The following is a 288,358-nucleotide window of genomic DNA, read 5'->3' as shown; positions in this document are numbered from 1 at the left end:
CTTCGCTAGCATGGCTAAGGGTCTGTCGATTTTGTTTATTTTTTCAAAGAACCAACTTTTAGTTTTGTCATTTTTTTCAATTGTTTCTTTTGTTTCGATTTCATTAATTTCAGCTCTGATTTTAATTATTTCTTGCCTTCTACTTCTTTTGCTGTTGTTTTGCTCTTCTTTTTCTAGGATTTTGAGATGAAGTATGAGATCATTTATTTGTTGTTTTTTTCTTTTTTTAAGGAATGAACTCCAAGCAATGAATTTTCCTCTTAGAACTGATTTCAGTGTGTCCCATAGATTCCGATATGTTGTGTCTGTGTTTTCATTAATCTCTTAAGAATTTTTTAATTTCTTCCTTGATGTCTTCTATAACCCATTGATCATTCAGTAACCTATTGTTCATTCTCCAAGTGATGTATTCTTTTCCCTTCCTTCTTTTATCGTTGATTTTCAGTTCCATTCCATTATGATCAGATAGGATGCATGGTATTATCTCTACTCCTTTATATTGTCTAAGAGTTTCCCTGTGACATAATATATGATCTATTTTTGAGAAGGATCCATGTGCTGCTGAGAAAAAAGTGTAACTGCTTGATGTTGGGTAGTATATTCTATATATGTCAGTTAAGTCTAGGTTATTAATTGACATCACATGCATTTTCTTCCCCAGAACTGGCTTCCTTCTTTTCCTGAATTATATGGTCATGCTAACAATAGCCAGTTATCTTAGATTGGTTTGAAAGGAAATTCAAAATGAAAACAATTTGTAGACATCTCAGAACAGACTCATTTTGTCAGATTGCTCTCCTGGTGATGGTTTAGTTTTGTGTGAATAACTTCCCCCAACAAGTGTTCAGCAGAAATGATACAAACAGCTGTGCAAATAGATCCCTTAAGAAAAATTTAGCAATGTCCTTACCTCTGATTCCAAAAGGCATCTTTCCATCTGATTATTTTTCTTCAGCTTCTCTTGGAGTAAACACAAAAGCAACAAGAAAACATTGCATGCAGTAAATTCTTGCAATCTCTTCCAAGATTCCTGTGTAAAAGTGACACTAACAAGGAACCCATTGTCTGATTTTGTCAGATCTCACCTGTTTTCATTAGAAGTACACATATCACCAAGCATCACACAAATAAGATCTATTTAGAAATATGGATATCTAACATTAGAATATGTGTTTGAAAAACATTCAAACTAGCATCAAACTTTTCTAAATTGAAGTCCCTACTAAAGCATACAGAGTATTTTGATGAATATCTACTGTTGAATGAGCAATTTGATGTTAACTTGGATGTAAGTTTCAATTCTTCTCCATGCATCATTTAGGATGAATTTTTATAAGCTTTATTTTCAATAATCATATAAATACAATTTTGACCAACAACACTTAAGTAGAAATGTTAGACAAAAGTCTTCCACTCTGCCCAAGACCCAGAATGGCTCTGCATTTCATTGTAAAGTCACAGTCCTTACAAGGATCTTTTGTGACATGGCACCTGTTACCTCTATGATCTTAGCCCTTGCTACTCACTGGCTCCTGATCACCCTGATCCAACCTCATAGGCCTCTATGCTACTCCTCAAACTGGGTACCATCCTTTGTTCAGATGTAACTACTGTCCAGTACCGCTTTAAAAATTTCCACATAAATTCTCTCTTCTTTGAGACTTCCCTGGAAGACCTCAAGGCCAACTCCGAACATCAAATTGAAGAATGATTTCTTACTCACCAACCATTCCTGATACTTCCCATTCGTTGATTCTTTGCCAATTATCATTTTATAACACACTACAAAACTATGTCTTTTAAAATTTTTGAAATGACTAAGATTTTAAGCCCCCAATAAACAAAAATGTTTGTTCTGTTCATGTTGAATCCCAACATCTAGGTCAATGCCTAAGTAGTAGATACTGGTTTAATATCAATTGATTGAAAGAATAAATGAAAGGCTGGTGATGTGGCTCAAGTGGTAATGCACTCTCTCGGCATACGCAGGGCACTGGGTTAGATCCTCAGGACCACATAAAAATACAGATGTTGTGTCCACTGAAAACTGAAAAATAAATATTAAAAAATCTCTCTCTCTCTTTCTAAAAAAAAAGAATAAATGAAAAAAAAAGTTCACATTATCCAACTAAAAGTCAGCTGTTTCACTGCTATGACTAAAGGTTCTGACCAGAACAATTTTAAATCAGGAAAAGTTTATTTTATGGCTCAATGGTTTCAGAGGTTTTAGTCCATAAAAGGGTGGCTCCATTTCATGGGGCTCCAGGTGAGGCAGGACATCATGGCAGAAGAGTGTGGTAGAGAGAAACAGCTCTCAGGTTGATCAGAAAGCAGAGAGCAAAAGCCCACTAGCTAGATACAAATAGATACCCAAAGCCATGCCCCAGTTGCCGCTTCCTCCAGCAACACCCTACCACTTCAATTACCATTCTGTTAATCCCTTTCAGGGGATTAAACCATTGGCTGGGTTAAGACTCTTACAACCCAATAATTTCTTCTCTGAACCTTATTTCACTGTCTCACATGTGGGTTTTTGGGGGAGCCTCACATCCCAAAAATAACAGCACCCAAATTTGTCTTTAAATAACTATTATCATTTTTGGGTTGGAGTGTAAAGAGTCAATAACCTAGAGTTGGCTAATCTTTCAACAAGGAAACAAAATAACTCTGCCAAGGCTTATTTTTACTAAGTGTTTAGAGCAATTACTAATTGAATACTGTGTTTTCGTTATTGTTTTGTTGTTGAAGTCTACTAAATGTTGCTTTATAAAATGTCAAAGAAAATGATGTAAGCATGTTTTAAGTCATTTACCACCCTATTGTCCTTCTTAAAGGTAGATGCCAAAGAATGTGTGTCTGAGTCAGACAGAACAAAAGTAATTATCTGAACTTAATGTTCTTTGAAACTGTCTCATCTTTGCACAAAGCCCCTCAATGTGCTGACGTTAATAAATTCTCAATAAATATTTGTTGATACAAGAGTGCATTTCAAAAGGCCCTTTTTTCTCACATCCCTATTGAGTGCCAAGCATTTGAACTTCAGCTGTATCTTAGGAATATCTCTGATGATTTCATGTCCACTTTATTCAATGAAGAATTTTGACTGAATGTCTTCAGAGATCCCTTTCTACCAACATTCTATTATTTTCAAATAACTTCCAGGTTTTTAAAATTCTTTAGACAAGATAATATTAAGAAAAAGATTAATGTGTTGAGTATTTCCCTCCCAAATAGTTATGCTGCAATTATCCTCCTCTTTATTCAGTGGCTTAAGATGTTGCCCACCCTCAAGTTTAAACTATAAGCACCAAGTTGAAAAAAGCCATAATTTTCTTTTCTTTGTTTTAATACAATGTCCCCCAAGAAACAGTCCTTTATAGTGAGTGGATAGTAAATATGTAGTTGGATATATTCAATAGCAACAAAACAATAAATTCCATTATTTTGGAGTCTATGGATAGTGTGCAATATTGTGTTAGGTCTAAGGAAAGAAGTGTGCACCAAAGATGGAGTGACAGGCTTTAAATTGGATCTTGTGCTTTTGGGAATGTGATGGAAAACTTCTAGAACAATAGAAAGTTAAAGAACATTTGATCAAAACATATTTCTTTAACTGTTAGTTTTTTATAGTCTCTGCTATTGTCTTAAGGGTGCACGATTCAAGGCTTTTTCTTCATATTTCTCTGTGCCAAAGAAGTTATCAAGATGCAACAAAAATTCATGTTATTTTATTTCTGAGTTCTTTCCATAGAATTCGCTAAGATCTATGATTTATTGAAGGTCCCCACTACAACTACCTTGTCATGAATACCTATCAAAGTTCAGAAGGTTGATTCTCTCACCACTAAAATTGTTCAAGAAAAGATTAAATGATGAATATGAGAAATTACTTAAAATACTTCCCATATCGTGAAGAAATTTGGGTTAGAAATTGAACAAATCTGTTCTTTTTACCCAGAGTTTAGTTGCTTCATTTAGAGAATTATCATAGTGATATTGTCAGAAGACAGGGGACTTAGGTATCAGAGTTTCAAACACTATGGCTATTTGACCTCTTCAGGTCAATGAAATCATCTCAGAAGTTAAAGTAAAGTTGGTTTATTTTTTTCAATATTTTCTATATTAAAAATTAAAAGTAAAACTAAAAACTAGGGCTAGAAAATACTTACCTCCTCAATATAAATGTTCTTTCTGTGTTTTAATAATGTAAACTCACTAAATAAATTGTTTTTTGAACATAACAACAGTGGTGAATAGTTAATTTAATTTAAATTTAAATCCCCCCCACCTTATCTGCTCTGAGTCTCCAGATGCACATATCATCACAGCTGTTAATGCTGCTGTTCAGGCATTCTTCTTTCAGAGACAGGGACAAGACTGAGGGAAGAGAGGGAAGGAATGAAGGAAGGCAGTCAGGTAGGTAAAAGGAAATTGAAGTATTGATGTGACTTAGAAAAACTAAATGTTGAATTTGCTTTTAGGGAATATAATAAAAAATGTTGAACCAGAATGGCCAGTCACACTTGTAGGTGTTCTGTATGAAAATGTTCCTAAAAATGAAAAGGTTACAACAGATAGCTAGATCTTATGTGTTGATCAAAACATTGTATTTATGGTACCTCATTTTACCTTTAATTCTTCAGGAAAGATTATTTGCAGTACATTCTATTCTAAACAAGATTAGTCCCATCAACTGGAAGAAGTTACTGAGTTTATGTAAGATGACTATTTGTATGCAATATAATTTACTTTGGAGCTAAGATGGAAAAGATGATGTGATTGTGTAGGAGTGAGCTGGCTCTTCAGAACAGAGAGAGAGAGAGAGAGAGAGAGAGAGAGAGAGAGAGAGAGAGAGAATTCTCAATCATCAAATGGGGTAAAAAAAAAACACAAAAACGGAGCATTCCACAAAGGAAAATCAGCCTGGGTGGCAATAAATAAGGAAACATCTAAGTGAAATGGTTAAACAGTAGATAGTTCAAAATACATTAGGGGAAAATATTAAAAGACAGAGTAAATTTAGTTTATGTGGATGCTACTGGAATTCAGAGGCACACAGGGACATGGTAACAAAAGGTCAGGAGCTAAAGAAGAGTAACTCAACACTTGGGAAAATTTACCCATTTTTCTCAAATCAAAGATAAATGGCAATACCTTGTTTCTTGCACTTGTATTATTTTCTTTTAGAGAAGATCAGGGATAGCTATTTAACTGAATTGAGCCAGAATTTGGTCAATATTGCTTTCTTCTTTCCGCTAATGAAAAAGCAGTTCTGGGTATTCCTCAAGGAAATTAAGTATTTGGCTTATTTGAAATATCTTGAGGCTAGCTTGCAAACAAATTGAAATAATGCTCACGTATTTAAAGAAATCTTTCATTTGATGCTATCAATATCTCAATAGGTGCCTCTGTCCACATTTTATTTTTAAAATATTTAAGGCACAACTATGAGAGATGACTACTGTAACAGAATATGTTCATGATTATATACCATGTCAGACACAAAAGATTACTTACACTCTTTAAAAAGAAGAATGATTAAAGAAATGGTTGTTGTTTTAACTATTCAATGTATGCCTTCAAGTGCTATTTCCTAACATTCCCAAAGACACATATTCGGCCTACCAAAGAATTCAGGTATGTGGCTGTAAATAATTCATCAAAATTTAAGAAATAGAGTCATGGAAATTGCTTTCCCCACCCAATGTTTTCTAGTTTCCTGAGAGCTTAATTTTTTTTATCATTTGTCCTTTTTAACAGCAATTGTGGAGTATGTATGTATGTGTACGTATTTCCTGTCTTCCTTAGGTTAATCAAATCAAATACAATATTAAATTTGTGTTATTCACAGTACCACTAAGTCAAAACTCACATTTCTATCAGGTTACTGGGAATGTAATAGACCCTGACCTCTAATAAAATGATAAAATATGATGATGGGGCTTTAGCAATTATTTGTTCATTTTTTAGTGTGACAGCCAAGGCTATTCTCATAGTAAAGCATTATTGAATGTCACTATTAGTTTTTCTGTTCTAATTTTCTGTAAATTTATATTTGAAAAGCATCAATTATCTAATGAAATCACTTGGAAATTGTTTATTGAAATGAGTAGTTTTCCACAAAACACTCTGGTTTTCCTTGTTATATTGTCAATGGAAATCTGTTTTCCACCAAGGTTTAATGCACATCAATGAATAGCCCCGGAGACAATTCTTTGCCCTCTGGGCAATTTTTCATAGCAGAGGGCAGTGCTATTTGAATTTAAATCATGCTGTACTTGAAGCCAACCATAATAAGCAAGTTCTTCTAGACATTTATTACATTTTTATCAGCTGAATATAATCCTAAGCACTTGATGCTAGCTCCCACTGTCTTCATGGGAATTTATAATATCACATTTCAGTTTCTCTTTAGAGGAGAAGCAACATTTCTGCTATGCATGAAGAAGAGAATACAAATAAATAACATGATCTGTTTACCAAAAGTGCCTGACACTGGAAGAAAACACAATGCTTGGGCAATGGGAATTGGCTTGATAATTCACTTTTTTTTAACTGTCTACATTATAGGATGCATTTTTGAATACAGAATTAAGCTATTGTCCATTGTCAAAATAAAGTTGCCAAGTGAATGCCCAATTACTCATTCAAGAGACCCTCCCACATCTTTTAGGCAAATGTCTCTATAAGTAGACCAAACTAAAGGTCAGCAGTGGTGATCTCTGATACAATAAGGAAAAAATGAAATATACAGAGAATTCAAAGCACTCTCCTGGTTATTTCTTCAATTCCAAACAAAAGAACATCTTTATTCTACAATTAATTCCACATCTATCCCAACAGATTTTATTTCACCAGTAGAATTACATAAAGACTGTGTCTACTACAGGTAGAATTTACTTATGCTAAGCAACAAGCAATCCACCACCACAGTTAACTGAGTCAGGGACAAAGAAATGATCTACTCTAAGGCAGTCTGGCCAGGATTTAAGTGATTGTCACAGTCTTGATGTCACTAATTATTTTATGCACATGACCTATTTTTCTCTTGATTGATGAATTTTTAGTGGAGAAGAAAGCTGGTAGTGCACATAATTTCAGTAATAAAGGTGTGGCCATGCCCCCACTCACATGATTTTATATGCTAACATACACAAATAGGCACAGTAAAAATGTTTTCAAATAAAAGTGATGTACCTAAAATAATTGCAATGATGCAACTTGTGTGCTATACAAATTATAATGCAGTGTTTCCTTTTTGAGATATCATCCTACACCACTTCTGCTCCACAAAGACCTCTATTTTGTATAAAGAAAAATTCTTCAGCTTTCCCCATATGCTCCATAGAATTAAACTTCAAACTTCCTGCTTCCATTTTATTTCATAACCACTCAAACACCGAGGAAAATATTAAAACCAATTTTAAAACAAGTGTACACCTCAATGACATTAATAATTATTTACAGGAGTTCTGTTTCATCTCAAATTGGCCAAGACCACATTCAGGCCAGAAGATCACAAGATCATGAGCAAGTAGATAGCTCAGTTCTCCATATAGAGATTATGGGATGATCAATACTTGTGCAAGAAACTTGGTACTTTCTTTGTAAAATATTGGTGGACTCAATTATATGTTTAAAACATTGATCCCAAGAGGGAAATTATCTCTATTCATATCTTGACTTTGCTCTTTGCTGGGTGGAGACTCTGGGCAAGTATTTAACCAACTGAAGTCTCAATTTCTTATATCCCAACAGCAGAAAGCAATCATGCCTATTTTAAATAGGAATTGAAAGTTGTAAGAGAATAGCTATTGACTAGTTGTAGTAGAGATCAAAAGGCCCACAAAGCTCTTGGGTAAATGGAATATACACATTGCGTTATTGTGTATAAACACTTTTCTTGTATTTTGAATTACACGGATCTAGATATTGTACCATTTTTGATCCTTTCTTCCAAATACTATATCCATTGTGCTCAACATTCTTAGGTGCATTGTTTTAACTAATTAAAAGTATATTGACATGAAATGTGGAATACTGATGCTATAGCATAGGTTTTACCAAAGAATTTTGTAAATTGATAGTAAATATTTTAGATTTTGAGGGTCCCGATAATACTTGTTGTCATATAGAAATTCAGCCATTAGAGGGCAAAGTAGCCATACATCATAAAAAAATGAATGAGTGGGCCCATTTCCAATAAAGCTTAATTTATGGAAAAAAGTTTAAATCTCATACTATTTTCAAGTCTTTAGATATTTTTAACAGTTTATAAAAGTAAAAAAAAAATCAGCTTGCTGGCCACACATAAGCAGGTGAGATTATTTGACCATTGGGCTATAATTAATATAATCCTGCTCTAATCCATAATTTCTATTATTAATATTGTTTAATTGATGGGTCTAGTATTTCAAGAAGGGCTTATATAAAAACACTTGCAAAATTCTTGACCAGTAGTCAAATTAATCAGGATACCATAGCAATGGACTAGTATGGTATGCTGAGGTTAATAATCCTAATAGTTAACGACGGGGCTGAGGATATAGCTCAGTGGTAGAGCATGCTTGTCTACAATACTACAATACAAATACTACAAATACTACAATACAATACTCTGCTATGGTTTCAATGTGATTTGTTCCATGTGAAACACATGTTGAATTCAATTGCCAGTGTAGCTGTGCTGGGAGCTGGTGCCATCAAGAGGTGATTAGGTATGTAAGAGATATTAATGCCTTTCTCATGGAAGTGAGTGAGTTCTCACCTTCACAGGACTGGATTAGTTAATACTAGATTGGATTATTATGGAGTTAGGCCCCCTGTGTAATGTCTCTTTCACATACTCCTGCTTGCCCTTCTTCATTTTTGCCACATTATGTTGTAGCAAAAGACCCTTGCCAGAAGCTGAGCAGATATCAGCTCCATGTTCATTAACTTCTCAGTTTCAGACCCATGAGCTCTATTCTTTTTCGGGAGAATGGGGCTGTAGGGATTGAACCCAGGGATACTTTACCACTGAACTACAAACTCAGTCCTTTTTAATTTTTATTTTAAATCAGGATTGCTTAGATCCTCACTAAGTTGCTGAGGCTAGTCTTGAATTTGTGATCCTCCTCAGTCTCCCAAGTCATTGGAATTACAGGTGTGCACCACCACACCCAGCTTATGAACTCTATTATTTATGAATTACCAGTCTGAAGTATTCTGTTTTAGCAACAAAAGTGGAGTAAAACCTAATATCAACACAATTTGGCATGTTCCCTAATTTTCTTTCACCTGAAATGCAGAATTACAGTTAAGGTTATGGTAGATCTTGATATTATGTTTGCTCAGTATGGAACAGAGAGTGTGCACCCACTTTACCAATTTATAGAAATAGCAATTCTGGAGTTGTCTTATAGATTTCACAGGAAGCTATAATTGGAAGATAATTTAGAACTATCCAGAGGGAGAATCTGATCTCAATAGGCAAAAGTATAGGATGCAAGCAATCTGATCATGCATTTCAACTTTGTTATCTAATAATGTCCTATGTTATGGTTTAGATATTAAGTGTCCCTCAAAAGATCATGTGTGATCAATGCAAGAGTTTAGAGGGAAAATGATTGGGTTAGAGATTTAGCCTAATCAGTGCATTTATACCCTGATAGGAATTAACTGTCTAGTGACTGGAGGCAAATAGGGTGTGGCTAGAAGAAGTGGGTCCCCAGGGGTATGGCTTTGGGGTATATATTTTGTGAGCTGAGGTTAATCTCTCTCTCCTTCCTGGTGCCATGTTCTAAGCCAATTTCTTTCATCACAACTTTCTCTCATGATGTCTTGCCTTCCTCAGGCCCTGAGGAATGGAGCTGACCATCTATGGACTGAGACCTCTGAAGCGATGGGCCCCCACTAAAACTTTTCCACCCCTAATTGTTCTTGTCGGGTCTTTGGCTCACAGTGGCAAAAAGATGACTAAACTGCCTCGCTAATTAATGACAGGGCATTATTTGAGTATTTGAATTATGTGAGGTTGAAAAATAAACAAAGAAATTACGCAAAGAATTGGGAACCCTTATTACTTTATAACTGTGCCCTTTGAGGAGTCTCTTGAAGGTTCTATGAGTATGCTAAACACTATCTAATATTTATATTACATAAGAGCTCTTTAACATGGGAAATGAGGAAAGGTGATGGAGATATAGGGAAGAGAAGAAAACAGAAGATGAATAAACATATATAAACTTAATAAACATATAATTGCACATATATTTTTAAGAGAAAAAGTTTGCAGACCTTTGTCCTAAAACCTTAATACTCCAGGTGTGGTCTGTACACAATAGCATCTGAATTACAAGATGGTTATAAATGTGAACTCTTGGGCTCCACTTCAAATGCACTAAGCAGAATTTGTATATTAGCAAGATCCCCAAAACACATAATGATAAATAAACAATTGATAGCACTGCCCTACAATAATTTATTTTTATTAACGAACATGTAAAACGTAGAAGCCTAGGAGATGTGAAGTTTACCATTTCCTAGCTTATATTTGTAAGGATAGGATCCTATGTGTTTTCCCATGAGTTTTAAATCTTTGGTTGTAATTAATGCTATGCACCATACTCTACTACCTCAACTTTTGATGTGGAGATTACATGGAGAGGGCAAAGTGAAGGATGAAATGCTTATAGCAGCAACATATTCTGATTATTCACAAATTACCATCTCTGTGTGTCTTGGAAGATGTTACCAAGAGGCAATGAATGTATTACAATTAGCACACATTTCACTTTCAGAAACTGTTAATTTAAATACTGTTAAACTACAATAAAAATATTTTTAAAACTGTTTACAGTTTTGTACTTTAATCAGCCTGAAGAGTTTTTATTTTTATACTTCATTCTCTTTACCAGACATAAAGACAGAACTTGCATCTCATCAGCATAGGTACACGTTTAGAAGAAAACACAGAAATGCACTTTTCTGGCTGATGGAAATGTAGCTCTATTTAATAGATATTTTATATTTAGTATTTTATTATTAAGCTTAGTTCAGTATAAATGCACATTTTCAATGTCATGAATACAAGGCATGAATGATGTGAGAAGCAATTTGCATTTATATAGAACCTTTCAAAGGCTTGGGATAGCAAAGCAAAGCATAAATGCTTGTGTAACTTTGCAATTAAGAATTCACTTCTAATTACTCCTACTTAAATGTGCAGTCTCTTTTTAATCACATTTTTACACCTGTGGTTAAGTGCTCTGACAGAGACTTAGCCTTATCTCTAGAGCATGCAAATTGCATGATGATTTTGTTAAGAAGGCGATGTTTACCAGAGGGAAAATGATCACAGACATGTGACACCAACAGCAATATTAAAGACATAACTAAATTTAAAAGCATCATTTTCTTGGATTATGTGTCCAGAACTACATGCACACGCAAGCACGGGTGTGTGTGTGTGTGCGTGCACACACACACACACACATGAAAGTCCAGTTGTGGAGCATGCTCAAGATTCAGGCTCAGATATACTTCTGCTGTAACACCACAATGTTGAGATGAGATCTGAAAACAAGCTTGTAAATGTATGCTGGCCTGTAGTAAATCTTCAGCTATCAGAGCTACAATTGCTAACATGTGTGAGAGCCCCAGTTTTCTTGTACAACCAAGGGACCAGTAAATAACATGGTGTTAAAAACAAAACAAAACAAAACAAAAACTAAAAAACGATATCCTGCTACTACTAGGGGAAAGTGCAATTCTTATGCAACATATAGTTCTGAAGGGCTGTGGCCTTGTGAATGGAGCTGAGGAAAGAAACGCAATTCTAGGAAGGTGGTTGTAGCTAAAGAGAAGGCCCTGGTGACAGCCATCTACATAACTGACTGCAGTAAAGCACAAAGCTCCATTTTCAAAAAGCTGATTAGAAGAAGATTTATTAAAAACCTCTGGTGATCTGGGGACCCATGAACACAAATAGGCAGGGCATCACTCCCAAGCCTGGAAAGGCTGCCAACATATGGCAGGCTGGGGTGGACCCAGAAGCAAACAAACTTCAAAAACCCACAGGAAGTTGTGAACAATCAGAATTAGACATTCTTGGATTCTCAGTGAAGTATTTATTCAGGCTGGGGATGTAGCTCAGTGGTAGAGCATTTGCTGGACATGTGCAAAGCCTTGGGTTCAATTCCTAGTATTACAGAAGAAAAGAGAAAAAAAGAATTAAAAATAGATTGTCCATTTAAAATACAAACACTGAGCCCTTTCAAGAGTAGCCTGTGATTAAAGTAGTAACAATAACAATAGAGACAACTATAATAATGATCATACTTATGTTCATAAAGGGGTTTTGGAAAGTAAGACAATATTATTTTTACTCAGGAAAGTCACTTAAAGGAGGGCAGGGGAGAAATAACTAGAGATCTCAATGGATATTTTTATAAGAGGGGAAAACTGGAGGCATTTAATTCTGCTGGTCTTTGGGAAAGGCAGAATGATAAATTATACAGCAAAAATTTGAAATGGGTCTGGGGATATAGCTCAGTTAGTAGAGTGCTTGCCTCTCATGCACAAGGCCCTGGGTTCAATCCCCAGCTCCACCCCGCCCCCCCCCAAAAAAAAAATAAATAAATAAATATCATTGGGATTCTTTCAGCCATAATATTGTTGGAGAACCGATGACTATCAGGGAATAGAAACAGTCAAATACATATATGCACAAAATTCTCTGTAGGAGCTTTGACTTCATATAAAAGCATTGGAGTTCCAGGATGTTAATTAAGAGTATTGTCTTCAAAGTTAGATAGTCTCCATTTATTTCTAAATGTGTCACTTTGAAAAAAATTTCTTTACCTGTCTAAGCCTTAGTTTCCGTAAATATCCTTGTAATGGGGAAGGATATGCTTCTAAAATTAGTGGGATGACCAAATTATTTTTCTTTGGGGGGGGTATAACCGGGGATCAAACTCAGGGGTACTTGACCACTGAGCCACATCCCCAGCCTATTTTGTATTTTATTTAGAGACAGGGTCTCACCAAGTTGCTTATTTTCTCTCTTTTGCTGAGGCTGGCTTTGAACTCTTGATCTTCCTGCCTCAGCCTTCCAAGTTTCAGGGATTGCAGGCATGCATACAGCACTTGGTGGATGACATAATTCTTAATGTTGAACACCTAGTCTATTGACACTTGGGCAACATTCAGTAAATGTCAGTTGTTGGACTTTATTTTTTACTTCTGTTTCTTTTTAAGTAAATCTAGAGTCATTCCTAGTATATGGTGAATGAAGTAGAAAAATAAGACCCTCTATGCCTTAGGAAGTGTCTGTTGCTAATTTCAGGAGGGAAAGTTGACAGTGCTGCCATTTGAGATAGATAAAACACAGTACCTGTCACCACAGTACCTTTCCCCCATCACATGTCTCATAATACCTATCTAGTTTTTAAAACAATCCTGTGAGGCACATGATAATAATAATATATTTCTTCTGTTGCAAGTAAGAAAACTGAGGCTTAAAGATAATATATAAATTCAAAAATTCTGGAATATTTGAGCTTGTAATTAAAATTTAGGTGTTTTTTGCCAACACCTGTTACATTAAGAACTCATAAATTTTAAGAGAACCAACTCTTGACTACTTAATTAAAATTTTCTAAGATAGAATTTGGTCCACAATTATCATCAGGAACTGAATCATAGTGGTAACCTGGCTTCCATATCCAGCAGGGTGGATAAAACCTAAAATGTTGGATTGAAAAAATATTTCTTTAATCATAATAGGAAGTTTGTCACAAACAGAAAAAAATTGATACTGTGGAAGCAAGAATTCTGGACTATAAGTGACCATAACCAGTTTTCAATAAGGAAATCATGAAGAAATCAGAAAAGAATTTGAGCTGCTATTTTGGTGGCCATATGGTCTAGGGTACAGAAGGTAAAACCTAAAGCTTACCACACTTGGGAAGCCTATCAGATGACATCCAGATAAAACTAAGGTCATCAAAGGAAAAGAAGACAAAAAGTGAGTGGGGCCCACCTGTTATGGCTTTGACATTAGTATTTGAACCACAGAACAAAGAGCCAGAAAGGATAGAAGAACATCAGAATGAAACTATGGTTTGTTAAAGACTATTTTGCTAGTTACTCCACTTGCCAACCACTGGATCCGTGGATGGATGTATTAATGTTTTTTCTTCCACTCAAAGTCCTACTACATGAATACCAGACTACATTTTATGGAAAGTAACATGGACCTGTTAGTGTGGACTAGTTGGCTAAACTGTACTAATTTCTGACAATACCAGAAAGAAGGATCAGTCTCCAGTGTCACCCATCATTTCTCTGATTTCTACCTGGAAATGTTCACTTGCCACCAGTAATTTTACTGTTGTTCTTACATTAATAAAATGAAAGTTGTTAGCTATAATTCTGGATCAAATTTGGGTTTCAGATTTTCTTGAATACAATGTGATTTTTCCATCTCATTTTTGTTAACTATGTTGTACTTAAGCATATGAAAATCCATTCTTTATATCTTCTTTTTCAGAGATCAGATAGACCAAGTATGTTGATTGAAAAACGTCAGAGCAGGGTGAGGAAGAGAATCTGAAGAAAAATAATATGGACTAAACAGGGATCCTTCCATTAGGGAAAAAGGGATCAGGATCCACAGAGAGTACATAAAGGGAAATGAAAAAACCAAGAAAAATAAAAGCAGTATATTTTTCTTGTAGACAAACATGACATAGACACATGACTCAGAGTTAAAAATAGTTACATGTGACTCACACTAAAAATTTTAAAGACACAAAACATTCACAATAGTACTCCACTATTCATTCTCTAACTTTCCTTCCATACTTCTATCTTAAAGTTATTTGCTTATGGTAAGGTAGATATTAAAACTTTGAATGCCCAAGAAAAGGTTTTTAGTTGTAATAAGTCAGACAAAAGACAATTTTTGAAGAGTTCTGAATGATAGGGTAGCCTAAGGTATATGAACTAAGGGGACTTCAGAGAGGTAAAAATCTGTTAAAGGAGGAATTCAAGATGGAAGTCAATGTTGCAACTTAGATAGCAAATGAATTATTAAATCTTCTCCTATGCCAAACAGATAGTTCTTGGTGGTAGATCTTTTTGTTCAATTTAATTTAACCAGGATTGATATCTTATTTACCATGGAGATAAACACCATTGAACTTTGTATTTTATCAATAAAAAATAAAAATGGTAACCATAAATGTGTATTTTTGTGTGTAATATTTTAGCCAAAAATTCTGGAGAAAAGTCTCATTACTTTCTTTCATCTGGGGTTGCTCAAATTCTCAGAATGGCAACATCAACTATAAAATTTAAGATGAAATAACCTGAGAGAAAGTTAGATCATGCACATGCAGATTTTCCACATAGCTAACAATATAAAATTTTGAAGTCAAAATGTCATACATTTGTTCTCCAGTGCTGTCATAGTCTAGCTATAGAATCTTGCATTTGTCTTTGGTATAACAGGCTTAGTATGGCATTTTCCATGGGGTTTTCTGAGTGCAATAAGTTAGAATCTTTGTGAAAATTACCTAGTTTAATACCTGGTCCAGTAAGTATACCCTTGCTTCCATCCTCAATAATCAAAGGAAAATGAAAGTATAAATTGGGATTTCCGGCCCCAATGGTTAACCTTACAGTTCCACACATCAACAACTGATGTAGACACTAGTTTATTTTCCATACAGCCACCAATTCCCTGCATGTGTAGAGAATTGTCTTGCTTTTCAGAACATTACAGAGTCACGCTCTTTTATAAATGACTTTGGCTCACCTAGAGGATAAAATTACTTTAAACAACAATGACAAAAAAAAAGAAAGAAAGAAAAAAGAAACTTAATATAAAACTGCCTCTCCAGGGACTAGGAGGCCAGACTAGGGATGACATAATGCACAGAAGTCATTAAAGCTCACTACAGGGAACATTCCAAGGCAGCACAGCATATGTTCTTGTGTTTTATTCTGTTCTTTAAAACAAAATGAGACTTGCATTTTAAGAAATCTCCCCAAACATTTTTAAAATAGCTTTCTATATCTTTTAGTAGGTTTTTGTAATATGAAACATTCTTTTTCTTTTCTTTCTTTTCACCATGCACGATACAGCATGGAATGCACTGTTAAACAGACCTGATTCACATTCTGTATGGCCCATTGCTGTCCTAGCTGCAAGTTACCTCACCTCCCACAGACTCTGTTTCTCTATGTGTATACTGCCAATAATACTCTATAGCATAGTTTTCAGGGTTAAAGGAGGCAAAATACGAAAACATTGTTGCACAGTGTGTGGCAAGGAGCACATGATCAATTAATATGAGCAGCAATTCACAGTTATTGTTACCTGGAAAGGGAATCACATGTAACAATGCCTGTGTAAATTCACACAGGTTTTGAGCTCCCTGCAATAACTTACTGGTAGAACTGTGGGAAATTTGAGGTTTGAGATTAGAGTCCCTAAAACTTGGACCTGAAACTGGTTATTTTACCTAAAAATGTGTGCATATTTAATTTTAAAATTGAAAATCCAGATATGTTTATACATACATGGGAAAATACTCATCAAGATAGTTTATAACAAGAGGTATGTAGGCATAATCTTTAGTGGGAGTAAATTTGTTTTATATATTCTTAAAAATGTGTTATTCTAGGAAACTATAAGCAGCATGATATCTTTTCAAAAAGGCCTGTAGATATTCACAACCGCACAAATTACTGCACAGCCAGCCATCCTCAAGAAGATGACAGACCTGAAGCATATGCAAGATGTGTTTCTTTTTCTTCCTACATAAAAATTTCCCCAAAAGAAAAAAAAGTTAAAAATATTATAGTTAAAGGTTTCCTTTTGATAAAAATTTATGGCAAATTTTGGAGGAAGAAGGGAAATATCAAAAGGTTGGTAGACCTTTTTGGTTCAATTCAATTCAACTAGGTTTGATATCTTATCTACCATGGAGATAAACACCATTGAACTTTAATATTTTAAAATATCAAAACTCTAGCCTAAGGAGTTGGTGTAAAGTCATATCTGGGTTTTACATTTCGTTTTCTGTTCATCTAGGCACCCTTAGGCAAGTCACCCAACCTCTCTGAGCTTCAGTTCCTTCATTGTCCTGAAGGGTTACAGTGAGAAGCAAAATGAGATGATGAGAATCAAAGGACCATATTATTGTTACTAATATCACTACTCCTTTAGTAGCTACAACACACCCACCCAGTTGCCATGATCATTCTGCCTTATTCTAAGTTTCCTTCTCATCCTTCTAATTTTAAAATCCTTCTTTCCTTATGTGTGCTCCTACTTGGCTTTGTGTCTTGAATTCCCTATTTTTTTTTTTAACATGCCCCTGTCTCTCTCAACACATAACATCAAAATGTCCACTACCAGGCTCAGGCCCAGGGCTCTCACAAGAGACTGTGTTAAGAGGCAGACCTTTGGCTTCCTGCGCACTGCTGGCTCCAGCTCTGGGACAATACTCTGGCTGCCTAATAGCAACCATTAACCTAATCTAATCTTAATGTCCAGAGAAGGTTATAGCTAATAAATTAAAAATAGCAGTTTATATTTTCATGGGGTTAAGTGAGGGAATGCTGGCTGCCAGGAGTCCAGTTTACAAGCTTTGGTCTCCATAGTGAAGAAAGTATTGAGCTGAATGTGTGTCTGGAATAACTTTCAACACCAGCAGGCCCAAAGGCATATCTCTCTATTCTGCCTCTGTCTCTATCATTCCAACTCCTTTGTCTCTCCACAGCACAGGGAACAGTGTTGGACTTAAATCCTAGACTTAAAGACAAGTGATCCAAAGAAACAGGGGAGAGTGGAGAGATTACTTAATACTGAGAAGCAGTTCTGATTCTAGAAATGGTGCAGACTGTTTGGAGTACAGAATACCTGGACCACAGTGACTGTCTCTGCCACACTCTTAAATTCCAACAGCATCTAGGAGAAAGGTGGTAGAGAAAGCTCAACTCAGGAGTTTTATTTCAGAAAATATTATAAATTATTAATAGAAAAAGAAGAGGTAATTAAAGATACAATTACAGAAGACCAATCTTTGAACCTGAAAGGTACTCCTTCTTTATATAAGCTTCTATCTTAAACTCCCTTCACCCAACAAAAGAAATTTTTCTTAAATATCTTTCAGGAAGTCTAAGAAACGATTCTAATTAAATCGTATCCCTGTTGGTCATCACCCTGTAAGATGATAATCAAGTCACATCACCCTTTTGACTTCTATCTGTACTTCTGTAAAATGAGGAGTTGGCCTTCAATTGAAACATCTGTGATCATAGTCTTAAAACAGCAATAAGAATTAAATTAGTTTTATTTTTCAAATTGATATTTTTATATTTGGTGTGAACAAATGTGTATGCTAAAGAGAATTGAGTGTTTCTAACTTTGGATGATTTGCCAAAGCATTTTATAGACCAGTGACACACAGACATTTCCCAAACCAACATATCAAGTAATGAAGCACATTCCCATTAGCAGCAGTGGATATTAAGGCCTGCGGGTTATGCTGGTTAGATATTAAATGCAGAAAGGGATATGTTGGGGATGAAATCTTCCAGATAATTCTAATATGTTCTTTTCATAACATATTGAGACTGAATTTACCTATGGAAACAAATGGGCTGGGAAAGTTCCAAAAGAAAAGATCTTCCAAGGGGTCATACAGAACCTGACTGGCAGAATTAGAGAGGAATCTACTCTAGGATGCTGTCTGAGTCTGCCTTCTCAAATAATTCATCAACTGGCCTCGGTGCAGCAGAAGAGTAAGTTAAGAATAATTATCCAAAGGAGGATATGAATGAAAATAGGCTTGATTTTTACCCTTTTTTAGTTTTTAAAATTAAAGAAATTAATCACAAAGTTAATAAAGCTTGATTTCACAAATCAAGTAATACTGAAATATGGAATGAAAAACTTAGTATCCTCCCCTATATTTCTCTTTAGTCCCCACCATGGAAGGAAGTATGGACCGTGTGGTATGTATACAGCAGCATCATTCTCTGTGTGTTCAAGTGTTCAGATTTGGTTTTACCATCAGTGGATAATGCCATCATATATTTACTGCATGTGGTTTTTATTTTGGGGGTTTTGTTTGTTTGTTTGTTTTGCTTAAAATTATTGTGGTTTCCCTTTCAGGTTAATATAGAGATAGAGATTGATATAGCATAGCAGATAGAGAAGTTGAGTGAAATAAGAAACAGAGCATACTAATTAGCCCACCTTCTCTACTGATGCATATTCAGACATTTTCAGCCTTTTAAAACATCAAATATTATTTCTTAAAATCTTCACACATCTTATGGCATTACATACCTTTCATTTATTTCTGTAGGCTAGAGTCTCAAAGGTGGCATTTTTTGGGAGAGAGAATATTCAATTTGAATTTTGATTTAAATAAGTTAAATTTATTTAGCTTAATAAAGAAAACCAGACTTCTTATATGCCCCCCTCCCCAAAATGTATGCTGACTTATGATCTCACCAGTAGTGTGCAGAAGAATGATTTCCCCACAATCCCCAGTAAGAGATTTGCTGATTTTTATAGTTTTTAAAAGTAAAATGTAAGTTTTAAATTTTATAATGACTTCAGAATAGAATTTCAACTGAATTGTTACCCCTCTGTGATCTTTGATTAGTTTTTGCAATTACAACTTTTTGATCTACCTGTTGTAATTATATTAAATAACTTTTTTACTTTTTCAAACTGTGGTATTTTTTGAATATTGATACTATTTCCCTTTTGTCTAAATTAGTTACAAAAAATTATTTTAGGAACAGATACTTTAAAACTTGAAACCATAAAGCTTTCTATTTATCTCCTTGCAATTCAGTCTTGACATTTTTCTTATCCTCCATATAATAAGCTTCATTCACCTAAGTTTCAATATTTGCCACTTATACATATGAGGATAAATACATCAACTTGATGGAATATCATTTCATTGTTTTCTAAATGTATGAGTTTAAGCAAGAGGGATTATTTCAGAGAGAACAAAAAAAGGATTAATGAGGACAAAGTAATGATAAATTGAATATGCCTGTGATAAAGTCTGTTCACAAAGAAGTCTAGATCCTATCAATCTAATAAGGAAATATTAAAAAAGATTCAAGGCTCTACTTTAAAAACATAAATTTTTCAATTTTGCTGCAGGATTTACTTTATTTTCTATGGTCATCATTTTTAACTTATCAGAAGTTAAATTATATAAAACTAAATACTTTGTCTTGCCAAATTTGATGACCTCGACTGAAGGATAATATTTTTCATTATTTTATTCAATTAAAGAGAGATTTTTCATAGTGAGAACTCCATGTGATTCTTAGATATTTATCATTATAGCAGAATGACCCTAAAAGTGTCATTATCAAGGAAGGCACTTAAGATGATAGACAAAAATAAAATAGAGATACCTCAATGATGGGTCAGGACATCAATCAAGAGAAAAGTTGATTCTTTATATCATTAACCATCACAGAACAAACAACCAAAGTATCAAAACACATCTCTATTGAGAAAGAAGTTGGAAAATTCTACATTGATATATTTGTCATGCAACACATCTAAAACAATTTGGCATCATTTGTAAGATTTTGCAAACATATAGACAAAGATTATGATACTGCATTAACTATAATGGCATGCATTATTGCTAATATTGAGTTAGCAATTACCGTGTGCCTAGCATATATATGAGGTTTTACAACCATTCCCCAAAGAAGGGCACTGAAAATAATTCTGAATCAGTTCATTTTAAAGGGAGGACAGGCCTAGTAGAATTGATGGACTTCACACTCCAACATTACTTAAGGCTCATAGGAGGTTGGCATATACATCTTTGGTCTGCCTAATGATAAAAAGCTATAATACGTGATTCACTGTGCTGCAGAAGGTTATGGTAAGATCCCCTGCATTTAAATAAAGACAAGAGTGGTTTCCTATAGACTTCCTCAGTGGCTTTAGTATTGCATAATTTAAGAGTCATGACATAGAAATGAAAAAGTAAAAAAAAAATTAATAGAAGAGAAAACAAGATGGAAGAAAAGACCCGTTGAATTATCATGAAACTGTACTTGCTTTTACATTTAATTTCCATACAAGAGTGTGCCAAGAAATGGAAACTAGTCTGAAATGTTCATCACTTAATGGTGAAACCTATTGAAAAGTTCAGGCAATAGTTTCAAGAATTCCCTGGCCATTGATCAACAGACACCATATTCCTTGTTAGGAAGTCCAGGAAAGGTGAAAGCCTGGAAGAAAAATTGGAAAAATTAATTGAAGTTTACAGAAATATATACTAATGAATGGTTAAAGGACTGCATTGTATTCATAATTCTGTATAACTAATATGTACTCTGACCCTAAATAGAAAACAAAAATATTTTGTATTTCTTAAATTTAGACCACATTCACTATCTATCGGAGGCTGATAAGTTGCAGTTTTTGCATATCATGAAGACAAGCTGTTTCAAAAAAAAATCTGACCCAAGAGGCAATGCCATATGTTGGCAACAGGTCCACCTTGGCCCCTGGAGCCCTACCTCCACTAGTTTGTTCTGCATGCCAGTGTGGCCAGCTCACAAGGCCATGGCGAACTTGCGGTTTTTCTGTTCCTGCTTATCCGTCTGAGACATATGTATCCCACGGGAATGCCTTGACCTTTTCTGGTCTGATGGACTTATTGTTAAGGGAGGTTTCGGTACCTGACAATAATAGATGTTGAAACTAAATTTCTCCCCCCTCCCTCCTGCTTTTGGGTAGTTTTCCACTTCTGCTGCTTGGGGTATAAAAAAAGGTGTGTTAGCAATAAAGATTATTATTGACTCCTGGATGAAGAACCTTGGTGTCCTGTGTGTCTTTTAACCTCGCCGTCCCTCGCCGGACTCGGCTCCCTTGGCCGGACGCGGCAATTGGAGGCTCCCACCGAGATCCGGAAAGCAGGGGTAAGCGGACGGGGCTCACCTTCTAAGAAAGAAGGGGGAGGATTGGTTTAAAGATATTTTAAAGAGACAGGGTACGTACCATGGGTAACTCAACAGCGAAGGTTCGTCTGGCCAACGAACTGAAAGAGCTGTTAAATACACAAGGAACAGGAATAAAAACTAAGACTGCAACCGAATTCGTTGAAATTATTGCCCAGGCTTGTCCTTGGTTTCTGACAGGAGGATTTCTTAATAATAGTGACTGGGACCTGGTGAGGCATGACCTTCAGAAATTATTGAGGGACCGGGGCTCGGACAGTGTCCCAGTTGCCACCTTTTCCTTATGGAGGTTGGTAAAGGATGCTTTATTAACAGATAAAGTAAAGATCAAGGATCAGCTTGCTGAATGTGAACAGGCCCTTAATCAGGTGCAGGAGGAGCAAATGGCGGAATCCTTAAAGGATAAGGGTCCTCTTGAGGACTGGGGCTCAGGGGGTAAGAAACACCTCCAGATTTCTAAGCCCAAAAATGATCCTGAGGACCTCAGTTCTCTCTCTGAGGAAGAGGAGGGATTAGAAAGGGAGATAGAGGAACTAGAACATCGCCTTAAAAGGGCAAATGTGAGGGTGCCTAGAGCCCCCTCAATTGCCGCACCTCCTCCCTATAATCCTGATTGGAATGAGGACGCCCCTACTAGACGGGCGGGGGTCCACTGGGGTTCTAGAGTGGCTCAGGTTTTTCCAATGATTGAAAACGCCGATGCTGATGGACAGCCGGCCAGAGCCCATGTCCCCCTAGCCTTCAAGGACATAAAACAGCTTAAGGAGGCGGTCATTAATTATGGACCTCATGCCCCTTTCACATTGACCCTCTTCGAGTCTTTCTCAGCCAGTCAACTGATACCTAATGATTGGCAGCAACTTTGCAGGGCTGTGTTATCTGGAGGGGATTTCTTATTGTGGAAAAGTGAATATCATGAAAGGTGCCGCGAGCTGGCTCAGATTAACCTGAATGCGGGCCATCAACGGCGAAATGCTGAAATGTTGACAGGAACTGGGCAGTATGCCACCATAGGCCAACAAATTAATTACGACCCAGGTGTTTATGCTCAAATAGCCTCAGCTGCAGTCCATGCCTGGAAAGCCCTGCCCGTTTCTAAGACTGAAGCAAAAATTTCCAAGATCTCTCAAGGACCCTCTGAACCTTATTCAGACTTTATAGCCCGCCTAATGCAGGCTGCAGGAAAAATATTCCCTAATCTAGAACAGGCTATGCCACTTATTAGACAACTGGCATATGAAAACGCTAACACTTACTGCCAAAATGCTATTAAGTCCTCCCGGGCCAAAAGTATAGATGACATGATTCGAGCATGCAAAGATATAGATGGGCCTCATATTACTGGTCAGGTTTTGGCTGCTGCCCTTAAGACTGGAATGCAAAAAGCTGATAACAGGGGAACCCGCTCTAAGGGGTGTTTTAAGTGTGGGAAAGAGGGACATATAAAGAGAAACTGCCCGGAAAGGAGGGAGGGTGCTGGCAGAGGGATGCCTGAAATTTGTCCTAGATGTCATAAAGGAAATCATTGGAGCAGTGAGTGCAGGTCAAAGTTTGACATCCAGGGTAACCCAATACCGTCGGGAAACGGGAGCAGGGGCCCGCCCCGGGCCCCGGAAGCCAAAGTGTACGGGGCAGTGCAGGGACAGAACAGTGCCCCAGGGAGTGGGCGTCTCCGCCGCCTCCCACTGACCAACCCCTTTCTATCTGGGAACTCCCCAGGGGAACACCAGGAAGCGCAGGACTGGACCTCAGTTCCACCTCCCAAGCGGTATTAACTCCCCAAATGGGACCTCAGACGCTGCCTACTGGGGTTTTTGGACCCCTGCCAGAGAGGACGGTGGGACTAGTGTTGGGACGAGGTAGCGCAACTCAGTGGGGCTTGAAGATTCTTACGGGGGTTGTTGATGCTGATTATCAGGGAGAAATAAAAATAGTAGTAGAAGCTACCCAAGGAATTGTTATTCTTCCCCCCGGGGAGCGTATAGCTCAATTGCTGCTGCTACCTTTAGCTTCCATTCCTGGGCACGCCCTCCGTGGGTCCCGGGGCGATGGCAGCTTTAGCTCCATTGGAACTCCCCAGGCCTTTTGGGTAGCTCATTTGGATTCGCGTCCCAACCTGACCATTGAGATACAGGACAAGGCTTTCAAGGGAATACTAGATACGGGGGCGGATGTCTCTGTCATTTCTGAAAAACAATGGCCACCTGCCTGGCCCCTCCAGAGTCCCTCGGCCATATTACAGGGGATAGGACAGACCCGACCAAAAAGAAGTGCTTCCTTTTTAAAATGGAGAGATGGCGAAGGACATAGTGGCCATTTCCAGCCCTATGTAGTGACTGGACTCCCCACAAACCTTTGGGGGAGGGACTTGCTTCATCAAATGGGGGCTATTCTCACTACCCAGACTTTGAAAGGAAATAATGACTTTGTTAATGATGTAATGCTAGACATGGGATGGATCCCTGGAAGGGGACTAGGAAAGAGACATGAGGGCAGAATATCACCCGTGGATCCAGCAGAACAGGTTACCCGGCGGGGAAGAGACCGGAGAGGACTGGGAAATTTATCCTAGGGGCCACTGAAGTGCGGCCACCTCCACTGTCCATTACTTGGTTATCAGATGACCCTGTGTGGGTAGAACAGTGGCCCCTAACTAAGGACAAATTACAGGCCGCTTCCCTATTAGTTCAAGACCAGCTTAAGTTAGGACACGTGGTGCCCTCTACCTCCCCTTGGAATACCCCTATTTTTGTTATACAAAAGGGGTCTGGGAAGTGGAGACTTCTTCAGGACCTACGAGCTATTAATAAAACTATGCAACCCATGGGACCCTTACAACCAGGGCTACCCTTTCCTACTGCAATCCCAAAGGATTGGCATCTTATTGTCATAGATTTAAAAGATTGTTTCTTCTCTATCCCCTTAGACCCACGAGACCGAAAGCGTTTTGCTTTTTCCTTGCCTTCCACAAACTTTAGGGAACCTTACCAACGGTATGAATGGACTGTCCTACCTCAAGGGATGACTAATAGTCCTACAATGTGCCAATATTTTGTAGCTGAGGTTTTGCGACCCTTTCGACAGCAGTTCCCACAGCTCTACCTCATTCATTATATGGATGACATCTTACTGGCAGGGCCCAAGAAAAAAAGTCTTCTTCAATCTTATGAAGTCCTCCAATCCCTTCTAAAAGGGGCAGGGCTGGTCATAGCACCCGAAAAGGTGCAGTTTCAACACCCTTACAATTATTTGGGATACATCATTAATAACATAGGAATCTTTCCCCAGAGACCCCAGTTCCAGATAAATCAGCTCAAAACTTTACATCAGTGGCAGACATTCCTCGGAGAAATACAGTGGCTGCGCCCATCCTTTCATATTCCAACTGGAGAGCTCAAACCCCTGTATGACCTCTTGCGAGGAGATCCTTCTCCTACGTCGTGTAGAGTACCTACACCAGAAGCCTTACGAGCACTGAGGCTAATAGAAGAGGCTCTGCAGGACATGCAGATTACGCAGATAGATTATTCTCTGCCCTTGTCATTTATAGTTCTACCTTCTAAAATTACTCCCACAGGAGTGTTCTGGCAAACGGGTCCCATTTATTGGGTCCACTTGCCGGCTTCTAACCCCCGGGTATTGACTCCCTTTTATGAGCTAGTTATTAACTTAATTTGGAAGGCTAAATATTTGGGTGATGCATTGTTTGGAAAAACCTTTGACATACTTATTCAACCTTACACTCAAGATATGATACACAAGTTACAACAAGAACATGACCTTTGGTGTCTTTTCCTGTGCAGCTTCAAGGGTCAGATTGATAATCACTTCCCTAAACATAGACTTTTGGAGGGCTTTAAAAGGTGTCCCATTATCTTCCCAAAGATTATGAAAAGGGAACCTATTCCAAAGGCCCAAACTGTATATACAGATGGGGCCAAAAATGGATTTGCTGTCGTTTTTGATGGATCTCAAATTCTCCGACAACCTGTGTCAGGTCAGTCGGCCCAAAAGGCGGAAGTTGAAGCTTTAATCATAGCTCTCAAAGTCTATAGTTCTATTCCTCTTAATGTGTATACTGACAGCTTGTATGTAGCCAATCTGGCTCTAGTCATAGAAACAGCATCATATATTGGAAAGCAATCCACCATCACAGAACAACTACAGGTAGTTCAGCTTCTCATTTGGGCTAGACGAGATCCTTTATACATTGGCCACATCCGAAGCCATTCAGGGCTCCCTGGACCTTTGTCAGAGGGCAACGCAAAAGCAGACGCTGCTACTCATGCTGTTGGCCTTTCCTGTGTGACGACCGAATATGATAAGGCCTTACAATTCCATAACAAATTTCATTTAAATGCACAGTCTTTACGCTTCCACACAGGATGTTCACGAGACCAAGCTTTACAGATTGTCTCATTATGTCCAACCTGTGCACCATTTATTCATTCTCCTTCCCTTGGAGTTAATCCAAGAGGACTACAACCTAATGATGTCTGGCAAACTGATGTTACACACTTCCCTAGCTTTGGTAAGCTCTCCTTTATACATGTTTCCACTGACACATATTCTGGCTTCATTTTTGCCACCTTACATACTGGAGAGAAGGCTAAGGACGTAATCAGTCATCTTCTAAAAGCCTTTTCCTCCATGGGCACCCCACGATGCCTCAAAACTGATAATGGTCCCGCATATGTAAGCCAGGCGGTTCAACGGTTTTGCACCCAATGGGAAATTAATCATAAGACTGGAATCCCTTATAATCCACAGGGACAAGCTATCGTGGAACGAGCCCATCAACATTTAAAAACTTATTTACAAAAAACAAAAGAGGGGGAGATATACCGGAATTGTCAGGGACCACAAGCACTTCTAAGCATAACCTTATTTACTTTAAATTTTTTACTCACTGACACTGGAGGGCGCACGGCTGCACAACGCCACTTTTCCCCTCCCACTGTACAAGATGCTCAAATAAGGTGGAAAGATTTATCCACCGGAAAGTGGCAACCCCCGGCTCCACTCTTAGCTAGAGTGAGGGGAGCTGTATGTGTTTTTCCCCCAGGAACTGAGAAGCCCATTTGGATCCCGGAGCGCTGCACCAGACCGGTGAATGAAAATTCAAGACAAAATGAAGTTCCCAAGATGGCTGATCCTGCCGCTGTTGTTCTCACCCCTTCAAGTGAGTGCCGAGACACACCTCATGAGCTGGACCCCTCTTGTGGCATTCCTTCTGGACAGGTTTGCTGAAGGAGGGCTTGACCCCCCACCTGGGAATATTCATGAATATCTTTTTGGAGCCCCTTGTGAGTGTAAGGGAGGGCCCCGGCACTCGGCCCCCTCTGGTTATATCCAGAGCATTGATTGTGGGACTAAAGTAGCCTACATGGCGGCTGAACTCAATGAAAACATCGGAGGATTTAAGCAACCAAAATGGGTATGTGTTAATAAGCCCGGACTTGTTGTCCCTAATCCGACTGAGACTCTTGGAAGCTGTCCGCCACTTGTCATTACACCCCGGCAATGCACATCTCCTGTTATACATCGGCCTCAATTTGTGTTAATAATCAAGGAAAACAGTATTTTGAGGCCATCCTAACTAACACCCGTGGAGAATGGGGGACCACTTATAATTATATTCCTTTTCTTGGTGACCGGGGAGGGGAAGGCATCACGACTCGGTTAACGGAGGCGGGATGTGAGGGCGTGGTGGGTAAACCTTCCTGCTGGCCCATGCAGGCCCCCATCGGAATCTCTGACGGAGGGGGACCCACTGATGCTATTAAACACCTTCAGGTGATTAAGCTTTTAAAGCCGGAGATCCCTAAGCCTACATACCACCCCTTGATATTGCCCAAATCCCAGTTTCCTGATTTAGATGCCAATACATTAGATATCCTAGAAACTACCTTTTCTTTACTTAACAGTTCCAACCCTACCCTTGCTGGTGATTGCTGGCTCTGCATGACGGCAGGTGCAGTCATGCCATTGGCGGTTCCCATCAATTATACCATTGATGATGACAACACATGTCAATCTGGGCTGCCCTTTAAGGTGCAGCCTCTAGGTGGTTTTATGTCATGCCTTCTAGGCATGATGCAAAATAATACCTATGATGTTGATGTTGGAGTCTCTTCCTTTGGAAACTGCTCATTAGTAAAGAATTACTCCTCACCTACTCCGCCCATTTGTCCCCCTAATGGTACAGTTTTTATGTGTGGTGGAAATTTAGCTTTTCCCAGGCTCCCAGCAAATTGGACTGGTGGTTGCGTTCTGGCATTACTGCTTCCTGATATCACGATTATCTCAGGAGATGAACCCCTACCCATTCCTAGCCTAGACATCTTAGTTAGAAGACACAAGAGAGCTGTGCAGGCCTTACCACTCCTTGTTGGCCTTGGAATAACAGCTGCTGTGGGTACAGGCACGGCAGGATTGGGTACAGCTATACATTCTTACCGCCGCCTATCTCAACAGCTTATAGATGATGTGCAAACCCTGTCGGGAACCATTAAAGACTTACAAGACCAGATAGACTCTCTAGCAGAAGTAGTTCTTCAGAATAGGCGGGGTTTAGACTTGCTTACTGCCAATCAAGGGGGAATTTGTTTAGCCCTTGGGGAGAGGTGCTGTTTTTATGCTAACAAATCTGGCATAGTTCGCACAAAAATTAAACAACTCCAAGAAGACCTAGAAAAAAGGAGGAGGGAATTATTTGAGAACCCTCTCTGGACTGGACTTAATGGATTTTTGCCTTATCTTCTTCCCTTATTGGGACCATTGTTAGGCCTCCTTCTAGTAGTGGCAATAGGACCCTGCATTGTAAATAAGATAGTACAATTCATTAAGGATCAAATTAATATCTTAGCCTCTAAGCCAATACAGGTTCACTATCAACGCTTGAAGATGGATGATCGCCTCTCTGAGATATACTTCAGACCGATCCGAAGATGAGTGTCCTCCTTAAAAGAAGAACTCCTGCCATATCTTTTCTCTATGCATACCTCTCCCTCTTGCCTTCCTGTATTAGGATCTTTGCTGTCTAATCTCTCGGTCCAATCACATCTGCCATTCGGCGGTGACGGTCATGGGTCCCGTAGGTGGAGACGGTTAAGCGTTCACCGCAATAATGTCTTGATAGGTCATAACACCTTGAGCTGATCTTGTAGTACCCAGTGACGGGCAACTTTCACGCTTGCTGTGCGACCTAAGCCAGGGAATCGGGGCCTTCCCAGAGACGGGTAAGCATCGCAAGGGCTGTGAACGACCTAAGACAGGGGCTACTTGATTCCCACTGGCATGCAAAAAACAAAAGAGGGGGACTTGTTGGCAACAGGTCCACCTTGGCCCCTGGAGCCCTACCTCCACTAGTTTGTTCTGCATGCCAGTGTGGCCAGCTCACAAGGCCATGGCGAACTTGCGGTTTTTCTGTTCCTGCTTATCCGTCTGAGACATATGTATCCCACGGGAATGCCTTGACCTTTTCTGGTCTGATGGACTTATTGTTAAGGGAGGTTTCGGTACCTGACAATAATAGATGTTGAAACTAAATTTCTCCCCCCTCCCTCCTGCTTTTGGGTAGTTTTCCACTTCTGCTGCTTGGGGTATAAAAAAAGGTGTGTTAGCAATAAAGATTATTATTGACTCCTGGATGAAGAACCTTGGTGTCCTGTGTGTCTTTTAACCTCGCCGTCCCTCGCCGGACTCGGCTCCCTTGGCCGGACGCGGCAGCCATAGACATAGAATTATTATACTGGTTTCTGCAAGAGATAGTCTTTCCATAATTCTGAGGTATATTTTGATTTATCACAGCTCCAGGGACCATATTGAGACTCAAGACTAGTTCTTACTTTTCCACATCATATTGCCTTTTATCTTAGCTCGAGGAAGAATTATTACATAATTTTGGTGACATATTTCTTGTACAGTTGTAACTTATATAAACAACACATATAACTGTCTATGCAAAATTTTCTCTGTATTTGTGACAAGATTAGTGGCAAGAATTATTTAGCTCATTGTGAAGCCTAGTCTTCTTGACATGAAAAAAATTTATGGTATGAGGAACTATAGGTTAAATGGTGAATTTAACCATTACAGAGTTGAAAATAAAACTTTATTTAAAAATTTTATCTTTGAAGTACTTTTAGATTAAAGTTTCAAATGTCATATATATAGTTTTTGTATAGCTAATTCAGCTTCCTTTAAAGCTAACATCTAACATAACCACAGTGCAATTATCAAAACCAGGAAACTAACAGTAATGCTATAATATTAACTGAACTACAGGTCATATTCAAATATCACCAAGTTTTTACTGAGTTTCTTTTTTTTCCTGCTGCAGTTCAATGTAGGATTCTGCATATTATTTGGCTGTTATATCTTGTAGGCTCCCCCAATTCAGCAAGGTCTTTCATGACCTTGACTTTTTTGAATGGTATTAGGCAGTTATTTTATTTAATTTGGGCTGGTTTGTTTTTCCTATGATTAGATTAAGGTTGTAAATGTTGGCAAAAATACCACAGAAGTGATGTCCCCTTCTCCTTGTAGCATATCAGGAGGCACAATGTTTATATTCTTTATTTATAGTAATGTTAATCTTTGTCACTTGTTTAAGTTCTTGTCTGCCACATGTCTCCACTGGGAAGGTTTTATTGCATACTATTCTTATAAATACTATTATTACTGGAATTTTTGTTGCTCAAGTTGTTTTGGCTTTGGAAAATAAGAGTTCATTTTAATGTGTCCCATATTGTGTCCTTTTTCAACATTTTCTTGTTTCCTGACAATGAAAAATATTCAGGCTGTACACTCAAAAGTGTGTGTGTTTGTGTGTGTGTGTGTGTGCGCACACACACACACATCCCCACCCCCATTCCTAAAATCCACCATTTACCTCTGTAATTGGAGAATAGGCTTTAAAAACCATAATATTAATACTAGGTGATCATTTTATTGCAGCATTTCCATGTCTTCTAGGGTCTCCCCACAGAAAGTTAGAAAATAGATTTATATAAACTAATTCATGCATACATACACAGCTACATTTAATTCTCTATGTGTGTACAGATGTATAAATGTATGTACATGTGTGTATGTGTATATATATAGTATTATATTTATATATATATATAATCCATATACCCATAGACCCACTCATCTATCCCATAAAACTCCTACTTCCTATCCCAATTCAGCAGAGTTCTATTAGATCTTCCCCTTTTCTTTAGGTGTATATTTCTTCTCTCCCAGTGCGAGACTTAGTTCTCATTATCTACAACAATTTGCTTATAATTAAACCCTTGTATATACAATATATTTTTAGAATTGATAACCCATACCTTTCAAAGAAAAAATGTAGTAACTAAATGTACTACTGGAGTAGTTGTTTTATAACTCTTACAGAGTAGAGTCAAACTACTGTGTTTCCCAGTGCTTTGTAGGTTAACATATTTCTCCCAAACTGTCTTCACTGTGGCCATGTGAAGACCATGACCTAAAGTTAAGCCTGCTCTTAAGTGCTATTCTGATATCTAGTAGAATCTGGAGGGTCTCAAGTGGCCTAACCACAGCTTTCCCTCTTTGCTCTATTTCCATCGACAAGGCCTCCCACCAGACAGTCTTCTTATTCAGTTTCTGCTTGTCCCTGTGCAATGGGTTTCAGTTCCCTGTCAGGCCTCAGAATTAGAGGAACAAGCCAAACATCTTTTCCAGGGGAACCAAGGGCACTCTAATGGTTTTGTTAATTGGTCTGTTAATTTCACTCTTCCCTAATTTTTATGATGTTAGATTATTTTTAAAGTTTCCTATTTTAGCAAACTCCAGATATTTTAGCAAGTTTTTAAGTTTGGCAGGTATTAGATAAAGGACTGGTGAGTTTTTCTTTATAAGTCACTACATTTTCCCCCTTTTGTCCCTTTCACCTTTCACCAACCAAATATTTTTAAAAATGCTTCCTCTCTCCTCTCTCCCCGCCACCCCTGTCTCTCTCTCTCTCTCTCTCTCTCTCTCTCTCTCTCTCTCTCTCTCTGCTTCCATCTCTCCTGGTAGCTATTATCTCTTAAAGACACCACTTTATTCCTGCATATTTTGGGGTTCATTCCTTCTACTTCATGCTCTTACCTGCCCAAGAGCTGTTTCGGTATTTTCAGGTTACTGTGAGCTTAGTTTTTCATGTAAAAATTTTAGATCAATATTTGGTCCATTCTCTAGGTTCCCTTTTTGGTCTTTCCCTGTCTTTCCTGTCTGACTTTGCTTACCTAAGAGCCTAGAGGTGCAGCAGGGGACCGGTCAGTAGGGTGAGAAAGATCACGCACTAGGGTTTGGTGGTTTTGCGTTTTTCATTCACATTTTTTTTTTTTGTAATTTCTACATTCTCTATTATCCAGTTATTTTGAAGGAATGGTTTTTGTGTAGTTTCATGCTTCTTTTACTTTAGATTTTGTATCATTATCATCATCATCGTCATCAAAGAGTGAGCTTGTTGGCTACCAGTGCCTTTAGTACCAGTCATGCTATATGTAATTTCTAAAATAATAGGATTTTTTAAAAATTAAAGTTGCCCGTGCCAGTGATTCACAATCTCCACCTCAGTCTGTCATTTACATAGAGAAGAATTCCTGCCAGTAAAGATTTTCCAGAGAAGTTGAATCATAAACTTCTCACTGCAAATATGCCCAAGGGGTGGGGGGGTATTGCTATCACAATACTTACCAGTCCTCTCTGTAAAAATAAAAATTAATCCTTCCTGATACCATTTGAAGAAGAGAAGTCTAAACAATACCAAACAAAAAGAATTTCTACTTGTGCTTCTATTGTTTCTACCTGTGTGCTTAGGAATATTCTGTTTCATGAAGCACACAGTAATGAACACTGAAAGTAAGGATCCATTACAGCCACTGACATGCAACCGAAGATGAGTTGTTAACCCAAGTGAGCTTACAGTAGAATCGTTTCAAGGCAGGAATTGTTCATTTCCTGAAATTAAGGGGTCTAGTGATTTTGTCAGCTTCTCCCATTTTATATACATTATTCTGCCTCCTTGCAGTAGTATTAGTGAATAGCTATATATCTTGGATTCAAGTTTGTCAGTAGAAGGGACTGATGAGGTCTCAATTCTCTTTGATTTTTGCCATAGGATTTTACTCTAATTTCAACTTGCCATGCACTAAATACAGTTAACAATTCAAATATGTTTAGATGCAGGTTTCCTTAAATCATCAACCTGATGAGAAACTTAAATCAGTTTATATTTCCTGCTGAAAGTAACAGGCAAAATGATGTATGTGCGTCACACATTTGTGTATCTAGCATCGTGGAATATTTTATAAATGCACAAAATGTTATATAATATCCTAAAATTCTGCTAATGATCAAATAAGTAGGAGTGCAGATAAGAAAACTTATTGAATCTGAAAATGTGTAATAGAACTTGAGGACCAGCTTTCTGAATTTTGTTACTACCTTCCATTTACAAATGGTTAAAAGGAAAGGGTAAAAATGAACATTGGGAACACTTTGGTGTTATTAGGTACCAAACAGATAAATGGAGTATCTATGGTACATTTTGTTTATTTTACCAAAATTATGTCTAATTTCTAGACTCCAAATATCATATTTGGAGAAATATTGCTACAATATTTTATGCAATATAAATGCACTGAAATGAAATTTGAAACCAGTGTAGTCAAAGACAGCAGTCATTCATCACTAGAATATGAAATAGCACAAGGAACAAATTTTCTTAACTGATTCAAAGAGGAGTTGATGGTTCAAGCACAGGGAGCAATTAAATTCTATGACTGGCAGGCCAGGACATCCAAATAGCTAAGGTACCTGTAGCTTGATACTTGAAAGCTCATAACAGTGACATAACAAACAAACAACTTGTCATCTTAAGAATATTTTATGAGGTAGGTGGATTTTGGAGAAATTGTAGGAAGTTATAGTACAAGCCTAGGAAATGATTCGTTTTAATTCAAATTTCTGGATTGGGAAAACATTAAAATATGCCATTTATCTGGGCCGTTCAAGGTTAAATTCTGTAATACGAAAATTCTCAGTAGAGAGGGAAACATGTTTCCTCAATTATTTTGTGAGTTTCTGTTGGAATTTTAATAAATTACTTAGAATTTTTTTTCTTATTTTTTGCTTGTGTTTTTTCTTAGAACCACGTCTTTTCAAAATCGGATGCCAGGTACTCATAGTTTGGTTGAGTACACCTTCTCCAAAGTGCTTGACACCAGGAGTATTTCACATTCTATATTTTTTTCAAATTTTTAAAATATTTGCATATATGTAATGAGATATCTTGAGGATAGGATGCAAATATATATCCATTTATTTTTCATATATCCCTTGTACACACATAGTTTGAAGGTAAATTTAGACAGTATTTTAAATAATTTTGTACATGAAATAAAGTTTTATGAAGTGAAATTTTCCACTTGTATCATGTTGCTAAAAAAGTTTTGGATTTTGGAGCATTTTGGAATTTATATTTTTTGAATTAAGGGTATTCTTCCTGTATTTATGAAGATAATTCATTTTAACATTTGTTATCAAACTTTAGGGAAAATAGATGACTAAAAGTGGATAATTTTTTGTTTGCTGTCTTTCTTAGGAAAAGTAACATATTTAACTTATCTCATATCCTCCTCCATCACTAAATGTGTTTTTATCAAAATAAAGCTTTATTTTTTATGTCTTTTCAGCTACAATCTCATTTAGTTCATCTTTGAATATACTGTTGATTACTAGCTTCTGATCTTCAGAACTGAGAGAATACATTTCCATTGTTTCCAGGCACCAAGCTTATACAATATAAAAGTCTTTAGAAACTAATTACAGTGTAGAAATATATAATTTTTCATCATTATATGTGATATGATTTGTAGATGTTTTGTGAATGTAGGGCTTGAGTTTTAAAATGCAGTATGCCAGAGAAAAAGCAGAAAAGTCTTTAGGTCTAACTGAGAAAAGACATACCCCAACAGGCAGGAAGTGTATACAAGGACACTCTCAGTTGGGTTAACTGTGACCAAAATAAATTACTGGCGATATTTTCCAGTCTTGGTATCAGCTTCAAAAACTGTAGGAATAATTTTTAAAAGCATATGTCTCATTATACATGGTATCCAAAAAATCTTGAAAAAGAACAAAGTTGAAGGATTGACACTCCCAATTTCAAATTACTACAATGAGACTGTAATCAAGAAAGAGTGGTACTTTAATAAGGATTGATATAAAAAAATGGAATGGAATTGTGAGTTCAGAAATTACTTTATATATTTATGTTCAGTTGTTTTCAATGAGGGTGCCAAGACCATTCAATGGGAAAATAAATTTTTTCAACAAATGGTGCCAGGACAAATGGTTATCTGCACACCAAATAATTAATATAGATCCCTAGTCACAGTGAGTGTAAAGTTGACTTAAAATGAATCAACACCAAGAGCTAAAACTACAAAGCTCTTAGAAAGAAATATAGGTGAAATTTTGTGTGATCTTGAATAATAGTTTTGGAGATATGATACAAGAAACACAAGGAACAACAGACAAAATTAGATAAATTAGACTTCATCAAAATTAAAATATTTTATTTATCAAAGGACACTAAAAAGAGGTGAAAAAACACACAATGGGAAAATATTTGCAAACAATACACCTTCAAAGGGTCTAATTTTCAAAATACACAAAGAACTAATAAAACTCAAAAACAAAAAGATACATAATTAAAAGTAAGCTAACTACTCAAATAAGTATATTTTCAAAGATGCAAATGAACAAACACAGAAAATGATTCACATCATCATTAGTAATTAGAGAATTGCAAATCAAAACCACAAGGATAGTGATTAAAAAAGCAAACTACAAAACAGAAAGTAATAAGTATTAGAAATAAAATTGGAACTCCCATGCAACTGTTGGGAATGTAAAATGGTATAGGCATGGTGGAAAACAGTTTGTTAAGTCCTCAAGAAGTTAAACATAGAGTTATCCATATGGCCCAGCAGTCATGCTTCTTGTTATATACTCAATAAAACTGAAAATCTATGTTCACACAAAGACTTGCAAATGAATGTTCATAGTAGCATTGTTCACAATAGCAAAAATGTGAAAATAACCTAATGGCCCTTCGGCTGATGAGCATGTAAATGAAATATATGGTTCCATATAATAGAATGCTATTTAATTACAAAAATGAATGAATTGCTGTTATGTACAACAATACGAATGAACCTTGACAACATTAAATTGAAGAAGCCAAACACCAAAGGCCACATACTTTATGATTCCATTTGTTTGAAATGTCCAGAATAGGCAAATCAATATACAGAAAGTAGATTAGTGGTTGCAAGGGGAGTGGGGTGGAGTATAAGCATAACTTACCCACAGATACATGCAAAATGTCTTCTAGGGTGTCTAAAATTAGTAAAAATGAGTGTGCACATAATGAATATACTAAACATCAGAGAAGTATGTAAAAAAGCATGTCTTCTTTGGGAATATCTAACAGTAAGATTTAATTTACAAGTTTATGGTCAGAAATTATACTACCAGTCAGCATCCACCTCAAAAAAATACAATGTTTAATCTATATAATATAAAAGATACTAGTAGAATTACCTTCTTTACCTTCTCACCCAAAACTTAGACTAAGTGTTAATTTTGGCTAAGAAAAAAATCAAAACCATAATGAATAAAACAACATAAACACATCTTTACTCATAGATGACGTGATGTACTTTATACCTAGACAATTCTTTGTATTTTACAGACAATCTAGTAGAATAAATAAGTGGATAAAGCAAAGTGACAGCACATGAATAAATAAATGAATAAACCGTATTCCTATTACACTTAAGTTTAACACCTGGAAAACACAATAAAATTATGCATAACACTTATATAGCATCAAAACTCAAAATTCTTGGAAAAATAAATTTAACTATCTGTGAGATCAATTCACTAGATTAACGAATCCTTAATAATGTGTTGGAGCCAACTTTACTGGTTTTTCCAACTTTACACTCAGTCATACCACGTGGGTTACTAAAACTGAATTGCCATGGTTTCACTTATTCTATTGAAATAGAAAAATGTTCCAAATGACAGCTATATGTTTTGGAGAGCAGGCTGCTATTTACCTAATTTCCATTGATAGTGCTTAAATAAATGAAGTGATATACAAAGTTCATGGATGTGAAGATTTGATATTATTAAAAGGTAATTATCCACAAAATGATTTAAAGAGTCAATTCCTATCAAAATCAAAATTCCAACAGTCTTTTTACATTTTTATAAAATGACAAATTTGCCTGTATATATAGAAGTATAAAAAAACCTACAAATGTTTGTATGAAAGAATTTAAGTGAAGGATTTATATGAACTTATTCCTTATTAGTGCATATTAGTTATAAAGAATAATGTCTTTCATTGTGGCATATTTATGCATGCTTATAACATTTTTAATCATTCCTCATTACCCCCTTTATCCCCTCTTTCCCTCTCTTCCTGGTCCCCTCCATTTCACTGATAATCTCCCTTCTACATTCATGTCATCTTTTTTCTAGGTTCTACATATGATAGAAAACATGTGATACTTGTGTGAGTCTGCCTTATTTTTCTTATCATGATGATTTCTAGTTCCACTTGTTTTCTTGCAAATTACATGATTTTCTTTTTATGTCGGAATAATACTCCATTGTGTATATACATCACATTTATGTAATCTGATTTTAAAATTTACTGTAGAGATGCATTACTCAAAATGAAACTATATTTTCATAAGAATAGAAATGCAGATCAGTGTGACAGAATAAAGGGTCTAAAAGTTGAAGCCCACCTATATGATCAATAGTTTCTCAACAAAGTATCAACATCATTTAATTAGGAAAGAAAAATATCTTCCAAAACTGGTATAATTCATATGGAAAGAAAGTTGAAACTTGAGCTCTATCTCTCAATACCAAAATAATAATAATAATTCAAGATATATTATAAATCTAAACACAAAACCTAGGAGAACACAGGAGAAAAGTTTTGTAACATTGGGTTAGGCAAAAATTTCTTAGGATACCAAATGCAATAATTGATCTTTTTGAAAAGAATATATTAGCCTTTGAGAAGTTAAAAAATGGATGTTTTTCAAAAGATGTTAAGTACATGAAAAGAGTAATGTATTTATATGTTCTGAGTAAATATATAAAAGTGTACAAATTTTTAAAAATACAAAAAGTACACCATGAATATAGTAATAAAGGAGCAAATAGAATAACAAAAATGCAAATCATTTTAACATATACTTACCTGAAGAAGATAAAAATGTGCAATGTGCACAAGAAGAGTTGCTCAATGTGATAAGCTGGGAGAGAATCATAAATTAAAATCACAATGAAATACAGTAAATTACTGAGTAACTGAAAACAAAAGTGTCTGTGCTTCCTACAGGAAGCTGGGATAGCAGCTGAAGTTTTCCAAGAGTCCTTGGGAGGACAGAAAACAGCACAAACACTAGGGAGCACAAGAGGGCAGCTCCCCTAGACAAGTGTTTGCCTCTTCTCTGACCCCACAATTCCAATCTTTGCTATTTACCAATGAGAAAAAATATATGAATTCATAAATATATTGAAACATAGGTGAACAAGACACTAAAGAAAATTTGAAGGTATGAAGAAAATAACATAGAACAAAGAAAAATTAAATATATTAAAGTGAGTTTAAGAAACACAGAGGAAATGATTGGACCATCCGGCACAGAGCAAATGGAGGACAAACTAAAGAAAAAGTAATGGCTAAGAATATTCAAAAATCATGAAAAATGTGAAGGAGATTAAAGATACTGGTGTTTTCTGTGCAGAACAAATAAAGAAGAAGAAAAAAAAAAACCCACCAGGAGCTCTAATGAACACACAGACGACGAAAAGCAAAGGAAAATTTGAGAAGAATCACAGCAAACTGCTATTTCATGCATATTAAATATTTTAATATGAACACTGGCAACAAAAGCAAGAAAAGATGTCTTCAAAGTGCTGAGAAAAGAGAAAAGAAAGGATATAATGTTTTTCAACAAGAATGAAACAATAATATTATACAAAATTTAAAAGAACTTTTTACCACTAGAAAACCTTCACTAGAGGTGTAAGATTCAAGAATCAGTAATAAGAATAAGCAAAAAAAATCATAGCATTTATTTGGTTAAATCTAAAACAAATTAACAACACAAAGTAATGTGTTATTTGTGGGGCAAAAAAAATTGCCAAGAAATACTTCACAAAATTAGCATATAAACTGAGAGGAGTTAAATGACATTAAATATGTTGCAATGTTTGTTTTATTCAGCCAGAGTGTAAAGATAGTAATTAATCTAAAATATTATTAAATATGTACATATCAAAATTTCTAAAACCACTAATAGAATACAGAGAAGATGGCATTAAGTCAATACTGAAATAATACATTAAAAGAAATTGTATCATTTACAAATTAGTACAAGGAAAAAGGAAAAGATTTACAAAATTGACCCTGAACTAAGCCATAATTATGGAATAAAAACTTAGTAAATTAAACAATTTTTTAAAAAATCAGTTTGATGCAAATAAAAAATTACCTTTTTTGCTAACACTAACAAAAATGTAGCCGGAAATTGATAGCAAAAATATAATTAAAATAAATATAGTATTTGACATATTTCTAAATAGCTGAGGAGTCAAGGAATCAATCATAATAAAAGAAAAATTTCTAAGTATCAAACAACAAACAAAATGCTACAGATCATACCTTATAGCCTAAAATTCCCATATTAGGAAAGAAAACACACTAAAAATAAATAACTTAAGTCATCAATTTAAGAAGTTGGAAAAAGAGTAGAATATATCATGTAACAGCAGGGGGTGGGGAATAAGAACAAATATGAAGGAAATATGACTCCATTGCCTCCATTCATTACATGAGGGGTTGAATCTTGTTGCTCCAGGTTGAGTGCTGAGTTGACCCCCCACATAAGCCAAGGAAGTGCTCAGGCGGATCACACTGTGCACCAACCCTGGTTCAAATTCCCCATACAGGTCATTTCTTTCTCTTGTGTTGGTGGGAAACAGGCATCCAAGAGCAGAATTAATGAAAGAAGGTGGTGAAAGAATTGAGCCAGGGATGATGTCTATTGCCTCTGAGCCCTACAATAAGGGTACCAGCTGGGACTGTGCTTTTTATTTGTTTATGAAAACAAAATACTCCAAAGACCTTGCACCAGCTCTGACTAGGGCATCCTGCATTGCCCATCTTTAACCAGGCTTTCAGCAGTGTGCTCTCAGCCATTGCTAACTGCTTGAAATATTTATCGTTGTACAGTGGTGTTTTATGATGTATATGCTCCCACAGGCCTTGGTGAGTAGCGTGGCTTATGAATTTATTGAATTTCAAAACAGATTTATATATTTCCTTTCGGCTATGCTTTATTGGGTGCTTACTTCTAAACCTACATGTAGAAGATGGTGCCCTGTCTGGAGGGGAACTTGCCAATCACTGAACACTAACCAGCAAAGTGAGAAACGGCAAAGCATTTCAAGCTGAATGGAAATTCATCTTCAGATAAGTATATTTTTACAACTGAGAAGAGAAATACTTACATATGTGTAGAGTGTGCTTATAAATGAGACACTTGTGTAATGCCACCTTGTAAACAGAGACAGTGATTCACAACTTATGGTCAATTTGTAGAAAAAGAATGCAAGTTGCAGAATATTATTGCAGGATTCAGGCTGATGATAGAGAGCAGAATATCATATTTTAATCTATTCTAAAATATTGAAGCAACATAGCAATTTAGAGAGTTTTGGGAAGCACTTTTTTGCACCCCTCCACACCACTAAAAATCTTATGAGCCTACACACACATAATATACAAATATGTAAGTAGGTATGTATATGTTCACATATATGCTTTTCCAAGGAAGTGCATCAGGCACATCTTCATTGTGATCAATGAAAGCCCCTTTTATGGCTGAGGTTCATCTTCTCATAATAGTAGTATTTCTATATTCACTTAAATTTGAAAGTTATACTTTCTTCTAATTCTTGTATTATTTGAACAGGGAAATTGGGGATTTTGTTGCTTTAGTCTTCATTTATCAGGTATTCAGTTACTACTCCCTTCTAAGAAATAATTTTTCAGAAAATAGAAAATAATTACATTCATTTGGTCTGAGGTCTCTGAAAGCATGAAGCATCTGACTTAGGCTGCTGTCCTAAGTCACTGGGATGCCAGTGCCCTCAGCTAAAAGCTTTGCAATTCAATTATCCACCAAGCAGGAATCTTAGAGATAGTGAGTTTCAAAAATTCTTCTGGCTTCTTTTTGCCATCTTCTTTTTGAAAAAGCCAGTAACAGTGTTTTTAGTGGTTTTAAATTTGAACAATATTTTTTAAATGAATGGACAAAATCATATCTGAAAGCCAATTATACTTTGAAACTGGAAGACCTTATAACTCATTAACTTAAGTTCTGGGCAATCATAACATATTTTCTAAACACATGAAAGAAAGATAAAAATCATAGTTCAGGGGTAAAATTTAATGGATTTATAGTTTTAGAGATATATATTTTCTTCTTTTCCTATGAAAGTACTGTAAAACAGTAACTATTTAAGAATTTCTTTCTTTATAACCATAGCACAATAAAAAGGTTTAAACCCATTATGTGCCAGTATAAAAACATAAATTGTTTTATGCTTTTAAATTATTTTATGATTCTAACATTACCATAAGTAATGTATTTGTTGCTCAATTTAATATTTTTAGGTGTCCTTTATATGGAATGCCAAGACACAATAGGTTCTGAAAAGTTGTCAACTATTTTTTCATTAATGTGTGTATTATTTCTTTCTAGTTGTCACCTAAGATGGTGAATATGATATTGAAATTGTATGTTAATTAGAGATTTGTTTGGTGTCTACGGAGTCTGATAGATTTCACTGTGGCTTTGTAATAAATTTGTTATGGTTTGGGTCTGAGGTGTCCCCTCAAAAATTTCTGTGTTAATTCATGATGTGAAATGATTAGATTATAATAGCTATAATCTAATTGGTAGATTAATCTATTTGATGGATCAAAAATTTGAATGAACTACTATAGGCAGAAAGGACGTGGCTAGAGAAAGTGGATCACTGGGGCTGGGCCTTGGATGTATATATTTTGTCTCTGGCTCCTTCTGCTCCCTCTTTGCTTCCTGTCTACCATGAGCTGAGAAGTTGTCCTGTGTCCACCCTTTGCTGTGATGGTTTGCCTCACCTCAGGCCCAGAGGTATTGCTGACCACGGACTAACCTCTGAAACCATGAGCGCCAAACAAGTATTTTTTTTTCTCAAATTATTCTTGTCAAGAATTTCGGTAAAGGCAACACAAAGCCAACTAACAAAAAATTCAGTAGATTTCTTTTGTTATTTGACTCTTCCAATACATCTCCATTCTACAATTCAGAGACAAAGGAGAGTGTGTCTTTACCCTCAAATTACATCTTAGCTGCTTTCTCAACTGATGCCTGTACATATCTGACAATAGCCAACCACTATATCATTAGTTCTCCATTAGTATATAACAAATTACCACACTTTTGGTGACTTAATACCTAAGTGTCAGAGTTGGCTGCTCTGAAGGTCAGAAATCTGGCATGGTTAGCAAGTAGGTTCTCAACTCATGGAATTTCAGGACTTCAGTCTAGATATTAACAATTTTGGTTCCTCATTTGGAAACTGGGGCAGCAGGGGTAGGATCTGCTTCCAAGCTCATTCTTGTTAGCAGAGTTCAAAGCAGGGCACTACATTCCTCATCACATATCCCTCTCCAATTTCAAGTCAGCAATGCTATCAAAACCTCATAGTGCTTAGAATTTCTCCCTCTACAAAGAGCCCAGTCCCTTTTAAGGGATCACTTGATTAGGTCAGGTTCACTCAAGGTAAATTTCTTTTCAACTGATTTGGCTCCTTAATTATAGCTGCAAAATATCTTAGCAGAGAGTACTAGATTATCATTTGACTAAACAGCTGGTGTGTGAGAAGTTTATATTAGAATTAATAACTGGAGATCTCAGGACTTGAAATAATTCTGCCTGCCATTCACGTATTTGAGCATTTCATTTTATGACCTCCAGAAGCAATTGATACCATCTTTGGGTAAATATAAAACTAACTTTTTCTTTTTACTATGAACTCCTTGAAGGCATCAAGCATGGCTCAGTTAGTTTTTTATACCAGGAACAACTCACGCCAATCTTTGCCCAATAAATAATAGTATATATATATATATATATATATATATATATATATATATATATATATATATAAAACATGTTGTTTAAAAAAAAAGTTTTACTTAGATACAATTCTCATTTTTATGGCTCAATTCCATTCTTCCATTTTAAGTCATTTAGAGAAAGGATAATTTCTACTTTAAACATTTGAAATCATCTAGTATCTTTTTTGAGGTTATTTTCATCTCCAGAACACACATTTTTTACCATCTTCAGTCTTTCATCACATGTGTTTTCAAACCACCATTAACATCCCATTAACATTTCCTGGATGTTTTAGTTGATATCAGTTTTAGAACTTACAACTAGACATGATGTTCTAGATGCTTTTTACACTTCTGTGATTTTGGTTTGTATTTATGCTTCATTAATACAAAGTACAATAGGCTTATCCTCAACAGGGCTTGAGTTCCATCTGTGTGTCTCTAAAGCAGTTCCAGATAGAAACAGCATTTTTAGAAGCCACATTAAAAAATGACAGACTCATGGAGCCTGTAATCTGCTAAGCTCCTTAATATTTATTAAACATCTACTTCTGTGAAACATGTCTTCTCAAGAGTAGATATTTTTACATATGAAGTACATTAATTTTTACTAAATTTCATCATTAGATTTAGCTTCTTATTCAAATTCTTTAAGATCACTTGAGATCCTGATGGTGTCTTTCAATGGATCATTTGAACATCTCTTTCTTGCCTTTCTCTGTATGGTCTTATTGGCTTTGTGTCATATTTGAGCTACTTATCACTTGCATAAGTCACTAACTAAAGTACAAACCCAAACATGACTAAGGAGAACAGAGCTGTGGCCTCTGTGCTGACATTAATTCAAGAAACAGCACTCAGTTACCAATGTACTTGATTATATTATTTCCCAACATACCTTTCCACATTTAAGCTACATTAACTTTTAAGTATTTATTCAATTTAGGCAAATTATGTCTACAACAGTGCCCTAGCCAACCAAATGAGTCAGTTCAGTACACTTAGTGGAAGAAAAAAATACTCTAAAGCATATATTAAAGAAACTTTTACAGAATATTAATACTGACCCAAGCATTGACTTAGAATCATGACAGAATTTGGAGTTGATTTTGCCTTTATTCTTCCACTTTTAATTTAAACAAGTAAGACTTGTCCACAAAAGTCATGTTTTCAGACATAATTAATGTTAAAATGTGAATTTGGCCATAAAATAGGAATTTCTAACTAATTTTTTAGACTTATGTGGTAATTATAGGCATACACACTCTATAAATAATCTTTTCTAAAACATTAATATATAAAATTTAATAAATTTTAGACATGTATTATTTACTTGTTGACCAGAATTTACATTATCTTCTTATTAGCATTCTATTGCTATCCATAGTTTAGTAAATTGATTGATTTTATAACCCAGTAACTCACCCAGTATGTATTGAACCCTGGTATAGACAGCACATTATGCTAGGTAATTTATAGTTAATTTGGTGATAAATAACTGGATCTTTCTTGTAGTAATTAAAATTGTTGTGTGTAACACTATAAAATATCACCTGTCAACAATTCATATTTTGATATTAATGAAGTTCATTAGAAAAATAAATATATTATTTTCTTGTGGGAGAAATCTATGACTCTACCTATTCAATAAAATCTTACTAACCATTTATACTAGGTGCCAATAACTGTGATAGAAATTGGAGATAAATAAAAACCAGAATCCCTGTCATTAAGGCCTTCTTAATGTTATATCTATATGTCATATCTAAAATTCTTTATGGAACTGGTAACTTCTGAGTTGTACTTTAGAACATAGTGTGTGTGATAAATTGGAATCGGAGATACCAAAGACAAAGAGACAATTTAGCAGCTAACAGAATAGTGCAGGCAAGAGATAATGAGAATAGGAACTTAAGAATTCATCCTCAGAAGCCAGATGCAGAGGACTGATTAGACTAAGTATTCATTAAATGTGTGTGTGGCGGGGGAAGGAAATAGAACAAATCAAATATGCTCCAAGTTAATCAATATATCTAAAAGAATAATTCCTTTATTAGAAATACTAAATTTGTGAAAAGAAACAAGTGGAAATGATGATAAATTTTAATTATCTGGATTGAAGTAACAGACTATTACATATTTCCAAATAAACTTTTAATCACCAGGATGCTTCTTTGTACACACCAAGGACTGAGATATTGAAGAAAAAATACAGTGTGGCAGTTAAGGGCATGGAGTCTGAAACCAAACCACTTGGATAAAATTCAAATCCTGACTGCCCATCCATAGCTGAGCAGTGTTAAACCAGCTCCTTAACAGTGTGTAGGTACTTATTTGTAAAGTGGAGATTATAATGTCTGTTTCATATAATTCCCATAAGGAAAAAAATTAATTAATACACTTTAAAATGATGCTTGGCATATAATATACTCATTAATCTCTATCTCCATCTGGAATAGGCTCTGAAGATCAGGCTTAAATATCCAGCTAATTTTTTGACATCTAGCTTTTAAGTTCAAAATAATTTGTTTGGTGATTGTCATAAGCAAATCCTACCAAATGTTTGCCCTCATTATTCCATTTAAACTGTTCTACTTCTTTAAAGTAGCAATGTTGTCAGTAGAGTTTCACATGTTCTTATGTTTCTCTTAAACTTCAATTTCCATTAATTAATTCTGCCTCAAAAAGCATCTTGTAACTCAATGGGTACAAAATGAATTTACAATTCCTCTCTATCTGCCTGAAATATCCCTGTTTTCTCTGCTGTGTTCCCTTTGAAGAAAACTGCACCATTCTTCAGAAACCTGAAAAATCTCCTTTCTCCATACATCCAAACAGTTAATGTATCTGAAGACTTTAACTTCTTACCTGATCTCTGATCAGACCTATCCTTACCCATCACCACCCATTTAAGCTGCATTAACTCTCTAGTAGAATCCTAATTGGTCTCTGGCATTCACATATTTCCACTAAATACTTGCCTTGTCGATATCTCTACAATTTAAATCTTATCACCACATGTCTCTGAATAAAATGCTTTATAAGCTTGCCATAGCTCAAGCAACACAGAATAAATGCTTCAGTGAAAAACCCTTAACCCCTCCACACACTTGGGCTCTAATCTTCATGACACTACCATTCCAATCCAATCTCCAGCCAGAGCAGAGCTGGTTGTTCGTGTACAGTTATTGTTCACCTTCTATCTTTGTTTACACCATTTCCTTTGCTGATAACATTCATTTCCCTCTCCTCAGAACTCTTGCCAATGGAAATCATGACTGTTGGTCAAAACTCACCTCAAGAGTCACCTTTTCCCTAAATCTTTACCAATGACTTCCCTTATCTAGCACCTTTGATACTGGTCTTCTGTAAAGTATCATTAAAACCTGCACATTTGCCTATTGAAGCACATGTATCCCTAATTAAATCAATGTGATTAAATGTCCATTTCACTATATTATTTAAAATACAGTTCTGAGAGTTTGTATCATAGCCTGGCACGTGAGACACCCAATAACTCAAGTTCATTGGATAGGTGTTTGATAATTAAGGGGACTTCATAACTAATTCCAGCTAAAGCACAGTGTTCATAAAAGGAAAACAACCATAGTTTTCATTTAAAAAATAAATCAGAATAGAAAAAATATTAGAAATGGATTTTTATATTGTCACTAAATAGATTCCTAAATAAAATTATAAAACATTTTGCTAAATAAGAAAAAAAAAGTTTCATGAAGAAAAAAAAAATGGTGGGCCAATTGTAAAGTTCAAAATAATCTGGTGACTGTCATAAATGCCCACCACATGCTTTTGCACCTGATTTCCTTTAAGTTTCTACTACCTCTTTCCAAGGAAAAAAATGTCATCAGGAGAGTTTCACATATGCTCATATGTTCCTCTTAAATTTAAAATTCTACCAATTAATTCTGCCTTATTAAAACATCCTGTATCTTCCCAATAGGTGAATTTTCAAGGTAGAAAATAATTATTAATTAATATTCCCCCCCCCTCAGTTATGTGCCTCCTTTCACAGTCCTTGAATAGCTAAATAACACTTTTAACAAGGGTTGACATCTTATTTCAAAATATGCTAATACCATTGAAGCAGTATCCTTAACTCTTATAAAGTTTCATTGAAAACATTTCATCCCTTTCCTTCCTTTCACGTTGAAATATTCTATTTGTGTTCCAACTTAGATGACAACTCTGGACAAAAAGCAATGGAAAAATCTGTGTGACAGGACCACAACACAGATACCATGTAACAATGTAAATACCTCGACTAAAGAATATTTATTGACTCTTAGGTCAATAAAAGAGAAAAGACATTTGCAGAATATGTGATTATTTTAATTATTAATTAATAATTATTCTTAATTAATTATTATTAATTATCCTGTGATTCTCAGTCATAATGATCCAAGTTATCTGTTGGTATACAAATCAGTCCCTTAGCTCTTTTACAGGACAAATAAATTTTTAGCAAATTGGTACATTTCCCAGTTAATGGTACAGAAATAACTTAAAATACATTATATAAATGGTATTAACACAGATTGTGATTGAATCACTTAAGAAAAATGATACTGTTAATTAAAGCTATGCACTACTGGGTTCATCATTAAATCCCAGATTGACATAGAAAGCTCAGGCAATAATGAATTCCTTCCTATAAATTAGGAAGTGGTGGCATTTAAGGATTTTAAAAATAGGTAAATTTCTACAAGATGAATATCTCAACACTTTCCAAAACTACTACATTAAATAACAAAGAAACAGCTTCATGATAAAAAGCCACGTCTCAGACCCTAAATACTGCTCTATATTTTGCCTTCTCATTCCTTAACATCTCAGAGGATTTCTCTCATTTTGTCTGTTTCTTCACTTAGCATTCCCTCCTCAGCCCACTCCAGTCTGGGTTTTGTCTTCTTTCTAAAGCAAGACTTCTGCTAAAGTCTTGTGATTCCATGCTATGAGGTGGATGGACCAACCAGCCCCACTCTATTAAGCACACTCTCCCCTGAGTTGGAGACTCTGAATTCCAGTTTTCTCCTCAGACTTGTCTACCACTGCCAACACACTGCATGACAGAATTCTTATCATTTGGTCTCTTCTTTCTCTGTGCTTTGCCCATGAAATCTCTACTAGAAGTGCAGTTTCAAACACCTGGTACTAATTCAGTGTTTCTGTCTCATGAATGGTACCACAGTCATCCTCTCCATTATAACTACTCGATATCTCTAAGATAGGCCCATTCTCTTCCATTATAATTTCCATCATCAGAGCACAAGTCATAAGAAAATCCTTCCCTGGCTAATGCTATCCACATCTTAACTGGCCTCCCTGCCTTCTTTGATGAGCTGTCTACGCTGCGCCTACAGTGATCTCTAAGTGTAAATGAATACCATCACCCCTTAATAATGTTTCGGCTTCTCCTTCCAGGCTCATCAGTCTTGCTTCTACTCACCTCTCTAATCTCACTCACCTCAGCCACTGTGTTTCTTTCAGTTCTTTACGTTAAACTCACCTGACTCCAGCTCCCACAGGCAACTTGCAGGGCTTTCCACCCCACTCTTTTGGCCAGTTGACTCTTCCACCACATCTTGTGACTTTGCTTTTTTAAGTATTTAAATATTTAGAATTGCTAGGCTTAAATAATTTATTGAAGAATCAGTTCCTCAAAGAATCTATAGTAGATTATGTTGAAAAGTCACCTATCCTTGGCCAAACACTGGATTTGGAAGGAAATTGTGATAGTAACTATTTGTATATGAATATGTATATGAATACTATTTAATGCTGCCAATTAGTCCTTGTTTTTTGTTTGTTGTTTGTTTGTTTTTTAGAAGCCTAAGATTCTTCCTCTTATTTCATTAAATCCAATGATGTAAAACCTCTACTAATTGAACAGGCCAGGGCAATGGGTTGGAAAAAAACATGTTCAATGATTTTTTTCTTATTTTTATAAATATGTATTGCACAGTTCAGTTTTTGCAACCTTATATTAGATTCCCCAGATACCATATGAATTTGAGAAAAATGTTTTAAAAATAATGTTTTTAAAATTTAAATTTAAAAATGTTTTAAAAATAATACCTTTCTGTCTTGTTACTAGAAAAAATGTGTACTTGTATAACATAGGAAATGTTATTTTATCTACACAAGAATTCTTTTTTATTTTCATCTTGTATCCCCAATGCCTAGCTCAGTGCGCAGGTTGGTATTCCATTTTTAAACATCTCTTTTCTCATAATGGGTGTGGAATATTTCATGAGAAGTATTCTGTGGAATATACTCCAGGGAGGTTTGTTCACAACATGCTAAAAGAATATAAACTTCTTTAGCATATAATGTGGGATAAAGACTTACTACATAGTAAATCATTTTAACAAGCACATAATACTTTTCATGAATAGCTTCATGAACAATAACAAATAAGAAAAACTAATCCAAACAAACAAAAATATATCAGAACAAAACAAGAAAAGGCACTGCCCTGTGGGGTATTAGAAAAGTATGAAAAGAACCTGAGTAATCAAAGAAGGAAAATCCAGTGTGCAACATGGAAAAGTATATGGGTTTTCAAGATTTTTATGTAGAACAAGGTTGACAATTTTTATCAGAATAACTTCTATATTTGGAGTATTTTTTTCTTCTAATAACTTTTTTTTGGGGGGACACCAGGATTGAACTCAGGGGCAGTCAACCGCTGAGCCACTCTCCAGCCCTATTTTGTATTTTATTTAGAGACAGGGTCTCACTGAGTTGCTTAGTGCCTCCTGTTTCTGAGGCTGGCTTTGAACTCATGATCCTCCTTCTTCAGCCACCTGAGCCGCTGGGATTGCAGATCAGCCCCACCACACCCAGCTCTTCTAATAATTTTTAAAATAATTTTTTGAAAACCACATGTAACTGTTTTCTCCTCAAAGTTCTAAATACCCATCCAATGTTGCTATCTATGCACAACTGATTTGAGTGGACCCTACTTGACTATTGCAGTAAAAATTCCAGTGCCAAGTGTAGCAAAATCAAGCAAACATACCATATGGATTACTATCTGATCTGAACCTAATACTATCTGGGTAGGTAATTTCAAAGCCATCTGGATCTTTCTGTGAAATGTCACAACTTAAAAGAACTACATTATAGACTTGTTCTGAAGTAGTACAATGTTACTGAAAATCAATTTTTTAATCTTTTTGTCATGAAGTGAGAATTCACATGTGATTATTTCTCTGTTCTCAACTTATGTTTTTAAAATAACTTATTAGCAGCTCATTTTTATGAATAGGACCATATTCAGAAACACACTCACTATAAACACACATACAAATAAATACTGATTTACCCTAAAATAAACATTTAAAAATTCACATGTAAATATTTTCAATTTATTGCAAGAGTACTGAAACATCATAACCAGAAAATAGAGTAAGAATTCTTAAAAAAATTTACAAAGCCGATATTATCCTTATACTAAAAATAGACACAGATAATACAATAAAAATATGAGAAATTAATATTCTTCATGAATGCAAATGCAAGTAGCTTAAAATATAAGAAGATAACATTCACCAATATGTAAAGAAATTATGCACCAATACCAAGTGGGTTTCTTCTAAGGATGCACAATTGATTCAATATTTGAAACTCAATCAGTGCAATCTATCACATGAATATATAAAGAAGAAAAATTACGATTGGATCAATCTATGTACAAAAAGTATTTGACAAAATGCAATACATATTCATAATTACAGCCCTGTAAAAATAGCAATAGTGGGAAACTTCCTCAAGTCCAAGAAGAGCATCTGCAGAAACAGTACAGCTAATTCTGTCTGTAACTGTGAAAGACAGAAACCAAGACCAGAAACAAAGCACCAGTCTGCTCTCATCATTCCTATTCAACACAGACCTGGAAATTCTACACAGTGAAATGAGGCAAGAGAAGGAAGTTAAAAGCCTACATATTGGAAAGGAAGGAGCAAACTATCCCTATTTGCAGATGACATGGTTATATATATACACAATCCCAATGAATTTATAAAAATCTCCTAAAATTGCATGAGTTCAACATGGCCATATAAGATAAGATAAGCATACAGAAATCAATTGTATTTCAATATAACAGCAACAAACACATGGGCAGTAAAATTAAAAATGCCTTATTATTTACAACCAGTCTGAACATATAAAATATTTATTGAAAATATGTACAAGATGTCTATGGTTAAAATTACCGAAATTTTGAATTACTGAAACATCACAACCAGAAAATAGAAATGCTGATGGAAGAAATAAAAGTCTATATAAACTGAGAGACTTGCTATGTTTACAGATTGGAAGACTCAACATGATGTCATTCTTCACAAAATTTCTATACAGTGTTAACACAATCTCTATCAAAATCCCGCAGAGAACGTTTGTAGTTATAGAGAAGATCACTGTAAAATGTATATGAAACAGCGGAAGAACTAGAATAGCTAAAAAAATATTTATACAAGATGAAAAAAATAGAGAAATTAATCTAATTCAAAGATATTATAGATAATTATATATAAATTAACTCAAAATCAAAATTCAAAACATGCTTAAATGTAAATTTTATTACTATAAACCTTTTAGGTAAGAACAGAGGAAAAAATCTTCAAAAAACTAAAACCAGACAGAAAGTTCATGGGCTGGATAATAAAAAATTTGTATTCATCAAATTTAAAAATATTTCTCTGTAAAAGATTGTATTAGGGGAGATGAATAGATAAAGAAACTGTGGTATAGATACACAATAAAATATTACTCAGCATTAAAAGAGAATAAAATCATGGCATTTGCAGGTAAATGGATGGAGCTGGAGTATATCATACTAAGTGAAGTTAGCTAATCCCAAAAAACCAAAGGCCGAATGTTTTCTCTAATATGTGGATGCAGATCCATAATGAGGGTGAGAGAGGAACATTGGAGGAATGGAAGAACTTTGGATAGGGCAAAGGGGAGGGAGAGGAAGGGCAGGGGCATGGATGAAGGAAAGATGGTGGAATGCCCTAAGTACATGTATGAAGACATGAATGGTGTGACTCTACTTTGTGAACAACCAGAGACATGAAAAATTGTGCTCTATATGTATACTATGAATAAATGCATTCTGCTGTAATATATAACAAATTATAATAAATAAATAAATTTTTAAAAAGGATTCTATTAGGGATATGGAAAAAGAGAACTACAGAATGGGAGAATTTATTTCCAACTAATTTTTAGCCACAGGACTATAATCTAGAATAAAAAAAGAACTTACAATTTTTTTTAATTCAATTAGGAAATTGTCTTATGAGACACACAAAAAAATTTCATCAAAGAGGATATGTAAACGGAAAATAAGCTTATGAAACAATGTGCAACAATTTACAAATTAGGAAAATTCAATTAAAACTACAATGAACTATCATGACCTACCTATAAAAATGGTTAAAATACACATTGTGACTACATAAAATACTGGCAACAATATACAGAAACTGGTTCTCTCATGCATGCAGGTGGCAATGCAAAGAGTCACTTGGGAAAACATTTTTCTAGTTTCCTAAAAACTAAACATGTATCTACTGTATGATCTGTACCTGTCATCTATCACATTTACACACAAAAAACTGTACATAAATGTTTATTACTGTTGTATTTGTAGTAGCCCCAAACTGAAAGTAACCCAGGTGCAGAATTAAATTGGTGCATCCACATTATGGAATGCTGCTAAGAAATAAAGAGCAACAACTCATAGATAGCACACAACAGTCTGGATAAAATTCCAGAGGATTATACTGAGTGGAAAAACTGAATCCCAGAAGTTTACATACTGTATGATGTCGTTTATATCACATTCTTAAAATGACAAATTATAGAAAAGGGAAACAGATTAGTGGTTGGGAGGTATTCAAGAAAAAGGATGAAAGGGATCTGCATGTGGCTAAAGAGGTATGAGGGATCTTTGTAGTGATAGAAATGTTCTGTATCTTGCTTCATGCCAAATAGCCTGATTGTGGTATTGTACCATGGGTTTTTCAATGTTTTCATTGGTAAAAATCAGATTAAAGAATCAATGACTATGCTATTTTTCAAACTCAGATGAATCCATAGTTCTTACGAAATAAAGCTTATTTTAAAAAGTACTATCAAGGGGATCCAACATGGCGGCGAGTGGGGAGGCAGCGCTTTCAGTACCTCCTCAACAACGGGGTCAGAGAGACGCATGGATACGCTTAGATTGGACCTGCTGAGAAACTCCTAGCAAAATTCCACTAAAGAGAGACCGGCCGGGAATTGGTAGGATTTTTGGAGGTGACAGTTTGCCCTAGACGAGTGAATCTCCGCCACGCAGCGCAGAGGTCCAGACCTGCCAGCCGCTGCCCGCACGACTCGGCGACTGTCTGCTGCCTGCACGCGGCCCCCGCATCAGGGCGGATAGCCTCCGAGGCGCAGCGCAGCAGGAGTGGTGCAGGGACTCTAGGAAGAGGTCTCTCGCCAAGCCTTCATGAAATAGAGAACCGGGAGCTGAAACCAACCAGAGACAGACCAGTAGCACCCCTCCCTTCGGACACTCCGGCAAGGAGCCTGGGGCCCGCCATAGCAGAGAGGTGACATCACCAGAGTTCAGCCGACAGAATTCCTTCCCAGCGGAATCCACATTAGCAGGTGTGTGACTCCCACCCCCTCCAGATACAAGCAGCCAGGAAACCTCGGGAATCTCTCCGGAGGCGTGTCTGTAGGGAAGCAGAGGGGATTCCAGATGCCCACCTCCCCTTAACACCAGCAGCGACACCCAAGACCTTAGCCGCCAGTTTCTGGGGGCGTGCCCACCAAAGGGGTCCGGAAAAATTAAACTGTTGGTTCTCTGATCACCCCACCACAGCACTGGGGCTTAGATGAATGACAGAGAGGGTGTTCATCGTTCGGGATATAGGACACGCGGTGGGGCTGCAAGTGTAATCAGATCCTTGGGGAACCGCCTCCGGTGAACAGGACCTGGCTGGCTGGCTGGGAGGAGGAACAGGGGGAGGGGCCGGATAAGTGAAAGGGCTCTGGACTAACAGGATTGAGAGACTCCCAGGAGCCACCTTACAGGGATTTCTGTCAGCACATAGAGGGCAGAAGCTCGGCTCGGAGGGCACAGCTCCGCCTATTGGAAGAGAAGAAAATGGGATTCAGCCATAGAACAGGGGATGCCAGCATGGCAAAGATCTGATGTCATCGGAGAGCGGCCGAGGAGACAACTTCATCGGTGCCAGCGGCGACGGAAACAGTTGGTCTCCTGGTAGGGAGGGTGAGTCACAGATACCCGAGTCTCTCTCGCTTTGTCCTCGAGCCAGAGGGGAGGAGCGGGGCCACCGCCCGCGCCCGCAAGGTAGGCAGACCTGCGACCAACATGCAGATCAGGCCCAGCGGTCCCCGGGCATGGTAGGAGGGGCAGGGCAGAGCCTGGGCCCCCACCTGCAAGGTAGGCAGACCTGCGACAGAACGGCAGATCAGGCCCAGGGGTCCAAGGGCGTGGTAGACACCTCACACCAATTGGAGGAGGGGCAGAGCAGAGCCCCCGCCCGAACTTACAAGGGAGACTTTTCAACTATACAAGAGTAATATAAATATATGGGGGGGGGGAAATTTCAAAAACACAACAGTTTCACCAAGAAGAAAGAAACGCAAGCAGTATGAAAAGACAAGGAAAGAAAGGACTACAAGCAATGCAGGTCAACTCAAGAACTCAAGTTTAGAAGAGGTAACAGCTATAGCAGATGGAATGTCAGATAAAGAATTCAGGATATATATGCTTCAGATGATCTGGAGTAGCAAGGAAGACATTAGACAGCAAAATCAGACAATGAAAGATCACTTCGACAATGAATTACACAAACAAATCCAGGAAGCAAAGGATCAACTATACAGGCAGATAGAGGTTATAAAAAATAAACAAACAGAAATCCTAGAAATGCAGGAAGCAATAAACCAACTTAAAAACTCAATTGAGAATACTACCAGCAGAGTAGAACACTTAGAAGATGGAACATCAGACAATGAAGACAAAGTATTTGAAAAGAACTTGAAAAGAACATAGACAGCTCAGCAAGACTGTTACGAAACCATGAGCAGAACATCCAAGAAATATGGGATAACATTAAGAGACCAAACTTAAGAGTCATTGGGATACAGGAAGGTATAGAACTCCATACCAAAGGAATGAGCAATTTATTCAATGAAATAATACAAGAAAAATTCCCAGATTTGAAGAATGAGACAGAATCCCAAATTCTAGAAGCCTACAGGACGCCGAATGTGCAAAATTATAAGAGATTCACACCTAGACACATTATAATGAAGATGCCCAACATACAGAATAAGGAGAGAATTTTAAAAGCTACAAGAGAAAGGAAGCAGATTACATTTAGGGGTAAGCCAATCAGGATAACAGCTGATCTTTCAACACAGACTCCGAAAGCTAGAAGATCCTGGAATAACATATTTCAAACACTGAAAGAAAATGGGTTCCAACCAAGAATTGTGTATCCAGCAAAATTAAGCTTCAGGATGGAAGATGAAATTAAAACCTTCCACGACAAACAAAAGTTAAAAGAATATGCAGCTAGAAAACCATCTCTTCAAAACATCCTCGGCAAAACATTACAGGAAGAGGAAATGGAAAATAACAATGAAAACCAACAGTGGGAGGTAGGACAGTAAAGGGGGGGGGAAATAATCAAAGAGGAAAACAAACCATGTTTAGTAACATAAATAAACAAATATGGCTGGAAGAACAACCCATATCTCAATAATAACCCTAAATGTTAATCGCTTAAACTCACCAATTAAGAGACACAGGCTAGTAGAATGGATCACAAAACAAGACCCAACAATATGCTGCCTACAGGAGACGCATTTGATAGGAAAAGACATACATAGGCTGAAGGTGAAAGGTTGGGAAAAATCATATCACTCATATGGACTTCGGAAACAAGCAGAAGTGTCCATACTCATATCAAATAAAATAGATTTCAAGCCAAAGTTAATCAAAAGGGATAAAGAGGGACACTACATACTGCTTAAGGGAACCATACACCAACAAGACATAACAATCATAAATATTTATGCCCCAAACAATGGTGCAGCTATGTTCATCAAACTCTTCTCAAGTTCAAGAGTCTAATAGATCACCATACAATAATCATGGGAGACTTCAACACACCTCTCTCGCCACTGGACAGATCTTCCAAACAAAAGTTGAATAAGGAAACTATAGAACTCAATAACACAATTAATAACCTAGACTTAATTGACATATATAGAGTATACCACCCAACATCAAGCAGCTACACTTTTTTCTCAGCAGCACATGGATCCTTCTCAAAAATAGATCATATATTATGTCACAGGGCAACTCTTAGACAATATAAAGGAGTAGAGATAATACCATGCATCCTATCTGATCATAATGGAATGAAACTGAAAATCAATGATAAAAGAAGGAAGGAAAAAGCATACATCACTTGGAGAATGAACAATAGGTTACTGAATGATCAATGGGTTATAGGAGACATCAAGGAGGAAATTAAAAAATTCTTAGAGATAAATGAAAACACAGACACAACATATCGGAATCTATGGGACACATTGAAAGCAGTTCTAAGAGGAAAATTCCTTGCGTGGAGTTCATTCCTTAAAAAAAGAAAAAAACAACAAATAAATGATCTCATACTTCATCTCAAAATCCTAGAAAAAGAAGAGCAAAACAACAGCAAAAGAAGTAGAAGGCAAGAAATAATTAAAATCAGAGCTGAAATTAATGAAATTGAAACAAAAGAAACAATTGAAAAAATTGACAAAACTAAAAGTTGGTTCTTTGAAAAAATAAACAAAATCGACAGACCCTTAGCCATGCTAGCGAAGAGAAGAAGAGAGAGAACTCAAATTACTAGCATACGGGATGAAAAAGACAATATCACAACAGACACTTCAGAAATACAGAAGATAATCAAAAATTATTTTGAATCCTTATACTCCAATAAATTAGAAGATAGTGAAGGCATAGATAAATTTCTTAAGTCATATGATCTGCCCAGATTGAGTCAGGAGGATATAGACAACCTAAACAGACCAATATCAATTGAGGAAATAGAAGAAACCATCAAAAGACTACCAACTAAGAAAAGCCCAGGACCGGATGGGTATACAGCAGAATTTTACAAAACCTTTAAAGAGGAACTAATACCAATACTTTTCAAGCTACTTCAGGAAATAGAAAAAGAGGGAGAACTTCCAAATTCATTCTATGAGGCCAACATCACCCTGATACCTAAACCAGACAAAGACACTTCAAAGAAAGAAAACTTCAGACCAATATCTCTAATGAACCTAGATGCAAAAATCCTCAATAAAATTCTGGTGAATCGGATACAAAAACATATCAAAAAAATTGTGCACCATGATCAAGTAGGATTCATCCCTGGGATGCAAGGCTGGTTCAATATACGGAAATCAATAAATGTTATTCACCACATCAATAGACTTAAAAATAAGAACCATATGATCATCTCGATAGATGCGGAAAAAGCATTCGACAAAGTACAGCATCCCTTTATGTTCAAAACTCTAGAAAAACTAGGGATAACAGGAACATACCTCAATATTGTAAAAGCAATCTATGCTAAGCCTCAGGCTAGCATCATTCTGAATGGAGAAAAATTGAAGGCATTCCCTCTAAAATCTGGAACAAGACAGGGATGCCCTCTTTCACCACTTCTGTTCAACATAGTTCTCAAAACGCTGGCCAGAGCAATTAGACAGACGAAAGAAATTAAAGGCATCAAAATAGGAAAAGAAGAACTTAAATTATCACTATTTGCAGATGATATGATTCTATACCTGGCAGACCCAATAGGGTCTACAAAGAAACTATTAGAGCTAATAAATGAATTCAGCAAAGTGGCAGGATATAAAATCAACACGCATAAATCAAAGGCATTCCTGTATATCAGCGACAAATCCTCTGAAATGGATATGACGACAACCACTCCATTCACAATATCTTCAAAAAAAAAAATAAAATACTTGGGAATCAACCTAACAAAAGAGGTGAAAGACTTATACAATGAAAACTACAGAACCCCAAAGAGAGAAGTAGAAGAAGATCTTAGAAGATGGAAAAGTATACCCTGTTCATGGATAGGCAGAACTAACATCATCAAAATGGCGATATTACCAAAAGTTCTCTATAGGTTTAATGCAATGCCAATCAAAATCCCAACGGCATTTCTTGTAGAAATAGATAAAGCAATCATGAAATTCATATGGAAAAATAAAAGACCCAGAATAGCAAAAACAATGCTAAGCAGGAAGTGTGAATCAGGCGGTATAGCGATACCAGACTTCAAACTATACTACAGAGCAATAGTAACAAAAACAGCATGGTACTGGTACCAAAACAGGAGGGTGGACCAATGGTACAGAATAGAGGACACAGAAACCAATCCACAAAACTACAACTATCTTATATTTGATAAAGGGGCTAAAAGCATGCAATGGAGGAAGGATAGCATCTTCAACAAATGGTGCTGGGAAAACTGGAAATCCATATGCAACAAAATGAAACTGAATCCCTTTCTCTCGCCATGCACAAAAGTTAATTCAAAATGGATCAAGGAGCTTGATATCAAATCAGAGACACGCCATCTGATAGAAGAAAAAGTTGGCTACGATCTACATACTGTGGGGTCGGGCTCCAAATTCCTCAATAGAACACCCATAGCACAAAAGTTAATAACTAGAATCAACAAATGGGACTTACTCAAACTAAAAAGTTTTTTCTCAGCTAAAGAAACAATAAGAGAGGTAAATAGAGAGCCTACATCCTGGGAACAAATCTTTACTCCTCACACTTCAGATAGAGCCCTAATATCCAGAGTATACAAAGAACTCCAAAAATTAGACAATAAGATAACAAACAACCCAATCAACAAATGGGCCAAGGACCTGAACAGACACTTCTCAGAGGAGGACATACAATCAATCAACAAGTACATGAAAAAATGCTCACCATCTCTAGCAGTCAGAGAAATGCAAATCAAAACCACCCTAAGATACCATCTCACTCCAGTAAGATTGGCAGCCATTATGAAGTCAAACAACAAGTGCTGGCGAGGATGTGGGGAAAAGGGTACACTTGTACATTGCTGGTGGGACTGCAAATTGGTACAGCCTATTTGGAAAGCAGTATGGAGATTTCTTGGAAAGCTGGGAATGGAGCCACCATTTGACCCAGCTATTCCCCTTATTGGTCTATTCCCTAAAGACCTAAAAAGAGCATGCTACAGGGACACTGCTACATCAATGTTCATAGCAGCTCAATTAACAATAGCAAGACTGTGGAACCAACCCAGATGCCCTTCAATAGACGAATGGATTAAAAAATGTGGCATTTATACACAATGGAGTATTACTCTGCATTAAAAAATGACAAAATCATAGAATTTGCAGGGAAATGGATGGCACTAGAGCAGATTATGCTAAGTGAAGCTAGCCAATCCCTAAAAAACAAATGCCAAATGTCTTCTTTGATATAAGGAGAGTAACTAAGAACAGAGTAGGGATGAAGAGCATGAGAAGAAGATTAACATTTAACAGGGATGAGAGGTGGGAGGGAAAGGGAGAGAAAAGGGAAATTGCATGGAAATGGAACGAGACCCTCAGGGTTATACAAAAGAACATACAAGAGGAAATGAGGGGAAAGGGAAAAATAATACAAGGGGGAGAAATGAAGGTCAGTAGAGGGGGCAGAGAGAGAAGAGGGGAGGGGAGGGGAGGAGAGGGGAGGAGAGGGGAGGGGAGGGGAGGGGAGGGGGGATAGTAGAGGATAGGAAAGGTAGCAGAACACGACAGTCACTAGTATGGCAATATGTAAATCAATGGATGTGTAATTGATGTGATTCTGCAATCTGTATATGGGCTAAAAATGGGAGTTCATAACCCACTTGAAGCAAAGTGTGAAAGATGATATATCAAGAACTATGTAATGTTTTGAACAACCAACAATAAAAAAAGAAAAAGAAAAAAAATAAATAAAAAAGTGCTATCAAAAGAAAAATAGTTAAAGCTAAGAACTAAAATATTCAAATCAGAATTATACATGACCTAGAAAGATGATAGTATTTTGATTGCTATTAGTAATAAAACTGTTATAAATCCAAAAGACAATAAACACCATTATTAATTTTTTAAAAATATTGTAAATATTATGAGAACTCTTACCTGTATACACTGTTGTTTAAAATGGAAAACTATGGGCTGGGGATGTGGCTCAAGCGGTAATGTGCTCGCTTGGCATGCGCGGGGTGCTGGGTTCGATCCTCAGCACCATATAAAAATAAAATAAAGATTTTGTGTCCACTGAAAACTAAAAAATAAATATTAAAAATTCTCTCTCTCTCACTTTAAAAAAAGTAGAAAACTATGACAGCTTTTTTGAAAAGCAGTATGCTAATGTTAGCTAGGCATGTAGCACATACCTACAATCTCAGCTTCTCAGGAGACCAAGGCAGAAGAATCAGAAGTTCAAGACTACTGGAGCAACTTGGAAAGACACTAGGAAACAGTGAGAACCTGTCTCAAATTCAAAAATAAAAAGGACTGGGAATGTGGCTCAGTGGCAATCCCTGAGTTCAATCTCCAGTATCACATATACACACACACAAAAAGTACTTAAATGTGTTCTTTTTTTCTTTGATCCAATAGCTTGATACAAAATTAAGAACATTTTTCTTTGGTTTATTCTAAGAGTCTATGCCAGAATAAAACATTTATATAAACACACATAGATATATATCCATATTGTATATAATAATTAAAAATTGGGATAATAAAAAGAATGTTTAAATAAATTACTGCACATTAATATGATATAAATATGCATATGAAATGAATTGTTTTTTAAGACTTTAATATGAAGAAATTGTTCATCACTTAATTTTTAAATGAGAATATTCTGGTTGATATTTCTGGTAATTTTTATTTAAAAATTAATACCAGTTAAGAGATTATACCTCCCAAAAGCAAAACAAATAGCAAACAAGCCATTAAACTTGGTTAGCTAACCATACAAGGCCACACATAGCAACAGACTCCCTAGACTTACCACAGGCATACATTCTCTCTCTCTCTCTCTCTCTCTCTCTCTCTCTCTCTCTCTCTATATATATATATATATATATATATAATATATATAATATATATATATATTTATATATATAATATATATACACACACACACATATATATACACACACATCATATATGTGTACCATCTATATATACTATCCATCTCTCTATATATATACCATATATATGTATATACACACACACACACACACACATACATATATGTGTGTATCTATGATGTATGTTCATTTTGATTCACCCAGAACGTTCTCACAAGCTTCTCTTAAAATGTATTGGAAAAGGACTAGAAGGAAATATGAAAAGGCTAAAATTATACACAGGCAAGTTTCATACTTCTCTCCAAGGTGACTTCTCCCTTGCTCCCTTGGAGTCTACCTTTCCCTAGGAACTACAGGAACCTTTCCATAAGACCGTCACCCATATACTTTTTTTGGTCATAATGGTGGGGGTCACACTCAGGCTAGGCAAGTGTCTACCACTGAGTTACAGCCCCAGCCTCACCTAATGTCTTTTAAAATATTAATGTGTGAGAGCTTGAATTATTATGCCTCCCAGATATACTTCAGTAAGGGATTTTAAATTTGTATAACACCAAAGAACCAAAAGAATGTAATATTGGTGGAATTGCAAGCACTGTGGTAGCTGAGACTATTTGAGCACATAGCCATATTGGATTTTTTAAAAATATCACACTACATAGCCCACACATCATTCTGGAAAATGTGTGGGTGCCTCATATATTAGAGGAAAGAATGTATTAGTACCATCAATTCTTATTACTTGGAAAATAATTCAAATTCATGCCAATGTGATGGTGAGCTAGGATTCTTACTAAATATATTTACAAAGGAATGCACAAAATGAAGTAGGGCAATTTTAATATTCCTGCTAATATAGGTGTCACAAGGCAACTGACTTATCTTGAAAAGGTTTTTTTTTTTTAATAGAGAAAAATAAGACTGGGTTCATCACTAAGGCTGATCAATCTTACTGTCAACCAAAAACTAAAGTCAAGTCTTCAGGGTCCTAGAGAAACAAAGTAACATTTTTTTTAAATCTTTTATCAGCACTAACAAAAGAGAAAATCATTTCCTTAAGCAGAGTCCATTTTTTTAAAGACTTAATATATAATATTTATATGTTTAATCAAATTTTTTTCATTTTGCTCATTTGGAAATTAATTTTTTTTAAATTTTTTATTGATGGTTGTTCAAAACATTACAAATTTCTTGACATATCATATTCCACACTTTGATTCAAGTGGGTTATGAACTCCCACCTTCACCCCATACACAGATTGCAGAATCACATCAGTTACACATCCATTGATTTACATATTGCCATACTAGTGTCTGTTGTGCTCCGCTGCCTTTCCCATCATCCACCCTCCCCCCTCCCCACCTCTCCCCTCCCCTCCCCTCCCCTCCTCTCTCTCTACCCCCTCCACTATATAACCCTGAGGGTCTCCTTCCATTTCCATGCAATTTCCCTTTTCTCTCCCTTTCCCTCCCACCTCTCATCCCTGTTAAATGTTAATCTTCTTCTCCTGCTCTTCCTCCCTACTCTGCTCTTAGTTACTCTCCTTATATCAAAGGAGACATTTGGCATTTGTTTTTTAGGGATTGGCTAGCTTCACTTAGCATAATCTGCTCTAATGCCATCCATTTCCCTGTAAATTCTATGATTTTGTCATTTTTTAATGCAGAGTAATACTCCATTGTGTATAAATGCCACATTTTTTTTATCCATTCCTCTATTGAAGGGCATCTAGGTTGGTTCCACAGTCTTGCTATTGTGAACTGTGCTGCTATGAACATCGATGTAGCAGTGTCCCTGTAGCATGCTCTTTTTAGGTCTTTAGGGAATAGACCAAGAAGGGGAATAGCTGGGTCAAATGGTGGCTCCATTCCCAGCTTTCCAAGAAATCTCCATACTGCTTTCCAAATTGGCTGTACCAATCTGCAGTCCCACCAGCAATGTACAAGTGTACCCTTTTCCCCACATCCTCGCCAGCACTTGTTGTTGTTTGACTTCATAATGGCTGCCAATCTTACTGGAGTGAGATGGTATCTTAGGGTGGTTTTGATTTGCATTTCTCTGATAGCTAGAGATGGTGAGCATTTTTTCATGTACTTGTTGATTGACTGTATGTCCTCCTCTGAGAAGTGTCTGTTCAGGTCCTTGGCCCATTTTTTGATTGGGTTGTTTGTTCTCTTAATAGCTACCTCTCTATGGGCCCGCGGTAGAGCTTTCATGCATCAAATAGAATTAAAACTTTGATCAGCATTATGAAACCAGTCAGCTCCTTAGTGGTTGGAGAACTATTCAAATCTACAGGAGTAAAAAGGGAACTTTGTAGACTCTGTTCAGTTCCTTAACTCCTGACTCCAAGTGTGAGTTTTGCTTCTATTTTAACTTGATAAAATTATGAAATCAGAGTGAAAATGGCATCTGTCCAGGACCACAAGTCTTTGTGTTCCCTTTACCCTTTCTTTTCATTGTTGTCTGCAGAGGTGCAGGAGAGAATTCTGCAGAGTTATTGTTCTAAGGGATCTGTCACTATTTAATATGCAGTTATTTGAACTTGATTCCTGCTGAACAGGAAGAAAGTGAGACTCTGCAGTGTATGATGGTATTTGTTTTGTTTAAAATGCTATAAGCTTTGGGTCTGCAGAAAGTCACAGGGGAAAAGAGCATTTTCAATATTTTCCCTTTTCTTTCTGACAGTTCAGTTTTTAACTCACTGAGTTGGAAATGGCCAAGCACAAATAACATCTTTTAAGCCTTTTCGAAATGCTAACGGAAGACAAAAATGTTATGTAGGGGTGCTTAAAATTTAATATCATTTTGAAAACAAAAACCATGAGTTCCAAATTCGAAATGATTATACTGCTAGATAATACTATAAATGCCATGTAGATAAGAGGAAGACATGTAAATGCAAGTAATGCACTCCCTAACAGACTCCCCTTATTACCCCATTCCTCCTCTACATCTATTTTATACAGGGAGAGAAGAGGGATTTAAAAAAAACATGTTTATATTTATATAGAAGCAAAAATCCCACTTGGAGTATCCTTTTGGTAAAGAGTGCTTAAGCAAGAATATGCAAAAGGATAAGTGATAAATTGGGAAGAAGGTTAGGAAAAGTATAACAAAGGTAAATAGCATGCAGAAAGCATATTAACTTTAAGGCAAAGAAAATGAAGACATTTTCTAAATGACTTTAACAGATTCTGAAACCTATAAAATGCCATTCATCCATAAAATTGTAAAGTGATACACAAGGAGATTTCTAGTAAATATGTATTGCATTCACTATTTGTGATACTGGTTTAAGTGTTATTATAATAAGTATTAAATGTCTAAAAGAATGGAAATATCCACAATCACAGAAATGTGTCCCTTCCTTTAGATACACATTATCTTTGCATAGGCACCAAAAGTCCTTTGCTATCTCACCTCAATTTGAACTGAGATGACCACATTTATGACTTGGTACTCATAGGCTTTCCAATTTTGACTTTTCTACCTTCTCTATAGAAATCAATGGCTGGCACTTAAAGCATTTTTAAAATTATATTTAATTTTTATTGGTGCATTATAATTATACATATTAGTGAGATTTATTATTACGTATTCATACATGCAATCTAATTTGGTCAGTTTCATTATCTAGTACCTACCATTTCTCTTCCCTTCTCCCTTTCTCTGGTTCCCTTTCTCTATTCTCCTCCTCTTCCTTCTGTTTTCATGAGATTCCTCTTCCAGTTCCTACTCCTTCCTTCCTTCCTTCCTTCCTTTCTCTTTCTTTCTCTTTCTTTCTTTCTTTCTTTCTTTCTTTCTTTCTTTCCTTCCTTCCTTCCTTCATCTATAGCTTCCATATTTGACAGAAAACATACACACTTGACTTGTGAAATCAGGCTTACTTCACTATTCTCAAGTTCCATCCATTTTCCTGCATGTGACATAATTTTATTCTTCTTTATGACTGCCTAAAACTTCATTGTGTGTACATACCATATTTTCTTTATCCATTCATCCACTGATGGACACTTAGGCTGGATTCACAATTGGGCCATTGTGAACTGCACTGACTGAGGACATTTTGAAGACTAGATAGTATGCTGGTAGACTTGGTCCAAGACCCTAAATCTACTTTTCCCTTTCTCTCCAGCACTCCATCCATACACACATAAGTAGAAAAACAGATGAGATGATGGACAATTTTCCAACAATTTTCACAGGAGAAAAAAATTTAAAATGTTCTTTTACTCTATAATATATTTTGCCCACTCTCATGTAAACATTTGTCATGATGTTGTTATTTGAATTAATATTTTTCACTGCTGGAGAAGTCTATCATCTCTAGCTTGCTTTTCAATTCTGGAGATGAGTTCCAAATCAATAATAACTATTATTTTGATGATTTAATAATAAAATCATTATAGTTATCTTTATTTGCTTCTCATTTTTGTAAATAAAAGCCACCACCCTTGAGAATAATTGCACAAGAACTGGGCTACTAATATTTAGAGGGATTTTGGCTTTTAGATTAAATAATAGCATATTAGGAGGAGGATTACTTTTGAAGTTTGATTTGGTTTTTTGTAGCTATTCTCGAAGAGTCTACAATTTAGACACATTTTTCATCTAAACTTAGTTTCATTTGTTAAAATCCTGAATCACAATTATCAGTTCCAAAAAAAGTAAGGAATTAAGATGCAAACTAATTATTTTTTTTCCAACTGTGATCTGTTGAGCTGGCATCTGAGCCCAAGTAATAATTTCAAACAATTTATAAACAGCTCCTATATAATTTCATGCTCTATGAAAAATCCATTTGGAAACCATGAGTGACATTTGTTGTAAGTAATACATTTATATGTCCATCCCTCTGTTTTTCCATTTTTCATCAAGTGCTAACATATTTATAGGAGGAGCAAGAGCCTGCCATCACTCTGTAACTAGTAGGGTGTGGTTTCACCAGGAAGCCATCATTCACACTTCCAAAACCCTATTCTGCATGAGAATCAAAAAAACATCTTTGAAGTGCCTGTTGAGGATTAGATGTGTTTCTTTATGACAGAGACTTCATATAAAGAGCTAAGTCTCTCCGTACTCATTTTAAAGGATATTCACTGAAGAGGAGGAAATATGCTAAAGTGCATCTCAGACTTTGACCAAGCTAAAATGCTGTTTTAATTGATCTTTAACCAGGACATAGCATTTACAGATAAAAGTTTATAAACTACTCATAGAACTTCTCTTTTACACAAGACCATAAGAAAATGAGACTGCTGAACCCATCTTTCTTCCACTCCATAATTTTATAATTCTAAATATTTATTACTACCTCAACACTGTGAGATTGTCCTATATTATCTGTAGTGTTAGACATTAGCATAAACATATAGGAATTAGAAAGTGACTTCTCAATTTTTGTTTATTTGCCTGCTTGTTTGTTGTGAGGGATAGCTATGACTACAGTAGAAGTTATTTGGTTTTCCTGATTAGTGCACTTTGCCAACCAAAACCCATCCAGATTATAACCTCTTCAGCTCATGAGTCACACATGTTGCTTTCCTTGGAGGTTTCATAATGTATCTGGGAAGCTATGTGTTTATAAATTTGTAGGTATTAGATTGCTGCTGATGAAAACAGCTAAGAATATGCAACTGTATCAAAAATTCATTACCACAATAGAAAAGTCAGTAATGACTACTAATTGTGGGTTTACAGGTCACTTTTGAATAAAGCCAAATCTTATTGAAATTGGCAAAAGAATTTAAAAAATCATCTGCCTTTTTGTAAGAATCAAAATCTGACAAGAGATAGGAGATATGGGGATCACAAATTTCTATGGAAATAAAAATAAAAGAAATATAATTACATGGAATCATGGACTGTCTCTAATGGAAATCATTTTCAATACATATAAATTATCCAAAAACATTTAATTTGTAAGTTTCTGTTATCATAATGATTTTATCTTTGCCCTTAACCTTATAAGTATGGGAAGGATTCATATTAGACTGTAAGAATAAGTTCAGGAAAAGGGTGATATCAATTTTATTGAGATTATTACCCAATATTCATGTTATCCAAGGAGTTTGGAAACATTGGTGATTTTTTTTCTCTAATATTGTATGAAAAGAACCTGGTTCTTTCCTAGAAGATAGCAATATAAAATCAATAATGGTAACATTTTCTTTTTTCTATTTTAACATGTATCTGTAGGATTGAAGATTTCACTCACTTTGTGGAAAATGAATAGGTTCACCAACATTCTAAAGATTTTATTTTTCATAGTCATTCTGTAAGTTTTATGGAGTTGTTGTTATGTTATGGTTCTTATCACACTGGCACAGTCTATGTAGCTCAGTCTAGGGGTGAAACATACAAATAACCAAAGCATTGCAGTGTGCTGTGTCCACTGATGGGAAAGGGACACTAGGATTTCTCCAAAGTCTAAGAAGAGGGTTGTGGTGTGGTGCATTCAAGCTATGCAGAACAGACAACATAAAGGCCCCACAGAAAGTGCAGAAGGCATGGAACAGTCAGGGGAATGCAAGTAGTCAAAGTGTTATGGAAAGACTGCACTTCAATAACACCATACAAGAATCACCAAGATTCTAAATTACCAAAATTGGAAATACACTTTAACTACACAAGTCCAGTGTTTTAGATGACGAACAGGTTACCTTGTTTAAACTATGGGTAAACTTGTGCCAAATAAATTTGGATTATGGTAAAGCTAAATAAATAACTGTTCAGCAGAGTAAATCTAAAGCTTTACAATATCATTTAAAATTACTTACATCATTACTTTCCATACACCATTATAATTAAATTACCATTTAGTGTATTATTCTATAATTTGTCTTAATGAAAATAAATATAATAAAAACATTTTCAAATTTATATGTTCACATTAATTAATCAATTTATGATGTTTATTCACTAATATAATTATTCTTCACTGAACTTGTACTACCCTTCAGATGAAATTATACTTGGTGTAATTCAGTTTAAGTCAGTCTAATTCTAAATGATGCTTAATAGCATCCGAATCTGCAGGTTGGATAGTGAAGAAGCAGAGTGGGTTGCTGTCATTTTCTACAGTGCACATAAACAAAGGATTCCAGGCTAAGAATGCTTTTGTTTGTGCATAAAACAAAAGAATTTCTTTAAAAGTATTTTTTCTGAGACCTAACTGAACTTGGTTTCTTTTTTTTTTTACTAAAATCACCACCATGCAGAATATTACAAAAGAATTTTAGCATGAATTCTTTGAAATTTTTTATTTTGTGCTTCTAATATTTTCTGTTAGAATATAAAAGGCATTTTAACTATCTTCATGAATAAAGGAAAATATTAGGCAAAAACATCAGTTTTCCTATTATTGAGAACTTATGTTTTAGTCCACTAAGCAACATTTAGGTCATGAACATTTCTGAGCATGGTCAAAACCATGTTGTAATGTATCTTTTAATTTTTATATCTTGATAGAGAGTTATTAAACTTCAAATTACTTTTCTAATTGACATTTTCTTTATTATTTTCTAAATTATTACTATTGTACACTGTAACAAAATTGGACAAGCAGAACAAAACAGAGAAAAATCATTGTGATTTGAAATTTACTTTCAGTTCACTTAACGGATTTCACCTTCAAAATATCAAAATGAGGAGTGATGATTTTCCGGAACATTTAAGAGACAAGTACCCACAGAGTAAAGTTAAAACCAGCAAAGTAGAGAACAGTTAAATATAATTTATGATACATATCCTAAAACACAGAAGACTTGTGATTTAAAAAAAAAAGCTAGAAATATAAGAGAAAATCTCCAATCAAGTGTCTGACCTGCAGAGATACAAAAATATGCCACAATAAAACAACAAATGTACTTAAGCTATTTTAAAATTACTAATCATATAAATTAAATGTGTTCATGGATAAAAAATACTAATAAATTCTAAAATTACTCAAAAAACTAAATGTTGGTGTTAACACACCTTATATACAAACAGATATATGATAAATGGTGGTATAAAGGTGTATTAAGAATTGTATGCAAAAAATATAAGAGAGCTCATGTATAATGGCATAACATACTTTATATACAGAGTTACAAAAAATTGTGCTGTGAATGGATAATTACGAATGTAATGCACTCCACTATTGTCGTGTATGTAAGAAATAAATAAAAAGAAAGAAAGAAAGAATAACTAAATGTAGTAATATATCCTTTGCCTTAGATTTTTAAAAGAAATGTTGATTAATTGCTGGTGGAATTGTATGATGGAGATTAAGATAAATTTGTACTCATCTTAAAAACCTTTTGCTTTCCTTTTTATTCAAACCATGAACACACACAGCCAAGGCACCAGATCCTATGCTGTGAAGCCCTGACAAACTTTTAACTAAAAGGTGCAGTGGAATATTCCACAGGAGCAGCACTGCATAAGACCAGTTTTGTCATTATCCAACTGATTTGTGAATGAGAAAGGAGAGGCATAGAGATAAAGGCTGAATACAAACAGTTCTTTTCCACACTGTAAAATGAACATACCCAGGATTTTCACTGCTCAATATGCTAAGCCCAGAAGAGTAGTCCATGTTCTTCAGAATTCAATGAGAAATGTGCATATAAACAGAGAAAGTAAATATATATGATCCACAACCCATATTTTCCACTTATTCATAGCAATGCAAAAGAAAAAGCATAATCATATGTGACAATGTCTCCCATAAAAATTTACATCCAAACAATTAACATGTAAGCAAAAGTAACCATGTCTTTTTTTCCTGGATCAATGTAAGTAAAAATTTTAAATTCAGGCATTGATTTTGAAGAGGAAATAACTGAAGCAGCTTGAATTAATTCACATTTTTTTAAGGTTTGAAGCCATTAATTTACAAATATTTAGCACAATGAAATAAACACCGATATACTGAATTCTCCTAGTTAATAGTAGTGAATAATACATATCATTTGGATGATTACACTATTTATACAGCAAGCCACACTGAAAAAATAATACTGATAAAATTCTTGGTCATATTATTATTATTATTATTATTATTATTATTATTATTTGTTGTTGTTGTTGATAAACCTTTATTTTCTTTATTTATATGTGGTGCTGAGAATATAGCCCAGTGCCTCACACATGCCAGGCAAGTGCCTTACCACTTATTCATAGCACCAGCCTGATCATAATATTATTAAGCAATAAAATATATAAATTGAAAATATGATTGCTTGAAATTTGCACATGAAAATGAACTCATTTGGACAGATCAGAACTTAACATCCTTTGGGAGGACAGGGGAGGGCTCTGACCCAAATGATATCCTTTAGGTGAACAGAAGTATAAAAATGTAAAGCACTATTCTTCATCCTTTCTTTCTACATGAATGTTTGGTCATTTACTATTGTGTGGCATAACTCTGATCCAGGTATCATTTTATCCCAGAATATTTTCTCTGTGTTGCTCAGATTCAGTAGGTCCTGTTATTCTGTCTTAAAATTCACTAATTCTACCATCTGTTCTCTCCATTCTAAAATTGAGTGCCTCTGGTAAGATTTGAATTTCTCCTACTGTCTTTTTCAACTCTAGAAGTTCCATTTGTATTTTACATAAGGTATATTTTTTCTTAATATTTTCTATTTTATACTTCAAAATAATTTTATTTGCATATTAGAACATTTTTATAATGATCACTCCATAAAATTTGTCAGATAATTCCAAGATACCATTAATCTTCATGTTGGAATCAGCTGATGTTCCTTCCTTATGCAAGCTGTGGTTTTTATTGTTTTTTTGTAGGATGAGCAATTTTTTATTGCATTCTAAACATTTGTCTATTATTTAGAAGATTGCTAGGTTTATTTAAACTTTTTATTTTAGCAATCATTCCCTTTAGATTTAACATGTGTTTGGCACTGTGATTCTAATGACAGTTTAATTTTTAGTGATACTATTTTGGTTTCTTGTTGTTTATTGATTTTGCTGGAGCTCCCACTGTCTAAGATTTTTCTGAACATCTGAGGGGTGGGTTCGGGTGGAGTCTATCTGTTGCTCTGTAACTGCCCCAGTGGTTGCATCTGTGTGAAAAAAGGAGATTTCTTATACCTTGTCACTTGCTGTGTGTCTCTTTTTCTAGTTCCACCCATCTAACCTGATTCTCTGGGTTGAAGAGGTGGGTATCATGCCATGAGGACAAAGGGGCTTCCCAGACCAGACTACTTTTTGGCTGGAACGTTTTGCTGATGCAACCCACAGCTTTAATATCTTTTGGTTAAAAAAAGGAGTCATAGGCCTGGCAGAAAACATTCATATCTCCCTTGTTGGCTTTTATCGCATAATTCCCAGTCAATTCTCCTTACTACAGTTGTCAGACTCCCCTGGTGAGTTCAGAGAAACTCCTGTTGGATCTAGGGACAAATGAGCCCACCTGGGATGCCTTCATCTGCTGTGGTGGGTATCCAGAAAGGCAGGTATGAGTAACTCTCTCTCTTGGGAGGAGTATGTGGCTATGCTACTCCTCTGATCCTGGGGTCTCAAGTCATTTCACCTTCTTCTTAATACCTTTTAAAATAATCCTTTAGATTTTTTTCTGTGTGTATACTTTATAATTGTGTTCAACAGAAAGAAGTTGGGGAAAGGAGTCTGAAATATTTTGTCCTGACTGGGAGGTACCACCCAATTTATCTTAAGAAGTTTATCTACAGTGTGACACCAGCAAAGTCTGAGTGCAGCTATATATGATAGCATGTGCTTTCCTAAGAAGGAATTAGGACTATCCAGCTACCATGATATTTCACAATTCAGATTCAGTTTGCTCAATAAAATTCTGCCTCATAGTCCAGCTTCCCCAGAGAAATAGCACTCTGACCACATCATCTCTCCCACATTTCCGTTTCATTCTAAAGCACAAAGTCCATACTAAATGGTCTCTGTGATATGGAAATCTAATTCCAGTCAATAATATAGGTTGAGAATTATTGTGTTAGTCAGCTTGTCATAACTGTCAAAAAATGCTTGAGAAAAAATAATTTAAAAGAAGAAAGACTTATTTTGATTCATAGTTTCAGAGGTTTCAGTCCATTATTGACTGTCTCCATTGCTATGAGTCTGTGGCAGAGCATTATAGTGGGAAGAGTACGGTGGAGCAGAGCTGCTCTGCTCATGACCGAAGGTAAAGGGAGCTGGGGGTGGGGGGTTCAGGGAATTATATAGTCCCCAGGGGCATGCTCCAAAGAAACCACTCCTTTCAAATAGGCCCCACTTCCTCCCAATAATTCAATACAGATTACTACAATATCAATGGATTAAACCACCAGAGGTTAGAACTCTCATGATCCAGTCATTTCCTAAAAGCCCTACCTCTAAACATTGCTGCATTGGGGACCAAGCCTTCAACACATGAGTCCTTGTGGGACATTCCAAATGAAACTCTAACAAAATTATTTCAAAATTATTTTATCCTCTCCTTAATATGACATCATTGACTCAATATATATTGCTGAGAATGCAAACCATCCTGGTAAATATCATTCCATACTGATCCACTATTTTGCAATATATCACAGCTTATAATCTTATCCACAAAGAAATTTTGCTCCAACAAATGATAAAACAGTGCATCTCATTTCAAATCTGATAAACTTTCAACAGTTATTTTGATTGAAACCAATGTGTAGGAATTTAAATAAGCTACTTATAAATTGTATAAGTACATGTCTTTGAAATATCAACGACTAACTTCTGAATGCAAGAAAACTAATTGTGTTCAAGTGAATATGCAAGTGTGTAGCTGCTGATGTATAGAAATGAGTCAGAGTTTTGAATGTTGCTCAGCAGGGGAAGACTTATCACAATTGGAGAGAAAATGGCTTAATTAGGGCCAAGCATCACAAGGAAAAGGAACGCTATATTTGTAGATTTTCTAACTTTACAGAAAGACAACTATGTTATTGGGCCTTAACATACAGTTGTATATGATTTTTTTTAGGGATTAAAGAAAAATAGGTGACTTCCAGGACTTAATTAAAAGAAGAAAGTTTCAAGAGAGTCACTACAAAGCTCAGTGTCTATTTATTCCTGTATCCCACATCATCAACATTATGTCTGTATCTCTATCTAATCTGCCATTAAAAAACATCATAGACTGGATTGCTTAAGCAGAACTTACATCTCACAGTCTGGAAGTTGGGAGTCCAAGATTGGACTGCCATCATTAGAGTGAGGGCCTCCTTCCCAACTTGGAGATACCTCCCTTCTTGCTGCATTTGTGAATGACACAAAGAGAGAGAAAGTTTAAGTTGTCTTTTTACAATGACATGAATGCCATCAAGTGGGCTCCACGTTTATGGTCCCATCTAAACCAAATCTAAACCTGATTACCTCTCAAAGACCACACATTAGGGACTTAGCCCTTCAACATTAGAATTTAGAGAGAGACAATTTAGAATTTAGTTATCTAGTCCTCACAGGACTTCAGAGTAAATATCAAGACTACCAATTGCCCTGAGTAACCAATACTAAGTGAATAATATTGCCAGTCCCATGTTAAGGGGTCAGTAGCTTATAGTTTATTTATAAAAATATAGCACACAAATAGTAACACATTATAAGAACATTCTATATACTACAAAAAATAAAACATTTTAAATGTGAAGAGTAATTTTTATTATCCAATAAACTAAAACTCAAAGGATGTGTTTTTGTAATACCAGTATATTAAAAAGTAAATTTGTCTTTTCCTCTTCACTGGCTCATTTTTCCATAAGCATGTTTTAACACCCCCTTCCAAATAAAATCTTCTGTCAACCCTATCATCTCTTTGAACTACTGATGTATTCATTATTGAGACTTTTATCTGCAAGGATGTCCTTACTTTTGCTTTCTTTTATTGGCCCCCATAACAAAACCACCAATTTCATAGTTGTAAAACTCAACTTTTCACAGTTCTATACACATATCATTGATCTTTTCTATTTTAACTTTCAATGAATGGAAGCAAATCCAGAGTAAAGCCACCTAAGTCATAGCAACAGAGGGCAGAGAGATGATTAGATTTCCTTCTCTTTTGCTGTCTGATAACCTCCAAACTTACACAAGTACCCATTTCAGACTAATTCCCATTGTGAACAAACACAGCTAGATTGCCCTTATTAATTTCTGTGCTTGCACAAAAGTCAAAATAGACATTACGCTAGATCTGGGAAATATACCTGTGTAAAGATGGACATGGGGAAGAGCTCCATTGGATAGGATCTCAAGAACTCAGGGATCAGTGGAGCATAGCTTGGAAAAAGAGTCACAGGCTCCGGGTAGAAACATCCTTTTAGATCCAGAATATACTTACACTTAGAAGATGAGCACAATAAGAGGAGAGTACCAGCAGGTCCTTCCAAAACATGGAGACTTACCCCAGGAAACTTCATTGCCACGATTAGTGGGGGCACTGGCTATGACTAACTCTTATTTACTCTACCTTCTCAACCTAGTGTATTAAATGTATTAGTACATAATCTCAACTTTAGTCTGTGCTATCACCATCCTTTCTGTAATTTAGAGGCCACTTAAATTTCTTATGATCCAGTTGTCTCACTTCTCAGTAAATATCCAAAAGAAATAAAATCAGTATACTATAGGGATACAGCCACCTCAATGTTTATAGCAGCACAATTCACAATAGCTAAATTATGGAATCAACCCAGAGGCCTATCAATAGATGAATGCATTAAGAAATACACACAAACACACACACACACGTGTGTGTGTGTGTGTGTATATATATATATATATATATATATATATATATATATATATATATATAGAGAGAGAGAGAGAGAGAGAGAGAGGGAGAGATTTAATGGAATTTTACTCAGTCATAAAAAGAATAAAATTATGGCATTTGCCACAGAATGAATGGAAATGGGAAATATCATGCTAAGTGAAATTGGTCAAACTCAGAAACAAAAAGGTCAAATGTTTGTCTCAGATGTTGGAAGCTAGAGTAAAATAAACGAAAGGAGGAGAGAAGCATTAGATTACATAAATAACAAATCACATACAAATTAATAGATGAGCAAAAGGAAGTCCAATAAAGTAGAAGGAGAAGCAGAGGCAAAAGAGGGAACAGGGGGATCTGGAACTCAAATTAGTTTTCATGCACATATAAGTTTATCAGTATGGACTCCTCTACTCTGCATAACTATAAAGTGCTTTATAATAATTTTTAAAAATAAATAAGTAAATAAAATACAAAATAATTTAATCAATGAAATTCGTCATACTAAGACAGTGGACGATACAGAAAGTATCTTTATAGTTATAAGGATGAGATCATTGTAGGAAATAAGAGGAAGCCCTAAGATGAATATCATAAGGAAGCTAAACATAAACCAAAGCATGACAACAGTTGGTGGGGTAATAAAAGGAGATTTGGAAATGTCTTTGGCATCCAAAGGTCTACACACTTTCTAACCCAGTGACAGCAACTTCTATGGCATATGGGAATTCTTGCTTTTCTCATCACAAAATAAATTCATTTGTATCTCTGTACCTTTGTCAAAATTATTTCAGCTTTTGTTCCCACTGCCTTCCCCTCTAAATTCTACCCTAAAATGGAAACAATATAAACTTCATGACAAGCGGATGGTAAGTAGATGGACATGGAAACTCTCATGCTGAGTAAAATAAGTCAATCACTCGAACATCTGAGCTATATCCCGAGCCCTGATTTAATTTTAATTTTTTAATTAAATATATTTAGTTTTGGAGTTAAAAAACGTTTAGTTCTGGACCCACTCTTTAGTTACAGGTTTCACTGTTCCCTACCAACATTAGGACAAGAAAGAGATAGAGATAGAGATAGAGATAGAGATAGAGATGAGAGACAGAGAGAGAGAGAGAGAGAGAGAGAGAGAGAGAGAGAGAGAGAAAGGAAGGAAGGAAGGAAGGAAGGAAGGAAGGAAGGAAGGAAGGAAGGAAGAATAGAAGGAAGGAAGGAAGGAAGGAAGGAAGGAAGGAAGGAAGGAATACATCCTGTTTGACCAACTGATGGAGTGAGCCTACCAGGTAACTGTTTGCAAAAAGGGACTGAAGAAAACATGCCTAGGGAAAGCAAGTCTAGTAGAATTTTATGGTAGCACAGTCTTAATGATCAGAATAAAGGAGGCAAAGTTAAGTAATAGCTGTGTTCCTGCCTGAACTCCTTGTTGATCAGACCTTGGAACTTGATATCAGGCTATGACTAAAATCTGACTCCTAAAAAAATTGTGAGATGTTTAGAGCTCTTAAAAAACATAATTCAGAGAGGTAGAAAATAGCACTCTCCAAGATGTTCCAGAAATGTGTGCTCTCATCAGGCTTCCTGATGCACAGTTCTCTAGAGGCACAGTTCTCCAGTGAACTTGAAATAGCAGGTGAAGTGTTATCCAGGAGACACCAGAACAGAAGCCTGGAAAACCAGCTAGCTGCTGGCTGGTTGATCAACACATGAAGCATTTTTTTTTTTTTTTTGGTGTTCAAGCATCCTGTGATGGGACATACATGGGGATGGGGTCCTCTATTATTATGTAAGGCAAGAACGGGAAATTAGGTTTACTGATCTCATTTCCCTAGTTCTTGCCTTACATAATTATACAGGACCTCATGTATGTTTAACTTACAAGATTGTTATGAGGATAACATGAGAGATCATATATTTTACACTTAAAAATTCCATGAATGTAAACTCCTCTGTAACACATAATAGCTGTGCAGTAGATTGAAGGGGAAAAAAAAGGATGGAAATGGGGGAAGAAAGAAGTAAAAATGGAGATTATTTATCTGTATATTTGTTATTATTAAACTTTTAAAAAAATTTATTAGAGCTGAAATCTTCCTTCTGCTGCTAGTCTACATTGGATTCTATTCTAATCTTTTCCTTTTGTGATATTTTATCCCTCAATTAACATCTTAAATTTAACAGTCCTCAACTCTGTTCATCCAAGCAAGTGGTTTCCATTTCTTCCTGTCCTGCATGTCACCATTCTAAGCACTGACAATGCTTAGCAAAGAGCGATAATTAATTCTCAATCACCTGGAAAGAAGACTAGTGGTTAATGTCTAAGTCCATTTAGGCTGCTTAACAAAAGGCTTTATCACTGGGTGATGCATATGTAACAGATATTTATTTATATCTTCTAGAAGCTAGAAAGTCCAATCAAATTGCTACATAGTTTAGCAATTTGGGATGCAAATCTGTCACTTCCATCAACAAATCAATTCATACTATTGAAAATCTTCTCTTCCAGCATGATGTTATTTATCGGATGGTATATGAAAGCATTAGATATGAATCTTGCCCACAATAAGCTCATTCTTTATTTGAGGACACAAAATTCATATACATAAGATAAATTTACAAATAAGACATGCTTGTGTATCAACACATATAAAATGCAGGCAGGCCCTCTTTTCACCGTGTTTGCAGAGATCTAATAACCTGGGAAAGCCTATACCTCTTAATACCATTGCACTGGGGCTTACATTGTTTTTTAAATTTTAGCTGGTTCTTTTTATACATGACAGTAGAATTCACTTTGATATAATTATAAAAGCATGGGATATATCTTATCCTAATTAAGACCCCATTCTTATGGATGTACACCATGGTGGATCACTATGGTTTATTCATATTTGTACATAGGAAAAGTATTTCAGATTCATTCTACTGTCTTTCCTTTCCTATGCTCCCTCCCTTCCCTTCATTTCCCCTTTTTAAATCTACTAAATGTCTATTCTTCCCCTCTCTCCCCTAATTGTGGTTTAGCTTCCCCATATCATTGAAAACATTCCCCTTTGGCTTTTGGGGACTGTCTTGTTTCACTTAGCATGATAGTCTCCTGATCCATCCATTTACTTGCAAATGTCAAAGTCATTCTACATTATGGCTGAGTAATACTCTTTTAATGTATGAATTTTGAGTGAATACAAACATTGAGAGACCAGCAGTTAGATAGTAAAAATACTACTAAAGTTGGAATGAGAAAAATTGATTTTTAAATCTCAGCATTGATACTTAATACGTGTATAGCCTTGGTGACATTACCTAAATTCTCTAAGCCAACTCTTATCTGAAAATAAGGAACATATACTGTGCTAAAATTGTGTGAAGATTAAATGAGATAACATATAAAAACACATGACATATAAAAGGTTACACATGCTAGGTAAGTTTGAACTTAAAAGTTTTCTTTAACACATATCCTTTGACTAGTATGTAATGCCGATATGTCTCAGAAGGCAGAATAATTTGAGAATGAAATGATTCCCTCTTGAGAATTTACCTAAAACTAATATATTTTAAAATGGGATCTCTGCAAACACAGTGAAAATTGCTGTCTACAAATGATACATAAATATGTCTTATTTGTGAATTGTTTTATGTCTGTGTTTGTGTTCTCAAATAAATGATGAGCTTATTGTGGGCAAGTTTCATATCTAATACTTTCAAATATCATCCAATAAATGATATCTTGTTGGGAAGAGAAGATTTTCAATAGTATGAATTGATTTGTTGATGGATAGAAAGCAAATATCTTGGAAGTGATAAATTGACTTCCAAATGTGCTAAACTCTGTAACTGGAAGAATCAGCCAGTTTAGAATCAATTTTCTTGATTATGTTGTCATTGGTCTTTTTTTCTCCTTTAAGGAGAGGACTATGTAATAAAATAATGCTCAATGACCTTTTTTAATAGAGGAGGAATATAAGCTCACAACCATCTCATAGGAAAAAGTGCAAAACAGTCACAAGGTGTGTGTGTGTGTGTGTGTGTGCACGCGCATGAGTAATTTTTTGCTTAAATTTAAGTGATATTGTCTCCCTAAAAGCTAAGACTTTTGGCAAGTTCAATATTCTAAAATATCCCCTTACCACAAAAGGTAATAGGAAAAAAGGTTGTTTTTAAAATTGATTTTCAGCACTTTAATTTGCATATGGGGCAACTATATCTCCTGAACTACTGTTTGAGAATGAAATGATTTGAGAATCATTTCATCATATTTTGAGAGCAGCTTCTTCTAGTTTACCCCCTATCTAGCCAGATATACTTCTACACCACTGCTCTGCACATGCTTTCTCCCCAGGTAGCAGGTGCTATCTCTAAGCCCTAAAATCAATTGTTTTCATATGAATGTCAGAGTCTTCTCTAAACATCCCTTCAATATTGATCATTTTCTTTTCAACTTTGCAAAATATGATATCAGCACATTATTTCATTTCAGGGGAAACATTACGGCCCGTGGCTCTTGTTGAAAGGACAGGCCTAGTGAGCAAGTCTAAGTGTGATGTGCAATGGTTTCCAACCCAAAGGTTCACAAAGGACCTGTGACATGACCTGGTATGCAAATAAGTAGGGATGAGCAGAACTTCCTTCATTGGAATTTGAATTAAGACATGTAAGATGACTCTAAGAAACAGGAAATGAAAGAAAACAAATAGCAGAATCAGGAGATTGAATCCCAGCTTTGACGCACACAACGCTATGGAGGAATTATGAGGAAGAAGAAACTTAGATGTACAAACAAAACAAAAACAGAGAGAAACAGTAGTCTGATGGAGTACTTGTGCTGGGGGGATTGGACATTAAGAGGGGCTGGGCTATGCTGATATGGGTCACCAGTGTTAACAGACAAGAGAACCTTCCATTTAACTCCTAGCTCTGGGTGCTCAGGCTCAACCATGATGTGTGCCTCCCTTGATACTACACATGTGGTATTGCTCACCAACGTATAATCCATGAGCTCTGTGGTCATGTCTTTTTACTCTTTTACTCAAATACCTAAACAAAACTTGATACTTCCTAAATGTTTCCTGATCAACTCAAAACAATTGAGAGGTCCTATAAATTCATCTTCACACAGAAATCCACAAATTCCTTTTCATGTTTATTTCCTCCTTTTGTCATTATTATTAGGGCTTGGCAATAATAATTCAGCATAACTGGAGACAAGTATCAAAAGAATTTAATCTGTAGGTAGTTGAATTTACTAAATGTCAAGAACTTATCAAAGATTGTTTCTACTAAAAAACAAACAAAAAATTATTGAGATATAAGAAGAAGCAAGAGTGTATAATATTTTTTTATTTGATTATTGCTTCCCACCACCTGCTTTTCAAATGGAAGAAAGCCAAATACAAATTCACAATTTTAAATGAAAAACATAAAAATTAGTATTAAAAGAGTCAAACATGAAAGTCTCAGGAAAATGCTACAATAATTTCTCGGTAGTTTCAAACTCTATAAAAATGGATAAAACAGAAGTACTAGTCTTATTGAAATTAAAGACAGTTATTAAGTTATCATGCAGTATCTTCTTTTGACTAAATAATTTTAGCTTCCTTAGCATTTTTAGACAAGTCCTTTTTCCTCCCTTGAGTCATTTGGTCAGTTTTTTCTGAACCAGCCAATTTCTCCACATCCTTCTCAAGTAATTTCTATGACTTTACAATAACTTGTGTTTAATGGCAGAGAGGACCCAAAGGATCAAAGATTTATTTGGCTCTTGTTGGCTTGTATCACAATAGCGACAGAATGTTCTGGCTTATAGACAAGGAGGAATCAATAAATATAGCAGAAAAGTTTTGGATTCTATTATAAATATAAAAGTTTTGGATTCTATTATAAATGCTACTTTACTCAGAAAGCCAGAAACCTAATTGTCTTCATTACACAACAGATGGGGGGTGGGCCAGGGCTAGGAGGCCTCAACTTTCCCTTTCAATTCTCATTATCCTGAACCAAATAGTTGAGCCCTTCTGAATATTTGGGGCAGGGATATTTCTTTTGGTGCTCTCTTTACACTGTGGCCTTTCTGGCTTATCTGTGAATGATCCAGATGCACTTTTCAGCACTGCATCTCCCTGCTGTTTTTCCAGATACTAGCATTTAGTTTTATAAGTTCCACATAAGTTTTTCCCACAGATATATGGGTACAGGGTGGTGGCAGAGGATCAAATAAATAGTTAAATTTTAAGACTATTAAGAAATTAACTCAGTAATTTAAATTTGCAACCTGATAATCAGAAAATATGTCATTATCTTGATCTGCACCTAAAATGTTCCCCTTTGATATCGTTGCTGGTCCAAGACAGACTGCTGAAGAGAAATACAGGTGAGGGATTGAATGGAGACTTAATACACCAAGGTTATAATACTTACTTTGAATTGGTAATTAGGCAACTTTTCAGTTTTCAAAGTTTCATTCATTTGAACAACATACATGGAATAACACATGCACCATATAACTTCCTAAGCAGTTGACCTCAACAAATGAAGAAGTTGACTTTGAAGACTCCAAAGTTCTTTCTCTCTTGAAAAGTGCATGCTTTTTGGCCTTACTGATATTCAAGGCTAAAGAAGTTGCTTGGCATCTTCATTTCTTTTTTGGATATTTATTTCACTTTGCTCCTATTCTGAGGTGTTTCATTCTACAATAATCAAAGATTCTTAACTGAACACATACTTTTAAAAGCTTACTCAATTTACATAGGTTCTCTTAAACTAAAAACAGATATGTGTCCTTTACCATATCCCAATATACCTTGCATTTTTATATTCTCTGTATTTAATGATCATGGGTGTTATGGTTTGGATGTTAGGTGTCCTCCAAATCTCACGTATACGATGATGCAAGAAAGTTCAAAGAAGAAATGATTGGGTTAGGAGAGGAGAGCCTTAACCAATCAGTGATTCAACCCCCTGAGAGGGATTGAGTGAGTGGTAAATAAAGTGGTAGGTGTAGCTGGAGGAGGGGGAAACTGAGACATGGCATTGGGGTATATATTTGTATCTGGTGAGTGGACTCTCTCTCTGCTTCCTCATCATGTGAGCCATGTCCCTCTGCCACACTCTTCTGCCATGATGTCCTGCCTCACCTTGAACCCAAGAAATGGAGGCGGCCTTAGATGAACTAAGACTCATGAAACCATGAGCCCCAAATAAACTTTTCCTCTTCTACAGTTGTTCTGGTTGGGATTTTAAGTCACAGTAACAAAAAAGGCTGACTAAAACAAGTGTACTCCAAAAGCTCATGAGAAAAATTATTATATGGTACGTTATTTGACAGTCTGCCTATATACAGTCTATGTTGTATTGGTCCTATTCAATAATCTAGGGTACAACAGGATTTAAACCAAGGCTGCTAGGATAAGATTTCACAGCCTCTAAGGTGAGGGGTTAACCTGGGTTTTCACAAGTTAGTCTAGGCAATGAATGTTTCCCATCTATAGGTACAGTAAAATTTTTTTTTGCCCTATTATGTGCTGATGAATGAATTGAAACTATTTCAAAATTAGTTTAGATGCTTTGTGCAACTTATATTACATGTAATTTGCAAGAAAAAGAGAACTTTTGGAGTCACGAAAGTACAAATATGATGGCAGAGATTGTTTGGTAAGTTTAGATTAGAGGCTGTTTGCTATACCACTTGTCATTTTACTTAAGGATATATTTAGTATCATGCAAAAAATGCATATCTCACCCTCTTGATGTAATAATATTTCACAAAAATTTGATTTGCATGAAATCAATACTGTAAATAAAACATGTATATTCTGCTTCATTTTTTTAAAAGAGTGATGAATAGCTTTTCTTGAGCTTATTAAGTTTCTTGAATTTAAAACTTATATAGCAGGATAAACTAGCATGATGGCAGATGTCAGAGAAAATTAACATTTTATGGGCATAGAAGAGAACTCCATATATAGCATGGAAATAAGACAAACCACAGATTTTCAAATAAGTTGCTAATCTTATTCTCTATTCATATCCACTCTCTCTGTTTATCCTGACCTGAAATGATTATGAGGTTCCAGTTTTATGCTTCACTAAAACAAAGACTGGCAGTAATGCTGAATCTTATCATATTGTATTATATTTCATTTAGGTAGAAAAAATGGTCATAAAGGACTAAAATAAGAAGAATTCATATCTTAGAAAGCTACTATGAATAGGATTCCTAACCTAAAGACCCAGAATGGAAAAGTCAAACATAAATAAGTTTGTGTGTGTATGTATGTGAAAGAGAGAGAGCAAAGAGGAAGAGAGGGTGGGGGAAGACTGAGAGACAAAATAGGGCAGGGTGAATGTAGAGAAGTATGCTTCAAATATACTTGATCTAGAGGTTCATAATAAGAGAACAATTAGTGATAGACAATAACTGCAGTCATGAATCTCATTTCCTTACTAGTTAAGCAAATTGTTTAAAAACACAAAAAGTATTTCATGTGCTAGAAAAAAAATGCAAATGCTAATAAATTTACAATTTGTGCATATTAAGAAATATAGACATATAAAAAACAAACACTTCATGTTTCAAAAAATTTAGAGAAAAATAAGTTCTGGAGTATATAAAGATAATAAAAAATGTAGGAACCAGAGATTAAATAAGATAACTTTGTGAATCAAACAAAAAGAACTTTATGTCTCTCTCTCTGTCTCTTTTATATATTCATAACCAATGCTCTCTGACAAAGACACAAGCTAGTATAATTGTCAAAATGTCAATAATTACTTTAAACCAAGAAACAATATGTTTCATTCATTCTAACTAAGAAAATAAATTATTATACTTAAAAAATACAGTAAAGCCATGTGCAGTGGTGCACATCTGTAATCCCAGCAAATTGGGATGCTGAGACAGAAGGATCACAAGTTTAAGGCCAGCCTCAGCAATTTAGTGAGGTCCTCAGCAACTTAGTGACACCTTATCTAAAAATAGAACATAAAAAGAACAAATAACAAAAATAAAACTAAGGGGATATAGCTCAGTGTTAAAGAACTCCTGTAACTCTCCAAAAAAAAGTATAATGACAGAATGGATTAAATTCCCTTCAATACCTCATTTAATTGCTGAGGTAATTAAAGCTGGAATGTTGAGTAACTTATCAACTCACATAGTTAGTAAGTGACTAGTGTAAGATATGAATTAGTGTTCTGTTGTTCTGGAATTACAGTAGCAAAGTGGTCAATCTGAGCAATTTGGTAAGAAAAAAAGCTCAAGTTGCCATTCAAATGTTTTAAAAGAATGAAGGCAGGTCAGTAAATACACTTTGCTGAATCCCTTCCAATTATTGATCACTACATTAAAAATGACTTCAAAATGAAATGTCTTGAAATCATTGAACATTTTCTTTTGCTCACTCTTTTACAGATCAGAAGATCAGGAAGTGCTCATGTGGGTGGTCACTTCTTTTCCATTTGGCATCAACTGGGGTCACCTGATGATGGAAGATCAACTTCTGAGAAGACATTTTCATTCTTATGTATAGAACCTTAATTTTTCTTGGCTTTTATATCCCTAATGTGGCCTCCTATCCTCCAGGTCCCTCCACTTAAGCTTGGGTATGGGTAGCTGCACTTAATATATGGTGACTACTTTATGACAGCCACTTAAGGGTTGTGTTCACCACTGTCAGTCCTGCATATTCTACCGGTTCAATAGACACTAGGCCATCAGAGTCAAATAAGTATAAAAATAACTTCTGCCTCTTGATGGGAGAATTGTAAGGACTAATTTGCAGATGGAGATATTTTGTGGTGACTTTCGACGACAAGCTGTCACAGGCCTCAAGCCCTGACATTCCAGATTGCTTTAATTCTAGCTTCTTCAGACATTTAATACACTTGCTGTCCACAAAAGGACTTAAGCTTCTGGTTATCCACAAAAGCATATTTTAACATTTACTACTAATACATCTACTCCTAATTTTAAATGCTAACTATGTTTGGATAAATCAACCTTGAAAATATAAATGATAAAATATGCACAAAATTACAAAACATTAAAACATGAAAACTGCATTAAAAGATTACAACATGAAATATTAATAAATCATTAGAAGTAAAAAATTAAAGTTTTGGATACAGGGATAACAACAGATTAAGAATTGTAATCAGAAAAACCAAGAATTTTGTATTCTAAATGCTACTACTAGAAGTTTGAACTTGAATAGTATCAGACTTTACTATGATGGAGGACCCATGAAGGAGATAGTACGTTCAAAGTTCTCATAGAGTGTCTAGCACAAAGTTAAGTTAGGGCCCAACAAATTTTAGTTATATTTACTTTTTCACTTGGAGGATGGTCTGATACTTTTCAGTTTTTTATGCAGTATTTTATATTTGTATATATAAACTTGTATCACCTAATTTTTAAAAATTTGTTCTAATTAATAATATGTGACAGTGAAATGTATTTTGACATATAAACTTAAATGGAGTATAATTTCTCATTCTTCTGGTTGTACATGATGCAGAATCACATAGGTTGTATAGTCATACATGTACAGTAGGTAATAATATCAGATTCATTCTACTATTTTTTCTACCTCCATACCCATCCCTCCTTTCACTCCTCTCTACCTAATCCAGAGTGATGCTATTCTTCCCCCGATATGTGAATTAGCATCTTCATATCATACAGCCTTTGGTTTTTTGGTCTTCAACAACCAGAAAGTCAGGTCTACAATTCTTTAAGTAGAAGTACTGGGTTTTAAATTTCATGTATACCTTTGTACTTAACTTACCCTTTATATTTAATTGGGCTCAGTATTAGTACTGAGAGTCGGACTTACATCTTCTCTGTCCTATCAATGAAGGCGTAGCATCTCAAATTAACTCAGGTTGTTATATTGAAGGTTGTACTTGAGTAAGGTATCAACAGAAAATATTATGAAGTTTACAAGAAAAATATAAAATGATATTAGCAAGAGTAAAACCATGTAAAGTTTGTATACTAGCTACAATGCAAGGAGCATGAAGCATTTTTAAAATCCCAAATCTTTACTTCAAACTTCAGTTTGAAGAACAACAGCTTGGTGATATACTCTTCTAAACCTTATATTTAAAAGACTGTATACTTGAGAGAAATAAATAAATCTAGTATACCAAGAAGCAAGTAACAGCACCACAATTACACTCATGTTCTTACATTAACCAAGTTTAGATTTAAAGAAAAATTCAGAAAATTTAGTGTACTGTAATCCTCCAAACTAACAGTTGTTCTTTAACCAGAGTTGTAGAAAATAAAACTCTTAAGACTACTTTCTCTAAATAATAAAACTTAACACAATAAATTATCTTGATAGACAAGATCAGATTAATGTTTTAAGAAATCCTTGTTACTTTGACAAATAGAAAATTAAACATTGGTTTATATCAGGTCATTAATATTGGACTTTAGTCATTAGCCTTAAAGAACTTTAACTGATTGTGTTAATTATATATAACCAACTTACATGCACACAAACTTTTTGAAATTTACCTTCACAAACCTTCTGCAACTCACTTAGACAGTCTATAACATTTCACTTTACCAAAAAAAGATTTGCTAATCCAGAAATATTCTTTTCTTGTACTTTCCATACTAAATATATTTCCATACATAGAACCTATCTATATCTCTTACCTAGTTTTTGCTCTTTTAAAGTTCATATTCATAAATAATATTTGTGAAATTTCTGAATTTAGACAAATTATTTGATGGAATTTAAGAAGTCAAGAGAACTTGATTTTATATTTAGCAGTTGCTGTTTTAGCACTGTAACTTTACAAGTTAATCAGATGTCTCAGCTAACCAGTACATTTATGACTAATCATATTGATGTTAAATCTAATTTACTCATTTTTAACTGTAAAAACCAAGATATTAGACAAGTGTACTTAACAATATTAGCCTTCTATTCTCTGTTGAGGAAAAATGCTAGAAGCAATGGATATTATATTCTAGACATTTTATTGAAAGCAACACTCTTTTAATTGTCTGACCACCTAGGAACTTATGAGTTAGTATTTTTTTTCTTTTTCTTTTTTTAGTCATAGATGGGCACAATACCTTTATTTTATTTGTTTCTATTTTTATGTGGTACCAGGGACTAAACCCATTGCCTCACACATGCTAGGCAAACGCTCTACCACTGAGCCACAACTCCTGCCCCATGAGTTAGTAATTTTAAAGACATCTTTCCTCTATTCGGTTTACCTAATTTAAATTGAACTTTTTTTAAGTCATGTGAACTAAAAGGTATTTGGATCCATCTTTCTTTTAAATTTTGATTTATGAGCACTCATTTATCTGTATTCCAATTTGAATACAAGGTACATGATGTATGAACACACACATACATAGACACAGAATACAAAACACAAGTGTGCACATATACATAAAACAGACAGGAAACAGAAATCTTGTATTTTTGTAGGAGATCTTCACAGGTAGGAGAGAATGATACAGATGTTTATTAAAGCTTCTTTTAGATTTAACCTGTTAGAAATTAAAAGCTCATCAGACATTTACATTAGATCTTAAATTTAGGGCAGGCCTATACAGTTGGAAATGCCAGGCATAAAGTCTGACAACCATGGTGGACACTGAAATCAAGGGTTCAGGTGGCCATCTGTTCTTGAGGGCTACCAGATTTATTGCCAATATCACCATGTGTATGTGGGGGCAGAGGAAATTTGCTCACAGAAGTCACTGGAAACAGCCAGAGCCCCCATTCTAGAATCTCTCTGATGTCACACTTGTCATCATGGCACTGTGGGTACAAACCCAGAAGAGCCATCTGGTGGCTTTCATTTATTTGAGAGCAGGTGACTGAGCCATGACTGTCTCAAATGTTTTTTCACCCCTACCCCAAACACCAGCCAGACATGTCTGGCTTTTTCCAAGCCTTTTGGTTTCATCTAATATGGCAGCACTGGTCACTTTGAGTGGCATATTTTTCACATTCCCTTGAGTATCCCAAGCAAGCTGTCAGGTTTCTTACAAAGAGCTAGAAGAGAAAATTGACAGTGATAATGAAGAGGCAGGGAAGTGGAGAGAGAGGGTCAGGAGTGGGAAGAAGGATATATAGTCAGAAGCACAAAGATCTAGAGAACCTGATGCATTTAGGAAACTATGGGTAATGCTAGTGACATTTGGTGGAATGTCTGTGATGTGTCTCTAGCCTAGATGTTTAAATCTGTCCTTAAGGTGTGTGAGTCCTATCTCAGGTGGGCCAGGCCTCATAGAGCACTCTGGGTTGTCCCAGACTAGAACTGAGTCTGACTCTGGTTTCAGCTGCCGAGCCCTGGCCCAGAATGGAGAGTGGGCCTTGCCAGTGGCCACAGGGCTTCTCTGTCTCCTCACTTTCTACAGCCTCATTTCCATGAATATATTGAACCCAGGCATTTTGCACAGAGGTAAGGCTTCAGAACCTGGGAGAAGGAGGTAGCACCCCAAGGGCTGAGGCCTATAGGGGTGATTTCTAAAGTGTTAACTCCACCTATGGCCTCAAATTCCCTCCTCTCCATGTCATCATTAATTAGGCCCTAGAACTTCATTTACCAAGCCACTGAGGTATGATAAAATACAATACTGAAAGTGTTCCAGTAGCTTTAGAAGCAAGGACTGGGTAGGCTGGCAAGAGAGGCCAGCAGGCTCTTCCAAACCATGCAGTTGACTCTTCCTCCTTCCCATTCCACATGTGACTACAACCACTGATCACTATTCCAAAGGGTTGAGCTCCATACAGAGCTCTTCTGGCTGGAAACCCCCTTCTCTTTTACTGCCAGTCCATGTGAGTGGTCAGCTTGCTTAACAGGGACCAGGATTCCTGTGTCCACCTCCTCCTCACCCTCTTGTTGCCCAGTGATGCTATGGGGCTTCCTCAAGCAGCAGAGTTCTGGAAGGGGCTCCTACCACTGCCCAAAAGTTTTCCCATGCCAGCCTCTGTCCAGCAGGACCCAGAGGCACCCTATATGGCACAAGTGAACAACAAATCTTTCCCAATGCCAAAGTGTACCAAATGTAATTTCAACTGCCTGCCATGAATCTACCACTGTAAAACTTCTGACATGTGTGTGGAAGTGAGTACTCCTCCTCCCTGTCCACTCACCAACCCATCTATAGGTATCTGGTCAGGACCAGGAACCCTCCCATAATAAGGGGCCAGGTGTCAGTATGAGACCATCTTCCCACACTGCTAAAAGTAGCACTTAGACACTGTTGGTCACTTACATATATCATCAGCTCTTTGTCTTCACCTGTCCTGAGAGACTGGCCTTGCTTGTGCTGACATGCAAAGGGCATCCCATCTGTGCTGACCTGGTGGAGTCAAGGGGAGGAAAGGCAGTGACTGTCCCATCCCCTGGTTTGCTGATACTATAGACCCAGACCTTTAGGCCAGATGCTGGGTGTGTCCACCTCTGGGTGTCTTTGTGTGTCCATCTCTGTGTGCCCCAGCTGGAGGATTTTCTGGGTTCTGAGTGCTTTTCTGTCATATGCACATCCTGCCCAGGTTTACAAGTGCACAAGGCTGGCTGGAAAAGAGTTTTCTTTCATCCTTATCCAGTATCTGCAAAAATAGAGGCCCAGATTTATTCTACATCCTGTTCCAAGTGACACTGGGCAGATTTGTCTCTAAAGACCTCAGTCATGACAGGTGACCTGATGAGCCATGGATTCCTGACTGTGCTCTAGCAATGGAAATACCGCTTTCTCCCTGGAGATGGGAGCCCATGTGTAGGGCCATGAGCAGGCAGTCTAGAGGGCTGGGTTGTGGGAGGCCTCAGGATTTGGGGGTTCTGGAGCTCAGGACATATAGACCCTCAGCGCTGCCTCCTCTCCCCTAGGAATTCGACCACCACTGCAGGTGGGTGAACAACTGTGTGAGGCACCGCAACATCAGGCTCTACCTGCTGCTGCTCCTCTCATTGTGCCTCTACCTGGGGGCTGTGCTGGTTAGCTGCATGCTTTTCCTAGTACGCAGAAGGCACATGCCCTTCATGGACAGAACCATGACGTATCCATGCAGTCCCAAGGACCCACACTGGGAGCAGCTCTGATGGAGTGGAGAGAGGGGCTGACAGCCAAAGGGCTGGGTAACTGAAGGCGGCCGGGCTGACTGGGCTGGGCTAGAGGGAGAAGTCAGTTGAGAGAACTGTTGAAGGATATGTTGAAGTCCAGTGAGATTGGAGCAGGATGGCCTGTGGAGTTGAGAATCCAGGGAGCCACTGAGTTGGGTAATGAAGGTTGAACAGGGACAGGAGGGACCACAGTGTGGTGTGGTGAGGTTCAGCTTGCGTGTACTGGACTAAATGTCCAGTCCAGGGAGGAAGAGCAGGTGGGCTTGGCTAGGTGGGGCGCGACAGGGAGGGAAGAGTTGGTGGAAAGGCGGGGCCAGGGAGGAACTGTCCCCTGGCTTGGCTTCTTAGCCTGTGCACAGCTTCATAGTGGCTGTACCTTCCGCAGGCATCCTGCTGCCGCTCATCCTGCAGCTGCTCATCAAGACCAGGGCAGTGAGCACTGCAAGGCGCCCCCATGAGGACCAGGTAAGCTGGATCAGTGTGTGTGCCCTGATACCTGGCTAGGAAGTGACATCTTGCACCTCTGCCACTAGGCACTATCTGTGCTTTCTCCACTGTCCTTGGCCCTGGTGGTTCCCCTGAGTCCTTCATGACCCACCCCTTAAGATGCAGCTCAGATCTCTCCTCCCCCTGGAGCTGGGTGGCCATGCTCCCTCTTAGGCGCATTGCATTGAAAGCCTACTGTGAGCTAGGCTGCATGTTATTTGAGGGATGGGTATAGAGGTGAGTAAGTACATCCTGCCCTTGTGTTGATAAGCAGCTTGCAATCAGAATGACACCAGCAGACAACCAGGAACACTCGAAGAGATGGGGTTGGTCCTGAGTGTTGTAGCATACAGGAAGAAATTGGGAGTTTGGCGAGGCATGTGCTGGGAATGTGCTCACACTCTGTGTGACCTAGGTGTGATTTTGGATTGGCAGAAGGCTGGATGGCATTGCCTATGAGAGGCACACTTATGCAAAAAATGCATGGAAACAGGGAAGTAGGATGTTAATAGAATAATGAAGAAACGGATCTAATTCAAGCACAAGGTGGCATGGGCAATAAATAAAATAGGGTTAAAATTAGAAAAGCCCAGAAAATCAATCTTGGAATGTAGTTTTGATGAAGTACAAACCTGGAAGTCATGGTAAAATTTTGTAAAGATGTCATTTGTTGAGGAATAATTTGCAAACAAATTTCCTTTTTAGACTACAGTTTGGGAATTTGACAAATGCATACCATTGAGTACACCTCACCACGATGAAGGTTAAACCAGTTTCATTATCCAGAAAACCATTTCATCTCTTGTCAATTTCTCTCCCTACATCCTTGTGGGTTTTTGCTTTCCAGAATCATGTATAAATGGAGTTGTGTGCTTTTTAATCTGGCTTCATTCATTTAGCACAACACATTTGAAATTCATCTATGTTGTTGGTCATATCAGTAGTCTATTTTCTTTTATTTCTGTGTAGTAGTGAATGGATGCCCTACATATTATTATATATTCACCATTGAAGGACTTTTACAGTGTATCTAGTTTTTGGAAGTAGTTTGTTGTTGTTGTTTTGTTTTGCCTTTATACATGTGCTCTTTGTGGGGAGAGGCATTACAATTCTTAATACACATATACACCACAATTTTTGTAGTTCTGTTTGTTTGTTTTTGCACCAGGAATTGAAACCAGGGGCGCTTAATCACTGAGCAACATTCTCAGCCCCGAAAAATTTGTTAAATTTTTGAAACAGGGTCTCTCACTAAGTTTCTTAGGGCCTTGCTAAGCTACAGAGGCTGGCTTTAATCCTTCTGCCTCAGCTTCCCAAGCTTCTGGGTCTACAGGCATGGACCATTGGGCCCAGCTAGTTTAGGGGCAGTTATAAATAAAGCTGCTACAAACATTGGTGTACAGGCAGGTGAACACAAATTTTCATTTCTGTTGGGTAAAGTTTTAGGGGTTCAATTGGTGAGTCATAAAGTAAAAGGTGGAACTTTATATGAAAAAGTGTGCAGTTTCTTCTTTATACCAGCAATGTATGAGAATTCCAGTTCCTCTGCATCTTCATCAATGCTTGACACTGTCATTTGTTGCTATATTTTGTTTTCAAATGGTAACCCTTCCAATAAATGAGTAGTCATATCTCATTAGGGCACCAATCTGTGTTTTCCCAATGAGTAATGATATTGAGCATATTTTCATGTCTTATCAGCCATCTGTATGTCTTGGTAAAGTATTTTCTCCAATCATTTTCCCATTTAGAAAACAATGGGTCATTTTCTTATTGAGTTTCAGGAGTTCTTTATACTGGATTGAGATCCACATCTTGCAAATCTTTTCTCGTGACTTATCATTTCATTTTCTTCATAGCATCTCCAAAGAGCAGGAGTTTTTAGTGGTGTTGTTTTTCCAGTACTGGGGATTGACTCAGGGGTACCCGACCACTGAGTTTCTTCCCCAGCATTTGTTGTTGTTGTTTCTCATTCTACATGGAACATCATGTCATCTGTGAGGAGCAGTTTCATTACTTTCTTTCCAATCTATGGGTCTTTATTGCTTTAACTTTTGAGTGTGGAATAGGAATGAGAAGGTTGGTCATGACGGCCTCGGGGGGACTCCTTTAGTATGACAACAACTCCTCTAAAGGCTCCTTCAGGAAGACTTGTGGGCAGTACCAATGGGGGATGGGGAAAGCTGCAGACCCAGGGACAGCTGAGAAGACAGAGGAGCCTGTGGGCTCAGCACTTCCCATCCTTTGTCACCCTTTCACCACAGCCATATCTGGTCCCCACCCCACTGTGACTCCTCTGCTTAGCCCTTACTCCTCAGCCCTGTGGCCTGCCCTCCTCCTTTTCTCTCCAGCTTCAGTTCATCATTGAGTTTGCCTGGCAGCATTTTCCCTTCCCCCATCCTGTGGTTCTTCTAGTTCCAGGTCAGGCCTTAGGCCATTACCCTTCCTCCTCTGCTTTGCTCAGAATGAGGCCCTCCATGTGCAGATTGCCCAGTCTCAAGGGACCTAAATGTGGCCTGCACTCTGGGATTCACCAGACAGGGCTCCTTTCCATTATTAGTAGCACCTGAAATAGGCACTAATTCCATGCTCCAACTTCCAGTCCCTCCCTGCTCCATTCCCTGACTAGAGCTCCTCCTAGAGCTGTGAGCTGGGTTGCCTACATGGGTCCCAGGATACCCTCTTGCTGCACTACCTTGGCCACTCCCCAAGTTGCCCAGGGCCTCATGTTGAAGCTGCCATTAGCACCCTGAGAGTAGGCTGGCCATGCTGTTTAGTGTGTTTTCAACACCTGCTGTAGTAACTGGAGTTTATTTTTTTGCTATTGGGTATTGCACCCAGGGGCACTTTACCATTGAGCTACATCCTCAGTCGCTTCCATTTTTTATTTTGAAAAGGGGTCTCGCTAAATTGCTGAGGCTGGTCTCAAACTTGTGATCCTCCTGCCTCAGTGTCCTGAGTCACTGGGATTGCAGGCATATACTAAGATGTCTGGTTTGACTGAGGCATTTTTGATGCCCTGAAATATTTCTGGCTGGAGTGTATCTGAGTGTAGAGCATGTACTTAGGATGCACAAGGCCCTGGACTCTTCAATCCCCAGCATACAAAGAAAATATTTAAATAAATGAGTGAATCAACAAACAAAAGAATCAACATTTGAGATGGAAGAAAAGAGATAAAGGAAGAGAGAATCCTGATGCCCTGAGCCCCCAACTTCAGGGGAAGAAGCAGAGGGAGCACAAAGTTGGGCAGAAGATAAACAACAAGAAGATACCACTTGATTTTGGTCCTGTTGATTGTGAGGTCTTTTGAGACACAGAATGTGAACAGGAGCCCAGGAGTGGAACCAGCATGAGAGGCTGCTCTGCCTGCCTCAGAATTTTTTGATTCACTTCATGTCTGATAGTATTCCCTGGGGTGGGGGTGGGGGCAGTAATTGAAATTTAGTGCTCAGTTCTTAAAAATGTATTATCATTCCTTTCAACATTTTTCTATACATTTTGTGCAATCCAATTTTTTTATTTTATCCATATTTAATTAAACTTTTTTTCTTTAAATTTAAAAATTCTGTTTTTTTAATACTCTGCCTTTTTTTCCAGCAAGAAATATTACTTTAATGCAAAGGATTTATTCTTTCCTACATGGTGGGTACTATAACATTCCCTGGGAATACAGATATGAATAAAGTATGTTCACTCCCCTCAAAAAGTGAATAGACTGGTGGTGGGGAGTAGTTGTTTAATTACAATAATAGCTACAAGGCTTGTCTTAATTGATTCTTATAGTCTCTCACCCTCTCATCTGCTATCTGTCTTTTTTCTCATCTTCTAAATTGTATTACATGAGCTTTATTATTATTATTATTATTATTATTATTATTATTGCCTTACAATTCTTAATACACCTTTATACCACAATTTATCATATCACTGTATACAAGATTATGTTGACACCAAATTCACATCTTTATACATGTATTTTGTATAACAATGAGGGTCTTATTCCACCATCCATGCAATTCCCCTTCTCCCTCTCTTTCCCTTCCAACCCTCTTCCCTATCTACAGGTAATCTTCTTCCCATGTTCTTTCTCCCTACCCCATTTTCCCATTTTGAGTCACCCCCCTTATATCAGAGAAGACATTCGGTATTTGTTTTTTTTTGGGATTGGCTAACTTCACTTAGCATAATCTGCTCTAATGCCATCCATTAATTAATTTATTTTTTCTGGTAGTACAGTTTGAACTCAGGAGTGCTTTACAACTGAAGTTACATCCACAATTCTTAATATATCTTGTTTGAGATAGGGTCTCACTAAGTTACTGTGGGCCTTGCTAAGTTGTTGAGGCTGACCTTGAACTTGTGATCCTCCTGCTTCAGCCTCCCAAGTAACTGGGATTACAGGAATGCACCACTGGGCCTGGCAGGATATTAATTTCTTTAGTGTTGTGACCACCTTAAAGGAGGCAGAACTTCATAAAGCATGATGGTTCGTGTTGCTGTTTGGATGCATTCCAGAGGTGTTCTGATGTGGAATCCTCTTTCCTGTTGAGCAGAATAGTGTTGAAAACCAATGTCTTCATCTGTGGGCAATGGGAAGTTGGGGGTGGACAGAGGTGCTGCTGGGCCATTTCCCATTGTTCCAGAATATTTGCTATCTAAAGCTCTTGAGGTAGGGGTGAGACTCAACCTGATCTTGGAGCAGGAGGGGGTGAGGCTGATGGATAAAGTCAAGGGAAAGAGAAAATAGAATAAGGGAGAGTAGAATCCAGTGAACGTCCATGGGAGGACTTGACTTTGAGCTTGCCCTTTACTGCTTTGAGTATTGAAGGCCTTCAGCCCAGGTTTTCCTGGACCATCTATTTTGTGACTAGGAAAATATGATTGGGCGTTCCTCCTAATACTGCCTTTTCAAATAGTGAAATTCAATGAAGGTACATTTTTAGAAAAAATCAAGAGTTGAGAAAGTAAAGTAGAAATGGGGTGGAGAAACCATCTTTGCATCAGTTGAACAGAGCATCACTAGAAATGTCTTGAAAGGTATCTGGAAGGACATGGTGGGAGGACAGGTGTGGCCAATGGACATAGAGCAAGGATGTGGCAAAGGGAGGTAAAAGGTGATGAGGGAGTCCTGAGAAGGCAGGAGATGTGGGTGCAGTGTCAGCACTGGTCTGAAGAGAGCTGCTCACAAGTGGGTCAAGGGAGGTCACTCTTCCTAGGAGCCTGGGAAGGCAGGAGGCCTTTGGTCACTCTTGGGCTGCCCTGCTCTTGAAGTCTTGCCACAGGCCTGGGTTGAGTCCTGGATTAACTGACCACATTAGGGAAGGTCACTGGGAGATGATCTTGCCCACACCTGCTGATTCTGAGCTCCTTTTTCCATCCCCATCTCCCTCCAGCATGACAACCCCTTTGATAAGGGCTGTGCCACAAACTGTTAAATCACAATGTGTATGCCACTGGGACCCAAGTAAGTTACTAAACCAAGGGCTCAAATGGTGGACCCTGGGTTTGGTATGGTGGATGAAGCTGGGTCATTTTCCCGTGGTCCTTTACCCTAGCTCCCAGGCCGTGACACTCATGTTCCTTTCCTTTGGGGTTTCTACAGGGAACTCTGGGAGCCTCTGGGAGTTTTACTATTCATTGCCTCTACAGGTCCTTACTCCCAAAGATGGAGTAGAGGGGAACCGCAGCCTAGATGAGGCTCCTAGATGAGAGCCCTGGGCTCTGTGCTTTCCAATCTGAGGTGTGAGGGTGGTCAGGGAGACTAGACCAAGGTGAGTAGTGACCCCTTACATTTGGCCTCTTGTTCCACAGGTACATGTCAGAAACTGTGAGTCTCCACATAGAGCTGAGGACTGAATTGGAGCCAACAGAGGTTTCCTCCCCAGCACAACATTCCATAGAGATCCCTGTGCTCAGGTCTCCAACTCAGAGTCCCCCAAGGTGTGTTGAGGATGCACCTTTACAGAAGGTAAGGAGTAGTGGGTGTGCATTGAAATAGGGGGTGCCTTTGGGCTATGCATGTATTAGAAGAAGCCATTCAGATTGGGCTGTCCCTGAAGCTGATGCACTTGGAGCATAAGGAGTGGGATTGTGGACCTGGTACACGGTCAAGATCACAGGGCTTCAGAGCATAGGAAAGTGTCCCTGGAGAGACAAAGAGAAAAAATGGAAACACTTTCTGATTGGCTTTGGGCCAGTCCTTTACCTTTCTAGACCCCATTTTTCTAAGCTATTACTGAGGACTGAGACTAGTGTAATAGTTGATGCTTTAAAGAAGATTCTAATTTTTTAATGGAAATATTTACTTGATATTCTATGTGAAACATTGGAGTGAAGCATTAGGAATGCAGTGGGGTGGGTAATATATAGTGCCCCCCCATGGGCCCTGGTATTGACATGTGTTCCAGCTGTTTCTTTGTTCTGCATCCAGGCACCCAGGGACATGACTCTGAACTGTGAGATGGACATTATGGAGAGCCCTTATGTACTGACACTGTGTTTAGCTTCCCATCAGTCCAGTGCTGTAGTGGGAAGCCCTAGGAGAGGCTTGGCCTCCCATTCATGCTTAACACCCAGCAATGCAAGGATGTGCACCAGAAGTTCATCTCCTGAGCCTCACGTGGGGGCCTCTTGTGCCTGAGACCTCATTCACTCTCCTGTTGAGAATGCCAAGACCCTATGACTGTTATATACTCATGTTTTTTCTTCTTCCTAGGGCTACTCTGCCTGTCTTCCCTAGATTCAGAGAAGCATGTTTCCTGGGAGTGGGGGAAATGTCTGGGGGGATGGAACAAATCCCTCCTGGAAGGGAAGATCATAGCTTCCTGGAGACCCAAGCTCCTGAATCAATACTGCCTGACTCTTTGACCTTGGACCAGACATTTAGCATTTCTCTGATCCTAAAAATGTGGCAACAGTAATAATTGCAGTGACTGACCTTTTTGCCTTCCTGGCAAGGGCTGAAGAGGAGAGGAGAGAACACCCAACAGCCTGAATAATACCAAGTGCACCTGAAACTATTCCATAAAATTGAAAGGGAACTTATTTATTATTAGTTCTAATAGGCTAGTATATTAGTCATAAATTACAAAGTTTCAGTTAAACATAAGTAAGTTTTAGAGAGATGATGGTCAGTATGGTAGCTGGAATTAATGTATGGCATACTTGAAAACTGACAATAGAGTTGGGTGCAGGGGTGCACATCTACAAGCCCACCTACTCAGGAGGCTGAGGCAGAAGGATCACAAGTTGAAGATCATTAACTTAAAAGAGAATTGTTTTGTTTCTCCAAATGAAAACTAAAAACAACCTTAAAAGTCCTGGGGATGTAAGTCAATGGGAAAACACCCTTGGATTCAATCCTCTGCAGTGAAAAAGAAAAGATAAATTGACAATCAGTTTTGTAGGATTTTTGTTTGTTTGAGATGGAGATCCACTATGTTGACCAGGCTAGTCTTGAGCTCTCATGCTCACGCAATCCTCATATATAAATGTCCTGAGTGCTGTAAGGCAGGTGTGTGCTACTGTACTAGCTAGAAAGTAGATTTTAAACTAGGTTTGGTTAATTCCAGCACCTCAGGAAACTGAGGCAGAAGGAGCACAAGTTTTAAACTAACCTCGACAATTTAGCAAGACTCAGTCTCAAAATAAAAAAGGGCTGGGGCTATAGCTCAGTGGTAGAATGTCCTTGGGTCAACCACTCAGTACTGTAAATATATACGTACACATATACAAATACATATTCCATATATATACCATTGTATAATGGATTTGGACAGTTGTTTAGATTTCTGATTTTTGACTATTAATATGAATAAGGATAAAAACTTATAGCTTTGAGCATGCTAGGCAAGAGCTCAAACCAATGAGCCCCACAAACATCCCTATGTATAAATTTGGGAACTTTTCTCGCTATTGGTTATCGGAGTACAGCACTCCCATCCCCCTTTTTTTTGAGCCTTTGGTGGGAATTCCTGTGATGCTCAGACTGATCCCATATTTTTTGGCTCAAATGTTTCTCCTGCTTCTGCCTTGTGAGCAGGTGGAAGTACAGGTACATGCCACCACACTTGGCTATATAATCTCATATTGATAAGACACTTTACATATCATAGGACATCCAGAATAAAAAACAGCAATTTAAGATGACTGAGCATAGTGACATATGCCTATCATCCCAGCAGCTCAGGAAGCAGAGACAGAAGGATCATAAGTTTGAGACCAACCTAGGCAGTTCAGCAAAACAGTATCTCAAAATAAAAAGAGCTGAGAATGAAGCTCAGTTTTATAATATTCCTGCCTTCAATCCCCACTACTGCAAGAAAATGATAATAATAAAAATAAAAATTGGAACATAAAAGCTTGATTTGGTGACACATGCCTGTAGTTTCAGCTATTCTGCACACTGATGCACAAGGATCTCTTGAGTTTATGAGTTTGAGACAAGCCTGGATAAAATGGTGAGACATTATGTCTCAAAAAACAATAAAATAATAATAATAGTAGTAACAATTGGTGAAGCCAGGCACTGTGGCTCACACCTGTAATCCCAATGACTTTGGAGGTTGAGGTAGGATGATCACAGTTTTGAGGCAGGCATTGGGATCTTAACATGGCTCCTGCCTCCAAATTTGCAAAAGAATCAGGGGACAGGGATGAAGCTAGGTGGTAAAGCACCTCTGGACCTCTGGATTCAATCTCTGTTGCAGAGGATGGGGGATGAAACAAACTAATTTGTCTCCATAACATTAAAATCTTGGGACTGGAGGTATAATTTATGGTAGTGCTTAGCATGTGCTTAGTGTGCTTGCGGCCCTGGGTTCAATCCCAAACAACAACAACAACAACAAAAATAAAAACCAAACAAATTAAAATAAAATATTTATGTATATATCCCAAGTCACAAATGAATTTGTTAGTTGAACCTGTATACCTTTGACTCCAAAATGCAATTTTTAACAAGTGTGTAGAACAGCATAGATTAAGGTTTTGTCTCATTATTTAGATAGCAAAAAAATAGCAAAAAATCAACTTAAATGTCATTAGCGGTAAACTGGTTAAAATATGGCATGACCATGTAATGGACTACTAGACCATTTTGAATGGATTTAGGGGAAAAAAACTGTAATGTGTTGCTTGGCACAATGGAGCATGACTGTAATCCCAGCAGTTTGGGAGACTCAAATAGGAGGATACCATGTTCAAAGCCAGACTCAGCAACTGAGCTAGACCCTAAGCAATTTAGTGAGATCCTATCTTAAAAAATAAAAAAGGGCTGGGGCTATGTCTTAGTGGTTGAGTGCCTCTGAGTTCAATCCTTGGTTTCTCACCCCTCAAAAAGCTAGGAAACAGAAAACACTGTATAAGTTGGGTTCCTAGTTTAGAAGCCTTACCTACATTTTTATTTCTTGAAATGATGAAGTTGGAATGGGACTACCTTCCTGTGTTCTATATTTGTCTAAAGCCTAGATCAGACCCAGACATAAGCAAGCATCCTTTTTCCTGTGTACTCTACCCTGACTTTTGCTCTTGGTTTAAGCCTTTTAAATTAGGAGCCACTCTAATGGGTGAATAACAGGAAGACATACAGGTTTTACACTTTGTCCTTCTCCCCTGCAGAAACCTAGCGCTCCATTCCCAGTACTCTGTTTTGATCTTTCCTGCTCATTTGCAAAATAGATACAGAAAAGTAGACTGGTTAAAATATAGTCAAATCTAAAATTACTTATATTGGTTTGTTTCATGTATTTTGGTATTTATCTCTGAAAATTGATTTTAATAGAGCAATTCAAACCATAACACATTTATTAATTTCTCTTTATTTTAGGGTATGCCAGGACAACGGGCTCGATTGGTACAGATCTCCAGTATCACCAAACTAGAGCAAAAGGAGAATCCTCAAGCTCTGCTGGATGTCTTAAAGTTCTATGACTCCAACACAATAAAGCAGAACAATCTAAGTTTTACTTCTCCTGGTAAGACATCAGATAGTGGTAAAAGACTGAGTCACATGGAAAATTGTGAAGGAACACAAAAGAAAAAGACTATTTCTGGAAAAATAAAAGGCTAAGCTACATTTTTTGGTCCCTACTTTCTCCTATATAGATTCTGCTTTTTGTAAACTGGTTGATCTTAAACATCATTCTGAGTCTAAGAATTAGATTGATCTCATAGTTTTGTTAGAAATGGAATTGGATGTTTTATTTTTTTCCATAATTTTTATACATTATAATTAAACATGATAGTGGGATTTACACTTGTTATATGTTGTTACCTTTATTTGGAGTTTTTTTTCCTCATTGCTTTAAATGACTTTCAGTTTAGTAGGAAAAAGTCTGGATTTACAGGCATGTTTATGCTAGAGAGATGTTTATTGTCAGTGGCATAAAATGAAGTTTTGCTATATAAATGCATTCACCTTGGAGTAAAAAATGTTTTTCTACTCAAAAATGAACTAAAGGGATTTATACCTCAGAATTAGAATATCTTTGGGTAGGAATTGGAAAATAATGGATTTTCTTTAAAAAAAATAGCTTGTCTAAATCAGCATCAGAATCAAATCCATGTTTTTCAGTTGGTTTAGCAATCTCTAGGATGTCTTTTGAGATATAGATTCCCCTTCTCCACACTGGTTCTCATGCTTTCTCTTCCTTGCATTGTACTTTAAAGATGCAAGATCCTTTGTCCTGTTTATCTCAGTGTAGATTTTGCCAATTACTTCTCCCAATGTTTCTTTTATTTAATGTGTTTCTCTGTCTCTTAAGTCATGTATCTAGTTTCTAAAAATAATATAATTAAGGGATGGGGTTGTAGCTCAGTGGTAGAGCACTTACTTGGCATATGTGAGTTTGATTCTCAGAACCACATAAAAATAAAGTAAAATACACTTCTTGTATCCATCTACAAGTTAAAAAATATTTTTAAAAATATAATTAAGTGAAAATCATATGTGTCTTGAATTAATTGTATTTTATATGTTTCCATCATCACAGAAACAAAGGTTGTGTTCAAAGAAGAAGTAGACTTCTTTGCCAAGTAATACTGATCCTGACCTTTTTTTTTCAATGTAAGCAAAACTAATTTATTCAGAAGCAGAAAGATGGGAAGGAGATATGAAATCTTTTGTTCATTTTTCTTCCCAAAGTAATAACAAAAGCATAGTTTGAGAATACTATATTACAGTGGTTTTCAATAAATATTTCAAAGGGCAGACAAAATAAAACCAGTCAAATACATAAAGAGTTTTCAGTCTCCTAGACCAAGTTTGCACTTATAAGAGGCATGCATTACGGTACTGTTCAGAATACCTACATTGGATATAACCACGCACATTGTTAACTGGCTCCACCTAGCCTCACATCCTTCCACTCCCCAGTCCCTCCCTTCACTGACTAGACTCTAGCCATGCTGACCTTTCTGCACGTCCAATTTGCCCAAGCCCCTACCATCTCAGCTACTGTGTATCTGATATTCCTCCTGCTAGAATCTCCTCCCAGACCTTGGCATGATTACCTCTTTCCCATCATCTGTGACCCACATGCTTTCTTCTCAGGGAGGCCTCTTTTAATTGCCTGCACAAAACTCTCACTCCCCAAATGGGCTGGACTGGTGAACCTATGGAGAGTATAATGGTGAGACCCATGCTTAGAAGGGTCACCTCACTTGAGGTTGGATGCTCTGTAGTTGCCATCTTGAAATTCTAATAATTCTACTTTTGAATTTATATTTCATACGTGAAGTTCAATGGGACAATGAGCATGTACCAGAGTCTGGAGCCTGTCACGCCTGCCTTCCAGGTCCTGATGTCCCCCACCTCCTGGAATTGTTTCTTTTTCTTTTTTTTTTTATCCACATGATTTTTATTTTTTATTTATTTTTTTAAATTATTAGTTGTTCAAAACATTACAAAGCTCTTGACATATCATATTTCATACATTTGATTCAAGCAGATTATGAACTCCCATTTTTACCCCATATACATATTGCAGATTCACATGGTTACACATCCACTGTTTTACATATTGCCATACTAGTGTCTGTTGTATTCTGCTGCCCTTCCTATCCTCTACTATCCCTCCTCCCCTCCCATCCCCTCCCATCTTCTGTCTCTACCCCATCTACTGTACTTCATTTCTCTCTCTTGTTTTTTTTCCCCTTTCCCCTCACTTCCTCTTATATGTAATTTTGTACAACAATGAGGGTCTCCTTCCTTTACCATGCAATTTCCCTTTTATCTCTCTTTCCCTCCCCCCTCTCGTCCCTGTTTAAAGGTGATCTTCTTCTCATGCTCTTCCCCCCTATTCTGTTCTTAGTTGCTCTCCTTATATCAAAAATGGCATTTGGCATTTGTTTTTTAGGGATTGGCTAGCTTCACTTAGCATAATCTGCTCTAGTGTCATCCATTTCCCTGCAAATTCCATGATTTTGTCATTTTTTAGTGCAGAGTAATACTCCATTGTGTACAAATGCCACATTTTTTTATCCATTCATCTATTGAAGGGCATCAATTGGTGCGGCCAATTTGGAAAGCAGTATGGAGATTCCTTGGAAAGCTGGGAATGGAACCACCATTTGACCCAGCTATTCCCCTTCTTGGACTATTCCCTAAAGACCTTAAAAGAGCGTACTATAGGGATACTGCTACAAGGATGTTCATAGCAGCACAATTCACAATAGCTAGACTGTGGATCCTGACCTTTTTTACTTTAATCTGGTATCCTTAGGAAATCAATTCAGGTTTTATCCTTAGACTTTTACCTAAAACTTTTGGTGTCAACTAGTAAGTAATTTACATTTTAGAAAAAAGAAACTTATGTTAAAAATAATGCTTTTTACATATGCCATGTTTGGTGACTTTATATCCCCTTGTTCCTTGGTAGGCAATTCACTGGAGAGAGTATCTTAAACAATGAATGTTTCATTTTAATACAGATTTATGGGTATAGTTTCCATTACATTTTGGGGGGTAGGGTGGGGTGGGCACTGGAGATTGAACTCAGTGGCACTAAACCACTGAGCCACATCTCCAGCCCCATTTTGTATTTTATTTAGAGACAAGATCTCTCTGAGTGGTTTAGTACCTCACTAAATTGCTGAGGCTGGCTATGAACTCAAGATCCCCCTGTCTCAGCTTGCTGAGCCAATGAGATTACAGGGGTGTGCCACCACCACACCAGGCCTCCTTTACATTTTAATAACTTTATTGAGGTAAATTCTGCAGACCATAAAATTCAGCCATTTTAACGATCAATTCAGGTTTTATAAAATGTATTTTTAAAGTTTCATTATGATTATAGTGTTAAGAGCTGAGCCTCTTTTGAATGACATCAAGGCTTTCAGAGAAATGTAGAAATGAGAAATAAAATAAGTAATCTGAAAAAGAGGAAAGATCCAAGTTTTGGGTGGGGTGGATTGAACTGGGCACTGAGATTGAACTCAGTGGCACTCAACCACTGAGCCACATCAGGCAGGGGGATCTTGAGTTCAAAGCCAGCCTCAGCGATTTAGTGAGGTGCTAAGTCACTCAGTGAGATCTTGTCTCTAAATAAAATACTAAATGGGGCTGGAGATGTGGCTCAGTGGTTGAGTACAATCTCCATTGCCCACCCTACCCATTCAAAATAGTCTTAAACTATCATTTATTATTACTCTTACAGTCTTTTTTCTAAAGAGGATTTTTCTACTTAAAGTGAAATCAGTTTAAGAAATTTCATTTGCTCCTCTTTTATAATATTTTTCTTTCTTTCATGAATTATTATCATTCTTTTTTTTTCATATTCAGAGAAGGATGCCTTCCTTTCTGGAGCACCAGCAGTAAGTTAAAAATTGATTTCTTATACTTCTTGCTCTAATTTAGGTTCCTGAAAACAAATCTGTTTTTATCTTGTTTTCTAAAATAAATTCAGCCATCAGAGGTAAATACCTATTTAATATATTTCTATAGAGTATTTATCAAATACATTTGATAAATATCAAGAATATTTATCAAATGCCTTTATTCCATGTATTTACTTTTCCATATTTTATAAAATCACCTTTATTTTTAATTTTATATTGGATCCAGTGAGGTTTAATCATTTAAATATTAGCTGTTAAAAAATAACTTCTTAAAGTATGTTTATAAACAGAGAGCTGTTCACATTTTAACCTTTTAATTTTACTGGCTTCTCTTCTTTTGCTCATGTGATGAATGCAGCTGAATACCAATGGCTCAGAAACATCAGCCGTAATAACAGGAAGTTGATAGTGATAAAGAGGCCGCCCCTCCTGTCATTGGCCCAGGACCAGATCATACAAAATCAGTGAGTGATTGACTAATGACCCTTGTGCTTATCTGTGCATGTGTGTTTCTGAAAACAGCTGTTTGCTTTTGACTTTCAGTGGTAATTTCAAATAGCCTTCAAATTTAAAATATTTTAGTATGAGAAAATTAATTCAAGATGAAATTAAGATTTTTACCTAAAGAGGACTCATTAAAAACTACTCTTTTCAAAAATACAAATCTAATGGTCTCTTTAAAAGTTAGAATACTTAACTTACTAGGTTTTTGCTTTCTGTATTTCTCCCTCTTTTCCAGAAAAGTGATCTCTTTCTCTGGTTTTTCTGTTTCATAATGTGGATAACATTTATTATACCTAAAACTTGGATCTTTCCTCTTGTCCAGATTACATATTTTATTTCTCATTTCTACATTTCTCTGAAAGCCTTGATGTCATTCAAAAGACAGATGAGCATGAAATTTCTCACCAGCTGAAGAGAATTTTGATAGTAATGACCTCAGATGGAGCCGGGAAGGGAGAACTACTAAAGAAACTTGCAGGGGACTGTGATGTGGTGGCACACAGTGCATTGCACAGGCAGAGCTTTGAGGACTGCCATGGGATCCTCATCTCATGATGGATGGCTGTTTTTTTTTCATTCCTTACAATTGGCTTGTTTAAGTGAAAGGGAGGGTAGGCATTGTACTTGTGTAAAATGTTTTGTGAAAATTAGTAACAGTTATCTCAACATCAAGGTTTCTCATTTTTGCATTTTATCTTTTTGTATTAAAAACATTATTTTTGAAGTGTGCTACTGTTTTACTATGTTGTTATACTATTTTTTTAAAATTTTCTTACATTTAAAAATGTTTTTAGTTGTAGATGGGCACAATTATTTTACCTATTTATTTATTCTGTGGTGTTGAGGATCAACCTAGTACCTCACAAGTGCTAGGCAAGCACTCTACCCTGTTATACTATTTTGGATCTGGGCACACATAGATTTTATTTATGGGCCTGCAATTTTGGCAGTTAAACATTTTTCTGTTTGTTTGTTTGTTTTAGTATTGTGGATTGAAGCCATGGGCACTTAACCACTGAGCCACATTCTTAGCCCCCACCCCCCCTTTTTTTAATTTTGATACAGGACCTCACTAAATTGCTTAGGGCCTCATTCAAAGCCACGGAGGCTGGCTTTGAACTTGGAATCCTCCTGTCTCACTCCCTCAAGCCCCTGGGATTACAGGCACACACCACTGCATGCAGCTGCTAGTTACACTTTTAAATACATTCATGCTATGGCAAAAAAAAAAAAAAAGTCTCACATTTTTTTTTTAATACATGTTTTTTGTTTTCTGAAAGTACTGTGTGTTCTTTAGAACAATAAGTGAGATAACTTAGTTTTGGTTAAAAAATAAGGAACTGAATAGTGTGTCAGTAAGAATATCTGAAAATAATGAACTATATCTCTGTAGATTTCCACACAGTCTGTAACTGACCCTATTCCTGCACCTCTTGGTGATTCAAATGTTGACAATGGTGCCAAGTCTTCAGAAAAACAGAAAAAGAAGACAAATTTGACTGATGAAGAGATTATGGAGAAATTAAGTATGTTACCTAAGTTTCATATTATTCATGAATTAATATTTCTTAAAACAATTGGCCCAAGTCTGGAGATATGGCTCAGTAGTAGAGCACTTACCTAGTGTGTGCAAGGCCCTTGGTTGTATCTCCTGCACTGCAAAAAAGGAAAGAAAATATCCAGTTGGATTGTAATATATGCCTTTTATTTTACCTTAAGTCAGAAAAAAAGATTGTTTCCCTATAGGAGTAATTACTTCCATTAAAATGTAGTGAGCTGGGCATGGTGGCACAGTAATTTAGAAAATTGAGGCAGAGGATTTCAAGTTCAAGGTCAGTCTTGGTAACTTAGTGAGACCTTGCCTGAAAATAAAATATAAAATGGGCTGGGGATATAGCTCAGGGGTAAAGTGACCCTATATAACCAACTGTACCACCCCAAAACAGTGAAGTCAAAGCAATATTTATTTTGTTTGTCACGGCATTTGAAATGTAGTATGTATTCATAGTGAAGTCAGTTTCTTTGGGAGCAATACTTCTTTCCTATGAACCAAATTTCAAGGATATGTACATGGGTGTAGTTGAAAAACTTATCAAAGAGGTTTGTATATATTTGTCCAAACTGACAGCTTTTCAAAATAGAAATTTGTAGTAATAGGATATATTCCAAGGAAAAACATATTTTCCTTGTCTCTTTTAATTCATTTACTGTCAGTGGCCTGAATCTAGCATTATAAATAATGTAAACAGTTCCATGAAGGGGTAACGATAAGGTCTGTTTACAAGGCTCCAGTAAGTATAAAGAACAATGTGACCTAGAAGGCTCAAGGAAAAGTACTTTATACATGGGTTCCTACAAGCACTTACATGCTCAATATTTATTTGTTCTTGATTCCTCAGTGCTTTCCAATATGAAACTGCTTTGACTGTGGTATCCTATATATATTTGTATATAATATTCCTTCTCTTAGGAGGGCTGCTGCTATAAAAAAATAATTGAACAACCAATAAAAAAAATTAAAAAAAAATAAAAAATAAACCTGAATATTATTTTGACTATTCATTTGTTACCATAATTATCACATCCCATATCTTTATGCCCTTAGCTTCTTGGCTGGCACCTTAGCTAATTTGAGGTTAAGAACCTACATAAGATTATTCATGGGAGTTTCCTTGATATTGTCCATGTCTTCTTTGGTCTTGAGTAAGTAAAAATTTAATGTGATTTTCTTATGTTTTGACTTACTGGTCATAATAATTTACATTATGTTTTTATATCCAACCTCCTAATTTTAGCATTTCTTGGCCTTGATGTTGAACGTTCCTAAAATAGGTACAGGATTAATTCTTATTAGAGTAATAGCTATAGTAGGAGGTGGTTTACTAAATATATTGAAAGGAGATATACTGAAATAGTCAGAAAGACCAGTTAGAGTTATTCATTTGGCTATCATTTATTTATTACTACTGATTGGAGTTTCATAACTTATCACTAGTGTTAAGACAGTAACTGGAGAAGAAAAATAGGGGGAGGAATTTCCCATGAATTGCCAAGTTTTTGTTTATTTCTATTCTTGGGGTTGAACCCAGGAGTGCTTTACCACTGAGCTATACCCAGCCCTTTTTATTTTTTGGTTTGAGACAGGATCTCACTGAGTTTCCAAGACTGGTCTCCAGCTTGTGAATCTTTTGCCTCAGCTCCTGAATAACTGGAATTACAGGCACATGCCACCACATCCTGCTGGAATTGCCATTTCTTCAGTGTTTTGTTTGAAACAAATTATTGTTGAAACTTGATGTGTTTGAAAACCACTGTTTTAAAATCAGTAGAGTTTATTAAGAAGGGTTAATGATACCAAAATTAATTTGTCTTTAAAATGCTTGAGTGAGCCTTTAATGTTTTGTTGTTATTGTTCTTTAAAATAGGAACTGTCGTGAGCATTGGTGACCCTAAGACAAAATATAAAAAAATATGAAAAAATTGGACAAGGGTAAGTATTTCTGATTGTACTGTCATATTGTTTACTACTTACTGGGTATTCAGAATGAGCTCTCTTTTTCCCCCTGACATTGGGCACTCACTGTATTCTATGAGTGGTACCTTATTGGATTTGTGTAAATACACAATGCAGTTATTAAAAATTCAAAATTCCTACTTGTTAGCAATGACTTTATATCATTGCTTCTTCTTGAATGTTATTTCTCATAGATGGCAAAGGATTATGAGATGGAAAAATTGCTCATGATATATTTAAGAGACAATTTTATTGCAGGGTGATAGGCCATAAGTCATTGATTTGGGGCTGGTATGTAGTTCAGTGTAGAGCATTTACCTAGGATACATGAGGTCCTGGGTTCCATCCCTTGCATTGCAAACAACAAAAGCAAATCAAAGCAAAAACCCATGCATTTAGCTTGTATGGTGGTACACACCTATTATCCCAGCAACTCAGGAGGCTGAGTTAGGAGAATTGCAAGTGTTCAGCCAGTATCAGCAATTTAGTTAGATCCTGAGATAAATAGGACTAGGGAGTTAGCTCAGTGGTAAGGCACCCTGGGTTCAATCCCCACTACTAAAAAATAAATAAATAAATAAAATGGTCTTGAATACTATCATAGAGTATTGATCTTTGAGTCTGCCTTTCTGATTTTGTTCAACATTTTTTTAAAGTATACTAAGCTCTTTCCTCTATTGCTTGAGAGCAATGTTATTAATCTCTAGAAAGCATTCTATGAATTTAGAATGAATTAGTAGAATGTAGAATGAGAACTTTTGGAAACTTGCTTATAAATTTCCTTTTAAAAACAAAATTCAATTCAACACTAATTTTAAAAATAATAAAAACAGTGAAAATCACCTGAATATTTTTAACAGGATAATAGATGTTATGTGTTAAATATTAATAATGAATAATAATAATACCTATGTATATGGATAGATATCAGAAATCCAGATGAATTTATTTGTTTATTTGTTCATTTATTTATTTATTTTCTTTAGGTATTGTGTAATGAACTCAAGGTACTTCACCACTGAGCCCTTGTATAGGCATGTGCCACCACACCCAGCCAGATCAATTTTAAAAAGCAAACTGCAGAGAAATACATAAACAGAAACTTCATGGTTTAAAGTATAGAAAAGTGCATGGAAATGATGCACATCAAATACAGGATAAACACCAAATACAGGTTGCCCTTGAGTGGAGGGGGAATGCCATAGGATAGGACATACCAAGAATCTTCAAGGTTATTTGCAGTTTCTTGTTTCTTTATCAGGGAACTGTATTCATGAGTGTATTGCATTCATTCTTTACCTTTTACTCCTATATTTTTGTAGGTCTGAAATATTTCGAATAAAAGTTCTGGCTACAAGGATTGCCTACTCCTTTCCCTTCCTTCCTTCCTTCCTTCCTTCCTTCCTTCCTTCCTTCCTTCCTTCCTTCCTTCCTTCCTTCCTTCCTTTATTTCTGTTGTTGTTTTAAGATGCTAAACCTTAAGTGTTCTTTGATCCTTTTTCAATTGTGAGAAGGGCAAAGTCTTTGGATATTATAAATGGTTGTGGTTTAGACATCATAATTCTGACTGTGTCTTTTTCCCCTAGGTGTTCTGGCACAGTTTTTATTGCGATTGATGTGGCTCTGGGTCAAAAGGTAGCAACTTTTTTCATACTTCTAGATGTGTATATTAGCTTTTTGTTTAGGAGAAAAACTAGATAAAGCTAAGCATAATCAATAGGAATGTATTTTTTAAGTTGGATATGTTGTAAGAATTAAGCTATGTCATTCTATAAACATTCTCACATTAGGGGGAACAAATAAGGAATCATGTCATGAATATGCAAGTATTTAAAAAATATTTTTCCAGGTTGGAGTTAAAAGAGGATGAATTCCTGGCACTGGACTGAGTTTAGGTTGGTTAACAACTTCGAGAAAATATTTAGGGTCTGGGTAGTATAAAACACTGTGTATAGTCAGTGTGCAAGTAAAAATATTACTTTGTCAGTTATAATCTCATAATTTCACTATGTAATAAATATCATGTGGTACTATAAATTCTTAACTGGTTGGTGTTTTTTACTTTCTGAGAGAATGAGGAAAATCATTGATTTGTTTTTCAATTCTGTTTCCATTATAGGTTGCTATTAAACAGATTAATTTACAGAAACACCCACAGAAGGAACTGATCCTTAATGAGCTTTTGGTGATGAAAGAATTAAAGAATCCCAACATAATTCACTTCTTAGACAGGTAAATATGTTTGAGATTCTTTTAATCATTGGGATAAAAACATGGAAATTTGTATTCTGGTGGTTCGATGGAGGCTAGACACTTTGAAGTGTCAATACTGAGCAGAAAACTTAAAAGAGAAAGAGGAGAGGTGAAAATAGCATATGCCAAGTTAGAAAGTCCTTTTGCTAGTGATATTACTTCACTAGTGAGAGAAGGCAGCTAAATGAAGGACATTGCTTATCGTGTGTATATTCATCCAAATGGTCAGAAGTAGAAACATGAGGAATGGTCACCTGGAATTCATGACGTAACCGACAGATGTGACTAGCACACAATTCTTAAATGTTTAGATCAGTTTTTATATCAAATGCTGTTCTTTGTAGGCAAATTAAATTGTACATGTTTATAAGACACTCCTGTAGGCCAGGTATGATGGTGTAAGCCTGTAACCCAAGTGACTAGAGAGGCTTAGGCAGGAGGATCATGAGTTCAAAGTCAGCCTCCGTAATTTAGCAAGGGCCTAAGCAACTCAGTGAGACCCTGTCACTAAATAAAATACAAAATAGGGCTAGGAATGCGGTTCAGTGTCTGAGTGTCCCTGAGTTCAATCCACGGTGCAACTCATGAAGTTTACAAATTGATGTTTAAAAAAAATGATAGAATGAAAAAATTAAGTATAAAATTCAATACTCTACAAAAGTGGTTACACACATGAATGAAAAAATGATACTAGTGGTTGTGTTATAGGGTTACAGGTGATTTTCTTCCATATATAAATTTGTTTAGAGTGAGGAATTGGTAATATATTTTGAGATTTTTAGACCTATTATTGGATCTGCATTCATGGAAATAAATTTTCAGGTACATTTATTTGCTTTCTAAAATAATATTTCAAGTCAGCATGGAATGCTGGTTAAAATAAGCCATAGGTCTTGGAATCATTAGAACTTGACTTTAGAAGCTGATTCTGTCACTTATTATGTGATCTTAGATTAATTAGTTACTTAATCTCTCCAGCCACTGTCTCTATATTTGTAAAACAAGACCAATAATCTCTGCATTAGAGGGTTACTTTGGTTGGAAAACTTCAAAATATACGCCTAGACTACTATTATGGGCAATATATGAAGTAAAAATCATAATGAATATCATAATGACCCTCAGACATTTTTTGTGCTGTTACATATTAACTTTCCAGTTTTCTTGTTTATTCTCAAAACTATCATCTCTGTCATTTTATTATTATGGTGCTTAACATTTGCACTCTTGAACATAGAGTGTCAAATGTTCAAAAAAATAGAATGTCAGTTTTGTATGTTCTATTTTTAGTTACCTGGTAGAAGATAACTTGTTTAGTAACAGAGTGCCTTGCTGATGGACAACTGACTGATGTTGTTACAGCAACTTGCATGAATGAGGCATAGATTGCTGCTGTGTGCAGAAAGGTGAGTTTGCTTTCATCGGCATAAAGTAGGATGATGTGGGGTTAGCAAGAGATGACTAAAAGGAAGGTTTTCCTACAAGGGGAATTGTACACATTTTCTGCAAGTTATCCCATATTATTTCATCTCAGATGAGAATGCCAGTCCTTCATATATAGGATACCTTTGGAATGAGTTATGGCACTTTTTTATTTTTTTGTAGTATTGGGGATTCAATCTAGTTTGCTGTACCACCGGGTTACATCCTCAGCCCTTTTTATTATTATTATTATTTATTTTGAGACAGTCTTAAAAGATGCCTAGGATGGCCTGGAACATATGATCCTCCTATTTTTGCCTCTGGTGTAGCTGGGTTTACACACATTGCTGGTTAAGACTTTGAAGAATGAAATTCATCAGCAAATCTCCTCATAGTCATCATAATAGTTTATCATCCAGATAGGGCACTTCTGAGAATAGATTGGGGTACTTTAAAAATATTCCACTCAGCCAGGTGTGGTGGTGCATGTCTGTAATCGCAGTGACTCAGGAGGCTGAGACAGGAGGATTTAAAGTTCAAGGTCAGCCTTAGCAACTTAGCAAGGCCCTAAGCAACTTAATGAGACTCTATCTTAAAATTAAAAATAAAACCTGCTGGAGATGTAGCTCAGAAGTAAAGTTTCTTCATCCTAAAACCCCAGTATCTTTCCTCTTGCACCCTCCCATGCCTCCTGAAAATTGGGAACTAAAATTATCACAGAAAAAGCAAGACACATGTCTAACTTTAATATCAGTAAGTATGCTTCTAGATTCATTGAAGGTGAAGAAATTGATCATTTCTTTATATTTTAAATGGGTTTCCAGATGTTCTGTTTCGTATGGCTAGTAGAATTTTCCAAATTACCTAAGTCTGAATCAAAAACAAGTGTTCCACCTGTCCATCTGTAACTTTTTCTATAGAGGAGACTTAGGTTATTAGTTTGCTTATTATCATTGAAACTGATATTATGCTCTCCTGATGTCACAGGGATCATTGTCATAAATGACAAAATTATAAAAGTTTATGAGGAACTATTGTATAATACACAGTGAATTATAAACTTCTATACTACACAGTGAATTATTTTTATTCAGGTAAAATTCTTGAAAATTTAATTCTATATTTTATGTTCCACCTAAGAAGGAAGGAAATAATAACTTTTCATAGTTCTGAATATTATGTCCCTTAACAAAGTAGTTTTGGTCATATAAAAACTAATCAAAACTTAACAAGAATTTATCTATTTAGACTTAATTTATTTTTTTCATAGTTGATATAAAATCAGTTTCAGGAGTTATCCTAACTGCATTCACTTGGGTCTTCTTTTCTGTGCCAAAATTTTTAAATTGTGACAAGTTAATTTCTACTTATTTGTACAATACTTTTCTATCTATTCTTCTCAACAATCTGATTAAATGCCTCTAAATATAATATGATCATACCATATATATCAATTGTTTTCTTTGTATAATAGTAGAATATTTTGAATAACAATTTTAGTAGTTACAAATAATGTGAAGACTTTGTTGTTCTATTCTGATGGGAATAGGAATAAAAATACTACAACTTTTCCCAAGTGTATGACTTATCCTTTCAGTTTATATTAAAAAACCATGGGGCAAAGAATTTTTTAAAATCTCATTCTTGTTTTTAAGGAAGGGAGGAATTTATTTTTACTTTTTTCTTTTAAATATTTTTAGTTGTAGATGGACATAATAACTATATTTATTTTTAATTGTGGTGGCTTTGTTTGTTTCAGTTCTGGGGAATAGACTTAGGGCCTTGCACATGCTAGACAAATGCTCTATCACTGAACTCTACCAGTAGCAATATTCTTTCATTGTTGATGTCAGATTGTGGATTGCCGCAGTCTGGCTGGGCACACAATCACGAGCCACCACACAGCTTGTAGATTCAAACAGCAACTCTTTATTCCCGAACTCACACCAGCCGTCTACAATCACGTTCTGGGGAAATCCACGTTCTCTCCCAAATCCACGTTCTCTGCCCAAATCCACCTCCACTGGGCTTCTATCTCCAAAATATATTGTCTGAATCCCGTGAGAACTCAAGGGGAACTCAGGCAGCAGGATACGCCCTATTCCCAGCAGGAATAATCTTAAACCTTAAACCTGGAACCTAAACTGGGAACGCCCTAAACAAGATTATCTTAAAACCGGGAACACCCTAATCTGCCTTGGTCCTTGAGCAAGGTCACTTACATTCAATGTCATTGCAACATGTCAGCAACATGGGGTATGCTGGCAAGGAAATTGTCATACCTACTTGGCTAATGGCTCCCAGCATCTCCCCCCTTCTGATTAATTAAAACAAGCAATATGGCTTAAGGACCGTGCCTGGTAGGTTGTCCAATTCAACATATGGTTCTTACCCGTCATGGGAAAAACTGACCTTTAGGCGTCAGCCTCCTGTCTTAGGTTGATACCACTGCAATTGAATCATACCCGTCACTGACTACCGGTCCAGCATACAGCCATACTTGTGGATAGGTCTATGCACCAGTGGGGGGGTGAGGTTCTTTGCCTCACCTCTGTTGGCCCCCAAATTTGGCCTTGGTGCCAGTGGGGGAGTGAGGTTAATGTGGCTTATGGACCGTGCCTGGTAGGTTGTCCAATTCAACATATGGTTCTTACCCGTCATCGGAAAACTGACCTTTAGGCGTCAGCCTCCTGTCTTAGGTTGATACCACTGCAATTGGATCATACCCGTCACTGACTACCGGTCCAGCATAAGCCATTGGCCCCCAAATTTTAGACCATCACTAGCAGAAGGGAGGAGGATACAGAAATGCCACGACACCAAGCCAATTGACGGCTCCTTGGGAAAAATTGCATCACTGGTGACACCATCAGCAAAGATATGCCAGCATTACCACAATTCGCTGCACCAAACGATAGTTACATAGTCCAGGCAAGTTCTGCAAGCAGTTCAAAGCAGAGGAATCTATCAATATGTCCATTTCCTCCCAAAATCCGTTTCCTCCCAAAGTAAGTTGACTCTTTGAGCATTACTTGTTGAGTTCTTCACCGGCACTGGGATGGAGATAGGAATTCTGGCAATGATGCTAAAGAGACATTATCCTGGGTGAAATCTCCATTGCAATGTTTAAAAACTCCACAGTCAAAAAATAAAACTGATCAGAAAAACATTAACCTAGGTTTGTATGAGCTCAAAAAATAAAAATAGAACCTTATGATGTGGAAAAATGCAATAATAAAATAGCTATTGAAAAAAGCATCCTGGTTAATCACTGTCGCAGATGTAAGAATGGCCAAGCTGGAGTTCTGGATATCAGCTGTTATGGATTTGAGTCAAATCATCTTCTTTTCGATCTGTAGAAACTGTTTTAGTTAATCTCTCTGGAATCCAAATGGGCTGCTGTTCTCCCTGTGGAAAAACACAAACAGACCCCGGACTCCAGACAATCACTGGGTCAGGACCTCTCCATTGTCCTGTTAGAATATCTTTCCAAAGTACTTTAGGCTTATGTACATTTTTTGGATACATATGCCTTTCCGCAGCACTAAGTCCTGATGAATCCAAATTTAAAAAGTTTAGAGTAAAAAGCGTTATTTTAAGTTTATCTTTGGGGGATATATACCCCTTTCAAATTCCCTCTTTTTGCTTTAATAAGTATATGTCTGTATCTAATAGTTGTCTAGCTTTTTGCATTTTTCTATCTGAAATACCTTACTTGACATTTTCAACCATTTTTTATCTTATTTCTATCTTCCAGTTTTTTTTTCCCCCTAAGGTTTGTACATTCACCCTTAGTTGCTTTTTTTCCTTAGTTTTTTTGTTTCCTATTTTGTGGGTTTAAAATTCTTGCCTTTCTACATCTTTTTAATCTTCCTATATCTTTTTTATCTTTCTACATCTTCTCTCTTTTTTTTACCTTTCTGTATTTCTGTTTTTAAAGTTTTTCACTTTAAATTTTTAATCTTCTTTATCTAAATATCTTTTATCCTATTATCTTCCCATTTTTTTTAAGTAATGCCTTTAAGATTAACTAGACTTCGAATGATGCAATAAAGCAATCTTTTTTCCGCCATGAAGGTATCTCGACCACCTTCAATTTAACCTTTTAAAGCCTTCCAATTATCATCTATACTGTACTTTTAAATATACTTTTTCACCACCTACAGCTTCACTCTTTTAAACGAGGCTTAGATTCTGTTTAAATCTCTTTAATGTTAGTTTACATGGCTGCCCTTCAACCAAAGGCTTTTTTTTTTTAACTCCATTGAGAAACTTTGTCTCAATCTGCCATGTACAAATACCTTTTTTTATTTCTTCTTTTCTCAAGCTTTTAAAGTAAGTCTAGTTTCCTCAAAAATTTTTTAAATGGCATTTTACAACTTTTTACTTTACCACACAGAGATTATCTCATCTAAAAACATTTTTTTCCTTTAACCTTATATATTAAAATATATTTCCACATCTTGAATCTTTTTCTATCTCTTTTTAACCGTTAACCCTTTATATAAATTTACATTCTGAAACAACTCTTATAAAATTTCTGATTTAGACAAATTACTCCACTTTAATAAGATGAAAGACTTTCATGTTTTTTTTATGATACTATAATACTATAATTGAAACCCAACTGAAACTTCTTATACTCTTTGTATATAAATTACACATGATAGAATCTTAACTCTTAGTAACCTTGTTTTAGCAAAGACACAGACCAAAGCAATATTAAACCTTTTTTCCATTCACCAATTTATGAAAACACACATGCTTAAATATATTACCTTATGTAACTTAATAAGTAAAGAGTGGTTGATGTTTCAACATTTTAGCTTTGTAAATTAATCAGAACTTTGTAGAAACCAAGATCTTAGACAAGTGTAGCAAACAGAACTAGCCATCTCTTTCTTGTTGAAGAAAAATCCTTCTACAGGATACCATGGTGGTCCCATTGATATACTTAATAACTCGTCTTTAAAAAGCCATGTGCTACATTTTTGTATTGTATCAACATATGTCCTAACTGTTCTTGGTCTTACTGGGGTGCCTCTTTCCTCTAACAATTTCTCTTCCTCGGGGGTGAACAACTTCAAACTTTGAGCCAACCATTTTCCCCAGTTTGCCTGAGAAAGTTCTAGGAACAGGCAACTTGAAATAAAAACAAAATAAATCAAAACAATAACACATTGTTTTTTGAAATGTTCACCCATTCTTTCTCTCTTCCTCAAGGGTGAGAAATTTCACTTACCTCTAAGCTTCAGAAGTTCCCCGTACGGGCCACCAAATGCCGCAGTCTGGCTGGGCACACAATCACGAGCCACCACACAGCTTGTAGATTCAAACAGCAACTCTTTATTCCCGAACTCACACCAGCCGTCTACAATCACGTTCTGGGGAAATCCACGTTCTCTCCCAAATCCACGTTCTCTGCCCAAATCCACCTCCACTGGGCTTCTATCTCCAAAATATATTGTCTGAATCCCGTGAGAACTCAAGGGGAACTCAGGCAGCAGGATACGCCCTATTCCCAGCAGGAATAATCTTAAACCTTAAACCTGGAACCTAAACTGGGAACGCCCTAAACAAGATTATCTTAAAACCGGGAACACCCTAATCTGCCTTGGTCCTTGAGCAAGGTCACTTACATTCAATGTCATTGCAACATGTCAGCAACATGGGGTATGCTGGCAAGGAAATTGTCATACCTACTTGGCTAATGGCTCCCAGCAGTGGATAGAGCTTGATATAAAATCTACCAGAGAAGAAACGAAGAAGACATAATACATTCCATTGACAAACCCCTGGATGCAACCAGACCATCCTCAGTTCTACCTGCTTTTCTCGGTGGCTCACATTGATTAGACTTCTGGGTACCTGAGGTTTCAAACTGCAAATAACCACAAGTTTATTCTCTACTATTGAAATAATCTCTAAATAACTTATGCTTATTTACCTGCTGTGCACTATTAAGCATTTAAGCCTGAAAAGGCCTAGAAGTATATGGATTTATCCAGTATTTTATAAGAAAGACCATTGAAGTCAAAGTTTTAAAAATCCATGGCAGAGACTGGGGATGTAACTCAGTGGTAGACGGTTTGTCTAGCATGCGCAGTGCCCTGGGTCTGAGGCCCAGCACTGCAAGAACCAAAAAAAAAAAAAGAAAGAAAGAAAAAATAAAACAAGCAAGCAAGGAAAGAAGAGAGGGAGGGAGAAAAGCAGAAAGGAATCAGTGATAGATGAGCTGGACATGTGGCAGATGTCTGTAGTCTTAGCAGCTGAAGAAGCTGAGGCAGGTGGATCAAGTGCAGCCAGCCTGGGCAACATTGAAAGGTGCTGTCTAAAAATAATAATAGTAATAATAATAATAGGAAATAAAGGATTTAATAAGACATTATTTAATGATATCTCTAGATGAGATCAGTGTGTGGGAGGAGATCTTCTTACTAATTAAGGGATTATATTTTCACAATATTGCATATGAGATTTTTTTTTATAAATGTTAAGTATTGCAGGGTCTTTGGCTGAATACTACAGGCAGTGCTCAAGCCACAACTACTATTATAATGACTCTGTGTGAACTAGTGAATGGGACTTTCAGGGACTGCTTCATTGATACCTGTTTTCTTTTGTTCAGTGTTTACAGGCATTGGAGTTTTCACATGCCAATCATGTCATTCACTGGGACATAAAAAGTGACAATGTGCTTTTGGAAATGAAAGGAGAAGTTAAACTTAGTGAGTAACAAGTGAAGAAAAAAACATTCATTTTTTTACTATATTTTCCTACCTTTTATATATTAAAAAACCGTCATCTGTTTATATTTTTGAAAATTAATATATAGAAGAGGAAAGAATCTATTCTAGAGGCAAAGACTACAAACTGGGAACTAGATTGGGTTTAAATAACAAACCTGCTATTACTTACTAAGTACTTTGGGTGATTTAATATTTTTGTGTCTCTTTTCTCATTTATTCACTGAGGAAGATAATAGTACCCATCTCAGGATTCTTTTTGGAGGTTAAAAATGTAAAGGACTAAGAAGCAGTGTCTACATTCAGAATGATGCTAGCCTGAGGCTTAGCATAGATTGCTTTTACAATATTGAGGTATGTTCCTGTTATCCCTAGTTTTTCTAGAGTTTTGAACATAAAGGGATGCTGTACTTTGTCGAATGCTTTTTCCGCATCTATCGAGATGATCATATGGTTCTTATTTTTAAGTCTATTGATGTGGTGAATAACATTTATTGATTTCCGTATATTGAACCAGCCTTGCATCCCAGGGATGAATCCTACTTGATCATGGTGTACAATTTTTTTGATATGTTTTTGTATCCGATTCGCCAGAATTTTATTGAGGAATTTTGCATCTAGGTTCATTAGAGATATTGGTCTGAAGTTTTCTTTCTTTGAAGTGTCTTTGTCTGGTTTAGGTATCAGGGTGATGTTGGCCTCATAGAATGAATTTGGAAGTTCTCCCTCCTTTTCTATTTCCTGAGTTCTCTATAGGTTTAATGCAATGCCAATCAAAATCCCAACGGCATTTCTTGTAGAAATAGAGAAAGCAATCATGAAATTCATATGGAAAAATAAAAGACCCAGAATAGCAAAAACAAGGCTAAGCAGGAAGTGTGAATCAGGCGGTATAGCGATACCAGACTTCAAACTATACTACAGAGCAATAGTAACAAAAACAGCATGGTACTGGTACCAAAACAGGCGGGTGGACCAATGGTACAGAATAGAGGACACAGAAACCAATCCACAAAACTACAACTATCTTATATTTGATAAAGGGGCTAAAAGCATGCAATGGAGGAAGGATAGCATCTTCAACAAATGGTGCTGGGAAAACTGGAAATCCATATGCAACAAAATGAAACTGAATCCCTTTCTCTCACCATGCACAAAAGTGAATTCAAAATGGATCAAGGAGCTTGATATCAAATCAGAGACACGCCGTCTGATAGAAGAAAAAGTTGGCTACGATCTACAGTCGGTGGGGTCGGGCTCCAAATTCCTCAATAGGACACCCATAGCACAAAAGTTAATAACTAGAATCAACAAATGGGACTTACTCAAACTAAAAAGTTTTTTCTCAGCAAAAGAAACAATAAGAGAGATAAATAGGGAGCCTACACCCTGGGAACAAATCTTTACTCCTCACACTTCAGATAGAGCCCTAATATCCAGAGTATACAAAGAACTCAAAAAATTAGACAATAAGAGAACAAACAACCCAATCAACAAATGGGCCAAGGACCTGAACAGACACTTCACAGAGGAGGACATACAGTCAATCAACAAGTACATGAAAAAATGCTCAACATCTCTAGCTGTCAGAGAAATGCAAATCAAAACCACCCTAAGATACCATCTCACTCCAGTAAGATTGGCAGCCATTAGGAAGTCAAACAACAACAAGTGCTGGCGAGGATGTGGGGAAAAGGGTACACTTGTACATTGCTGGTGGGACTGCAGATTGGTGCAGCCAATTTGGAAAGCAGTATGGAGATTTCTTGGAAAGCTGGGAATGGAGCCACCATTTGACCCAGCTATTCCCCTTCTTGGTCTATTCCCTAAAGACCTAAAAAGAGCATGCTACAGGGACACTGCTACATCGATGTTCATAGCAGCACAGTTCACAATAGCAAGACTGTGGAACCAACCTAGATGCCCTTCAATAGAGGAATGGATAAAAAAAATGTGGCATTTATACACAATGGAGTATTACTCTGCATTAAAAAATGACAAAATCATAGAATTTACAGGGAAATGGATGGCATTAGAGCAGATTATGCTAAGTGAAGCTAGCCAATCCCTAAAAAACAAATGCCAAATGTCTTCTTTGATATAAGGAGAGTAACTAAGAGCAGAGTAGGGTCGAAGAGCATGAGAAGAAGATTAACATTTAACAGGGATGAGAGGTGGGAGGGAAAGGGAGAGAGAAGGGAAATTGCATGGAAATGGAAGGAGACCCTCAGGGTTATACAGTGGAGGGGGTAGAGAGAGAGGAGGGGAGGGGAGGGGAGAGGTGGGGAGGGGGGAGGGTGGATGATGGGAAAGGCAGCGGAGCACAACAGACACTAGTATGGCAATATGTAAATCAATGGATGTGTAACTGATGTGATTCTGCAATCTGTGTATGGGGTGAAGGTGGGAGTTCATAACCCACTTGAATCAAAGTGTGGAATATGATATGTCAAGAAATTTGTAATGTTTTGAACAACCCACAATAAAAAATTAAAAAAGAAAAAAGAAGCAGTGTCTAGGACTGTCCTAGTGTTGATGCTATCTTAAAGGGATCAAGTTGAATTTGTTTATGCCATCTGTTAACACTGTTTTTTTTTTTCATTGTACTCTTCAGAATTCTCTGAGTTTTATAGAGTATAGCCTCATAAGGAGAAGGTTATATGACCCTGACCTCAGAGATGAGAAGAAAAATATCCCAGTTTTCTAATGTTCTCCTGTATGAGACACAATAGGGTCATAAAAAACATCCTGAACTTCTTTCCTCTGTGCCCATAATCTTCGAATACCTTCCTGCCCTCTGAAGAACTCAGGCATAGCTATTAAACTACATACTGTAAAGGTTACTCAATCAGGTCATGAAAATATAACATTCTATATTTAAATGATTTTACTGGGCAATTGGAAATAGATAATCACATACATTTTTGGTGGAGACATATGAAAATTAAATTAGACATATTGGTTAATGTTTTGTGGTGACTCTGACACTAGATTAAAGCTCTTAGGTAAATTAATTGCAAATATATATGCCTTGGATACCCATTTGTAAATGAGAATAATCTTAATAGTAAGCATATCTGGGGCTCAGCTTAGTGGGGCATGCCTGTAATCCCAGTTGTTTGGGAGGCTGAGGCAGCCTAAGCAATTTAGCCAGGCCCAAAGTAACTTAGGAAGACCCTGTCTCTAAATAAAATATTGAAAAAGCCTGAGAATGTGGCTCAGTTTTGAAGCACCAAGGTAAATTACCCAGAACCAAGTTTTAAAAAACTACCTATCTCATATGGTTATCATGAGGATTAGATGTTTTTACAAGGTACTTGGAACAGTACCTGGCTTTTATAAACACTGATTTTCATTATAAATATTATTTTACCTAACAGTTGCTCTTTTATGTATTCACTCCTATAGAATTACTAAATTTTATCTGCAATATGGTAAAGAAAGACTAAATTATCTTAAATGTCAAAGAGTAAAGAAATGGAAATTAGGTGTTTTTATACACTACAATATTTATAGTTTTTAAAATGAAGAAGATAATGATTAAAATGAAAAGATATCTTCAATGAACAGTTTACAAAATCTCCTAGTTAGGTAAAACAAACAGGAGTTCATAGCTATTATTCATTCTTCTGTAAATACAAAAGAGTCTAAAGCTTACAGACCTGAAACCAATAGTAACATAAGTAGTTGAATGGCTTTAACAATAGAAGTGAAGAAAAGATTGTAAGTTTTCATCCTGACCTTTCAACAAAATTCCCATCAAGTACTAAAGTAGGTTTTCTGTTCCTCATTTACAATAGAGACAGGTGGGGTAGATTAATGCTAGTGAGTACCTTGTCAGTACAATTGCACTCAACTGTGTTCTTTTTCTAAGCTCTCTGCTCAGTTGTATGCTTAGGGATTCTAGCTTCTCTTTATTTTATTCTAAAATAGTTTCAGGGTCTTAACCTTTGCCTGATTCACTGCATTTAGATTTGGTGTCCAACTTTGGTGATTTTCCTCCCTTTCTGGTAAAACATCTTTTAGTTTTACTAAAACTTGAAGAATAAAATGTATTATTAAGAATGAAAGCCCTTTACTAATTTGTACTCTGTTGTAAGAAGAAAAAGCAAAAAGTGGCAGTATGTAATGTCTTCTAAATATTTTAATCCCAGTCTGGATTACTTTATTGTTAAATTCTTTTTTTAAGAAAATAGAAGAGCCTGAACAGTCAAAATGTAATTATGGCATCTGAGGTGAACTCTTTTAAAAAACCTTCCCTAGAAACTATTAACTCTAAATGTTTTGTTTTTGTTTCTTACCTAACTTTAGTTTTTGTGCTCAGATCACCCCTGAGCAGAACAAACACACTACCATGTTTGGAACACCTTATTGGATGGCACCAGAAATGGTTACACAGAGAGCTTATGGCCCTAAAGTTGACATTTTGTCTCTAGGTATCATGGCTATTGAGATGCTTGAAGGAGAACCTTCATACATGAAGGAAGATCCCTCAAAGTACCACCAGTTTAACACCAGCTTAATTTTTCTCCTTACAGCATAGTTCAAACTTCCTTGTGTTGTTCACTGGTCAAAAGTTTACAATCAAAACATCACAAAACCTGAACTCTGCCCTTATTATGTATCTACAAATCACACAGCTTCTGAGTTAGAGAGCTGAAAGTGTTAGCTGAAGAGTGTAGATTTTTACTGGTCAGCAGTGTGGTTTCTTGTTTTGGATATAAGTAAGAACATACTCAGCTTTTTACATAGTTGAAGTACCCTAGTTAGATGCCTTTTTCCATAGAGTTAGGGTATTTTTCTTACACATTTAAATAACCTGGATATAGAAATCAGGTTATCCACTTTGAATGTCAGCCTCTGAACCCCAAAGTCCAGAAAAGAGAAAAGCAAGGTTACACCTCTGAGAAAGGTATATAACTGATAGTGTTCAAGCCCATTTTTAAACAGAGTAGACTTTGAACAAGTAAACTTTCTTGCATTTGAGGTGAAGAATTTCAACCATCCTCCATCTCCATTTATATTCACATACCTGACACAAAATCATTAGTAATTAAGGACATACAAATCAAAACCACAGGACACCACTTTCCACCTCATTTCAGACAATAATCAGCACTGATGAGAATGTGGTAATATTAGAATTGTTGTTGAGGCACAGTGGAGCACAACTGTAATCCAGGGACTTGGGAGGCTAAGGTTGGAGGGTTGGAAGTCTGAGGCCAGCCTAGGCAACTTTGTAAACTCCATCTCAAAGTTTTAAAAAGGCTATGGATGTAGCTTAGATGTAGCACACTAATGAATTCAATTCCTAGTACTATAAAAATGAAAATGAAAAAAAGTTTGGAATTCTAATATATTGCTAGTGGGAATGTATTATGTTGCACTGCTTTAGAAACAAATTTGACAGGTCCTCAGAAGGTTACTATCAAATTACCATATGACCTAGCAATTCCACTACGAGGTATATATCAAGAGAATTAAAAACGTATGTCCATGGAATGGAAAATATAGATCAATGGTAGAGTGCCTAGCATGCACAAGGCCCTGGGATCAGTCCACAGATCTGCCAAAAGGAAAAAGGCAACATGCCCACACAAAACATTCACAAAGTGCTCATAAAAATACTATAGGCTAGAGAGAACTAGAAACAACCCAATTATCTGTCACCTGATGAATAGTGGAATATTATTTGGCCATCAAAGAGAAGGAAGTGCTAATACATGTGCAATATTGACCCTTGAGAGTATTATGCTAAGTAAAAAAAAAAAAAAGCCAGACAACAGAGGGGATTGGATGTAGATATTCTTTGCTGAATGCTTTTTCAGAACCCTCTACTTTCATAAATTTATTTAGCCAATATTGAGTTTAATACCAGCCTGGTGCTAGGCAGTGTTTAAGTTGCTGCCTAGAGAATCAACAAAAATTCCTGCCCTTGTAGAACCTACATTCGGATGAGAGGAAAGAAACAATAAGTTAAATCAGAATAATAAATTAAGCATGGACTCTTTTTTAAGTGCTAGATTGGCAAGGAGAGAGAGAGGCAGGGGAGTCAGGGATTTGCTTTTAAAAACAGTGCTTTTGGAGGGCTTCACTGAGGTGACATTTGGACACAGATGTAAGAGAGTGATGCTTATTTACCTAGGAAAGGCATGACGAGCAATTACAAAAGCCCCAAAGCAGGAATATTCCTGGTGCATTCAAAGATCTTCAAGGAATTTAGCAGAGTCGGAGTGCATTGAGCAAACAATTGGCAATAAGGTAGTCAGTGAAATGAGGCCCTGTGTAGTGCTGAGTGGGGATTCTGACTTTTTATCTGAGATGAGAATTCTGGCTTGTGTTCTAAGATGGGGAAAACACTGGGAAGTTTTGAGCAGAGGCATAAAATAGTCTTACATAAATTTTAACAGGCTCACTCTGGTCACTTTGTTAAGAGGAGATTCTCAAGGAAGGCAAAGGCAGAAGCAGAAAGGCCAATTAGGAAGCTGTTGCAATAATTCAGGCAAGAAATGACAGTAATGTAGACTAGGCATTTTAAGGTTAATACACCTACTAAGATGTTCAAGTGGATTTGTTGAAGAGGCTGTAGGGAATGCAAGTCTGGACCCAGGTTACACAGATCAAACTGAGGCTCCTTAGCTACAAATGTTTTCTAAAGCTATAAGGCAAGATGACATCACAAGGTCAAAGGGGTATAGACTGACAAAAATTCAGCTGGTACCCTGACACAGTCCATAAATAAGAGTTGATCAGGCAGACCAGCAAGGAGACTAAAAAGGAATGGCAGGAAAGATAGGAAAAACTAGATAAAGATACGCCCTGAAATCTACATGCAAGAAGTGAGGGAGAGATCAGCTTGGCAAAAACTGCACTTATTTCAATTAAGATGAAGACTGAGACTTGATCAATTTAGACATAATATTGGTGAAAACTTGAGGAATGGGGACATCTGCTTTCTGTCAAAATGAAGTAACACAGACCAGATTAACCCACCTTGCCTGAATCAACCCTCCAAAACAAGATTCTGTGAAACAGTACTTTTCAAGACACTGCATCAGACAATGAATGAAGGACAATAAGGAACAACTGAAGTGAAACTTACGGCTGCCCCAGTTGCCAGGCCATGTTCAGAGAGGGATGACTATGATGGGACATTGCTGGAAAAGCTGTGAAAGAAGAAAAGATGAAGACTTTCAAGATCTGTGTGGAGAGTCCCCCCTTAAGCATTCAAAGGAGATTGGTGTGAAGAGCCAATGTAAAGATTAAGATATAATTATCTGACAAGATTGGAAAGAACTGGGTTGGGGTATGGTTTAGTGGTAGAGTGTTTGCCTAGCATTTGCAAGAACTTGTTTCAGTCTCCGTCACTAGGAGCAAACATTGGGGCTGGGTGTAATGGTGCACACCCATAGTCCTGGATAGTTGAAGGTTGAGGACTATTTGTATGAGGACATAGTGAGACCTCCAACTCAGAAAAACATGTGAAAGCTTGGGAGTAGTGCCTGTTTCTCTCAGCCACTATGGAAAACCTTATCATTCATAAGATGTTGAGTAGAGACATTGAATCTAATCTCAGTGACGGGAAATAACTACCATTAAGTTAAATGCTACTTCAGTTCCACCTAACAAATCTTACAAATGAGACCCAAATAGTTTAAAACTGCATCCCAGAACAAAGCCTAAGAATATTTACAGGGCCACAACCATAACCATGGTTATACTCAGACCTCAGAAAAGGCTTCTTCAGCATCCTCTGTCTTGGATCTGGTTGGACCCAGTGAAATCAGTCATTTCCCAAATGACATCAACTATCAGCAGATCCAGAAGATGATCAAAGGAGGGATTTTCATCTGTGAGCTTGAGACTGTCCATTCCTAGTCTCAATCTGTCAAAACACCATGGCCTGCAGAAGGGGAATCATATGCAGCATACGTTAGAGAAGGAAACCTAGATGATAATGGTGAGAATTGTGCACCAGCTGCTCAGATGATATTACAAATCTGAGAAGATTGACATTTGTACCAGAGCCTGTACCTGAAGATAAAGAAACATGGCCCAAAACAAAGCAGATTCTCATGGAACATACCCACAAGCTGAAGGCAGACAAGACTTGTGAGAATCTTGACTGACCTGGCTGAGGTCCATGGGTCTGAAACAAGGGAAGACCACTAGTTTTGTGCAAAGCACCTCCAGGCCAAGAAAGACTGTCCAAGGATGAAGAGACCTAGAAATAAATAAGGCTCTACCTCTTGTGTGGCCTCCATAGTTACATAGATCAGTTGTTCAAATAAAAGAAGCTTTGATCTACCTGGAAAAAAAGAAAATGAATATTGATACAAATGCAGATGTGACCAGAACCGAACAAGTATCCAGACATCCAATAAACATTTTACTAGAGAGACAAAGGAGAGAAAAATCTTGCCCATAATGAGGTAAAAATATTTAGCTGAATCCAAACCAGAACTAACACCAATAAAAGAATTAGCACAGAAGAATTCGTCATTGAAATTATATTTATAATTGTGTTCAAGGTATTAAAAAATCAGATATATCTTTAAAAGACCCAAATTGAACTTAGTCATGTGTTGTGGTTTGGATATGGAGTGTCCCTGAAAAGCTCCTGTGTTAATGCAGAAATATTTCTAAGTAAAATGATAGGATTGTGACAGCTGTAACCCAATCAGTCTATCCTAGTTTGAATGGACGAGGTGGAAACTGAAGGAGTGTAGCTGGAGGAGATGGGTCAATGTAAGCTGCCCTAGAAGCATTTGTTTTCCTCGTATACCTGTCTTCCTCTCTGTGCTTTCTGGCCACCTTGAGCAGAGCAGCACTCCTCCATCATGCTCTTCTGCCATGACGTTGTGCTTCACCTTGAGCCTAGAGTATTCCAGTCAGTGCACCATGGATTAGCAAAATGCATGTTCCTCTAAGGTTTTCTTGTCAGGTGTTTTGGTCACAGTGACACAAAACTGATGAACACATTATGGAAACTAACATCTGAGATTGGGTTAATAGTAGATTATTATAGAAATAGAGACTAGCCACAGTGAAACATAAAGATAGAAGTGAAATAAAATAAATAAAATCAGTGAGCTGTGAGATCATTTCAAGCGTTTTAGTAATATATAATGAAGTTCTGAAAGAAAAAAATCAACCCAGAAATCTATCTTTCAAAAGCTAAATAACAGCTTTCTCAAAAACATTACAGTTGAAAGTACTTGTAACTATTTGGGTAAAAAATAACAACAGTAGAGGCAGGAGATATGCATATGTAAAATGACAATAAAAAGACTCAGGGCTAAGGGGAAGAACCCTCAGAAATTTGTCCTATGTTGCATGTTGTGTCACTTGATGGTAGAATGTGTTCATTAAAAAATGCAAACATGAAATAATAAAAGACAGATGTGTACCTAATAAGTAAGGAATCATTAAAAAAAAAAAGGGTGGGTGGGTGGGGTGGGGATATAGCAGAGTTGGTAGAGTGCTTGCCTCACAGGCATAAGGCCCTGGGTTCAATCCCCAGGACCACAAAAGAAAAAAAAAAGAAGAAGAAGAAAAGAAAAAAGAAGAAAAAAGTGCTGGACTGGAAATATAGTAGTGGTAGAGTACTTGTGTGTTAGTGTGTATAAGGCTCCAGTTCAATCTTAGAACCAGAAAAATAATTAAGTAAAAGGCATAGAGCAATGTATACAAATATCAAAACATCATATTGTACCCCATAAATACATACAATGACTATTAATCAATTAAAAATAAACATTAATTTTATTAAAGGCCACATTGAAGGAGATATATTGTAAGGGGCAACTGAAAGAGCTCCAAATAACCAAAGCTGGGACAATTGGAACAACAAAATAAAGTAGTAATTAAAACTTGAAATTTAAAATAAATATTTATGAATTTATGCTGACATAAATGATTGAATAAATAAATGTGAGAAAAAAGACATTCTTACAGAATGAAGAATGCAGAATTCACCTATGCAGAAGAATTCTAAAAGTTTATGTGGCTACTCCACCTGCAGGAAGTAGAGTAAAACTCAAGTATGGACTGCACAGTGACTTCCAGAGAAGTATGGGAAGGGAAGAGGAACTTCACAGTAGGCAAAGTTAACAAGCCCTTGGCCAGGTGATTAGGTTAACATCAGCAGTCATAAACCATGTTGCTAATAGGTACCTTTAATATGATGTAATGAAAACAGTACTGTTGCCAGGCATGGTGGCCCAGCTATTTGAGGGGTCTGAGTCAAGGGGGTCACAGGTTGGAGTCCAGCCTCAGCAACTTAGTAAGACCCTATCTCAAAATTGAAAATAAAAAGAGCTAGAGCTGTAACTTTGTGGTAGAGCAATTCTGGGTTCAATCCCCAGTACTGCAAAGAAGAAAAAGAAAGAAAAATTTGTTACCTTCTCCCAAAAACCCATTATTTTGATATATCCTTTTTAAAAACAAGTCAGTAAAAGAGTAATCCTACAAAGTATGATATCTTACCTGACCAGTACTCCTCAAAACTTTTTAGAGTCATCAAAAACAAGGAAAGTCTGAGAAACTGTCATAGCCAAGAGTCATCTTAGAGACATGACAACTAAATATACATGTCTTAGAACAGGAAAGGATAGTAGGAGAGTAAACAAAATAGGGAAATCTCGTATGCTGCTGAAAGCACTAAGAGTCCATATGAGGTTAGTGGATCTCAATCTGTAGTGATGCCAGTCATTGTAGATGAGTGGGGTTTATCCCACTACATTAAGCTGCATGGATACAGGAAGGAATACAGTTTTAACCACATTTAGCTGGATAAATGCTGTAAAGTGAGTGGGAAAGGGACATGGAAGTGACATGTGAAAGGAAAGATGGACACTAAAAGACCCATGGGATTTTCGGTCCCAGTGGAGTCATAGGATTGCTGACTTTGTAGTGCTAGGAGTACAAAAGATAGGAGGTAGAGTGCAACAACAACTTAAGAGTTGCAGTTGCTGGTGTCTGTTCTGGCAGAGGGAAGGACATGGTGGATATGGTGAGCAAGGCAAGTGCATAAGCACATCAGAGAAGAAGACAAGGAACCATACATGCATCTGTGTAGCTATTAAAATAGCCATGAATTATGACAGGAGTAATGGTAGGGATGACAGTGCAAAGAGCTATGATCTGAAGGAGTGAGGGGGGAATAAATAAAATAAAGGGCAAAAGATCTAAATAAATAACTCACCAAAGAAGATACACAGGTGGCAAACAAGTATACAAAAAGAGCTAAATATATATGTAGTTAGGGAAAGTCAACATAACAATGAGATAACACTGCACACCTATTAGAATATTTAAGTTCAAAAAAATCTGACAATACGAAATATTGAATGAAGATGTGGAGCAACAGGAACACACATTCATTGCTAGTGGGATGCTCCACTCCTGAAGACATTTTTTTTAATTTCACACAAAACTAAACATAACCTTACCACATAACCCAGCAATGTGTTCCTAGGAATTTATCAAAATGCATTGAAACATGTCCAAAAAAAACTTATACACAATTTTTATAGTATCTTTATTCACATTATTTATTCATATATATATATATATATATATATATATATATATATATATATATATAAAATGTGTATATATATATATATATATATATATATATACACACACACATGTTTTAACCAGAAACACACACACACATACATTCACACACACACATATATATCATTTAGATTAATAGAAGCATATCCATATTTTTATTTGTGGTAGAGTGCTTGCCTAGCATGCACAAGTCCCCAAGGCTCAAGCTCCAGGACCACAAAAAATAAATATACACACACACACATTTTGGTAGTATATGTATATACACACACACACATACCATTTATAATAAGTACACTGTTCTATAATGCAAAATATTAATAATTAGAAAATGAGGGGCTAATATGGGATATTTTAAGATCCACATTTTGAGATTAGTTGTGAATTTGGAAAATGCATTTGCAAGGCTATATAGTTGTCTTTTCAGTTTAAAGAAGGTCAGCAAGATCCATTAGTTCCTCCTGTCTCAGAAGGCAACTTGGTGATTGCCTCTATTGTCTGCTTAATTTCAAAATCTAAAACTTCTACTAAAAAATCATTAATTAGAAATAATTTAATTTCTACAGACTTAAATGTAATAATCAAAAACTTAAAGAATATAAGATTTTCTAAAGGGTATTTGTTAAATCATGAAAACCTCCACATTATAAGGTACTTTTAATTTAGAATAATTCGTAGGAATTATGAAGTTAACATATAGCTAGTTAAGGAAAAGAGTTAGAGTAAATCCAATTGTTTTGAGATGTGACTTTTAAAAAGCTTGTGAATGTTTAACAGGATTATACACATTAATACTAGAATTGTCATAATTTTTCTTTGTACTTATATGTCACTCAGGTGGGGTTTTTGTTGTTTTTGTTGTTGATTTTGTTTTCTTTAAGCAATATATTGTTGTTACACTTCAACACAGAAAAGATGAAGCTGCCAGGCCTCGTGGCACACAAGTGAAATCTCAGATTTTGAGAGACTAAGTCAGGAAAATCCCAAGTTTGAGGCCTGCCTGGGCAACTTAGAGATACTGTCTCAAAATAAAATGAAAAGCCGACGGGGTGGGTGGTATAGCTCAGTGGTAGAGCACTTACTTGCCTAGCATATGCCTGGGTTCAATTCCTACAGCACCACTCCTCAAAAATAAGAGAGAGAGAGAGAGAGAGAGAGAGAGAGAGAGAGAGAGAAGAAAAATAAAAGAAGGGAAGGAAGGAGGATTCAAAATCCAAACAGGTAGAGATAATGATAACCTCACTTTACTCGCTTTAGTATTCATGTGAATGCCTTTGAAGTATTAATAGGGGCTAGAGACGTTTTTCAGTGCAAGAATGCTTTCCCAGCATGCACAAGGCTCTGGGTTTGATCCCACCATCACCACACACACACACACACACACACACACACACACACACACACACACACACACAGAGTTCTATAAACTTGATAAAGCAATAAAGTACATTATAAATTTGCTGAGATACCTTAAGAATGTCACAAATATTGTACCAAATTGTTGCACACTTATAATCCCAGTGACTCAGGAGGCTAAAAAAGAAACATAACAAGTTTGAGGACAGCCTCAACAATTTGTGGAGATCTAGTCTCAAAAATAAAAAAGAAGCTTTAGGGATGTAGCTCACTGGTAAAGCAACCCTGAGTTTAATCCTTGGTAACAAAAAAAAAAAAAAAAGGTCACAGATGTTATTCAATTTTTAGGCCTTATACCTGATTGCAACAAATGGAACTCTAGAACTTCCAAATCCAGAGAAACTTTCCCCAGTATTTCAAGATTTCTTAAATCAATGTTTGGAAGTGGATGTTGAGAAAAGGGGTTCAGCCAAGGAATTGATACAGGTAAATTTGGAAATGATGCCATTTTTGAAAAAGGTTGACTCTGTTTGAATAACCAAGAGAAAATTTTCATATGAAACATTTCACTATTCATTGGTCACTACCAGTAAGGCAGCTGCTACATTTTAGAGTTTCATCTGTCAAAAATAAAAATTTAATATCGTTATAGTACATTCTTGTATATTATTGAATATTGTATTCATTGAATGCTGGCATGAGTATATTTATGGACTGCTTAACTGTAGATATTTGGAAAGTAGAAAAACTAAAACAAAAACAACTCTGTTTTCAACTATGAAAGTTACATACTGATTATGAAGGGTTTGTGCAGATATTAAAGTATGTGTTGTTTAAGAAATTGTATTCTTAAGTAGTCTTCAGAGCTTAGTTGAAAGAAAATGTTTTGCTTCTAAATTATGCACTTCTCTGTTCCCTTTTTTTGGTAGTACCCATTTCTGAAACTGGCAAAACCATTATCTAGCTTCATACCACATATCCTGGAGGCTAAAGAAGTATGAATAGAAACCGTTGACTTCATTGACGTGGCTTCATAGTCTTCTTCCATTTTCTGAAAAGAAAAAAATTGAAATGTAATAAAGTGTTTGTTGTTTCAAAAGTTGTGTAACATAAAATTTGCCATTTTAGCCATGTTAAGTAACAGCTCAATGGCATTAATTACACTCACAAGATTGTATAACTTTCTGTTTCCAGAACAATTTTGTTGCTCTATACAGAAACTCTGCCACCATTAAGTAATAACTCTTATTTCTTCTCCTCCACCCCTTGCAGAAACCATTCTTTTTTTCTGTTTTATTTGTTCTAATTAGTTATATATGACAGTAGAATGCACTTTGAAACAGCATACATAAATTTAAAAAATTATTTTTCTGGTTGTACATGTTGTGGAATCATTTAGTCATGCATGCACATAGAATAATGATGTCCAATTCATTCTTTCTACTACTATGTACTATTCTTCCTACCTCATACTCCCTCCCCTCCCATAACTTCCTTCTGCCTAATTTAAAGTAACTTTATTCTTCCACCCCTCCCCTTTATTGTGAATTAATGTCCACATATCATTGACAATATTTGACCTTTTTTCTGATTGAGTTATTTCACTTAGAATGATATTATCCAGCTCCATCCATTTACCCACAAATGCCATCATGTTATTCCTCTTTAAGGCTGAGAAATATTCCATCCTGTATATAAACCACATTTGCTTTATTCATTCATCTGTTGAAGGACACATACATTGGTTCCATGTTTAAACTATTGTGAGTTGAGCTGCTATAAACAGTGATGTGGCCCCTCACTGTGGTATGCTGATTTTAAGTCCTTTGGGAATAGACCAAGGAGTGGAATAACTGGGTCAAATGGTGATTCTATCCCAAGTTTTCTTAGCAATCTCCATACTGCTTTCCATAATGGTTGCAACAATTTTCATTATCCTCAGCAATATATTAGTGTCTCTTTTCCCCTACATTCTTACCAACATTTATTGTTGATTGTCTTCTTGATAATTGCCATTCGGACTGAAGTGAGATGAAACCTTAGTTTGGATTTTCATTTCTCTAATTGCTAGAAATGTTGAACATTTTTCCATATATTTTTTGATCAATTGGATTTCTTTTTCTGTGAAGTGTCTGTTTAATTTCTTAGCCCACTTATTGATTGGGTAATTTGATTTTTGGTATTAAATTTTTTGAATTCTTTCTTGGAGATTAATGCTCTATCTGAGGTGCACAGGGCAAAGATTTTTCTCTCATTCTGTAACCTTTCTCTTCACATTGGTGATTTTTCCCCTTTGCTGAGAAGATTTTTGTTAGGGTCTGTAAACAAGTCAGGATGGCGCCTTGCATTTTGCCAGAGGGAGTGGTTTGTGAAGTAATGCCAGGGAGCCATTAAGTGTGGAGATTCCTTATTGGTTGACTGCTGTATCTAGTTTATGTTAATTAAGATAAGCTGTGTGGAATGTATATATACCCCTCCTGTCCTACAATAAACGGCTCCCACTCCTGCTGTATCAATCTACACAAGTTGTTTGTCACACCCCGGTTATTTTGCTGCAGCCGGACTGCGGCAGATTTTTAGTTTGAATCCATCACATTTATTGATTCTTGATTTTTCTTCAAGAGCTTCAGGAGTTTTTTTAAGGAAGTCAGATCCAAAGCTGACATGATGAAGATTTGGGCCTACTTTTTCATCTATTAGATGCAGTGTTCTAGTTCCTAAGTATTTAATATACTTTGAGTTTTGTGCAGGGAGAGAGACAGGGGTTTAATTTTATTTTGTTACATATGGATTTCCAATTTTTCCAGCACCATTTGTTGAATAGGCTATCTTTTCTCTTGTAAAAGTTTTGGTTGCTTTTCTCTATTATGAAATAACTGTATTTATGTAGGTTTGTCTCTATGTCTTCTATTCCACACAATTTATCTACAAGTCTATTTTGGTGCCCATACTATGCTGTTTTGGTACTATGGTTCTGTAGTATAGTGTAAGGTCTGATATTTTGATGCATCCTGCTTCACTCAATTCTTGACAAGAATTGCTTTGGCTATTCTGGTTTTCTTATTTTTCCAAATGAATTTAATGATTGCTTTTTCTAGTTATATGAAGATGGTCATTGGTATTTTGATAGGAGTCACATTAAATCTCTATAATGCTTTTGTTACTATGGCAATTTTGGCAATATTAATTGTGCCTATCCAGGATCAGAGTATGTCTTTCCATCAGGTCTTCTTCAATTTTTTTCTTTAGTATTCTGGAGTTTATGTTGTAGAGTTATTTCACCTCTTTTGTTAGATTGATCCCTCCCCTTTTTTTGTGGCTTCTGAATGGGGTAGTTTTCCTAATTTATCTTTCACTAGATTCATCACTAATTTATAGAAATGTGTTTGATTTATATGTATTGATATGATGTACTGTTACTTTGCTGAATTCATTTATTCTAGAAAAATTTTAGTGAAATTTTTTTGATCTTCTAAATATAGAATCATGTCATTGGCAAATAGTGATAGTTTGAGTTCTTTTCCTGTACATATTACTTTAATTTCTTCCTCCTGTCTTATTGCTCTGGCTAAATTTTCAAGGACAATGTTGAATAGAAGTAGTGAAAGAGGATATTCTTACCTTGTTCCAGTTCTTGGAGGGAATGCTTTCAATTTTTCTCCATTTAGAATAATGTTGACTTGGGTTTAACATAGATAGCCTTTACAATGTTGAGGTAAGTTCCTACATTTCTAATTTTTCTAGTATTGTAAACATGAAGGGGTGCTGTATTTTGTCAGATACTTTTTTCTGTATCTATTGAGGTGATCATATGATCCTTGTTTTAAAGTCTATGATGTGATAAATTGCATTTGTGGATTTCTGTTTTTGGAACAGAACTTGCATCCCTGGGTTGAATCCCACATAATTGTGGTGCACTATCTTTTCAATATATTTTTTGTATTTGATTTGCCAAGATTTTATTGAGAATTTTTATATCTATTCTCATCAGGATATTGATCTGAAATTTTCTTTCTTTATGTGTCTTTGGTTTTGGTATCAGGGTGATATTAGCACCATAGAATGAGTATGAAAGGGTTTCCTCATTTTGTATTTCATGGAATAATTTGAGGAGTATTGGTATTAATTCTTCTTTGAGGGTCTTGTAGAGCTCATCTAAAAATACGTCTGTTCCTGAGCTTTTCTTGATTGGTAGGTTTTTGATGGTGTCTTGTATTCATTGCTTGAAAATGATCTGTTTAAATCAAGTATATCCTGATTCAGTTTTGATAGGCCATATATCTCTAGAAATTTGTCAATCACTATAAGATTTTCAATTTTATTGGAGTATAAATTTTCAACATACTTTCTTATGATCTTCTGTATTTCAGTAGTATCCATTGAGATGTTTTCTTTTTTTATCACATATTTTAATAATTTGAATTTTCTCTCTCTTAATTAGAGTAACCAGAAGATTACCAATTTTATTTGTTTTCAGATAACCAACTTTTTTGTTTTGTCAATTTTTTGAATTGTTTCAATTTAATTGAGTTCAGATTTGATTTTAATTATTTCCTGTCTTATACTGCTTTTGGTGTTGATTCATTCCTCTTTTTCTATAGCTTTGAGATATAATATTAGGTCACCTACAGGAAAAGTACCTGTCTTAGATAAACTTTGTCTTACATCTCCTTTATTCAGGGATGAATTTTAATGCTATCAGCTGTGAATCCAATGTTAATAAGCCCACAGTATACATTTTTAAATGTGTATGTAAATGGTAAGACACGTAAAACAAAAGTCATATATATATTGATCAGGAGGGAAAAGGGAACAAAGATTCACAGGAATCTATTCCTAAGAGTTAATGGTTTAATATTTACTCATTCAGTGTTTGTGGTAAATGTATAGAATGTGACTCCTGTAAATAATGATAATTGGCTGTATTTGTTCTTTAGATACACAGATTATCAGGGGTGACTTACATAATATATAATATCCAATGCAATATAAAATACAATGTAAACAAGAACCCTAAGAAAGATTGATTGGTAGACATAGTTATAAAATAATACATCTCAAGCCAATTTTCCAGGACTCAAATATCCTATAATTATCTGGAGCATGGCCTTGAGGCCAAAATTAAGAGAAAAGAACTTTGAACAGCAGAGCTTTGTTGGCTCCCCTCTTTTCTCAGCCTGTGCCAGCTCACCAACCAGGGCTCTGCTTCACACATATTATGGTTTCTAGGACATTAGAATGAAGGCTTTGAGTCTGTAGGATTGTGAATTAAGAGGCACCGAAAAGCAACAACTGAGTAAGTGTGAGTTTGTTCTCTGAAGTGAGGTTAGAAATCAGTCAGAGCTAACTTGTTTTGTCTGAACCTGGAAAAGTTCATGGTTACAAATGTGATTTTTAAACCATTTTGTCATACAGTGCACAAAAATCATTATTATTTTCTCATTATAGACATTAATGCAGAATAAGACAAAAATCAGAATGGTCATCATTAACCTACTGAAAAAAATTCATTTTTCTTTCGTTTTTGAAGTGAGTGTCTCCCCCAAGCTGAAAGTAGTTATTCATGTGACATGAACTAAGTGCTTATTTTGTGTAAGCATTATCCTGGAGGTGAAGGATGAAAAGGAACTGCTATTGCTCATTCCTGGGAGAAGGGATGACAAACAGATACTCTCTCCCATCCTAGTTTTAGAAGAAATTAGCAGTTTGGGAATGTGTCTTAATAACCGAAATTGGAAAACACATCCTTAAATATGTTAATCAGTCTGAAATTTAACATAGTATTTTATATGTGAAAGCCTGTGAGAAAAAAAGGAAAGAAAAGGGACTTCATGAAAATAGAAGAGAGACCAGCAGAGTAGGGGAAGGGAACTGGGAGAGAGAGGAGGGGAGGGAGGGAAAGGAATGAAAAAGACCAAATTATGCCACATGTATGAATATATCAATGAGTGCCACTTTTACATACAATTACAATGTACCAATAAAACATTAATAAAAAAACAAAATGTAAAAAGTAAAAAAAAATGCTATTCCTAATACATCAGTATTGTGATTCACAATTCTAAAGGACCTTGTTTAAATGCAGATTCTGATTAATAGCTCTGAAATAGGGCCTGAGGTTGTGTATTTGCAGCACTCAGGTATTGTTGATGCTGATTATCTATAAACCACTTATTGAAAATTAATTGATTCCTGAGCCCTAACCCCAGATAATCTGATCCAATATTCCCAGATTGGATGTGGCTATCTTGTTTTGAACAGCAATGCAAGTTGTTCCAATACAGATGGTACTCAGACAATACTTTTATATAGTACTGATTTATGAGCTCATAAAGATTTGTTCATTAACAGTCTCTCCTTCTAAAATCAACACATGTTTTCTAATTTCTGCCACCTGGACCTTTTTGTAATATACCTTGTAATATTAGGAAGATGAAAAATAAGTATTAAAAAATAACACGTTATACTCAAAATTAAAATGGAATTCAGGAAAAATAGCCGAATTTACTTATTTGGAAAAAACATATTTAGTAAAAATTTATTATTAATTAATGCCTCAGGTGTTAAGTGCTAGGGTTACAAAGCTTGAGAAGACAGTATCCCCGTTCTTTTACATAGCTTTTTCAAATGAACAAATATGTACTGAATGTTGTGGAAGCCAGAGAGGCATCTTATTTTTTCTGGAAACTATTGCCTTGACAACTGAAATTTCCTTGTGGATCTCCTATTTCTAAATTTTATGTGTGCCAGACATTACTCTTTTTGCCCCTTTGAACTTTGACCACCTATATGCAAAACACAAAGCATATGTTCAACAAATCTTGTTACATTTAATAGAACTGAATTTCTAAATTCCAGAAATTATTACTGAATTGCTTTTCAAAGATAAAATAACTTTGTACTGTGTGTAAGACTTGTCTTTAAGTATGCAGTTTGCTTCATTCCTGATAATCAAATTTCTATAATAATGCTAGTATTTTTCTCTTTTATATTAATAGAAGAATTAAGAATTAATTAATAAAGGAATGCAAATCCATGACGGTATTCTTCCCTTCCTATCCCTTATTTTATTTCTAACTCATCTCTATAAAATTAGAGCACCAGAGACTCTACATTTAAGATTGCAGCAGTCATCTGTAATAAGGCTTTGCCCAAACAATAAGTTTTTTTTTTTTTTTTTTTTTTTGTCAGATAGCCACATCAAATAATGGGAACAGAGAAAACAATTCCAATAAAAAATCATTTTAGTTGCAAATAAAGAACATAGTTTCTCCTGGGCAAAGTCTATGATCTGTAATATTGCTAGCTCAAGAAAGATGAAAACTATTCTGTTGTTTTCGTTTATGTTTCAAACATGATCAGTTAACCTTAAAAATACCAAGTAAATGCCACAGAAAAAGCAACAACCCCAAAATTCTTAGTGAAAACATTTTCAGGTCTATTTCTGCAGTTCCGAAAAAAAAAAAATGGCTGTGGTGGGTTTGGGGTAAGAAGTCACTGAAAGATGCTGGACTAATGAGAATTTAAAAGAAATAAAGCACAGGAAGAGAGCGGCAGCCATCCAAAGAAGCATAATTTATAAATGTCGTTCCAGGCAGCAAATCACCCTTTGCTTTTACCCTGACATCTGCCTTACAGTCTGGAAATCCCTAGGCTGCAGGAGCTCAGATCCAGAAGGATTTTTCAGTCTCTGATTAGAGAAAAAAAGTTTTCTCCTTAAACAAGGTCATATAACAGTGCAAGTTTTAATTTTTGTTCAAACCTGATACATTGTTCAGCTCTAATCCAGGAAATAACCATGGGTTTGGAGAGGCATGCTGTTTACATGTTCTCATCCTAACTCACTTGGGGGTAGCCAACAATTATTTCCACTTCAGGATCAATATTTGGACAAAGTAAGACCTATATACAAAATTTCATTCCATAAATGTAAATGTGTATTTTATATCATTTGGTTTTTAGTTGTCAAAGTGAAGGAGGATCATTTTGGTAATATAGCAAACCAAGTAGTAGCTATTTCAATGCATACGTAAAAAACCTACAAAAGAATGGAAAATAATGTCTTAAAAATGGTGATTCATTTCTACATATATATGTCAAAATATCAATTCAAGTATTCTAAATTTCAGTCCATATTTTAAGCAGAATAATTTTGTGACTTCTATTATAACCCCTATTTATAGGAACAATTAGTGCTTCTGATATGTTTATTATTTTTTTCAGTGCATATTATGATAAATTATAGCTATTAAAATCCTTGAGCTTTTTAAAACTTGTAGCTATTTTCAATATGTAGAAATTATTTCATAGAACATAAATTCTTTCCCACATTTTAAGGACAAAAATGGAAACTTTTAAAACTGCTTACATTTTAATGTGAAAATATGTTTAAAAGTAAAATTTGAAATATGGTAATATAATTATACTGACATCTTTTGTAAGTGATAACACATGATAACACATAATTAAATGGCTCCTGTACCAGAAGAATCACAACTAAGGAAAAAGACAAAGAGCCTAATTTATTCTGACTAATCAGGATTGATGTTAATTAAAGAAGAGTGCAAGATAATGACTTCTCATTACTACCTGATAGATGGAAATAGATTATTCTTCTTCTAGGTAAAATAGCAATTAAATAACTTTTTAAGCAGGATTTATTTTCAGAAGGCTTTCTCCTATAATTGGTGAAGCATTTGTACAAAGGTATTTTTGAAAAATCATCAGGAAAAAAATGGATTTCATCTAAGGCTGTTTTTTTCTTTAGTATTTTGTCACATTTTGGTGGGTATGAACAAGAAAAAGACAGTATCTGAGCAAGTGGTAATCAGAACAAAATTGACTTGCATTATTCTGTGGAATGTTTTGCATTGAAGTACATAGTCTAGTAAAGTGATTAAAGTTAAAGTTCAAATCCTAATTCTTCTCTCAGCCAGTTCTGTGACTTGTACCAAGAGTTTGAACTTCTGTAAGGTTTAATTTTCTCATCTTTAAAATTTTTAAAATAATAGATTCTGCTTTATAGGGTGGTGTATCATCCACAGCATGGAGCTTCGTACATACAAGGACTATATAAATGTTAGCAACCATATGAGAATGTTATTGCCATGTAAAAACTCACCACAATCTTGGTGGCTTAAAAGAACAAAATTTTATTTTATCACCAGTTCTATGAGTCAGTAGTCTGAGTATAAATTAGACGTGTTCTTTGCTCAGATATTCGCTGGAGAAAATCAAGGTGTTAGCCAGGGCTTCAGTCATATCTGGAGCTCAGGTCCTATTCCCAGTTCACAACTTGTTGCAGAACCCAGGGCCTTGCAGGTGGAACACTGAAAGTCACACACCCATTCCCTGACACATGGCCCTTCTGTGACATGATGGTTTGTTTCATGAAAGCCAACAGTAATGCAACTAATGCTCCTTCTCTCTCCCTGCCCTCTTCATCTCTTTGAAATTATTGATGAAGAGCTCTCACCTCCTCAAATAATTTTTATTAACTTAAAGGTAGCTGATAATAGACTCTGATTACATCTGACAATTGCCGTCATCTTCACAATATTTTAATTTCTTGAGGATTCAGCACTTCCTTTTAGAAAAAAAAATAGTAACACTAAAAAGAAGCCACAAAATTTCTAAATATCCAAATACAGGCTTAGAAGACATTGTTTCTAATATAGTAATGAACTAAGCTGCAGAAGGTTCTCTGAAAACTGAGATTTTTTTTCTCCAGAGAGTTAAATAAAATGATTATGAACTCTCCTAGATTTCCAAAGGAAATTATTACCTACAAAATAATTTTGTCTCACATGTATACACATATACAAATGGGCTTGCAAAAAATTAATGCTATTTTCAAAATGAAAGTAAAACATGAAAAAAAAATGTTGGGGAATTACCTTTGGGAAAGGAATGTGAAAGCTTCAAAATAAAAATGGATTTGCTTATGTGAACCCCATAAAAAGTAAATAACAAGAAAGCTGGAGGCGATGAAGGAAGGGTTTTTGTGCATAATTGCCTGATAGTAACTATCACAAAAGATTCCACCAGCTGGGGGTGCTGTCGTGCAGGCCCATAATCCCAGTGGCTCAGGAGGCTGAGGCAGGAGGATCAGGAGTTCAAAGCCAGCCTCAGCAATTTAGTGAAGGCAAAAACAACCCAGAGAAACCCTATCTCTCTTTAAATAAATTATAAAAAAGGGCTGGGGATGTGGCTCAGAAGTTAAGTGCCCCTGGGTTTAATCCTAAGTACCAAAAAAAAAAAAAAGAAAGAAAGAAAAAAAGACTCCACCAGAACCAGGATCACACAAAACCTATGGAACCCATAGCAGCCTCATATAGAAAGTGCTTCCACAAGCAACTGTCTATGAGTCTTAACTGATGTCACTCATTATTAATCATTGTGACCAAAGATTATTGTTAGAAAATATCTGAGATGGGGCTGGGGATGTGGCTCAAGTGGTAGCGCGCTAGCCTGGCATGCGTGCAGCCCGGGTTCGATCCTCAGCACCACATACAAAACAAAGATGTTGTGTCCGCCAAATACTAAAAAATAAATATTAAAAAATTCTCTCTCTCTCTCTCTCTGTCAAAAAAAAAAAAAAAAAAAATATATATATATATATATATATATATCTGAGATGATCCTCCTCTTTGTCTTTAAAAACTTCCCCTTACCTCAACCCTTTGAATGTGCCCATAGATTACCATGCCAGACATATTCCCATTGTAGTGTTATGCTATTGACTTTGTAATGCTCTGCTGTTCCCCAATAAATATCATTATTCCTTGAAGACTCACTTGCTGATTGGCATCAGATTGGCACCTTTATGAAAATTAGACCTACTAAGAAAGAATGGTTAATTTTTGCTAAATTAACCTATAACTGGAGAAAACTCTATAGTAATGTTTTGGAGAAAATTTTTCAAATGTATCAAATGGAGCCCTTTTATTTATGATAAGTACATGATGTGTATCACAATTCGTGCCTTTTATGGAAAAATACTTAGGTCAAGAAAATCATTTCAGAAATTCCTGCAGGAAAAGGTAAATTGTAGAATTGATTGGATGAGGTTTTTGAACTAAATAAGGGAAAAGAATCAAATAGTTAGGAGTTAAATGAGTTAAAATAAGAAGTTTAGGGAGGTATATTTGGGTCAAAACGGCCTTGTAAAAAAATAATTATAATACAACAAATGAGGAGAGAGACACCTGCAATTTTTTTTTATATTTTTGCTCCTATAAAATAAAGTAGAATGTCACCAAATAGAACTCCACCCTCAATAGCAGCAAGCTGCACATTTATCTTCTCACCTGAACTCAGTGGCAGGGTCTTTATTCCATGGTAATGATTTATAAAGAGGGAAAAATCTCCTGCAAATGAGCTAGTTCTTAACAATAGAACCTGATCACACCAGGCTCAGGCTGAGAAAAACTTGGAAGGTTTCAGAGGTTTTGTGCAGCAAAAGAATGAGACAAACATGAAATCAAGAAAAGTGATATATGTATAAAATTAAGCTTGCATAGCTGTGAGATTCCAATTACTGAGGGGACTTAGTGATAGAGGCTTGGTCAGTACTATTGACTCAAATATTCTGCCACACAATGTTTTCCTTGTCTTCCTGTGAACTTTGCTTCCTTAAGGAACTCTTGTCTAGGGAAGGGTGAGATACCATTCTGTTTGTTACCACTGTACATAAACTTAGATTGGTCACAAAGGTCCATAAAAATAGAGAATCTTTCCCTGTGGCCACAGGAAGAGATGTGATGATGGGTTTGAGAGGAATAATACTGTTGGTTCTGAGATGGAGGAAGGGAGCCACCAGCCAAGAAGTCTGTATGGCTCCTTTAAACTGCACAAGGTGAGGAAACATTCTTTTGCAGATGATCCAGAGAAAATCCCAGCTCTGCTGACCCTCTGACATTATCCTAAATAACCCCTGTGTCAGACTTCTCTCCTGCAAAACTGTGGGACAATAAACTTGTGTGGCCTTAGGCACTCTCTTTGTGGTCATTTGTAACAGCAGCAACAAAATACTAATGAAAATGTTGAAAAACCTATATAATTTGAGTAAAATATCATTCTTTCAGTAGAGGAACAAAAAATATGTTAGAAAAAAAGGGATAGTGAAAGCTAATTATTGCTCCCATCTGTTCTCCTAGTTTAACCAACACTAACTGCAATACCTCTTTAGGAGTAATTACCCTCTTGGGACACTCAGAAAGTCTAGAGAGGTAAGGTGTTAATAACGGGGAAAGGCCTATGCTAAAGAATAAAGAGCAAGCAAGCAAACAAATGAAAAAATATCAATTGAGGTCTGAATTCCAACTTTTTGTCATAGAGGACTTGGGATACTGAAGTGAGTATTTAAAGTTCAATTCTCAGTTGTGCTATCTTCATGATGAAGATAATTACATATATAAGGATTGTCAAAATAAGCAAATGAGTGAATATTTAACTAATAGCCAGTGTATAGTATATCATAACTGAAGGAATTTTACCTATTGATTATTAATTTCATTTCTGGTGATACATGTAAACCATAAAGAAGTTATATGACATGTCAAAAATTCACATTGAGGAAAACACAGGATAGAACTAAATTTCAAGGTCTCTGACCTCTAATTGCTTTTTCACTATTGACTGCAGCCTCTTTTAGTCAAAAGGTATGTTTTATTACATAAGAAATTTCCTCAAATCATCATTTAAATATAAAACTTCACAAAACAGTTTGGACACATTTCTATGCTTTAATGAATGAAATATTTTAGTATCATTTATAGAATATGGGTTTACAGAGGCTATAGAAAATGATGTTTAAAATACTCTGCTTATTACTACTGTCAAATGTAAAACTCACCAGTATTCATAGACCATCTTGAAGTCTATATGAATGATTAATTCTTAAACTGAGCATTTTATCCGGCATCTCCCAGGTAGGGTTCCCAAAAAGCAGAGCATAAAATGGGCATTCTTGTGAAAGCAGTTTATTGGTTTATTAGAAATATACTCTCAGGCAAAGGGGAATATATATATATATATATATATATTCGAGAGAGAGAATTTGTTTTGTTTTCCTTTATTTAAAGTTGAGGAAACTGAGGATCAAAGATGTTAAATTATCTGACCAATTCTCACTGGTATACTGATAAATGTTTAAAAATCAGCTTTTTGAGTGGAAGAATATTGAAGAAGCCTTGGCTTATGATATATATATATATATATATATATATATATATAGTATATATATATATATATATATATTTAGTAGTGGAAAAAAGCTAAATAGATGTGATCCATCATGGAGGCAAGTTTCAACCTCGTTAGATGGGGTTAAATGGGGAGTTATAGAGTAGGAATTGAACCATAGAATGGGCTCATCCTCAGACATGGGGACATTTTGTACCCCAATTTCACTTGGTCAAAATGAGGACATGTGAACTATTAAACATCAACAGGTTCAATCATCCCTGGGATGAAGACACTGGGACAGTCATACAGCATCTACTACAGTCACAACAGCAACCATTCATCCAGCATGAAAAAATCTGGATAAGAACAAGGTCTTAAATTCAAATTAAAGCACAATCTCTAGAACAAAACATTACTTTTAAATCTTACCCTTCCTGGGAGAACACAAATGCATTGATCTTGTTTATGAACAACTTCAATATCTGGTTGAGACTGTGGGCCGATCTTTGAAGAAGGATGAGTTTAGAACAAACCAGTATATCAACTAGTTAATTATCACTAATCATGATAGAAATCATGCTATGACACATGTTCCTCTACAATATACCAATACTTTCTAGCATCTTATAAATCATTACATATGTGTAAGATTAATTTTAAAATTTCCTTTTAGCAAATATGTATACAAAGAAATTTCTAGAACTATTTTGCATTGCTTTTTTTCATTGTGATGGCAAGAATATACATCCAACAGTGAACCAGGTACCCCACATGAAGCCTGAGAGGTGAATCCTTCAAGCACAAAGTAACATAAAACCACATTGACTGCAATAATAAATATAAAAGTTACTAAAATGCCTTCTTCTTATTAACAACACACAACAACTCATACAGATTTATATCTTATTTTATAAAGGGCAATGAGCCTATTTTTGTTCTGCATGCTAACTCATACCAAAGAAACTGTCACCAGCCACTGTTTTTTTGGTGGTTTAGGGTTTTTATTCCTTCCCCTAGCTTAAGAGTCTTTTTTCCAGATTCTCATTGGCCTTTAGTTTATAGGAACAAGATAAGTTTGTCTTTATCCATGGACACCTGTTACAATGATCTTTTACTTAATATTATTTTTCCCATTGGCTCAAAGAATGAAAATAGTTAATTTTTCTAAGACTGTACAAACTTATGGAAATAGCATTGAAATAAGGTGATCTTTCTTTTTTAAATCATTGGTCTTTTTAAATTAATTTAATTAACTTTATTTTTTTTTATGGATACAGCGTGTATTTATTTAAGTAGATTATAAATGTTGATTTTTTTTAATTTTTTATTGTTGGCTGTTCAAAACATTACATAGTTCTTGATATATCATATTTCACAATTTGATTCAAGTGGGTTATGAGCTCCCATTTTTACCCCATATACAGATTGCAGAATCACATCAGTTACACATCCATTGATTTACATATTGCCATACTAGTGTCTGTTGTATTCTGCTGCCTTTCCTATCCTCTACTATCCCCCCTCCCCTCCCCTCCCCTCCCCTCTTCTCTCTCTGCTCCCTCTACTGACATTCGTTTGTCCCCCTTATATTATTTTTCCCCTTCCCCTCACTTCCTCTTGTATGTACTTTTGTATAACTCTGAGGGTCTCCTTCCATTTCCATGCATTTTCCCTTCTCTCTCCCTTTCCCTCCCACCTCTCATCCCTGTTTAATGTTAATCTTCTTCTCATGCTCTTCGACCCTACTCTGTTCTTAGTTACTCTCCTTATATCAAAGAAGACATTTGGCATTTGTTTTTTAGGGATTGGCTAGCTTCACTTAGCATAATCTGCTCTAATGCCATCCATTTCCCTGTAAATTCTATGATTTTGTCATTTTTTAATGCAGAGTAATACTCCATTGTGTATAAATGCCACATTTTTTTTATCCATTCATCCATTGAAGGGCATCTAGGTTGGTTCCACAGGAGAAATGCAAATCAAAACCACCCTAAGATACCATCTCACTCCAGTTAGATTGGCAGCCATTATGAAGTCAAACAACAACAAGTGCTGGCGAGGATGTGGGGAAAAGGGTACACTTGTACATTGCTGGTGGGACTGCAAATTGGTGCAGCCAATTTGGAAAGCAGTATGGAGATTTCTTGGAAAGCTGGGAATGGAGCCACCATTTGACCCAGCTATTCCCCTTCTCGGTCTATTCCCTAAAGACCTAAAAAGAGCATGCTACAGGGACACTGCTACATCGATGTTAATTAACTTTATTTTAACATAAAAAATAAATGACTCATTGCTAACCTTTGAAAATAAGTACATTTTTACTTATGAATTCATAACCCACAAAACTTAATTTGCTGACACAAATATGAATACAATCTCAGCATGTTGAATATTCTATTTCCAGATAGGACCATGTAATAAACAAGCACATTTTCTACAACACAGCTAGATTCAAAAATCAACCTGAACAGCAACATAGAGGGAGTTGTTTAATAACACCCAGAGTGGAAGACCCATCCTGGGAGTCTCCTTAATGAATCATCTCATCCCATATTCTTTGTCAAAACCTTAAATGAATTAAGTGTTTGGCTTGCTGATAAGTGGGATGCAGCAAAAGTAATTGAATGTGGTAATCAAAGATTTGTTAAACCTGTCACTGCACATCATTATCAGTTTTAAATCCAACACAACACAATTAGCTTACAATAGTTATAGTCGAATCAAGTCCACGATATGGTTGGATGAGTAATGCACACTCTTCATTAAATTAAATTAGATTCCAAGTAGGTGAACAGAATAAAGGTTGCATGTGTGAATGGTACAAATAAGGTAAAGCACAGGATTTATGGAGTGCTAAGCCTATTTCCTGAAGCAATGTGGGCTAAATAGCCTTCATTACTGCCTCTTAGCCAGCAGACATGCCATAGATCAGGCAAGAGCCTAAAAATTAAAATGTGCTTAACTCCAGCCCCTGGCTTATGATTGATTTACCAAAAGTAAATAATCTGATATGTACCCATTAGTAAGTGCTAGATACTTTCCCTTTTCCATTTTTACCAGTACTAAAAATTATAAGAGTAGAAATTAACAACCTTTTATTGTTTGAGGGAAGAAGGTATCATCCAGTTCTCCCAGATGATTAGTAGTTAAAAACATTTTTTTAATGGCTAAATTCATGACAAAAACCTACTCAGATTTATTCAATAGTAGAGAATCATTTGAAATTATTTGTAAAGATATTTGTTTAACATAAAAAATAAAATTGTAATGGTTATAGGATATATTCACATATCACTCATAAAAGATTTCAGGGAAATAATGTTTTGGGAGATGACTATTTGGGAAGCACAGAGATAAGAAATGTAGGACAATTGTGCAAATCCTGGCTATAACTTGGTTACATTCTGTTAGACTAAATTCTGAAATTTTTTGATATTCAAAGGTCATCTGAATTTCTTATTGCAGACATGGAATTGCACAAACTTATACTACTACGCTGGAGTGAACATTTTGATTAATTTGAAACTAGAGGTAAACCTTATAAGAGGACTAGAATGGTCATAGTTCCTATGAAGGTCATCTACTTCTCAGTATTATGTTATCAGATAAATCAACTTAGTAATGTTTTCTTGGCAGTATATTTATGGTCTTGGTGAATATTTTATTTCATTCATACTAAGTAAAAATAGGCAAGTGCTTTTGAGTGTCTAGAGATCAGACTGATTTTATCTTAGATAAAATATTTGGGAAATATTAAATACTAACCAATTTTTATTTCTGCCATCCACCCTTACTTCCATTTCCTAGCTGTCCTGTATCTCTGACATTTCAGCACATTTTCACCACTTGTCCATTTTACAGTGTGTTCCATGGTTGCATCTTCATTTGTCATTTCCTATGGCCTTGTAACCAGCCTCCTTAAGCCCTTCAATAATGTGACTGTCTTAGTCAGATTTTTTTTACCCCTGATATGACTAAAAAACTGACCAGAACAATTTTAGAGAAAGAAAAGTTTATTTGGGGGCTCATGGTCCAGGAACAGCTGGATCCATTCTCCAAGGCTCAAGTGAGGCAAAACATTATGGTGGAAGAGCGTGTGGGGTGAGAGAAGCAGCTCACTTAATGATCAGAAAGCAGAGAGAAAGAGACTCCACTAGCCAGATACAAAACATATACCCCCAAACATATGACCCACCTTCTTCAGCCACAGACTACTGGCCCTTAGTTACCACTCAGTTAATCTCATTAGGGAACTAATTCAAAGATTGGGTTAAGGCTTTCATAACCTCATCACTTGTCCTCTAAACCTTTTTTCAGAATATCACACATGTGCTTTTGGGGGACACATCATATCCAAACCATCACAGTTTCCAACCCCAGTACAGACCTGAGCACTTCTGGGAAATGATGCTGAACACATCTAAACTCATCCTTTTGAGTTTCCATGCTTTGCAATCACAACATGTTGGCTCTTTGGTGAGTGTTCAGTCATTTTTATGATTTGTAATTTAGGCATGTTTGGGGATCTTCAAATTAGAGCTCAGCTAACAACTCTGTGGCTTACTGACTTTCAAATGAATGTATAATTTATTTAATGGTCACTTTTATCTACTGATAAAGGGATCTTTCTTCACCTGAGACATGACCCTGAACCACTTATGTAGAAGGCAGGAAATTGTTCTGATAGTTGGGAAATAGATGCAGAACCTCTGATGCTTGTATATAAAATACTCTGTCTCTCTGTTTCTCTCTCTCTCTCTCTCTCTCTCTCTCTCTCTCTCTTTCTCTCTCTTACTTATTTTAAGCATTTCTACTAGCATTTTGAAAGGTGATATTTTAAAGGAATATCATCACTTTGAGGCTATGAATCTGCATACACTTTTCTTCATTCATTGGCCATTGATGACATGTTATCTCATCTCTAGTTGTCCTTGAAGTGCTCAAGTCTGTACTGGGGTTTGAAACTGTGATGGTTTGGATATGAGGTGTCCCCCAAAAGCTAGACTTGGACACTTGGCTTCACCTAGATTTGGACACTTGGCTTCACCTGGGTTATGACCCTTCTTTGGAATCTACGCCAGCCAGGTTAGGAATGTAGGAGGACCTTACATCTAGTAAACATATTAGTTATTGATATTTTTCTTCTCTATAAAAATGCAATCAATACTTACTGTAAAACATTTTTTGAACTCTACATCACAGATTTGTTTTTAAATTAAAAATTGTGTAGTTGGGGGCAAATACAAAATCTTAGATCTAGTGATTTTGAGTAAATTAGGCATTATTGTATGAGGGTCCTGGCCTCACCTGGGTATTTCAAAAATTTTCAAGTATAAATAATAGACACAATTATCATTTAAGTATTTCCTGAGTCTGTAGCACTGTACCATATTATCTAGATAGATGATGCAAAATAAATAAAAGGCAGACCCTACCAAGAAAATTACAACTTAATCAAGATGAACATGTATGAAATATAAAGCAAATAAATAAAAACCATTTGTACATTAGTTCTAGGTAGTATAGTTCAAGCCAAGCTAAGTTCTGTTGAAGAGTACAAATACATGACTTCAAAAAGCATGTTTGTTTCATCACACAAAGCAAGACACTCAACCATCACACAGGCCGTGATAAACTGCAAGGAAAGAGAAGGGTTATAGTAGTAAATCCAAGCCAGTCAGCTTTCCTCAATCCTTAACACTGGAAATATACCCATATTATGAGTGAAGCAACATGAGCTCAAAACAGACCCTCAGCTCTCAACATTCACACAAAACTAGAATTGCAATATGATAGCAGGCCAGGGAATGGTTTGAACAGTTTTAAGAGAAAAGAAGACTTAAAATGATTGGATAACTTCAAAAATGTTTTCAATTTTTTTTTAATAAAAATCTCCAAAAAATTAGTAAAGTTGAAAAATAAATTTGTTGTCCAGTATCTTATTATTCAACTAATCTTAATAAGTGTATAACCTGTGTAAGCTAAACCCTTATTTTTAAAGAGCTACTCTTAGAGTTTTGATGTAAAATATCAAATGATAATGTAGAACTTCATGGGGAAATTAGGGGAAGCATATTCTATTGACTAAAGTGAGGCAGTCCTCAAACCTCGTGTTCCCAAGGAGAACCACTGTTTTTGTTTCTTTTTTTAATAGTTTTCCACCAAAAATTAGTTTATCTGCTTTAGAACATAAAAATAAAAAAGCAGAATAGAATTGTGTGAACATTTTAATGTTTCTTTCACAATGTGAATTTTTGACATTCATCCTGTCATTGTGTGCAAATATGTTTTCTTTTTCTTTATCATGAGTAGAGTTCCATCCTATGAATATGCTATACCTTGTTTAACCATGTACCTACCGATGGACATTTAATTTGTTTTCACTTTTGGATTATTATTGTTTCTAAGAACATTCCTATACAACTCTTACTATGCTTATATGTTTTGATTTCTCTTGAGTGGAATTGATGAACCACATAAAAGGCATATATTTAGTTTTATAAGATCCTAAGAGACTCCTATTTTATGCTCTCACCATCAATAAATGAGAGTTCCAGGTGCTCTATATACTCTCCACATTTGGCATTTTTCTACACACACACACACACACACACACACACAATTTTAGTCAATCAAATATGTTTGTATAGTTGTATATCTCTGTAATTTTAATTTACACTAATAAGCATATTAGTCTGGGCTCAAACAAGACATAGAAACCATAAAGTAGGTTAAACTACAGAATCTTAATAAAAAAAATTTTAAACTATTACTACCCTCCAAAAGAATTAAAACTTAAATAAGAATTCTGTAGAGTTCCCTAGGCCTGAGAGAGAGTAGTTCTAGAAGGAAAAACTTGAAAGGGGACCCTCTCACGGAGGATGGAGTTCAGCCCTTGTCAGAGAAGGTATAGATTATCCCACCTAATTAAAAAAACAAAAAACTCCTTGGTGTGTCCAGGCTAATGATCTTCAAAACCAGGTCAGATTGGTAATTAATAGACAGCCATGAGTGGTGGGAACATGAGGTTAAGGGGATCATTCTATAAATTGAGTCTATTATGCTGACCCCCATATGTTTTCTTCTAAAAACCAATTCACCTGGGGCCCACACCTGGGTTAAGTAATAAAATATGCTCAGCAAACCATCTATTGTCTGCAGGGGAAATGCAGGCCCCAAAGGCTGCTCCCTGCTGATAAGAACAATACAAGTTACTTTGAAGGGAGTGACTTTGATTTTTACCTAGACTGAGATTTCAGAACTGAGAAAAATAGAATAATCAGAAGCAAACATCCCTAACCATAAAATCTGTGCCCCATCAGTATGGGCCAAAATGACCCAACTTTGCCTTGGATTTTTAGCATGTCATAGTAACAATCCCAGTAGCCTCAGTGGGATACAACAATGTATACTGGGGACTAGCAACACTGTTGCAATCCTCCTGGCTGTCAGTAGTCAAGATAAGGACCTGGGTAGCACTCCCTGGAAACTTCCCCTTCCCCTATAAAACTGGAGAGTAGGAGGGGTACAATGTTATTCTCTCTGAAAGGACTCATTCAGATCCTCTAGAGTGTTACCCCTTATCCCTTTTCTCCTATACTTTGTAATAAATCTATCCCTTACAAGGTGTGTCCTATCCCTTCTAATAAATTCATTTGTGAGCATATGCTATAATGTATGAGCACCTGAAATTTTTCCTGGGCTATCACAAGAACCAGTAAACAAGGACTTCCATGGCCAATTCGTCTCCATGGTGAGCCCTTACTCTGTAAAAAGCACCCAGCAGCTCACCAGAGTTGGGTGGGGAGCAGACCACCAACAATCAGCACTGGCCATGCAGAAGTGCTGATTGAATCCTGCAGGCCCCAAATCATAGACTTTGGACCTGCAGAAAGAACAGAAGCAGGGTAGGAAGTTATGGGTCTCAAAGGAGCCACACTGATTCTATAGAGGAAATAAAGGTTTTTGTGCCAGCAGAATGTCTTTAGGGCACTGTTTCCCTGTGCAGCCTGGGGAAAGTTACCATCACAGCAGACTGAGGCCAGGCTTGGTGGTACAGGCCTGCAATCCCAGAGACTTGGGAAGATGAGGCAGAAGGATCACAAGTTTGAGGCTAGCTTTGACAACTTAGTGACAACTTAGCTTTGACAACTGTCTCTAGATTAAAAAGTGCTAGAGCAGTGCAGTGGCGCATGCCTGGGCTTGCCTATAATCCCAGATGCTTTGGCAACTGAAACAGGAGGATCAGAGACCAAAGCCAGCCTCAGCAACAGGAAGTGCTAAGCAACTCAGTGAGACTCTGTCTCCAAATAAAATACAAAATAGGGCTGGGGATATGCTTCAGTGGTAGGGTGTCCTGACTTCAATCCCTGGCACCAAAAATAAATAAATAAATAAATAAATAAATAAATAAATAAATAAATAAATAAAATAAAAAGTGCTGGGGATATAGCTCAATGGAAGAGCGCCCCTGGGTTCAATCCCCAGTAACACCAGAAAAGAAAAGAAAAGAAAAGAAAAGAAAAGAAAAGAAAAGAAAAGAAACAAAGGATAGAGAGAGAGAACAGCTGAGATTGCAAGTCTGGGTGAAGCTATGTACTACAGGCCTGGAATGAGGCAAGGATCCACCTCCTGCCTTTCTAACCACTTTTCAACAACCAGAAACTGCAGAAGGGGCCCTTCTACTTGCAACACTCCAAGAGCACCCTCTACTGAGAAAGCTTAACATTGAGCTCACTTTAAAGGAGAAATGCTTAAAGGAATCCTGTGGTCACACAGCATATACTGAAGCGGGGATTTGGAGTTCAATGGAAAAAAAAATTGATTACTGGTATAATAACCAATGATATACAATTTTCTGTGTGCAGTGACTGTTCACCCCCCCCCCCCACACACACACACACCTTTCTCTTTTCAAGAACCCACTCTTCGCGCTTGGATCTTGCTTCAGCTCTATCTGGGTACATGACAGCAGCAGGAGAGCGTGGGCCACCCCTTGTGCATTCTTCTGCTTCTTCTAAATGGTTTTGATTTTACAAAAAATTGCTTCAAAAGACTTTGGTATGAATATATATATATATATATATATATATATATATATATATATATATATATATGTATAACAATGCTTACTGTATAAAATACTTTGGGAGAATGTTATGGATTGTGAAAGTTGTCAGAATCCAAATGGTATCACTTATGTCAAGCCTCAACAAAGAAAATGATAATAATTAAAGCCTGAAGGATATGAAGGAAGGGCTGCCATGCATGAAAGCCCGACGCAAAATGTATCACAGAAGACTCTACCAGAGGGCTGGGGGTGTAGCTCCGTTGGTAGAGTGCTTCCTGAGCATGCCTAAAGCCCTGGGTTGAATCCCCAGCACCACAAAGAAAAAAGAAAAAAAAAAAAAAAGAAACCACAAACACCACCTTATAAGAGTGCCACACCTGTACATACAAAATACTTTTCTACATGGACATCTGCCCATCTGTTTACTCTTATGCTGACACTACCCTTGTTATTGCTCCTTCCAGCCAGATAATTTTTTCAAAATACTTCATATAATTTCCTCAGTCTTCCTTGGAAACTTTTTCTTATCTCAATCTCCTTGAATTCACAAGTTGTTTACTATGTCAGGAGTATTCATTGCAGTGCCACTCCCAAATAAATTTACTAATCTTTGGAGTCTCCCACTCTCCAAAGAGACTAAACTGTCTAAAAGACAATTGATATAAGCATTAGAAAAGCAGCATAATGGGCTGGGGTTGTGGCTCAGTGGTAGAGTACTTCCCTAGCACTTGTGAGGCACTGAGTTGGACCCGCAGCACCACATAAAAATAAATAAATAAATATTTATTGTGTCCGTCTACACACACACACACAAAAAGGCATAATAATCTGACTTTGGAACCAGATATCATGTATAGAAATACTGCTTCTATACTGACCATGACCTTGAGTAAATTGCTTAATGTCACTCTGCCTCAGTTTCTTCCACCATAAAATACAGGTAATAATGGGCTGCGGTTGTGGCTCAGTGGTAGAGTACTTCCCTAGCACTTGTGAGGCACTGAGTTGGACCCGCAGCACCACATAAAAATGAATAAATAAAATAAAGGTATTGTGTCCATCTACACACACACACACACACACACACATATAAAAAGGCATAATAATCTGACTTTGGAACCAGATCTCATGTATAGAAATACTGCTTCTATACTGACCATGACCTTGAGTAAATTGCTTAATGTCACTCTGCCTCAGTTTCTTCCACCATAAAATACAGGTAATAATTAGACCTCACTTGACTCTTATGAGGAATAAATGATGAAATACAGCAGTTTCCAACATATAATAGTTTTGTTAAGTGTTTAAATATGTTTTATATATTTCATATTCACATACTTATATTAATTATTATATTATTAATCTGGACCAGTACAGTACATAAAATATTTTAAATCTGTCAGTAACAGAAATTTGTCCAAAAAATATATCCATACTTTCTTTATAGCCTTATTCTCAGGAAAACATCAACTTATAGAAACTCATATCCTAAAGGATCTAATTAATTTTTCTAGGGTTAAATTACAATTTGGACAAGACTGTCACAAAACCAGATGTTATCTACCATGTCTCTTATCATTTTTACAGAAGAGAACTTTAAAGTTGTTGTATCAACTTTGTATCGAGAGACTTAAGACAAAATTACAAAATATATTTCTGCATTAGTTCAGTGTTGAGTTCATAATATGTCTACTAGATTATATGTTGTGTGGATAGTGTCAAATTTCTAATAGTGTTTTCCTTTTTAATGTATATTTTACATCCATCTGAACTAGTGCTTCTTTGCGCGGAGAATGGTATTTCTTTTTTGCCTCATGTAAGATTAAATTTTGAAGACTTATTGATCTCCTGGGGAAGGATATTGGCCAAATTGTATTGTTATATTATGTTCATGTACTAATATATACACCATTATCTAGAACCATAATGCACCAATAAGAACAAATAAAATAAAAGATTCACTGATCTCAAAGATTATTTGAACCATGTCTTTATCTCTAGAGATTATCTCCAAATTAGTGCAGATTGATGACCAATTTTTGACATTTATGCTTGAATATATGGAAAATGATGCATACTCTGTCTTAGAAATAGATACTTACCTAGAGTTAGTAATGTCAAAGAAAGATTGTAACTGATGGAGTTAAATAGGCAAGAAAGACTTTATTCGAGACTCTTACAATAGGGAGGAGATAGAACCCAAATCCATTGCAATAAAGTTGAAGAGTGTTTAAGCTCAGGGATGAGCTAGTGGAAAAATACTGCAGAACTTTAAGGAATAGGTTGGTCAACCAATTGGCACATAGTTAGGCTCCCACCCTCCCATAGGGACTGGGCGATAGGGCCTCTATCTTCCTTATGTTTACATTTCCAGGAGATGGCTCCCAGGTCCTTGAGAGAGATCCTCTTGGGTTATAGAAACCGGCCAGTGACAGGAGGAGTTTTACATCTCAAAGAGGCAGAGAACAGACTTTGTAATATTAAAAAATTTTTAAAGTAATTTCTCTATGGAAAAGAATGTAAGTCACCTACAATTAGGAAGAATCCTGTCTAAAATTTAGTCAAGTCAAAGGAAAATTTAGACCTTCTTAGTTGGGAAAACAATCTAAAATTAATAAGTGATATTAGCTTAAATACATACTTAAATCCATATAAATGGGTACCTTGGTCTATTTAAAGATGTATCCTAATTTGTAAAGCACGTATTTTGCACGTATAAATCCAGGATTCTCCTACCTTTTCCTGTATGTGTCCTGTTCTCTTCTGTAGTGATTATTTGTCTCCTATTATGAATACTGCTGATATTTTCTGGGCCCATCCTCAATAAACCATGCTCACATTTTGTCTCAGATACCTACTGAATTGTGAAGCTTCAGTTACTAAAGCTACCTAAATTGACAATTTTCTACCCAAGACACTCCTGTACACCTTTCCAGGCTGTTGTGCGAAATGATGGAGATAATGTATGTAGAAGCACATTGCACATTCCCTGGAAAGTAGTTAGCATTTAAAAGATGCTTTTTTATTGGTTCAATTCTTTATGCATTTATTTCACATTTTTTTTAAACCATCCCTGCCCCTCTTCTTTTTCAACCTTGTTCCTTTCTCCAGCTTCCATCTACCTCTCTCCCATCCTTACCTGTGGGAGTTTATGGCCCCTGAAACACACCATTTGAAATTGAAAGCAACTTCCTGATAGCTGCTTTTGTACACCCTATGTCCATCCTCATACTGAGAATGGAGGCCGCACTAGGAAGCCTGAGACTCACATTTCTGATTAGCCCAGCAAAATCTATCTATCTATCTATCTATCTATCTAATCACCTGGCTTTGATTCTATAAATTGGGACCACTTATGTGGGACCTCAGAGAATGATCTACTTGCTTCTCCTTAGTTCGATCGAACTGCATAGAAATTATTTTCTTTTTTCATCATTTGTTCATTTCTTATATTGGTGGATGGTTAAATCCAGCCAAGTGGTATACAAACAGGTTCCATGATTGGCTGCCCTTAACACCCTCACTGATGACAGCTTGAGTCCTTGGATCCAGCAGTAGTGATACCTTTGCTTGCATAATGTGCTTCTGGTCCTACCTGCTCACAAGCACTCCCCAGTCCTGACTCTCTTAGCTCTCTACAACATTTAACATTGAGGAGGCGCAAGGCTGACCTGTCTGATCAGCCACAATGCAGGGTCATCACTGGCATCCAGAGGTTGTCAGAGAAGTCCTTGCATCCCTGGTACATCCTGCACCTGAACACTCACAAAATGTCCTTAAAATTTTGATTTTGTCTAAAAAAACCCAACAGGGTAAAAAATGGTTCAAAGGAACACAAATGGGGGAAATGGAATTTGTTTTAACATTGGAAGGAGAAAGGTTTTGTTTGTCTTTTGTTTCATTTTGTTTTTTGTTTTGTTTTGTATTGTTTTGCTTTCAAGGACTTGAGGATTAGAAAATGACAGCATGAGAAAACAGCAGAGAAGACACTTGTGGGTGATGACTGTCTTGGGGAGTCACTGGAGAACCAACATCCCGATAGGAAAAGACCATGCAGCCCCTGACAATGGAAAGTCTAAATTGTTTGTTTTCTTCAGTTCCTGCCTCTACAGGCACCCTCATGCCAAAATAATCAACTATTGGTTTACTGATCAAAGTGAGATCATTTAGAACATTTTTAATTTTTCTAAATTTCTTTTCATTCGCTCCTGTTCTTCTCAACTCACCTTCCACTTAAAGGAATATCCAATCCTTTTACTTGGGGATCTATTTCTTCAAACCTTCTTCATCTTCCATTCTTTTTCTTTTTGTTCAATTTTCTGTGCCCATAATTAGCATCCTTTCTCTTCAGAAGCAATACCCAGAATGTGTTCAGCAAAGTAAAGAATATCTGTAGGTCTAACACATATTGCAACTCTATTACAAATATTTGAGAAACTATTACATTTTTCTTGTATAATGTGTACTATGAAAAATTTAGTACATATGAAAGAAAAATGATTGAAAAAGAGGAGTGAAAGCTAAAAACCAGAGAACATTGTCACATTTCTTGTGCTCAGTCTGCCATGACAATAACTTCATGAATGTTTTATAATGAAGGATGGACTGAATAATGATCCAAATAAAATTTTAATTATCTTTCCTTTTAAGTCTATTGAATAGTTATTTTCTTATCCTTGAAAGAGGATAAAATAGCATTATTCTTTTATTCACAAAAGAATTTCATTCACGTGAATACTGTTGTGTAATTATTTTATAGATCTCTTCTGTGACACTCAAGGAATTTCAAATATAGTCAATATTATATGGAGCTTTGAATGTTGACAAAGCCAAATAATAATAAACAGGGGTGGCTCAGAAAGAATATTTATTAGTGGAGGATACTGAAAATGTGCTTACAGAAGAGATGAACACAGAGTCAAAACTGGCTTTTTTCAGTGGAATTGGTGCATTTCTCCCATTAAACTTGTAATGACTTGGATCCAAAGCATATTTAATTCATGGATCACTGCTGCAATATTGTATCAACATGTACTTAGGGAGTCTTCAATGCATGGATCACTGCAGTGATAGACTGCAATGGCCCCTCACCTATCAAGTTAATGCTTGCTACCCTAGAACACTAACAAAGGGATTATTGATAAGATACTCCACAACCTATATATTTTTTTTAAAAAAATGCCCCAAAGCTTCTTAAGATTATTAATAGTATAATTAAGAAAAATATTTATAAAACATTCTATGCTTTGATAATCATTTTATGTTAATGTTGAGCTTTTCCTAAACTCTATCTTTTTATGAGGTATACTTAGTTCTGTATTTTTATCCCAGGACTTGGAATTGAAGTCAGTATGCTCTACCACTGAACTACATCCACAACCCTTTTTATTTATTTATTTACTTAGTTATGTTTTGGAGGGTGGATACTAGTAATTGAACTCAGGGGCACTAGGCCACTAAGCCACATCCCCAGACCTATTTTGTATTTTTATTTAGAGACAGTGTCTCACTGAGTGCTTAGCCCTCACTTTTGCTAAGGCTCGCTTTCAACTTGCAATCCTCCTGCCTCAGCCTCCTGAGCCACTGGGATTACAGGTCATGCCACCATGCCTAGCTAACTCTTTTTATTTTTTATTTTGCGTCAGGTTCTCAGCAAGTCTGACCTCATACTTGTAATCCTCCTGCCTCACATTCTCAAGTAGCTAGGATCACAGCTATCAACCACCACGTACAGGTCCTTTGCTACTTTTAAAAATCCATTTATGTGACTCATTTTCTTAGGCTTTTTCATAGGAAAAAAAGATATCAATTTGAATTTGTGTATCTAGAAAAATGGACAATTTGGTAAATGAAAGAAGTCAAAGATAACTGTAGCTGATAAACTGAGATTGACACCCACCTTCCATCCCCCAAACAATGACAGGGTATATTTTACTTTACATTAAGACTTTCTGCTGGCATATCATAATTGTTGACAGACATGGGCACTCTCCTTTTTATAAGAAAAGTGTAGCAAACACTGTTTTATAATGCATGTGAAACATTTAAAATTCTCCATAGAATTCAGTTCTGTTTTTTCTCAATTGACAGTTGTGCAAGAAAAAAACTTTACATTATTACAAATGCCAGTCAATAATAATCATAAAAACAACATGTTCATGAAAATGTATAATAATCACTCTTTCTATTTGTTTTCACTTCCATCTTATATCTATTTCATGGGTTTAAGGTAAAAATCTATATTTATTATTCCCATTAATAAAGAAGAATAGAAAAATAAAAAGAAACAACCAGTTCATACAATAACATGCATGGATATAGCATACATTTCTAAGTGAGAGAAATAAGATACAAAAGTCTACATAGTTTATGGTTCTCTTTGTGTGCATATGCCGTTATGGAAAAGGCAAAACTAAAGATTGATAACAAATCAGCGGTTTCTAGAGACTGTGGTGGGAAGAAGAGTGGGGAATAATATGAGAATAATTTCAGGATGATGGAACAATTGGGTAATACATTATCATAGTAGTAGAAGCATAACTACACATTTGCCAAAAATGAACTTTTCCAAAAGAGTGATCAATAAAGTGTACATGTGCCATTTAATCAAGTGGTCAGGAGCTTCATCACCAGTAATAAGACAGGACTGTGTCATGTATCCCTGATACAATGTGCTGTGAATGGGTACCCTTATCAAAGACCCATGACTTCATTCTAATCATTAGAAAACATCAGAAAAAAATCAGATCAAGGGAAACTCTACAAAATACTATCTAGTACTCTTACTTTATTTTTGGTACAGGGGACGGAATCCAGGGGTACTTTACCATTGAGCCACATCCCCAGCCCTTTATTATTTCATAATTTGAGACAGGGTCACACTAAATTGCTGAGGGCCTCCTTAAATTATTGAGGCTGGCTTTGAACTTTCTATCCCAACTGCTCTGTCAAGGTAATGAAAGACAAAGAAAGTCAGAGAAGGAATCACCCTTATAAAATTTGTATAAACTGAGATGAGACAGAAAGATTTAGAGAAATGTAGCAACCTATACATGAACTTAAAACCTTCTATTAAATAAAAAATTGGATTTGGTAGTGGAGACTGAATCAAGAAAGTTTTACGAGTGAGCTACATTACCAGTTATGTTTATTTTATTTTGGAGACAGGGTCAGGCTAAGTTGCTGAGGCTAGTCTTGAACTTGCAATCCTCCTGCCTCAGCCTCTCAAGTCACTGAGATTGCAGGTATGTGCAACAAGCACAAAAGGGTACACTATTGATCACTATATCATTTCTCTTTTCTAGACTCAGGAATCCTTAGAGTCAATTTTCACCAAGTTTGTACCAGGTATTTGATCTTAGATAACTTGTTATTTCTGCCTACTTCTGTTTTATCCTAAGTGATTGGAATTTTTTGGTGTTAGAGATGGGAGGGAGAACATTGCTTTAGAAATGAAAATCCCCTAACATGTTTGCATGTTCTCCCAAACCACGAAACTGTCTATTGATGCTTCTCCCAACCTCCTGTGTGCCTAGCTGCACCATCACACAGAGCAGAACTCTCTAAGCACATTGTACCAACAAATTGAAACCAACAAAGAGTCATTTCAAGTCCTGGATTTCTTCTTCCCACAATTAGATAATACCTATTATTTGATCTTGCATTTTTCAAGCCAACCGAAAGACTACAAACAACAAAGGGTCAAGTTAGTCTCCAAGATATGTTCCTGGTTAGATAAACAACTAAAACTGCCTAAAGGTAAATACTACTCCAATGACAGTCTCATGGTTAGTCTCCCAGAAGAAACTCTAGCCTTCTTTAAAAGTTTCTGTACAGCTGGTAACATTTATTAACACCCTGACAACCTATGCAGAAGAACACTGCCAAATTCAATCTATTAGGAAAGCTGTGCTATATTGCTGCCCTCCCCCAATGACTCTATTACTCCAATGATATTATCCATGCTTTTTACTGAACATTCTGAAATATCTGGTACCATAAAGGAGAGGACAAGAGGCAAACTTTTTTTTCACAATCTCTCAATCTCTAATTTGTGAAAGTCATGCATGCTTTATAAAAATTATACTACCATCAAAATGGTTTGTTCTTTCCCATGTATATTTCATTTAGAAGAGTAAGAAATTCCTTTATATATATATATATATATATATATATATATATATATATATATATTTGTTTGTTAAGGTCCCTGAAATGTAGGAGAGGTGTAAGAAATTAAATCAGAGAAAGAGATTTCAGCATCAGTGGATATAAAATCTGCAAAGGAAGACACAAGCCAGGTAAGTTATTTAGAAATTCATCAATTTACTCTTTGAATGCTCAGATTAATTGCATCAAAATTAGTGTTTGCCTCTGGAACAACTAAGTGGTGATAAATTTATTAAATGTTTTTTATCCTGACAAATCTTAAATTGCCAAGAGTTGCTTTGTTTATGTGTGTAAATATATGCAAAGTAATTTAAATTTTGCTTTGAAAGTCTTCAAATTTATCACTAATATTGCCTATCAGCCTCAAAAAAAGACAAGAAGGTAATTTGTTAATAGCTAGAAGTGGAGCCCAGGGAGACTTGATTAACCTGGCTAAAGGCAGTGTGATTTCCTACAAGCAGATTCACAGATTAATACTGTTGTTTCATGGCTCTCCAATTATATCTTGCCTCCTTGTAATCATCTAGGCTTAAAATATTTTGCCTTATAATAATGACAAAAGCCAATTTATTAATTCTCTCACCTTAAATTTACAGGACCAAACATGTATCTCAGAAAATAAGGATGAAGGAAAGGACATGTGCTACCAGGTCATTTGTGCTATTTAACAAACTCTCAAAAACTCATATTCTTAAATACATTTGAGAGGTTATGATATGAATCAGCACGCTTAATGTCTAATAGTAATATCTAACTAATAATCTAACAAATACCAAAAATTACTCTGTTTTGAAGCACTTTCATGAAATTTGTTTAATGGTTCATGTATTCTTATAAGGTACTATTGTTATACTCATTTTCCAGATAAGGAAACTGAGGTTTGGAAATTTTGAATAGTTTCCTAAGGCCATACAACTAGTAAGTGACAGAGCCATAACTATATTTAAATCCAGGCAGGACAGTCCTCTAATGTACATTATTAAGTTTAGACTGTCTTTTTTATAGTAAACAAGTATTTTCTCAGAGTATGCAGCTATTGCTATGATTGCTTAAATACAAATTCAAAACAAGCAGTGTACTGATTCTCAAAAGCCAATAAATACCAGTAATACAACAAATTTTATATTACAGTTTCTTGAAATTACTTAGGTCTTCAAAATGAAACTTTTATCTTCAAAAGTCTGAACATGAGCCTAGCATAATTTGTGACACTCAGTGAGTCTCTGCTTCACCTCCCAAGAACAATCAAGAGACTGCATTTCCAGGAATAACCAGTGGGCTCTTATAATCCCTGAAGAATGAGTGAAAAAATCACCTAGGCTGGGAGCAGGGAGGAGACTGAAAGATTGAGTTCCTAGAAGAAGTGAGAGACTCCAGACCATAAAAACAAAAGCAAAGTAAGAATAGCTTCATTACCAGAACAAGGATCCACATGGAAACTGAGCCAGTGCTGTGCAACATGGGTCACCTTTATAAGGCATCTACCTATCAGACGTGGAGTAAAGGCCTCTTGTCCATATCAGGTGGCAAAGGCTTTGAAACACTCAGAAGAAGGATATTCTACTTGAATTGTGAAAATCAATGTGTGTGTGTGCACACATACATTCATAATAGGGCAGTGATGAAGCCCACCCTTTCATTATAATCACTGGACTATATCTCATGACTTTCAATATATCTGATTATCTTGGAAGATAAAAATTTTCTAAGGCAATTTTTTTAAATTTCCTTAACTTTTGTTATTTGTATGTGCTGCTTCTCTTTCCTATTTACCAGAAATATGATCAACACTACTACTTACTATAATTAATAGATAAATAAACACGTGAATACAAGAGTGAAGATTGTCATACAATGAATGAAAAATATATGATGGGTTTGAATTTTGACTTGGAAAGTGCAGTACACGAATTTAATCACATCTTAGGCTTTTAGATACTTGCATAATATGGCCAAAATCTGTGTTTAACACAGTGGGGAGAAGCGATTGCTACCAATTCAGCTATAAGAGCTTGCTAAGCAAGTAATGGCCCCATGATCAGCACTGTTCACATCCCATTTTAACTGTATAATGCAGGCCAGCACAATGAAATTGATGTGCATTTTTTTGCTTTCATCATTTCTTTTACTAATCCAAATATTTATTATTAAGGTTTCCTATTATTTAGTTCAATAAACACTGAACTAACTAGTCTGTAAGCTGAACATGAAATGAATGACTCATCAGTGGAAGATGATCTGAGAAAATCCATTTATTCCATTCGTATTTGACTTTCTTGCTGGCTGAGCTTTTGTGACCTTGTGAAAAATGGCTGTTTGAACTAAAAGTGTGTTTTATTTCTAGGTAATGGACTATGTCAACTTCCATTTCTTATGAAATTCACAGAGAACAGTCCAGTACAGCAAGACATTTCTTGCTTCCCTATTTGCTTTTCTTTTCCACCACATACTTTAACACAACTGACGTCCCAATCTTTACTTATATCTCTTGACTTCAGCAATTGGGTTTTCAATTTCTGTAAGTTTTCTTTTGTGTTGCTATAGAATAGTACACTTAGTTTTCCACTCATGTAGCTATGAAGGAAGAAAGTTCACCTATTTCTTGAGGCCTTGTTAGCTACGTGAATTTGGCTCTATCTTCTCCAGCTTTTACTTCTTTCATTAGTGTTAGAAAATGCTTCAGTGGAATTTACTTTTATTTTATATTTTGACATCACCCTTTCTTTGACTTTGATGCTGGGAGGTATAAAACTGGATTTACAGAATTATAAGTATAAATTTTCCCAGAAAAGTTAGATTCAAGTTCATATTTTTATTATTATGTTGTTTTATTGAATGTAATATTAAAAGAGATTAACATATTACAATTATTAATTAATCTGGAAAAAACTATAATATTTTCATCCCTAATACAATCATTTGGTTAGAAGAATACCATGCAGTTAGGCATAATGGTACATGCTTATAATCCCAGCAGCTTGGGAGGCTGAGACAGGAGGATCACAAGTTCTAAGCCAACCTCAGTTACTTAGCAAGGCCCTAAGTAATTCAGCAAGATCCTGTCTCTAAGTAATTGAAAAAAAAAACAAAAACTGGGATGTAGCTCAGTGTTTAAGCACTCCTGGATGTACTCCTTAGTATAAAAAAAATAAAAATAATAATAATAAAAAGAACACCACTCATTGTAGTGGCTCTAAATTAATTGATACCTAATGTATCACGATTCTGAGTTTCTGATCCACCTCCACTGACATGTGCAGAAGCTCAGGCTCAGGGTAGGCCTGGTCTGCCCCCCCATAGGGAGCCCAGGCTTAACCCACTTCCATCTTGGGTCACTCCAGCCATCACCATAGCCTTCCCCACACAGTATCCTCTACCTTGTAACTACAAAGAGGGCCTAGAAGCAGCTGCGTCTAGGAGCAGGCATCCCAAAGCCTGTGTAAGGCCCACCCTTTCAGCCCCCATCTCTGAAAGACATTTCTTCCATCTTGGGGCACCCCCACTGCTATTTTGAATTACCTCCACTATTGCAACCACCAACTTTAGTTGCAGTAACATCCATTGTGGGACACTGGCAGGGTCTGGAAGCCCAACACCAAGATTAGGTATAGATAATATGCATGGATACTATAAAATTGTAGGGTAGAAACTGTGATACCTCAGATCCACTGAAAGAAAGGAAGACACATAGGTAATATGAAAAAACAAGGGAGGAAAGTGCCCCAAACAAATCAGGATACTACAATATCAGAACCCATGGACAGCACAGTTGATAAATGTCAGAGAAGGAGTTCAGAATGTTCATAATTAAAATAATCTGTGGATTAAAGAATGACCTAAATGAGCAAATACAGGCAAAAATTGATCACTCTAACAAAGAGATAAGACAGTAAATACAGGCAACCATTCATGATACCAATAAAGAGATAAGGGAGCAATACAGGCATCCATTGATCACACCAACAAAGAGATAAGGTATCAAATAAAGGTAGTAAAGAATTACTTCAATAAAGAGAGATTCTGTTAAAAAATCAGAAATTGTTGAAATGAAGGAAACAATAAACCAACCAACCAAACAAAAAACATCAATAGAAAGCATCAGGAACAGACTAGATCACTTGGAAGACAGAACATCAAATAATGAAGACAAAGCAAACAATCTGGAAAATAAAGTTGTCGACACAATGAAGATGATAAGAAACCATGATCAGAACATCTAAGAATTATGGGATAGCATCAAAAGATAAAATGTAAGAATTATTGGGATAAAGGCACAGAGTTTCAAACCAAGGGAATGCACAATATCTTCAATGAGATAATATTAGAAAATTTCCCAAACATAAAAAATGAATTGGAAAATCAAATAAATGTGGCTTATAGGACACCAAATGTATAAAATTACAACAGATTTATACCAACACAAATTATAATGAAAATGCCTAACATACAGAATAAGGATAGAATCTTAAAAGACACAAGAGTGAGGAATTGGATCACATACAGACAAATTTGTATCTCAGCAGATTTTTCAACTAAGACCCTCATAGCCAGGAGATCATGGAACAACATACACCAAGCTCTGAAAGAAAATGGATGCCAACCAAGAATTTTATATCCACCAAAACTAAGCTTTAGATTTGATGATGAAATAAAAACCTTTCATGATAAACAATAGTTAAGAGAATTTACAACTAGAAAGCCTACACTACAGATCATCCTTGGCACAATATTCTATGAAGAGGAAATAAAAAACAATGATGAAAGTCAGCAGAGGGAGGTATTACACTAAAAGAAAAGCTAATCAGAGCAGAAACCAAGTCAAGTTAAATACTAAAAATAAACAAAAATGGCTGGAAATACAAATCATGTCTCAATAATAACCCTATATGTTAATAGCCTAAACTTACCAATCAAAAGACATAGACTAGCAGATTGAATCAAAATCAAACAAAAACAACAACGAACAAACAAACAAAAAAAACAACAACATTCTGCCTCCAAAATACTCATCTCATAGGAAAAGAAATCCATAGACTGAAGGTGAAAGTTTGGGAAAAATCATTCTACTCACGTGGACTGCAGAAGCAAATAGGAGTTTCCATTCTTATATATATAAAAAAAGTAGACTTCAAACTAAAATTAATCAAAAGGGATAAAGAAGGACATTTCATACTGCTCAAGGGAACCATACACCAACAAGACATAACAATTATATATATATATATATATATATATATATATATATATATATATATGCTGCAAAAAACGGAGCATCTGCATTCATCAAACAAACTCAAGTTCAAGAGTCTAATAGATCACAATACAATCATTCTGAGTGACTTTAACATAGCTCTTTCACTACTGAATACATCTTCCAAATAAGAGATGAACAAAGAAACTATAGAACTCAATAATACAATCAATAACTTAGACTTAACTGATATATATAAAATATTTCAGCCTTCAACAAGTGAATACACTTTCTTCTTAGAAGCACAAGGATCCTTCTCTAAAATAGAGCATTTATTATGCCAAAAAGCAACTCCAAACAAATACAAAAAAGTACAAATAATATCCTGCATTCTATCAGATCATATGGAATGAAATTAGAAATCAATGATTAAATAACAAATAAAAGCTTTTCCAACACCTGGATACTAAACAACATGCTATTGAATGAACAAAGGATCTCAAAAGACATGAAGGAGAAAATTTAAAAATTATTAGAGGTAAATGAGAACACTGACTAAACATATCAAAATCTCTGGGACACTATGAAGGCAGTACTAAGAGGAGAGTTCATTGCATGGAGTTCGTTCCTTAAAAGAAAAAAAAAGTAAACAAATAAATGACCTAACATTACATCTCAAAGCCCTAGAAAAAGAGAACAAATCAACACCAAAAGCAGTAGAAGATAGGACATAATTAAAATCAGAGATGAAATTGAAACAAAAGAAACAACTGAAAAAAATGACAAGACGAAAAGGTAGTTCTTTGAATTGGCCCAATTCTCCATTATGTCAGATTAGGCCTTGACTTGCTTAATAAGACTCCTATAGTGCAAGAATTAAAATCAACAATCAATAAATAGAATGGATTCAAACTAAAAAGCTCCATCAAAGCAAAACAAAAATCAGTGAAGTGAAGAGAAAGACTACATTTTGGGAGAAAATTTTTTACCACACACATCATATAGAGCACTAATCTCTAGGATATATAAATAACTCAAAATATCAACACCAAAAAAATCAAATAACCCAATCAGTAAATGAGCCAAGGAACTGAATAGTTTCTTCTCAGAAGATGATACAAACTGATCAACAAATATATGAAAAAGTGTTCAACATCTCTAGCAATTAGAGAAATGCAAATCAAAACTACTCTTAAGATTTCCTGTGACTCCAGTCAGAATGGCAGCAATCAAATGGCAGATGCATACAACAATAAGTGTTGGCAAGGATGTGGGTAATAAGGCACATTCATTGTTGGTGGGACTGAAAAATTGGTGCAGACAATATGAAAAGCTGTATGGAGAATACTTGAAAAACTGGGAATGAACCATCATTTGACCCAGGTATCCCACCTCTTTGGTCTATACCCAAAGGACTTAAAAACAGCATACCACAGGGACACAGCCACATCAGTGTTTACAGCAGCACAATCACAATAGCTAAACTGTGGAAACAATCTAGATGCCCTTCAGTAGATGAATGGATAAAGAAAATGTGGTATATATACACAATGAAATAGTATTCAGCATTAAAAGAGAATTAAATCATGGCATTTGACAGTAAATGGATGGAGTTGGAGAGTATAATGCTAAGTGAAGTTAGCCAATGCCAAAAAACCAAATGCCCAATGTTTTCTCTGATTAAGGATATTGATTCATAATGGGGTTGTAGGTGGTGGGCATGGGAGGATTAGATAGGACAAAGGGGAGGAAGGGGAAGCAAGGATGCTTGGGTGTAGGAAAGACAGTGGGATGAGATGGACATCATTACCCTAAATACATGTTTGAAGAAACTAATGACATGACTTTACTTTGTATTCAGCCAGAGATATAAAAATTGTGCTCTATATGTGTAATATGAATTGTCTTGTATTCTGCTGTTATATATAACAAATTAAAATTATGAGTTCTCAATTGAAAATTAAACTCAATAAAATTTTTGTAAGTCTCCATGTAAGAGTATGTTCCCTTGAGGTCATAGAGATATAACAACATCAATCCATGCATATAAGTCACTAGGAGATACAATAAAATTATTTCATCTCCCACTGTTACTAATTTAGGAAAAATAATTGAACTTAACTTTTTTTATCAGTCTTTTAGTTGAAAGATATTATATCCATTAGATATTTACCATACTATTTTTTAAAGGAAATATTCATTGAACTGCATGGTTTTTAAATTGAAATGTTTATTTCTTGTAAATTCTATTTCTGTCTATGTAATCTTAAAGATGAAAAATACATTACACAGACATACACACACTATATATATATATATATATATATATATATATATATATATATATATATATTTTAAAATACAGAGCACTTTATGCATTTGTGTGTCATTTTTGCACAGGGGCCATGCTAATTTCTGTATTGTTCCAATTTTGCTGCCAAAGCTATCACTACATCTTAAATTATGAGTAAGAGTATTCCTTGGGAAACTAAATCCCAGGGAGTACTCTTACTCTCTAAGTGTGCCAATGATAGCATTCGACCAAGACACAGCGCTCCTGATTCTGAACTGGGATTCTTTAATAATCACTTTTATCCTGAACTCTCCTACACAATTAATAATTATCACTTTAGACATTTATTTTAAATTACTATTTGTATTTTCAAAACATGGACAGTTTACTTGGAATGTAGCTCAGTGGTATAGCGCTTGCCTAGCATGCATGACCCCTGGGTTTAATCTGCAGTAATACAAAAACAAAACAAAACAAAACAAAATGGACATTTCATCTGTAGTAAAGAGTCACAGTCAACCTCCAAGTCCAAATTTCCATCATGGGACAATAGCAGAAAAAAAAATATTATTTGTATAGATGAGAAGATGAGGCATAAAGAAAATAAACTGTTTATCTTCCCTAAATCCATGAACTAGCAAATATTTCATGGCAAAATACATATGATTCTTACCTTAATTATAATTTTATATTCACAGCATACCCTTTCTGGGTTCTTCCTTAATGCAGGAAATCTTCCATGTGCTATGAAAACCTACCATCACCTGCTTTCTCATTGAGTCTCCCACATGCCTCCACCCCTCTGTGCTATAGTATCTGTGGCCTTAGGATTTGAATGATAAGAGAAATAACATTTTCTTTTGGTCAAAATGCTTCAGGTTGTATATTAAATATTTAATATAGGCTATTTCATTTATCCCTTACTATATTCTATAAGTATTATTCCTTCTTTATAAAAGAGATTTGGGGGGCTGGGATTGTGGTTTAGCGGTAGAGAACTTGCCTAGCATGCTGGGGCCCTGGGTTTGATCCTCAGCACTGCGTAAAAATAAATGAATGATATAAAGGTATTGGGCCCAACTACAACTAAAAAATTATATATTAAAAGAAAGAAAGAGATTTTGGTGAAATCTCTTTTTCACCCACCTTCCTTCTTTATGTTTCCTTCTTTAAGAAAACATAAAGCATAAACTTATTTAGATTATATAATATACAACAATAAAAGTAGGAAATATTCTAGTATATAATAAAAATTAATCTATAGTGGTAAGCTGATCTACACTGATGCCATATAATGATAACTATGAAGAGTTAAGAGACAAGAAAAATATGTTTGGCCATAATGTATTAAAAATAGCATGAGGGGCTGAGGTTGTGGCTCAGCGGTAAAACATTGCCTAGCACGTGTGAGGCACTGGGTTCGATCCTGAGCACCACATACAAATAAATAAATAAATAAAGTTTAAAAATAATATTGTATAAAAATAGCATGAATAGAGTGCAGCTGGGCATGGTGGTACAAATATGTGATCCCAGCGGCCTGAGAGGCTAAGGAAGAAGATTGTAAGTTCAAAACCAGCCTCAGCAAAACGAGGCACTAAGCAACTCAGAGAGACCCTGTCTCTTAATAAAAGACAAAATAGGGCTACAGATGTGGCTCAGTGGCTTTAGGGAAGATAAAAATGGACATTTAATCTGTAGTAAAGAGTCACAGTCAACCTCCAAGTCCAAATTTCCATCATGGGACAATAGCAGAAAAAAAAATATTATTTGTATAGATGAGAAGATGAGGCATAATTGTCCCCAAGTTCAATTCCTGGTAACACTCCCCCTCTCCCACCCTGCCAAAAAAAAAAAAATAGCCTGCAAAAGTATATACAACAGCTTATCTAAAAACTTTGGAAATATGCTAAAAGAAAAAGAAAAAAATAAAAATATAGTATATAACTAGATATAATTATAACAAATAATCTGACAAGATGTATATTAGAGTGAGAAACAAGCTATATGTTTCTTTATTAAAATCAATAGGAAAATAAAAGAAACATAGATATGTCATAACTAAAAGATAAAATTTTTGTTCTGTGAAGAACTAAAATGCACTGGAGTTTACATAAAACTAGAGAGAAAGCTGTCTAAATATAAATTCCATTGATTATAAGCTGATCTCAAACTTGTGAACCCTGTCAGCCTTGGGAGTAGCTGGGATTACTGGCTTGCACCATCTCCTTGCATCAGAATGATTTTTCTCATGTAAAATACTAGCCTAGAGCAAGGGCAAACTTGCAGGATGAACATTTTTTTAGATGCTTAGATTAGCTTTCACTTTCCATTTTAATAAGGGTAAAAAGTTTTATTTTTGGAGCTTTTCCTCCCCATCCTTTGCCTTTACATGCAGCTGCATGTTAAATGAGTTTTAAAATTTTTCAACTAAAGCCAGCCATCTCTGTAATAACTAGGCTAGAAAACAGAAATATTGAAAGAGTTTTGTCTGGCTTGCTTTTTCCTATTGGGACAGAAATAACGTAGATTCAAACTGTCACTTTTGTAGAGTATACATGAACATTTCATTCATTATCAGTCAAGTGAAAAAGAAGAATGTTTAAAGATAGAAACAGATGGGGGCTGTGGGTTTTGTTTTTAGATGGAGAGTCTGTTTTGTGGCACTTGAGCTAAAAAAAATCATTGTAGGTTAAAAAAAATCAGCTCTATAGATCAATTGATCCTAGGACTTTAGGTTGTAGGTAAAGATAACCTTAAGTGAGATACTCAAAGTCAGGACCTTGAAATTGTCAGAATGGCTGGTTAGGAAAGTTGCTCCAAGGCTCAGGATTCAAGCAGCTTCTCAGAAAGGTGGGTGAAAAACAGATTTCACCAAAATTTAATATTGAACAGTCAGAGAATCTTAGAGTCTCAGAAATTTCGGTTCACTGAAAAAAGAAGAGCATGAGGCTGAACTGGTAGCAGCAGCAGCAGTGGCAGCAGCAGCAGTGCGGACTCACCATAGAGGAGAGGTAAAACAGAGAGAGAAATGCAACAGACAGACCTGGCATGGAAAACCTGAGATCAGGCAAGCAGACTAAACTTGGGTGATCCAGAGGCTGATTGTGAACTGCTGATTGTAAAGTGCTGTTTCCCAAGTGGCCAAGGAGAGCTGAGGCAGAGCCACTTTTAGGAGGCAACTCTGCAGCTTCTGCTGTGGAGCCAGTAGGTCATACCAAAAACTCAGACTGTCCCAGCAAGCACCTACCACATGGCCTATAGTGTACCTAGCAAGCGCATAAGTGAAACAGGCATGGGGAAGATTGTACCCAGGGGGATTCACGTCAGAAAAACAGAGGCAAGCACAATTTGCTCTTACCTTTGAGATGGACAGCTTACATGACATGATCATCTGAAGCAGGTTGTGAATCTGAACAGGCAGGTGTGAATACACTCAGGGACTAAGCCAGGAAGGCTGTGTTAGGGGGCAGCCGAGCGCATGAAACTTTGGCTTCCCTGCTCCATGAATAGGATTCTTGGAAGGCTCCTCAGATCCAGATTCCTGACAAAGATCAGCAACTGCCAGGCCCTAGTAATGTGTTAATCAAATCGCTACAGAGAAGACACCACCCAATGAAGCCCTTTAGACCTTAAGCCCCAGCAACTGGAACTCCACACCTAGAACTCTGCAGCAGCCCCACTCTGGCAGTGCATTGATCTGGTCTGTGCAGACAAAGCTCCAACTGACAGTATTTCCCATCCCATCCAACCTCATGCTGGTGAGAAGGAAAACTGAGAGTTATTTCAACCAGCTTCAAGTCTTAAGCCCCTCCAACTAGCAACTCAGTGAGTAGAACAAAGAGAAAAGGGCTAACAACCACCCCCACTCAGTATGGAGCCCAAGAAGAAATAGAAAGGACAGTTAAGCATAGACAGTGACCATCCATTCTCATTGACTATTTTGACCACCTCAGTGGAAATGATTTCTTAATTTTTTATTAAGTCTACTTTCCTTAGTTTTTGTTATTATTTGTTGTTTTGCCATGCTAATTGTTTATTGGCATACATAGCATATATATTTGTTCTTTTATTTTCATGTTTTTAGCATTTTTTAATGCAATTGTTTTTCCTTGCCTTATCTTTTGAGTGTTAGGGTTGGGGTTTGTTTATTTTGGTTGTGTTTGTTTTCGTTTGTTCCTCTTGTTTGTATTTCTGCCTTCTTCCACTAACAGCCAAATTCTTTTTCTCTAGTCCTTTACTTAGTTTCCCCCTTTTTCTCCTCCTTCCTATAACCATCAGCTGCTATAACTTTTCTGCATTTTCTCTGTTCACATTTTCTTTTCTCTTAATGAACTGTAGTTTTACCATCTTATAGACTAATTGGTTTATAACTGTTGCCCCCATTATTTATGCTATTGCAATTGTTACTGCTGTGAATGATACAGTTGACACCTGTTGTTTGCTTTAATGCCAGATCTAGTTCATAGCTACTTATTGTTTTTGTTATTGTTTTTGCAATTACTGACCTCATTTGTGTGTGTGTGTTAATTAAATTTTAGATGTCAGAGTAAGTACCAAAAAATTGTGCATCTTTTCCCACATAACAGTGCACTCTCGGGTCCCACTCACAGATATTATTGTTACAGAAAAAAAAAAAAAAGATTGACGTAACACAAAACCTGTGAATACCATGCCTATGAGGGAATCTCAAACTAGATCATTTTAGGACACATTATAAAGGGAAGGCTATCCCCTGAAAATACCCATACATACAAGTGGAAGAGACACCCATTCTAACAAATGCATAAAACTCAACACAGGAATAAAAAAACATAAAAATAACAAAGTAACATGACATCTCCTCATGTTAATAATTTACCAGCAACTAACTTCACAAATATTGAAGTGGATGAATAACCAGATAAAGAATGTAGAATAATGACTATAAAAATAATCAATGAATTCTAAGAGAACACAGAAAAAACAATGGAAAAACTAAGTAAGTCAGCAAAGGGTATGAATGAGAAATACAATAAGAAGATAGATATTGAAAAACAAACAAACAAAATCTTTGAGATGAAAGACACAACGAACTAAATAAAATGTTCAGTTGAAAATCTCTCTAATAGAGTTGACCATGCTGAAGACACAATATCAGAGCTGGAAGATAAACTGATCAGACTTGAACATTCAAAAAGTATTGAAGAAAGAAAATAGGTAATAATAATTAGAATATGCAAGACCTCTGAGAAAATATTAAGGATATAAAGAATATGAAGAAACTATAGAACTAAATAATACAATCAACAATTGTATAATGAGGAGAGAGAAAATTCAAATTTATTAAAATAAGGGATGAAAAAGGAAATAACTGATACTATTGAAATATAAGAGATCATTAGAAACTATGTTGAAAATTTACACTCCAATAAAATTGAAAATTTTAAAGACATTGTCAAATTTCCTGAGAATGAACTACCCAAACTGAATCAGGAGGACATACATGTATAAACAGATCAATTTTGACCAATCAAGAAAAGCCCAGGAACAGATGATTTTCAGCCAAGTTCTACAAGACCTTCAAAGAAGAATTAACACCCATATTCCTCAAATTATTCCATGAAATACAAAAGGAGGGACCCCTTCTGAGGTCATTATATGCAACTAATATCACTCTGATAACAAAATCAGATGAAGACACATCAAGAAAAGAAAATTTCAGAACAATATCCCTGATGAACATAGATTCAAAAACTCTCAATAAAATCCTGGCAAATCAAATACAAAAACATAGTGTACCACAATCAAGTGGGGTTCATCCCAGGGATGCAAGCTTGATTCTATATACAGAAATCAATAAATGTTGCTAATCAGATCAATAGACTTTAAAACTAGGATGATATGATCATCTCAATAGATGCAGAAAAAGCATTTGATGAAATACAGCACCCCCTCATGTTCTAAACACTAGAAAACCTAGGAATACTAAGAACATACCTCAACATTATAAAGACTATCTATGTTAAACCCAAGGCCAACATCATTCTAAATGGAGAAAAATTGAAAGCATTCCCTCCAAGAACTGGAACAAGACAAGGATGCCCTCTTAAAAAAATGTATATATATATATATATATATATATATATATATATATATATATATATATATATAGTAGTTTGAACACAATATCTTTATTTTATTTATTTATTTTATGTGGTGCTGAGGATTGAGCCCAGGGCCTTACATATGCTAGGCAAGCTCTCTACTGCTGAGCCACAACTCTAGCCTGAGGATACTCTCTTTTACAACTTCTATTCACCATCATCCTTCAAACTCTAGCCAGAGCAATTAGAAAGGAGAAAGAATTTAAAGAAATATGTATAGAAAAAAAGGAACTTAAACTATCCCAATTTGCCAATGACATAATACTATATTTAGAAGATTCAAAAAGTTCCACTAGAAAATTTCTAGAACTAATAAATAAATTCATCAAAGTAGCAGTATATAAAATAAACACCCATAAATCAAACATGTCCCCATACATCAGTGATGAACCTAGTGAAACATAAATTAGGAAAACTACCTCATTCACAATAGCCAAAAAAAAAAAAAAAAGAAAAGGAAAAAAAACCTTGGGAATGAATCTAACAAATGAGATGAAAGATCTCTTCGATGAAACCTACACAACACTAAATTAAGAAACTGAATAAGACCTTAGAAGATGGAAAGACCTTTCATCCTCCTGGATGAGCAGAATTAATATTGTCAAAGTTGCCATACTACCAAAAACATCATAGAGATTTAATGAAATTCATATTTAAAAACTCAATGGCAATCATCAACTTCCTTTAGAAAAACAAGACACCCAGAATAAACAAAGCAATGCATAGCAAGAAAAGTGAAGCATGAGGCATCACAATACCAGACCTTAAACTATACTACAGAGCCATAGTAACAAAAAAGGCATAGTATTGGCACCAAAACAGACATGTAGATGAATGGTATAGAATAGAAGACACAGAGACAAACCAGCATAAACACAGTTATCTCCTATTAGACAAAGGCACCAAAAATATTCACTGGAAAAAAAGATAGCCGATTCAGAAATGTGCTGGAAAAATTGGAAATCCATTCCCAAAATTGGATATTAAACCCCTACCTCTCTCCCTGCACAAAACTCAACTCAAAGTGGATTAAAGATTTAGGCACTAGAATAGAGAGACACTGTGACTAATAGAAGAAAAATAGGCCCAAATCTTCACCATGGTGGCTTCAGATCTGAATTTCTTAAGAAGACACCTGAAGCTCAAGAAGTAATAATAAATAATCAATAAATGGAATAGATTCAAACTAAAAGATTCTCAGCAAATGAAATAATCAATAACATGAAGAGAGAGCCTAAAAAATGAGAGAAAAATCCTTGCCATGCATCTCAGAGCATTAATCTCTAGGATATACAAAGAACTCCAAAAATTAACACCAAAAACAAACAAACAAAAACAACCAATAAATGGGGTAAGGAACTGAACAGACACTTCATGGATGAAGAAATACAATCAACCCACATATATACAAAAAATATTCAACATAACTAACAATTAGAGAAATGCATATCAAAACTACTCTTAAGATTGAGCATCTCACTTCAGTTGGAATGGCAATTATCAAGAAGACAAGCAAAAAATAAATGTTCCCAGGATGTAGGCTCTCTGTTCACGTCACAGATTTGTTTCTTTTGCTGAGAAGAAACTTCTAGAGAACTAATCTCTAGGGTATATAAAGAACTCAAAAAGCTAAGTACCACAAAAAAACAAATAACCCAATCAACAAATGGGCCAAGGACCTAAATAAACACTTCTCAGATGAGGATATACAATCAATCAACAAATACATGAAAAAATGCTCATCATTTCTAGCAATTAGAGAAATGCAAATCAAAATTACTCTAAGACTCCATCTCACTCCAGTCAAAATGGCAGCTATTATGAAGACAAACAACAATAAGTGTTGGCAAGGATGTGGGAGGAAAGGCACACTCATACATTGCTGGTGGGACTGCAAATTGGTGCAGCCAATATGGAAAGCAATATGGATATTCCTTGGAAATCTGGGAATGGGACCACTATTTTACCCAGCTATCCCTCTCCTCGGACTATACCCAAAGGACTTAAAAACAGCAAACTACAGGGACACAGCCACACTAATGTTTATAGCAGCACAATTCACAATAGCTAAACTGTGGAGCCAACCTAAATGCCCTTCAGTGGATGAATGGATAAAAAACATGTGGTTTGTATACACAATGGAATTTTACTCAGCAATAAAAGAGAATAAAATCATGGTATTTGCAGGTAAATGGATGGCATTGGAGAAGATAATGCTAAGTGAAATTAGCCAATCCCCCCAAAACAAATACCAAATGTTTTCTCTGATATAAGGAGGCTGATTCATAGTGGGGTAGGGAGGGGGAGCATGGGGGGAGTAGATGAACTCTAGATAGGGCAGAGAGGTTGTAGGGGAAGGAAGAGAGCATGGGGTTAGAAATGATGGTGGTGTGTGATGGACATCATTATCCAAAGTACATGTATGAAGACATGAATTGTGTGTCAACCTACTTTATATACAAACAGAGATATGAAAAATTATGGTATATATGTGTAATAAGAATTGTAATTAAAAAAAACCAAAGTACATTTATAAAACATGAATTGGCATGAACACACTTTATATACAAAGATATGAAAAATTGTGCTCTATATGTGTAATAAGAATTGTAATACTTTCCACTATCATGTATTTAAAAAAATAAAATAAATTTAAAAAAATAAATAAAAATAAATAAATGTTGGCAAGAATGTAAGGGAAAAGGGATACTCATACATTATTGGTGAGACTAGAAATTGTTGCAATTATGGAAAACAGTATGGATATTTCTAAGAAAACTTGGAATGGAACCAACATTAGACCCAGTTATTCCACTTCTAGATCTATACCCAAAGGATTTAAAATTAGCATACTACAGTGACACAGACACATCAATATTTAGAGCAGCTCAACTCACAATACTTAAACTATGAAACCAAGCTAGATGTACTTCAACAGATTAAATGACACAGAAAATGTGGTCTATATACACAATGGAATATTACTTAGCCTTAAAGAAGAATAAAATGATGGCTTTTACCAGTAAATGGATGGAGCTGGAGAATATCATGCTAAGTAAATTAAGCCAATCTCCCAAAACCAAAGGCTGAATGTTTTCTGTGATTATATGAACACTAACTCACAATAAAGGGGAGTAGCTATGGAGAATAAAGCTATTTTGAATTAGGCAGAGAAAAGTGACAGGAGAGTACGAGGTATAGGGGTAGGATAGTAGAATGAATTGGACATCATTAACCTATGTGCATATATGATAAATGATTACACATCATGTACAACCAGAAAAATAAATAGTTATACTCCATTTATGTGTGATGTGTCAAAGGACATTCTACTGTCATGTATAACTACTTAGAATGAATAGATGAGAAAAATGGTGGAGGCCAACAGATGGAGGAAGAGGAATGAGAGTTATTATTTAATGGTGGCAGAGCTTCTGTGTGGAGTGACAAAATTGTTCTGGAAACAGAAAGTTGTACAATATTGTGAGTGTAATTAATGCCACTGAGTTGTTCACGTAACATGAATAAAATGGCAAATTTTATGTTACAGATATTTTGCAATTTAGAATACTTTATTAAATTTATTTATTTATTTTTTTCAGAAAATGGAAGAAGAATATGAAGGCACATCAATGTTGTTAACGGTTTCTATTCAGTACTTCCTTAGATGCCAGGATATGTGGTGTCAAACTAGATAATGGTTTCATCAGTTTCAGAAATGGGTGCTAACAAAAAAAAAAAAAAAGAACAGAGAATTGCATAGTTTAGAATCAAAACTTTGTCTTTCAACTAAGCTTTGAAGACTACTTATGAATACAATTTACTTAAACAACACATACTTTAATGCCTGCCCAAAACCTTCATAATAAGTACCTAACTTTTATAGTTGAAAACAAAGTTGTTTCAGTTTTTCTACTTTCCAAATATCTACATTTCAGCGGGCCATAAATATACTCATGCCAGCATTCAATGAATACAATATTCAATAATAAATAAGAATGTACTATAACAATATTAAATTTTTATTTTGGACAGATGAAACTCTAAAATGTAGCAGCTGCCTTACTGGTAGTGATCAATGAATAGTGAAATGTTATTAACACTATAAAAAATTTCTCTTGCTTATTCAAAAAGAGTCAACATTTTCCAAAAATGGCATCATTTCCAAATTTACCTGTATCAATTCCTTGGCTGGACCCCTTTTCTCAAGTCCACTTCCAAACATTGATTTAAGAAATCTTGAAACACTGGGGAAAGTTTCTCTGGATTTGGAAGTTCTGGAGTTCCATTTATTGCAATCAGATATAAGACCTAAAAATAGAACAACATCTGTAAAATTATTATTATCATTATTTTTTGAGGGGTGGGTACCAAGGATTGAACTCAGTGTTGCTTTATCAGTGAGCTACATCCCTAAACTTTTTTTTTTTTTTTGGACAAGGTCTCAACAAATTGTTGAGGCTGTCCTCAAACTTGTTATGCTCCTTCTTTATGTCTTCCCGGGTCCTTGGGATAACAGGTGTGCAACCACTTGGTACAACATTTGTGACATTATTAAGGTACTTCAACAAAGTTATAATGAACTTTATCACTTTATCAAATTCATAGAACTGTGTGTGTGTGTGTGTGTGTGTGTGTGTTTGTGGTGGTGGGATCAAACCCAGAGTCTTGTGCATGCTAGGAAATCACTCTACCACTGAACAACATCTCCATCCCTCTTAATTCTACAATGACATTCACCATAAATAATAAAGTGATTAAAGTTAGGTTATCATAATCTCTACCTGTTTGGATTTTGTATCCTCATTTCTCCCTTTCCTTTACTTTATCTTTCTCTCTCTCTCTCTCTCTCTCTCTCTCTCTCTCTCTCTCTCTCGGTGTTGTAGAAATTGAACCCAGGCATATTCTAGGCAACTAAGTGCTATACCACTGAGCTATTCCCCAACCCTCTTTTCATCTTATTTTGAGCTAGTGTATCTCTAAATTGCCCAGGCTGGCCTCAAACTGGGTATCTTCCTGCCTCAGCCTCTCCAGAAGCTGAGATTACAGTATGTGCCACCAGGCCTGGCAGCTTCATCTTTTTTTTTTTTTTTTAACTATGAATGTAAAACATCTTGCTTAAAGAAAATCAACAACCACCACCCCGACTGACATAAATATATAAAGAAAAATGATGACAACTCTACTATGAATGTGTACAATCCTATTAGACATCCACAAGCTTTTTAAAAGTTACATTTCAAAACAATTGAATTAGTGAAACTCTTTTCCTTAACTAGCTGTATACCAGCTTCACCATTCTCAAGAACTGACCATAAAATTATTGTAATGGCTAAATTGAACAGTGCCTTTAATAAGGGTGTTTTCATAATTTTACCAATATTCTTTAATTTTTGATAATTAACCTGAAGTGTCTAGAAATAAAATTATTTCTGATTTTTTAGTAGAAGTATTAGGTTTTGAAATTAAGCATACAGTACAAACCATCACTGAGTTGTCTTGTGAGACCGGAGGAACACTTTAATGGATCTTGGTGACTTTCTTTAATACTGAAAAGACAACTATATAACCTTGCAAATGTATTTTCCAAATGCATATTTTATCTCAAATTGTGGATCCTAAAATATTCCCATATTAGCTCTTCGTTTTCTTATTATTAGCATCTTGCATTATAGTGCAGTATACTTATTACAAAAGATATATACTATATATATACACATACACATATACACACATATGTATATACATACATATACACATATATAAATATTTATTTATTTATTTGTTTATTTATTTATTTATTTATTTTGTAGTGCTGTGGCTTGAACCCTGGGGACTCTTGCATAGTAGGCAAGCACTCCACCACAAATAAACAAATACAAATCTACTTCTATTAATCTAATGTTTACAGTTTACATTACAGTTCACTCTTTGTATTATATTATACAATTCTGTCGGTTTTTAAAAATTAATAGTCATGTGTTAGTATATCAGACTGCCCTAAAAACCTACTATTCATAATCTCTACACCCCTGAATCCCTGCAACCACTGATTTTTTCAAACTCTTCGTACTTGAGAGGTCCTAAAATTATATCTTGTTTGAATTTATTTATTTATATACTTATTTATTTTTATTTATTATTTATTTTTAGGGTTCTGGGGATAGAGCTCAGGGTCTCAGGCATGCTAGGCAAGTGCCCTGTCAGTAATGAACACTTCCAGCCCACACAATATAGTTGGAATTGTAAAGTATCTAGCCTTTTTAGACTGAATTTTTTGCTAAGCAATATGTATTTAAATATCTTTGATTCTAAAATGTCCTCGCCTTAGGCATATAATAAATTTTCCATGTTCTTTCCCTATAATAAATAAGTAGATAAGATAAAGTTCTTTAATGTATTTTAGTGTTTTGATAGATCTGTTTTTATCAATTATTAATATTATATTATCTGGATGTAACATATACACCCAATTTTCTTTTATTTATTTTGTGATATGGGGGATGGAACCCAGGGCCTCAAGAATACTGGCATGTGCTCTACCATTGAGCTACACACAGCCCTTACATTTACTTTTTGAAAAACATCTTGGCTCCAGTTTGAAATAAAGATGCTATAAAAATTGTATATAGATTTTTTTGTAGACATGTTTCAAAGCATTTGGATAAATATCTAGAAATACATTCCTGGGTTATGTGGTAAGGTCATATAATTTTTGTGGAAAACTGAAAAATTGTCTTCTTGAGTAGAGCATTTCACTAGCAATGAATGAGTGTTCCTGTTGCTCCACAGGCTCACTCAGTATTTGGTATTGTCAGATTTTATGAACTTGACCATTCTAACAATGAGGTACAGTGGTATCTCATTGTTATTTTAATTTACCAATTCCCTAACTACATGATGTTTAGCTCTTTCCATATGCTTACTTGCCACCTGTGTATCCTCTTTGTTGTTAATTTAGCTCTTTTTCCCTTTTATTTTTCATACTGCTTTGGAATCCAGGCCTTCATATATGCTAGGCAAAATCTTGACCTACATCCCAGCCCAGAAGATTTTAATTTTTTTTAATGTGGTGCTGAGTTTCAAACCCAGTGTCTCACCCATGCTAACAAGTGCTCTACCACTGAGGTAAAACACTAGCCCCCCAAAAGATCCTAATTTTAAGAAAGTCCAATATATTCTTTCATACATGTCCTTTTACTATAGTACTTAAATACACTGGCAAACCATAGTCACATTGAATTTCTCCTGACTTAATTCTATTCTAAGACATCATGCCCGAGAGATATACTAATTTCAGGTTAAGATTGAAAGATGGTTGGAAACTTCTATATCTCCATCAGAAGGGATAAAGATGGAAACTCATAGCATACTCAAGCTAAGTATTCACAATCTCCACCTTCAACAGTACCCCTACCCCTGCTCATAACTTCTCCCAACTTTAGGGTCAATCACACTATATTCTTTACCTTCATTTATATTAATGACCATAAGCAGTCCAGGAGTCCCAGTCATATCCCCTCCACACCCCCACCCCAACCCTGGGTTCGCCACTCTGATGCCCAAGTAGCTCATTCTCCTTACTCTCACCAGTAGTGCTTACTAGGGGTGACTTTTTTTCTTTCACAACTTTGCTAGAGATAAAGCAAGTGTCTTTTTTTTTCATTGCTCTTTGAAGTCTTCATCATTATTTTCCTCTATGACGCAGGCTTTAGACTACAAATCTACATTTCCTTGTTTTAAATTGCTACTAATCCCAAGGCCATTCCCCTTTCATTCCTTCAAGATCATAACTCTTTGCACTGTTATCCCTACCATTACTCATGTCACAATTCATATTATTTTAATAGCTACACAGATGCATGATAAGAGTTCCTTGTCTTCTCTGATGCACTTATGCACTAACCTTTCTCAACATATACACTGTGTCCTACCCTCTGCCAGGACAGACATTAGCAACTGCAACTCTTAAATTTTTGTTGTGCTCTAACTCCTAATTTTTGTACTCCTAGCACTACAAAGGCAGTAACCTCATGACTCCACTGGGGCTAAAATCCCAGGGGTCTTTCAGTGTCCATCATTCCTTTCACATGTCACTTCCATGTCCCTCTCCCACTCATTTACAGTATTTATCCAGCTAAATGTGGTTAAAACTCTGTATTCCTTTCCTGTATCCATGCATCTGAATATAGTGGGATAAACCCCGCTCATCTACAATGACTGGCACCACTCGAGATTGAAATCCACTCACCTCATATGGGCTCTTAGTGCTTTCAGCAGCATACGAGATTTCCCTATTCCATGTACTCTCCCATTATCCTTTCCTGTTCTAAGACATATGTATTTAGTTGTGATGTCTCCCTAGATGTCTCTTGACTGTGACAATTTCTCAGACTTTCCTTGTTTGTGATGACTCTAGAATGTTTTGAGGAGTACTGCTCAGGTACGATTTCATACTTTGTAGATACCCCTTTAATGAAATGTATCTGAAATTTTTTCTTCAAGGCTATATCAAAATGATGGTTTTTTGAAAAGAAGATCACAGATTTTTCTTTCTTTTTGTCCTTTCGCAGTACTGGGCATTAAGCCCAGAAGTGCTCTACCACTGAGTTACATCTCTAGCCCCTTTTGTTTTCAATTTTGATATAGGGTCTTACTAAGTTGCTGAGGCTAACCTACAACTTGTGACCTTCTTGCCTCAGCCCCCCAAATAGCTGGGCTGCCATGCATGCCTGGCAACAGTACTATTTTCATTGCATCATACTAAAGGTACCTATTAGCAACATAAGTCTTGACTGCTGATGTTGACCTTATCACCTGGCCAAGGGCTTGTTAACTTTTCCCACTGTGAAGTTCCTCATCCCTTCCCATACTGTATTCTCTGGAAGTCACTATGTGTAGTCCATACTTGAGTTGCTCTCTACTTCCTGCAGGTGGAGGAGCATCCACATAAACTTTTAGAATTCTTCTGCATAGGTGATTGATCTTTCTCTTTGCCCACATTTATTTATTCAATCATTTATGTTATCATGGATTCATAAGTATTTATTTTAAATTTCAAGTTTTAATTCTTTACTACTTTATTTTGCTGTTCTAATTGTCCCAGCTTTGGTTATTAGGAGTTCTTTCAGTTGCAACCTATGATATACCTCATTCAATGTGGCCTTTAAAGAAAAATTGTTTATTTTTAATTGTCTAATAGTAATTGTATATATTTATGGGGTACAATATGATGTTTTGATATTTGTACACATTGCTGGATGCATTTTTATTGAATTATTTATTTTTGTGGCACTAGGGACTGAACTCAGGGCCTTACACACATTAATACACTAGACAAGTGCTCTATCTCTGGTATCTCCAGAACTATTTTTTTCTTTTTGCTTCTTTGTTTTTGTGGAGCTGGGAATCGAATCTGGGTCCATATTCATGCGAGGCAAGCACTCTACCAACTCTGCTATATCCCCTTTTTGTCTGTTAATGATTCCTTACTTATTAGGTACAACTCTTGTCTTTATTATTTCATGTTTGCATTTTTTAAATGAACACATTCTACCATCAAGTAACAAACCATGTAACATAGGACAAATTTCTTAGGGTTCTTCCCCTTGGCCCTGAGGCTTTTGTTGTCATTTTACAAATGCATATCTCCTGCATCCACTGTTTTTATTTAAAAAGTTTTATTTTTAAAAGATATTTATATAACAAAAATCCATATGTTTACCCAAATAGTTACAAGAACTTTCAACTATAATGTGTTTGAGAAAGCTGCTTATTTAGCTTTTGAAAGATAGATTTCTGGGTTAATTTCTTCTTTCAGAACTTCATTATACATTACTAAACACTAAAAACGGTCTAACAGCTCACTGACTCTATTTCATTTATTTTTTTTCACTTCCATTTTTATGTTTTCCTGTGCCTATTTTCTATTTCTATAATAATCTACCATTAATCCTACCTCACATGCTATAGTTTCCATAAAGTGTTCATCAGTTTTGTTTCACTGTCACCAAAATACCTGACAAAAAAATATCTTAGAGAAACAGGCATTTTGGCTCACCATTTCAGAGGTCTAATCCATGGTGCACTGATTCCAATACTCTGGGCTCAAGGTGAAGCACAATGTCATGGAAGATGATTACGATGAAGGCATGCTGCTCTGCTCAAGGAGGCCAGAAAGCACAGAGAGGAAGAAAGGGATACGAGGAAAACAAATGCTTCGATGGCAGACTACAGTGACCTATCTCGTCCAGCCACACTCCTACAGTTTCCACCAAGTCCATTCAAACTAGGATAGCCTGATAGGGTTAGGATTGTCACAATCCTGTCATTTCACTTACAAATATTCCTGCATTAGCACAGGAGTTTTTCAGGGATACTTCCTATCCAAATTACAATGTATGACTAAATTCAATTTGGGTCTTTTAAAGATATGTCTGACTTTTTAACACCTGGAACACAATTATAAAACATTATTTTAATGACTAATTCTTCTGTGCTAATTCTTTAGTTGGTGTTAATTCTAGGTTGGATTTAGCTGAATGTTTTCCTGCCCTTTGTCTCTCTGGTAAAATGTTTATTGGATGTCTGGATACTTGTTGGATTCTGGCCACATCTGGATTTGTAGCAATATTCTTTTACTTTTTTCCAGGTAGATCAAGGCTTCTTTTATCTGAACAACTGATCTATGTAATTATGGAGACCACACTGGAATTAGAGCTTTATTTTTGGGTCTCTTCATCCTTGGACAGTCTTCCTTGGCCTGGAGGTGCTTTTCACAAAGCTTGTGGTCTTCCCTGGTTTCAGACTCATGGGCCTCAGACAGGTCGGTCAAGATTCTCACAGGTCTTGTCTGCCTTCAGCTTGTGGGTATGTTCCATGAGAATCTGCTTTGTTTTTGGCTATGTTCCCTTATCTGAAGGTACAGGCTCTGGTACAAATATCAATCTTTTCAGATTTGTGATAGCTTTTGATCAGCCACTGCACAATTCTTACCCTTCTCATCCAGGTTACCTTTTCTAACATACGCCCATATGACTCCCCTTCCTTCATGCCATAGTGTTTTTCCAGATTTAGCATGGGAATGGACAGTCTCAAGCTCATAGATGAAAATCCCCCCTTTGATCATCTTCTGGAATTGCTGATGACATTTAAGAAATGACTGATTTCACTGGGTCCAACCAGATCCAAGGCAGAGGATGCTGAAGACAGCCTCTTCTGAGGCCTAAGTATAATCATGGTTGCAGTTGTGACCCTATAAATATTCTTAGGCTTTGTTCTGGGGTGCAGTTTTAAACTATTTGGGTCTCATTTGTAAGATTTGTTAGGTGGAACTGAAGTAGCATTTAACTTAGTGGTAATTATTTCCCATCATTGAGATAAGACTCAATGTCTTCTACTCATCATCTTGTGAATGATCAGGTTTTCCACAGTGGCTGAGAGAAACAGGCACTACTCCCAAGCTTTCAAATGTGGCATGCACTACTCTTTCCAATCTTGTTTTTCTGAGCTGGAGGTCTCACTATGTTCCTCATACAAGTAGTCCTCAACCTTCAACTATCCGGGACTATGAGTATGCACCATCACATCCAGCCCCAATGTTTGCTCCTAGTGATGGAGACTGAAACAAGTTCTTGCAAATGCTAGGCAAACACTCTACCACTAAACTATACCCCAACCCAGTTCTTTCCAATCTTGTCAGATAATTATATCTTAAGTCTTTACATTGGCTCTTCACACCAATCTCCTTTGAATGCTTAAGGGGGGACTCTCCACACAGATCTTGAAAGTCTTCATCTTTTCTTCTTTCACAGCTTTTCCAGCAATGTCCCATCATAGTCATCCCTCTCTGAACATGGCCTGGCAACTGGGGCAGCCGTAAGTTTCACTTCAGTTGTTCCTTATTGTCCTTCATTCATTGTCTGATGCAATGTCTTGAATAGTACTGGTTCACAGAATCTTGCTGTTTCAGGCAAGGTGGGTTAATCTGGTCTGTGTTACTTCATTTTGACAGAAAGCAGATGTCCCCATTCCTCAAGTTTTCACCAACATTATGTCTAAATTCATCAAGTGTCAGTCTTCATCTTAATCGAAATAACTGCAGTTTTTGCCAAGCTGGTCTCTCCCTCACTTCTTGCATGTAGATTTCAGGGCATATCTTTATCTAGTTTTCCCTATCTTTCCTGCCATTCCTTTTTAGTCTCCTTGCTGGTCTGCCTGATCAACTCTTATTTATGGACTGTGTCAGGGTACCAGCTGAATTTTTGTCAGTCTATACCTCCTTGACCTTGTGATGTCATCTTGCCTTAAAGCTTTAGAAAACATCTGTAGCTAAGGAGCCTCAGTTTGATCTCTCTAACCTAGGTTCCAGACTTGCATTCCCAACAGGCTCATCAACATATCCACTTGAACATCTTAGTAGGTATCTTAACCTTAAAATGCCTAAAATGTTAGAATGTTGTCAGCTAAATTCCCTCCTACCATCCCAACCCCTCTACTCGTCCTGTAGTCTTTCCCATCTCAACTAAACTTCAATAAATCTTTCCCTTTGCCTAGGCTAGACACTTGGAACTATCCTCAACTTTTTTTTTTTTTTAACATACTCTCTTTTCAAAATATATCTAGGATCTAACTATTTTTTATCTCCTGATAACATCCTGGTCTACATTACTGCTATTTCTTGCCTGAATTATTACAACAGCTTCTAAATTGGTCTTCCTGCTTCTGCCTTTGCCTTTCTTGAGAATCTCCTCTTAACAAATTGACCCAAGTGAGCATGTTAAAATTTAAGACAGACTATTTTATGCCTCTGCTCAAACTTTCCAATGGTTTTCCCCTCTTAGAATAGAAGCCAGAATCCCCATCTTAGATAAAAATTCAGAATCCCCACAGAGCACTACATAGGGCCTCATTTCACTGACCACCTTATTGACTATAGTTTGCTGAATGCACTCTAACTCTGCTAAATTCCTTCAAGATCTTTGAAGGTACCAGAAACATTTCTGCTTCAGAGCTTTTGTAATTGCTGTTTCTTCTGCTTGACATGCCCTTCCAATAAATAGTACTCTCTTCCATCCTGTGTCCAAATGTCACCTCATAAAAGCCATCCAAAAGCATTCTTTTTAAAAGCAAATCCCTGACTCCCCTGCCTCTTTCTCTCCTTGCCAGTCCAGCACATTGCTAAATGTATTATTCTGATTTACATTATTCTTTCTCTTCTTCCATTAGAATGTAGGTTCAATAAGAGCAGGAATTTTTGTTGGTTCTCTAGGCAGTGACTTATGCACTGCATAGCACAAGGCAGGTATTAAACTCAATATTGCCTAAATAAATATAGGAAGGTAGAGGATTTTGAAAAAGTGTTCAACAAAGACTATCTATATCCAATCCCTCTGTTGTCTGGCCTATTTTACTTAGTATAATACTTTCAATGGTGATTGTTACACATGTATTACTACTTCCTTCCCTTTATGGCCAAATAATATTAAACTCTTCTCAGGTGGCAGATAATTGGGTTGTTTCTTCTTCTTGCTAGCCTAAATGATACTGCTATGAACATTTTATGCATTTTTTTGTATGGACATGTGCTTTTGTTGCCTTTTTACTTTTGGCAGTGCTGAGGACTGAACCCAGGGCCTTGTGCATGCCAGGCACTCTACCATTGAGCTACATCTCCCACTCCATGGACATACACTTTTAATTCTCTTGCTATATACTTAGGAGTGGAACTAGAAGGTCATATGGTAATCCAATAGCAACTTTTCTGAGGAACTGTCACATTGTTTTGAAAGCAGTGCAACATTTTACATTCCCACTAGCAATATAGGAAGGTTCCAACATTTTTTTTTTCATTTTCATTTTTGTAGTGCTAGAAATTGAATTCAGGAGTGCTCTACCTCTAAGCTATATCCATTTTATTTGGAGATGGAGTTTTACAACGATGCCCAGGCTAGCCTCAGACTTCCATTCCTCCTACCTTAGCCTCTAAAGTCCCTGGGATTACAGGTGTGCACCATTGTGCCTGAACAACAATTCCAATATTCACACATTCTCACCAGCACTGATTATTGTCTGAAATGAGGTGGAAAGTGGTGTCCTGTGGTTTTGATTTGTATGTCCTTAATTACTAATGATTTTGTGTCACATATGTGAATATAAATGGAGATGGAGGATGGTTGAAATTCTTCACCTCAAATGCAAGAATGTTTACTTGTTCAAAGTCTACTCTGTTTAAAAATGGGCTTGAACACTGTCAGTTATATATCTTTGTCAGAGGTGTGATCTTGCTTTTCTCTTAAAAAAGGTCAGGATCAGTATCACATGCAAAGAAGTCTACTTTTTCTTTGAACATGAACTTTGATTCTGTGATGATGGGAACATACGAAATACAATTAAATCAAACCATATATGATTTTCACTTAATTCCATTTAAAAAATATTTTTATGTTGTAGATTAACCAAATACCTTTCTTTAAATTTATTTTTTGTGTGGTGCTGAGGATTGAACCCCGTGCCTCACATATGACAAGTGCTCTACCACTGAGCTACAACCACAGCCCTTAATTATATTATTTTTAGAAACTAGATATATGATTTTCTAGAAAGAGAAACACATTAAAGCAAAGAAACATCCCAGGAGATGTAATTGGCAAAATTAGGTGGAAAAAATTAGCAAAATCTATACTGAGGTAAACAAGTCAAAGGTTCTTGCATCTTTAAAGTACAATGCAAGGAAGATAAAGCCTGAGAACCACCATAGGGAAGGTCTGTCTCAAAAGACATCCCAGAGATTGCTCAACCAACTGTAACACATAGATTGAATCCTATAGCATCTTCAAAAAATCATGCTGGGAAAACTGGAAATCCATATGCAACAAAATCAAAATGTTGATTTAAACAAACTATTTTTTAAAAATCCATTATTTTCCAATTCTTATCCAAAGATATTCTAATTCTCAGGTATAAATCCTTTTCTTTATGTTCATTTTTGAGTAGAAAAACATTTTTACTTCAAGGTCAAAGCATTTATATACCAAAACTTCATTTTATGCCACTGACATAAACATGCTTATAAATCCAAACTTTTTCCTACTAAACTAAAAATCTTTTAAAGCTGTGAGAAGAAAAAAAAATTCCAAGTAAAGGTAACGAGATATAACAAGTGTAAATCCCACTATCATGTTTAATTGTAATGTATAAATATTATGGAAAAAATTTAAAACATTCAATTCCATTTCTAACAAAACTATGAGATCAATGTAATTCTTAGAATCTAAATGATGTTCAAGAGCAGCAAGTTTACAAAAAACTATCTGTGTAGGAGAAAGTAGGGACCAGAAATGTAGCTTAGCCTTCTATTTTTCCAGAAATAATCTTTTTTTTTTTTTTTGCAGTGCAACACAATAGATTTTTCTGCTTTATTGTGTTGGAGTCATAGAATGTTAAGATATCTAGTATAGCTTGAAGATTCTCCTTTTGCTCTAGTTTGGTGATACTGAAGGTCTATACAAATTGAGCCCACTGCTCTGGCATACCCTAAAACAAAGAGAAATTCAGAAATAAATTGTGGTTTGAATAACTCTAATATAATCAATTTTTGTCTAAAAATATCAAAATACATGAAAACAAACCAATATGTGTAAGTTTACATTTGACTATATTTTTAATTGGTTTTATTTTTTGAAATACATGACAGCAGAATACAATTCTTATTACACATATAGAGCACAATTTTTCATATACTTGTATATAAAGTATATTCACACTAATTGATGTCTTTATACATGCACATTTTTGTTTTGCATTATAATTCTTGTTAAACATATATACCTTAATTTTTTCATATCTCTGTTTATAAAGTATGTTGAAACCCAAATTATGTCTTCATACATGTACTTTGGATAATGATGTTCATCACATTACATTCCACCATCATTTCTAATCCCATGCCCCCTCTCTCCCTTCCCCTCCAACCCTTCTGCCCTATCTAGTGTTCATCTATTCCTCCTATGCTCCCCGCCTCCCTACCCAACTATAAGTCAGCCTTTTTTTTTTCCATATTAGAGAAAACATTTAGCATTTGTTATTTTGGAGATTGGCTAATTCACTTAGCATTACCTTCTCCCAACGTCATCCACTTACCTGAAAATGCCATGATTTTATTCCCTTTTATTTCTGAGTAAAATTCCATTGTGTATATATGCCACCATTTTTTATCCTTTCATCAACTGAAGGGCATCTAGATTGGCTCCACAGTTTAGCTATTGTGAATTGATGTGGATGTGTCCCTGTAGTACGCTGTTTTTAAGTCCTTTGAGTATAGACTGAGGAGAGGGATAGCTGAGTCAAATGGTGGTTCCATTCCCAGATTTCCAAGGAATCTCCATACTGCTTTCCATATTGGCTGCACCAATTTGGAGTCCCACCAGCAATGTATGAGTGTACCTTTTTCCCCACATCCTCACCAATGCTTATTGTCTTCATAATAGCTGCCATTCTGACTGGAGTGAGATGATAACTTAGAGTAATTTTGATTTGCATTTCTCTAATTGCTAGAGATAATGAGCATTTTTTTCATATATTTGTTGATTAATTGTATATTTTATTCTGAAAAGTGTCTGTTCAGGTCCTTGGCCCATTGTTGATTGAGTTATTTGTTTTTTTGGTGCTTAGATTTTTGAGTTCTTTATATACCCTAGAGATTAGACCAATGCTACAGAATAGAGGACACAGAGACTAACCCACAAAATTACAATTATCTTGTATTAGACACAGGTGCCAAAAACATGCACTGGAGAAAAGATAGCATCTTCAACAAATCATATTGGGAAAACTGGAAATCCATATGCAACAAAATGAAAATAACCCCCCACACACACCTGTCACCATGCACAAAACTTAACTCAAAATGGTTCAAGGGCTTAGGAATTAAACCACTGGATTCTGTATCTAATAAAAGAAAAAGTAGGCTCTAATCTTCATCATGTGGGATTAGGTTAGGCCCAGCTTCCTTAATAAGACTCCTATGGTGCAAGAATTAAAACCAAGAATCAAAAAATGGGATGGAATCAAACTAAAAAGTTTCTTTCTCAGAAAAAGAAACAATCTGTGAGGTGAACAGAAAGCCTACATCCTGGGAACAAATTTTTACCCTCACACATTACACTTGACTATATTCTAACTGGTCTAGTTTTTTCTGTATCTATTTTGCAAATGAACAGGAAAGATCAAAACAGAGTACTGGGAATGGAGTACTAGGTTTTTTGGGGGGAGAGGGACAAAAGTGTTATTCACCCATCAGAGCGGCTCCAAATTTAAATGGCTTAATCCAAGAGCAAAAGTCAGGGTACAGCACACAGGAAAAAGGATACTTGCTTATGTCTGGGTCTGATCTAGGCTTTAGACAAATACAGAATACAGCAAGGCAGTCCCATTCCAACATCAGCATTTCAGGAAATAAAAATGTAGGGTTTCTAAACTAGGAACCCAACTTATCCAGTATTTTCTGATTTATATCTTTTTAGGGGATGAGAAATCAGAGATTGAACTCAGGGGCACTAAACCACTGAGACACATCCCCAGCCCTTTTTATTTTTTGAGACAAGATCTCACTAAATTGTTTAGGGCCTAGCTTAGTTGCTGAGTCTGGCTTTGAACATGATATCCTCCTATTTGAGCCTCCCAAACTGTTGGGATTATAGTCATGCTCCATTATGCCCAGCAACACATTAGAGTTTTTTCCCCTAAATCCATTCAAAATGGTCTAGCAGTCCATTACATGGCCATGCCATATTTTAACCAATTTTCTGCTAATGATATTTAAGTTGATTTTTTTGCTACTTTTTGCTATCTAAATAATGAGACAAAACTCTTAATTTATACTGTTCTACATATTTGTTAAAAATTACATTTTGGGCTCAAAGTGTATATAGGTTTAACTAACAAATTTATTTGGGATTTGGAATATATACATAAAGATTTTATTTATTTATTTATTTTGTGTGTGTGTGTGTCTTGGATTTAACCCAGGGTAGCAAGCACACTAAGCACATGCTAAGCACTACCACAAGTTATACCTCCAGTCCCGAGATTTTAATGTCATGGAGTCAAATTGGTTTGTTTTGTCCCCATCTGCTATAATGGGGATTAAATCCAGGGGTGCCTTACCACTGAGCTTCATCCTCAGCCTCCTGATTCTTTTGCAAACTTGGAGACAGGAGCCTTGTTAGGATCTCAATGCCTGCCTCAAAGCGGTGATCATCCTACCTCAACCTCCAAAGTCTCTGGGATTACAGGTGTGAGCCACAGTGCCTGGCTTCACAAATTATTATTATTATTATTTTATTATTATTTTTTGAGACATAAAGACTCTCCATTTTACCCAGGCTTGTCTCAAAGTCATAAACTCAAGTGATCCTTATGCATCAGTCTGCAGGGTAGTTGGAACTACAAGCATGTGACACCAAGTCGAGCTTTTATGTTTCAATTTTTAAATTTTTTTGGAAGTAGTGGGGATTGAAGGCAGAAACATTATACAACTGAGCTATATTCTCAGCCCTTTTTATTTTGGGATACGGTCTTGCTAAACTGCCTAGGTTGGTCTCACACTTATGATCCTTCTGTCTCTGCTTTCTGAGCTGCTGGGAAGATAAGCATATGTCACTATGCTCAGTCATCTTAAATTGCTGCTTTTTATTCTGGATGTCCTATGATATATAAAGTGTCTTTATCAATATGAGATTATTCAGCCAAGTGTGGTGGCATGTTTCTGTACTTCCACCTGCTCAGAAGGCAGATGCAAGAGAATCACTTGAGCCAAAAAATTTTGGACCAGTCTGAGCATCACAGGAATCCCCACCGAAGGCTCAAAAATCAAACATCAAAAAAAAGTGCTATACTCCAATAACTGTAGCAAGAAAATTTCCCAAATTTATACATAAGAATGTTCCTGGGGCTCAATGGTAGAGCTCTTGCCTAGCTGTAAGTTTTTATCCTTATTCATATTAGTAGTCCCAAAGCAGAAATCTAAATAACTATCCTAATCCATCTATACAATGGTGTGTGTGTGTGTGTGTGTGTGTGTGTGTGTTTGTGTATTTGCAGTACTGACTTGTTGAATTCAAGGACATTTTATCACTGAGCTATATCCCTAGCCCTTTTATATTTTGAGATTGAGTCTTGCTAAATTGCCAAGGCTAGTTTGAATCTTGTGCTCCTCCTGCCTCAGTTTCCTGAGGTGCTGGAATTAGCCATATGCCATCAAACCTGGTTTAAAATCTATTTTTCTAGCTAGTACAGTAGCACACACCTGCCTTCTGGCACTCAGGACATTTATATATGAGGATTGCATGAGCATAAGAGCTCAAGACTAGCCTGGTCAACATAGTGGGATGCCATCTCAAACAAACAAAAATCCCATAAAACTGATAGTCAATTTTTCTTTTCTTTTTCACTGCACAGGATTGAATCCAAGAGTGTTTTACCATTGACGTACATTCCGAGGACTTTTTGAGTTGTTTTTATTTTTTTATTTTGAGAAACAAAACAATTTTCTTTAACTTGTGATCTCTCAACTTGTGATCTTCCTGCCTCAGCCTCCTGAATAGCTGGGCTTGTAGATGTGCACCCCTGAACCCAACTCTATCGTCAGTTTTCATGTATGCCATACATTAATTGCAGCTACCATACTGACTATTATATCTCCAAAACTTACTCATGTTTAACTGAAACTTTGTAATTTCTGGATAATATGCTAGCCTGTTAGAACTAATAATTAATAAGTTCCCTTTCTATTTTGAGGAGTAGTTTCAGGTGTGCTTGGTACTATTCAGGCTGTTGGATGTTCGCTCCTCTCCTCTCCTCTCCAGCCCATGCCAGGAAACCAAACAGGTCAGTCACTGTAATTATTACTGTTGCCACATTTTTAGGATGAGGGAAATGCTAAATGTCTGGTCCAAGGTCAAAGAGCCAAGCTGTATTGATTTAGGAACTTGGGTCTCCAGGAAGCTATGACCTTCCCTTCCAGGAGGAATTTGTTCTAGCCTCCTAGAGACTCCCCCCCCACTCCCAGGAAACATGCTTCTCTGAATCTAGGGCAGACCAGCAGAGCAGCCCTAGGAAGAAGCAAAAAACATGAGTATATAACAGTTATGGTGTCTTGGCACTCTCAACAGGGGAGTGAGTGAGGGCTCAGGCACGAGAGTCCCCCATATGAGGCTCAGGAAATGAACTTCTGGTGTACATCCTCGCATTTCTGGGTGTTAAGCATGAATGGGAGGCCAAGCCTCCCCTGAGGCCTTCCACTACAGGGCTAATGGGAAGCTAAACACAGTGTCAGTACATAGGGAATCTCCATAATGTCCACCTCACAGTTCAGAATCATGTCCCTGGGTACCTGGAGGCAGGGCAAAGAGAGGGTGGCAACACAAGTCAATAGCATGGCCCATGGGGGGCACTGTGAATTACCCATCCCACTGCACTCCTGATGCTTCACTCCAAATGTTTCACATGGTACATCAACTAAATATTTCCATTAAAAAAATAGAATCTTTTTAAAAGCATAAACTTTTACACTAGTCTCAGTCCTCAGTAATAGCTGAGGAAAAAGGGGCCTAGAAAGTAAGAGACTGGCTCAAGGCCAACCAGAAAGGGCTTCCATTTTTTCGCTTTGTCTATCCAGGGACAAGTTCATCTGCTCTGAAGCCCTGTGACCTGGACAGTGCACCTTCCAGATACATAATCCCACTCTGAACAAGAGCAAGTCGTGGCAGCTGCAGTAAAACAGGCTTTAGATGCCAGAGACATTAATGAACAAGGGCAAATTGTGGCAGCTTCAGTAAAACAGGCTTTAGATGCCAGGCCAAGAACATGCTACAATTGTGAACAAACAGGACATTTTAAAAGGAATTGCCCCATTGGAGGAGGGTTTAACAAAAGGGGCCCCAGCAAACTTCCAGCTGCCAGCACCACTCCTTATGCTCCAAGTGCTTCAGCATGAGGGACAGCCCAACTTGAGGGACTTCTTCTAATACATGCACAGCTCACAGGCACCCCCTATTTCAATGCACACCTGCTACTCCTCACCTCCTGTAAAGGTGCAGCCTCCACACTCCTTAGGGGGCCCTGAGTTGGAGATCTGGGCCCAAGGAGCTCTAAGGAATATTGTTCTGGGGAAGACATCTCTGTTGGCTCCCATTCAGTCCCCAGCTCTATCTGGAGACTCACAGTTTCTGACATGTACCTGTGGAACAAGAGGCCAAATGCAAGGGGTCACTACTCACCTTGGCCTAGTCTCCCTGAACACCCTCACACATCAGCTTGGAAAGCACAGAGCCCAGGGCTCTCATCCAGGAGCCTCACTTAGGCTGCAGTTCCCCTCTACTCCATTTCTTGGGGGAAAGAACCTATACAGTCAATGAAGAGTAAAACTCCCAGAGGCTCCCAGAGTTCCCTGTAGAAAACCCCAAAGGAAAGGAACAGTGAGTGTCAGGGCCTAGGAGCTGGAATAAAGGACCAAGGAAAATGACCCAGCTTCACCCCATCCTACCAGCTCCAGGATTCCACCACTTAAGCCCCTGGTTTACCAACTTACTTGGGACCCAGTGGCATACACATAGTGATGTAGCAGTTTGTGGCACAGCCTTTGTCAAAAGGGTAGTCCTGCTGGTGGGAGATGGGGATGGAAAGAAGAGCTCAGAATCAGCAGGAGTGGGCAAGGCCATCTCCCATCGACACTCCCTAAGATGGTCAGTTAATCCAGGGCTCAACCCAGGCCTGTGGCAAGACGTCAAGAGCAGGGGAGCCTGCCTTCCCAAGCTCCTAGGAAGAGTGACCTCCCTCCACCCACTTGTGAGCAGCTCTCTTCAGACCAGTGCTGACACTGCACCCACATCATCCACATTCTCAGGGCTCCCTCATCACCTTTTACTTCCCCTTTGCCACATTTTTGCTATATTCTCCATTGCCACACATGTCCTCCCACCATGCCCTTCCAGATACCTCTTAAGATCTTCCTTGCACTGCTCTGCTCAACTTATGCAAAGATGGTTTCTCCACCCCATTTCTACTTTACTTTCTCAACTCCTGACTTTTTATAAAAATGTACCTTCATTGAATTTCACTATTTGAAAAGGCAGTGATAGCAGGAATGCCCAATCATATTTTCCTAGTCACAAATTAGATAGTCCAGGAAAACCTGGACTGAAGGCCCTCAATACTCAAAGCAGTAAACAGCAAGCCCAAAGTCAAGTCCTCCCCTGGACACTGACTGGATTCTACTCTCCCTAATTCTATTTTCTCTTTCCCTTGACTTCATCCATCAGCCTCACCCCCTTCTGCTCCCAGACCAGGTTGAGTCTCACCTCTACCTCAAGAGCTTTAGATAGCAAATATTTTGGAACAATGGGAAGTGACCCAGCAGCACCTGTGTCCACCCACAACTCTTCATTGCCCACCCATGAAGACTTTGATCTTCAACACTATTCTGCACAAGAAGGAAAAAGGATTCCACATCAGAACACCTCTGGAATGCGTCCAAACAGCAACACGAATCTTTGTGCTATATGAGGATCTGCCTCTTTTAAGGTAATCACAGCACTAAAGAAATTAGTATCCTGTCAGGTACAGTGATGCATCCCTTTAATCCCAGTTTCTTGGGAGCCTGAGGCAGGAGGATCACACAAGTTCAAGGCCCACCTCAACAACTTAGCAAGGCCCACAGTAACTTCGTGAGATCCTAGCTGAAAACAAAGTATAGCAAGATTTGTGGATATAACTTCAGTTTTAAAGCACTCCTCGGTTCAATCTGTACTACCAGAAAAAATAAATTAATGATAGAGTATTTAAAAATATAGAATTTTTAAATTTAGAAAAAAAGTTTTAATTAAATATGGATAGAATATAGAAAAAGTGGATTGTACACAATGTATAGAAAAATGACAAAAAGATAAAATTTTGAGAACTGAGCACTAAATTTCAATTATCCCTCACCCCCACCCCAGGGAATACTATCAGACATGAATAGAATCCAACACTTCTGAGGAACACAGAGAGAGCAGCTTCTCAAGCTGGTTCCACTCTTGGGCTCCTGGCTCACATTCTGTGTCTCAGAAGCCCTCAGAATCAACAGGGCCAAAATCAAGTGGCATCTTCTTCTTGTTCATCTTCTGTTCAACTTTGTGCTGCCTCTCTTTCTTCCCCTGAACATAGGGGTTCAGGGCATCAGGATTCTCTATTCCTTTTTCTCTTTACTTCCATCTCAAATGTTTATTCTTTTGTTTGTTGATTCACTCATTTATTTAAATCTTTTCTTTTAATGCTGCGGGTTGAAGGACCCAGGTCCTTCCACATGCTAAATACATGCTCTACCACTCAGATACACTCCAGCCAGAAATATTTCAGGGCATCAAAAATGCCTCAGTCAAACGAGGCATGGTGGTATATGCCCATAATCCTAGTGACTCAGTGCACTGAGGCAGGAGGATCTCAAGTTTGAGACCAGCCTCAAAAATTTAGTGAGACTGCTTTTCAGAGTAAAAAATGGAAGGGACTGAGAATGTAGCTCAGTGATTGCCTGGGTGCAATACCAGTAGCAAAAAAAAAAAAAAAAGTAAACTCTAGTCACTGCACTGGGTTTTGAAAACACACTACAAACAGCATGGCCAGCATACACTCAGGGTCTAGAGGGCAGCTGCAACAGATGGCAGCTGCAACATGAGGCCCTGGGTACTGTGGGGAGTTGCCAGGGTAGTGCAGGGAGAGGGTTATCAAGGGACCCATAAAGGCAACCTAGCTCACAGCACCCAGGTACATGTAGAGGAGAAGCCCAGAGCCTTAAGCATTAAGACATGCAAGAAGGCTATTTCTGCTCCTTCTGGTTTCAGAGGCTGTGTCCTGTCCAGAAAAAGATGTCTCAAGAATGTTGCTGGCTCTGCCCCTAGTTGAGAGCATCATCATGACAGCAAAGGCAGGGTCTGGACTGATGTGGGCCAGGAAGTGAAGGGTAAAGCTAGTGAGCACTGTCAACTCTTTCAGGGAATAAGGCACAGAGGGTACAACAAGTAGAATGGAGACCTAGGATGTTAAGGGTGGGAGTTACTTGGGTTTTAAGATGAGACACAAACTTGTAGCTGACCACAGAAGGAATGGTAGTAATACTAATAGCAGCAGGTAGGACACTTTCTGGTACCAGGCACTGTTCTGTGTGTCTTGTGTGAATTAACCCATATTTCCCTGTTTCAGAGATGCGAAAACTGATTGACAAGGGGGTAAGTAGCACAGCCAAGGTCTCCCTGCAAGTCAGTTATAGAACTGCGATTTGGGCAGATGTGCTCTTCCCCTAGAGTCCTTGCCTCCAAGTACCAAGCAAGTGTCTCTAGGAGGAGTAGGGAAGGGACTGGAAGTTGGAGCATGGAATTAGTGCCTATTTCAGGTGCTGCAGATAATGGAAAGGAGCCCTGTCTGGTGAATCCCAGAGTGCAGGCCACATTTAGGTCCCTTGAGACTGGGCAATCTGGACATGGAGGGCCTCATTCTGAGCAGAGCAGAGGAGGAAGGGCAATGGCCTATGACCTGACCTGGAGCTAGAAGAACCACAGGATGGGGGAAGGGAAAATGCTGCCAGGCAAACTAAATGATGAACTGAAGCTGGAGAGAGGAGGAAGAGGGCAGGCCACAGGGCTGAGGAGTGAGGGCTAAGCAGAGGAGTCACAGGGGGGAGGGGACCAGATATGGCTGTGGTGAAAGGGTGACTAAGGATGGGAAGGGCTGAGCCCACGGGCTCCTCTGTCTTCTCAGCTGTCCCTGGGTCTGCAGCTTTCCCCCTCCCCCATTTGTACTGCCCACCAGTCTTCCTGAAGGAGCCTTTAGAGGAGCTGTTGTCATACTAAAGGTGTCCCAAGGCCCTCATGACCACCCTTCTCATTCTTGTTCAACCCCCAAATGAAAAAGCAATAAAGACCCACAGATTGGAAAGAAAGTAATGAGGAAACTGTTCCTTGTACATGACATATTTTCCATGTAGAGTGAGAAACCACAACAACAAATGCTGGAGAAGAAACTCAGTGGTCGGGTACCCCTGATTCAAAACCCATTACTGGAAAAACAACACCACTAAGAACTCCTGCTCTTTGGAGATGCTATGAAGAAAATGAAATGATAAGTCATGAGAAAAGATTTGCAAGATGTGGATCTCAATCCAGTATAGAGAACTCCTAAAACTCAATAAGAAAATGACCCATTGTTTTGTAAATGGGCAAAAAATTGTAGAAAACGCTTTACCAAAGACATATAGATGGATGATAAGACATGAGAATATGCTCAACATCATTACTCATGGGGAAAACACAGACTGGAGCCCTAATGAGATATGACTACTCATTTATTGGAAGGGTTACCATTTGAAAACAAAATATAGCAACAAATGACAGTGTCAAGTGTTGATGAAGATGCAGAGAAACTGGAATTCTCCTCATACATTGCTGGTAGAAAGAAGAAATGATAGGGTTGTTTCCTATAAAGTTCCACTTATGTTTACTTTATAACTCACAATACCCACCCCTAAAACTTTACCTAACAGAAATGAAAACTTGTGTTCACATATCTGAACCCTAAAGTTTGTAGCAGCTTTCTCTATAACTGCCCCAAACTATCTGGGCACAGTTGTCCAAAACTGTACACCCAGTGTCTTGGGAGGTTGAGACAGGAGGACTAAAGCTAGCATCTGCATGTAATAGAAGAAAAAGTTGGTCCTAATCTCCATCACATGGGGTCAGGCCCCAAATTCCTTAATAAGACACCTATAGCACAAGAATCAACAAATGGGACGAATTCAAACTAAAAAGTTTTTTTTTTTTTTTTTTTTTTTTTTTCAGCAAGAGAAATAATATGTGAGGTGAATAGGGAGCCTACACACTGGAAAAAAAATTTACCCCTCATATATCAGATAGAGCTCTAATCTCTAGAGTATATAAACAACTCAAAAAGTTAAACAACAAAAAAAACAAATAACCCAATCAACAAATGGGCCAAGGACCTGAACAGATACTTCTCAGAAGAGGACATACAGTCAATCAACAGGTACATGAAAAAATGCTCACCATCTCTAGCAATCAGATAAATGCAAATTAAAACTACTCTAAGATACCATCTCACTCCAGTAAGAATGGCAGCCATTATGAAGTCAAACAACAACAAGTGGATGCGGGGGGGCAGGGGGGGGGACGGTACACTCATACACTGCTGGTGGGGCTGCAAATTGGTGCAGCCAATTTGGAAAGCAGTATGGAGATTCCTTGGAAAGCTGGGAATGGAACCACCATCTGACCCAGCTATTCCTCTTCTCAGACTATACCCAAAAGACCTAAAAAGAGCATGCTACAGGGACACAGACACATCAATGTTTATAGCAGCACAATTCACAATAGCTAGACTGTGGAACCAACCTAGATGCTCTTCAATGGATGAATAGATAAAAAAAATGTGGCATATATACACAATGGAATATTACTCAGAACTAAAAAATAACAAGATCATGGCATTTGCAGGGAAATGGATGGCATTAGAGCAGATTATGCTAAGTGAAGTTAGCCATTCTCTAAAAAACAAATGCCGAATGTCTTCTCTGATATAAGGGGGGTGACTCAAAATGGGGTAGGGAGGAAGAGCATGAGAAGAAGATTATCACTAAATAGGAAAGACAGGTGGGAGGGAAGGAGTGGGCAAAGAGGAATTGGACAGAAGATGGAAGGAGACCATCATCATTATAGAGAATACATGTCTGATGATATGAGGAAAAAGAAAAAAAAAACAAGTGTGTCACATTATATTGGGTAGAGAGAAGTGATGGGAGGGGAGGGGGAAGGGGGAAAGGAAGGGCAGCACAATAGAATAGACATTATTATTGCTGTATGTATATATGTGACTGTATGACCAATGTGATTCTGCAACCTGTATGCTCAGAAAAATGAGAAATTATACCCCATCTAATTCAAATGTATGATATGTCAAGATCATTGTACTGTCATGCGTAATTAATAAAAACAAATAAAATAGAATGAAAAAAATAAAGTTACCATCTATAACTTAGCGAGGCCCTAAGCAACTTATTGAGAGATCTTGTCTCAAAATTCTTTTAAAAAAATCATAAAGAAAAAATAGAGGGGACTGGGAATGCTGCTCAGTGATTAAGCACCCATGGGTTCAATTCCTGGTAGAAAAACAAAACAAACAAAAACTACTGCCCAAAACTAGATACAAAGTAAAAATCCTTCAAATGGTGAATGTATTACACTACACAGGGCACCCATACAGTACTACACAGAAATAAAAGGAAACAGACATCCATACAGTACTACACAGAAATAAGTACTAAACAGACTACTGATATGAGCAACAACATAGATGACTCTCAAATGTGTTGTGCTAAATGAATGAAGCCAGACTAAAAAGCACACAACTGCACCAATACATGATTCTGGAAAGCAAAAACCCACAAGGATGTAGGGAGAGAAATTGACAAGAGATGAAAGGATTTTCTGGAGAAATGAAACTGGTCTAACCTTGACCATGGTGGAGAGTACTCAATGGTATGCCTTTGTCAAAATCCCTAACTATAGAATAAAAAGGATAAATTTTATGGTTTGTAAATTATTCCTCATTAATGACATTTTTAGAAAATTTTACCATGGCTCCCAGGTTTGCACTTCATCAAAACTAAATTTCAGGGTTGAGTTTCTGGGCCTTTCTAATCTTGACCCCATGGGGTTAACCTCCTTGCTCATGCCACCCTGTGCTTGAATTAGATCCCTTTCTCCATTGTTGTTTTCACACCCTCCTTCCGTGTTTCCATGCCTTTGTGCACAGGTGTGTCTCTCACAGGCAATGCAGTCTGGCCTTCTGCCAATCCAAAATCACACACCATCCAAGGTCACACAGAGTGGCATGTCCTATTCTACAGCCTTTGCCTTGCCAAACTCCCAGTTTCTTCCTGTCTGCTACACCACTCAGGACCAACCCCATCTCTTCGAGTGTTCCTGGGTGTCAGCTGGTGTTATTCTGACTGCAAGCTGCTTATCAGCATGAAGACAGGATGTTCGTAGTCACCTCTATAGCCATCCATCAAATAACACACAGCGCCTAGCTCATAGTAGGCTTTCAATGCAATGCGCCCAGGAGGGAGCATGACCACCCAGCTCCATGGGGAGGAGAGATCTGAGCTGCATCTTAAGAGGTGGGTCAGGAAGGACTCAGGGGCATCATCAGGGCCAAGGAAAGTGGAGAAAGCTCAGGTAGTGCCTAGTGGCAGAGGTGCAAGATTTCACCTCCCAGCTGGATATCAGGGAACACACACAGGGTCCAGCTTACCTGGGTCTCATAGGGGCGCCTTGCAGTGCTCACTGCCCTGACCTTGATGAGCAGCTGCAGGATGAGTGACAGCAGGAGTCCCACGGCAGGTACAGACACTATGCAGCTGTGCATAGGCTAAGAAGCCAAGCCAGGGGACAGTTCCTCCCTGGCCCTGCCTTTCCACCGACTCCTCCCCTCCCTGGTTGCGCCCCAGGTAGCCTTGCCCACACACTCTTCCTCCCTGGACTGGACCATTAGTCCATTACACCCAAGCCCAACCTCACCCCACCACACTGTGGTCCCTCCTGTCCCTGTTCAACCTTCAAAACCCCACTCCATGGCCCTCCCCCGGATTCTCAACTTCACAGGCCATCCTGCCCCACCACTGACCATCAGTGGTCCTCCCAACTGACTTCTCCCTCAAGCCCTGCCCAGTCAACCCTGCCTTCTTTACCCAACCCCTTGGCTGAACACCTTCCTTCACCTCCACCACAGCTGGTTCCAGTGTGGGCCCTTGGGACCGCATGGATACGTCATGGCTTGGTCCATGAAGGTCATGTGCCTCCTGTGTACCAGGAATACCACACAGCTAGCCAGCACGGCACCCAGGTAGAGGCACAATGAGAGGAGGAGCAGCAGGTAGAGCCTGATGTTGCGGTGGCCCACACAGTTGTTTATCCACCTGCAGTGGTGGTCGAAATCCTAGAGGAGAGGAGGCAGCACTGAGGGTCTACTGGCCTGGCTTCCAGCACCCTCACATCCTGAGGCCTCCCACAAACCAGTCCTCTAGGCCACCTGTTCGTAGGCCTAACTTGAGCTCCCATCTCCAGGGAGAATGCAGCATTTCTATTGCTAGAGAACAGTTAGGACTCCATGGCTCATCAGGTCACCTGTCATGACTGAGGTATTCAGAGACAAGACCTGCCCAGTGTCACTTGGAACAGGATGTAGAATAAATCTGGCCTCTATTTTCTCAGATACTGGATAAGGATGAAAGAAACAGCCTTGCTCAGCCAGCCTTGTGCACTTGTAAACCCGTACAAGGTGTGCACATGAGAGAAAATCACTCAACCCAGGAAACCCTCCAACTGGGACACCCAGAAGGAGACAGGCAAAGATCCCCAGAACAGGGCAGAAGCAGGCCTAAAAGTTGGGTATATGGTATCAGCAAGGCAGGGGATGGGACAATCACTGCCTTTTCTCCCCCTGGCTCCACCAGGTCAGCACGGATGGGATGCCCTTTGCATGTCACACCTGTGCAAGCAAGGCCAGCTTCTCAGGACAGGTGCAGACACAGAGCCGATGACATATATAAGTGACCAACCGTGTGTAATAGCTACTTTTATGAGTGTGGGGAGATGATCTCATACCGACCCTTGGTCCCCTTATGATGGGTGGTTCCTTCTCCTGGCTAGGTGCCTGGGGATGGGTTGGTGAGGGAACAGGGAGGATGAGTACTCACCTCCACACAGATGTTGCATGTTTCACAGTGGTAGGTTTGGGGCAGGGGGTGGAGATGGCATTTAGCACACCATGGCATTGGGAAACATTTGTTGTTCAAATGTGCCACATAGGATGCCTCTGGGTTCTGCTCAACAGAGCCTGGCATGGGAAGAAGTTTGGGTAGTGGCAGGAGGCCCTTTGAGCACTCTGTTGCTTGGGGCAGCCCCATAGAATCACAAGACAGCAAGAGGGTGGGCAGGAGGTGGGCAGGCGAATCCCGGTTCCTGTTGAGCAAGCTGACCACTCACATGAGCTGGCAGTCAGAGAGAAGGGGGTTTCCAACCAGAAGAGCTCTCTATGGAGCTCCACCCTTTGGAATAGTGATCAGTGCTTGGAGTCATGTGTGAAATGTGAAGGAGGAAGAGTCAACTGCATGGTTTAGAAGAGTCTGCTGGCCTCTCTTGCCAGCCTGCTTGGTCTTTGTTTCTAAAGCACCTGGAGAACCTCCAGGATTCTGTTTATCACACCTCAGTTGGTGGGGAAATAAATTGCCAGCTCCTAATTAAGGATGACATTGAGAGAAGGGATCCTGAGGCCCTAGGTTGGGTGAGCACTTTAGAAATCACCCCTATAGGCCTCAGCCCTTGAGCTGCCACCTCCTTCTCCAGGTTCTGAGGCCTTACCTCTGTGTAAGGTGTCTGGGTCCAATATGTTCATGCAAATGAGGCTGTAGAAAGTGAGGAGACATAGAAGCCCCATGGCCACTGGAAAGACCCATTCTCCACTCTGGGCCAGGGCTTGGCAGCTGAAAAAAGAGACAGACTAAGTTCTAGTCTGGGGCAACCCAGAGTGCCCCATGAGGCCTGGCCCACCTGAGATAGAACTCACACACCTTAAGGACAATTTTAAATATCTAGTCTAGAAACATGCCACAGACACCATCAAATGTCACTAGCATTACCCACCAGTTCCTAAAGGCTTCAGGCACTCTAGATCTCCATGCTTCTGACTATATATCCTTCTTCCCCTTCCTGATCCTCTCTCTCCACTTCCCTGCCTCTTAACTATCACTATTTTCCCTTCCAGCTCTTTGTAAGAAACCTAGAAGTTGCATGGGATACTCATGGGATGGAGAAAAAGAGGCCACTCAAAGTGGCCAGTGCTGCCACATTAAAAGATGCCCAAAGGCTTGGCTGGAGTTTTGGGTGAAGGTGAGAAAACAATTGAGACCATCTTGGCTTGTCACCTGCTCTCAAACAAATGAGAGCTACCAGATGGCTCTTCTGGGTTTGTACCCAGAGTGCCATGATGACAAGTGTGACATCAGAGAGGTTCTGGAATGGGGGCTCTGGCTGCTTCCAGTGGCTTCTATGTGCAAAGTTCCTTGGCCCCCATATACACATGGTGATGTTGGGAGTAAATCTGCTCTTCTCTATCCAGATAATTTTTGTGTTAAGTTTTATTATTTAGAGAAACTAGTCTTAAGGATCTTTATTATGTAGAACTCTGTTTGTAGAACTCTGTTTAAAGAATCACTGTTAGTTTAGAGGATTACATTACACTGCAGATTCTGAATGTTTCTTTAAAACTAAAAATGGTTAAAATAAGAACAACAGTGTAATTATGGTGCTGTTACTTGCTTCTTGGTATACTAGTTGTATTCATATCTTTCACATACACAAATCTGTTAAATTTTATTAGATTTACAAGAGTATTCCACCAAGCTGTTGTTTTTCAAATTGAAGTTTAAAGAAAAGATTTGGGATTGATTATAAAAATTGTTTCTTACATCATAGCTATTATAGAAACTCAATATGGCTTTACTCTTGCTAATATCATATTTTTATTATAAACTTCATAATGTTTTCTGTTAATGCTTTATACAAGTACAACTTTCACTAAAACAACCAGAGTTCATTAGAGATGCTAGGTCTTCATTGATAAGACAGACAAGATGTAAGTCTGACTCTCAGTCCTAAGATTGAGCCCAATTAAATATAAGAAGTAAGATGAGTACAAAGGTAGACATTAAAGTTAAAACCCAGTACTTCTACTTAAAGAATTGTAGAGTTGGCTTGCTGGTTATTGATTACCAAAAAACCAAAGGCTGTATGCTTTCTGTGATATGAGGATGCTAATTCACAACTGGGGGGAAGAAAAGAGTCGTTCTGGATTAGGTAGAAAGAAGAGAAGGGAAGGATGGGTATAAGGGTAGAAAAAATAGTAGAATGAATCTAATATTATTACCCAATGTCCATGTATGACTATACAACAAATGTGATTCTACATCATGTACAACCAGAAGTATGAGAAATTCCATGATATGTTGATGTATCAAAATGCATTTCATTGTCACATATAACTAATTATAACTAATTAAAAAATGATTAGGTGATACAAGTATATATATACAAATACAAAATATTGTATAAAAACTGAAAAGTATCAAACCATCTTCCTAGTGAATAAGTAAATATAACTAAAAATTTTGGGCCCTAAATTAACTGTTTGCTAGACAGTCTATGAGAACTTTGTATATACTATCTATTGCCTTCATGGGGCCTCATCATAATAAAGTCTGACACTATAATCAAGTTCAAACTTCTAGTAGTACTAGTTAGAATACAAAATTCTTGGTCTTTCTGATTATAATTCTTAATCAGTAGTTATCCCTGTATCCAAACTTTATTGTTTTTACTTCTGCTAATTTCTTAATTTTTCATGTTATAATCTTTCAATGTTATTTTTCATATTTTTTTTATTTTTTGTAATTTTGTGCATATTTTATCATTTTCAAAGTTGATTTATCCAAACATACTTAGTATTTAAAATTAGGAGTGAAAGTATTAATAGTAGATGTTAAAATAAGCTTTTGTGGATAATCAGATCTGAAGTCCTTTTGTGGATAATAAATATATTAAAGGTCTGAAGAACCTAGAATTAAATGAACTTGAAATTTTAGGTTTTGAAGTCTGACACTTGTCTTCCAAATTTGGCCAAAACAATACCTCCATCTGCAAATCAGTCCTTACAATTCTCCCATCAAGTTGTAGAAGATATTTTTATACTTACTTGTATCTGATGGCCCAGTGATTACTAGGCCTGTCAAATATGCAGAACTGACACTGTGACAGTGGTGGTCATAACCCTTAACTGGCCTGGATGTGTGTGTTTCCTGGCTGTTGTAAAGTAGTCACCATATATTAAGCACAGCTACCCACACCTAACTTAAATAGAGGGACCTAGATGATGGAAGGCCACATTAGGGATATAAAAGCCAGGAAAAGTAAGGTGCTAGAGTGAAAATGCCTTCTCAGAAGTTAATCTCCCATCATCAGCTGACCCCAGGTGATGCCAAATGGAACAGAGGTGACCACCCACATCAACACTTCCTCATCTTCTGACCTTTAAAAAAAGAGCAAAAGAAAATGTTCAATGATTTCAAGATATTTCATTTTGAAGTCATTTTTAACATAGTGATCAATAATTGAAAGGGATTCAGCAAAGTGTGTCTACTGACTTGCCTTCATATTTTAAAAACATTTGAATGGCAGCTAGAGCTTATTTTATCACTGAATTGCTCAGTTTGACCACTTTGCTCTTCTAATTCTGGAATAACTGGAGATTACTTTATATCTTATACCAGTCACATATTAACTATGTGAGTTCTCAACATCCCAGCTTTATTTACCTCAGCAATCAAACGGGGTAATGAAGAGGACTTAATCCATTCTTTCATTAAACTTATACATTTGGGAGGAATGGCTTAATGGGGATGGAAACAAGGAGCTCTTTACCACTGAGCTATATCTCCCCATTTTTTTGGTCAGTTATTTTTTTTATTTGTTCTTTTTATGTTCTATACTGAGGTAGGGTCTCACTAAATTGCTGAGGCTGGCCTTGTACCTGTAATTCTTCTGTCTCAACCTCCCAAGTTACTGGGATTAGAGATGTGCACCACTGCACCTGGCTTTACTATATTTTTAAAAATAATAATTAATTTTCTTGTTTGGAATAAATGAAACAAATTATTTCTTGGTTTAAAGTACTTGTTGACATTTTATGAATTATACTAGCATGTGTCTATCAGAGAACATTCACTAAGAATATATAAGAGTGACAAAGAGGGAGACACAAGCTCTTTTTGTTAAGTTCACTAAGTCATCATATTCAGTCTACAGGTTTTTAATTATCTTCATGTACTTCACAACCTAGATTTTCTGTAACTTTTTTTGAAACATAAAGTGTTAGTATATGCTGGGAGCCATTAGCCAAGTAGGTATGACAATTTCCTTGCCAGCATACCCCATGTTGCAGTGACATTGAATGTAGGTGACCTTGCTCAAGGACCAAGGCGGATTAGGGCGTTCAGGTTTAGGTTCCAGGTTTAAGGTTTAAGATTATTCCTGCTGGGAATAGGGCGTATCCTGCTGCCTGAGTTCCCCTTGAGTTCTCACGGGATTCAGACAGTATTTTTTGGGAGATAGAAGCCCAGTGGAGGTGGATTTGGGCAGAGAACGTGGATTTCCTCAGAACGTGATTGTAGAAGGCTGGTGTGAGTTCGGAAATAAAGAGTTGCTGTTTGAATCTACAAGCTGTGTGGTGGCTCGTGATTGTGTTCCCAGCCAGACTGTGGCAAGTATATGTCTATATTTCTTAATGGGCACAAATCTGAATTTAATAATTTTGCAATTTTTTCTCTAGCCCATAAAGTATTTTCTATGGTTTTGCACAGTTTGCTTAATAAGTAAGGAAATGAGGTTCATGACTGTAGTCATTGTATATATCATATTGTGCTCTCAGTATTAGCCTAGGTCAAATCTATTTGAAGCATACTTCTCTATATTCACCCAACCCCAAATTTTGTCTCTCACTCTTCTTCTCTCTCTGTCTCCCACATACGTACACACACTACACACACTTATTTAGGTTTGTCTTTTCCATTCTAGGCCTTCAGGCTAGAAATCTTCTTCAGAGTAGCTTTCTCAGATATGAGTTTTTCTTATTTAGTCCTTTATGACCATTTTCTGCCCAACTGAACTATAATACAACATGATAGGACTCAGCGTTACTGCCAGTCTTTGTTTTAATGAAGCTAAAACTGGAACTTTATAAAAATTTCAGGTCAGAATAACAGAGAGAGTGGCTGTGAACAGAGAATAAGATTAGCAACTTATTTGAAAATCTGTGGTTTGTCTTATTTCCAAGCTATATGTGGAGTTCTCTTCTATGCTCATAAAATCTTAATTTTCTCTGGCATCTGCCATCATGTTTCACCACATCATGCTAGTTATTCCTGCTATATAAGTTTTAAATTCAAGAAATAAAAGTAAGCCAAGAAGTGCTATTCATCACTCTTTAAAAAAATAAAACCAAATATATATGCTTTATTTACAGTATTGAATTCATACAAATCAAATTTTTGTGAAATATTATTGCATCAAAAGTCTGTAATGTGCATTTTTTTTGCATGATAATAAGTTTATGCTTAGGACAAAAGACAAGTAGAATAACAAAAAGCTTCTAATCTAACCTTGCCAAACAATCTCTTCCATCACATTTGTACTATTGTGAGTTCAAAAGTTCTCTTTCTATTGATAATTATTCATACTAAAAGTTGTACAAAGAAGCTATACTAACTTTGAAAAAGTTTCAATTAATTCATCAGCTCTTAACAGGGCAAAAAGTTTTTGCTATGTTTATAGATGAGAAATATTCATTGCCCAGTATGGCCTGTGAAAACCTAGGCTAACCCTTTTACCTTAAAGGCTTTGAACTCTAGTCCTAGCAGTCTTGGAAAAATCCTGCTGTACCCTTAGATTACTGAATAAGAGCAATATAAAATAAACTGTATAAAACAGGGCTGTCAAGAAGCCTAAGCCATAATAATTTCCCTCATGAAATTTTGGGGTATACTTGTTGTTTTAGTCAGACTTTTTGCTACTGTGACTTAAAGTTCCAACAAGAGGAACTGTATAAGAGGAAAAGTTTATTTGGGGGCTCATGGTTTCATGGGTCTTAGTCTATAGACGTCTGCCTTCATTCCTCTGGGCTCAAGGTGAGGCAGAACATAATGGCAGAAGAGTGTGGCAGAGGGACAGGCCTCACATGATTAGGAAGCAGAGAGAGAGTCCATCTGCCAAATACAAATATATACCTCAAAGTCATGCCTCAATTCACCTCCTCCAGCCACATCCTTCCACTTCATCTACCACTCAGTTAATCCCTATCAGGGAATTAAATCAGTGATTGGGTTAAGGCCCTCCTAACCCAATCATTTCTTCTATGAACCTTCTTGTATTTTATCACTCATGAGCTTTTGGGGGACATCTCACATTAAAAACATAACATCTGTGATCATTAAATATTAAGAATTATAAAAGTTCAAACTTTTCTACTCTTTTCAGAGCATTGTATTTGTGCAATATCTATTGGGATATGGTAAAAGACACATCTGTTTTTAGTTAAGGAAAACCTTTGTAAATTAACTAAGCATTTAAAAGTACATGTTCAGTTAGTACCTCTGATTATTGCAGAATGAATCATGTCTTAATAAGAGCAAACAAACAAACAAACAAAAACCCAGAAAAGAAATGAGGATACCAAGCAACTTCATTAGCCTTGAATATCAGTTAGACCAAAAAAACATTCTCTCCTCAAGTGAGAAAGAGAGAAAAGACTTTGGAGTCTTCAAAGTCAACCCTTTTATTTGTTGAGGTCAACTACTTAGGAAATTATGTAGTGCACAGGTTATTCAATGTATGTTGTTCAAATGGAGAATAAAACCTTGAAAACTGGAAACGTGCCTAATCACCAATTTAACTTATATATCATAACCTGGGTGCACTAAGTCTCCATTCAATATCTCACTTGTATGGCTCCTCAGCAGTCTATCTTGAACCAGAAATGATATCAAAGGGGACTGTTTTATGTGCAGATCAAGATAATGATAAATTTTCTGATTATCAAATTACAAATTTAAATTGCTGAGTTAATTTTCCAGGGACATAGACACGCTGATCTCTTAATAGTTTTATTTTTTTTTTCCTATTTTTCTTATCCTCTGCCACCTCCCTATACCCATGTTTCTGTGGGTAAAATATATGTGAAACTTATAAAAATGAATGTTAGTATCTGGGAAAATAGCAGTAAGATTCACTGCTAGAAAGCATATATGGGTCATTCACAATTAAGTCAGAAAAACCACAGTGTAAGAAGAGAATCAAAAGGACATCAACAAGAATGTTCTCTGCCCCAAATATTTATAAGTGTCCAACAATGCGGTTCAGGGTTATGAGAGTTGATACAAAAGGGTAAGGTCTCCTGATCCCCACATCTGTTATGTAATGAAGACAATTAGCTTTCTGGCTTTCTGAGTAAAGTACCACTTATGATAGAATCCAAAAATTTTATGAAGGTCAGAAATATTATATTTGTAGCTTCCTCCTTGTCTACAAGCAAGAACATTCTGTCACTATTGTGAAACAAGCTAACAAGAGCTAAATAACATATCACTACCAGAAGTAATAGAAAAGATAAACATCATTAAAATCAGGGCTGAAATCAATAAAATTGAAACAAAAGAAACAACTGAAAAAAGTGTCAAAACAACTGGTTCTTTGAAGAAATAAAATTGATAAACACTTTTCCATCCTAACAAAAATAAATAAATCCCAAATTACTAAAATTTGTGATGAAAAAGGAAACATCACAACAGTGCTATTAAAATACAGAAGATATTTAGAAACTATTTTGAAAATTTATACTCCAATAACATAGAAAATCTCGAAGACATCAACAAATTTATAGAGAAATGTGATTTACCCAAACTGAATCAGGCAGATATAACAATTTAAACAGATCAATTTCAAGCAATGAAATAGAAGATGACATCAACATCTACAAACCTAGAAAATCCCAGGACCAGATGAATTCTCAGTTGATTTTATAACGTTTTCAAAGAAGAATTAATACCCACACTTCTCAAATTATTTCATGAAATAATTCTATGAGGTTAGTATCGCCTTGATACCTTCCTCATTCTATGAGGTTAATATCACCTTGATACCAAAATCAGAAAAATACACATCAAGGAAAGAAAATTTCAGACCAATATCACTGATGAACATAGATGCAAAAATTCATAATAAAATTCTGTCTAATCAAATACAAAAGCATATTAAAAAGATAGTGCACCAGGATGAAGTGAGGTTCACCCCAGGGATACAGGGTTGGTTCAACGTACAGAAAACAATAAACATAATTCATCACATCAATAGACTTAAATATAAGAATCATATGATCATCTCAATAGATACAGAAAAATCATTTGACAAAATACAACACCTCTTTATGTTCAAAACACTAGAAAAACTAGGGGTAGTAGAAACATACTTCAATAGTGTAAAAGTTGTCTATGCTAAGCCCAAGGCCGACATCATTCTAAATGGAGAAAAAAATGAAAGCATTATTCTCTCTAAAACCTGGAAAAAGACAGTGATGCCCCACAGTTCTTGAAACTCTAGCCAGAGCAGTTAGAAAAAAGAAATTAAAGTGTTATGAATAGAAAAAGAACTCAAACTGTCACTATTTGCCAGTGACATGATTCGATGTCTAGAGGACTCAAAATTTTCACCAAAACAACTTCTAGAACAGATGAATTCAGCAAAATAGGATATAAAATCAATACCCATAAATCAAATGAATTTATATACATCAGTGATGAATCCTCTGAAAGAGAAATTAGGAAAACAACCTCATTCACAATAGCTTCAGAAAAATAAAATACTTGGTAATCAATCTAACAAAAGAGGTGAAAGACCTCTACAATGAAAACTGTAGAAGCCTAAATAAAGTAATTGAAGAAGACCTCAGAAGACAAAAAGATCTCCCATGTTCTTGGATAGGCAGAATTAATATTGTCAAAATGGCCATACTACCAAAAGTGTTATACAGATTTAGTGCAATTCCAATTAAAATCACAATGACATTTCTCATAAAAATAGAAAAAGAATTATGAAATTCATTTGGCCCCATTCTCTAGGTCTTATCTTCACCTCATTGATTGTGTCTTTTGCTGATAAGAGGCTTTTTAGTTTGAACTCAAAAAAACACTTGACCCAGCTATCCCACTCTTTGGTCAATTCTCAAAGGACTTAAGATCAGCATACTACAGTGATGCAGCCACATCAATGTGTATAGCAGCACAATTCACAATAGCTAAACTGTGGACTCAATCTTGACACCCTTCAATAGATGAATGCATAAAGAAACTGTAGTATATATACACAATGAGATATTACTCAGCAATAAAAGAGTATAAAATTATGGCATTTGTAAATGGTTGGAGCTGGAGAATATCATGATAAGGAATTGGGGAATAAACAAAAAACTGTTTTGTTTATTGATAAGTGGATGTTTTCTCTGATAAGTGGATGCTAATCCATAATGAGAAGGGACATGGGATGAATGGAGGAACTTTGGATTGGTTAAAGGGGAGGGAGGAGAAAGGAGGGGGTATGAGGGTAGAAAAGATGATGAAAAGAATTGGACATCATTACCCTAGGTGCATGTATGATTTCACAAATGTAGTTACTCTACTTCATGTACAACCAGAAAATTAAATAATTGGCTCTATTTGTATACAATGAATTAAAAAGCATTCTGCTGTCTGTATAACTGGTTAGAACAAATAAATAAAAAAATTTAAAGAGAAATTTATTTGGAAAAATAAGAGACCCAGAATAGACAAAGGAATCCTTTGCAAGAAAAGTGAAGAAGGAGGTACCACAATACCAGGACATAAAATATACTACAAAGCTATAGTAACAAAAATGGCATATTATTAACACCAAAATAGACATATAGACCAATGGTACAGAATAGAAGACACAAAGACAAACCCATATAAATACAGTTATCTCATACTAGACAAAAACACCCAAAATATACATTATAGGAAAGATAGTCTCTCCAACAATGGTGCTAGGAAAACTGGAAATTCATACACAGCAAAATTAAATTAAAACCCTGCGGAAGTGTGGAAAGAAAAATAAAGCCAGGATCATACATGATTGTCAGATCTTTTCTCTAGTTCTGTATACATTGTGAGAACAAGACCTACAAAGCAACTATATGAGAGGTGACTTTATGGACCCTGTGTTCATAATCAAAGTGGATCATGATCAAAGTGGATCAAGGACTTAGGAATTAGACCAGAAACTCTGCACCTAACAGAAGAAAAAGTAGGCCCAAATCGTCATCATGTTGGCTTAGGACCTGACTTCCTTAGCAAAATTTCTAAAGCACAAGAAATAAAATCAAGAATCAATAAACTGGATGGATTCAAACTAAAAACCTTCTTCAGAGCAAAGGAAACAATCAGTAATGTGAAGAGAGAGCCTACATAATGAGATAAAATTTTTATCACATGTACAACAGAACACAAATGTGAGGATATATAAAGATCTCAAAAAACTTAACAAAAGAAACTCCAAATAATCCAATAATAAGAGGGCTAAGGAACTGAATAAACACTTTGCAGAAGAAGAAATATAATCAATCAACAAATACATGAAAAAAAATGTTCAGCAATTAGACATCTGAAAATCTAAACTACTCTAAGATTTCATCCCTGTCCTGTCAGAATGGCAATTATAAAGAATACTAGCAACAATAAAAGTGTTGGTAAGGATGTGGGGGTAAACAGACACTCATAATTGCTAGTGGGACTGCAAATTGGTGCATCCAATCTGGAAATCAGTATGGAGATTCCTCATAAAAAGCTTGGAATGGAACCACCATTGATCCAGATATCCCACCCTTGGTCGGTCTATTTCCAAAGGACTTAAAATCAGCATACTACAGTGATGTAGCCACATCAATGTTTATGGTAGGTCAATTCACAATAGCTAAACTGTGGAATCAACCTCAATGCCCTTCAATAGATGAATAAATAAAGAAACTCTGGTGAATATATACACATTGGAATATTACTCCACCTTAAAGGAGAATGAAATTATGGCATTTGCTGGTAAATATCATGCTAAGTGAATTAAGTCAATACCCAAAGCCAAAGGCCAAATGTTTTCTCTGATATGTGGATGTTGATCCATAATGACTGAGGGTGGGGGAGGTTCAAGGGAAGAGTGGAGAAACTTTAGATTGGCTAGCTGGGAGTGAGGGGATGGCAGTGGGTATGGGGATGGGAAAGATGGTGGATAGACATTATTACTCTGTGTATATCATGTGACTCTGCATCATTTATAACCAGAGAAATGAAGAGTTGTGCTCTATTTGTGTACAGTGAGTCAACTTGCATTCTGCTTTCATGTATAACTAATTCAAACAAACAAATTAAAAGGAAAATGAAATTATTTCATTTGCAGGAAAATGAATGGCACTTGAGAATAATATGTTAAGTGAAATAATTCAAATGCAGACAATCTAGGATAGTATGTTTTATGTCACACTGAAAGCTAGAGAGGCAAAAGGAAACGAAAGGTGGAGGGTCGGGGGGCAGGGATCCAATGAAAATCAAAGGGAGATCAGAAGAGGATGGGGATCAGGGGGTGAATGAGGAGAGGGGGAAAAGTATTGGGGAATGATATTTGCCAAATTTTATTATTATATTCTGTATATGTATGAATATATAACAACAAATTCTATTGTTATGTACAACTATAATGCACCAATTAAAAAATGTGGAAAGAAAAATAAAGCCAGGATCATACATGATTGTCAGATCTTTCCTCTAGTTCTATACACATTGTGAGAACAAGACCTACAAAGCAACTATATGAGAGGTGACTTCATGTACCCTGTGTTCAGCTATTTAAAAATAGGATACCTTATTAAAAAAGAAAGTAGCCCTAAATTTTGTGTTTTAGCATTGTGATCTAAAAGAGATTGAAAACAGCAAAGCAAAACAAGAAGAAGAACAACAACAAAAAGATGGGATACTAACAGATTATTAAATAGCATATTATTGCCACATGAAGGTCTGAGCAGGACTCCAGAAGTAGAGAAGTCTCCTCCTAAGACCTCTCAGCTTCTTTACCAAGCCACATAAGAGAATGTAAGATGAAACAGGAACAAGAAAGAGAGCCTGAGATTTTCTATAAAGGGGAAAATACCCACTCAAGATTGAGAGTGACAGCAATCTGAGTGTCATCTGCCTTGGTCTGAAGTTTTACCACTTGTAGAGGGACAGTAGAAAGGGGGCTGAAGAAGAGGTGCAGTCAGAGCAGGGTTGCACAATTCTGGGCCAGTTTTCCTTGTGCTTGCATATCACCATTGCATGTTCCAACCAGGCTACTTCTGTACATTTCATGCCTCAATAGGGTCTTAAATCTCCAACCAAGGAGGTGTCTTACTAGTATAATGACATTAAGTTGATTTTTGGTAAACCTTTAAAGGCTATGCTCCCTGAAGGACTATTTCCTCCAGATGTCTTGAGGTTTTAGTGCTTTTTCATCAGTCAAGCCTCAAGCCCTGGGCAGGGATATAGGCTCAAGGATGCCATCTGGGTGCACACTAGTTATTTGTCTTACATTGCAACTCTTTATGGGCATTTCTCTATGAAGACAGCATTCACTCTCTCTGTATCACCAAATCCTTTCCCAAGTACAAATGTTAAAGAAGTTATTCTAAATGTAATGATGAGGCTTAATGCACATGGAGGTGATTGACTGTCCCACAAACAATTATAATATCTGAAAAAAAAATTTTAAATGAACACACTGGAGAGTGACAACGAAAACAAAAGCAAAGCTGGAAGGGAATTTTGTCTTTGAAGAAAATGAAGTACACAGGGTAAAATACATATGGCTTTCCCCTCAGAATACTCCCAAGTCTATATAGTACTGGCAAGTATTACTTAAGTTAAAAAATAGCATTTTATTATATTTTAATAAATGAGGTGTCAAATTAAGTAATCTGGGCTCTCAAAGTAAGTACATGTTAAGAAGGGATCCCATATGAGGGATCCTCATGGGAGAAGAAACAAAATTATCATTAATCTCATTCTTGCCTGATTCCTAAATAGCAAACACCTAAGCAAGACTTGAAGAATTCTAAAGGAAAACAGTTGGAAAGTGGGAAAACAGAGCAGATATCCCAGAGGTTTTCCACTGTATGAGAATTTGAGCCTGAGTTATTTCATGTTAAAAAAAAAAAAAAAAAAAAAACTTCAGTAAACACTTGAGGTTTGCCACATAGCTTCTATAACCAAACACAGGAAGAAAAGTCTATTAAGTTGAGTGTGAACAAGAAATAATGTGTCTAATTGAACAAAAAATAGCACTCATTAGAGGAAGATTTCAGAATCAACAGTCTCTATAATAAATCAAAATTTCTAGAAAAATTATTGGTATATAATTAAATAAAAAAATATGATCAATTATCATACAGGGAGAAATCAGTCAATAATACCAGGCTATAATATGACTAAGAGTTGGGATTAACATACAAGGAATTTAATTATTATAACTAGGCTTGATGTAGCAAGCAAAAAATATGCTTATAAACATTAAAAAATAGGAAATTTTAGCACTACAATGGAAACTATGAAAAAAATGAAGGTTCTAGAATGGAAAAATTACCCTAGATTATAGGAAAATTATCCTTGATGGGACTAAATGCAGATTGAAGAAGACAAAACTGGCAGTAAAATTCAAGAAAGATTAATATGAATAAAAATAAAAAAGAAAGATTAATATGAATAAAAATAAAATAAAACCTGGAGAAATAAAAATAAACATTTGAATAATAAATATTAGGTTGTCAGCAACCTGTGGGATTATTCATAGCAGTCTAATATATATGAAGTAGATTTTTCAAAGGAAAGGGAAAAAAGGGGGGGTGAAAATATATTCAATCTGGGTGTGGTGGCACATGCCTGTAATCCAGTGACTCAGGAGACTGAGGCAGGAAGATCACAAGTTCAGGGTCAGCTTCAACAACTTAGTGAGTTCCTAAACAATTTAACAAACTCCATCTCAAAAAAAATAAAAAATAAAAAGCACTGAGGATTAAGCTCAGTGGTAAAGTGCTCTGGGTTCAATTTCAGTTTAAAAGATTATATATACTTTAAAAAAAAAATATTCATCCAGGGCTGGGGTTGTGGCTCAGTGGTAGAGAGCTTGCCTAGCATGTGTGAGGCACTGGGTTCGATTCTCTGCACCACATATAAATAAAGTCCATTGACAACTAAAAAAAAAAAATTCAAAAAAAATATTGATCCAAAATTTTCCATGTTTTGTAAAAATGCCAACAGACAAATTCACAAACTTGAATTAACCCCAAATTGAATTAATCCTGGGACATATTATTGTCACCCTCCCTAAAACTAAAGAAAAAGACAAAATCTTGAAAACAATTCTAAAAATACAAACTATAGCTAGAAAGAGTGAAAGGGTACCTATAATCTCAGCAACTCAGGAGACTAAGGCAGGAGGATCACAAATTCGTGCAGGGCCTAGGCAACTAACTTTAGAAAGAATCTGTCTCAAAATGAAAAATAAAAAGGGCTGGGGACAGAGTTCAGTGGTATAGGCGTTCTGGGTTCAATTCCCTGTATTGTGAAAAATTGAACAAACAAACAAAAAAGCAAGATATTACAAACAAGGGAATAAATATATGAATGAAAACATGGTTTCTCAGCAGAAACAATGAAGGCCAGAATACCAGAGTATATCTTCTAAGTCTCATAAAATATAAGTCAACCAATAATTATTTAATCATCAAAAAACAATTCAAAAAATAAGGAGGAATAAGTCACTTTTAGATAAGTGAAAGTTGAGAGAATTCATCATAATCAGACCTGTATATAAAAAAAAATTGAAAAGACAGTATAAAGGCTAAGGATAAATATACAAGATAAGAGCAGACTCTACAGAAAGAAACAGCAATGAAAATAAGTATATAAGTAAATGTAAAAACCAAAATTCTGTCTTAATTTGTTTAAAACACATGAATATTTAGAGAAAAAACTGTACCATATTGTTTGATTTATGAGATATATAAGTATAAAATGTTTGAAAACAATAGAAGAAAAGACAAGAGAATAAAGTGGCACAGTATTAACTGTAAGTAAATCATAATAAGTTTAGGAAACAATCCCTCGAGTTACCTCTAAAAATAATATAAAGGTGTATGCGTACCTTTGTACTAAGAATGTACTTTAGAGCAAACATCAAGATTCACAGCAAAGATTTTTCTTTAAACATGTTTCTTTTTTTTTTAAAGAGAGAGAGAGAGAGAGAGAGAGAGAGAGAGAGAGAGAGAGAGAGAGAGAGAATTTTTTAATATTTATTTTTTTAGTTTTCGGCAGATACAACATCTTTGTTTGTATGTGGTGCTGAGGACGGAACCCAGGCCGCAGGCATACCAGGAGAGCACGCTACCACTTGAGCCACATCTCCAGCCCCTAAACATACTGCTTTTATAGCTTCTAAAAGCAAAAAAGTTATATGCATTCATCAAAGGCCAAATGCTAATTTATGAAGGTTACTAAGATAAAATTATATTGAAGAAATAAAATCAGTTCCCAGGATCATTTTGCATTAAGGTCTTGACTAAATCATTGTCTCAAAATTTGGGAAAATTGATAAATGATCTCTTTTATAAGTGACTTCAGGTGTGTGTTAAGGTTTTGTAAGGTCCTATACAAGACAACTTTATTACACTACATAGTAATCTTTCAAGCCCTTATCACTTATTATTCAGAATTGAAAGAAGGAAGAAATTGTTAAACTTGATTAGGAAAGGAAAACTGAACTATAAGCTGTTCAAGGCAGTCACTTTAAATATGAAAGGCAGGTTGAAGGAAAAAGCAAACATATGCCATACAAATACTTACTATAAGAAAATTAAAGTGTTTATACTGTTAAGACAAAGGAAGAGGCAGGACAAGAGATATTGCTGCAAGTTAAAAGGAAAATTTTATGATACTAAAAGAGAATATTCATCACATACATACTCTTAAATGTATACATATACCATAATAAAGGTTAAAATTTGGGCTGGGGATGTGGCTCAAGTGGTAGCGTGCTCGCCTGGCATGCGTGCGGCCTGGGTTTGATCCTCAATATCACATACAAACAAAGATGTTGTGTCCACTGAAACTAAAAAATAAATATTAAAATTCTCTCTCTCTCTCTGTCTCTCTCTCTCTCTGTCTCTCTCTCTCTCTCTCTCTCTCTCTCTCTCTTTAAAAAAAAAGCTTAAAATTTAAAGAATCAAAAAATGATAGTTGACCTGGCAGAAATAATGACACAACAAAAATTAAGAACATGAATAATCCTATCTCCACCAAAGAAAATACATTTTTATGAAAACCTCAATGTGATTTCAATGATCAATTCTGTCAGTACTTCATATAGAAAATAGGTTAAACTTATAGAACATCTTCCAGAGAATAGTTTCTCAGCTTATTTCCTGAGACAAACATAATCTTCATGCCAAAGCCTGGCAAAAATATTGCCTTCAAAGACAATTACAAACTAAAATAAATATACTTTAAATATATTGGAATATAAATATAGCAACAAAATTCTTTGTTAAAATATAGAAACAGTGAGGCTGGGTGTAGCTCAGTGATACAGCCCTTGACTCGCATGCTCAAGGCCCTGGATTTAATACTTAGTGCCACATTAAAAAGAAAGCATCTTCAACAAATGATGCTGGGAGAACTGGAAATCCATATGCAACAAAATGAAATTGAATCCCTTTCTCTCACCATGCACAAAAGTCAACTCAAAATAGATCAAGAAGCTGGGAATCAAACCACAGACACTGCATCTAATAGAAGATAAAGTTGGCCCTAATCTTCAACACATGGGGGCAGGCCCCAAATTTCTTAATAAGACACCTATAGCACAAGAGTTAAAACCAAGAATCAACAAATGGGACGAATTCAAACTAAAAAGTTTTTTTTTTTTTTTTTCAGCAAGAGAAATAATATGTGAGGTCAATAAGGAGCCTACACCCTGGGGAAAAATTTTTACCCCTCAAATATCAGATAGAGCTCTAATCTCTAGAGTATACAAAGAACTCAAAAAGTTAAACAACAAAAAACCAAATAACCCAATCAACAAATGGGCCATGGCCCTGAACAGACACTTCTCAGAAGAGGATATACAATCAATTAACAAATACAGGAAAAAATGCTCACCATCTCTAGCAATCAGAAATGCAAATTAAAACTACTCTAAGGTACCATCTCACTCCAATACGAATGACAGCCATTATGAAGTCAAACAACAATAAGTGCTGAAGAGGATGTGGAGGGAAAAAGGTACACTCATACATTGCTGGTGGGTCTGCAAATTGGAGCAGCCAATTTCGAAAGCAGTATGGAGATTCCTTGGAAAGCTGGGAATGGAACCACTATTTGACCCAGCTATTCCCTCTTGGACCATACCCAAAAGACCTAAAAAGAGCATACTACAGGGACACAGCCACATCAATGTTTATAGCAGCACAATTCACAATAGCTAGACTGTGGAACCAACCTAGATGCCCTTCAATAGATAAATGGATTAAAAAAATGTGTCATATATACACAATGGAATATTACTCAGCACTAAAAAATAAAAAGATCATGGCATTTGCAGGGAAATGGATGGCATTAGAGCAGATTATGCTAAGTGAAGTTAGCAATCCCTAAAAAACAAATGCTGAATGTCTTCTCTAATATAAGGGATGTGACTCAAAATGGGACAGGGAGGAAGAGCATGAGAAGAAGATTACCACTAAATAGGGAAGAGAGATGGGAAGGAAAAGGAGGGAGAAGGGGAGTTGCACGGAAGATGGAAGGAGACCCTCATCGTTATACAGAATACATGTATGATGTTGTGAGGAGAAAAATTAAAAAAAAGGGTGTCACATTAGATTGGATAGAGAGAAATGATGGGAGGGGAGGGGAGAGGAAGTGGGGATAGGAAGGACAGCAGAATAGAATAGACATTATGATTGCTGTATGTATATAGGTGACTCTATGTCCAGTGTGATTCTGCAATCTGTACAAAGAGAAAAATGAGAAATGATACCCCAATTGATTCAAATGTATGAATTGCCAAGATCATTGTAATGTCATGTGTAGCTAATAAAAAAATGCAAATTGGCCCACTTTGATTCTGAAACAATTAAGTGATAATGTTTCCATAGTGTGAGTGCAGAAAGATTTTAAAAACAAGCATATATTTGCCTTGTTTGTACTAAATTTTGTTCTTTTTGATGTTAATGAAATAAAAATGATTTTGTTCCTTTGGGGGGAAAAAGGAAAGAAAGAGGTGGTGGGGAGGAGGGAGAGGGAGGAAGAAAAGGGAAAATAGAATTTATCAACCAATTAAAAAAAATTAAATTTATCCTAGGAATACAAAAGTTGTTTAATATTTGAAAATCAGTGTAATTCATTGCATCAACAAAATACAGAGTAGAAAATCACAATCATTTCAATTTTAGATAAAACACTTGACAAAATTCAACACAAATGCTTTCTTTATCTTTCTTTTTCCTTTTTTCCTTTTTTTAATGCAGTCTTGGGTATCAAACACAAGCTATTCTACATAGTAGTAGGCATGTTCTTTACCACAGAATTACATCTCCAGCATATTTTCTCTTTTAATTTGCCGCGTCCGGCCAAGGGAGCCGAGTCCGGCGAGGGACGGCGAGGTTAAAAGACACACAGGACACCAAGGTTCTTCATCCAGGAGTCAATAATCTTTATTGCTAACACACCTTTTTTATACCCCAAGCAGCAGAAGTGGAAAACTACCCAAAAGCAGGAGGGAGGGGGGAGAAATTTAGTTTCAACATCTATTATTGTCAGGTACCGAAACCTCCCTTAACAAGAAGTCCATCAGACCAGAAAAGGTCAAGGCATTCCCGTGGGATACGTATGTCTCAGACGGACAAGCAAGAAGAGAAAAACCGCAAGTTCGCCATGGCCTTGTGAGCTGGCCACACTGGCATGCAGAACAAACTAGTGGAGGTAGGGGCTCCAGGGGCCAAGGTGGACCTGCTGCCAACAAGTCCCCCTCTTTTGTTTTTTGTATGCCAGTGGGAATCAAGTAGCCCCTGTCTTAGGTCGTTCACAGCCCTTGCGATGCTTACCCGTCTCTGGGAAGGCCCCGATTCCCTGTCTTAGGTCGCACAGCAAGCATGAAAGTTGCCCGTCACTGGGTACTACAAGATCAGCTCAAGGTGTTTTGACCTATCAAGACATTATTGCGGTGAACCCTTAACCGTCTCCACCTATGGGACCCATGACCGTCACCGCCGAATGGCAGATGTGATTGGACCGAGAGATTAGACAGCAAAGATCCTAGTACAGGAAAGCAAGAGGGAGAGGTATGCATAGAGAAAAGATATGGCAGGAGTTTTTCTTTTAAGGAGGACACTCATCTTTGGATAGGTCTGAAGTATATCTCAGAGAGGCGATCATCCATCTTTAAGCATTGATAGTGAACCTGTATCGGCTTAGAGGCTAAGATATTAATTTGATCTTTAATAAATTGTACTATCTTATTTACAATGTAGGGTCCTATTGCCACTACTAGAAGGAGGCCTAACAATGGTCCCAATAAGGGAAGAAGATAAGGCAAAAATCCATTAAGTCCAGTTCAGAGAGGGTTCTCAAATAATTCCCTCCTCCTTTTTTTAGGTCTTTTTGGAGTTGTTTAATTTTTGTGCGAACTATTTCAGACTTGTTAGTATAAAAACAGCACCTCTCCCCAAGGGCTAAACAAATTTTCCCTTGATTGGCAGTAAGCAAGTCTAAACCCCGCCTGTTCTGAAGAACTACTTCTGCTAGGGAGTCTATCTGGTCTTGTAAGTCTTTAATGGTTCCCGACAGGGTTTGCACATCATCTATAAGCTGTTGAGATAGGCGGCAGTAAGAATGTATAGCCGTACCCAATCCTGCCGTGCCTGTACCCACAGCAGCTGTTATTCCAAGGCCAACAAGGAGTGGTAAGGCCTGCACAGCTCTCTTGTGTCTTCTAACTAAGATGTCTAGGCTAGGAATGGGTAGGGGTTCATCTCCTGAGATAATTGTGATATCAGGAAGCAGTAATGCCAGAACGCAACCACCAGTCCAATTTGCTGGGAGCCTGGGAAAAGCTAAATTTCCACCACACATAAAAACTGTACCATTAGGGGGACAAATGGGCGGAGTAGGTGAGGAGTAATTCTTTACTAATGAGCAGTTTCCAAAGGAAGAGACTCCAACATCAACATCATAGGTATTATTTTGCATCATGCCCAGAAGGCATGACATAAAACCACCTAGAGGCTGCACCTTAAAGGGCAGCCCAGATTGACATGTGTTGTCATCATCAATGGTATAATTGATGGGAACCGCCAATGGCATGACTGCACCTGCCGTCATGCAGAGCCAGCAATCACCAGCAAGGGTAGGGTTGGAACTGTTAAGTAAAGAAAAGGTAGTTTTTAGGATATCTAATGTATTGGCATCTAAATCAGGAAACTGGGATTTGGGCAATATCAAGGGGTGGTATGTAGGCTTAGGGATCTCCGGCTTTAAAAGCTTAATCACCTGAAGGTGTTTGATAGCATCAGTGGGTCCCCCTCCATCAGAGACTCCGATAGGGGCCTGTATGGGCCAGCAGGAAGGTTTACCCACGACGCCCTCACATCCCGCCTCCGTTAACCGAGTCGTGATGCCTTCCCCTCCCCGGTCACCAAGAAAAGGAATATAATTATAAGTGGTCCCCCATTCTCCACGGGTGTTAGTTAGGATGGCCTCAAAATATTGTTTTTCTTGATTATTAACACAAATTGAGGTCGATGTATAACAGGAGATGTGCATTGCTGGGGTGTAACGACAAGTGGCGGAACAGCTTCTAAGAGTCTCGGTCGGATTAGGGACAACAAGTCCGGGCTTATTAACACATACGCATTTTGGTTGCTTAAATCCTCCGATGTTTTCATTGAGTTCAGCCGCCATGTAGGCTACTTTAGTCCCACAATCAATGCTCTGGATATAACCAGAGGGGGCCGAGTGCCTGGGCCCTCCCTTACACTCACAAGGGGCTCCAAAAAGATATTTATGAATATTTCCAGGTGGGGGATCAAGCCCTCCTTCAACAAACCTGTCCAGAATGAATTCCACAAGCGGGGTCCAGCTCATGAGGTGTGTCTCGGCACTCACTTGAAGGGGTGAGAACAACAGCGGCAGGATCAGCCATCTTGGGAACTTTATTTTGTCTTGAATTTTCATTTACCGGTTTGGTGCAGCGCTCCGGGATCCAAATGGGCTTCTCAGTTCCTGGGGGAAAAACACATACAGCTCCCCTCACTCTAGCTAAGAGTGGAGCCGGGGGTTGCCACTTTCCGGTGGATAAATCTTTCCACCTTATTTGAGCATCTTGTACAGTGGGAGGGGAAAAGTGGCGTTGTGCAGCTGTGCGCCCTCCAGTGTCAGTGAGTAAAAAATTTAAAGTAAATAAGGTTATGCTTAGAAGTGCTTGTGGTCCCTGACAATTCTGGTATATCTCCCCCTCTTTTGTTTTTTGTAAATAAGTTTTTAAATGTTGATGGGCTCGTTCCACAATAGCTTGTCCCTGTGGATTATAAGGGATTCCAGTCTTATGATTAATTTCCCATTGGGTGCAAAACCGTTGAACCGCCTGGCTTACATATGCGGGACCATTATCGGTTTTGAGGCATCGTGGGGTGCCCATGGAGGAAAAGGCTTTTAGAAGATGACTGATTACATCCTTAGCCTTCTCTCCAGTATGTAAGGTGGCAAAAATGAAGCCAGAATATGTGTCAGTGGAAACATGTATAAAGGAGAGCTTACCAAAGCTAGGGAAATGTGTAACATCAGTTTGTCAGACATCATTAGGTTGTAGTCCTCTTGGATTAACTCCAAGGGAAGGAGAATGAATAAATGGTGCACAGGTTGGACATAATGAGACAATTTGTAAAGCTTGGTCTCGTGAACATCCTGTGTGGAAGCGTAAAGACTGTGCATTTAAATGAAATTTGTTATGGAATTGTAAGGCCTTATCATATTTGGTCGTCACACAGGAAAGGCCAACAGCATGAGTAGCAGCGTCTGCTTTTGCGTTGCCCTCTGACAAAGGTCCAGGGAGCCCTGAATGGCTTCGGATGTGGCCAATGTATAAAGGATCTCGTCTAGCCCAAATGAGAAGCTGAACTACCTGTAGTTGTTCTGTGATGGTGGATTGCTTTTCAATATATGATGTTGTTTCTATGACTAGAGCCAGATTGGCTACATATAAGTTGTCAGTATATACATTAAGAGGAATAGAACTATAGACTTTGAGAGCTATGATTAAAGCTTCAACTTTTGTCTTTTGGGCCGACTGACCTGACACAGGTTGTCGGAGAATTTGAGATCCATCAAAAACGACGGCAAATCCATTTTTGGCCCCATCTGTATATACAGTTTGGGCCTTTGGAATAGGTTTCCTTTTTATAATCTTTGGGAAGATAATGGGACACCTTTTAAAGCCCTCCAAAAGTCTATGTTTAGGGAAGTGTTTATCAATCTGACCCTTGAAGCTGCACAGGAAAAGACACCAAAGGTCATGTTCTTGTTGTAACTTGTGTATCATATCTTGAGTGTAAGGTTGAATAAGTATGTCAAAGGTTTTTTCAAACAATGTATCACCCAAATATTTAGCCTTCCAAATTAAGTTAATAACTAGCTCATAAAAGGGAGTCAATACCCGGGGATTAGAAGCCGGCAAGTGGATCCAATAAATGGGACCCGTTTGACAGAACACTCCTGTGGGAGTAATTTTAGAAGGTAGAACTATAAATGACAAGGGCAGAGAATAATCTATCTGCGTAATCTGCATGTCCTGCAGAGCCTCTTCTATTAGCCTCAGTGCTCGTAAGGCTTCTGGTGTAGGTACTCTACACGACGTAGGAGAAGGATCTCCTCGCAAGAGGTCATACAGGGGTTTGAGCTCTCCAGTTGGAATATGAAAGGACGGGCGCAGCCACTGTATTTCTCCGAGGAATGTCTGCCACTGATGTAAAGTTTTGAGCTGATTTATCTGGAACTGGGGTCTCTGGGGAAAGATTTCTATGTTATTAATGATGTATCCCAAATAATTGTAAGGGTGTTGAAACTGCACCTTTTTGGGTGCTATGACCAGCCCTGCCCCTTTTAGAAGGGATTGGAGGACTTCATAAGATTGAAGAAGCCTTTCTTTCTTGGGCCCTGCCAGTAAGATGTCATCCATATAATGAATGAGGTAGAGCTGTGGGAACTGCTGTCGAAAGGGTCGCAAAACCTCAGCTACAAAATATTGGCACATTGTAGGACTATTAGTCATTCCTTGAGGTAGGACAGTCCATTTATACCGTTGGTAAGGTTCCCTAAAGTTTGTGGAAGGCAAGGAAAAAGCGAAACGCTTTCGGTCTCGTGGGTCTAAGGGGATAGAGAAGAAACAATCTTTTAAATCTATGACAATAAGATGCCAATCCTTTGGGATCGCAGTAGGAAAGGGTCGCCCTAGTTGTAAGGGTCCCATGGGTTGCATAGTTTTATTAATAGCTCGTAGGTCCTGAAGAAGTCTCCACTTCCCAGACCCCTTTTGTATAACAAAAATAGGGGTATTCCAAGGGGAGGTAGAGGGCACCACATGTCCTAACTTAAGCTGGTCTTGAACTAATAGGGAAGCGGCCTGTAATTTGTCCTTAGTTAGGGGCCACTGTTCTACCCACACAGGGTCATCTGATAACCAAGTAATGGACAGTGGAGGTGGCCGCACTTCAGTGGCCCCTAGGATAAATTTCCCAGTCCTCTCCGGTCTCTTCTCCGCCAGGTAACCTGTTCTGTTGGATCCACGGGTGATATTTTGTCCTCATGTCTCTTTCCTAGTCCCCTTCCAGGGATTCATCCCATGTCTAGCATTGCATCATTAACAAAGTCATTATTTTTTTTCAAAGTCTGGGTAGTGAGAATAGCCCCCATTTGATGAAGCAAGTCCCTCCCCCAAAGATTCGTGGGGAGTCCAGTCACCACATAAGGCTGGAAATGGCCACTATGTCCTTCGTCATCTCTCCATTTTAAAAAGGAGGCACTTCCTTTTGGTCGGGTTTGTCCTATCCCCTGTAATATGGCCGAGAGACTCTGGAGGGGCCAGGCAGGTGGCCATTGTTTTTCAGAAATGACAGAGACATCCGCCCCCGTATCTAGTATTCCCTTGAAAGCCTTGTCCTGTATCTCAATGGTCAGGTTGGGACGCGAATCCAAATGAGCTACCCAAAAGGCCTGGGGAGTTCCAGTGGAGCCAAAGCTGCCGTCGCCCCGGGACCCATGGAGGGTGTGCCCAGGAATAGAAGCTAAGGGTAGCAGCAGCAATTGAGCTATACGCTCCCCGGGGGGAAGAATAACAATTTCTTGGGTAGCTTCTACTACTATTTTTATTTTTCCCTGATAATCAGCATCAACAACCCCCGTAAGAATCTTCAAGCCCCACTGAGTTGCGCTACCTCGTCCCAACACTAGTCCCACCGTCCTCTCTGGCAGGGGTCCAAAAACCCCAGTAGGCAGCTTCTGAGGTCCCATTTGGGGAGTTAATACCGCTCGGGAGGTGGAACTGAGGTCCAGTCCTGCGCTTCCTGGTGTTCCCCTGGGGAGTTCCCAGATAGAAAGGGGTTGGTCAGTGGGAGGCGGCGGCGGAGACGCCCACTCCCCGGGGCACTGTTTCGTTCCTGCATTGCCCCGTACACTTTGGCTTCCGGGGCCCAGGGCGGGCCCCTGCTCCCGTTTCCCGACGGTATTGGGTTACCCTGGATGTCAAATTTTGACCTGCACTCACTGCTCCAATGATTTCCTTTATGACACCGAGGACAAATTTCAGGCATCCCTCTGCCAGCACCCTCGCTCCTTTCCGGGCAGTTTCTCCTTATATGTCCCTCTTTCCCACACTTAAAACACCCCTTAGAGCGGGTTCCCCTGTTATCAGATTTTTGTATTTTAGTCTTAAGGGCAGCAGCCAAAACCTGACCAGTAATATGAGGCCCATCTATATCTTTGCATGCTCGAATCATGTCATCTATACTTTTGGCCCGGGAGGACTTAATAGCATTTTGGCAGTAAGTGTTAGCGTTTTCATATGCCAGTTGTCTAATAAGTGGCATAGCCTGTTCTAGATTAGGGAATATTTTTCCAGCAGCCTGCATTAGGCGGGCTATAAAGTCCGAATAAGGTTCAGAGGGTCCTTGAGAGATCTTGGAAATTTTTGCTTCAGTCTTAGAAATGGGCAGGGCTTTCCAGGCATGGACTGTAGCTGAGGCTATTTGAGCATAAACACCTGGGTCGTAATTAATTTGTTGGCCTATGGTGGCATACTGCCCAGTTCCTGTCAACATTTCAGCATTTCGCCGTTGATGGCCCGCATTCAGGTTAATCTGAGCCAGCTCGCGGCACCTTTCATGATATTCACTTTTCCACAATAAGAAATCCCCTCCAGATAACACAGCCCTGCAAAGTTGCTGCCAATCATTAGGTATCAGTTGACTGGCTGAGAAAGACTCGAAGAGGGTCAATGTGAAAGGGGCATGAGGTCCATAATTAATGACCGCCTCCTTAAGCTGTTTTATGTCCTTGAAGGCTAGGGGGACATGGGCTCTGGCCGGCTGTCCATCAGCATCGGCGTTTTCAATCATTGGAAAAACCTGAGCCGCTCTAGAACCCCAGTGGACCCCCGCCCGTCTAGTAGGGGCGTCCTCATTCCAATCAGGATTATAGGGAGGAGGTTCGGCAATTGAGGGGGCCCTAGGCACCCTCACATTTGCCCTTTTAAGGCGATGTTCTAGTTCCTCTATCTCCCTTTCTAATCCCTCCTCTTCCTCAGAGAGAGAACTGAGGTCCTCAGGATCCTTTTTGGGCTTAGAAATCTGGAGGCGTTTCTTACCCCCTGAGCCCGAGTCCTCAAGAGGACCCTCATCCTTTAAGGATTCTGCCATTTGCTCTTCCTGCACCTGATTAAGGGCCTGTTCACATTCAGCAAGCTGATCCTTGATCTTTACTTTATCTGTTAATAAAGCATCCTTTACCAACCTCCATAAGGAAAAGGTGGCAACTGGGACAGTGTCCGAGCCCCGGTCCCTCAATAATTTCTGAAGGTCATGCCTCACCAGGTCCCAGTCACTATTATTAAGAAATCCTCCTGTCAGAAACCAAGGACAAGCCTGGGCAATAATTTCAACGAATTCGGTTGCAGTCTTAGTTTTTATTCCTGTTCCTTGTGTATTTAACAGCTCTTTCAGTTCGTTGGCCAGACGAACCTTCGCTGTTGAGTTACCCATGGTACGTACCCTGTCTCTTTAAAATATCTTTAAACCAATCCTCCCCCTTCTTTCTTAGAAGGTGAGCCCCGTCCGCTTACCCCTGCTTTCCGGATCTCAGTGGGAACCTCCAATTGCCGCGTCCGGCCAAGGGAGCCGAGTCTGGCGAGGGACGGCGAGGTTAAAAGACACACAGGACACCAAGGTTCTTCATCCAGGAGTCAATAATCTTTATTGCTAACACACCTTTTTTATACCCCAAGCAGCAGAAGTGGAAAACTACCCAAAAGCAGGAGGGAGGGGGGAGAAATTTAGTTTCAACATCTATTATTGTCAGGTACCGAAACCTCCCTTAACAAGAAGTCCATCAGACCAGAAAAGGTCAAGGCATTCCCGTGGGATACATATGTCTCAGACGGACAAGCAGGAACAGAAAAACCGCAAGTTCGCCATGGCCTTGTGAGCTGGCCACACTGGCATGCAGAACAAACTAGTGGAGGTAGGGGCTCCAGGGGCCAAGGTGGACCTGCTGCCAACATTAATTTTTTTTAAAAAATTTTGATTCTATCCCACGTATTGATTCTTGGTTTTAATTCTTGTGCTGTAGGAGTCTTATTAAGGAAGTTGGGGCCTAACCCCACATGATGAATATTCCTATAGCACAAGAATTAAAACCAAGAATCAATAAATATGATAGATTCAAATTAAAAACTTTCTTCTTAGCAAAAGCAACAATTTGCGATGTGAATAGAGAGTCTACATCCTGGGAGCAAATTTTTAGCACTCACACATCAGATAGAGCACTTATCTCTAGGGTATATAAAGAACTCAGAAAGCTAAGCACCAAAAAAACAAATAATCCAATCAATAAGTGGGCCAAAGACCTGAACAGACACTTCTCAGAAGATGATATATAATCAATCAACAAATATATGAAAAAATGTTCATCATCTCTAGCAATTAGAGAAATGCAAATCAAAACTACTCTAAGATATCATCTCACTCCAATCAGAATGGCAGCTATTATGAAGACTAACAACAACATGGGTTGGTGAGGGTGCGGGGAAAAAGGTACACTCATACATTGCTGGTGGGACTGCAAATTGTGCAGCCAATATGGAAAGCAGTATGGACAGTATGGAGATTCCTTGGTAAGCTGGGATAGAACCACTATTTGACTCAGCTCTCCCTCTCCTCAGTCTATGCCCAAATGACTTAAAATCAGCATACTCAGGGACACAGCCACATCAATGTTTATAGCAGCATAATTCACAATAGCTAAACTGTGGAACCAACCTAGATGCCCTTCAGTAGATGAATGGATAAAAAAAAATGTGGGATATATACACAACGGAATTTTACTCAGCAATAAAAGAGAATAAAATCATGGTATTTGCAGGTAAATGGATGGCATTGGAGAAGATAATGTTAAGTGAACTTAGCCAAATCCCAAAAAAACAAATGCTGAATGTTTTCTCTGATATAAGGAGGCTGATTCATAGTTGGGAAGGGAGGGATAGCATAGGAGGAATAGATGAACTCTAGACAGGGCAAACGGGTTTAAGGGGAGGGGAGAGGGCATGGGGTTGGAAATGATGGTGAAATGTGATGGACATCACTATCCAAAGTACATGTATGAAGACACAAATTGGTTTCAACATACTTTATATAGAACCAGAGGTATGAAAAAATCGTGCTGTATATGTGTAATAAGAATTGTAATGCATTCCTCTGTCATTTAAAAAATTAATAAAAATTTACCTGCTACAGAAAACCAAAAATTGTGCATATTTATGGAATAATGTGAATGTTTTATATATGTATATATTGTGTAGTGTTTAAATCAAGTAAAATATATTTATCTCCAGGACATTTATCACTTCTTTACAGTGAAAAATTTCAGAATCCTTTATTCTAGCTTTTTGAAATATATAGCACATTATTAATATACATAGTCATTCTACTACACAATAGCCACCACAAATTCTTGCTCCTATTTAACTGTTGATCTATTGATCTACATTTTTCCATCCTTCCCTCCGCTCTGCTCCTCCTGGTCTCTGGTGCCCATTCTACTCTCAACTTCTATGAAATCAAAGTGAGATAATGCAGTCCTTGTCTTTTGGTGCATGACTTATTTCACTTAGTATCACAACTTTCCAGTTCTATCCATTTTGATATAAATTACATGGTTTCTTTCTTTTTAAGGTTGAATATTATTCAATTACATATATGTACCACATTTTCTTTATCCATTCATCAGCTGATAGACACTTAGTTTTTATGTACTTCTTGGCTATTGTGAATAGTGCTGCAATGAACACAGAAGTGTAGATGTCTTTTTAATGGTGGATTTCTTTTGTGTATACATCCAGGATTGGAAATGCTGGGTCATATGATCACTCTATTTTTAATTTTTTTAAGGAACAGCCATACTGTTTTTCATAATAGCTGTGCTAACCAACTACTTTCTTTCTTTGTGATTTTTGTTTGTTTATTTCTTTTGTATCCTTTTGCATAAATTTCTACATTACTTAAATAAAAGTAAACTTTAAAAGCTACGAATAGAGGGGGCATTTATAATTTATAAGGAGTATCCACAAAAAGCTTGTAGCTAGCATCATGCATAAATTTAATGTGAAATATGGAACACTTTCCCTCAGAACTTGGGACCATATAAAGAATGGTTATTTTCTGCTTTTTCTTTTGTTTCATCATTAGTATGGCATATTTATCTGGTGCAAATGTAATAAAAAAGAAGATATGAAAATTGTAAAGGAAAAAATAAATGCATCTATATTTGCTAAGGGTATGAAATTTTATGTAGAAATTTCTACAAATCTACCAAAAATGTGAGAACTGTATTTGCTAGCTACGGATTCCATAACAAAGTACCAAAAACTAGATAGCAACAGATATTTAGTTTCTTACAGTTCTGAACACCAGAAATTCAGGATCAATGTGAAAGCAGGTTTGGTTTCTTAGGCCTTTTTCATTTCCTTTCTTGTGAGCACTGCTTTCTCCCTGTGTGTGTTTTTATTGTTGTATTTATTTTGCCTCTGGTGTCTCCTTGCCTAAATTTCTAATTGTTGTCTTTGTTTGTTTTGTTTTGTTTTGTTTTTCTGTCCAGGGAATTGAGCCCAGGGAAAATCTACTATGTAACCTTACCAGACCTTTTGGTTTTTTAATTTGGGAAACATTTTGCTAAATTGCTAAGGCTGGCCTCAAACTTGCAATCCTCCTGCTTTACCTGAGTAGCTCCATATAGTTGTGCACCACCATATCTGATTTAAATTTCCTTTTCTTATAAGACATCAGGCAGATCAGATTAGGGACCATCCTAATGACCTCATTTTATCTTAATCACTTCTTTAAAGACCTTATTTTGAAATACCATCACATTCATGGCACTAGGGCTTAGGTCTTTAGCATGTGAATTGTAGGTAATACAATTCAATCTATACAAAGAAATAATAAGTGAATTTAGCAATTTTTGAAGGATACATGATCAGTATACAAAATTCAATTGTGTATTATATAGTATCAGCAAAAGCAATAAATAAAATTTAAAAAACAAAACATTTCACTTAAAATATCATTAAAACCAGAAAATACCTATATGAAAATTAACAAAATATAAAAGAATGAACTACTGATACAAATAACACAGGTAAATCTTAAAAACTTTATAGTGATTGGAAGAATTCAGTCATAAAAAATGTACACAGTTGTCAACATAAACTGCTTTAAAGAAAATAAGAATTTGTTTCAACTTCAATATAAATGACCATAGTCCAAGAACACAGATTCAATTTATCCTGAATGAAGATATTACATGAACTTTTATAGTCACAGAATAATGGAAAGTCATGAATCAATGCATTTATAAGACATATATTTGGGATCTTCAGGTAGATAGTGTACAGCAAAGTAGGGAAATCTCTTCTGTAGGATTCAGATATTATCTTTTTTTGTTTATTTCTGGTTTTATATATATATGGTTTATTTTAACATAATCATACATGTATGGAATATAGTTTGCTCCATTTCACTACCCAGTACTTCTTTTTTTCCCCTTTCTCCCTCGTACTGCTTCCCTTCTCTACTAGTTTTCCTTCTCTTTATTTATAGTTCCTTTTTTAATTGGTGCTTTAATTGGTCAATTTCATTACACCATTCCCCTCTTCCCCCATCCCTCCTCCCTCCTTCTCTATCTGCTTTCACAACTCCATTAATTTTCCTACTATTTCCAGAGGATTCCCCTTTCTTTTTTCCCCTTCTTTTGTTCTAGCTTCCCCATATGAGAGAAAATATTCAACCCTTGACTTTCTGAGTCTGGCTTATTTCACTTGGGATCATATTCTTCAGTTCCATTCATTTGTCAGCAAATGACATGATCTCATTTTCTTTATAATGAATAAAACTTCATGTGTTTATATACCACATTTTCTTTATTCATTCATCTGTTAAGGCTACAACTAAGATATGGAACAGCTAGGTCACATGGTTGTTCCATTCTTAGTCTTTTGATGAATCTCCACAATTTCAAGTATGTTCATCATTCCTATTGCTCATCCAATTGATTAACCTTAGTTTTTCCTAGTTCTAATGGCACATGACAGTGTTGAGATATGTTTTAATTTGTTTTTGAATATGGAAACACTGAAAACGTTGTCAGATAATTCTAGTAAATAGATAATGAAGCTCCTAATATAATTTCTTTCCAAAGTAGTCATACTAATTTGCAACCCTACCAACAATATGTGAGTATACATATTCCCCCATAATCTCACCTATAATTATTGTGTGCATTCTTGATGATAGCCATTCTAAGCAGAGTGAGATGAAATCTCAGTGTAGTTTTGGTTTGCATTTCCATGATTGCTGGGAATGTTGAACATGTTTTCATACATTTGTTGGCTATTGCATTTCTTCTTCTTAGGAAGTGTCCACTTAGGGCTGGGGTTGTGGCTCAGCAGTAGAGTGCTCACCTAGCACATATGAGGCCCTGGGTTCAATCTTCAGCACCACATAAAAATAAATCAATAAAATGAAGGCATTGTGTCCAACTACAACTCAAAAATAAATATTAAAAAAAGAAGACTCCATTTAATTCTTTCACAGATATTATCTTTATGGTATTGTTGGCTTTGGAATTGGTGGGGGCTAGAGGCATGTCAAGCTTAGGGATACATTCCAAGAGTATTATACAGAGGAATTTTGGGTCAGATAAAGAGGTCGATAGTAAATGACTATTAGAAAGAACTAAAAGGATTATATAAATTTCAATAACAGGAAAAACACCATGGTAATAAAAATCAGAATAGTACTTGCTTATTTGCTAGTAATTGGAAGGAGGGTAAGAGAATATTCTTTAGTAATTTCTATATTCTATATCTTTCCAGTGTGATGATTAAACAGATAAATAGATTTATAAAACTTATAGCATTGTAGACTTAAGATCTCTGCATTGACTGCATGTAAATTTTAATTCAAATGTATCTATAAAATTGGAGTAACATATTAATACCAATTTTCAAGAAGATGATACACTATACAAATTTGAGAACAAGATTTAATGTCAAAGAGAACTTTCTTCCACTTACTGGCCATGTGACATTGGATGATTCAAATGACATGCTGTGCTTATTCTTTCCAGCAGAAGAACAAAGGTGACAATATCAACCACACAGAGTTGTCATGCGTCTTAGTAAGATAATATGTGGAAAAGCCTTAGGACAGTGATTAGCATACAAAGTGTGTTCAAAAAGTAGTAAAAATTGTTATAGTTAAGCAGTAATAGATTTTTCTAAAGGAAAGCAGTGGTTTCATGCTTAGACTGAGCTGTTTTCTTAGCAATGTAATACAATACATGATAATCTCTCTATGCAGAGACCCAGAGAGACATAAAAGAATATCAGATCAGATTAGCCACAGCATTCAATACAGAATGCTTGCATTAACATAACTGAAGGAGACTGAGGATTGCAGGGTTGTGTCAATAGGATATTGTGAAGTTTAAATGAAGTGCAACATGAAAAATTGCTTGGCCTGGTGTTTCCTATTCAGGAAATTAATTTATTCATATTCACCCCAACTTTTCCAAAATAGAAACACTAAAAAAACTTTCTAAAAACATTTTCTTATTCAGAAAATACACTAGATAAGCCACACCCTTATAATAATTCACTCCTATTGGCTGTTACTCATTTTTTTATGGAATATGTTTTGTTTTTTTTTTTTTGCAGGTCAAAATTTTTCTTATGTGGTGACATTAGAAAATTTGGCCAAGTATACAAATCCATATATCTGAGTAAATGATGTTTTTCTTTAATATTTACTCAGTCCTAATTGTTCCATTTAAATTTCCTACCACGTCAAACTCTCAAGTATGTTAATCATTCCTATTGCTCTTCCAATTTATTATCCTTAGTTTATTTAGTTCCAAAGGCACATGACAGTGTTAAGGTCTCAGTTTTAATTTGTTTTTGAATATGGAAACACTAAAAGCCCTTAATATAATTATAATTCTATCAATTTGGAAATCTTCCTCTTATTAATGCTGCTTATTACAAGAATTATTTTGAGTGAGAAAATTTCAATATAACTCTATTTTATCCTTTCAGCAAAATGATTAAATATAATTTTCTCCTGCATATTTGGTCAATTCATAAAATTTAGTTTCATCATAAAATAAATTCAATACATGATATATAGTATCCTTAACTATTAGTGTTTTTGATTTTTATTTTACAACTTCTTCAGTACGTTCATTTAATATATTTTAATCATCAACAAAGCCTTTCCAAACAGAATCAGAGAAGAATCAAGTGAAGTTGAAATATTAAAAATCAGTTATCAGTTTTACTATTCGCCCACAGCCTCTTAAATACTAGGAATGAAAAAAAAATAAGACTAAGAAAGCTTCTCTATCATGGAGTAGTCTGAGGAAGAGTATTGGAGAATAAATAGATTTGGGATGCTATCCACTCAAAATAATTTTTGCAATAAACATTATTGCCGCAGTCTGGCTGGGCACAAATGCCGCAGTCTGGCTGGGCACACAATCACGAGCCACCACACAGCTTGTAGATTCAAACAGCAACTCTTTATTCCCGAACTCACACCAGCCGTCTACAATCACGTTCTGGGGAAATCCACATTCTATGCCCAAATCCACGTTCTCTGCCCAAATCCACCTCCACTGGGCTTCTATCTCCAAAATATATTGTCTGAATCCCGTGAGAACTCAAGGGGAACTCAGGCAGCAGGATACGCCCTATTCCCAGCAGGAATAATCTTAAACCTTAAACCTGGAACCTAAACTGGGAACGCCCTAAACACGATTATCTTAAAACCGGGAACACCCTAATCTGCCTTGGTCCTTGAGCAAGGTCACGTACATTCAATGTCACTGCAACATGGGGTACGCTGGCAAGGAAATTGTCATACCTACTTGGCTAATGGCTCCCACACATTATTAAGAAGGAAAATTCCGAATTGATAGAAGTATAATTACATTAAGGTCTTCTAATTTAGTATAACTATTTGACAAAGTCTACAGTGTTTGAAAAGCTAGATGTATCTTCTCAGTGCCAATTTTCATGAAATTTAAATCCTAACACAGTCCTGACTTTGGAAACCTTTTAAATACATGAATCATTAATGATAATTCAAAATATAACTAACATGGGTATTATATACAAACATGTTAATAAACAAGGGCTTCTTAGAATACCAATTATCATTCTGTTCCTAATAATGTGTATATCTCTTAAGATTATATTTACACTAATAACTCAAGAAATTTAAAAAGTGTTGTAAATATATTAGCTTTTATATACAATAATAAAATTTAGCCTAGACCTTGAACAGAATTTCATGCATTCCACTTTAATATAATCCAAATGAATTACAGAGTTTTTAAGGCTTACTTTAATTTTGCTGGTCTATTTCTTCCACTAACATATTGATCAATTCTCAGTTTTGCCTGTGACAGAGAATAAGCCAGACAAAACCTTCTTTTCTTATGAATATTTCCCATTTATGGGTACATTAGTTCTAACATTTTTATGAACATCACTAAAGTTAAAAATTCTGACATTAAGACAATAATGGGGCTAGGGCTGCAGCTCAGTGGCAGAGCACTTGCCTGGCACATGTGAAGCACTGGTTCAATCCTTAGCACTACATAAAAAAATAAATAAATAAAAATAAAATAAAGGCATGCTGTCCATCTACAACTACAAAAGTTTTTTTTAAAAAAAAAACTGAATAATGATGTGTTAGAAGAAAAAAATATGATCAATTTATCTTTCTTTGTTATTAATTTTTATTTTCTGTTTTGTTTTTGGCTACTCTGAGTGGACAAAGCATTAAATGCATGCACAATGCAAGCTTTTAAATATATGCTTTCTGTAGGTCCTTCAGAAAAGGGAGAGATTATCATTGCACCTCCAATGTAAAAGGCAATACTAAAAAGATAACAAATCATGATTCTCATATAAAAATAAAATCAACACATGTCAAAGATTATATTAAACTCATTAGTGAGTGAATGGACTAGTGAGATATTAAAACTCTCTCAAAATAATTTTAAAGTGCTCTTACATACTATATAGATAAACAGGAATTCTGAAATAAATTTGTAGATATATGCAAAACTGGTCAACACCTACAGGGCAACAATCATGGTAATCCACATGTCACATTCCACTAGCATTTCTGTGGAAAAAAATCACTTTAATTATTTTATCAAGTGACTATCTGAATATAGGTCTTCAAATGAGGTCAACATTAAAAAAAAAAATGCAAATAGCTGGTGAGGTTGCCTTAGCCAGAACATCCAGTGATCTTGTTTGCCTAGTTCAATGTCTTTCATGATTTTTTTCTGACATTGAGATATCAATATTGCCTGAAAGTTTTTTTTTTTTTTAAACTCCTTAAGCTTCTGTCCTAATTGGAGTTGAAGTACACAGTTTAAGTTTGCTAGGTGTATCAATGGTGGTAGGATGGCACTTTATAGCTAACAGAGAGTTGTAGATCATGTTGGAAAAAAGAAATAGCTTCCTATATGTAAGAAAGAGGATAAAATATAAACTATATTATATGTAGTTAAACTATAAACTAGAAAAAGAAAACTATTTGGGGGGAACTATATACTGGGGATAGAAACAAGGATTTCTAGAGCAAAATGTAATAGGTGCTGATGGAGTAAGAAATTTAATACCATGAAACAAAGTAGAGATGAGACCTTTGGTTGGATATGTGACAGCAGACAGTATGGTTAGGAGGGACAGCACTAGCCCTGGTGCAGCACCAGACCCCAGCAATGGAGCTGCTGTTCTAGCCAATGACCTAGGAGTATGGATTCCAACTTCCATGCACTAGGATTCAACCCTACTCCTTGTCTGCCAGATCTATGTAACCCAGAGTTCTCAAATGAAGGAAGGGATCCTAAAAATCCCCGTTCTTAGATTTCTCATTTAGCCTGAAAACTCAGGATTGGGACTACATATAATTTGATTTGCAAAAGTAAAGTAATAAGACATTTCTGGGACACAAATATAGTATACTAAATCCACTCCCACTATACTAATTAAGCCTTTTGTTAATGACATTACAAGTAGGAATTATTTGTTCTTCATTTAATTTTATATTCAACAGAATTTTGTACATTGGAAATATATGGACTGAAATATAATAAATAAATATTATATTGTAGAATATAATCTGCTATGAGATCCAGTGATGTTGGTAAATTAATGAGCTTCACTTTCTATTATGTGAAATTTTATCAATTATACCTTAATTGAAAAGACTTTACCTTTAGATGAAACAATATATTCCTTTAACAGACATTTCAGAGAACAAAGTGAGTTAGCAGCATAATATATCATCCTTAAATAGGCTGTAACATCTTTCATATCTGTTAAAACCCTGTTGTTCCATGCATTCTTTCAATGGGTATGTATGTATCCAGTGACAGGTAGATACCAGTGTGCTGTAGGCACAGCAATGAGCTGAACAGGTGAAGTAACAGCAAAATAATAATGAAGTTATAGCAAGAAGAAAAGTAAAATAAAGTGATATGGAAAAAAATTAAAATGAAAGAGTAATGAGTGTCAGACAAACAGGAATAAAATTTATTAAAGCAGTCACAGGAAGACTTAATGAAAAGATAACAATTGAACATGAACCTAAAATTGTGGAAAGAAAGCACCATATGCAAATTACTAGGCAGAGATTTCCGCACAGGGATATAAAAACAAAATAACAACAAAGCTATATTCACCTTGAGGAAGGAGCACTGGACACATGAGGGATGTTTAGGAGCAGCAAATAAGTCAGTATGGCTAGAACTCACTGACAGGACAGACAGTGGGGGATAATGTTAGAGAGGCAACAACAGGGGTCACATTGTGTAAGTTATTCTAAGGATTCTGAAGAAATGGAAATCCTTCTCATGTAAAGTATGATGGTAACAGTTCAATTCCAAGGCTGCCAGACATTTACACAAGCATAATATCCATTTATGGCATTTAAATTTGGTTGTTATAAAATATTAACTTGCAGCATAAAATTTGCAAACTATTAAATAGCACTGTGTGTTTAGCTACTGTAACTGAGATCTAAATACCAGTAGTTAAAACAAGATAAGCATTTATTTCTATCTTGCATAAAAAATGTAGACAAGCAAATTAGGTCTAGCAAAAATAGTACCATAGTATCAGGAATCCCGGTTCCTTCTATTTTCTCTACTATCCAGCATTTTGCCCTCTTTAGGATGGTCCAAAATGAATAACTATTCTAGTGAGTGAGAAAGGGTAAAGGGAATGTCTTTCCCATAGGGTCCAACCAAATAGTTGTGTACCTTGTTTCTTCTCCTGGTACCAATGGAGTTTATTTCAGTTACATGTAACTGAATGGGAGGCTGGGACATCAAGTCTTTATTCTGGGTGGCCCCCTGCCAACTTAAAATGAGTTCTGTTACTAACAGAAGAAAAGGATAATGGATATTTGAGAACAATTAGTATTCTCTGGTTTAAGTAGATTCAAATAATAATTTTATTTTTAAATATACTCTACATCCTTAAAAATAGTGTGACAGGAAGGACAGAGTAGCTATAGCTAACCAAATACCAAGGGATGGTAGTTCTATTCCAGGCAATCGATACTAGCTGTACAACCTTCAATCAGTCACTTAATATCAATATTCATTTCTTCTTTTGTAGTGCCAGACTGAAAATACTCAGCTGCACCTAAAAGAAGCATTGTCTCTAAAACTTTTAAAGTCAATTTTACTATATACATGATAAATGGAAAATACTGAAGCTTGCACACAGATACAAAAACTCAATAGCAGAAATATCTGGGTTCCAACCCAAAGCACACCAGATGTGTCTCTAAAAAACTACTACCAGTTCATATCTTTGCAAGTTAAGAAAAAAAAAAAAACTACAAAAGTCAGGTGAAAATAATCTGTTTTACCTCTGTCCAGATGGAACTCTGTGATTGCCTTACTGACAGGGCACAATGATCCAACTGAATGAATGCAGGACAACTGGCTGATACTCTGAGGTCACAGCTAATAGACCAGCCAGATAACCTTCCAACGTGGAGATAGAAATAAGCAGTTCGCTTTAGTACAGCCAGTGAATCTGGTTACCACAGTATTCATTCACAGAAAGCCATTGGTTGTAAATGCGTCAGAGAACTCAAAGAAATGCTTTATTTGGTTTTTACAAGTCACAGCAGATGCTAAGATGACTCTGTCATGTGTTGGATCTTGCCAGGGATTTTGTTTCCTTCATTGACTGCATTTCTTCACAGCCCATTTGGGATTCTGACATTTTGCCACCAGCTTTCAGATGCTAGGAGAAGGTTCATTCACAAGGCCAAACCAGTCATGCCAAAAACTCAAGTCCTTTCCTGCTCTTTGCATGAGAGCAAGGAAGTCTCTCCCGGAAAGAGAGAAATGAGAATTGTCAGTCTTCAAGCTGTGGCTGGTGTCAGATTCCCAGCAAATCAAGTGAGTCTGCAAAAAACAATACCCAGGCATAAAACAAAAAAAAATAATCTAAAGTCTACCAATATTTTCAAAATAAGATGAAAACTGTAGAGGGGTTTATAAAATAAGCAGAAAAAACAAATATATATATCTCCCTCTCCATTTAGGTCCTAACAGCTATAATCTATCTGAAAAATATTAATGATTTGACACTTTTGATTTAAATAACTTTTGTTTAACCTTGTTGAATGAGCAACATGATTAAAATAAATGATCAAATCACATACAGCTATACATTATTCAAATGTTCTATGGGAATCAGTGATGTCTATTTAACGGGTTAATTTGGTATTCAGTTTAAAAGGCAAAATCCAGTTATGATGACAGAGCAGAAATAGATAAAGCCTCAGATCTGCAAGAGCAGCAACAAACTAACAAACTCAACAGATAATTTGGCAGAACAGGTTTTTGTGGATACATTTAATAATTGAGGTTCAATTTATTCACTCTGGTCTACTTATCACAATGGGAGTGAGTTACTGGAATAAAATTTTTGATTTTCCATCTTGTTTTGGCTTTTTTTTTTTTAAGTCAGGAATTTGGTAATGTGGGTTGAAAAAAGAAAACAAAATGTCACTGCACAGTGGAAACTTTCAGAACCTAAAATCACTCACCTTTTCTCCAAAGGTGAGTGATACTTTTTTTTTGATACTTTTGTAAATTGGAGATGGTTACATTTTCTTTAAAAATAAATCTTTAGAAATTACTTTTGGAATCTAAACCGAAAAAGAAGTTGTATTTAGTTAAAACATCATTTAGTTTAGAGTTGTGAAATAAAGATTTCAACCTGGCTCCGCCATTTTCTCAGTGATTCAATGATTCAATATATAGATTCTATCTAATATTTATATCTATATCTATACATATATATAAGCTGTCTTGTTGTAGACAATAAACAAATATTAATCCACTTTTTAACTTAAGCATGATGTTTACAATAAAAAAAAATAAATAAAAATAAAAAAACCTACAGTACACTGTAGTAAAAATGTTCTCAACCCAGTACAGTACAGTGGGTTGAGAAGATTGACCCTGGTACCAGATTGCTTGGATATCTGAGCACTTTAAATTCATACCTCTCCAAATCTCAGTTTCCCTTATCTATAGAATTGGTATAGTAATGGCATACAGGGGTTAGGGTTATTGTGAGGGTAACCTGAATTATTTAATTGGAATGAGAGGGCCAGGGAGATCAATCAATGAGTAAAGAGGCCAGGAATCTTCACGGAGCAACTGCCTTCAGTGCACACACTTGAGTCATGCAATGGACATGACAGTTGAGCCTCCTGGTCAGTTATGGGCCAATATGAGGCAGGGCAGAGCTTACTCCCAGAGGAAATGACCATGCATGTAGATTACCAGTATGGGTTAGTCAGGGGATCAGGCAGAATCAATTTCTTGGTTATCTGCTATTTTTAAAAATGATTCATTTACTATGTACATACATGCACACATACATAGTGATGAATTGGAACTGGATACACCAGTATCCCCCAAATTTTGGATGTTCATAAGTAAATAGTGTCATTTGCTAGAGGTTCAACTCCATATTGACCCCATGGTAGCTCTCAATTTGACCCTTCCTTCTATTCTAATTGAGAGGAGAGAAAAATAAGGCAAATCAGCCATAATTTTTGGCAAAGCACATCTAAGATAAGGTCTGCCAAGGTCAAAACTGAAAATGCAGCAGCTGTTGCACAAAACTGTGCCAAAAATCCCTTCCTGACTGTCAATATGCTTCTGCTTTGGGCCTACAATCCCTGACCAAGATATTCATCTCAACAGCTGCAGCTCAATGTAGAAAGCAGGTGGGGTATTTCCACTATATGGGAGAGAGTCCCTAAAAAGGAAGGATTAAATGTGCATACTCAATAAAGGAAGAAATCTGTTATGGTTTTCATGTGGTGTTCCCCTAAAGCTCACTTGAGAGATAATGCAAGAATGTATGGAGGAGAAATGATTGGGTTATTAAACCTAATCAGTGAATTAGTCCTTGATGGGATTAATTAGGTGTTAACTGAAGACAGGTGGGGTGTGCCTGGAGGAAGTGGTTACTTGGGGGCAAAGCTATAGGGGACATATTTTGTATCTTGAGAGTGGAACCTCTCTCACTGATTTCTGATCATCATGTGACCTGGTTCCTTCTGCCACACTCTTTTGCCATGATGTTCTGCCTCACCTTGAGCCCCAAGGAATGCAGCCATACTTCTATGGTCTAAGATCTCTAAAACCGTGAGCCCTGAAATAAACTTTTCCTCCTCTATAATCGTGCTTGTCAATCCTTTTAGTGACAGCAGTGAAAAAGCTGACTAAAATAAAATGTGTGCATCCAATCAGAAGAAATGTATACAAAAATGGGAAAGTAACCATTCTCACAGTGTGGGTAGAGTAGACAGCATATATCCTGACAGTTTGGAAAAGAGCCCCCCCCCCCCTTATGTTGCAGAGGAAAGCTCCCAGGGCCCACCCAGGAGTCTGGGACTGGAGGATTCCATTTCTTAAGTAGAAAGGCCCTGCATAGAATATACTACATAAGGTTTTTTTGGCAGTAAACTAAATTGCTTTATTTGAAATGGAGAGAGAGAGTGGCTAGGATATCAGCCAAGGAGGAAAGAAGTCAGGAAACTTCATAGGGTACCAGCCTTCAGCCCACAAACTCAAGTTTGTGGGATAGATGACAGTTGAGCCTCCAGGCTAGTTCATGGGCCAATGTGAGGCTTATTCCCAGAGGAAATGAACATGTGCGTAGACCACAGTAATGGTCAGCCAGGAGATGAGGCAGAATCTCTCAAGAGCAAGTGCTACCTGAGGAGTCCACTCCTGGTGCTGGTTATTGGAGGTGCCCATGACTTGGTCCAGTGGAGGGTGTAGTAGAAAATTGTCTAAGATAGCAGCATCTCTCACATCAGCCTGGTAGCTGTGATAGAAACAGGGCCAAAGGCATTCATGGAAGTTCTCCAACAGGAGCAATGGCCATTTCCTGCAAAAGGTCAAGCAGCAGATGGAGGAAAAGACGAAAGGCTCAAAATGCAAAGGAATTCTATGGCGATAACTGCAGTTAATAGCACCAAAGATCACAGCAGTGCTTTAGAAAATAAAAATTTGGGAGAGTCAGAAGGCAAATAAATAGCCTTTTTGAACATCATCATTTGACTTCAAAACAAATAAAAGGAGAATAAAGAAATATGGAGATAAAAATCATCATGATGCCAATGAAGCTTATTGCAAAACATAGAATTTTATTGTTAAATAGGCTTGTTTTCACCCTATATTAGATGCTGGAATTGCTGGACAAGAGCAAGTCACGTCCATGGATGTATGCTTGGAAGAAAGGACACCAGATTGAACGTCCTGTGGGCAAACCTGATCTGAGAAGTGAGAAGGAGCTGAGATACACACCTTAGGAATTGACACTTCCTAATAAAATTATTACCAACTACCTATGAATAGGAGTGAGCAGAAAAAGTTCTCCCCCTAAGATGCCAGTTTTTCTCTAGGAGAATAGAGTAGGAATTCTCTTCCATTTGCAGAAATATGAGGATCAGGGGACGCCATTCCATTAACCATACAATAATAGAACATTTGGCACCTGCTAGGATAGTGCCTAGTGTATTTACCTAATTTAACACTCACTACAACCCTGTAGGTAGGTATCATTTTACAATTTTATTCATAATCTGAAAATAAATTTTTCAGACCAGTATACAGAATCAGGATTAGGTATTTTACTCCAGATTACACCATTTAGAGGAGTCAAAGTCTGTAATCTGTGCTTTAAATCTACTTTTCTGCCTCCTACAGGTGAAGACTGTGAATTGCCTAGTGCTGCACCAGAAAAGCAAAGAGACTGGGTAAGAATGGAATTGAATTCAAATTCCACACAGTGTTTGGGGTAGGGAGAGGGAATTGACAAAAGGCCCTTGGTTTAGTTACAACTTACTTCCTACAGGTAGTTAGTTCCACTTTTAGACACAAACTCTTCAGTGCAAAAATAGATATTTGCACAGGGTTATTTAATCATATAATATAAATGGAATACATAGTTCCATATTACAAGCACATACAGAGAAATTTGTTGTAGACATTAAATTTGGTTGTGGTGCTCTTAACTAAATCTATAATCACCACTCTTTTAGCTGTGTCTACATCATTATATATTGTTGGTAGAAGACAGCAATCTGTTTATAAAAGCATATTATTTTGTAACTATAGAGCTATATCATGACAAATTAAAATACTTGTGATCCAAGACACTTAAATTGCCATTAACTTATGAAAAGAAAACTAAAACAGGTTGAGCACTCATAATCTGAAAATAAAAAATCCTAAATGTTCCAAAATCTGAAACATTTTTAGTAATGATACGATACCGCTAGTAGAAAATTCCCACCTGGCCACATATAATAGGTCTGAGTCAAAATACACTCAAAATACATAGAATTCTCTATGAGGTGTATATGAAACATAAATGAATTTTGTGTTTAGACTTGGGTCCCATCCCCCAAATATCTCAATAAGTATATGCAAATACCCCCAAATCAGAAAAAAAAAATCTAAAATTTGAAATATTTCTGGTCATAAGCATTTCAGATAAAGAAGAGTCACCTGTATAAAAGTAAATAGATGACTTGAATTAAAGCTCTCAAAATTCTATTTGGTGGTATTGGAGCAAGAAAAGGATAAAATACATATTCATATGTGATCTGAATAGTTAAATAATAAACAAAATGTTGTGATATTTGCAGCTTTATAAATATGTTTTTTATACTAAATGGCCTTCATATGCTTTTTGGAAACCCTAGTTTTCCTCTATTTGAACAATAATAGAATATTCATAAAGATAATAGAACACACGCACAAATATTCCACTTGCATTACGTTGAGAAGGGGGCAGATTAGAACAAAAAAAATGCATCTCAAGGGAAGATCAAATCTTTGATAAAGTGGTCAGTGACCTCCATTTTTCTTTCGTGTTCACAGTTACCATCCTGGCTGATCCTGTTCTGCCTTTCCTGCTGTTATTAATCCTTCCCAGGTATGCAACTCTCACCTAGCAATATTTCTTCTACCATGAAAAGAAATAATCTGGTTAGTGAATTGATATATACCCCTAAATAAAAGTATTTATTTAAATATTAGTCTACAGCATGAACAGAGATTAAAAAAAATGCAATACATATGTGGAACTTCAAACACAAATACAAGAGAATTAGGGGAAGGAAAGTCTTGCTGGTTATTTTAGAGTTACACCATCTGGAAGTTATACACCTCTGGAAGTTAAGACTGATTCCAGGGGCATCAGTGATGGAAAAAGATTTCAAGTCTGTGTAAGCTGAGGAATAAACAACGAAGATTCCAGTGGCTCCAGGAGGGGGCCTCCTTGGTATCCCAATAGCTTCTGTATGCATTTGACTGTTAAATAAATTCCAAAATCGGACAGTTTCATTTTGTTGGTGTCTTTTAAAAATTTACACACTCCTAGACTATATAACATTCTAAGATTAATTAAATATCCAGTCAACTTTTTCTAAGATACATCTATGTGCCTGACCATGTGCTAAGTACTAAGGATATGAAGACATTTGTGGAAGGGGCTCAGTAATCAGGTTGGAACCTAGACATGTAAAGAGATAACTAAAAGGGAAGGTCATAAGAACCTGCACAGAGCTGTGAAAACTGAGATGAGAGTAAAACTGAGTAACCAGGAAAACCTAGGAGGAGAATTCCTATAAGAGGTGATTGGTTAACTAGATCCCAGATAAGTACAATTTATGATCAAAGGAAGAAGGCAGCAAGCGTGACACTGCAAAGAGTTGAAAGGACACTGAGAGAAGGGGGAGAAACAGACCGTGGATAAAATAATCTGTTTATTTACATTTTCATTTTGTCCCTAGAAAAAATTAAGAATTTCCAAACACAAAAACCATTCATGCATGTCCTTCTGATAAGGCTAAAGATATACCAGTGCATTAATAAACCCATGTATGGAAAGTAAAAAATACTGAGAAAATATATATTAGAAATATGAGTAGACATGTGTCGCGACCCCTTGCCCGCAAGGAAGACGCAACTCAGGAATCTTCTTTCAGCAGTTTATTCAGGCCCTTGATATTTCTTCTTCTCCTTCTCTGATGCCCCTCCCAGCCTTAATAAAGCATCCCAAGCCCCAATGCAAAGCTGCCGCGTGGAGCTTTCTCACAGGGTGGTGAAAAATCATGTGCCAACTCTCCCAGATAAGGAGTTGTTTGTCACAGACCACAGCGGAGCCAGCGTCATCTTGTAATGGCGACCATAATCTGCAGAAACGGCAGAAGCGGCTCACCACAGTTCCCCCTTTTCTGTTTTCTTAAAACAATACAGGCGAGAGTAGAGGTCCTATCCCACTGTGCAGAAGTGGCTGCATAGTATGGCTCAGTCCTAAGGAGGGCCCTTCCCCAGATCTGAGGCCATATCAGCCGACGACTTTTTTCGTGGGGCGGGGCGTGGACGCGTCGAACCCGCATGCAATAGGACATGCTCTCCTTGAGGTCCACATCAAGGATCACTCAAGTGCAGTGCCTTGCCTCGCATCCTGTATCGTGACGATGGTGGACGAAGGGGGGTAGCTGAGGCTGAACTGCGACTGTTTATAAGGACAAACAAGTTGACAGCACCCTGAAAGAAAGGCACGAACTTCAAGGCGATAGAAAAGCACTAGTGTGGAAACCCATCTGCGTGCAATGGCAGTAAGACCGGCAGAGTGCAAGGGCTTTCCAACACTAAGAGAATAACAAGGAAAGTCATGTCGATCCCAGTGCAATGTTATAATAACTTGGGGTGTAACGACCATGACAAAGGTTTACTGCTTAAGATGCACAAGCCAGACTTGAGGCGAGTTGCCATTTTCTAAAGCTGCAAGAGCTTGTATGATCATAGCCTTATCGTGTGCATGGCAAAAAATTACTAGATAAAAGTCTACAGGCATCTAGATGGAAAACAGAAAAAAAAATTAAAGTGTTTTGCTATTATTTTTCTACTATCTGAATTAATCCATTTATTTAATTTTATTAAACCTCTACCAGTTACTATGTGCTTTTCAAGGCAATGGGGATATATTGAAGAATAAGTCAAGGTAATCTGATTTTGTAGAGCTAACATTCCTGAAGAAGGGGATAGAAAATAAACAAGTAACAAATTGGTAATGTAATTCCACATGAGGATGAGTTGAAGCTTCTTGCATGCAAGTAAAATTTAGTTACTCTCAGAAACCTTCCCTCAAGAAAATGTAGAAAAGCTAGATGAAACAGAAGGGAAATAAAGCACCATCCAACAAAATTTAGAAAATCACTATGCTCTAAATTTCTCATTTTGAAATTCTGGAGGACTACACCTAATATACAGGGAGAACTGAAGTGTATAAAGCGAAATCATCCTTGTGTCATCTCTATTAGGAGACAATTCTCCACAGGTCTTTTGTATATCTGCATCTGAAAAGCAGAACCACTTTTAGATTCTAGATTATTTTTTAAGAATATTTTTGTGGTAAATAATTATGAAAAAAGAGATGGTTTACTGTGGATAAAAGAGAAGTTTCTTTAAAATATGTAGATCTATTCAGATTATCTATTTCATCTGGAGAAATTGTGGGCAGTTTGAATCATCCAAAGAATTTATCTACCAAATAAGTTGTTAGGTTCATGGGAACTGAGTTTTCTAAGTAGTTATCCTTTAATGTCTGTATGGTCTGTTTTTCTACTCTTTTTCAGTCCAATTTTTATTTTTCTTGGTTAGCCTGACGATCTTTAAAGAACTAGCTCTTGATTATATTGATTTTCTCTAGTATGTTTCTGCTTCCAATTTTAATTACTTTCTGCCCTAATAGATTCTAATTTCTTTGTTTCATGCTTGTCAGTCAAATTTCCCTTTCACGTATCTTCAATATCACTCTTTCTTTCCTTTGTTGTATTATTTCTACTTATGAATTCATCAATGGTGTTTTCTCTTCTAGAACTATTTTTCATTTCTTCCATTTCCACTTGAGTCTTCCTCACAGTTCAAATCTCTCAGCTGAAATTCTCTATCCATTCATGTTGTCTACCTTTTTCTCTTGGATCTTTCTCAAACAAATCAGTTATTTTATGTTACAATTCTGAAAGCTTCAACATTGCAATTCATATTTGAAAATGGTTCTGTTGATTGTTTTATTTCTCATCAGAGTTTTCTTATTGTTATTTTTTCTTATTTCTTCTTTGTGAATCTGTTGAAATCTGGATATCATATGTAGCTCCTAGAGATAAGTGTAAATACTATTTCTGCCTTGGAATATGCATGCCTTTTCCCTCCTCCCATTAGTTTTGTGTTTATTTAGTCTGGAGTGTAGCTAAGTTTACTTACTTGTTCTGTTGGTGTTGTTGTGTTTGTCATGGCTATATAGCTCAGAGCATCAAAGTCTTCAAACTCTGCCTGTGCATAAAGCAGGTCATGGTTTATCAGAAAGTTTTCTACTTCCCCCTCATCTACAGGTCTTCTTCCTGCTATACATGTGCCTCCCCCTCAGTCAGCCCTTCTCCCAGCCTTACACAGTTATAGTTGGTAGCTCTTATAGTCATTGCTACCTGCAGGAAAGGGTGGGACAGGAGAAAGAGGTGGTTCTCTTGCTCTGGTTCAGCCTGGGTCTGAGGTGGCTATATGCCCAGGTCTTGGGGAGGGCCTTTCTTTGGATGTGCTCTTCACCCAGTAGTAGCTGATTTCTAAAGTACCTGCACTCATACTGTTTTCTTTCCCTGTCCCAAGGGCAGAGGATGGTTTATTATTTCCTTCTTTGGTGGCTATTCATCTGTGGCCTGTGGATGATAGTTTGTCTTACTTCACACAGAAGCTCAACTCTTTTGCTACACAGAGAAGATTTGTGAGAAGGTACTAGGTGAGGTGCTATGCTTCTGCCTTTGCCTTTTGTACAATATCTGCTGTCCCATGCCTACCAAGACGTAAGTTTTCTCAGGTCTCCTACCCTGCTCCTGACCTCTCTTGTAAGTACCTGCTGAAGCCGGTGGAGAGCATGCATATGTGTGTAATTCTTCTTTCTGACTGAAGCCCCCAAAGATTCTATATACCCCAAGTCAGCTTTTAGCAATTTGTTAAAAATCTTAGTTGAATTCTGAAGAGTTTATGGGGCCAGCATCTATGCTAGGAAAGCAAGTGCTGATAGTCTGTTTCTCCTTTCAGATTCAAAATCTGAATGCTTTTCTTTGAGTTTGGTGTTAGTTGGTCTCCCACAAGCTCCGCTCTCTAATGCGTGCAAGAACAATTGTGAATTTGCAGATTTTCTGTCGTTTTATTCTAAGAGGAGGAATGATTATCTTCTCAGATTTTTGTATACTAAGCAGAAGCCAAAGGATAACTTTCTCTGAGGCTCTTTCTTTCTCTTTAAACCATCAGAGCACAGAATCCCTTTGCATCTTGGGAAAGAATTTTCCCTTCATTTCCACATCTTTTATAGAATTTTCTCTAATTGAATTTTATATATTCAAATGTTCTCCCCACAAAAAATAAATATTAGAGGTGATAAATTTGGTAAATATCTTGATTTAATCATCCCACATGGTCTGCAGATATAACACTATTTTTCACACATAAATATATACAATTATATCGATTTAAAATAAAATACTTTCAATGCAAGAAAAAAAATTTCTAATGATGACAAAGTTCTTTGTGGTAAATAACCTAATATTTATTAGAATGTTGAGCACATACCTGTGGGTTTTCTTTTTTAAAGTGCTTTGGTCCATTGACATGTGTGGCTTTTTTTAGGTCATATGAAACAAGTGGTGCAGAAGCACCAGTTACCTCTTCACACAGTCATGAAGAGATAGGAGATTGATGAAACATGTATTTTTTTATATTTATTGTACATTATATGTTCTTATGGTTTGTAAGTCAGATGTCCCCCAGAAGCTTAAGTGTGAGACAATGCAGGGAGGTTTAGAGGAAAAATGATTGGGCTATGAGAGCCTTAACCCAATGAATGAATTAGGCCCCCTATAGGGATTAACCAAGTGGGTAGTGTGTGGCTGGAATAGGTGGGTCAACAGGGGGTATGCTTTTGAGGTATATATTTGGTGATATGAGCTTAGTCTCTCTCTGCTTCCTGATCATCATTCGAGCCACTTCCTTCTACCATAGTCTTCTACCATGATGTTCTGCCTCACTTAAATCCCCAAGGAATGGAGCCAGCCTTCTATGGATTGAGACCTCTGAAACAGCCCCCAAATAATATTTTCCTTCTTTAAAATTGATCTTGTCAGGTCTTTTAGTCACAGAAACAAAAAAGCTAACTAAAACACATGTAAAAGACTTCAGATTTATGATTCATAAAATTGTGTTTGAAATGGCAATTATATAGTTGGAAGAAAGTTGTCTTTCACAAATTTCACCAAATTAATTAAAACTACTCCTATTTTAGCCAGTAGTTTTAATAGAGTAGCAATCGATGTTCTAAATGGTAAATAAGTGACTCATATTTGGCCTAAGTAGTAACTCATAGAATTTAAGATGAAAAGATTATTTTTACTTATTTTGAATAAATCAGCTAGAAAAAAAATCTTTCCTGAGTACTTGATAATAGAGGGTTGGCTGGGGGGAAAGGGGGGTTGTTAAACAGGTCAGTTTCCTACTAGATAAAAAGCCTTATTTATAATTAATTTGTGGTGATAAAAAGGCTTTTAATTAGATTTCTAACACAAAATGGGAAAAGATAGGTTTGGGGTCTGAAACACAGTGAAGTTCAGCCATCTGCTGCCAACTAGCTCTTGCCAACATGTGATTTGCAAGTTAAATTATGCCAGCTGATGACATATGGCACTTTTTACTTCTTTAAATATCTTACTCAAAATGAGTTTGCAGCTCTGCCACTTGGCTAACTACTAAATGCTTTCAAATGCTGAGTTGAGACTTTTGGGAAATCACGGAGTTGCCATAGTTTTCTTAGCAAACAAATCTAAGTAAAGGAACATGGATCTATGTTGCTGGCTCTTGTTACATTGTCCTGTGATGTCATTAGGAGTTACATAAATCCGATCCTAAAGATGTTCACTTTTGGAATTTACAAATTTAAAATTTTCTTCACAATTTTAGGTTTTTGTTTTTGAATTGTATCTGAGGAAAGAGGAATGATAGTCCAAAAAGATGAAGTCAAAAACCTCTTTGAATTCATTGCTCTACCACTAGCATGCTGGATCTGTCAGCTGGTGAAAGAGTTGAGACTTACTATTCTGCAGCAGCTCTTAAAAATTTAAACTCAACATGCTGCAAAATAATGTACTCTTATTCCCAGGGACCTAAAGCTACAAAAGTCTATTTCCTTCAAGATTTTAGGATTGTTAACATGTATATATTTGTCTTAGGATTATTGATTTGAAGTCACTACTTTTTTTCCAGATCTTTTAATCATTCAACCTGAACAAAAGTATCTTGGTAAAAGTTTTAGTAGGACCTAACTAAAGAACTGTATGTGCACCAATTACCATCGTTTTGTTAAGTATGCTTGTAATCCCAGTGGCTTGTGAGACTGAGAAAGGAAGTTTGTGAGATAAAAGCCAGACTTAGCAATGGTGAGGCACTAAGCAACTCAGTGAGATCCTGTCTCAAAATAAAATACAATATAGGATATGGGATGTGGCTCATTGCCCTGAGTTCAATCCCTGGTACCAAAAAAAAAAAAAAAGACTATATAATTGTATAAACATTCATAAACACACACATACACACACACACACACATACACACACAGAGACACACAGAATCTTTGGCCAATCATCCCACATATCTCTATCTGTAATTCCCATGGACATCTGTAAGAGAGAAACCTGAGCAATTACGTTGGAAATGATGCAGCCTAGTGATCATTGCTTTCTTCCCAGTTATTTGTATCCCTTATCCAACCACAACGTTTTGAACATGACTATCTAATATATAGCTATTGGTGGTTGTTCTGTTTAGATTTTATTTAGTCTTCTTATACTTTCAGGCTTCATTCCAGCTGTCACTGTATATCATATCATACAAAATCAGACTTTAACTCCTTCTTTTTACTGTATCCAACCTCTATAATAAAGCAAAGACTGAATGGACTTTTCAAACAAGGCAATGTATCTTCAACATTCTATTACTATTTTTATCTGTGGTCATGAGAAGATTTAAAATTATGTATTCAAAAAGTAAGTAACTATTAAGATGAATGAATAGATACATGCAAAATAAAATGCAGGTGGAACATAAAATGGCTATGCATCTGGTATTGTAGAGAAACTGGACTGCAAAGGCCCCGACTGGTCAAAACATAACTTGTTTAGAACCTTAGAACTGGAGACATCCACTGGCCTCCTGCAAGAAGTTAATACCTTAATGGCTGGATTGTGGCAGGATGGAGAAATTGAGCAACAAGGGGTAGGGGGAACACACAAAACACTTAGGAAAGTGTCTATGTAAAACTTGTCTATTATTATTACATTTTAATAACCAATATGCTATATTGTTTTGCAATGAGTACATATTAGTACTAGTCCATAGATTTGCTTCTGACATTCTTTTTTTCTCTTTTTTTTATTAGTTGCTCAAAATATTACAATGATCTTGACATATCATACATTTGATTCAAATGGGGTATGAATTCTTATTTTTCCACGTGTACAGATTGCAGGATCACATTAGTTATACAGCCATATTTATACATACAGCCATACTAGTGTCTGTTGTATTCTGCTACCCTTCCTATCCCCCCACCTCTCCCCTCACTTCCCATCACCTCTCTCTACCCATTCTACTGTGACACATTTCTCTCTCTCTTTTTTTCTTCCCCCTAACACCATCTTATATGTAATTTTGCATAACAATGAGGGTCTCCTTCCATCTTCTGTGCAATTCCCCTTCTCTCTCCCATTCCCTCCCACCTCTCATCCCTATTTAATGGTAATCTACTTCTCATGCTCTTCCTCCCTACTCTGTTTTGAGTCACCCCCTTTATATAAAAGAAGACATTTGGCATTTGTTTTATAGGGAATGGCTAGCTTCACTTAGCATAATCTGCTCTAACGTCATCCATTTCCCTGCAAATGCCATGATTGTGTTATTTTTTAGTGCTGAGTAATACTCCATTGTGTATAAATGCCACATGTGTTTTTTATCCATTCATCTATTGAAGGGAATCTAGGTTGGTTCCACAGTCTAGCAATTGTGAATTGTGCTGCTATGAACATCGATGTAGCAGTATCTCTGTAGTATGCTCTTTTAAGGTCTTTTGGGTATAGTCTGAGAAGGGGAATAGCTGGGTCAAATGGTGGTTCCATTCCCAGCTTTCCAAGGAATCTCCGTACTGCTTTCCAAATTGGCTGAGCCAATTTGCAGTCCCACCAGCAATGTACAAGTGTACCCTTTTCCCCACATCCTTGCCAGCACTTGTTATTGTTTGACTTTGTAATGGCTGCCAATCTTACTGGAGTGAGATGGTATCTTAGAGTGGTTTAAATTTGCATTTCTCTGATTGCTAGAGATGGTGAGCATTTTTTCCTGTATTTGTTGATTGATTGTATATCCTCCTCTGAGAAGTGTCTGTTCAGGTCCTTGGCCCATTTGTTGATTGGGTTGTTTGTTCTCTTATTGTCTAATTTTTTGAGTTCTTTGTATACTCTGGATATTAGGGCTCTATCTGAAGTGTGAGGAGTAAAGATTTGTTCCCAGGATGTAGGCTCCCTATTTACCTCTCTTATTGTTTCTCTTGCTGAGAAAAAATTTTTAGTTTGAATACATCCCATTTGTTGATTCTTGATTTTAACTCTTGTGCTATAGGTGTCCTATTAAGGAATTGGGAGCCCAACCCCACGAGATGGAGATTAGGGCCAACTTTTTCTTCTATTAGACACAGAGTTTCTGGTTTGATTCCTAGCTCCTTGATCCATTTTAAGTTAACTTTTGTGCAAGGTGAGAGAAAGGGATTCAATTTCATTTTGTTGCATATGGATTTCCAGTTCTCCCAGCACCATGTGTTGAAGATGCTATTCTTCCTCCATTGCATGTTTTTAAAACCTTCCATGATAAACAAAAGTTAAAAGAATTTGCAGCTAGAAAACCAGCGCTTTACAACATCCTTGGCATAACATTACATGAAGAGGAAATGAAAATCAACAGTGGGAGGTAGTACAGTAAAGTAAAAACTAATCAAAGAGGAAAAACAAATCATGTTAAGTAACAAAAATAAACAAATATGGCTGGAAGTACAAACCATATTGCAATAGTAACCCTAAATGTTAATGGCTTAAACTCACCAATCAAGAGACATAGGCTAGTAGAATGGATCAAAAAAAAAAAAAAGATCCAACAATATGCTGCCTACAGGAGACTCATCTGATAGGAAAAGACATACACAGACTGAAGATGAAAGGTTGAGAAAAATCATACCACTCACATGGACCTCGGAAGCAAGCAGGAGTGTCCATACTCATATCAAATAAAATAGACTTCAAGCCAAAGTTAATCAAAAGGGATAAAGAAGGACACTACATACTGCTCAAGGGAACCATACACCAACAAGACATAACAATCATTAATATATATGCCCCAAACAATGGTGCAACTACGTTCATCACACAAAGTCTTCTCAAGAGTCAAATAGACCACAATACAATAATTATGGGTGACTTCAACACACCTTTCTCACCACTGGACAGATATTCCAAATAAAAGTTGAATAAAGAAACTATAGAACTCAATAATACAATTAATAACTTAGTCTTAATTGATATATACCACCCAACATCAAGCAGATACATTTTTTTCTCAGCAGCACATGGATCCTTCTCAAAAATAGACCATATATTATGTCACAGGGCAACTCTTAGAAATTATAAAGGAGTAGAGATAATACCATGTATCTTATCTGAGCATAATGGAATGAAACTGGAAATCAATGATAAAAGAAGGAAGGAAAAACCTTCTATCACTTGGAGAATGAATAATATGTTACTGAATGATCAGTGGGTTACAGAAGACATCAAGGAGGAAATTAAAAAATTCTAAGATATAGGGATTCCACCTCTTGGGTCCCCTTCTTCCACCGGGAGAAGTCTTTTCTGCTGTCCTTTAATAAACTTCTAATTTCTACTCTGAAAAAAAAAAAAAAAAAAAAAAAAAAAAAAATTCTAAGATATAAATGAAAACACAGACATAACATATAGGAATTTATGGGACACAATGAAAGCAGTTCTAAGAGGAAAATTCATTGCTTGGAGTTCATTCCTCAAAAAAGGAAAAAAAAAACAACAACAACAAATAAATTATCTCACACTTCATCTCAAAGCCCTAGAAAAAGAAGAGCAAAACAACAGCAAAAGTAGTAGAAGGCAAGAAATTATTAAAATCAGTGCTTCTGACATTCTTAATAGTGAGTTTTTCTAGTTCTTAGGTTTACAGAAAATGAACTCTCATAACTCTAATGGATATAATGAATCCTAAAGGTAACTTTATAATGTTTCTTCATGTCACCAATATCAACAATGTACAGAAAAATTCTGTATTTATTGAAGGAAATATTATTGTGGAGTGTGTGTGTGTGTGTGTGTGTTCAAAAAATCATAGGTAAAATTTGAACACCTGATAGTTCCAAGTGCTTGAATGTATAATCCAATGTCTCAGCTCTACAAGAATTTAAATACAGATTTCATCAGGAATTTAATTCCCTGTACATGTTCCCTGTGTTTAATTTCTACTTTTACTCTTAGCCATTCTACTCCCCATACATATTCCCTATCCCTGATATTTCTGAGATTTCCTTCAGAGTGTGTATCTTGTGCTTATGGAGTATAATAGCAGCTACAAAGTTAGTCTAAAGATTTTAATTGGCTTTATTGTAGAATTGGGCAACACTTTATTCCATAAAATAGAGCAAGTGTTCCAATGAGCTAGGAGTAAGAGTTTGGTTTCGTAGACAGAGAAGGGGCTAAAGAAAGCAGAAACAAAGAACAAAAAATAGATTGGCCATTTCAAAGTTACTCTCCTTACAAGGGAAAGATAAGTAGACAGAAAAGAAAAGCAACTGACTTGTTAATATAAATTTTCTTCAGATTACCTTTCTGAAAGTGTTAAAGCAAAAGGAACTTCATTATCATGGTGATTAAAACCAACCTCCTTGGGAAATTTTGTTGCTATCTCTGTCTCCCAATTTCCCAGAAGGCCAGATAATAACTTAACTTCTTTTTGGTGATGTGGAACTTGAGTGACTCATTTTGATTTTTAGCCTGGTCTGTTGGGGCTGACAGTAGGAGCAGAGTCCAAAACAATGGTCTCCCTTAATTTTTATTTAACAGCCCTTTCTCACAAAGTCTTTCAACATCTGCTTTAAGCACCATCTGAGAACTGTTTCTCCTCAAGTCAAAGACATTCTGGGAGGGCAGTGAATTTAACAGCTTACAATAGCACCTGACTCTGACTTGTCTGTAAAATCATCCACCTTGTTCCACACAGTGATTTACCTAAGCAAAGCCAGTCAGACTCCTTCCCAGGGGCTGCTAAACCTGCTGAAGAAGAGATGTTTCTCTCCCTCTGTGAGACCATAATTTTGAAGAACCCACCAAGTCTGGAGTTTTCAGCAGCCATTTTGATATCACAAGGGGGCAGTCTGCCTGAAAATAAAGCCAAGATGCTCTAAATAAATGAATAAAGATGCACAGCATGACTGGAGTTGTGGTCTCTATGAGAGTAGTCACTGAGTCGTGTTTTACATTTGAATGTAAAATTAAATTAAAATGTTCATTTCCTTGGTTGCTATTAGCTACATTTCAAGTGCTTAATATTCACATGTGACTACTGTACTGGACAGTTCAGATATAGAACATTTCTGTCATCCAGGAATATTTTATTGGACAACATGATACAGAGGAAGAAATAGAATCCTAATGTTATTCTTTAGGTCTCCCAATCTAGCTTCACCTAAAATCGGGTCTGCCATTTCAGTTTAAGCTAGGAAAAAGAAAAAGAAGAAAAAGAAGAAGAGGAAGAAGAAGAAGAAGAAGAAGAAGAAGGAGGAGGAGGAGGAGGAGGAGGAGGAGGAGGAGAAGAAAGAGAAAAGAAAACAAACAAACAAAAAGCTTATTTAAATTTCTAAATTATATTTCTAACATTTAATACTTAAGAGTAGAAACCAGTCATTGGCTTTTTCCCCTAAACCACAGTCAGAAAACAAGTAACTTTTTCACCTTTTCCCAATGACCTTTCCTGACAGGACTCAACCTCATCCTCTATTTCAGAAAACACACACACACACACACACACACACACACTTACCATCAATGGATCTGGGGACCAGGTTTTGACAGATGTAACTGAGAAACTGATGTGACTCCATTTTTGAGAAACCAGCATTTACCCCAGAGCAAAGCCTGTCCAAGGAAGGGGGCATGACCCTTTTTCTTGGAAAAACCCACAGAGCACTCCTATGCGCATACCCACCCTGCTGAATTGTTTTTCTGCAAATAATAGGAGAGATCTGCTATGCCAGGTGTGCCTGACTCAGTTAGGAAAGGTGAGAACCCATAGCAACCCCCAATCACCATGAGACAGGGAAAATACCTGGGATGCCAGATGACCCCCCACTAGTTTATGGTAGTTGATATCATGTTGGGAAACCATGTAGTTTAGAATGTACACCCCTCATGGATTAAACCAATCAGTTCAAATGAATCCCCCTCCTGTACTAACCAATCACCCCTTACCCCAACTTGTTCCCTCCAGTGAATGTGCTAATCAATGTTAAGAATTGTTGTTTGATTTTCCCACAGTGTGAAGTGATGTTGTGACACATAGAGTATCCCCCCAAAACCTATAAAATCTCACTGAACAAAGGACCAGGACTCAGTCTTAGGGACTGCTGCGTGGGAAACAGTTGTGAGTCCAGGCTGGAGCTTGCAATTCATTGCAATAAACCTGCAATAAATCTGAACAGAAAATTGGTGGCATTATAGACTGAATGCCAATATTTTCCAATAACACCTATAGGGGTACTTAACAAAATGGATAGATAATTCAAGTAAAGAGTGAAATGACACCCAGAAACAACTAATTATATTAAAAAATTTTATTACCTTATTTCAAATACTAGTGCACCCTTGTGCTTTTTTTTCCCAAAAGTTAATTTTTTAACCATTTGTTATGATATTTCACTTCTTTATATAACATGATCAATAGTATGGTTTTTTTTCATATGCACTCTCTGATGCATCCCAAATGTATTTGCATACCCCAAGACCTTAGCAGATTTCTATACACATTATTCAGTAGAAAAACAGTAGTTACTTCTGAAATCTATATTGCCCTTTTCAAATGAGGTCTTGAAGTTTTTTTTTGTTTGTTTGTTTTTTAATATCTGAAATAATTAGGATGAACTTAATTCTAATTAGCATATAGTAAATTCCTGATAAATATTTGTGAAAAAGATGAAGAAATAATAAGAGCATTTATATAATCTGTACAATATGGTATGTGGTTTTTCATGTTTTTAGCTACAACATATTGAGTATTATAACAAGCTTATTATGTGGGTAAGATATGGGTATGATGAACAAATAATAAATAAAAATTACATGCTGCATTGTTAGTAATTCACCAAACAATTTTTTCAAAAACTGACTCTCTGATGTGTGGTTTTTATCAACTATTATATTATGAATGAATGAAGTTCAGTAAATGAATAATTGGAACTACATACTTGCTTAGGGTGCCTATAGCTCATTTTTAAAAACCTTTCACTATATAAAATTTTAATACTGTGTCTCACATTGTGACTTAATGGAATTTTGATAAAATATTCATTAATAATGCTGAAGTCTTTCATTGAGTCTTATATCAGTTTATGAAATAAATATGCTATATATGATTTCCTAAAAAAAAAAAAAAGACTCTTGTGTGATTGCATTGGATTCGGCTCCTGGAGGGAGCCCACGAATCTGGCATTACATCACCTCAAGGCCAATTTCTACTATCAAAAATAACCAAAGTTGGGCTGGGGATGTGGCTCAAGTGGTAGCGCGCTCTCCTTACATGTGCGGGGTGCTGGGTTCGAACCTCAGCACCACATAAAAATAAAATAAAGATGTTGTGTCCACTGAAAACTAAAAAATAAATATTAAAAAATTCTCTCTCTCTCTCTCTCTCTCTCTCTCTCTCTCTCTCTTAAAAAAAATAACCAAAGTTAAGACATTAGTTCAAAGCATTGAAAACTTTTTTTTTTGAACAGTAACTATTTACAGTAGGAGAAACAGCTGAACTCTATTCTGATTTGCACAAAGGTGATTGGACATTTTAAAGTAGAGACTCAAGTGATAATCTGCAGAGTTCATCAGTGTAAACAGGATCAGGCCAGCTGTGCCTGGTCTCTCAGAGATTAGGAGAAAAATGTCCTATCCTTCCTAATGAGTACATTTCAAAGAAATGGCCTTCAGGTCCTTGAAAAAGGAACCCCTGAGTTGTAGGAGATATGCATACCTCTCAAAGCTACATAAAAAGACTCACTATTTTATGCCTTTTGAGTAAATGCACTAAGTAGAGATTTGTCATCAGTTGCTGGATATTCTGTTGACAGTCAGAGCTTTCCAGACAGGAACTCAAAAAGGGGTTGGGTTGTCCCAGGGACACAACCTCAGGTTGCTAGAAGGCATGTTAAATTTTAATCAAGTCTGTGCAGGGGTTTGAATGGGATGTTTGTACCAAATTTTTTTGCTACTCTTACTACCTAGATTTTTCCACAATGCACAGCCAAAAATAAATTGTGTAATTTAATCCACAAGTCAACTCTTTGATTTAAATATATTTATCCATTTTATAGATGATGGGATCTAGGCTCAGAGGGCTTAAAATACTTGTCCAGGTCACATACTAATAAATTAAAAAGCATATTGCAACCCAGATTTCTGATTAAACATTTTCTCACATCACCCATAACTTTATCTCCCTACAGATCTCCCTAATTTTTCATGCATGGGTCTATAACCAGTTCTCAGAAGTGCCCTTGCCTTTTTATGACAAAGACCATACAAAGTGAATAGGAAGAAAAAAAAAAAAAGTATCTACAAAATGTCAGAAACTTGTGATTAACAGGCAGCAGGTGTACAAACGGAAAGTGTGCAACTCACATCTATTGTCATCTTAGCAAATGGCTTGGTCCCAAAGTTGCTGAGGGGGAAATTTGATTATCTTTGCTTCCCCAGAAGACTGATAAATCGAATTCTGCCTGCTATTGTTCCAGATACAGCATGAACCTTCCATAGTATTTTAATCAGCAGCAGCATTATGTAGCATATGGGAGCTATTTGGCTGAAAGGAGACTCCAACTGTCACTGGTACATCTGCCCAACATGAAAGGGAAATGATAATATGGAATAATGAAACTTATCTGGAGAGCAGCTTCCCTGAGAAACTCTGTACTGTATCTTTACAACATTCTATTTGGTAGGTCAGGGAACTACTTGGGTATAATCTTGATGTTTACTGGCTGATTCCACCAATATTTTTAATATCTTACTTCTTTCTAAATCCTATTTCCTCTCAATTTTCAATCAATTATTAATGTTCACTCATGCCCCCATATCCTTCACTTCTGTTACTTTCTTCCTTTTCTAACTCTATATTAAAAACCCTATATTCTAACCCTATAATAAAAAACTATGTATAAAATCAGAGTTTATATGGCAGTCAAGTCTATACCCTTAATTATATCATCCTATTTTTCCAAAGTAATGACCAAATGTAGTCATTACTTCATTTATTCATTTTCTTAATCATTAAAACATAATTGAATGTATTTGTTTAAATTCTGAAAGGTACAGATGCATCACAAATAGTCCTTTCCTTCAAGCATTTAAGACAAACAGCTAATGACAATACAATGTGGTAATGTTGTAGGGACAAATGAGGCAAGGCACCAAAGATAGCAGGAATCAGTTTTATTTGGCTGCAGCCAGATTCAGAGGGCACAGCCTTTGCTGTAATCAATCAATCCCCTGAACCCCGAGTTTAGAAAATGTCAGAGTTTTATACCCAGCATGTAAGGGGAGGAGCTCAGAAGTTCACAGTCTGCAGAAGTTTACATAAAAGCAGCTTTTTCTTTTACTGTTCTGGGCAAGTTAACTCTTCAAGGGCAACACCTGAGAAGGGGAGAGCTTCTTCTCCCCTTTCTTTCCTCCCGCTGCCAGCTGTTACCATGGAGCCCAATTGTAACTTATCTTAAACATGTAGACATCTCTGTGAAGCTCAGCTCAAGGCCTTGTTTGCACATTTCTTCAAAGTACTATATTGGTTACATTTGTGAAAAACTAATAGGGGGTGTCCAGCACCTGTAGTGCAGGTATCTTCTTGGCCAGTGGCCAAGTAAACAGGGTGACACGAAAATAGGAAGTTTATCTACAATGGAATCTTTTGCTGACAGTCCTAAAATCAGCCATGGTGTAGAAGGCTTTTCTGTGGAGAAAGGGGTGCCACTTCAGTAACTCTCATTTTCTTATTGAGCCCATTAAAGTGCAGGAAAAAAAAAAATAACATCCTCATGCCTATGTGGCTGTTCAGGCCTGATTCTAGAACCAGGCTCAGAAGCCAGTGGCAGCCATCTGCATTTCCCTCTTCCCTCTCTTGGCTTTTCTGGACATGCTTCAACCCACACCACAGAGGTGATGAGAGGAGATAATGAAGAGCTGCTTCACAATCTCATGCACACATGATGATAGTGTTGATTGAACTCACGGGTTACCTCAGGAGTGAGCATTTTGTTTTAACTAAACTGTGTCAAATCTAAAGCTCTTGGCATATGATTATTTTCCAATTTAAGTAAATGTAAAGAATGAACCATTTTATTATTAGGAAGCAAAACAGGATTTTGAAGAGAAGACCTGCTTGAAATTGCTGTATTTTGTCCAAAATGTAAAGTCAAAAGTCATGGACTAATCAAAACCTCTTTTAACCCTTTAAGTAAGAAACAGAACTTATCAGCTGACAGAAGGATAGTTGAAAAGAGAAATGGGTATGAGTGACAACCAATCCAGTGCTAGAGCCATGCAAAAAGATTCAATTTCCTTCCTCTGTCTCTGGACCTAGTTATCCAGCTTCAAAAAGCTTAACTGGCCAAGGGATAGGAGGCACTTTCTTACATGATATCACCATCAAAGTGATCAAGCTATAAAAAGGAAAGCCTAAAGAAATGGGTGCTTGCAAAATAAAATCTATATGGATTTTGTACAAAGGTAGGAATTCACTAAATTCTTCCTTCTGAATCAACAATGGAAAGTGAAAAATTATTCTCTCAGCATCAGACCCAGATTGAGCAACAACAATTCTGTGTGTTTCAGTGAAGGCCTGAAACTGATACTGATCATTTAGGATCTAGAAAAGGGTGATGGTATTGTTGAAGTTTTATGTTTGGTTTTAAAATTTAAGTAGCAAATGTTCTCAACGTAACATTGTAATATAATCCACTAAGTTATTTTCCTTACTGAAGATATAACTTTTTTCCTTTCCTTTTTATTTATACACAATACCTAGGAAAAAATAGATATAATAAAAATATTTTTGCATGCATGAATGAATAAACTGTTACAAGTCATTATTTTTAAATGTTCTGAAACAAGATTCAAATTTATTTGTCCAAGTATTATAAAAATAAAACAACTATTACATTCAAAAAACATAACTAATATTGAAAATGATATGCCAAAATTCCCAAACTCACATATTAACCTCCCAACAAGTTTACAAATCTTGAGTCACACTGACACTATGATTTTAATGTTGTTTATAATGTTGGCTAACCACTTCAACAAATATCCCCTAAAGCCCCATCATCTTCATACAATGGAATTCTCCTTTTAGCTTAAGTTTGAGTCCCTTGACAAATTCCGGATGTGACAGCAAGAAATTTTGCAGCATGAAGTTATTCAGGGACCCTAATCTTTTTACTTCATTGGTTCTTATAACTACAGTCACCCCAAAGTTCTTCAATGGATCCCTTACATTTAACCAGCAGATGAGAGTAAAGATACAAATAGTATGGGAGGTTTTGTGGTCCATGAATGGAAATGAGCATGTGACTTCCACCCACATTCTACTAATTCAGTCTTTGATTTTTAAGTTAGATAAAGAATTTCGTTTTGACAAATAAATAATAGGCGTTGTCCTGATGAAAGTGGAGAATCACATTGGTATGCTGAATAGAAGAAGCAAGAGACAGAAGGACCTGTGAAGAAGATATTGCAGTAATATAAGCAAAGAATTAAAAGACCCAGACTAAGATGATAAAAACAGAATAACAAAAAGGGCAAATATGCAATATATTTTGAGTAATTTATTGAGTGAGAAGAAAAGAAACAAGTAAGCCTCTTGAATTTTATTTTATACATATTTACATATTTAGATATACATATATATTTAAATTGGGGGCAGTCTTTTAGTTAACTGATGCATGTTTTTGTGGTTTGTTAACTTTTCCTCACAGGTATTGTGATAATAAAGAAAGATTTGGATGTAGGAAAAACGTAGAAAGCACAGTGTCTGTGGGAAGTCAGGGGTAGCTAATGAGGAATCAGGAAGACTAACAAAGGGAAAGTTTAGGGTTTCTGCATATCACAATGAGAGTTTCAATGTCAATGTGTGACAACAAATTAAGTGTCAAAGAGAAAAAATTGCACCCCAAACATTTCTGTGTTTGTTTTGTTGTTATTCCCACAACTGTCAAATATTCAGATGCAAATAAAATTTTTGAATAAATAAATTCATTTTGGCTGTGGCAACTAGATTACAGTATGTATCTTAGAGAATTCCATAGAGATTTTAATTTTAATGTGAAGAACAGAAAAATTATACCTGCAGAAGCTAACTGGTAGCCAATTAATCAGACAATTGATCTAATGGAAATTAGCTTAAGTCACATTGTTGGCATGCATTAGAGCAATTAACTAATGTTCAATGAGTTTAAAATTTACCATATGAAGTCCATTACTTAGACAAAGAAGGTTGTCATTAATCCCTGATAAAATAAATATCTCCTGTTGCAAGCCATCCTGCAGCCTTTCAGGAGTTTATGGGAGACATGGACATAGTAGCTGTACTGAGCACATGGCTGTCCTTTAGTGGTAGTAACAGCCAGCATGAGGGACTAAATGTGAATGAGCATTTCAGTCCCGTCACAGAGGTCAGCTCTTCATCTGTAGATTCTTAGGATTATACCAGAGAATTCCAGAAAATGCATGTTCTCCCCAAAGTGAGTTAATTCTTTTCTTTAGGACTTCTACACATTTAATTCTTTTTATGCAAAGAAAATCTTCACATACATCCTTCTATTTTTCAATACAAAATTGCTAGAAATAATTTTAGACATTTATTCTGTCTCTAGGCAACAGGAATATTTTAAATAAAATTTTCATTAATTTCTAAATAAATATGCAATAATCTACATATACAAGTATTCTATTGAATGAATACCTTTTATCATGCATATTCGAAAGGTAGAATTTCAAATCTCAATCATACACATTTAGTATGCTTAAAAACACATTAATAGATTCAAGTTGCAAAATGGAGCAGAAAAGTCCCTAAATAACAATACTCCATAATAGAGCACCAAAGAATATTTGAGTTACTGTGGTCCATTCTACATTTAATCCTTCTCAGAGGCAGATGAAGTAGACACCAACAACATTTTCAAATTACTAACTGGAAAACAGGCACAGGACATAAACTTGCTGTTGGAAATGGCAGAGGAATGGCAGGACTGGACTGCTGCAGGTTCTGCCCTCTTTACTACTTGATGTCTCTTGGAACAAAAGCACAGTTTACCCCATCATGGGAAGCTATACATGGGGTTTGTGGTTAGGCAGCAGAACGTGTTTGAGTTAGCTTTTTTCCTGCTGTGACTAAGAGACCCAACCAGAACAACTGTAGAGGAGGAAAAGTTGATTTGAGGACTCATGGTCTCAGTCCATAGACAGCTAGCTCCATTCCTTGGGGCTCAAGGTGAGGCTGAACATAATGGTGGAAGAGTGTGGTCAAAGGAAGTGGCTCACATCACATGATGATCAGGAAGCAGAGAGAGACTCTATTGCCAGATACAAAATATATACCCTAAATTTATGCCCCAATGACCCACTATTATGCCAGATTCATGGGACCCCAATAGACCTCTAGGAGCCGAATCCAATGCAATCACACAACAGTCTTTATTGCAAGCTCGAGCCTGGACTCACAACCGTTCCTGACACAGCGGTCCCAGGGAGTGAGTCCTGATCCTTTGTTCAGTAAGATTTTATAGGTTTTGGAGGGATACTCTATGTGTCACAACATCACACAGCAAATCATTCCATACCGCGGGAAAATCAAACAACAACTCTTAACATTGATTAGCACATTCACTGGCGGGAACAAGTTGGGTAGGGGTGATTGGCTAGTACAAGAGGGGGTTTCATTTGAACTGATTGGTTTAGGCCACGAGGGGTGTACGTGCTAAACTACATGGTTTCCCAACATGTTATCAACTACCATAAACTACTTGGGGGTCATCTGGCTCTCCAGGTATTTTCCCTGTCTTATGCTGATTGGAGGTTGCTAGGGGGGTCGCCATGTGTCCTCACCTAGCCTTACTGAGTCAGGGACACCTGACACTACAGACCTCTCCTGTTATTTACAAACAACTCAGCAGGGTGGGTATGTACTTAGGAGTGCTCTGTGGGTTTTTCCAAGGACAAGGGTCATGCCCCCTTCCTTAGGACAGGCCTTGAGGTAGAAGGTGCTGTTATTTATTTATTTTTTTAAAAAATGGAGTTACATTAGTTTCTCATCACCTCTTCCAGTCACACTGTACACACCTTCAATTTCCACCCAGTTAATCACATAATGGGGCTAATTCACTGACTGGAAGGCTCTCATAACCCAATCATTTCTCCCCTAAACTATCTTGCATTATCTCATGCATAAACTTTTGGTGGACACCTAATATTCACACTATAACAGCATACCAGGAAGAAGAGCTGGAACAATGGGTCCAAAGTAAAAAGGAGGGCTCAGGGTATAAAGAAACTTAGATTAATGGGAGTTAAAAAACTATTGTAAATGATTCCAATAAAGAGAGTGATACGCCTAAGGTTCTGGATTTTTCTAAAACATTCACAAAGGTAATGGATGAATTACCTCAGCAACCTGCATTTCATTCTTATCTTCATAAAAATAAATGCTGCTCAAGTAGCCCTCTGTTGGTAGAGACTAGGAAATAAGAAAGATTTGTTTACTTGTAATTAACTTAGGTCATCCTTCTTGAATTGTTGCTAAGGTGCCAAAGATTTCTGTCTACCAACTGTTTTCATTTGCTGCCAGGGATCTCCCTCACTTTAATAATTGCAGTTTCCTCAGTGAAATTGTCTGTGACATTCTCAAGACCTATCAGGGAATAGACTGTGCTACATCAGTACATGTTTATATTAGACCTATTAGCTCATATTTTCTTTTGGAAAACAAAAACACTTCTCATATAACCTTAGGTAGTTAAGTTTATTTGTCACTACTGATCCTGATCCTAGTAGAGCCATAATCACCATTGAACTCTTAAACTTTTAACCAGGTAAGTAATCTGATTTCAAAGAACTAGAAAGGAGGTATAGGAGAGACCACTGTCATATAGCAGTATTTAGCATACCAGAAATTTCATACATGTACATCATGCACATATTTTGTACTTTCTTCAAGTGGACACACACACACTCACACACACACACACACACACACACACATGCATGCATGCATACATATGTACACTGTTATAGTTTAGATACATGGTGTTCCCAAAGCTCATGTGTGCAACAACGAAAGATAGTTTCCATGTGAAATAATTGGATTATGAGAGTCTAAATCTAATCATTGCATTATAATAGATATTAATTGGGTGGTAACTATAGGCAGGTAGGATGTGGCTGAAGAAGGTGGGACTCTTGGGATATGCCTTTGGGGTATATATTTTGTCCCAGGGGAGTGGAACTCTGATGCTTCCTGGGTGCCATGTTTTTTCCCAGCTGTTTTCCTGTGCCACAAACCTCTGCCATGATGTTCTGCCTCACCTCCAGCCTCAAGGAATGAAGCCAGCCATCATCAACTGAGACCATAAAATCATGATCCCCAAATAAGCTTTTCCTCCATAAAATTGTTCTTGTGAGGTCTTTTGGTCATGGCAGCAAAATATCTGAATCACACACACACACACACACACACACACACACACATGTTCATATATAATGGAAACTATCCTAGATCAGATTTTCCAGGGAACAGATTCTCATGTGGAAAGGAACACATCAGAGAGATCAGAAAGTGTTTTTCAGATAATCTATGGAAGGAAGGAAAAACAAACCAGTAATGACCAGAGTTGGGGTGGGGCAAGCAAAACTGATGGCCATTCAGAACTGTTAAAAGTTGATGCAAAGGGCCTTCAAATGCCCATGTCATTGAATAAAGGCATCACCTGGAAGGAGTAATGACTATGGGTGAGTTTTCTTCAGGATGATACTCATTCAAACAGGCCAAGGTTCCTTTTTTAACAGTACCATCAGCTGTTAACACATAGACTAACAAATTACATGTAATTTGTTTCTAAATAAGGATTTTGATGGCATATCACATTATTTATCCTGCAGAGTATCATGATTTGGATTTGGAATGTCCCTAAAGGCTCATGTGTTGAAGACTTTATCTCAAAAAGCTACTTTTCCTAGTAGAAAGTTAATGAACAAATAGAATTTTCTGTTCTCCCTCACCCCAAAGAATAGATCTTTACATAGTAAAGATCATCATAAAGGCTATAAAATAAAAATGACAAACATGTCTGGCACATTAAAAGATACGTTACTGGTTATATAAAAACCACAACTAGAAACAAGGAAAGAAAATGAGCCAGTGAAATTGACAATTTTTGGGATTGGTTTTTGATGTTGGAGCTAAGAAAGGATGTTACCTTCTTAGGCTACACAGTCTCTAAAAGATACATAAACTTGGACGTCATGGTGGAACCCACAAACTTATCTAAATACAATTTTCAAAAAGTTCAAAACATGAATTAGAATGAATGCATAAAAAAGTTTATTTCATTGATGAAGGAATCAGAAAGAGTGAAAGCTAGTTATCATTAGGTTCATAACAAACTAAAAGTGAATGCCTTCACCCAGTCTCCTGCCAAAGGGAAGCATTCAGCAGTTTGCTATTTTCTGTGCCCATCTTAATGAAAGCTTTGCTGACACAAAGATCCATTTCCATCTAGGGGAGTTCCTGACCTTTTCTGATTTATCTCCTGATGTAGCCTCTAGCCGCTTTGGGCTGCCTTTCTAGTTTATTCATATTACCCCTTATTATGGTTTGGATCTAGAATGTTCCCAAAAGTCTATGTGTTCAGAGGTGAGGCTTTGGGCAAGTGATTTGATCATGAGGACTCTGACTTCATCAGTGAATTAATCCAATGATGGCTAAATGGACTACTGGGAGGTGAGGTACTTGGAAGAATGCAAGTCACTGGGTCCACACCCTGACAGGGCTTATGTTCTCTCCTGAATGTTTTTCTCCCTTCACCTCTCCTCCCCCTCCCCTACTCCCTTCTCACTCCTCCTTTCCCCTCTCCTCTCCTCCTCCTGGCTACCATAATTTGATCAGCCTTCCTATGCCATGTTCTTGGAGAATGATGTTCAGCCTCACTTCAGGCCCAGAGCAATAGAATCAGCTGACTATGCACTGAAACCATAAATCAAAACAAACTTTTCCTCCTCTAAGTTGTTCTGGTCAGGTACACTTTGCCTGAAATGTCTGACATTACTTCTTTTAGTGTTTTGGTTAATTTTTAAAATTTTATTTAACTCTATTTTTCTCAAAATGTGCCTTCTTTCTTTCATTTCTCAGATATTCTAAGAAATCTTCAAAGTTTCAAAAAATGCATATAAAGTGTTATAATGGAAACAGTTTCTCTCCCTTTCATGATTTTTATGATCAAAAATTGAAGTAAAATGGTTAAAATCAACATTTAATGGGTTAAGACAAAGATTACTCAAAGCTTATTCAAAGTTTATTATCAGAGTAGCATCTTTACTTCCTAAATAGTTTAGAATGTCACTATTTTTGTAATTGTATCCCAAATCACCCATGCATGATGACTTTTCTTCCCTACATCAGTTTTATTCTGGCAAATGAGAGCAACATTTTGGCAAATGAGAGAACAAATATTGAAACAAGGAGTATTTTCAGACTTTTATTCTATTAAATGCCTACAGAATTATGCTCTAGTAAAAAATAAAATAAAATAAAGCACTCTACAACTTAGTCTAAAGTTTTTTTTCTGATTTAAAGTTTCTGACACAGCATGATACGATTGATTATGGCAATGGCTTTTTCCCCCCTTAAGTCAAGAAAAACTGCACAACAATAATTAACTAATTAAAATTTGCATAATTATGATTACAAAATTCTAAGAGAACTGTTGTAGTAACAGTGTAACAACTTATCCAAGGCAAATTAAGTTGTATTTCCTCTCTGATTTCATTTATTTTAATCCAAAAGAGTAATAAATAGGATATGTCTAGTTGATGATTTAATTAACTGTAACATATTAAGAAGTTAGAAATTGTTATGATGCTGAAAATCTCAATGCCCTAGAAGTGTAGCATCTTTATCCTTTATTTCCTAAATAGTTTAGCATGTTACTATTTTCATAATTATGTCCCAAATAAATATCAGTAAACAACAACAACAACAACAAAAGATTCAGGGTTCAATCACTGTGAAAGAGCAAGAACAGGGAAAAAAAATCACTTTTAATGAAGTGGAAAAGATTGGCTTAATGTGTTTGACAGTCATACTGAAACAATAGTAATGCAGAATTGAAACTCCATTTACTTTCTGCAATGAGCAGAAATATTCAAGGACACTTAGAAAACATAATCAAAAGAAGGTGTAAGATAGATTTTATTTGAGGTTTTTGATTTATATAGTTTGAAAAATTGTTGGGGGATCCAGAAGGAGGTGGCATTCTGTGTTGCTCCATGCATGACCTGGGACTCAAGAAGTGAGAACACCGATTCTCTGTGAGCAATATTCCTGCTTCCTCACAGGAATCATGGCTACTGTGCCTGTGCATGGTTCCAGGCCTCAATGTCATTGTAGGTCTCCCAACTACTTGCCCATGCAGGACTATGAAGTGCCTGAGCAAGACCATCAGCAACAGCACCCACACAAAACTTTTGACCACCCACTTGAGCAGAAATTGAGGTAACTCCTATTCAGGACACCTGGTAGCTACCCACATGCAGGCTCTCTAGCCGCCATTCCTGTGGGGGCACCCATCAACCAACGTGGGGCTTCCCCAGTTGTCTCTCTTTTGGGATTCTGCATCAACAATGATAGTCCCCTATGTGCTGTAGCTTGCATGTACTGAGGAACTTCACCCAGGTTCTGAAGACAGCCACAGCCATATGCTGCTTGCCACAGACCCAGTCTCTGAATTTATCATCCAATGCCATCACCTGTCTCCTCCACTCAACCCAATACCCCATCTTGGGCCACTTTCATCACCATCTTTAGTGGGGGCAACTCCCAGTTTGGAACTCTGGCTATACAGGGACCCAGTTTCTAATGAACCCACTCTCCAGCAGCTGCTTACCAGGCGCAGTGAGTGCCTCCCCCCCCAAAAAAAAAAAAAAAAAAAAAAAACTAGCTCTCAGTGGAGAGGTGTGCAGTATGCCCAAATCTCGACACACAAGAGCCCTGAAGAGAAACGTCATTTATTAGGAAGCAGTAAGGCAGAGGGTGAGAGTGATACAGTTTAGAGACTAACACAGAGACCAGGAACTGAGAGACCTTCAGATGAAATGAGGAGAAAAGACCAGGAGCTCACATCACAGGAGAAGACACCAAATGAGATCCCTGAGGTGCAGTCTCCCTTCTGGACTGGCAGGTGTCACACCCTACTTCCAGGTGCCCTTAACCCAGAAACAAACCTCCCTCTCTGGTTACCTTGACTGTCCTGAGGGTGGAGATACCAGCTAACAACAGATGACCTTAGATATTAGATGAAAAGGGAAGTAGGAAAGGGAAGTAGGAAAGATACTGATCTCTAGCCAAAACTATCATTGTTTCTTCCATTGAATTTTTTTTCCTTTCTTCTCCCTCTCTATTCTCCTGCCCTCACATCATCAACATATGTGAAACCAAGTACTTTGCATAAATTAGGATATTGAGGACTGAGACGACTGAAGAGTATATTATAGTTATGTTGTATATTCTTTTCTTTTTTCCTCCGATTTTTACTATTTAACATTTTTAATTTTTTCTCAATATAAATGTGTGTTTGTTTTATGTACTATGCTGTCTTTCTAGTTACTTTCTCTCTACTAACCTGCTACTCACCTTCTTCTTTAGATTTATTTTTTCTTTCTTTTTTTTAACTTGTTTTAATTAGTTATACATGACAGTAGAATGCACTTATAGACTTTGATATATCATACATAGATGGAATAGAATTTCTCATTTTTCTGAGTATACATATTGTAGAATCACATTGGTCATACAGTCACATACATACATACAGTAATAATGTTTGTTTCATTCTACTATTTTTCTTATTTCCACATCCTCTGACTTCCCCTCCTTTCACTTTCCTCTACCTAATCTAAGGCTATCTTTCTTATTTTTTGCATTACAATTCTTAATACACATAAATACCACACTTTTTATATTTCTGTATGTTGACATCCAACTCAAGTCTTCATACATGTACTTTGTATAATGATGACCATCACATTCCATCATCCTTGTTACTCCTCTAATGTCGCGACCCCTCGCCGGCAAGGGAAAACACGACACAGGATTCTTCTTTCAGCAGTTTATTCAGGCCTTGATTCATGTATCATCTTCTAGTGACCCCCCGCCGAGCGCCCAAGCACAGCCTAATAAAGCCTCCCGCATACCAATCCCAAGCTGCCACGTGGATCTCTCTCATAGGGTGGGAAGGGATTGCGTGCCAATTCTCCATATTAGGAGTTGTTTATCACAGGCCACAGTGGAAGCCGGCGCCATCTTCTAATGGCGGCCACGGTCTAATTAGAACGGCTCACCACACTCTAAACCCTTCCTTTCCCTCCCACCCCTCTTCCCTATCTTGAATTCATCTTTTCTCCCCATGCTCTCCCTCCCTATCTCACCATGAGTCAACCTCCCTATATCAGAGAAAACATTAGGTATTTGTTTTGGGGGGATTGGCTGACTTCACTTAGCATTATCTTCTCCAACGCCATCCACTTACCTGCAAATGCCATGTTTTTTTCTTTTTTAATGCTGAGTAAAATTGCATTGAGTATATATGCCACATTTTTTTTAAATCCATTTATCCACTGAAGGACATCTAGGTTGACTCCACAGCTTAGCTATTGTGAATTTTGCTGCTATAAACATTGATGTGGCTGTGTCCCTGTAGTATGCTGTTTTTAAGTCCTTTGAATATAGTCCAAGGAGAAAAATAGCTGGGTCAAATGGTGGTTCCTACCCAGTTTTCCAATGAATCTCCATATTGCTTTCCAAATTGGGAATCAACTTAACCAAAGAGGTGAAAAATGTATACAATGAAAACTACAGAACCCTAAAGAAAGAAATAAAAGAAGACCTTAGAAGATGGAAGGACCTACCTTGCCCTTGGATAGGCAGAATTAATATTATCAAGATGACCATACTTCCAAAAGCACTATACAGATTTAGTGCAATTCCAATAAAAATCACAATGGCATTCCTCATAGAAATAGAAAAAAAATCATGAAATTCATCTGGAAAAATAAGAGACCCAGAATAGCTAAAGCAGGAAGAGTGAAGCAGGTAGTATTGCTACACCACACATTAAACTATACTACAGAGCACTAGCAACAAAAACAGCATAGTACTGGCACCAAAACAGGTCAGTAGACCAATGGTACAGAATACAGGACACAGAGACTAACCCACAAAATTACAATTATTATACTTAAAATTATGCCAAAAATATGCACTGGAGAAAAGATAGCATATTCAACAAATGGTGCTGGAAAAACTGGAAATCCATATGCAACAAAATGAAATTAAACCCCTATCTCTCACCATGCACAAAATTTAACTCAAAATGGATCAAGGACTTAGGAATTAAACCAGAGACTCTGTGTCTAATAGAAGAAAAAGTAGGCCCCAATCTTCATCATGTGGGATTAGGCCCCGATTTCCTTAATATGACACCTATAGCACAAGGATTAAACCCAAGAATCAATAAATGGGATGGAATCAAAGTAAAAAGTTTCTTTTCAGCAAAAGAAACAATCAGTGAGGTGAAGAGAGAGCCTACATTCTGGGAACAATTTTTTACCCCTCACACATCAGATAGAGCACTAATCTCTAGGGTATACAAAGAACTCAAAAAGCTAAATACCAAAGAAAACAAATAACCCAATCAACAAATGGGCTAAGGACCTGAACAGACACTTCTTAGAAGAAGATATACAATTAAGAAATAAATGTATGAAAAAAATTCTCATCATCTCTAGCAATCAGAGAAATGCAAATCAAAACCACTCTAAAATATCATCTCACTCCAGTCGGAATGGCACCTATTATGAAGACAAATGACAATAAGTGTTGGCGAGGAGGTAGGAAAAAAGTACACTCATACATTGCTGGTGGGACTGCAAACTTCTTCTTTAGATTATTATTTCACACTTTCTAAGATATAATAACTCTCCTCCAACCTCCTTAGCATATGGTCCCACACCTCACCCCAGGTTCTTTGTCCAAAACCAGAAACTGTAAACTCTTTTTACAAACCTATGATTATATTGTAGATAATAATTGAACTCACCACTTCTGTAAATTGTGACCAAACTGTAAATGTCTATTAGCAACTATTTGCTTGTTGGTATTTTGTTTATATTGGGATCTGTTAACATTGTCCTTCCCCTCAAAGGAGAGATATTGGAACACTACAGGGTCACCATAAGCCTATAGGGTAAAAACAGTAACACCTTGGATCAACAATACTAGAAGGGAAGACAAAGGAGCAACATGAAAAGACAAGGGAAGAAAGTGCCACAAATAAGTCAAAATACCACATTATTAGAATCCATGGCTAGCACAGCAGATGAAATTACAGAGAAAGAGTTCAGAATGTACATGATTAAAATATTCTGTGAATTAAAGGATGATAGAGCAAATACAGGAAGCAAAAGATCATGACACAAAGAACTACATAAAAAATACAGGAAGCAAAATATTACTTCAATAGGGAGATAGAGGTTCTAAAGAAAAACTGAATAGAAATCTTAGAAATGAAAGAAAAAATATGCCAAATTAAACACTTGGAAGACAGGACCTCAGACAATGAAGACAAAATATATAATCTTGAAAAGAATATAGGCCACACAGTGAAAATGGTAAGAAACCATGAACAAAACATTCAGGAAATATGGGATAGCAGAAAAAGACTGAATTTAAGAATTATTGGGATAGAGTAAGGCACAGAGTTCCAAACCAAAGGAATGAATAATCTATTCAATGAAATAATATCAGAAAATTTTCAAAACATGAAGAATGAATTTGGAAAATCAAATTCAAGAGGCTTATGGGATGTCAAATGGACAGAATCAAAACAGATCCACACCAAGGCACATTATAATGAAAATACCTAACATACAGAATAAGGAGAGAATATTAAAAGCCATAAGAGAAAGGAATCAGATTACATACGGAGATAAATCAGTTAGATTATGTGCAGATTTTTCAACCCAGACCCTGAAAACTAGAAGATTGTGGAACAACCTATACAAGCTTTGAAAAACAATGTATGCCAACCAAGAATGTTGTATCCAGCAAAATTAAGCTTTAGATTTGATGATGAAATAAAAACCTGTCATGATAAATAAAAGTAAAATGAATTTACAGTTAGAAAAACTGCATTATAGAATATTCTTGGCAAAATATTCTATGAAGAGGAAATGAAAAACAACAATGAAAATCAGCAGAGGGAGGTATTACACTAAGGGAAAAATAATCAGAGGAGAAATGAAGTCAAGTTAAATAACAAAAATGAACACAAATGGCTGGGAATACAAATCATGTCTTAATAATAACCCTAAAAGACATAGAGTGGCAAATTAGATTTAAAAAACAAACAAAGACCCAACAATATGCTGCCTTCAAAACACTCATCTCATAGGAAAAGATAGCCACAGATTGAAGGTAAAAACTTGGGAAAATCATACCACTCAGATGGAATGCAAAAGCAAGCAGGGGTTTTTATCCTCATATCAAATAAAGTAGACTTCAAGCTAAAGTTAATCAAAAGGGATAATGAAGGACATTTCATACTGCTCAAGGAACCATATACCAACAAGATATAACCATTATAAAAATATATGCCCCCCAAAATGAAGAATTTATGTTTATCAAACTCTTCTCAAGTTTAAGCGTCAAATGGACCACAATACAATAATTCTGGGTGACTTTAACAGACTCTTTCACCACTAGATAGATGTTCTAAACAAAAGATGAACAAAGAAACTATAGAACTCAATAATAGAAACAATTGAAAACACTGACAAAACAAAAATGTGGTTCTTTGAAAAAATAAATAAAATTGGCAAGCCCTTAGCCATGCTAACAAAGAGAAGGAGAGAGAAAATTATTAACATACTTGATAAAAAAGGAAATATCATGATGGACAACACAGAAACACAGAAGATAATTAAAAATTATTTTGAAAACTTGTACTCCAATTAAATAGAGAATATCGAAGGTATCAACAAATTTCTAGAGTAATATGATTTCCCAAATTGAATCATGATGATATACACAATTTATTTATTTATTTATTTATTTATTTATTTTAAGAAAGAGTGGGAGAGAGAGAGAGAGAGAGAGAGAGAGAGAGAGAGAGAGAGAGAATTTTTAATATTTATTTTTTAGTTCTCGGCGGACACAACATCTTTGTTTGTATGTGGTGCTGAGGATCGAACCCGGGCCGCACGCATGCCAGGCGAGCACGCTACCACTTGAGCCACATCCCCAGCCCCGATATACACAATTTAAACAGACCAATTTCAAGCAATGAAATAAAGACACCATCAGAATCCTACCAACCAAGAAAAGTTCAGGACCAGATGGACACACAGCTGAGTTCTACAATTCCTGTCAATCAGAACTAATAACTATACTCTTCAAATTATTTAATAAAATATAAAAAGTGGGACCGCTTCCACACTCATTCAATGAGGCCAATATCATCATGATTCCAAACTAGGCAAAGACACATCAAAGAAAGAAAACTACAGATGAATATCTCTCATGAACACCGATGCAAAAATTTTTAATAAAATTCTGGTAAATCAAACACATATTAAAAAAAACAAATTAAAAAGATCATGCACCATGATCAAGTGCGATTCATCCAAGGGATGCAAGGTTGGTTCAATATATGTAAATCAATAAATGTAATTCGTTACACCAATAGACTCAAAGATAAGTATCATATGATCGTCTCAATAGACACAGAAAAAAAATTTTACAAAATTCAGCACTCATTCATGTTCAAAATACTAGAAAAACTAGGGATCAGAGGAACATATCACAACATTATAAAAGCTATCTATGCTAAGCCCCAGGTCAATATCATTTCAAATGGAGAAAAATTGAAAGCATTCCCTCTAAAAACTTAAACGAGACAAGGATGCCCTCTTTCACCAATTGTATTTAACATAGTTTTTCAAACATTGGCCAGAGTAATTATACAGTTGAAAGAAATTAAATGGATACAGATAGAAAAAGAAGAACTCAAATTAGCATTATTTGCTGACGATATGATTCTATACCTAGAAGACCCAAAGAATTCCACTGGAAAACTTCTAGAACAAGTAAATGAACTCATGAAAGCAGAAGGATACAAAATCGACACTCATAAATCAAAGATATTTCTGTATATAAGGGAAACAAGGAAAATTATCCCATTTATAATAGCCTAAAAAAATAAAATAAAATACTTGGGAATCAACCTAATGAAAGAGGTGAAATATCTATACAACAAAAACTGCAGAACACTTAAGAAAGAAATTAAAGAAGACCTCAGAAGATGGAAAAATCTTCCTTGTTCTTGGATAGGCAGAATTAATATTGTCAAAATGCCCATACTACCAAAGGCACTATAAGATTTAATGCAATTCCAATCAAAGTCCTAATGACATTACACATAAAAATAGAAAAAGCAGTCATGAAATTCATCTGGAAAAATAAGAGACCCAGAACAGCAAAACCAACACTTCCTTAGCAAGAAGAGTGAAGCTGGTGGAATCACTATACCAGACCTTAAACTATACTACAGAGCAATAGTAACAAAAACAGCATGATATTGGCACCAAAACAGACGTGTAGACCAAAGGTACAGAAGAGAGGACATAGAGACTAACCCACATAATTACAGTTATTTTATATTAGACAAAAATGTCAAAAACATACAATGGAGAAAAGATAGCCTCTTTAAGAAATGGTGCTGGGAAACTGGAAATCTATATGCAAAAAAAATAATAATAATTAAATTAAACCTCCCTATCTCACCATGAACAAAACTCAACTGAATGTACCAAGGACCAAGGAATTAAGCCAGAGACATTGTGCCTGTGAGAAGAAAAGGTAGGACCAAATTTCCATCATGTCAGATTAGGCACCATCTTCCTTAATAAGACTCTTACAGTGCAAGAATTAACATCAACAATCAATAAATGGTATGGATTTCAACTAAAAAGCTCTTCTCAGAAAAATAAATAATCACTGAGGTGAATACAGAGCCTAAATATTGGGAGCAAATTTTTTACCTACTGCACATCAAATAGAGCACTAATCTCTAGGGTATATAAAGAACTCAAAAAGTAAAACACCAAAATAAATAAATAGATAGATAGATAGGTAGGTAGATAGATAATTCAGCCCAATCAATAAATGGGTCAAGGAACTAAACAGGCCCCTCTCAGAAGATGATTTACAATCAATCAATAAATATATGAAAAAATGTTCAACATCTCTAGCAATTAGAGAAATGCAAATGAAAACTACTCTACTAAGATTTCTTCTCACTCCAGTCAGAATGTCAGCTATTATGAAGACAAATAACAATAAGTGTTGGTGAGGATGTAGAGGAAAAGGCACACTCATACATTGCTAATGGGACTGCAAATTGGTGCAGCAAATATGGAAAGCAGTATGGAAATTCCTTAGAAAGCTGGGAATGGAACCACCATTTGAGCCAGCTATCCAACTCCTTGGTCTATACCCAAAGGACTTAAAATCAGCATACTACAGGGACACAGCCACATCAATGTTTATAGCAGCACAATTCACAATAGCTAAACTGTGTAACCAACCTAAATGCCCTTCAGTAGATGAATGGATAAATAAAATGTGGTATATATACACAATGGAATTTTACTAAGCAATAAAAGAGAATAAAATCATGGCATTTGCAGGTAAATGAATGGAGTTGGAGAATATAATGCTGGTTGAAGTTAGCCAATCCCCAGAAAACAAATGCCAAATGCTTTCTCAGACATAAGGAGGCTGATTCATAGTGGGTTTGGAGGAGGAGCATGGGAGGATTAGATGCACTCTAGATAGGGCAAAGGGGTAGAAGGTAAAGGGAAGGGCCATGGGGGTAAAAAAGATGGTGGAATGAGATGGACATCATTAACCTAAATACATGTATTAAGACACGAATGGTGTGAAAATACTTTGTATACAACCAGAAATATGAAAATTGTGTTCTACATGTGTAATGTGAATTGTAATGCATTCTGCTGTCATATATAACAAATTAGAATAAAACAAAAATAAGTAAAACACATCAGCCCTTGGTACCTGTGGTTCTGCATCCTCAGATTCAACCAACCACAGGTTGAAAAAAGTTTTAAAAATTGAAATTGTACTGTAGATGTATAAACTTTATTTTTCTTGTCATTATTCTCAAAATAATGAAGCCTAAAAAGTATAAAAGAAAAATCTTATGATAATGCAGGAAGAGAAAGAGAAAAAAATATTTTAAATTTTTATAGTCTAAAACAAAGGCACCCAAAACATTCACAGAAGGAGGAAAATTTCAGAGAACTATCAAGCTAAAGGGGCAAATTATAATGAAAAAAATCTGACAATTTTATCTTGCTCTCTTCCAAGTCTTAGGTTTACAAGTGCATTAGTTCCCTAGCTGTCAAATGTGTTACTATTTAGCAATGGCAGTGCACAGTGTGAGAAACAGCTCACTTCCATACCTGGGCACTCTTGGTTCAAGCCCTAACTCCTCTTTCCCAGTGTTTCTGATCATAGGCATCTAACTCTTCATTCACACAATTTGATTTACCAGTTTTCTCGATTTACCAGTTCATTCTCTTTTCAAAAATAAGTAGGCATAACTTTTATTTGCCTTCATTTGAGAATGTGTGGCCTCTTTGTGGTGATGCAGTCAGGTTAAAAAAACAAACAAAAAAAAAAACCAAAATTCCCTATTCAAGAAAATTGCATTTTCTTTTTTCAGAACCATCAGTGTTTAACATTTCTTAGGGATGATGGGTTCACACCATTTTACAAAGCTGTCATCAGTGACATTTCAAAGAGATTTGTCCTGAGCATTTCAAACTATGAACAAACTTTGGTATTTAACTGAAATATCATCAAATGGGGCCTGCTTTCGTGTTTATCATTAAATCTTTCAACATCTAAGACCTTTATAAGCATTTATTTTCTATGTATTTTCCTTTGGATATAATCTTGATTTCTTTTTCTATTCCAACATCTGTTTACATACGTAATAATCACAGATTCAGACATTCCAGATTTTAAAGTTGGGTTATAGATGGAGTTGGGGTTATACACATTTGCTTATGTGAGCTAACATTAATTTCATTGCTTTCTCAAAACTGTTAGAAACAAACATGAGAACTGATGTCCTTGATCATTACCATTAGAATGTAGAAAATGATCACCAGCTCTCAGACAGAAACTCTTGTCCTCATTTCTTCTCCTCTTGATATGTTGATTCCAAACAATGCAATGCTCACTAAAATAAGAAACTGTAATCATCTCTGAACCCTTATGCAAGAGCCTCTTATAGAGGAATAAACAGTTTTTAGAAATACAAGTTATTTAGTCAATATTGATAAAAAAATTTTTTTGATCTTTTATTTTAAAGATCCCTTTGTATCCTGGTTTCCTTTTTTTAGCTCCCTTTCCTTTTATGTAGCGTTGCTACCTGTATCCTTAACCTCCCTAAATCCTAACAACTCTGGCTTCTCTATCAATAAATAAAATTTTTATAGAAGTGTAGAGTTATTAAGAATATTAATTGATCAGGTATAAAAAAAGCTTAAATTTTAAATATGTAATCAAGAGCCAGTGAATTGTACCATTTTTTTTTCCTCTTACATTTACTCTTTTAAGGATCCTCTCCTCTTTGCAAGGGAAGAAACTCTGAATCTTTACTATATTTCTTCTCCTAAGGCAATGTCTTTGGTTTGTCAAAACCTCTGCAGTTCTTTACTTAAGAAAATAATCTGACTCCTTGACAGTGTAGGAAAAGAATCTGTGATTAAAGAAATCTCTAAATAAATCATCTGGAAAATATGTGTGTGTGCCTGTGTGTGTGTGTGTGTGTGTGTGTGCACGCGCGCGCACCCTACAGAATTTCAAGATGATTACTGTTTTTGAACATCTTTTATTTTGGTGCATATTTCTTAACTTTCTTGTTTTGAATTAGGAACTTATCATCGCTCATTCTAAACTATAAATCAAAGGAAATGGGGCACCAAAGAACACAGATGTTCAGAGTTTAGCAGTATTAACATACAGAATATTTTTAGATCACTTAAAACTCTGTTTAGCCCATAAAACTTAAAATTCAAATTTAAGATGTGCTTAAGACTTAAAGAAATGTATTGTTAAAAGGAAGATGCAAAATCTGAACCTAAACCTTTTCTAATTATGTCATTTCCTAGGTCCATACCACCCTGAACACATCCAATCTCATCTTATTGTTATTATTGTTATTAAAGAATCAATGGTTTTAGCTAGGCACAGTGGTACAAGTTCATAGTTTCAGTGACTCTGGAGGCTAAGGCAGGGGCATACTAAGTTCAAGCCCATACTGGATAAGTTAGCAAGACTCTGTCTCAAAATAGAAAGGGGTAAGATGTAACTCAGTGGTAGAGCACCCTGGGATCAATACCCAGTACTGAGGGAAAAAATTGGGGCCTGTTCTTATCCTAGCCTCAATGAAAAGTCATTGAAGAACTTTGGGTAAATACATGGAATGATTAAATTTGTGGTTTACAAATGCGTGCTGATCTGCTGGTGTGGCTATTAGTCTAGCTGAAATATAGTGAATTAGAAGGTAGCAATCCTAGACATAATCCTATTTGAGAGTCTGTTTTCAAAACCTAGGGAAAAGACAATAGTGTCCCAGATTAAAGACTGACTGTGCATATAGAAAAATAGTTATAGAGGAATCAAAATTTAGTGTTATTTGTGAGTTTCTTGATTTTTGGAAGTGTGGGAGATGAAGTAATCAATGATAACTCCTCTTTGGCTTAGGCAGAGGGTGAGAAGATGTGACATCAAATGAATGGTGCAGACTGATGTACCTCTGAATGCGAGAACATGATTTTTGTTTGGGACATTGCTATATTTTAGATGTCTTTGGGTTATTTGTGTGAAAATACAATTGTGAAAATAAAAATGTAATACAGATTTTTACATTTCTCCTCTCTATTCCCCTAAATCTGTACTGTGTAGAGAGAGGAGAAACGTAATAGAGATTTCTAGGGTTCACTTTCAATATGAATGCCAAAGAGGACAAATAGAGGTATCTAGGTTTGCTTTAAGAATGATCTCAATTTCTAACTAGAAGATCAATATTCAAGAGAATAGAGAATAAAACCTAAAAAGGAGATGGAGAAAATAGGCCAGATAGGTAAGAAATATAAAACAGGACAAAATAATTTCATAGAATCTAAAGAAAGCCAATGTCATTATAAGGGTCCTTATAAAAAAAAAAAAGGCAGGAAAGTCAGAGTTAGAGAAGAAGATGGGATGGATGATGGAAACAAAGATGTATGTGTATGAGAGAGAGAGAGAGAGAGAGAGAGAGAGAGAGAGAGAGAGAGAGAGAGAGAGAGGTGTGAATGTGAGGAATGCAGGTGGCCTGTAGAAGCCAGGGTAGTCCCAGAAATGGATTCTCCCCTGGAGAGAAAGAACTCATTTCTGACAATCCATTTCAGACTTCTAACCTCCAAAATTGTGAGATAATAAATTTGTGTTGTTAGCCACAAGTTTTGTAGCAATTTTTTACACCAGAAATAAAATATGATGCTATATGAGTTAAATTTTACAATAAAGAATTTATTGATGATTTTCAAAGAGACCACAAACTGAGAAGAGATCATAAGATTGTGGTATTCTGAATGATCAAAAAGAAGAAGTGACCTTTTTGGGGATCTGCTTTTGTTATATCGCTGCCCTTGGTGTTGCAGTTTGGCAACTTCATCAGCTCCAAGTCAGGGAAATTAAAGACAAAAAGGAATCTGCAATCTGTGTATGGGGTGAAGGTGGGAGTTCATAACCCACTAGAATCAAAGTGTGGAATATGATATGTCAAGAAATTTGTAATGTTTTGAACAACCCACAATAAAAAATTAAAAAAAAATAAAAAAAAATAGAATAAAATAAAATATATTAACAGCAAAAAAAAAAAAAAAAAAAAAAAAGAACCCACCAATGCCTCACATCTTGGCCTCCAGATTCTTATCTCTTCTGCCACCTTCTTTCCACTTTTCAGAAGTTTGTTATGTTTGTTTTATATAGAAACTCCAGAATCTTTAGTTGCATTTACCAGAAGGAAAATAATAAGGAAAATAATCCCAAATTGATTTTTTATATTATTTTACAAAATTCTTCTTTATCTGTGTTTTCCATGTTTTTCCAATTGGATATGAGTTATGTGTACTTTCAATAAATATGCTTTTATAATAAAACACTTAGACCAACATTTTACATATCCCAAAGTAATCAGTATAGAACTAAATTTAATTTTATCTAAAATAAAAAAATCTAAAACAAAGAAAACAGACAGATATAATAAGTGCCCTCAATCGTATATTATATTTAAATCATCAATGACATAAGCTCTCAATAGCATTTTCTAAAATGTGTACCATACAAGATGATTTTCAAAACTTAGAGACTAAGTTTTGAAACTTAGTCTCTCCTAAGTCTTCTCCTCCCCTCCCATCCTCTCCCCTCCCCTCCCCTCCTGGTTAGGCCCATGCAGAAATTATTAAAATTATTACTCAGCAGTTCAAACGGATTTTTTATTTTTTTAATAATCAAAGTGGTACATATTGTCCCTAACACTATGGGGAAGCTGACAAAACTCTAAAAGTGTTCCAGGGACAATTACCTTTGGTTAAAAAAAAAAATCTCCCTTGTGAGACTTCTTGTCAGAAAAAAAAATAGTCTTAGCTTGATTAAATTCAAAGTTTTATTTTGTCATAAGATTATTTTCTCATGAAAACCTTTCTCCATTCTGGCAACACCTATTCACTGCCTGGAGAATACAATTTGCAAATGTTCCTCAGAGTGCTTTTATGCTAAACTTATATTCTGCCAAGCCATTTCCTGTTCCTATCCTTCTCTGCCAGCTGATAGTTATTGCCACTCAAGTAGAATTTATTCTGTAAATTGACTTATTCTATATTCTAGTGTGTTTAAGAAAACTGACACATCTAAAATTAAATCACATGAGATATTAACAATTCCCTACCTAAGGGTACATTTATTTGCTAGATGCCTATCAGCAATAAATAATAGCCACCAATTTGAAAAAGGAGAAAGGGATAAGTTTAGAGGCTCAAATCACCGATTTTCTGCCAAGTCATTCCATATCAATTAGTAGG

At 36.6% G+C, this 288,358-nt stretch overlaps 1 non-coding gene and 1 pseudogene across 1 annotated transcript; one reads left to right on the top strand and one right to left on the bottom strand.

The window, feature by feature from the left end:
- The first annotated feature begins 90,888 nt into the window (after positions 1–90,888).
- LOC124100010 (serine/threonine-protein kinase PAK 2-like) lies at positions 90,889–207,187 on the top strand (annotated as a pseudogene).
- Positions 170,111–170,213, bottom strand: LOC124100095 (U6 spliceosomal RNA). Its single transcript, XR_006854158.1, has one exon. It is a non-coding gene; the product is annotated as a U6 spliceosomal RNA (small nuclear RNA).
- Positions 207,188–288,358: the final 81,171 nt, after the last annotated feature.

This window comes from Marmota monax, unplaced genomic scaffold, assembly GCF_021218885.2.
Source record: "Marmota monax isolate L192 unplaced genomic scaffold, Marmota_monax_Labrador192_F-V1.1 WCK01_AAM20220418_F8-fsc00053, whole genome shotgun sequence".
Taxonomy (NCBI): domain Eukaryota; kingdom Metazoa; phylum Chordata; class Mammalia; order Rodentia; family Sciuridae; genus Marmota; species Marmota monax.
Note: the sequence above shows the minus strand (reverse complement) of the source record. Positions and strands in the feature narration are given on the sequence as shown.